The 288358-nt window shown below is 40.9% G+C and overlaps 8 protein-coding genes and 1 long non-coding RNA gene across 15 annotated transcripts in view; 3 read left to right on the top strand and 6 right to left on the bottom strand.

The window, feature by feature from the left end:
- LOC117526152 (endoplasmic reticulum resident protein 27) overlaps nucleotides 1–20590 on the bottom strand; it is a 22070-nt gene extending 1480 nt beyond the window's left edge. The window contains exons 1-7 of one of the 2 annotated variants that reach the window (XM_034188183.1): nucleotides 20308–20590; nucleotides 19043–19045; nucleotides 11066–11151; nucleotides 10310–10447; nucleotides 7941–8057; nucleotides 7666–7791; nucleotides 6877–7074 (exon numbers count right to left, since the gene is read on the bottom strand). In XM_034188183.1, the coding sequence (XP_034044074.1) occupies nucleotides 6877–7074; nucleotides 7666–7791; nucleotides 7941–8057; nucleotides 10310–10447; nucleotides 11066–11151; nucleotides 19043–19045; nucleotides 20308–20365 (726 nt within the window). In that variant the 5' untranslated portion in view covers nucleotides 20366–20590. The remainder of the gene's footprint in view (nucleotides 1–6876; nucleotides 7075–7665; nucleotides 7792–7940; nucleotides 8058–10309; nucleotides 10448–11065; nucleotides 11152–19042; nucleotides 19046–20307) is intronic. The other variant, XM_034188184.1, reaches the window with a different exon arrangement.
- A 14410-nt stretch (nucleotides 20591–35000) lies between these two features.
- On the bottom strand, nucleotides 35001–37042 carry LOC117526378 (retinal cone rhodopsin-sensitive cGMP 3',5'-cyclic phosphodiesterase subunit gamma-like). Its single transcript, XM_034188437.1, has 3 exons — nucleotides 36906–37042; nucleotides 35287–35392; nucleotides 35001–35178 (listed from the first exon to the last, which is right to left on the bottom strand). Exons 2-3 carry the CDS (start codon nucleotides 35388–35390, stop codon nucleotides 35061–35063), a joined length of 222 nt encoding a protein of 73 aa, XP_034044328.1. The 5' UTR covers nucleotides 35391–35392; nucleotides 36906–37042; the 3' UTR covers nucleotides 35001–35060.
- A 10111-nt stretch (nucleotides 37043–47153) lies between these two features.
- Nucleotides 47154–155237, bottom strand: LOC117527157 (RNA binding protein fox-1 homolog 2-like). 3 transcript variants are annotated; one of them, XM_034189380.1, is made up of 13 exons: nucleotides 154287–155237; nucleotides 132236–132286; nucleotides 92961–93167; nucleotides 85153–85320; nucleotides 80942–80995; nucleotides 80745–80837; nucleotides 76279–76366; nucleotides 57741–57797; nucleotides 57503–57653; nucleotides 56356–56392; nucleotides 52371–52459; nucleotides 48516–48588; nucleotides 47154–48435 (listed from the first exon to the last, which is right to left on the bottom strand). In XM_034189380.1, exons 1-13 carry the CDS (start codon nucleotides 154527–154529, stop codon nucleotides 48391–48393), a joined length of 1356 nt encoding a protein of 451 aa, XP_034045271.1. In that variant the 5' UTR covers nucleotides 154530–155237; the 3' UTR covers nucleotides 47154–48390. The 3 variants fall into 3 exon arrangements, 2 of the variants coding, with proteins under 2 accessions (XP_034045271.1, XP_034045270.1); XM_034189379.1 differs by lacking the exon at nucleotides 56356–56392 and adding an exon at nucleotides 56755–56800 and having other exon boundaries at nucleotides 154287–155236; XR_004565454.1 differs by lacking the exon at nucleotides 47154–48435 and adding an exon at nucleotides 56755–56800 and having other exon boundaries at nucleotides 48556–48588.
- Nucleotides 155238–161698: 6461 nt separating this feature from the next.
- Nucleotides 161699–195111, bottom strand: LOC117526182. Its single transcript, XM_034188222.1, has 15 exons — nucleotides 195015–195111; nucleotides 187313–187425; nucleotides 186335–187229; nucleotides 185952–186073; nucleotides 184556–184775; nucleotides 182876–183000; nucleotides 182675–182771; nucleotides 181549–181671; nucleotides 181144–181316; nucleotides 175988–176085; nucleotides 170349–170476; nucleotides 169381–169561; nucleotides 169062–169206; nucleotides 162013–162089; nucleotides 161699–161818 (listed from the first exon to the last, which is right to left on the bottom strand). Exons 1-14 carry the CDS (start codon nucleotides 195070–195072, stop codon nucleotides 162015–162017), a joined length of 2553 nt encoding a protein of 850 aa, XP_034044113.1. The 5' UTR covers nucleotides 195073–195111; the 3' UTR covers nucleotides 161699–161818; nucleotides 162013–162014.
- Nucleotides 195112–206618: 11507 nt separating this feature from the next.
- Nucleotides 206619–222666, top strand: emp1 (epithelial membrane protein 1). Its single transcript, XM_034188253.1, has 5 exons — nucleotides 206619–206718; nucleotides 207508–207599; nucleotides 215695–215794; nucleotides 216138–216278; nucleotides 220942–222666. Exons 1-5 carry the CDS (start codon nucleotides 206631–206633, stop codon nucleotides 221100–221102), a joined length of 582 nt encoding a protein of 193 aa, XP_034044144.1. The 5' UTR covers nucleotides 206619–206630; the 3' UTR covers nucleotides 221103–222666.
- Nucleotides 222667–225040: 2374 nt separating this feature from the next.
- Nucleotides 225041–246403, bottom strand: zgc:101679 (uncharacterized protein LOC450058 homolog). Of its 3 annotated transcripts, none has more exons than XM_034188589.1 (12): nucleotides 246291–246403; nucleotides 245804–245850; nucleotides 244904–244976; nucleotides 241269–241428; nucleotides 240578–240646; nucleotides 240319–240439; nucleotides 228270–228362; nucleotides 227869–227933; nucleotides 225872–225977; nucleotides 225721–225767; nucleotides 225401–225456; nucleotides 225041–225306 (listed from the first exon to the last, which is right to left on the bottom strand). In XM_034188589.1, exons 1-12 carry the CDS (start codon nucleotides 246347–246349, stop codon nucleotides 225225–225227), a joined length of 978 nt encoding a protein of 325 aa, XP_034044480.1. In that variant the 5' UTR covers nucleotides 246350–246403; the 3' UTR covers nucleotides 225041–225224. The 3 variants fall into 3 exon arrangements, with proteins under 3 accessions (XP_034044480.1, XP_034044481.1, XP_034044482.1); XM_034188590.1 differs by having other exon boundaries at nucleotides 225896–225977; nucleotides 246291–246349; XM_034188591.1 differs by lacking the exon at nucleotides 225041–225306 and having other exon boundaries at nucleotides 225397–225456; nucleotides 246291–246349.
- Nucleotides 246404–251329: 4926 nt separating this feature from the next.
- On the bottom strand, nucleotides 251330–260251 carry si:ch211-243a20.4. The gene is made up of 6 exons (XM_034189078.1): nucleotides 259983–260251; nucleotides 259617–259895; nucleotides 254180–254301; nucleotides 252575–252703; nucleotides 252306–252425; nucleotides 251330–251634 (listed from the first exon to the last, which is right to left on the bottom strand). Exons 1-6 carry the CDS (start codon nucleotides 260065–260067, stop codon nucleotides 251572–251574), a joined length of 798 nt encoding a protein of 265 aa, XP_034044969.1. The 5' UTR covers nucleotides 260068–260251; the 3' UTR covers nucleotides 251330–251571.
- A 5375-nt stretch (nucleotides 260252–265626) lies between these two features.
- Nucleotides 265627–287111, top strand: LOC117526172. Its single transcript, XR_004565222.1, has 3 exons — nucleotides 265627–265782; nucleotides 285151–285156; nucleotides 287102–287111. It is a non-coding gene; the product is annotated as an uncharacterized LOC117526172 (long non-coding RNA).
- si:ch211-243a20.3 (uncharacterized protein LOC100151507 homolog) lies at nucleotides 269075–280080 on the top strand. Of its 2 annotated transcripts, none has more exons than XM_034188206.1 (4): nucleotides 269075–269307; nucleotides 271626–271746; nucleotides 271972–272101; nucleotides 279579–280080. In XM_034188206.1, exons 2-4 carry the CDS (start codon nucleotides 271647–271649, stop codon nucleotides 279898–279900), a joined length of 552 nt encoding a protein of 183 aa, XP_034044097.1. In that variant the 5' UTR covers nucleotides 269075–269307; nucleotides 271626–271646; the 3' UTR covers nucleotides 279901–280080. The 2 variants fall into 2 exon arrangements, with proteins under 2 accessions (XP_034044097.1, XP_034044096.1); XM_034188205.1 differs by having other exon boundaries at nucleotides 271557–271746.
- Nucleotides 287112–288358: the final 1247 nt, after the last annotated feature.

Genomic DNA, 288358 nt, shown 5'->3' with positions numbered 1-288358 from the left:
CTAAATTATTTACACATTATTCACTTTGTGTGTTTTTAGGAATCCGCTAGGTTGCGTAGCTACTAGCTCTTAGCCGATTTAGCATGGCGGCTTCTCCTGTCTCTCCCGTACTTTTCTGCTCTGGGTGTGAAATGTTTAGTTATTCCTCGGCCTCCTTTAGCAGTAATGGTACTTGTAATAAGTGCAGCTTATTCGTAGCTTTGGAGGCCAGGCTGGGCGAATTGGAGACTCGGCTCCGCACCGTGGAAAATTCTACAGCTAGCCAGGCCCCTGTAGTCGGTGCGGACCAAGGTAGCTTAGCCGCCGTTAGGTCCCCCCTGGCAGATCCCGGGCAGTCGGGAAAGCAGGCTGACTGGGTGACTGTGAGGAGGAAGCGTAGCCCTAAACAGAAGCCCCGTGTACACCGTCAACCCGTTCACATCTCTAACCGTTTTTCCCCACTCGACGATACACTCGCCGAGGATCAAACTCTGGTTATTGGCGACTCTGTTTTGAGAAATGTGAAGTTAGCGACACCAGCAACCATAGTCAATTGTCTTCCGGGGGCCAGAGCAGGCGACATTGAAGGAAATTTGAAATTGCTGGCTAAGGCTAAGCGTAAATTTGGTAAGATTGTAATTCACGTCGGCAGTAATGACACTCGGTTACGCCAATCGGAGGTCACTAAAATTAACATTAAATCGGTGTGTAACTTTGCAAAAACAATGTGTCGGACTCTGTTGTTTTCTCTGGGCCCCTCCCCAATCAGACCGGGAGTGACATGTTTAGCCGCATGTTCTCCTTGAATTGCTGTCTGTCTGAGTGGTGTCCAAAAAATGAGGGGCTTCATTGATAATTGGCAAAGCTTCCGGGGAAAACCTGGTCTTGTTAGGAGAGACGGCATCCATCCCACTTTAGATGGAGCAGCTCTCATTTCTAGAAATCTGGCCAATTTTCTTGGATCCTCCAAACTGTGACTGTCCAGCGTTGGGACCAGGAGGCAGAGCTGTGGTCTTATACACCTCTCTGCAGCTTCTCTCCCCCTGCCATCCCCTCATTACCCCATCCCCGTAGAGACGGTGCCTGCTCCCAGACCACCAATAACCAGCAAAAATCTATTTAAGCATAAAAATTCAAAAAGAAAAAATAATATAGCACCTTCAACTGCACCACAGACTAAAACAGTTAAATGTGGTCTATTAAACATTAGGTCTCTCTCTTCTAAGTCCCTGTTGGTAAATGATATAATAATTGATCAACGTATTGATTTATTCTGCCTAACAGAAACCTGGTTACAGCAGGATGAATATGTTAGTTTAAATGAGTCAACACCCCCGAGTCACACTAACTGTCAGAATGCTCGTAGCACGGGCCGGGGCGGAGGATTAGCAGCAATCTTCCATTCCAGCTTATTAATTAATCAAAACCTAGACAGAGCTTTAATTCATTTGAAAGCTTGTCTCTTAGTCTTGTCCATCCAAATTGGAAGTCCCAAAAACCAGTTTTATTTGTTATTATCTATCGTCCACCTGGTCGTTACTGTGAGTTTCTCTGTGAATTTTCAGACCTTTTGTCTGACTTAGTGCTTAGCTCAGATAAGATAATTATAGTGGGCGATTTTAACATCCACACAGATGCTGAGAATGACAGCCTCAACACTGCATTTAATCTATTATTAGACTCTATCGGCTTTGCTCAAAAAATAAATGAGTCCACCCACCACTTTAATCATATCTTAGATCTTGTTCTGACTTATGGTATGGAAATAGAAGACTTAACAGTATTCCCTGAAAACTCCCTTCTGTCTGATCATTTTTTAATAACATTTACATTTACCCTGATGGACTACCCTGCAGTGGGGAATAAGTTTCATTACACTAGAAGTCTTTCAGAAAGTGCTGTAACTAGGTTTAAGGATATGATTCCTTCTTTATGTTCTCTAATGTCATATACCAACACAGTAGTAGCTACCTAAACTCTGTAAGGGAGTTAGAGTATCTCGTCAATAGTTTTACATCCTCTTTGAAGACAACTTTGGATGCTGTAGCTCCTCTGAAAAAGAGAGCTTTAAATCAGAAGTGTCTGACTCCGTGGTATAACTCACAAACTCGTAGCTTAAAGCAGATAACCCGTAAGTTGGAGAGGAAATGGCGTCTCACTAATTTAGAAGATCTTCACTTAGCCTGGAAAAAGAGTTTGTTGCTCTATAAAAAAGCCCTCCGTAAAGCTAGGACATCTTTCTACTCATCACTAATTGAAGAAAATAAGAAAAACCTCAGGTTTCTTTTCAGCACTGTAGCCAGGCTAACAAAGAGTCAGAGCTCTATTGAGCTGAGTATTCCATTAACTTTAACTAGTAATGACTTCATGACTTTCTTTGCTAACAAAATTTTGACTATTAGAGAAAAAATGACTCATAACCATCCCAAAGATGTATCGTTATCTTTGGCTGCTTTCAGTGATGCCGGTATTTGGTTAGACTCTTTCTCTCCGATTGTTCTGTCTGAGTTATTTTCATTAGTTACTTCATCCAAACCATCAACATGTTTATTAGACCCCATTCCTGCCAGGCTGCTCAAGGAAGTCCTACCATTATTTAATGCTTCAATCTTAAATATGATCAATCTATCTTTGTTAGTTGGTTATGTACCACAGGCCTTTAAGGTGGCAGTAATTAAACCATTACTTAAAAAGCCATCACTTGACCCAGCTATCTTAGCTAATTATAGGCCAATCTCCAACCTTCCTTTTCTCTCAAAGATTCTTGAGAGGGTAGTTGTAAAACAGCTAACTGATCACCTGCAGAGGAATGGTCTATTTGAAGAGTTTCAGTCAGGTTTTAGAATTCATCATAGTACAGAAACAGCATTAGTGAAGGTTACAAATGATCTTCTTATGGCTTCGGACAGTGGACTTATCTCTGTGCTTGTTCTGTTGGACCTCAGTGCTGCTTTTGATACTGTTGACCATAAAAATTTATTACAGAGATTAGAGCATGTCATAGGTATTAAAGGCACTGCGCTGCGGTGGTTTGAATCATATTTGTCTAATAGATTACAGTTTGTTCATGTAAATGGGGAATCTTCTTCACAGACTAAAGTTAATTATGGAGTTCCACAAGGTTCTGTGCTAGGACCAATTTTATTCACTTTATACATGCTTCCCTTAGGCAGTATTATTAGATGGTATTGCTTAAATTTTCATTGTTACGCAGATGATACCCAGCTTTATCTATCCATGAAGCCAGAGGATACACACCAATTAGCTAAACTGCAGGATTGTCTTACAGACATAAAGACATGGATGACCTCTAATTTCCTGCTTTTAAACTCAGATAAAACTGAAGTTATTGTACTTGGCCCCACAAATCTTAGAAGCATGGTGTCTAACCAGATCGTTACTCTGGATGGCATTTCCCTGATCTCTAGTAATACTGTGAGAAATCTTGGAGTCATTTTTGATCAGGATATGTCATTCAAAGCGCATATTAAACAAATATGTAGGACTGCCTTTTTGCATTTATGCAATATCTCTAAAATCAGAAAGGTCTTGTCTCAGAGTGATGCTGAAAAACTAATTCATGCATTTATTTCCTCTAGGCTGGACTATTGTAATTCATTATTATCAGGTTGTCCTAAAAGTTCCCTAAAAAGCCTTCAGTTGGTTCAGAATGCTGCAGCTAGAGTACTGACGGGGACTAGCAGGAGAGAGCATATCTCACCCGTGTTGGCCTCTCTTCATTGGCTTCCTGTTAATTCTAGAATAGAATTTAAAATTCTTCTTCTTACTTATAAGGTTTTGAATAATCAGGTCCCATCTTATCTTAGGGACCTCGTAGTACCATATTACCCCATTAGAGCGCTTCGCTCTCAGACTGCGGGCTTACTTGTAGTTCCTAGGGTTTGTAAGAGTAGAATGGGAGGCAGAGCCTTCAGCTTTCAGGCTCCTCTCCTGTGGAACCAGCTCCCAATTCAGATCAGGGAGACAGATACCCTCTCTACTTTTAAGATTAGGCTTAAAACTTTCCTTTTCGCTAAGGCTTATAGTTAGGGCTGGATCGGGTGACCCTGGACCATCCCTTGGTTATGCTGCTTTAGACGTAGATTGTGGGGGGGTTCCCATGATGCACTGTTTCTTTCTCTTTTTGCTCCGTATGCATCACTCTGCATTTAATCATTAGTGATCGATCTCTGCCCCCCTTCACAGCAGGTCTTTTTCCTGGTTTTTTCCCTCAGCCCCAACCAGTCTCAGCAGAAGACTGCCCCTCCCTGAGCCTGGTTCTGCTGGAGGTTTCTTCCTGTTAAAAGGGAGTTTTTCCTTCCCACTGTGGCCAAGTGCTTGCTCATAGGGGGTCGTTTTGACCGTTGGGGTTTTTCATAATTATTGTATGGCCTTGCCTTACAATATGGAGCGCCTTGGGGCAACTGTTTGTTGTGATTTGGCGCTATATAAGAAAAAAGTTGATTGATTGATGATACGAAAACAATAAAATACAATATTAGGCTAAAAAGCTAACTTAAAGAAATGCGTCTTTAGTTGCCTTCTAAAAGTATCTATACAGTCCAGAGAACAAAGGGCACAGGGAAGCTCATTCCAAAAAAAAAAAAAAAATCCATGCAAATTCTTACAATTTTTCTCTTTGAGACAGCAGTTCCTTTTTTAAGAGTGCAGTAAAGGTAGCATTCTGTATTGTAAAGATTGCTTACATACATAAATTATATTTAAAACTAACAAAATTCCATATGCCTTAGAAAGGTTTTCTTGATTTCCAAATCCTGGGGGGAAAAGGGCTTTAAGGTGTCTTAAGAACAAGACCAAGCATCAAGCCAGTACAACACTGTCACAAATATCTGCTGTATGCTTAAAATAATTCAGAAAAATGCCAACAACCAATTTTGTCATCATGAGTTTGTTTCTGGTATAACAAATAAATAATTACAGCCATGTTGCTGTATTTTATCACATAAAATATTTTATATTGTCCTTGCACCACTCTTTGATGTTAACTTCAATCATTTTTGTTTCCTGCTGATGTCACAGTCTTTTTTTTGAAAAATGTTTTTATTAATTGCATAATTAACACAGAATAGAAAACAATAGAATAAAACCAAAATCGAGAAAGTACATATAACACATTCCCATTCATTGGTAGTCTCTCAACAGTCGAAGATGAGAACATATAACACAGGTACAACATAAAATACAGCATGTTACAGGTCTCTATTGTAAACTCGCCAATAGGTGATATTTGTTCATTATTAGCCAAACCAACCAGCTAAAGTATAGCTTAAAAAAAAAAACTTTATTGAACACTGACTCTGAATCTTCAGCAGAGGTTTACAGTACAAGTCCCAACAGAAATTGTAAAATATTGCCAGCGATACATGTATTTAATCTTCAAATACACCTTGTAGTGCAGTGGGACCCAGAGCAGTACTTCATTAGGAGTCATAACATGTTAATGACACTTCAATATCAAGATATGACCAAATGTAGTTTGAGTTATTTTAGAGCTGTAATGCAGGTGCATTTTGTCTTTCAATTTCAGCAATTATTGGAAAACTGACATTTTTTTGTATGATCCAATCTGTCAAAGGTAAGGAAAGATAGGGCTTTCAGAGACTGGGTTGCTCATGGTGTTTTAATATGACTGAGGTTGTTGTTGTTGTCCTTTTGGCTGGGTCCGTTTGTTCAGGGTCGCCACAGCGCATATAGCCAGATCTGCATTGGTATTTGGTACAAGTTTTATGCCGGATGCCCTTCCCAACGCAACTCCAGTTTTACTTGGAGAAACACACAGACCCTGGTGTTCTGAAGAGGTCTCCCATCCAAGTACTAACCAGGCCCCACACTGCTTAGCTTTAGAGATCTGAGGATTTTATACAGAGAAGACTGGTTGCAATATGTGGAAGCCCATTTCCGCCACCCCCCCCCCCCCCAAAAAAAAATCCAGATTACTAAATCATAATTAAGAGATAAAAAGTTGTAATTTTGAGATAAAAAGTCATAATTACAAGATTAAAAAAGTAATAATTAAGAGACAAAAAAGTCAGAATTATGAGATAAAAAAGTTGTAATTATGTGATAAAAAGTCATAATTACAGGATTTAAAAAATAATAATTATGAGACAAAAAGTAATAATTATGAGATAAAAAGTAATTATGAGATAAAAAAAAGTCATAATTGCAGGATAAAAAAGTAATAATTACGAGATAAAAAAGTTGTAATTATGAGATAAAAAGTCATAATTTCATGATTAAAAAAGTAATAATTACGAGACAAAAAGTAATAATTATGAGATAAAAAAGTCATAATTACAGGAATAAAAAAGTAATTACGAGACAAAAAGTAATAATAATGAGACAAAAAGTTGTAATTATGAGATAAAAAGTTGTAATTATGAGATAAAAAGTCATAATTGCAGGATAAAAAAGTAATAATTACGAGAAAAAAGTAATAATTATGAGATAAAAAGTCGTAATTATGAAATAAAAAATCATAATTACAAGATCAAAAGTAATAATTATGAGATCAAAAGTTGTAATTATGAGATCAAAAGTCACAATTACAGGATTAAAAAAGTAATAATTACGAGACAAAAAAGTCATAATTATGAGATAAAAACTCATAATTATGATTTAGTAATCTGGATTTTTTTTAATTTTTTGGGGGGGGGGTGGCAGAAATGGGCTTCCATAGCAATATGACTGAGGATGTAAAAAAAAAAAAAAAAAAAAAAGTTAAGTTGTTTGTTTGGGAGAAATCTGCTTGAAATGCCATCAGCTTGCTCATTTTATTCAAAAGTCAAAATAGGGCCCCAAAGCAACTCTCAAGTATGTGATCCTGGATTACACATTTACTGATTACTGATGCAATAAATCAGAGCATCTGCTCACCTTTAGCTCTCCTCGTAAGAAGGACTGGCAGAATTCCCGAACTCGCTCAGTAGAAATCTCTCCCTCAGGCAGGAGCCACTTCATGTCAGAGTTGCCGTCGTAGATGCCGACCCGCGGGAGGTCAGCAGACTTGAGGCCGAAGTATTCCAGTGATCGGGAGTTGTACTTTACCTCGCCATTAATCAGCACAACCAAAAACTGTAACAATTTGTTTACATGTCATGAATCCACTTAAGAGTTTGGAAATCAGTTTATTTTATTTCAATATCCAACATCACAATATGCGAAGGTGCTAAATGGTGGTCCTGAAGTGCAAATCAAAACACTGAGGGAAAGGCATAAATAAAATGGAAAAACACAACAGCTTTTTTGGGAGGCAGGGGATTAAATCTGAACATACAAAATTACTTCAGAAAGTCATCAAAGATCTTAGATAAAAAACAGAAAATGCAAAAAAAAAAATAATAAATTAAAAATAAAAGTTTTTACACCACATCTTCATTTATTTATTCATCCATCAATATGTTGTGAGATCAAGACACAGCAGATTTTTTCTTTGAGTTTAGGTTAATATAAATTTTATTGAGTTTTGTGACGTGTAGCTGAAATTAAATTTTTCTTCATCACCGTTGCAATTTTAAGTATGTTGACTGTTTTCTGAAAATATCATTTTGTGTTTTGTTAATGATTTTGGCCAGTGTTGGCGTATTTTGCATTCCAGGGCCACCAGACACAAAACTGTTGTTTAGTGGTTAGGTTATTAATCTAACCCCCCCCCCCCCCCCTTACCTTGCCTGTGAACTCTGGGGCCAGATCTCTGAGTCGGTCCCTGAGCTCAGTGTATTCTTTGCTCCCCTCGTTGGCAAAGAGCAGGAGGTGTGCCTTCACCTCCGAATTGAACAAACCTACTGCTGTCTGACAAGAAAGTAAACACAGTGGAAAAAAACAATAATATTGACATACTGATTATACGATTTTATAGACAGACAGACAGATAGATAGATAGATAGATAGATAGATAGATAGATAGATAGATAGATAGATAGATAGATAGATAAATCTACCACTTGGTTGTATTCTGTGATGTAACGGATTTCATTGATGACAAAAAAGTTTACAAGGCCGTCGGTTTTCAGTTTCTTAGTCTGACTGAGAATGAGGTCCTCTCTGGAGTTATCAGCCTAAATGGACACACACACACACACACACACACACACGGTCTGTTACAGTGTATCCAGAAAGTATTCACAGCGCTTCACCTTTTCCACATTTTTTATGTTACAACCTCATTCCAAAATGGATGAAATTAATTTTTTTCCTCAAAATCCTACACACAATACCCCATAATAACAATGTGAAACAAACAAATGAAATCACATGTATATAAGTGAAGAGTTCGGATGCAAAGCCCAGTATCTCCAAAACCATAAATTTTTAGTTGAGGCCAACATGTACTTGGCTGTCATGAGGACCATCAGTGTGCAAAATATCAAAGAATTTGAACAAACTGTTTTCATTTTATTGATGAAAGTCTGTGCATTTCTGAAAATGGTTTCCTTTAAATCTCCATTTTCAACTACATTTTTCTCCATTTAAAGAGAAGAATACTTACTGGGTTTTGTATCTGAACTCTTCAAGTATTCACAGTCTTTACCATGAAGCTCAAAACTGAGTTCATGTGCATCCTGTTTCCACTGATCATCCTTGAGATTTGTCTACACTTTAATTGGAGTCCACCTGGGGTAAATTTAGCCAATAGGACATGATTTGGAAAGACACACACTTGTCTACATATATAAGGTCCCACAGTTGACAGTGCATGTCAGAGCACAAACCAAGCAGGAAGTCAAAGGAATTGTCTGTAGACCTCCGAGACAGGATTGTCTCAAGGAACAAATCTGGGGAAGGGTACAGAAACATTTCTGCTGCTTTGAAGGTCCCAGTGAGCACAGTGGCCTCCACCATCCATAAATGGAAGAAGTTGGGATCCACCAGGATTCTTCCAAGAGCTGGCCGCCCGTCTAAACTGAGTGATCGGGGGAGAAGGGCCTTAGTCAGGGAGGTGACCAAGAACTTGATGGTCACTCTGTCAGAACTCCAGTATTCCTCTGTGGAGAGAGGAGAACCTTCCAGAAGCACAACCATCTCTGTAGCAATCCATCAATCAGGTCTGTATGGTTGAGTGGCCAGACAGAAGCCTCTCTGTAGTAAAAGGCACTGGCAGCCTATCTAGAGTTTGCCAAAAGGCACCTGAAGGACTCTCAGACAATAAGAAACAAAATTCTCTGGTCTGATGATGTGACTGCTACGCATCATGTTTGGAGGAAACCAGGCACCACCCCTACAGTAAAGAATGGTGGTGGCAGCATCATGCTGTGGGGATGTTTTTCAGCCGCAGGAACTGGAAGACTAGTCAGGATTGAGGGAAAGATGAATGCAGCAATGTACAGAGACATCCTGGATGAAAACCTGCTCCAGAGCGCTCTTGACCTCAGACTGGGGTGACGGTTCATCTTTCAGCAGGACAATGACTTTTAGCACACAGCCAAGATATCAAAGGAGTGGCTTCAGGACAACTGAATTTTCTTGAGTGGCCCAGCCACAGCCCAGACCTGAATCAGACTGAACATCTCTGTAGAGATCTGAAAATGGCTGTGCACCGATGCTCCCCATTCAATCTGATGGAGCTTAAGAAGTGCTGCAAAGAGGAATGGGCAAAACTGCCCAAAGACACGTGCACCAAGCTTGTGGCATCATATTCAAGAAGACATGAGGCTGTAATTGCTGCCAAAGGTGCATCAACAAAGTTTTGAGCAAAGGGCGTGAATACTTATGTACAGGTGATTTCTTAGTTTTTTTATTCTTAATAAATATTGCAAAAAAATTTTAAAAAATCACGTTATCATTATGGGGTGTTGTGAGTAGGATTTTGAGGGTGGGGGGGTAATTGACTCCATTTTAGAATAAGGCTGCAACATATGGCTGTGCACCGATGCTCCCCGTCCAACCTGATGGAGATTGAGAGGTGCTGCAAAGAGGAATGGACAAACCTGCCCAAAGATAGGTGCGCCATGATTGGGGCATCATATTCAAAAACACTTGAAGGTGTAGTTGCTGCCAAAGGTGCATCAACAAAGTACTGAGCAAAGGCTGTGAATACCTATGTACATGTGATTTCTTCAATTTTTTTTATTATTAACAAATTTGCAAAAAAAAAAGTCAAAATTTTTTCATTTTGTTATTATGGGGTGTTGTGAGTAGAATTTTGACGAGAAAACAAATGAATTTACTCCATTGTGGAATAAGGCTGTAACATCACAAAATGTGGAAAAAGTGAAGCGCTGCAAATAATTTATGGATGACTGTACTTTCATAATGCAAAGAAACCTTCCAGTTTTGCTTTGTGCGTGTGTTTTTTTTAATGCACAGGTACCTTTCTAAAAAGGCTGATGGATTCTGACGTGACATTGAAGTCGACCCACACCTCCTTCACAGTGCACATGGCCACAGGAACCGTCTTTACTTGTTGAGCAGCAGCCAGCAGTTTCTTATAACCGCGGCTCTGCTCTCCCTGAGACAAACAGATGGAGAAGAAAGAAATTATATATATTCTGAGAAAGAAGACGAAGGTGAGTCACAGGAAGGTGAATCACGGCTATTTTTAAGAAAGCGCTGCATGCACTCTGGAAATGTTTCATTAGTTTGCAGTCTTTTCATTGTGAGTCACAGCAGCAGCGTTTTGCTCTCTTCCAGCCTTCAGCGTCACGCCATTTTCTGTCCTTACGTGCTCTCCCTGTCTTCATCTTTCCTTGTGTTGTGTTTGCATTTGTTTACAAGAGCCATCAATGAGGCCAATCCCACAAGTTTTCACATACATAAGAATTTCCTGGGGAGCGGCTGCCATCTTCCCCCGCTCACCGAGTCTGGCCAAAGGGCTCGGCGGGTTAACCAACCACACTCCATCCTCACCAACTCTGCCAAAGGTGTGGCAGCAGGAAATGTTCTTCCAGTCAGGGTTCAAACATCTCCTGTCTGTTTGGCGCCCTTACAGATTCACTCTCGGATAATGTTCCTGACCACGTCTGGTTTGCTGCACGCAAGCTAACGTAAGAGAGTCGCTGCTTTCAAGCTTGTTGGCGATCACTACGAGAACATCCTTCATTTCATTTGGACTGTTTTCTGGACTGACCTCCAGGAATCCAACGACCACCACTTCAGCAGAATCGATGAAGGCCTCGGCAGCTTTGGTGTCGTTCAGTTTGGGAAGAGCATCAACTGGGAAAGCACCAAAAACAACAACAACAAAAAAGGACACAATTCAGGACAGATTAACCATCTAGAAACTTTATACTGTGCTGCACAAACATTACAGGCATTTCAAATGTGGCTGTAATGTTTAAACATGCTAAATATACAATATCTATGAATTAATTAAAATTATGAATACACATGATACAGTTTCATGTTTGAAAATATGTACTTGTTTATGGTCTCTGGCAGTTTAGAAAGTTAAAAAGAAGTCAGCAGGCCACACAACTTTTTCTTACTGTGCACCTGTTATGTGGAACAACTGAATTGCAGTATAAATAAACTGAATTGATCAGAAAATCAGGTTTGATTTAATCATTTTACTACTTAATGCTCATCAGCCACAGTTTATACACTCTAAAAAATGAACCATTGTCTCAACAAGAAAAAAAAATCATGCAACAATTTGCATAGATTTTTTTTTTTTTTTTTTACTTATTTCAACTTAACTAAAGTTATTTTAACTTAACTACGGAAGCCTTGTGGCATTAACTCAGTTGAAAATTGAAATAACTAAGGTGAAATAACTTTTAAAATTGTTACATCACTTTTTCTGCTTGAGACAGCGGTTCATTTTTTAGCGTGTAGGTGTCAGAACACTCATAAAGAATTTGTTCTGTGATTGAGATTTGTGACTGTAACTGAACAGTTTCTTTAATGTAGTAGAAAACAAAACTCTGACATTTGATTTTTGCTGGAATACAATGCAAAATCAAAAATTTTTTTTTTTTCAACTCAAAAATATGAGTGAAAGAGCTGCCTTAAAATTCCAAGTTAAGTGAACAATTTGTTCTTTGAACACAATTTTCTTCAAGATACCATAAAATTGTGTTCAAAGAACAAATTATATTGTTCACTTAACTCAAAACTTTAAGGCAGCCCTCATATTTCTGAGTTAAAATAATATTTTGATTTTATTTTCGATTTTATAGTGTAGAAATGTTTTAACTGTTGGGGAAAGTGTAATGCCCGGACCCACAACAGGGGGCGTAAATGAACGGTCAACAGATAAGCCAATAAATACAACAATGTGCACAACAGGTCAAATACTGCTTTTAGTCAGTCAATCACAAGTACAGCATTTGAGTACAACAGGTGACGTGTGGGCAGGCCCGAGGGTAGGAGACGCCTATCCAGAGAAGAGCCAGGACCCACAAGGTTCCACCGCCAACGGAGGCCTGCAGTACGTCGAAGCCGCCAAGTCCTGAGTCCCCAGGTGGCCTCTGCTTCCAGCTGTCAGATCCGGTACTGCTGGCAGGAACAAAAACAGGTTAAGGGTGGGTGTGTGAACACCCAGCAAACAGTCAGCAAAAAAATCACAGTTCCTTCCTGAGGGAAAAATCCACCACTCCCAGAAAACAGGAACACTGAGAACGTGCAGTACCAACAGTATACTTAGCGATAAGGAAAGTGAGGAGTGGGAACGCCAACTCCCTCCAACTTCCACAAACCCAGCTCCAAGCTGCGAGTATACAAAGGTTACGACTGCAAAACTCAGTAGCAAGAATTGTGTGAACGGCACAAAACAGCTGAGAAAGTTTACCTGCGTGGTAAGCTGATAACTCGGCAGAGATGTGGTGTCTCCTCCAGGCTTTTATGGGGATGATGATGATGATGATTGCTGACAGCTGTCAGTTCCTGGCTCCTGGTGACACCTGGCGACTGCGCCCTCTGGTGCCTGAAACCCGACAACAGGCAGGGCGTCCTCTGGCCTTGGTCAGCAGTACCTCCTCTTCGGCGGCCCACACAACAGGACCCCCCCCCCTCAACGGGCGCCTCCTGGCGCCTGACCAGGCTTGTCGGGATGTCGCTGGTAGAACTCGGCCAGGAGGGCCAGATCTAGGATGAAGCTCCTCTTCACCCAGGAGCGTTCTTCAGGTCTGTAACCCTCCAAGTCCACCAGATACTGGAGACCCCGACCCCTCCGGCAAACATCCAGGAGCCTGCGGATTGTCCACGCAGGCTCGCCGTCGATGATGCGGGCAGGAGGTGGCGCTGGTCCGGGGGTGCAAAGGTCCGAGGTGTGGTATGGTTTGAGTTTGGAGACGTGGAAAACAGGATAGATCTGCAGTGAAGCTGGGAGTTTCAGCTTCACTGCGGCTGGACTGATGATTTTGGTGATCTTGAATGGTCCAATATACCTGTCCATAAGTTTTGGCGACTCCGTGTTGAGCGGGATGTTCTTTGTTGACAGCTAAACCTCCTGCCCAGGCTGATATGCTGGGGCCGGGGCGCGTCGGCGGTCTGCATGGCTCTTTGCCCTCGTCCGGGCTTTCAGCAGGGCAGAGCGGGCTGTTCGCCACACCTGACGGCACCTCCTGAGGTGGGCCTGGACCGAGGGAACCCCGACCTCTCCCTCTACAGCCGGAAACAATGGGGGCTGGTACCCCAAACACGCATCAAACGGGGAGAGGCCGGTTGCAGACGAGACTTGGCTGTTATGAGCGTACTCGATCCAGGCCAGATGTTGACTCCAGGCCGTCGGGTGCGCAGAGGTCACACATCGCAAGGCCTGTTCCAGCTCTTGATTGGCCCGCTCTGCTTGTTCGTTGGTTTGTGGGTGGTACCCGGACAAAAGGCTCACGGTGGCCCCCAGTTCCCTACAGAAACTCCTCCAGACTTGCGGGGAGAACTGGGGACCATGATCCGAGACGATGTTCGCAGGGATACCATGCAGATGTACGACGTGGTGGACCAGGAGGTCTGCAGTCTCCTGGGCCGTCGGGAGCTTTGGGAGGGCCACGAAGTGGGCCGCCTTGGAGAACCGGTCCACTATCGTCAGGATAGTTGTCATTCCCTGGGACGCAGGGAGACCTGTGACAAAGTCCAGGCCGATGTGGGACCAGGGGCGACGAGGCACTGGCAGCGGCTGGAGGAGTCCCTTCTCCGGTTGATGTACTGCCTTGCCCCTGGCACAGGCGGTACAGGCCCGGACGTACTCCCGGACGTCGGCTTCCATTGACGCCCACCAGAACTGCTGCCGGACCACTGCCACGGTCCTTCGCACTCCTGGATGGCAGGTGAGCTTAGAACCGTGACAGAAGTCCAAAACTGCAGTCCTAGCATCTGGTGGGACGTATAAACGGTTAGGTGGTCCACCGCCGGGCTCCGGGTGACGTGTCAGGGCCTCCCTGACGATGTTCTCCACGTCCCACGTCAGAGTGGTGATGATAGTGGACTCCGGAATGATGGTTTCAGGTGGATCCGACAGCTCCATTTTGACCTCCTCTTCATGCACCCGGGACAGTGCATCTGACCGCTGGTTCTTGGTCCCGGGGCGATAGGTGATCCTGAAGTCAAAACATCCAAAAAACAGAGACCAACGGGCTTGGCTGGGGTTCAGACGCTTAGCGGTCCGAATATACTCCAGGTTCCGATGGTCAGTGAAAACCGTGAATGGAACCACAGCTCCCTCCAACAAGTGTCTCCACTCCTGCAGGGCCTCTTTCACTGCCAGGAGCTCCCGATTGCCGACGTCATAGTTCCGCTCTGCCGGTGTCAACCTGCGGGAGAAATAGGCACAGGGGTGGAGAACCTTATCGGACTCCCCGCTCTGGGACAGCACTGCTCCTATCCCTGAGTCAGAGGCATCAACTTCCACAACAAACTGGCGGCTAGGATCGGGCTGCACCAGAACTGACGCAGTAGAGAACCGGCGTTTCAACTCCCTAAACACGGCTTCGCACCGATCCGACCAGGTGAAAGGAACTTTTGGAGAGGTCAGGGCTGTAAGGGGACCAACAACCTGACTATAGCCCTTGATAAACCTCCTATAGAAATTTGCGAAGCCGAGGAACTGTTGCAGCTTCCTACGGCTTACCGGTTGGGGCCAATCTCTCACCGCCGCTACCTTGGCTGGATCGGGTGCGACGGAGTTGGAGGAGATAATGAACCCCAGGAAGGACAAAGAAGTACGGTGGAACTCGCACTTCTCGCCCTTCACAAACAGCCGGTTCTCCAACAACCGCTGCAGGACCTGACGTACATGCTTCACATGAGTCTCAAGATCCGGGGAGAAGATGAGAATATCATCTAGGTATACAAAGACGAACCGATGCAGGAAGTCCCGCAAGACATCATTTACCAATGCTTGGAATGTCGCGGGGGTGTTAGTGAGGCCGAACGGCATGACCAGGTACTCAAAGTGACCTAACGGGGTGTTAAATGCCGTCTTCCATTCGTCTCCCTTCTGGATCCGAACCAGGTGATACGCATTCCTAAGATCCAATTTTGTAAATATTTTTGCTCCATGCAGGGGTGTGAACACTGAATCCAATAGGGGCAACGGGTATCGGTTGTGAACCGTGATCTCGTTCAGCCCTCTATAATCAATGCATGGATGGAGCCCGCTGTCCTTCTTGCCCACAAAAAAGAAACCAGCACCTAACGGGGAGGAAGAGTTCCGGATTAACCCGGCGGCTAAAGAGTCCTGGATGTAGGTCTCCATTGATTCGCGCTCGGGGCATGAGAGGTTGTACAGCTTGCTGGACGGATACTCAGCGCCCGGGATCAAATCAATGGTACAATCATACGGTCAATGCGGGGGAAGCGTGAGTGCCAGATCTTTGCTGAAAATGTCAGCAAGATCGTGGTACTCAGCCGGCACCGTGATATTGGGAGGGACTCGAACCTCCTCTTTAGCAGTCGCACCGGGTGGGACCGAGGATCTTAAACACTCCTGGTGGCAGGTTTCGCTCCATTGAGCCACAACCCCAGACGGCCAGTCGATCCGGGGATTGTGCTTACTCATCCATGGATAGCCCAAAATAATCCTGGAGGTAGAAGTTGTTACAAATAACAATCTCCTCCTGTGATTCCCAGACACAACCAGTGTTAAGGGCTGTGTCTGGTGTGTGATTAATGGAAGAAGGGTGCCATCTAGTGCCCATACCTTCACTGGAGAAGGAAGGGCCACTAGAGGGAGCCCTACCTCCTTAGCCCATCTGCTGTCCAGCAGATTCCCCTCTGACCCCGTGTCGATAAGTGCTGGGGCATGAAGGGTTAAATCCCCACTGAGGATCATGACTGGGACTCGTGCGGATTTACGTGCACTCCCCGCATGTGTGTTATGGCCCACCCTTAGCCCAGTCTCTAAGGGCGAGTGTTGACATTTTGACCGTTTGGGGCAGTTTTTCTGCATGTGCTCCTTCGAGCCGCAGTGAAAACACTCCCCACTGACCAGCCTCCTTTGTCTATTTTCTGATTTTATTTTGGCCCTGCTCGTTTCCATAGCAACATCAGCAGTGGGAGCTGTAGTCACGCAGAGCGCTCTGGCTTTGGAGGCACCTTTTCGGACCCAGAAGGAAGAGGGACGGCTCGTGCCCGGCCACGCCCCTCGTCTTGCTCCTGTCGACGTTCCTTTAATCGGTTGTCTAACCATATAACGAGGTTGATAAGCCCGTCTAATTCCCGCGGCTCGTCCTTAGCCACCAGGTGCTCCTTAAGGACCGGAGACAGTCTATTTACAAAGGCGGCACGGAGCACTACCGCATTCCAGCCGGCCCTCGCTGCCACGATGTGGAAGTCAACTGCATACTCAGTGGCACTCCGACGCCCCTGTCGTATTGACAGCAGCACGTTTGAAGCAGTTTCGCCTCGATTCGGGTGATCAAACACCTGTCTGAACTCCCTCACAAACCCAGTGTATGTCATTAGAAGCCGTGAACTCTGTTCCCAAAGCACCGTAGCCCAGGCGCGTGCCTCACCTCGAAGCAAATTAATGACATAAGTCACCCAGCTGGAGTCTGACGCGTACATGATGGGACGTTGTGCGAAGACGAGCAAACACTGCATTAAGAAGTCCGCGCACGTCTCAGCACAACCTCTGTACAGCTCCGGAGGGCTAATGTATGCTTCAGGGGACGGGGGGGGGGGGTTGTTGAACGACCACTGGAGGGTCTGTGTTCAGCAACAGGTCCACAGGAGGAGGAGCTGCAGCCGCACCCTGTGCACGCGCTTCCACCTGAGCAGTGAGAGCCTCCATCCTACGATCGAACAGTATGTTCTGCTCGGTCACCAAATCCAGCCAAGCAGTGAGGGTGGTTAATATTCGCTGCAACTCACCCAATCTGCCTCCTGCTGGAGCCTGTGCACCTTGCGTCTCCATTGATCGTTCAACAGATGGTATGTGCCCCACGGAGTCCATGACGCTGGCCGAGTTATCCTGTTGGGGAAAGTGTAATGCACAGACCCACAACAGGGAGCGTAAATGAACGGTCAATAGATAAGTCAATAAATACAATTTATTGCAGCAAATGTGCACAACAGGTCAAATACTGCTTTTAGTCAGTCAATCACAAGTACAGCATTTGACGTGTGGGCAGGCCTGAGGGTAGGAGACGCCTATCCAGAGAAGAGCCAGGACCCACAAGGTTCCACCGCCAACGGAGACCTGCAGTACGTCGAAGCCGCCAAGTCCTGAGTCCCCAGGTGGCCTCTGCTTCCAGCTGTCAGATCCGTTACTGCTGGCAGGAACAAAAACAGGTTAATAAAACAGGTAGTTCCTTCCTGAGGGAAAAATCCACCACTCCCAGAAAACAGGAATGCTGAGAACGGAAAGTGAGGAGTGGGAACGCCAACTCCCTCCAACTTCCACAAACCCAGCTCCAAGCTGCGAGTATACAAAGGTTACGACTGCAAAACTCAGTAGCAAGAATTGTGCGAATGGCACAAAACGGCTGAGAAAGTTTACTTGCGTGGTAAGCTGATAACTCGGCAGAGATGTGGTGTCTCCTCCAGGCTTTTATGGGGATGATGATGATGATGATTGCTGACAGCTGTCAGTTCCTGGCTCCTGGTGACACCTGGCGACTGCGCCCTCTGGTGCCTGAAACCCGACAACAGGTAGGGCACCCTCTGGCGTTGGCCAGCAGTACCTCCTCTTCTGGCTGCCCACACAACATTAACATATAATTTGACTTTCTGTTGATCTACCGATTAATGCTAACAACAACAATAATAATAATAATAATAATAAAATAATAATGATTATGCTAATAATAATAATAATAATAATAACAATAATAATAATAATAATAATAGTAATAATGATGGTGATTATGATAATGATATTAATAATAATAATCATTATGATAATAATAATAATAATAAAAATAACATACCTACCAACATTTGAATGTACCAATGCAGGACACCCATGGGTCGCGAACAGCGCGTGGGCGTAATTTGGGGGGTCTGGGGGCATGCCCGGACCCACACAACTGCGGGACTAATGGGCACCCCATACACACTGCACGCGGGACACAGGGGTAAATACCGCCCAGAGCAGGACGGTTGGTAGCGCTGATAACTCCGATAAACCAGTTCCAATGACAAATTTTTACCTTGGAAAAAAATTTAAGGTGAAAGTCCTGTTAGAAGTGGCTTTTCATCCCTGCACTGAAACATTGTATCTGCACGCCTTTGCACAGCCCCATTCCACTATCTTATATTTATTTGACAGTGAACATAGTTTTGTCTATTTGTCTCCTTTACTTCTTACAGAAGTAGTTTTTCATTTTCTTTATTGTTGTTTATTGCACCAATGACACCAGATCAAATTCCTTGTGAGAACTTACTTGGCAACAAATTCAATTCTGATTCTGATAAGCTAAATTAGATTTGATCAAATGGCAGGATTATGTATTTAGTTCATGCACTTGAATCAAAGTTTTTTGTGGTGTTGTCACTTTTTAAAACTTCTTTTTCTTTAAAAATCTTTTTCAGATAATTTTCTCAGAACATTGGTCACATCCAGAAGTTTGCAGATTACACAGCCATTGCTGGATGCATCAGGGATGACAGAGAGAAGGAGTACAGGAGCCTAGTGAAGGACTTTGCTGCCTGGTGCCACACAAACCATCTACAGCTCAACATCTCAAAGACAAAGGAGCTGGTCATTAACTTTGTGAAGTCCAGACCAAGTCCGCGACCAGTTCTGATCGAGGGAGCTGAGGTGGAGGCTGTGGATTCCTACAAGTACCTTGGGCTGTGGCTGGACAGCAAACTGGACAACCCACACCAACCACCTGTACAGGAAGGGACAGTGCAGGCTATACTTACTGAGAAGGCTGCGGCCATTTAAGATCTGCAGCAAACTCCTGTGGATGTTCTACCAGTCTGTGGTACCCAGCGTCCTCTTTGACACTGTGGTGTGCTGGAGGAGAAACACATCCAAGAAGGATCAAACTGATCAAGCGGGCTGGCTCTGTGGTTAGCATGAAGCTGAACTCTCTGGTGACGGTGGCACAGAAGAGAACACTGGACAAACTGCTGGACATTATGGACAATGCCAGTCCCCCTCTGCACACCGTCATCAGCAACCAGAGGAGCCTCTTCAGCCCCAGACTGCTCCTTCACAAGTGCAGGACCAACAGACTGAAAAACTCCTTTGTCCCTCAGGCCATCAGACTGTACAACTCCTCAATCAGGGGGAGGAGGAGTAACAGGAAGACAGGGGACGGGAAGGAGAGGAACAGTAGTAGCTAGTAAACCAGTAGCAGGCAGTATTTCTGGTATTTATGTTTGTGCATTTATATTTATATTTGCAAATATTTTTTGTACATTCACTTTTGATAATCTGTGTGCTTCTTATTCTGTGTACTGCTATACAATGCTGCTGGAACCTCAATTTTCCTGAGGGTGTCTTTCCAAGGGATTAATAAGGGTCTATCTAATTTAATTTAATCTAATCTTATCTTTGCTACGCACAATTTGTCACTGGTTTTTGGTTCTTGGTTTCTGATTAATAACCGGGAGACAGACAAACAGGCATAAAATTGGAACCTCCATCGAATTTTGGTGGTGTAAGTAAATCCATAACAGAAAAATGAGAGTGATTGAGGCACTTTAAATTGAGACATAATGTCAAATGTAGACCAAATGGTGTTTTCAGTGTTAAATTCAAATGTCCAAAAAATCCACAATCCAGATCAGTTCCGGATCAAACTTAGCCAGTCAATAAAGGATATCATCCTACATAAGGCTGTCAAATATGAAAGAAATTCAATCTTTTTTGATAGAGTTATGAATTTTTGAAAATGTCTTCAATGTTAAAGGATAGGGATTTTTCCAATTTTCCAAGTAAATAAAATGTGAGATGTCAAGGTGCATCGAGTACATTACCTTTCTCTGGAAAAACATCAGAAGACAGCAGGACGAAGAAAAGCAGAGGCAGCAGCATGTTTGCAGGCTAGTGGACTGCGTTGTCGTGCTTTGACTCGGTGCAGACTCACGTCCCCTCTGCTGTCCCACGCTGGGTGGGAAGCAGACAGGTGTTGGAGATACGTTGGGGTGCTGTGATGTTGGACTACGTGTCACTGCATAACAGGAGGCAGCTACATGTGATGTTTGTCACTTTGAGTTAAATCATCTGACAGCTGGCAGAGGTATCAGTCTTTACAGAGGTGAAGAGTACTTACAAAATTGTTTTTGTTTTTTTGTTTTTTAAAAAGTAAGCAGGCTGTTGGAATCAGTGCATCAACACTATGATGTCAGGCTGTAAATAAACACTCATTCTGCTCTTGTTCAGTCTTATAGAAGTGCTTTATGGTTGTGATAAAATTCCCAAACTTGTGCTGTTTTCTAAGTGTTAATATATTTATTGTACATTTTTATTATTTATTTCATTTCATCATTTCATCTTTTGTATTGTACAATTAATAGTTGTATGTAAACGTTTGGGCACCCCTGATGATTTCCATGATTTTCCTTTATAAATCATTGGTTGTTTGGATCAGCAATTTCAGTTAAATATATCATATAGCAGACAAACACAGTGATATTTGTGAACTTAAATGAAGTTTATAGGATTTACAGAAAGTGTGCAATAATTATTTAACAAAATTAGGCAGGTGCATAAATTTGGGCACCCCAACAGGAAAAAAATACATCAATATTTAGTAGATCCTCCTTTTGCAGAAATAACAGCCTCAAAATGCTTCCTATAGCTTCCAATGAGTCTGGATTCTGGTTGTGTTCTTTTTCAGCTGTGCATACCGCCCCTTATATCCAAATAACTCAATTTTAGTTTCATCAGTCCACAGCACCTTATTCCAAAATGAAGCTGGCTTGTCCTCAAGCATACCTTAAGCGACTCTGTTTGTGGCATATACGCAGAAAAGGCTTCCTCTGCATGACAGCATCTCCTTGTGCAAAGTGCGCTGTATAGTTGAACGATGCACAGAGGCACTATGTGCAGCAAGATCATGTTGTAGGTCTTTGGAGCAGGTCTGTGGGTTGACTATGACTGTTCTCACCATCCTTTGCTTCAGCTTATCTGAGATTTTTCTTGGCCTGCCACTTTGGGCCTTAACTAGTACTGTGCCTGTGGTCTTCCATTTCCTCACTATGTTCCTCACAGTGGAAACTGACAGCTGAAATCTCTGAGATAGCCTTTTGTATCCTTCCCCTAAGCCATGATGTTGAACAATCTTTGTTTTCAGGTAATTTCAGAGTTGTTTAGAGGATCCCATGTTGCCACTCATTAGAAGAGGGGAAACATTTGCAAATGGCCACCTTAAATACCCTTTCTCATGTTTGGATTCACCTGTGTAAAGAGGTCAAGGGTCAATGAGCTTACCAAACCAATTTTGTGTTCCAATAATTAGAGCTAAATGTGTTCAAATCAATAAAATGACAAGTGTGCCCAAATTTATGCACCTGCCTAATTTTGTTTATATAATTATTGCACACTTTCTGTAAATACTATAAACTTCATTTCACTTCTGAAATATCAGTGTGTTCGTCTGCTATATGATATATTTAACTGAAATTTCTGATCCACACAACCAATAATTTACAAAGGAAGATCATGAAAATTATCAGGGGTGCCCAAACATTTGCATACAACTGTATTAATGCTTTTATTCTACACATCCTGATACAGTCAGTAGGTGGCAGTATGTACCTATAACACATAGAAGAAGATGTGGTTTGACAGTCATTTATTTAATTTCTGCAGAGTTGTCAAATCCAGCTTCAGAAAGTAAAAGACCAGCCACATATTTGTTCCATCTTCCCAATAAACCACCTGATTGTAATTAGTTCATCTATTCTGGCAGGTGGATGAGCTCATTATTGAGATCACCTGTTTTAGGTGCACAGGTAGAAGCAACACATGGGAGGGTTTTTACTTTCTGAAGCTGGATTTGACACCTCTGAATTTCTATATGTTGGGAAAGTGTAAAACACGGACCCACAACAGGGGGCGTAAATGAACGGACAATAGAGATGCCAATGAATACAATTTAATATTGCAAATGTGCACTACAGGTCAAATCCCGCTTTAGTCTGTCAATTAAAGTTCTACAAGTAGATGACGTGTGGGCAGGCCCGAGGATAGGAGACGCCTTATCCAGAGAAGAGCCGGGACCCACAAGGTTCCACCGCCAAGGGAGACCTGCAACACACCGGAGCCGCCAAATCCCGAGTCCCCAGGTGGCCACTGCTCCCAGCTGTCAGATCTGGTACTGCTGGCAGGAAAAACAAATAGGTTACGGTGGGTGTGTGTACACCCAGCAAAACAGTCAGCAAAAATACAGTTCCTTCCCGAGGGAAAAACCTCCACCTCCAAACACAGGAACACAGGGTACGTGCAGTGCCTTATGTAACACTTAACAAGTCTGGAGTGAGGAGTGGGTACGCCAACTCCTTCCAACTTCCACAAACTCGGCTACAAGCTGCAAGTGTACAAAAAGGTTCCGATTGCAAAAAACTCTGCTGCAAAGACGTGTGCGTACGGCATAAAACGGCTGAGTCGGTTTACCTGTCTGGTAAGCTGATAACTCGGCAGAGTTGTGGTGTTTCTTCCAGGCTTTTATGGGATGATGACTGATTTCTGACAGCTGTCAGCTCCGGGCTCCTGTGAGGCAACTACGCCCTCTGGTGCCTGAAACCCGACGACAGGCAGGGCACCCTCTGGTGGTGAGCCAGCAGTACCTCCTCTTCGGGTGGCCCACACAACGCTATACCCAGTTACTCCAATCAAGGGGGTTGGAGCCTATCCCAGCAGTCACAGGACACAAGGCGGGGTACACGCCTTGCATCAGGATGTCATCCTACTGCAAGGGCCACATGCAGACAGACAAACATTCGCACTCACACCTACGATCAGCTAGTCACTAGTTTACCTAACCTGCATATCTTTGGAAGTGGGAGGAAGCTGGTGCACCCGAAGACTTCAGACAACTTTAATGATCCCTAAAAGGGCAATTACGTTTACACTTCAATTACCTCAGACAAGATACAGCAATTAATCCACAATTATTACTTGTTTACCATAATAATGGCACACATAAAAATTAAAGACAACACATATACATTTGACATTGTTTATGTACTCTAAACTTGAAGCATTCCATCATCCGAATTGAGGTAAAGTCGCTGAAGGCCACAGCAGGAGGGGCCCGCACCGCCCAGCTTGGGGAGTTGAAGGCTGCAGCAGTAAAAAAAAAAAAATGCACTGCCTTCAAGGTGGCAGGGAGGAAGCCAGGGTGAGGGGAGTGGAGAGACACGGGGGGTGTAATAGGGATGGAGGGAGGGAGACATGCGTTGTGTGCAGATGAGTTAAATTTCTGTCAATTTCTGTCCATGTGTGTGTAAAGTCTGACAGTTTCTGTCTGTGTGTGTGTAAAGTCTGACGTTGCTAGGCAACAGCAGGCTGGGGGGGATAGATGAGAAGGGGGAGCCGAATTCCTTCACCAAGGCCTTAGATCCTTTGGGAGAAGAGCAGGGAATTTGGCCTTCAGAAGCCAATAAGGCTGCCATGTTGATGTTAGGCGGAGAGATACAGAATTCCATTTACTGTACCTCTGACCATCGAGAGTCCAAATTTATGAAGAATATTCTCTGGTCCTCAGCAACACATTCCTTTGCAATGCAGCGACTTGCTCCGAGATTGTATCCATTTTGAGTTTGAGTTGAAGAATTCACGCAGTCTGAGATTACACAGCATTGCCCAACTCATTAATCATGACGGACAGATGATGGGACGAAATTCTAGAAGCAGCCGTCTTGTTAATATTCCTGTGGGTCAGGGCAGTGCACAAACTAATCAGCGCCAAACCTCCCACCATAAAAGCAAATAGGAATGAATCTTCAACGTCTTCCACAGAGAGTGGACCCAAGCATGCCACACCCCATCTCTCTCAGGCATCGAGAGCATAGCCCACTGGGTAGATTTCATCAGGGCACGCAGGGTCCCCCAATCCTGATTCCTTGTCAAAAAATATGGTGTCAATAGCATTGAGAGACCAGCTGATCAATTCCATGGTTAATCCAAATTTTAATTTGAAGAATTCACAGTCTGGTGAAGCTGGGACTTTGAAGGTCAGAGCAGAGCTGGAGAACAGAAAGGAGGAGAGGAGAGGGGAGGAATGTGACCGTCCTTGCCGGAGTCCTAGGATGAGAACTAGGATTATTGTTAGGATTAGTATTAAGATAAGCATAAGATAAAAATGTTTGGTTGATACAGTGTTTAAAGTTTACTTTGTACATTATGAGAAAAATGCTGGCTGAGAATTTAGTAAAGGTGCAAGAATTATTATTATTATAAATATTATTATTTCTTGCCTCTATATGTCACACTTGCACCACACTTCAGAACATAAACAAAGCTTCCCTGTTCCACCACTCTTTCTCAGACCACATTCTTGGTCAGAGGCATTTTTAGCCTCATGTGGATGTCTTTGGTTCTAGGTCTGTTGTGCTGGAATGACTTGGTGTGAAACAAGTGGTTACTTAGGAAGACTCAGATCAGAAGTATTACTTGGATTTTGAGAAAACATTGGCCACAACATTTTGGACATGTATGTTTCTTCATAAGTGTGAGGAGGAGCAACAGTTTCACAGCACAGGACTCATGTCCTAAGTGTACACATGTGGAAATCTCATGCACTATACATACACACGCAGCAGCCGGACAGAGAATGTAAATGGGAGAGAAAAGCTCAGAGTACAGAAGGAGTGCAGCTTTAAGGGCACAATTTAGAACTAGAAATTGGAGGGGACAAAGTGTGAGGCCTGCAGGGCTGAAATCCATAGGCGGGGGGTCTGGGGGCCGCTGTAGGCCCCCAGAAGCCAATGGTTTCTAGATAAGCTCAGATGCATTCTGAGCATCCAGAACAGCAATTTTAATGTTTTGAGAAGACCATAAAGTGGACACCATTTGATTTATGCAATTTGAAACTGTGGATATAAGTACATTATCCTGGTGTAAATAAGGTATCAACACGTGTAGAACTCAAAAAGAATGATAGGTTGAGTTTTCATTAAAAAACAACTGCAATGTGGTAAAATGTATTCATAAATATGAAAGAACAGGCTCTTAATAATTATTAACTATCGCATACTGTATTTTTTTTCTCAAGATTTGTTTTTGCATAAGTTTGAAAAAACAACAGATCATAAGTTTAGGATAAATTACTTATCATGAATTTAATTTTTAAAGTGGCACTAATGACAACACTCAGACTGAACACAGTTTTGCTTGAATAGATTGATTTTGGAGATCAAGCAATAATTGCAGATGGGCTTTCTGAGGTCCCAAATAGCTTTTCTGATTTCCTTTTCTAACTTTCAGAATTGAGTAAATTAGCATATGGTCCATTGATACTTATGTGTAGACACTAGTCCCTAGAGGCAACTATTTTTGGTTTCAAATCTGGGCAAATACAGTTCCAGAAAGTTACAAATGTGACAAACAAGAAACAGGTGTTGTAAACAAGTCAATGCTGCTAAAAATACAAACTTGCAGAAACAAAGATACTATTCTGACATGGTTTGCACATAAGACTGACATAGCATGTTTCAAGTACACACATATATGTCAGAAGGTGGGGGGGACATACCATATTCTGTCTCCCCTGGTTGAAAAGGTGGGGGGGGGGGGTGGATAGGGGGGACATAATTGTGCCCATGTGCAGCTTCATTCTGTGCACAGAACACCATGAAGTCACAAAATCCTGATCCTAACTGCAACGTTTTTGTCGATGTCTGTCTTCATCCTGTATTCAGGAAAAAAGCAATCGGGGACAAGATGTAACTCCTGACCTCTGATCCTTATTTAATTTTCAAATTTCAATTAATTAATTATTATATAGCATGAAATCACAAGAAAGCTGCCTCAAGGTGTTTCATACAAGTCAGGTCTAACCTTACCAACCCCTAGAACAAGCACAACATATCACTGAAATTAGATTCAGATTGTTATGATCTGTATCCAAGATCAACAGAAAAAAGGGTCAAAGTCCACAGATCAAAGGCTGGACCTGAATGAAAGAAATCAGGATCAATGATCAAATCTCAAATATCAAAGATTAAAATCAGCTGAAGGATAATACTTAGGACACACACACACACACACACACACACACACACACACACACACACACACACACACACACACACACACACACACACACACACACACACACACACACACACACACCCGTCAGCAGGTTCCATCATTGATCAGGATTAGAGGAGGAGATGAAGATCAAAGCAATCAAGGTCAAAGATCAATAATTGAAGGCAGCATTCTGCCCCTGTCCCATTAAGCCACTAACAGTCATTTAGAAAGAATAAAGATTAAAGGTGAGCATTATTTGACATGCTCAAGTGTATCACACATTCACACAGTAATCCAATTTTATTAACATAGATTCAGTCAGCTGTTTGTCAGGGGAATATTTATTTATTTGTTCAGTTTCTGTTACTGTTGTGTGACCATTCATAGACAAAATGACCTTATTATTACTAGTTTTTACATTCAAACAAATGTTTCCTTTCAGAAGCTGATTAAAAGGTTTTAAACTGCTGACATGGATGAATATTCCTTATTGATTCTGACACAAATACCTTTCTAGGTATAACTTAAAAAAATTAATAAAAAGGACGGAGAGACGACAGAAAAGAAAAAGAAGTGAGAAATGCTGCCTCTAGTAAATTCTGACTCCTTGTGGACAATTGTTGCAAGTGCAGCAGAAGGAAATTTGCGCCTTTTTAGATGAGAATTACAGCCTCAGTGGATTTAAGAAAATGTTCAATATTAACCATGTTGTTCCAAAATCTGTCTGGATTATCTAAAGCACATCTTGATAAGCATAATATTTGTGATTTATTGGTAAGAATAACTTCAACATGAAGTGACACCGAAGTCATGTGATGAAGTCATACATAGTCAAAAATACCATTCTGGTCATATGTATATTTACTTGTACATTTATATTGTGGTGTGTAGAATGTGCAGCCCTCTGATGACTTTCATCAAAAATGGGATTTGTAACTTTCTGTTTGATTAGTTTCTTGAATAAAATTTAAAAACAAGTTTCATATTCATTTTTTGTTGAAATGGAAAATTTATTTATTAAAAATTGTAACATGCCTAAAACATTTGTTCAGCAATGAACTGGCAGTTTTCCCATTTTTACTTTACTTTCATGATTTCTGTCTGTGATTTTTCTTCCATAATTGCATACAACACAGTCATTTAAAAAAAAGAATAATAATAATAAAAAAGGTCAAAGTCCTGTTGGAAGTGACTTTTCATGTCAGGAGTATGTATTTAGTTCATGCACTCAAAACAAGGTTTTTTTTTATGGTGTTCAACTTTTTTGGTTTCTGAATTTTTTTTCATATAATTTTCACAGAACATTGGTTATCTCTGCTGTGCATAGTTGGTTGTTGCTTTTTGGCACTTGGTTTACGACTGATAGCTGGAAGATAAACAAACAGGCGTAAAATTGGAACCTCCATCTAATTTTGGTGGTCTAGGTAAAAACATAGAAAAATGAAAGTGATTGAGGCACTTTTGATTGAGATATAATGCAAAATGTACACCAAATGGGCTTTTCAATATTAAATTCAAATGTCCACAAAATCCACAATCCGGATCAGATCTGGATAAAACTTTGTCAGTTGATAAAGGATACCATCGTACGCAACCCTCTCAAGTATAACAGAAATTTGATCTTGTTTGACAGAGTTATGAATTTTTGAAAATTTGCTCAATGTTAAAGATAGGGATTTTTCCAGTTTTCCAAGATTTTTCCTGACTTTGCCGTTTGACCTATGACCTTGAAAATTGAATTAGTTCTTGCCTATTGGGATATGAACCTTCAGTAAAAAAAAAAAAAAAAAAATTCATAATGATATATGTAAAATTGTGGGTTCCAGCTGTTCACAATTAAACAAATCAACAGACAAGGGTGAAAGCATAACCTCTGCCCAACTTTATTGGCAGAGGTAATAAAATAATTAAAAATACAATCAATAAGGACATTATTGGCTTCGGCCTATTTAGTGATGACATTTCTAAAATGAAAAAGTAAAGCTCTGACGTCAGACAGTTTAATGGCCAGTGTGATGGCACGAACGACGAAAGAAAAAAAATTCTACTTGATGTTTCTGTAGATATTAAAGCAGAGCGTGTTGTTTCCTACTGTGAAATCAAAGCAGTCTGCAGAATCTGTGTGGTTCTGACAGATGAGCAGGCGGCTTTCGGTCAGTCACCACTGATATGGTGCAGCTAAAGCAGTTAAAGCAGTCAGGTTTTCTTGATCACTACAGTCTTTTAAGGTGGTCAGACTTCTTTGGTATGTTTAGGTCTGACATCCGACAGTATGGTGGAGATCCTCACAATCTGCCGTTGAGAGGAAACACAGAGACAAATAATGAATTGGACAAATTTGTCAGTTTAAAATATTTCTGAGTGGGATGTGGGGTCTGCTGATGATGAATAATGATGAGGGTCACAGTCCGATATGTGGGGGTGTTTGCAGTATGGATGGGTTAATGGCTTATAGGTTTTTGGACGAGGAAGCCTCTGACACTTTGATGAGCAGCATGACATGCTTTAAGCCTTCCTCCCTGCAGGAGCTGCTGGGTGCACGTGTCAGGGGGATTCAAATTAAACCCCTTTACTATTTTGTGAGAAATAAGTCAGATTGCACTGGAGGCCATGTTGTAAGAAGATAACTTCACTACATAACAATCGTCCTTTCATTTGGCATAAAAACCAAAATGGCATTTTAAACATTAACATACGTAGCAGGCAACAACTATTTTCTATGTAAAAATTTAGTATTGTAACGCGTCCTGTGAAGAAAATAAACAAATCCTCCCTCTGGCAATGAATGTATCTTGAGTGCATAAGATTCCCACATTTGCATGTTTAGTGCACGTTAGTCCTGTGCTGTTGAAAAGTTGTCCTGTATTTATAAAGCAACAAGAGTACTTACTGCACTGCAGAGCTATTGAATTTTCAAGATAGCAGACAGTAGTGACTGTCTAGAAATTTCTCAAAAAAAAAAAAAATCTTTCAGAAACTAAAAATGCCTCTGAACAAGAATGTGCTTGGACAGAAATCCACATTATATATATGTGACATTTCTGACACAGAGACCTGTTAAATAGCTCCATCTTCCATTCCTTCGGCTTCATGTGGCAGATGAATGGCCCAGGAAGGAAGCTTTGTTTTATTCCTGAAAAACTGGTGCTACTGTAACATCGAGTGGAAGAACAATCTGTTACTGCACCTTTAAAGAAATGGAAAAGCAGTCAGAGAGTCTATATGGACAAAGAGTCCTCTATTTACATCTGTTGATATTTACCTTTTATGCGACAGGTTTAATCCTTCAGCAATCTTACATCCAGACTGCAGAACTTGGATCCTCATCTCTGATCCTTTTTGTTGACCTATCATCCTGATCTTTGCTCTTGATCACTCATCAAGGATCACGATGGGGTACATTACATTTGATTCTGGTCACAGGGCTGTGATCCTTCACTCAACACTCATCTTTGATAGCTGAGCGTTCAGCCTGATCACTCACCTTTGATCCTGACCATATTTTTGTCAGTGTCTGTCAGTCTGAATTGCATTCATTCTATATTCAGGAACAAATGAATCAGGATCAAGATGTAAATCCTGACGTTGATCCTTTTCACTGTCTAAGATCCTGATAGCTTTGATCGTGTATCCAGCACCAACAGTATAAGTATCAAAGTTCACAGATGAAAGGATAGATCTGAATGAAATAAATCAGGATCAGTGATCAAATCTCAAAGATCAGGAATCAAAGGCAAAATCTACCTCTTGATCATGATGAGAGGAGGTAAACCCACAGATTAATATCAAGATCCAGATCAAAGGACTCAGACACAAGAATCAGAGTTAGGCACCACCCTTTATCAAATTTGAGGAGTAGAGGTCAGATAGCCAAACCTGGCTTGAGATGAAAGGATCAAATGCAGGTTCCATAACTGAACAGGATCAAACCAGGATCTTCCTTAATTGGGCTCAAGGAGTTGGGATCAAATTTCGAAGTTAGGCTCATGATCAAAGGAACCTCTTTCCATGTTGTGAGTACATCCATCGTGTTCTGCAGCTTTGCAAAGCATCAGAATTTTTTTGTGCATTATGTAAGTTTGTAGCAAACACGTTATGAAATTAGATTGTTGCCTGTGTCTTAATTTAGAAGTGTTGTGACCTCTCTTGACCAACATATAATCTGGCTAAAAAAGCAATAATAACATTTTTAAATATTTAAGAGTGTTTAGCAAATCCCCTGCTGTTTAGCTCACAGGTAAGCCTCCTTTGGGATCAGGATCTTTGTCACCTAGTGGAGACGTTTCTGATAGAAAACACATTTTCTGCCACGTACGTGTGTTTAACGTCAGCTCCAGTTTCTGAAGGTAGAACTTTCCAGCCACTTGCAGCGATACTTTAAGAGCTATTAGTAGAACATAAAGTCAGACTGAAATGATATAGAAAGTTATATATGATAAGAAAGCATCTGGCCCCTTGAGTGGTCGGTGAGTCAAAGTTGTGCTCTTTGAATTACAAATACGATTTCACTAAGCTCATTTTAGTGGTCCGAATATATGCCTGTGCAGCAGAATGCAGCAAATAAATAGTCATCTACATGTACACCAGAGCTGCCGAGGCCTTATCTGCACACCGCAGGACACTTATCGGCTAAATAAAGTGCCAGCAAGGCCTCAAATTGGTTATGGCATCAAATGAATCATTTCAGCAGGAATCACCGTGTAGAATTGAGGAAAGTAAATGTGCAGTTTGTCAGAGAGGCCACAAAATAGTTATTTAGTCCCAGTGTTTACATGAGCTGCCAGTGACGCTGCAAGGTTTAATAATGCAGCGGATAACTGAAAAAAATCATTCAAATGGTGATGCAGGCAGAGTGTCCGCTTGAATTTTCAACAGGCAGCCAGATGGGGGTCAATTGAACAATTGCACAGGGGTCAAAATTAAAAGATGTTCCAATCATATTGAAAACTATACCACATTATTTGTCTGATCACAGAGCTTCCAAAAAGGTATAGTTTGGACTATCTGTGACTGAATGTTCTGGAGTTATGGGGTAAAAACAGCAAGAATTGTGACAAAGGTCAGTTTTAGTTTGTACAGGGGTCAAAAGTTAAAGTTGCTCGAATTTTGGTAAAAAGTGATGCAAATTATTGGTCGATTTAATAGGGTTTTAAAAAGGAATAGTTTTCATGATGCATCATGCTTAGTTATCTTGTTATGGGGTAACATATGTTACATGTCATAGAATCCAATGGATATCAACTTTTTTTGACCTTTACCTTGCAGACCAAGCATTCAACACAATCAAAACTATTCCAGTTATTAATCTTATTAGCTCAAACAATAATTTGCACCACTTTATACCAAAATTGGAGCAACGTTAACCTTTGACCCCTGCATAAACTGAAATGGAGCGTTGTCACCATTCTTGCTATTTTTTTAACCCCATAACTCCATAGAATTCAGTTACAGATAGTCCAAACTATACCTTTTTGAAATCTTTATGATCAGACAAATAATATGGAATACCTTTCAATATGATTGTAGCATTTTAAAATTTTGACCCCTATGTAATTCTTCAATTGACCCCTACCCGGCTGCCTATTGAACATTCAAGTGGACACTCTGCTTTATCAAGAAAGTAATATCTACAGACTATTGGTGCCAAATTTGGTGCTTGTGTCACTGTTGGAAGGATTCCTCTGTAAAAGGTCTCTTATCTGCTGCACAATTATCCTAAAGCCAGCAGGAGGGGAAAAACTAGACAGGGAAAGTTATTTTTTACTCTGAGGAAGAAATATGATACGGAGTCACGGATTGTTAAATGCTGAATGTTCTTGCAGCAGAAGTAAAGGTTTGTAATCATGTCAACTACCTTTTTAAAACATACATGGACATACAGACACAAAAAAATAGATGAAAATTGATCTGATGCTGTAGCGCCCCCACTGTTCACAATGATGTCTCTCTATCTCACACGCACACACGTGAAGCTGGGAACTGAGGACCTTGTCCAAAAGAATTTAGTAATTTTCCTGTATCGTGGAGAATCAAACTGAGCCTCCTCTGGTCACCACTCTGCCGCTCTTAACCGCAAGACCTGTGATTCCCAAACTGTGGGACACTGTCCTCTGGTGGGTCGTAAAAGTACAGAAGGTGGGCTGTCAGAGGTCATTAAAATAAATAAGTGAATAAATAAAGTGTCAGATTTTTTAAAATGTTGTAATCATGTTTAAAGTGACTCAAAAATATGTTGTCAAATTTAAAATGTAATCAGAAAAAAAAATTATGGAATTAAAAATTGTATGTTATTCTACATTTACCAGATGTAGTTTAACATAATGCAAACATACTTAATTTTAGTGTCATGTGTCAAAAAGTGTGATTAAAGGATTTGGTGCCACACTTAAGGTTTTCAGATTTCATATTGGGCTTTGGATTTCTTAAATTTGGGAATAGCTGCTCTTGACTATCACCAACACCTCTGTGCACCACTTTTTGCTCTTTGTCCTATTTTTACAACTCACATAACGCAAGCTGTATTTATTCTGCGGCTTTGATAAAGGCCTTAACATGAACACTGTAAAATGAACAAATAGAGAAATCAAAGCAATCATCTGCTCTAGTTGTGTAGACAATTACTCAAAAAGTATAAATGTTATCACCTTGGCCACCTTTTTTACAGTATTATCATGCTGTATATTACATCTTTTTTTTTTTATTGACTGACGTTTTCTCTTTACGAATATTTACATTTGGTACAGTTGTGTACTTTTGGTGAAGTGTATACATACATACATACATACACACACACACATATACGTATATATATATATATATATATATATATATATATATATATATATATATATATATATATATATATATATGTGTGTGTGTGTGTGTGTGTGTGTATTCAACATTCGCACTTGTGAAAATCTGAAGCATTTGTTTGGCAGTGGTGGGGATTAATCCAGAAACCTGAAACCAAGTGCACAAACCACTTTGCTCTGCAACCTCACTGCTACAGCACACAAATCTGACACACTTTATCTTTAAATCTGATTTAAAAAAAAAAAAAAAAACTCTGATTTGTGCAGCCTTGCTAGAATTTTGGGCATTAATTAAAAATAAAATACTGCTGTCATGCATGCTACACAACGAATAAGAAATTCTCAATTTGTGAATCCTCTGTATTACATAATTGGATTAGGATTATGCGATTTGATGGCGATCAGATCACAAAATAGTTAAGATATTTATAAACCTAGCGGAGACAGTCAGGCTTGGGGATTCATAGAGTAAAATTAATAGTGTTGCATGGAAGCTTTTATTGGATGCAAACAAATCTCACCAATGTTGTCAAGTGAGTGAAAAAATGACCTGCCTCTAGGGGGCAATAACACCACATCAGGGCTGGTTTCATAACCGCAAGGGTTGATGGTTTTATCTGAAGTGTCGTCTGTTTAAATCCACAAATACATTCTATTGATTCCGCTGTTAGAAAAAAGCATCAAGCCATTATTAGAATCCGCCTGGAACTCCATGATGTAAATACAGATTAAAGATTTTTCTGTTATGTTTTTCACTAAAATGAACAGGAAAACACGTTTACACAATCAGTAATAGAAAATCAATAGATTCAATAGAAAATGACAAACAGAAATACAGACATGTTCACATCACGTTGGCTGATATAGAAGCAGTGGGGGGAAAATGCTTTCATAATATAGTATTATGTTCAACCATTATTATATGTTCAATACAGAAAAGGGAAACAACATTACAGTGATTTTTCCCCCTAATTGTAGCCTGAATTATCTCCAGAATACACATAACCACATGTTATTTTACTAACATTTACATTCTCTTATTTGTAATTAGATTACATGCCTTGATTCAAGCAGTAAGCCCGTACAGCATACATTTTAAAAGCAGCACTGTCAAACTAGTAAAATCAATGTTTTCTATAAATAATTGGGTGTCGTTGCCATAACAACAAAAGCTTCACTCATCCTGCTTTTCTTCACTCTTTTATATATATATATATATATATATATATATATATATATATATATATATATATATATATATATATATATATATATATATAACAAAAATAGAATAAAAGAGCTTTTTTAAACTATTAACATTTGTGTGTAATCACTGAACTGAACCATAGGCAATATATGTGCACATATGCACACACTCTCTCTCTCTCTCTCTCTCACACACACACACACACACACACACACACACACACACACACACACACACACACACACACACACACACACACACACACACACACACACACACACACACACACACTCAGCAAATACATAAAAATAAAGCTCTGTGCCTGCATTTATGTCACAACATCAAAAACTAATCCTCCAAATTTATGAATTTATGACACATGATCCATTTGAGGAGATATTTCAAAGATACAAAAAACAGAGGAGAAGAGACAGCTGGTCGATTTAAGGGCAGAAAAGGAGATACGGGGGGGGGGGGGGTCATAGTAGGGGGCAGGATGCAGGGTTCAATGTTAAATGATTCCATATTTGGCCAGGTCGCTGAGCTCCATGTCCCCAAACGCTTCCCAGGGGCAGATCACCGTGATGTCTGTGCCGAGACCCTCCATGCCGGGAATGTCGTCTCCAAATCTGAACACAGATTAAAGCAGAGTCAGAATTATCTCTGAACTCAAACGTTCTCAGCAGAGATTAACATCAGGCTGAAAAAATACACGTGGGAGTTTAAATCCACTTTACCCCTTCTGGCCCGGCTTGGGCGCCTTGCTCTTGAAAGTGCGTACGGCCCTCTGCTTGAACTTGGGAGGCGCCTTCTTCTCGGCAGGAGTAGCAACATCTGCCATTTCTGAGGAGGAGTGAGGTCAAAAGGTCAACGTTTATGCTGCAGATTGTTTTTCTGCTCTTAAAATAAATCATCTCCATCTGTATTAATGCCTTAAAAACGCTCTTCTAAAAACAAACTGCTATACACTCCAGCTGTCTTCAAGATTCCACTGTGCTACATACTGCAGTGCAACTAATATATCTGTTATAAAATTCCTTTTTTGTTACATTTACTTCCTGGATGTCAGAAACAGTGTTATCATGTTCATTATATTTTCTCAAAGTGATATCTTTAAAATGACTTACTTTGTACAACTACAACTGAAAACACCAAAATCTTCCATTTTTGGAGGTATTGTGCAAAAACTCTTAGGTATGATTTATTTTATTCCACAAAGGGGAAAAAAAACAACTCAATAAATAAATATAAATGTAATAAGCAGTAAAGCTGAACCAAAATAAACATTACAAACTATTTTGGGTGAATTTTACGAGAACATTATCTCCTGATTTTACAAGAACATTATGTTGATAGATTCACTATTAAGGGCACACTGTGGCCTCACAGCAAGAAGGTCATGGGTTCAATTCCCACCTATGGCCTTTCTGTGTGGCGTTTGCATGTTCTCCCCGTGTTTGCGTGCGTTCCGTCCGGGTGCTCCGGCTTCCTCCCACATCCAAAAACATGCAGGTTAGGTGAATTGGAATGTGTTTCTTTGTCTATATCTGGCCCTGTGACAGACTGGCGTCCTGTCCAGGGTACACCCCTGCCTCACGCCCTATGACTGCTGGGATGCTCCAGCCACCAGCCGCCACCCCCCCCCCCCGTGACCCTTCATTGGAGTAAATGTGTATAGAAAATTGGATGGAATTCATTATTATGAAGGGTTTGTCTTTGTGGAATCATAGAATGAGCTGACACCCCCCCCCCCCCCCCCAAAAAAAAAAAAGAAATTCAAAAAGGTCTGTTAAATTATTTATTACACTACTTTGATAAAATGTTCAATTTTCACAGAGGCATATGTTTTGTTATTGTGAAATTTGACATTTGGAAATGCCAAACATGGTCTTTTACAAGCATACTAATAAAGAAAAATGTAAAACACAAAACAAATTGTTTATATGAATGCTTAAGACTGTTGCAGAACACTACTAATATATATATATATATATATATATATATATATATATATATATATATATATATATATATATATATATCAATCAGCTACAGTTATGAATTATCTGTTGAGATGTGATCTCAACAATCAACTGATTAAAATAGTTTTCTGTTGATTGACATCTCAAATAGACTGAATTACAAATATAATATTTGTCTAACTTAAAGCACGCAACAATATCAAACTCCAAAGTTAAATTATAATGCAATTCTGCAAAACCAGAAGTGTCTGAGACTTTTATTTAACAGCACATTTTGTGTATTTAAATAGCTTTAAAAAAAACTGTCAAGACACAAACATTTGTGCATCAGTTATTTTAGATCTATGAATAAAAGTGGTCAGTTTAGTATTTACCTCTTGTTGAAGTTTCAAAGTGGTTTTCCTGATGGTGTCTGAGAAGCTGATGAGTTTCTGACTTTGGATATCAGCCGTGTCCAAGAGTTCCCTTTTTAAGTGCGAGCTAATCTTCTTAGATGGTCATTCTGGCAGAGGACATTGCCCCAGCTTTGCTCCGATTTTACTGCGGGATCAGCCACAAATAGACAAGGATAAACAAATGCAAGCACGTGAGGTGACATTTCTGTTAAAGACTGAACAAGCAGCATGTGAGACCCTGCACTGACTATCGCCATTCATTGAATTGATTTTTTTCATTATATTTCAACACCAGACGGGTCAAATCCATTGCAATGTTTCAAAACATTTCCTTAGAAACATGCAACATAATGAGGCCCTGTTTTTTTTTTACAGCACATGATGTCTTCTTTTTGATATGGACTCTTGGCACAATGTTCTGAAACATGCTACAAAACCGTTTGAAGATGTTCGGATCAGCGTTTCAAGCTAGCTGTCACTAATCTGCAGTACAGATGAAAAGATTTGGTATCATCCCCAGCCACACATTTTATCCATTCTTTTATTCCTGTTTTACTATCCCATTCTGTTATTTTTATCCTGTACCTGCCCTTAGCGAGAATCATATCCCTCCCCATGGTTGCTAGTGATCACAGTCATGAACATAGACGCTGGTAGGCGCAGCGCACAGATGAATGCGCGACATGCGGCATGCCCAGTGTTCAGCAGGTGGAAGGAAAGCTTCAAGTAAGGTCATCCACAGCTGGTCAAAATGGTCCATCATCCATCCAGCATCCACTAGCCATCCAGAAGGTGACAGAAACATCTGCGGGATATTATGGGTAAAACAAAATTGTTTTTCAAGCGATCAGTTAACCACTATTTTATATAATTTTCATGTGCTTAAACCTACAGCTGTTCTCCCCTTAAATGATGCCTGTCCACCAGCATATACGTTTAGTGACATCCCTCGTGATCCGAAGCAAGGCGCGGGTGTTGTGCTTATTTATAAATCTAGGTTTAGTTTATTAGCTGTTGGGGGTCACACATATAACTTGTCTGAGCCTCTGATTCTCCACTTTGCTCAGGATATTACGCATTGCCAAGGTCAGAAGAATAAAAATCAGCCGTATTACTTTGTCACTGTATATAGGCCTCCTGGCCCATATTCTGAATTCTTAGATTAATTTGGTGTGTTCATCTCTAACTTGTCACTTGGCGCAGATAACATTCTGATCATTGGTGACTTTAACGTTCATAAAAATAAGCCTTCTGATCCCTTCTGCAAATTATTTATGGGAATTGTGGATGCATTAGGATTTCGGCAATGCATTCGGGACTCGACGTACATTAGTGGAAATACCCTGGATTTGGTTCTCGCACGTGGTATTGCTGTCACGAATATTGACATCATGCCTCTGATGACATCATGGTCTCTGATCACTCACTTGTTAAGTTTAGAATTTCGCTGCCATGTTTTGTGGAACAACAACCTTATTTATCACTACGGCAATGCATCAACTCCTCAACTAAGACTGAACTCGAATGAACTCGAAGCTAGACTGCCTGATATCTTAGCTTCACATTTAGCAAATACCCAGTCAGTAGACCGTCTTGTGGATAGTTTAAACTCAGTGCTCAAAACTACACTCGACATGACCGCACCACCTGTGTTAAAATTCCCCCCCCAAAAAAAACAGTCACCTTGGTGCAATGATTACCTGCGTGACCTCAAGCATAAGGCTAGAGGTCTACAACGGAAATGGCGTAGTTCAAAATTAGAAGTATTCCAGCTTGCGTGGCGTGAAGCTATTTTAGACTATAAGCATGCATTACTGGCTACAAAGCCGACCTATTACTCTGATTTGATCAACAAAAACAAGCATAACTCAAAGTTCTTGTTCAACACGGTGGCAACACTTATTCATGGACAACCACCTGTAAGTGGCTATCCTTTTACAGCACAACATTTCCTGGATTACTTTGAGAAGAAAATATAAGACATTAGATTAAACATATCCCAGCATGCTTTAACCCAGCCACTACACCCTGCTATTGAGGTGGGTGCCATTACTGAGGTATTACCTAGATTTAGAGAATTTGATAGTATCTCACTAGGCGTGCTGATGAAACTCGTAACGTCTACAAAAAGCACAACCTGCTTATTTGATCCTACACCAACAAAACTGTTTAAGGACCTGTGGCCCACTCTTGGGCCGACTGTGCTGGAAATTAGTAATCTTTCTTTAACTTCTGGATCTGTTTCTAAATGTTTCATATCTGCAGTGATTAAACCATTACTTAAGAAACCTAATCTTGACCCTAGTGTACTGAAAAACTATTGGCCGATATCAAATCTATCATTGTGCTCTAAAATTCTGGAAAAAGTGGTTTCACGGCAGGTTGTGGACTATCTTAGTGAGAATAATCTCTTTGAGCCACTGCAGCCTGATTTTAGAAAATATCATTCCACAGAGACAGCTCTCACTAAAGTGGTGAATGATCTTCTGCTTTCAATGGATTCGGACACCACTATGGTTCTTGTGCTGTTCGATCTCAGTGCTGCATTTGATACTGTGGATCATTTTCTACTTGATAGGCTGGAAAATCATTTTGGGATTACTAGCAGTGCCCTTGCATGGTTGATGTCATACTTGACCAGTCGTTCTTACTGTGTTCTGTACAGTAACACTATCTCTAATCTTAGTGACATGAAATTTGGGGTTCCACAGGGGTCCGTCTTAGGCCCCCTGCTTTTCTCCCTTTATATAGCACCCAGTGGGCACATACAGTATTGCGGCACTTCGGGATTAACTTTCACTGCTATGCTGATGACACTCAGTTATACATACCGATAACTGCTGGTAATCTCATTCACATAAAATCCTTAGAAGCTTGCCTTGCAGCAGTGAGAAGTTGGATGTCTACAAACTTCCTACTTTTAAACTCTGATAAGACTGAAATGATGGTTCTTGGTCCAGTGAGACATCGGCATCAATTTGACCAGTTAATGCTCAGCCTCGGCTTGTGTCATACATCACACTGACAAAGTGAAAAACCTTGGGGTAATTTTTGATCCTTCGTTGTCCTTTGGCCTCCACATTAGAAATATTACTAGGACTGCTTTCTTCCACCTGCGAAATATAGCGAAGATTTGTCCCATCCTGTCTATGGTTGATGCTGAGACCCTGATCCATGCATTTATCTCTTCTAGATTGGACTACTGCAATGTTTTATTTTCTGGTTTACCACAGTCTAGCATTAGGGGTCTCCAATTGGTTCAAAATGCTGCTGCCAGACTTCTGACACGAAGCGGAAAGTTCGACCACATTACACCCATTTTGGCATCCCTTCACTGGCTTCCTATCCCAGTGAGATCAGATTTTAAGGTTCTGCTACTAGTCTATAAAATTGTTCACGAACTGGCACCTCCCTACCTAGCTGACCTAATTAAACCTTACGTACCAGCCCAGGCTTTGCATTCTCAGGGTGCAGGACTACTTTGTGTCCCTAGGGTGAATAAAAAGTCTGTGGGTCACACAGCTTTCTCTTATCGTGCCCCTGTTCTGTAGAATGATCTCCCTGCATCAATAAAAGTCAGATTCTGTGGAGGCTTTCAAGCCCAGACTTAAGACGCACATATTTTCCCTTTCATATGGCTAGCATACCGGCATAGTATAGTTCTACACTTTTCACTCTTAATTCATTTTATTAGGAAACGGAGCGGGCCGCGGCCTCAACTTCACCTAAATTCTGGGTCTTTTAGTGAAGCTTAGGGCTAGTGGCCACCTTAGTATTTCCTGTTTTTCTTGTTTAATGCTGGCAAATTATACTGTATTTCTTGTCTTTCTGATGCTTGTTTTTTCTATCTAACATTTTTTTTGTAATGACCAAAATATACATATTCTATGCTCTATTGCATGGGCTTATAGGGAACATTATTTCTTTTGGTTCAAATTAGTTCCAGAATGAAAATTTTAATAGTAATTGTGATTTAATTAAATTCTGGTTCCAGTCTTTAACTCAACTGAAATTGTTCTTTAGAGGCACATTGCAAAAAATAGACAAAGATTAGGCTAATGACAGTTTATGTAACTGTCTTAGGGAGCAGGACTTGATTTAGTCCATAACATCTCCTTACCAGATCCTGTTACATCATCCAGGCAGAGGTAGAGAGGAGATGGATGAGGTCGGTTGTTACTCGGAATGGGACGACAAGTCGTAAATCAGCTACGAACATCCGACTAGTTGACTATTTTTATTAGTCGACTAGTCGATAGCCATTTATCAAGATCCTTTAACCCTTAATACAATAGACATGTTGGAGGTTCCACCACTCACTTCTGAAGAAAGTGTGTGACTCTTGGCAGGTGAATTAGTCACCTCAAACGGGTCGTCTATGCCTAGTAAATGAATGTAGGTATTATCTTTATGCTAATGCAGTTTTTTGTATTTGTTATTTTGTGCTTATATTTGTTAAAATAAATGTCACATTTGAGTTTCACCATGAAGTTTCGAAATTGGCTTAATTCATTCAATGTCAAATTTAGTTGCCAACTAGTCGACCATCAATGGTACCCGACTAGTCAACTAATGATTTTCCAACCCTAGTTGTTACATGGGCTAAGTCATCTCACTGAACTGTACAAAATAAAAAGGCAAACATAAACGGGACAGCACCAGTTGTCAAAATGTCACATCAAAATATTCAGGATATTGGCAAATTCAGAAAGGGAACCAAAACAGGCTAAGTGTGCCCCCTGCTGGTCAGATGGATTCAATCGTGGAAGCTTCTTCATTTCACTACAGTACTTACCCACTGCATCACTCCACCCTCACCTCAGATGTTACCTTCTCAGTGGGTGCAAAAGTGTCTCCTAAAAGTATTAAACAGCACACACTGATTTCGTCCTATCGATGGTAGACAATATGTCCTATTCTACGCTGGTAGAAAATCATTCAAAAATTTGTTGCCACTGACAAGTTACAAAATAATTAAACTCAATCGGTATTTGGATGAAACCTGTGATGCTTGAACACCAATTCAAATTAGGTTTTGAAGAATAAGAACTGTGAAACCTTCTTGAATAATGTGAGAAATAACTTGCAAAGCCAGTGTAGTACTAGCTATGACTACTACCCCAAAAATAAACAGTTTGTTGGCATCTGTGCTGTGACAACTTAAAACTGCATCCATGTTGAACAATTTTTAGTACAGCAGTAAAAGTAAATCCCTTCAGCTGCTCCCTTGTTTTCCACTCTGGTTCGACTTGGCACAAGTTTTACACCGGATGGGCTTGCTGATGCAACTTCACATTACATGGAGAACTGTGGCAGGGGTGGGGCTTGAAGCAGGATCCTTCTGGACTGAAACCAAGTGCACCAACCACTTGGCCACCACCCCTGCTATCAGAACTTCATAAAATTATATGATATGGCTCGCTAATACGACAGCGACTTTAAGTCAACGTAAGAATCCACTGTTGAATGGGCAACCATCATAAGCTAACATGCTATACAAATAATGAATGTTTGAGTTCAATGGCTTCTCCTCGTTGAATGGAACATTTCATCAGTCACCTCATGATATCCAATATCCTTTCCATTGAATGACTGAAAAACATTATTTGTTTTATATAATGGCTAAAAATTTGGTATTTTCAGTCTTGTATAAAGTATCTCAGAGTGATACTTCAGTGAAAGTACAAGTATCTTAGCATAAAATTACTTGGGTAAAAGTTAAAGTCTCCTTTAAAAATATTACTTGACTAAAAGTCTTAAAATATCTAACATTTACTGTACTTAAGTATCAAAAGTAAATTTCTCATAAAATGTACTTTAAGCAAAAGTATTGAGTAAGAGTAAAATCTAAAATGAGTGGAGAGTGAAACGGCAACACGAAAATAAAGTCAGTGTGGTGTCTGGAAAAATCAGGAAGGGGCCTCAGCCCACATAAAATTCTGGATCCACCTCTGGCGGAGCAGTTGGTGTTTGTGAGGGGATGAGTGACTAATAGGTGGATGTATATAGCTGTACAGAAAGCTACACCGCTGTTCCAAATTTAAGGAAAAGTAAAAAAACAAAAAAAACAAAAACACTTTTTAAGTGTCACCATCACCAACCACTGCAAAGCAACCAAATGCAGCTCTCTAATCCAAAATGCAGCTTTTACGTACAGCTTCTCCACAGTGCTTCTCCGCGAAAATCTCAATTGAAATATAAAATGAAACAGACACACCAACCAGTTTTGTTGGGAGTGAAGTTTTCCCCTTAACTCTGATCATGTGCTGGACTCCAGCAGGAGCCAATCTGTGTGTGTGCGCGATTGGAGTTCAAAGCGCAGATGGTTTTCACCCTACAGTCTCCCCTTCCTCAGTGGGGGTGCAGATTCAACCAGTCATCTTTTATTTTTTTGTCTTTTAAATGTGTTTATGTCAAACATGGCACTTGATGCTGCAGGGCTGAAAGGCGCTTACTTTCACCTCTGCAAACTGGCATTGCCCAATGAAATTTCTTCTTTTACGTATATTGTAGTAACGAGTGCTAGCTAAATTTAGGCAATCGCAAGCAAATGTTTGTGGCATGGATAGCTACGATAACCACCATCATTTTAGACTTTTTTTTTTATTTCCACCATCGCAGCACCAAGTCTGTTAACCTGCAACAACAATACTGAAAGAATGCAAAAACTCTAGCATACACCATAATAATAGGGAGGGGTGTTATTTCAATAAATTTGGAAATCTATGAATGTTTGCATGGAATATGGAAATACACACAGAATAAATCATAGCAGGATAAATTTGGGGTCATTTGGTTCCAAAAACCCATATGGACAGTGCCAGTGAAGATATCGGGTTCAAAAATCACCAAAAATAGACAAAAATGTCCTATCTTGAGAACCGCTGCACCTAGAGACTTGAAATTTGGCTCCAAATGTTGCTTGACCCCAAGATTATATTCAACTTCTATAGTAACAATAAGTCTATCTGGTGTTTTTTTTAAAGAGTAATTGACAAAAAACTAATTTCAGTACATATGTTACAATCAATTGTAACAAACAAAATCTATGTAGTTTTTATTTCAGGAACATCAGTTGAGTATAATCATCACATGTAAGGAATGACGTCCACAATGAACTAATTATAAGCAACAGAGTGGTTTTCAACGTCAACAACACATATACGACACACGCGTTACTTGAAATTTTCAAACGCTCCGTCCATATGGGTTTTTGGAACCAAATGACCCAAAATTTATCCTGCTATGGTTTATTCCGTGTATATTTCCATATTCCATGCAAACATTTATAGATTTCAAAATTTTTTGAAATAACACCCCTCCCTAATAGTAATGCATCACTGCTGACTTATAAAACTGATGAACCACACTTAACGGCATTAGTTGTTGTAGGAAAGGAAAGTGAGATTTTACTAAATAATGCATAAACATTTTACTAGATAAATATATAACCAGAACAAAAACAAACAAAAAGCTTAATCACAACAAAACATTTTTATATAAAACATTTTATATGGACATTCAATAACAAAAAACATATTGGCGGTCAGGGGGATTATAGACATGACCAAGGGAGAGAGAACTGTTCATTGGAAACCATAGTAACGATGAAGAATGGCCACATAGTGTACTATAATACAGTGGCAAGAAAACCATATCAGAAAATGAAGCTGCCACAGCAGCAGGCGCATTTTTGCCAAACAGCACTGTGCTCTTTAGGTTAAATAGCTTCAAGCTTGTCACCACAAAGTTTAGTGTCAAAGAAGATTCCACCCGGGGTCTCGAGTCAAATATGAAAGACACAAGATCATGCAAAACAATTAGTTATTATTATTTTAAAATTGACAAATATCACTCATGCTGGTTGTCCATGCCTTTAGTGGCTCTGTTAAGTCCGTCTTTTTGTGTAGCACTTTGTAAATTGGGAACCAGAAAGTGCTGGGGGACTGTTAGCATCTTTGGCTACTCTATTTCTTTTTTTTTTCTTTTTTCCCCCCATTTTGTTCAAAGCACATTCTATATCAACATAAAAATAAAAGTCAAACATTACAACTCAAACTAAATCCAACAGCAGCACATTTAATTGAAGACATTTTTTTGACCTGTATGTTTTTGCACACACCCACAATTAACCCCCAAACAAACAAACAAGCCAAACAACCAACAAACAAACAAAAAAATTGGTTAATGAATAATATAAAGCCACTGAAAATATAACCGTTCCCATTTTACACGCAACTTAATTCACATCCCACAATGACACAGTTTCTCCATCATGTTGGAATATTTATTTAATGATTGATAACACTTTGATCTGTTTGTGGTATCTGCAAGCAAACGTGACGTGACCACGCCGGGTAAACTGTCAGACTTCACCAATGAAATGTTAAGGAATCGCTGACAAAAAATGAAGTGCTACAAGCCTCAGTTCATCCATTCTAAAAGTCTCAGTTACCTGCACATAACAGAAAGAGGACATTTTCTTTGAAATGCGCTTAATTATCAAGTATGGGAAAACCACTTCTACTGTTCACCATCATTACTAGCTAGTTCCTCATAATTATCACACATTAAATCAGAATAAGATCACATCATAAGTAAGATACTAAGTAATTTGTGGGATAGGAACAACTATGACAAATAGTCAAAAACAAGAGCTGTTGCGTTAAATGTTGACCCCCCCCCCCAGAGGATCCACAGCCATGCAGTGTAAGCCTAGGGGCAATACAGAGATAGTAATGCGTATATTTACCTTAGTAAATATAAATCTAACGCAACGCTGAAATGCCCTCGGCCGTATGAGCATTGTGTTCTTTATAATTTGCAGTTGTTTCATTAATTATTAAGATCTTACTGTCTGATGTGCAACCTGTACATGTTCAAATCAAATCATCATTTGTTCAAGTGCAAATCAAGGAATATTTGTAGATCACCCTCTGGGCAATTGCAGTTATTAGTGAAACAAATTTAACTCCATAGAAACTTAGCTTTGAGTTTGCGAAAGTTAGCGTGCAAGCTAACGTCCACAAAATGTCTTGTTAATGACTCCAGGGGTGTTATGTTACAATAACAGTGTTTTCAGTTTTAGAAGTGTATTTCTCGCTAGCTTTTACATAATGTACCAGAAACGAAGCGTTTAGCAAGTAGGTACACCAAGAAGTGACGTCACCATGCTAAGCTCAGCAAAATGTCTTGTAATTAAGAGGTGTTATTAGGTTCCAAAAACAGTGTTTTAGTTTTAGAAGTGTTTATTTCTCGCTAGCTCTTACATAATATACCAGAAATGAAGCTGTTAGCAAGTAGCTACACCAGGAAGTGATGTCACCATGCTAACCTCGGCGAAATGTCTTGTAAATAAGTTCAGAGGTGTTATTAGGTTCCAAAAACAGCGTCATCAGTTTTTGAAGTGTTTGTTTCAAAAAAACAAAACAAAAAAAAAAAACGAAGTGGTTTTGAAGAGACCAGTGACTGACGTCACGGTGCAGCTCTACTTGCATTGACTGCCACCAGTGTCACTCAAAAACAAAATGGATCAGATTGAAACAGAATGTGACTTTTTAATCTTTTATTTTTGCCAAAAGTTAACTTGCCAAATTAATAAACATTCGAGATATTTGAGTAGCTTTTGTTGCCATCTAGTGGATGATGTGAGCATTTTAGGGCTTCTGTTACAGGTCGTATTTGATACCCGAAATTCCAGTAAAAAAAAACAAAACAAAAACAAAAGGCAATTATAAGTGTCAGAAATGCATAATTTTATGGCAGGGAGAACTTTAAACTCCCACTATTAATGAATAAAAATTTCTATTTTGAGAGTTATATGATTCTTGAGTTTTAGGATGAGGGGTCAAAATTTGTAGTTTTGTTGGAACACAGGTTTAGCATTCGCCCCTTGTTGAAACCACCCGGGTACGCTCTTGGCTCAAGATCTTTACTCTAAAGCCTCATGAGTGAAATTAAAACAATGCACCTTACTGTGGTAAGAGCAACATTTACAGATATAAAAACACATGATAAACGAAAGCAAATAAAACAGCAATAGGATTATTTAGATTGTGAAAACAAAGATAATATATTCATACATATAGCAGAAACATGTGCTTTCTACAAATCTTTGGAACCAAACAAAAGCCAAAAAAAAGAAAAAGAAAAAAAAAAGCCACATTTGGAAATATAGACTACAACTGTATAGAAATATTCACAATAGTAAGGTGTTGCATTTATATATTTTCTATTTACTCACTGACAGAATTGCTCCTGCTCAGTAATTACTGACTGCATTTCCAACACAGTTCCCAAACAAAAATATTTTTGCAGGAAGACTCTTTCAATGTTGGACGTGCTCAGTAAAAGATGGAGCATGAGGGGAGGGGGGAAATCCACATAATAAATCTCTGCATCAAAAGGATCAACAAATGTGAACCTCAGGGTCACGATTGAATGATTTTGTCTGAATCTAAAGCTTGAACAAAATAAATGGACTGAAGGAAGCGTTTGCAGTATTCCATGTAGTGTTGTGCTGTTTGTAGTGTGTCACAGGCAGAACAATTATATAGATTATTTTCTCATTCCCCCTCCCCCCAAGATTCACTGGGAAATCTACATGTGCCATAACAGCAGGGGGCGCTGTCTGAGGTGAACAAAATAATGGTACTAATAAGAATAATTATGAGAATGATTACAATAATTTGGTAACTTTACCCCCCCCCCCACTAAGCTAATTTCTTTGCATATCATAATTTAAGTTTAAAGGTTCACCATTTCCACATACTAAGAAAACTTGAGGTAAGGTACAGCTCTAATAATCACCATCCTTGCTTCAGCTTTCTCACGTCTTTTGAACGTTGCATCACAAGCTGTCGCCATCTTTCCACGGCAAGCGTTTTGCTCCGCCCCCACACAGGAAGGAATTATTTACTTCGTCCATGGGTGTTTTATCGTGACAGCGACTCAGCTTTCAGGTTCAAGAGTTCTCTGAGCAAAAATTCCTTGATTGTTCGCGTGCGTCCTTTTTCCTTAAACACGGAGTGTGTGCCGGTTGCACGACACCTGGATCATTCTCTCACATGGTCGGCAGCTGTTTAAATGTCTCGTCTCTGTACAGCCTTTGGAAGCACATCTGGGTTCCATTCTGCTTCTTGTGCTGAGGAAATAAGGAAGTGGGGTGGGGATATAATACAACCGTGCAATGGGGAAGGTGTCCGTCTCAAGTTGTTATTAATTCTTCTTCTTTTTTTTTTTATTTAAACGTCATCCATCATCGATCCTTAATACAGCATTCCTCTATTTGTGTAGTAGTGTAGATAAGAAAAAGTGGGACTGCACAAGGGTGGGGTTTGAAATATCGTTGCCGTGGTTGATGCCACGCTTCATAAACTGGATGTAGTCCACCTCCTTGACAACAGAGGGAGCTCTTGTGGAGTAATTCAATGGAAGAAAGGAGCTCCTGGGAAATGTAGTGTCTCTAGTAGGGAGCAAATCTACTGTAGCCTCCCCTGTACAGCGTGGCCTGTGACGACAAAATGCAAATGTTCAGGAAATATAAATCTTTCAAAGCAGCAGTCAGGACAGGTGTCGTAGTTGACTCACCATGGCTCCGACACCGTAGGCAGCCGGGGCCAGCGCAGCGTGGTAAGGGTCTGCTGTATAAACTCGTCCATAGCTGTCAAAAAACAGACTGTCGACTGTCAGATAACATTTTAATAATGTACTTCTTTTTATGCAAGGCGCTCAACTGAACACCAAAAGTAACTTGGGGATTAAGAACCTTGGCCAAGGGCCCGTAGTGATTTTCTAGCCTGAAGTGGATTCTAGCCTGAAGTGGTTTTCTGAAGAGCAGATTTGAAGCTCAAGTGCAGTGGCTCCAAATTTTGCCATGTCCGTCTAACTTCGAGCTAACCCATAATTGGGTAAAATGGAGAAGTGTGGGTGAGACCAGCATGACCTCGGTGCGGTAAATGAAACACGAATACTCTCCCCAATCTCAAAATTCTCAAACAAGCTAAGACTAACAGGCTGACTTTGATTCAGGTGTTTAACACAAATTTTGAATGCACTGGGTGGTGCTTTTCAAAGCCCAGGCTATTGATAGTGAACCTAGTATCACCACGCTTCCAATACATGCTAATTAGTGCTAATAACGCTAACAGTGTTAGCACAAAAATTAAATGATACTAAAATTTCACTGTTCTCCCCGTGTTTGCGTGGGTTCCCGACGGGTGATCTGGCTTCCTGTCACATCCAAAGACATGTAGGTTCGGTGAATCTTTAAATTGTCCATAGGTGTGCATATATATATATATATATATATATATATATATATATATATATATATATATATATATATATATAGAGGCTTTGATGTCACGTGACCTGGCCACTTCCAGGCCACTCCCCTTTCTACTACTTACTGTTTTTTTCTTTCGTAGAACAGTCTTGTCGGGACACCAAGTGCGTTCCTTTCTTTGTTGTCTGTACCTGGAGGACACTGTTATCACCGCATACGTTTTTTTTTTTGTTTTGTTTTTTTACTCTAACTCTACTCTTACTGACCTGTTCGCTTTCTTTACCACCATGAAGAACTTGCTTAAAAGATGGACAAGTTAGCTGGTAAGCTTTCAATCTGTGTGTTTTTTATGATGCTGTTTAGCTATTTATGGAGTATGTTCATGTCTGACTTGGTTTTTCTAATATTTTTTTTAATCTTTTCTAGTTTGTAATGAATGGGATACGTGATTCAGACCAATTGTCATGGTAACGGTCTAATATGGGAAAATATCAGACCTGAAATCAGCCAATCAGAGAGCATGTAGCGTCGTAGCAATATGATAATACAGAATATCTCACTAAGTTAAAGACTTCCTGCAAATTCTGTTCGTACAAATGAAAAAAAAGAACTCATTGGTGAATGTGGAAAGTCCTCTTGAAGCAGTTGTACAATCTACTGACAAACTAATCTGTTTCTATGAGTTGTTCTTGCATGACGCCCATTGATCGCTGAAGGGCTTTTAAGTTGGAAAGGCCGTGCACCTCCTCATGAGTTTTCCTTCAAGCACATCTTTGCCGTTTTTTAAAAACGCTGGCATTTCCACTGTTTTGTTGTTGGTTGTTAAACAAAACAATCAGCCATTGTTCTGTCTTGCAAAACTCCACCAAGTAGCTTCAGTTTGTGGGAGAGCACTTAGCCTGAAGTGGGAGCTAAAAATAGTCCAGACGATAGCGCCAGTGGAGCCGAAATCTCTGAGTTGTTTGATGTTAAAGGAAGAAAAGCACCTGAAGAATCTTTCGTGTCTTATACATGGGTTTAATTTTCAGCGTCGATAAAGTTCATGATGCTTTAGCATTCTACGGAGCTGAAAGCAAATAATGACTGGGAGCTTTTTTTTTTTGAGGATCTAAAAGTGACCGGTGTAAGAATTATGGGGCCAAAATTTTTTGGACAATTGGCTCTTGAGCAGTTTCACTGCTAGATGTTTGTTATTCCTTTGTTAATCTTTTGGCAAGTCATCAGATAAAAGGTGAAGCACTGATCTCTCTTGCTTAAAGGGATCATATTACACACGTCAGAAAGCTTATAGCAGTCAAAAGGTGTCTTATAAACACATAATAAGGTTCATAGCCAGAAATACACTGTGGCATGTTTTAAGGAAGCCCAAAATGAGCCATTACATGAAGAATATCTCAGTATGAGAGCCTTGAACACAGGTTTCATGTTTTTAACAGTCTTTGATTGAAATTCTACTATAACAGTGTGACGAATAAAGCAAAAGGCACATGTTGTAGGCAATTATACCAGATGAAGACTGTAAGTTCTTCAGAGGTGCCATGTGTATCTTGGCAGCTTCCCTCACTCATCTCTGTCGATCCAAGTCACTTATTATTTGAGGACGGCCTGCTCTAGCCAAATTTATCACACTGTTATTTGGGCATACTCGCACTACGCCTGCTTGCCTTATATCATGCCCAAGCACAATTGTATGAGTCCAGCTGAACAGTGCCTGGACTGTACGGTGTACTCACACAAGTCAAATGGACTGGACATTGGGGGTCAAACCTGTTTGGGCACAGTGTAGACTGCCTACTGCAAATAAAAGCTGCAACAATTAATCGATTACTTCACTATTAAATTAATAACCAACTATTTTGGCAATTGTTTCAATCATTTTGAGTCTTTTTTTAATGTCCAAATTCTCCAGTTTCATCTTCTTAAATATGAATATTTTCTGGTTTCTTTACTCCTCTCTGACAGGAAACTGTAAAGATATCATCTTGGGGTTTGAGAAACACTTCACCATCTTCTGACATTTTATGGAACAAACAACAGATAGATTAATCCAGAAAATAATCAACAAAATAATTGAAAGTGAAAATAATTGTTATTTGCAACAAGTTGACAAATTTATTTTCTGTGTCTCAGGAAGAGGCAAAGTTGTGTGCAAGACTTTCTGCTGTACTTTTCTCCATGACTTCCTTTTTAATTTTTGGCACTTTACATTATTTATATGTTGGCAATTTTTTTTATACTAAACGAAAGTATTAGTAGAATGTATAGTTATAATCTACTGGTACATTAACCAAAAGATAATCAAGTAATCATAAAATATTCGGTAAACTAAAAAAGAAAAAACAAACAAAAGCATAATGATTAGATTAATGGATTAATAAAAAGTACAAATACAAATTACAAACATATTTGGTAATTGCAGCCATGGACTCTCATTATGACTAATTTGAATGAATGAATTCATGAATTTAGCCGGCACACAGATGATCAATAACAAAAACTCATAAAAGGAACAACTTAACAGGAACAACTTTGTGTGGTTGAAAGGGTGAAGGCAGAAGCGAAGCTTATAAATACCCACCCCTTATACCATAAAAATAAAGAATGTATACAATACATATATAAATATATATACTCATAACAATACCAAAGAAATGTGCATGAACAATATGACTTAATCAATGCACTAAAATTTCAAAATAACCAAACAAACAATAGTGCACAATCCCAAACACAACAACAAAAATCAGTAAACCTAATTATTCAAACTATCACGAGTAATTTTACTATTTTTGTAAAGTCCTTCAAAGCCAACTAAGGTACCAAGTAATTTAATATTATCAGGACAATTATTTCAAATGTTAACGGAAACACTGACTATTTACAGTAGTTTGGATCTTTAATTTCTCAAATAATAGGCTTCCTCTCAAATTATAACTGTAGTCCCTCATTTTAAACAGATCCTGGACATGCTAAGGCAAAAGTTTATTTTTAACTTTATACATAATTTGTATTGTGATTTAATCAACCAAAATTTCACCCAATGAAGTTGTGAATAAAGTGAGGAAAACAAAAGTGGTACCTTTACAGTTTTGTTGAGTGTATAAGGATTTAACTAATGCACAGGGTGGAAGGATTTGAAGATGTGCTGAACTACTCACCTGTCACTGTAAGCTGCCGCTGCAGCCGCCGCTGCTGCGGGAGTTGCTACCGCAGCAGGCTGGGCGTAACGATAAGCCGCATAGCCGCCCTGTGAGGAGGCGAAGGAGGAGTACAAGAGGGAGAGGACAGCATGAGGAACAGGGAAGGAAATGCAAGGGAGGAAATATGATGGAGGAGCAGGTGGGGCGAGAGAGAGGAGTAAATCTTCATTATAAATCATATTTTCTCTGCACACTGTCAAAATAGAAGGGACTCTAACGGGTTACATAGTGAGAAAAAAAAACTGCTGAGAGGAGAGTGAAAGATTAACAAGCAGACAATCAGCAAAACTGGCTAATCTGGTGCAATACAGCATTCACAAAGATGTAGCTCAGGCTCTGTGTGCGTCTCTCCCTCCATGACCAACCAAGAGACAGAGACAGAGAGAAAAAAATCGAGTTCTTCTTAATGCATTTTAAGGATCGTGGTGTTCCCCAATGCATTATTTTGGCGTGCTGGCTTTCCCACTGTGAGTTTGACATGGAGGAAGAGAGAGTTCAAACCCATAATCGTGCCCAACCCGGTTCCCCAAACTAGGTATTCGCAGATAAAGAAAGGGGAAGGGGTGGCAAGATGACTGTGTCATTATTTATGTTGGACGGACAGCTGATGGACAGAAAAAAAAAAGAAGACAGTCAGCCAATCAGATTAAAGGGGCGCACGCACGCACACACTCGCATGGCCAGCGAACAATCAGACACAGCATGCTTTCCCAAACTCTGAACAAACAGTGTATTAGGCCAAACACCCCTATTACAAAAAAAAAGAAGAATCATTAAAATGAGAAAACAAAACACACCACTGCATTCTACCCTACAGGATCAGTCACAATCAAGTCCCCGCATTCAGGACCACACAGTGGCTGCTATGGGAGGAAGGCTGGACATCAAAGACGGAAAAAAACAACAAGAACAGGAAAGAACTGGCAGGGATGTGACAGGAAAGATGAAGAGAGAGGAAGTGACAATATGCAATTGGGGTGGGGTGGGGGAATGGAACTTAAAAATGTTTGGATTTTCTTAAGTAATTTTAGGTACGCTTGCAGCCTGTCTGTGCCGCGGTGCAGCCTGAGCCAGACGTGGGTGGGTGGGAACTGCACCTGCACATTAACATGTTACATCAAAGACTGGCAGAGGGGTTTTAAATAGGGATGTACTGATCCAATCACAAAGACAGTATTGAGCCCAGTAAAGGCTTCTTCTTCTTTTTTTGATTGATCGATATCAGACGAGTCTCTCAGACATCCGTCTGCGTTCTGTTTCACTCCACTCTAAAATTATCCATTGCTAGTTCATCAGAAGTGCCGCAGTACACATTTTAAAGGCATATTTATGCTCTGCTTTACTTTAAATACGCCTCAGTCCTATTTTTGGAGGATGGTGCATGTGATATGCTTCTTACCGGCCAATCAGGTAGCACTTTCCACATGAAAAATATAGCTTCACCTATCACAACCACAGAAGCCTGGAAGTCCTTTTGAGTGGTCATGGCTGTCTTGATTCCTTCCCTCGATAATATCTTTCTTGCACAGTCACTGTTTTTTGAGAGCTGAATAATCCAGAAAGATAGATTTACCACACAGTACCATATTGTTTGTTTTGACTGAGGTAAGTGAAGTTCAAGACATATTCAGTGACTTGGAAATGTTCATGTATCCCCTGACTTGGCTGTAAAATTCTGTAAAAGTGATGACTTGTATTCACAATAATGAAGCCAACCATTTATCTACAAATGGTGAGACTGTGTCTGAAAGTAACTGTAATGTCTAAATAAGTAATGAGATATTTTTGTTAAAACCTGTAGATTTAAGCTAAATGTCTACACTACACCCACATCTTGGTTGTTTAATTTTAAGTCTGCTGTGGTTTTGCACACAGAAACAGCATTACACAACATTGTGCCATTGCCAAAATATTTATGGACCTCACTGCAGCATTACAAGTCTATACAGTTAAATATTGCAATTGCAAAATTTCACACAATAATCAAAATATGGCTTTTTTCTTCAAATTGTGCAGCCCTACATGTGACCACAAAGCATTTTAAACTTCTGTTGACACAATTCCGTCTTACTCAGTGGCTCTAGACTAGACCCAGGTACTATTTTGACATCATATATGGAGCTCTGTGCTGTCACAAAGCCAGTTATCGGAATGGGTCTCTAAGTCATTGTTTCATCATATTTACAGAGCACTGTAATGACACAGTTACAGCTCTTATTATACTGGGGAAAAATGAAAATACGTCCAGACTGTTTTGACATAATTCTTGGAGCTTTGTAATGCCTGAAAGCCAATTATTGGGATACTGGGAAAAACATAAGAAAGGAATTTTCAAACTTTGGTTGAAACGTCAACGTGTTATCATAACTACAGAAGGTTGTGATACATAGTGTCAGTTCTTGAAATATTACAGAAAAATATAAAAGGAAAAAGAAAGAAAAAAAGCACAAGATAGAGTCTTAAATGTGACTACACTGATCAATGTGATCTCATATGTATGAAGATTTGTGATGTCATAGAGCCAGTTTATGGAAATACTGTAAAAATAAAATAAAAGAGAAGGGTTTAAATGGAAAATGAACTTAAAGTTTTTAAATGTGGGTGAACCCAAGTTGGGCATCGTACATTTAGATCTTTGTGATATAAAATCTTTGGAAATTACATATAAAAGAAGAATTTTTAGAAAAATCCGATTTGAATCAACAACTAAACTCAGCACACGGATCCTGAAGATGCTGGACGTTTTGGAGCATTATTTGAGAGGGTTTTCCAGGTGTTGCAGAACGAGTCACACTAGACTGATTTAGAAGAATCGCTGATCTCTATAATAATGAGTGACTAACTATGAGGATTGGCCAAAGCTTTTGCATTGTGCACAAGCACATTTAATGAGGTTAGACATAAAGAAGATGAAGCCAAATGAAAAAAAAAATGCTTCAGGTGTCTGAAGGAGAAAAGGTAGAATTGGTGAAAAAGAGATGAAAAAGTGAGAAAAACAGTAGGAGGAGGGTGGGAGGGCCAGCCTTATAAGTATGTCTGCATGCTGACACTGATTCAGTTAGCATGCCACAGGTGAAACAGATAGGGAGATTCCTGGAAGGGGTCTGAATTACTGCAACTCCTGTTTGGATATTCTAGCACGACTTGGACTTTTCTGCTTCGAGATTTAGTACCTTATTTATGTCTCTTCTTTATTTTATGCATGTAATGGATCACAATGCAGTCATATTATCACACTGACTACAGTGCAGGGTATGTGCATTTATGACGCAATATAACAAACCATAAAAACACATGCCCTCATCTGCAAAATCTGATTTGACCCCAATTACTGGTCCAGGGATGTTTTCACGTGTTTTCTGACCGTGGAGGGGATACAGTTTTTAAATATAAAGGTTTGTTTAACTGTTTAACCATTTATACACCACAGTATTTTACACATTTCTGAACAATATTGGTTTGGGGTGTCAAAATTCTATACAGGATATGGAAAAATAAAAAAAACTACTAGCACAATCTAGTGTACACATAAGCACACTGATAACATGGAATCAATCTCTTAAAATTGTATCTCTAGACTGTGGCCCACTGGTCAATGATTCACTCACTATTCTCTAAAGATGTACATTCACCTCCCCCGCACATAATTTAAGCATGTTTAACACTTAAAGTAAGAAATTAACTCTTTAAATGATCTAACACTTATTAATCATCTGGGTGAGAAGCAAATAATTTGCAGTGCATTCTCTTTTGAATTCAACATTCAATTTAAATGCTCTTTCTCCCCCTTCCGCAACTCCACCCATGTCAGAATCCAGTGAGTTAGTAGAAGACAACAGAGAAGGCATTTCAATCTCAGATGGTCAATAATGTCTAGCAGCACGCAGTCATTGGAGACGAGGAGGATGCACACTGGCTCTCACACAGAGTGTGTAAACCCTACCTGGGGCAATCTGCCACTAATGTCCTGAAACACTAGTCTACAGAGAGAACAAAAACAGCTATTGTCAACCTGGTCTCTCACACACACACACACACACACACACACACACACACACACACACACACACACACACACACACAAATGCACAGACAAACCCGAGATGAGTCCACACGTTGACAAAGTGAGCGCAGCTTTGCACATTTTTATACATTAAGCAAATTAAATAGTCTGTGGACTATAAATCGTGTAATTGGAAGGGACAGTACATTAGTCCAAACATTCAGCGGTACACATCTCTTGAGTTTGGTCTGTGCTGGCTCACACACTTCAAACTCCACAGGCGGAGGGGGGAAAATTTAGGGAGGAGTGATGACGTAGCAGAGAGAGAGTCATACTTACATAAAGATCAGCTGCACCGTAAAAACCATCCTGATAGGCCATCACACTGAGAGAGAGAGAGAGAGAGAGAGAGAGAGAGAGAGAGAGAGAGAGAGAGAGAGAGAGAGAGAGAGAGAGAGAGACGAGAAAGGGAGGAAAGGAATGGAGGCCAAGGAGCAGCGGTGGAATGTCGAAACAAAATAATAATGGTGTGATGCGCCACCATGTGGCCATTGCGTGAAACAAAAGTGACAATTTGAGAAGGAGCCGGAGAGAGAAACAGAGTGAGAAAGAGAGAGAGAGAGAGAGAGAGAGAGAGGTGAGAAAACAGTGCCAAACAGATTGTGAAAGAGAGAAGAGAAAGATGGGTGAGATTATTACACACCGTGCCACATGCAAAATGAAATACCACCTCTTTGTACGCATCTGCAGTCATATCAGAGTGATACTACTGTTAGATCAGCTGGAGAGCCAAATATCCATTCAAAAAAAAAAAAAAACAACAAAACAAAACAAAAAACCACACAGCTTAATTTGACCCCTAATGCAAATCTGACTTTGGAGGCACAAGGAAATGGTATTTCATTGAAGCACACTATTAATATCGTCATCATCAAAAACAAAACAAAACAGATGTACACACAAACAGATCATGCACAATTACAAAATAGTATTTTTAAGTGAAGACATGCATTAAATTAAACAGCGTTATACAGAATGTATTTACTACTGATTTTGTGCAGTTCCTGTTGTATTTCTGTGTATTTACCCAGGGTAGGTTGGGATGGCAGGTTGGGGCACAGCTGCCCTAACGGCGCTGTAGACTGGCCGAGCACGACCCCGGAGATGAGCGCCTCGAAAGGTCGCGGCAGTTGATGCAGCTGCCGCAGCTGCTGCTGCTGGGTAAGGAAACCCCGGTACTGACAGAGAGAAAACTTTGTATTGTTATCTTGTACACTGTATCCTCAGCAGTGCCAGTAAGCGTGAAGATAACACTGTTGTCATACCTGTATAGAGCTCAGGGCTGTACATGGCTCCAACCATGGGGCTTAACTTCCATCCAGCTATGATTTAAAAATAAGGAAATGTTTGAAATAATAGAACAGAAATTATTTTACATATGCACATTTGCCTACAAACTGTGTTTTACTTTTTTGAGTAAATAGCAACACAACAGCTCTGCCCTCAGTGCTCAACACATCAGCAAGTTCTGTTGGACCTTTAGAACAAAGGTTTAGTAATTTCTGGGTGTTAATTTAGGCCTCCATCAATTCAATGAATAAATAAATAAATATACAGTGAAACCTCAGTTTTTGAACAGCTCTCTTTATGAAAATGCAGTACTTTTCGAACAAAAGCTCGGTTCACCAACAACATCCGGCTTCTGGCAGCCACTGCTGTGTGAACGCTTTGCGAACATGCGCGCTCAACAGGATTGTAGATTAGGCACATTGGATTTTCTTTTGTTGCTGTTGTTCATAAAGAAGCCACTATGGGGCCAAAGAAAGGAGGCAAAGGTGAAAAACCGGAGAGGAAAGTCGTGAGAATCACAATAAAGGTGATCAAAGAGATCATTTCGAAGCATGGAAATGGCGTCCATGTCTTGGATCTTATTTTGCAGTATGGTATGGCAAAATCTTCAGCTGTACCATACTGATAAGCAAAATGGTGATAAAGGGAGCTAATGTTGCCAAAAGAACAACAGTGTTAAGTGGTGATTACCAAACAAAGGTCACAGACAGTGGAAGAGGTGGAAATGTTGTTGCTGACCTGGACAAATGAAAAGCAGTTGATGATATGATATGGCTGGTGATATGTACGACATTAAGTGCCTTCTGTCTATTTTATTATAATTACTGTACAGCATTTTGTATAAGATGTTATGCATATTCTTTTTTGTCTGCCTTTTATGGATGAAGTTCTGTTAAAAAGGTAAAAACACAGTGTTCTTTTTGGGACCATTTTACTTTGTTTCTTATGGGAAAATTGGTTTTTGTTTGTAGTGCATCTGGAAAGTATTCACGGCGCTTCACTTTTTCCTCATTTTGTTATGTTGCAGCCTTATTCTAAAATGGAGTAAATTATCCCCCCCCCCCCCAAAATCCTGCTCACAACACCCCATAATGATAACGTGATTTTTTTTTAAAATTTTTTGCAATATTTATTAAGAATAAAAAAACTAAGAAGTCACATGTACATAAGTATTCACGCCCTTTGCTAAAAACTTTGTTGATGCACCTTTGGCAGCAATTACAGCCTCAAGTCTTGTGAATATGATGCCACAAGCTTGGTGCGCATGTCTTTGGGCAGTTTTGCCCATTCCTCTTTGCAGCACTTCTTAAGCTCCATCAGATTGAATGGGAAGCATCGGTGCACAGCCATTTTCAGATCTCTCCAGATATGTTCAATCAGATTCAGGTCTGGGCTCTGGCTGGGCCACTCAAGGACATTCACAGAGTTGTCCTGAAGCCACTACTTTGATATCTAGCCTTGAAACAATTCTGTCTCGGAGGTCTACAGACAATTCCTTTGACTTCATGCTTGGTTTGTGCTCTGACATGCACTGTCAATTGTGGGACCTTATATGTAGACAGGTGTGTGCCTTTCCAAGTCATATCCAATCAACTGAATTTACCCCAGGTGGACTCCAATTAAGATGCAGAAACATCTCAAGGATGATCAGTGGAAACAGGATGCACCCAAACTCAATTTTGAGCTACATGACAAAGGATGTGAACAGTTATGTAGGTGTGATTTCTCAGTACTTTTTTTTTATTTGTAATAAATTTGCAAAATATAATCACAAATAAAACAAACAATATTAGCATGAAGACAATACTGGCATTCATGTACTAGATGCACAGACTACGCATTTGAGCAACTAATTCACCTGCCAAGGTTTACACACTTTCTTTAAGCCGTGGTCACAACCCGCCGTACTTGCACGGGCGTGCAGTCTACTTGTAAAAACGTGGGCTAAATTTGGAGATCCGTACATCGTAAGTACTGCCTCAGTACAAATTTAGGAACACGCAGACACACGCAGACACGCCGTAGAGGTTTTAGTGCATGCAGAACTTCCGCTGCGGTCAGGCTGCGGATTCACCAGCAGTACAGATGACGCACGTTGTGAGTACTGCCTCAGTACGGATTCAAAGCAGCACATTTTCATTTAATTACTATTGAATTAACCAAATCTGTACGTAGGCAGTACGGATTACGGCACTCACCACATACTATGGAGGCCAACAGACTTGCATGCACAACACAGCTTCTCACTTGAACTTGGACTTTATTTCCAAACATCAGCAACACAGACACTCCACAGCTTCAGTCTGTTAACTAGCTGTAACTTTTCGAGGCAAGTAAACACTTGTACAACTGACCGCTGCAGGCTGGACATGCTCATGCATCGCCGACGCTGAAAAACACCTGCCGCTCTGGTCCCGCTCATAAAAAAGAAAAGCGACCCCCCCCCCCCCACACACACACCCCCCCACACACACACACTGCTTTATTGTCAACTCTCTTTATCGTTACACTCCTAGAGACGTGTGTTGAACGTACTCCCTCCCTCCTCTTGCTACTGCCTCCGTACGTTTTCACAAAAACGTAGTGGCCGTGGCATCCGCAGAAAACGTACGGCGAAAAAAAAAACCAAACAAAAAAAATGCACGGTGGGTTGTGACCGGGGCTTATCTGAGTGAAGGCAGTGGTGGCAGCTCCAGCAGGGCTGTTCTTTTAAGGGTTAAATGAACTTAATCAATGGTTTTCGACTAGTCGACTAATAAAAATAGTCAACTAGTCGGATATTAGCTAGTCGTAGTTGACTATTATGACTAGTCGGCCCATCCCTAGAAAAAGGTTGCTCTAGACTCCAGAAACCTTGCATTTGTAGTCAACAGTCATTAGCAACTTAAATGACTTCCAGCACTGCGACATCTGTTACATATAAAGAAGAATCTGTCTTTAATCAAAGTATTTTTACTGATAACTGTAGAGGTGATCAGTGAATTTATTAACAAGGGCAATCCGAGATTTCTGACATTCGCCAATCCGGATCCAGATCACCTCCAACATTCAGTGGAGTCTTCCATGCCTTACTACATAACGGCTGAGTGGATCCTTGTCATTTGATTGGTGCTTTGAATGACACGTGACATGGATTATTCCTTCCATTTAGCGTGCAATTTGGTTCCATACATTTTATACCACTGCACGCTGCGAACCTCGTCCACGCACACACTAGTGGGGGTGGCGTTTAGCTAAACACAACAGGGTTTGTTTTGCTGATGGACGACAATGTGAAGGAGATAATGGACGGTGGTAATTCTTCTAACACGCACACAAAACAAATCCACTACACCGTAAGCCGTCTGGAGGCATGAAAAGCTGTTAAGAGGATGAAGTCAGAATGAAAAGCTGGACAAATTTCTGATGTGGCTTTTTGCTGGAGAGAGAAAGTACACAAAGTCTTTTTTTTTGGGGGGGGGGGGGGGGGGGGGGTACACTAAGTCAGTGCACAGCATCACAGACCTCATCGTCAGAATTATTTTTTGGACTCCTATTTAAAGTTTGTGCTGAATTGTTGATGTTAAAGCTGCAGTGGAACACCAAAATGTAAGTCCCTTTTCTGTCGTTTATAAATTAATATAATATCAAATGACAAGGATCTATTTTAGCCGTTATATAAAACAATGAATGTTTTTACATTCTTTCAATGGAATGAATATCTAATTCGGTGAAAAATGGAACATTCCATCTTTCATCTCATGAAATACGAGGGCTGTCAATAAAGTAACGGTCCTTTTTATTTTTTTCAAAAACTATATGGATTTCATTCATATGTTTTTACGTCAGACATGCTTGAACCCTCGTGCGCATGCGTGAGTTTTTCCACGCCTGTCGGTGACGTCATTCGCCTGTGAGCACTCCTTGTGGGAGGAGTCGTCCAGCCCCTCGTCGGAATTCCTTTGTCTGAGAAGTTGCTGAGAGACTGGCGCGTTGTTTGATCAAAATTTTTTCTAAACCTGTGAGACACATCGAAGTGGACACGGTTCGAAAAATTAAGCTGGTTTTCAGTGAAAATTTTAACGGCTGATGAGAGATTTTGTGTTGGGAAAGTGTCAGTACACGGACCCACAACAGGGGGCGCAAATGAACGGACAATGAAGAAAGTCAAATAACAAGGCTTTACTGTTGTGAACACGCACAACAAATACAACAAATCACAATTTCGGTCTCAAGTTAAATTCCAACGGTGTCATGTGGGCAGGCTCGACGATAGGAGACGTCTGTCCAAGACGAACCGGAACCACCCGATTTCCTCTGCCACCGAACCCCGGGAATACTGGAACCGCCAAGTCCCGAACTCCCAGGTGGTCTCTGCCTCCGCTCGTCGGATCCGGTACTGCTGGCGAGGAACAGACACAGTCAGACGTGGGTGCGGCTGCACCCAACAACACGTGGGGTGGAAAACACCACCTCCACCTCTAATCAGAACACAACACTGTCTAGTAACTAGGATACTTATCCAATACGTTCCTTTCACAAATGATGAAGGGCTGGCTGAGTTCGTTACCTCCTTGGTAGAGCGATATCTCGGCAAATGAGGTGGAGATGCCGTCCTGCTGATATACCTCCTCAGTGATTGGGATCAGCTGTCTCCAGTGATAGATGACAGCTGTCTTCCTGGCTGCTCCCGTAAGGCGGCAGCGCCCTCCGGTGCCTGGAGCCCGCACTCCAGGCAGGGCGCCCTCTAGTGGTGGTGGGCCAGCAGTACCTCCTCTTCAGCGGCCCACACAACATTTTGAGGTGATACTGTCGCTTTAAGGACTTCCCACGGTGCGAGACGTCGCTCAGCGCTCTCAGCCGCCGTCGTCAGCCTGTTCAAGCTGAAAACCTCCACATTTCAGGCTCTATTGATCCAGGACGTCGTGAGAGAACAGAGAAGTTTCAGAAGAAGTCGGTTTCAGCATTTTATCCGGATATTCCACTGTTAAAGGAGATTTTTTTAATGAAAGACGTGCGGACTGGTCCGCGCGTCGGGACGCAGCCGCCGCAACGCTCCGCCACAGGAAAAACACCTCTGTTGAAAGCCTTAAGGACAAGTTGGAACATGTCCTACCTGTTAAACAATTTCTCATATACTCACTCCACTGAAAGCCATCAAAAGCCGCCTGGATTTTACAAATGGTTATCAACACGGAGGTGTTTTTCCTGTGCCGCCGCACCGCGCCGGCTGCGTCCCGACGCGCGGATCCGTTCGCACGTCTTTCATTAAAAAAATCTCCTTTAACAGTGGAATATCCGGATAAAATGCTGAAACCGACTTCTTCTGAAACTTCTCTGTTCTCTCACGAGGTCCTGGATCAATAGAGCCTGAAATGTGGAGGTTTTCAGCTTGAACAGGCTGACGACGGCGGCTGAGAGCGCTGAGCGACGTCTCGCACCGTGGGAAGTCCTTAAAGCGACAGAATCACCTCAAAATCTCTCATCAGCCGTTAAAATTTTCACTGAAAACCAGCTTAATTTTTCAAACCGTGTCCACTTCGATGTGTCTCACAGGTTTAGAAAAAAATTTTGATCAAACAACGCGCCAGTCTCTCAGCAACTTCTCAGACAAAGGAATTCCGACGAGGGGCTGGACGACTCCTCCCACAAGGAGTGCTCACAGGCGAATGACGTCACCGACAGGCGTGGAAAAACTCACGCATGCGCACGAGGGTTCAAGCATGTCTGACGTAAAAACATATGAATGAAATCCATATAGTTTTTGAAAAAAATAAAAAGGACCCTTACTTTATTGACAGCCCTCGTATTCGTACCACTGAACTCATAACGTTCATTATTTGTATAATATCTATCTGTGGTGCAAATGTGGTGAGAATCCGTGAAGTAGTTTTGACGTAATCCTTCAAAGGCTATATAAAGTGAAATCTTGATCCAGAATTTGGCTCTGGATCACCTCCAAAAGTCAGTGGAGTCTTCCATGCCCTAAAACGTATCTACGAGTATCTGTGGTGAAAATTTTGTCAAAATCCGTGCAGGAGTTTTGACGTAATCCTGCTAACAGACAGACAAATAAATAAATGCCAATATTTTATTATGTCCAGTAAGCGTGCCAGGCTAAATTCTTCGGCCTTGGCCTTAGTTTGATCAGAATTGTATGCAAGTCCCTTCGGCTGCTCCCTTGTTTTTCACTCTGGGTCTTCACAGCAGATCCAAGGTGGATCTACGTCTTGATTTGGCACAAGTTTTACAGCGGATCTCCTTCCTGATGCAACACCACATTACATGGAGAAATGTGGCAGGGAAACCGGGAACTTCCACACTGAAACCAAGCGCACTACTTGGCCACCACCCCTGATCAGAATTGTCTGCTACAAAAAAAAAAAAAATGTAAGCAAGTTGACTGGTAAAACGTTGTTTGATGGCTGTACTCGCATTTTTAAAAACTTGAAAAACTCCGAGTATCTCTTTTATGACGCAGATTTGCACTACAGCATTTAAAATCAAAATTAGCACTCCCATGGCAAGTCTGCATATGTCATGCTGTTTCTGTCACCATGGTACACCTCCAAATTATGTATATAAAATTTCCATCACAAAGAATTCTTGAATAACAGCTGTTAGAGCAGGTGCTGGGGGGATCAATTTATCTTGTTTATATGTGAATATATGCACCAGATGGCACTAAAATCCAATCAACTCATCTATTCCCCAGGGATTACCTACTGTGTAAGTGTCATGTGTCCACTATGTATTGCTACAGTGTTACCATGTTTGCGCACACAGACAGAGAGACAAACTAACATGCAATGTCCTACAATTTAGATACAATCAGATAGGTGCACAATTTCTGTAATTGTACACTGCCACTATGGAGAGGAAATAATACATCTAGAAGTGACTGAAGTGCCAATTTTCAGCTTTAACTCAAAGGATTGATCAAAAATAACGCAATGCTAAAAGACCCTCGGCCGTATGAGCATTGTGTTCTTTACAATTTGCAGTTGTTTAATTATTATTGAGATTGTATTGTCTGACGTACAATTTGTACATGTTCAATAAAGCCCCTCAATCAATCAATCAATCAATCAACTTTTTTCTTATATAGCGCCAAATCACAACAAACAGTTGCCCCAAGGCGCTCCATATTGTAAGGCAAGGCCATACAATAATTATGAAAAACCCCAACGGTCAAAACGACCCCCTATGAGCAAGCACTTGGCTACAGTGGGAAGGAAAAACTCCCTTTTAACAGGAAGAAACCTCCAGCAGAACCAGGCTCAGGGAGGGGCAGTCTTCTGCTGAGACTGGTTGGGGCTGAGGGAAAAAACCAGGAAAAAGACATGCCGTGAAGGGGGGCAGAGATCGATCACTAATGATTAAATGCAGAGTGATGCATACGGAGCAAAAAGAGAACGAAACAGTGCATCATGGGAACCCCCCCACAATCTACGTCTAAAGCAGCATAACCAAGGGATGGTCCAGGGTCACCCGATCCAGCCCTAACTATAAGCCTTAGCGAAAAGGAAAGTTTTAAGCCCTATCTTAAAAGTAGAGAGGGTATCTGTCTCCCTGATCTGAATTGGGAGCTGGTTCCACAGGAGAGGAGCCTGAAAGCTGAAGGCTCTGCCTCCCATTCTACTCTTACAAACCCTAGGAACTACAAGTAAGCCCGCAGTCTGAGAGCGAAGCGCTCTAATGGGGTAATATGGTACTACGAGGTCCCTAAGATAAGATGGGACCTGATTATTCAAAACCTTATAAGTAAGAAGAAGAATTTTAAATTCTATTCTAGAATTAACAGGAAGCCAATGAAGAGAGGCCAACACGGGTGAGATATGCTCTCTCCTGCTAGTCCCCGTCAGTACTCTAGCTGCAGCATTCTGAACCAACTGAAGGCTTTTTAGGGAACTTTTAGGACAACCTGATAATAATGAATTACAATAGTCCAGCCTAGAGGAAATAAATGCATGAATTAGTTTTTCAGCATCACTCTGAGACAAGACCTTTCTGATTTTAGAGATATTGCGTAAATGCAAAAAGGCAGTCCTACATATTTGTTTAATATGCGCTTTGAATGACATATCCTGATCAAAAATGACTCCAAGATTTCTCACAGTATTACTAGAGATCAGGGAAATGCCATCCAGAGTAACGATCTGGTTAGACACCATGCTTCTAAGATTTGTGGGGCCAAGTACAATTACTTCAGTTTTATCTGAGTTTAAAAGCAGGAAATTAGAGGTCATCCATGTCTTTATGTCTGTAAGACAATCCTGCAGTTTAGCTAATTGGTGTGTATCCTCTGGCTTCATGGATAGATAAAGCTGGGTATCATCTGCGTAACAATGAAAATTGAAGCAATACCGTCTAATAATACTGCCTAAGGGAAGCATGTATAAAGTGAATAAAATTGGTCCTAGCACAGAACCTTGTGGAACTCCATAATTAACTTTAGTCTGTGAAGAAGATTCCCCATTTACATGAACAAACTGTAATCTATTAGACAAATATGATTCAAACCACCGCAGCACAGTGCCTTTAATACCTATGACATGCTCTAATCTCTGTAATAAAATTTTATGGTCAACAGTATCAAAAGCAGCACTGAGGTCCAACAGAACAAGCACAGAGATAAGTCCACTGTCCGAAGCCATAAGAACATCATTTGTAACCTTCACTAATGCTGTTTCTGTACTATGATGAATTCTAAAACCTGACTGAAACTCTTCAAATAGACCATTCCTCTGCAGGTGATCAGTTAGCTGTTTTACAACTACCCTCTCAAGAATCTTTGAGAGAAAAGGAAGGTTGGAGATTGGCCTATAATTAGCTAAGATAGCTGGGTCAAGTGATGGCTTTTTAAGCAATGGTTTAATTACTGCCACCTTAAAGGCCTGTGGTACATAACCAACTAACAAAGATAGATTGATCATATTTAAGATTGAAGCATTAAATAATGGTAGGACTTCCTTGAGCAGCCTGGCAGGAATGGGGTCTAATAAACATGTTGATGGTTTGGATGAAGTAACTAATGAAAATAACTCAGACAGAACAATCGGAGAGAAAGAGTCTAACCAAATACCGGCATCACTGAAAGCAGCCAAAGATAATACATCTTTGGGATAGTTATGAGTAATTTTTTCTCTAATAGTCAAAATTTTGTTAGCAAAGAAAGTCATGAAGTCATTACTAGTTAAAGTTAATGGAATACTCAGCTCAATAGAGCTCTGACTCTTTGTCAGCCTGGCTACAGTGCTGAAAAGAAACCTGGGGTTATTCTTATTTTCTTCAATTAGTGATGAGTAGAAAGATGTCCTAGCTTTACGGAGGGCTTTTTTATAGAGCAACAAACTCTTTTTCCAGGCTAAGTGAAGATCTTCTAAATTAGTGAGACGCCATTTCCTCTCCAACTTACGGGTTATCTGCTTTAAGCTACGAGTTTGTGAGTTATACCACGGAGTCAGACACTTCTGATTTAAAGCTGTCTTTTTCAGAGGAGCTACAGCATCCAAAGTTGTCTTCAAAGAGGATGTAAAACTATTGACGAGATACTCTAACTCCCTTACAGAGTTTAGGTAGCTACTCTGCTCTGTGTTGGTATATGACATTAGAGAACATAAAGAAGGAATCATATCCTTAAACCTAGTTACAGCGCTTTCTGAAAGACTTCTAGTGTAATAAAACTTATTCCCCACTGCAGGGTAGTCCATCAGGGTAAATGTAAATGTTATTAAAAAATGATCAGACAGAAGGGAGTTTTCAGGGAATACTGTTAAGTCTTCTATTTCCATACCATAAGTCAGAACAAGATCTAAGATATGATTAAAGTGGTGGGTGGACTCATTTACTTTTTGAGCAAAGCCGATAGAGTCTAATAATAGATTAAATGCAGTGTTGAGGCTGTCATTCTCAGCATCTGTGTGGATGTTAAAATCGCCCACTATAATTATCTTATCTGAGCTAAGCATTAAGTCAGACAAAAGGTCTGAAAATTCACAGAGAAACTCACAGTAACGACCAGGTGGACGATAGATAATAAATAAAACTGGTTTTTGGGACTTCCAATTTGGATGGACAAGACTAAGAGACAAGCTTTCAAATGAATTAAAGCTCTGTCTAGGTTTTTGATTAATTAATAAGCTGGAATGGAAGATTGCTGCTAATCCTCCGCCACGGCCCGTGCTACGAGCATTCTGACAGTTAGTGTGACTCGGGGGTGTTGACTCATTTAAACTAACATATTCATCCTGCTGTAACCAGGTTTCTGTTAGGCAGAATAAATCAATACGTTGATCAATTATTATATCATTTACCAACAGGGACTTAGAAGAGAGAGACCTAATGTTTAATAGACCACATTTAACTGTTTTAGTCTGTGGTGCAATTGAAGGTGCTATATTATTTTTTCTTTTTGAATTTTTATGCTTAAATAGATTTTTGCTGGTTATTGGTGGTCTGGGAGCAGGCACCGTCTCTACGGGGATGGGGTAATGAGGGGATGGCAGGGGGAGAGAAGCTGCAGAGAGGTGTATAAGACCACAGCTCTGCCTCCTGGTCCCAACGCTGGACAGTCACAGTTTGGAGGATCCAAGAAAATTGGCCAGATTTCTAGAAATGAGAGCTGCTCCATCTAAAGTGGGATGGATGCCGTCTCCTAACAAGACCAGGTTTTCCCCAGAAGCTTTGCCAATTATCAATGAAGCCCACCTCATTTTTTGGACACCACTCAGACAGCCAGCAATTCAAGGAGAACATGCGGCTAAACATGTCACTCCCGGTCTGATCAAAAATAATATTTACGTTTTAAGAGCAGAACCTGTGCAAATCAAGGAATATTTGTAGATCACCCTCTGTGCATTTGCAGGTATTAATGAGAAAATTTTAACTCCACAGGAAGTTAACTTTGAGTTAGCGGAAGTTAGCATGCACGCTAATGCCTGCAAAATGTCTTGTAAATGACTCCAGAGGTGTCACCCGGTTACAAAAACAGCATTTTCAGTTTTAGAAGTGTTTATATCTAGCAAGCTTTAACATAATATATGACAAAGAGGATATATTTACACACAAATGAAAGAGTTTTGCAGTAGCTACCAGTCTGTGATGTGCTAACAAAATGTCTTGTAAATAAGTTCAGTTATTAGGTTCCAAAAACAGTGTTTTCAGTTTTAGAAATGGTTATTTCTCGCTAGCTTTTACATTATAAATGGGAAACATGTATATAAACACACAAAATGAAGAGATTTTGGAGAGACCAGCCACTGATGTCATGGTGCAGCTCTACTCTGACTGGCTGTCACGCCCTCCACAAAAAAACTGAACAGACTGAAACAGAATGTGACTTTTTAACCTCTTAAAATAGGTCAAAGTTAGCCACCTTTGAAATTGTCCAAGGTCTGTGTCCCAAGAATGCTCCCTATAAATTTGAAGACTCTGGCAGTAATAGAACTGGACTTATGCTGAGCAAAGACAGACGGATGGGACGCAAAGCCTTTGCAATACCCAATGGCCATAGTTGATGGCCTTGGGTAAAAATATAACATCATCCATAAACATACTGTATTTATACACAGCCCCATGGGTACACTGACTAGGGATGTGACTCTTTCAGTATCACAATTCAATTTGATTCTGATTCACGGGGTCATGATTCAATTCAAAACTGATTTTCTATTCAAAACTATTTTTGATCTGAAATTGAGTACCTAGAGTTGCTAATTTCAGGATCTACTAAAGTGTGATGCAGTATGCACAGAAAGGTGGTGTGGCAAATCATGCCATGAAAACAAAATGTGCCTAAGATTATGTAGTTTAATCATAAATAACATTCAAAATGTAAAAAAAAAATACATTAATATTGGACAGATATAGTGTTTGCTGCTGTGTTCACAAACATATACAGTTAGACAGCAAGCCATTGGAGTGTAATGGCTTCGTTTAAAAAGTAGAGTTGTTCACTGATTGGTTTTACACACTAATATGGTTGATGCTTAAGAAAAATAGCATTGTTCTTCAAAATTCTCTGTCCCATTAATGACATAATCCGCTAATTAGCAAAATACCATTTCAACAAGAATTCCTTTAAAAGGGAAAGAGCAGTGTGTACTACAAATAAGTTCTAACTGATATTAAATTGTTTTTACTTATTTGTTTTGGGCAAATAATGGACTTGGGGTATCTCTTGAGAAATTAAAGCATGTTGTCCAGTGGTTCTTTGAATTTTATAATGTGTACTTGATGTATATTACTTCAAAATACCCGGTATTTCATGTAGGTAATCAATTGTAAAAATACTTGTTTATTGTTGTTCAGAAACAAGCAATCGTGTCATTTGGATTGAGTGTATATTACTGGATATTTTGATTTGTTTGTATATTACTGGTGAACATACCTACTATTTCTTACATGCACCAATGTATGATTGCCTAAAGACTAAGTTAATTTCACACAACTACAGATGCTCAAAAACCTGTATACAAACACATTTACAATGGGCTAAGGAAATATGAAATATGCTTGGTGAAAATGTTTATAATAGTTTTAGTAATCTCTGGAGTTTTTTGTTTTTCAGTTCCAGCATGATGTCACCATGATTTGTCAAGCCCCAAGCCCTGCAAGAAGCCAAGTAAGATACCAGTTCCATAAGATCAGTTCAAACTCAAGCCTAACCCCCAATCTCAATTCTCTTTTGTACCCCTTCCCCTTGGCCCTACCACTACGCCTACCCTTTTAAAACAAGGGGTTAGGTGAAAGGGTATGCCTCTAGCCCTATGAATTGAGACACCCTTCCGCCTTAGGAGAGAGAGAGAAAAAAAATCTGCCCGTGTAAAACTGCTGTCTTCACTGTTTGTTAACATGGCAACTGAAATGCAACTTGTTGCAGTAGCCTGTTTGCTCTTTTTATTTTCTCGCCTTTCTGCATAAATGCAAAGAAATAGAAGTTGCAGATTTCTTCGATGCATCGCAATCATGTCATGTTAATTAATTTAATTAATTTGTAATTTATAATAATAATAAATAATAGTATTAATTAATGAATTAGAAATACTAATAATAATCAATAATAGTAATTAATATTATTTGATTGATTAGTAATTAATTATTAGTAATTCAAATAATTTATAATTTATTAATTTATATAGCGCCAAATCACGACTAGTCACCTCATGGCGCTTCACAAACATTTAAAAGCAGTATAAAATGAAATAAGATTAAAACACAATAAAAAAATTTAAAACATAAGTAAAAGTAGTAAAATAATAAAAAGAATAAAAAAGACAATCGTATAAAATACTAATGATAAAACAGGAAAACAGTTTATTTATTTAAAATAAATAAACAAAATATATCAGTCTGTGTGCATTGAATGTATACATTATACAAGTTTCACTTTTTGAATGGAATTACTTAAATAAATCAACTTTTTCATGATATTCTAATTATATGACCAGCACCTGTATGTATGTTATGGGCTGCATCTTGTTCTGTTAACCTTATATTTCTTTTTCAAATTCTCCCATTTTTTGCATCCAGCCCTATTGCCTTTAGAAATTTCCTTGACAAATGATAGCAGTCTATTAGGACGTCAGGTTATGTGTTTCACATATACGTGTGTGTATATATTTTCCAACTTATTCCCATTAATGAAACTTCTCATTTTCTACCTGAAAGCTAATTAGGAGACGAGTGTGCTCAGGGCTCCGTTTGTTTACAAAATACACACGTTACAGACCTTGAAATCCAACAGTAGGGATCACAATTATCCAAAGATTTAAGAACATACAAATTAACGTGCTTATCCTTTATCATGATTTTCTCCGTTGTGAGATATAAAAGTGTCTTATCATAGCATTTGTGTGTATTTGCATGTATTTGCAACGCCTCAGCACACAAGCGAAGTTACGATATTCTTCAGAACGACAACAGACGCAACATGCATCCAGCAGCATCCACGTTGCTGTCATAGACAACTGCATGTAATGTTTTTCTAACTAACTAACTAACTTTCTAAACAGTAATTTGTAATGAAAGCCGCTTCATTTGTTCGGCTCTTTCGGCGCCATGTTTGTTTTTTTGAAGACAGCAGTAAGCTCCTCCTACCCCTCCAAACGGAGTGTGCATCCAGATTCCCTCCAAACGGAGGGGTTTGTAGCCCTCCGCCTAGCTCCAAAAAGAGAACTGAGACACCCCTCTGTCTCTCGTGCCCGCGCAAAATGGAGGGGAAGGGATGAGGGGAAGGGCCGAGGGGCAGAATTGAGATTCAGCCTAAGTTTGCAAATGCTAGGGACGGATGGGGTTTCAATTAATGTTCTAAATTGGACTTTTCATTAATGAGCCTTCAGTCATTAATACCAGACAGTTGACATGGAATAATTCTCATGTTCGCAAGCTTTTAATCCTGAAAGTATGTAGAACTGTGATAGCATTTCATAAAAAATCTTGTCTTTAAAAAATATTCCATGTGCAACAATCTGCTGTCAACTCAACAATAATTATTAAAGTTGAGGGCTCACACAAAAATCATATGATGTTCAATATATCCAAAATGGAAAATGTGGACATGGTTCATGCTGTGACACCTTTCATTTGAACATCATACAATCTTGTGGTCTGTAGGGCAAAGTCAACAGAAAACCACAGAATAAAACAAATAAGTTTTTTTCTTTTCATTCATAAAATTTGGTCACTTCAATTGATTAAACATACTACCGCCACTTCCTCAGTGACGTACTCTACAATTACCTACTACAATTGTAATATATGATAATTTCAAGTATAGACCGTCTGGAATAGAAGCCGTTACTCTGTGTTTCATGCCAAAAGGCAATTGTTAGACGACACAGGAATTGTCATCTGACGGTTGCCTTTTGGCATGAAAATCAGACTAACATCTCCTTCTATTCCAGAAGGTCTATACTTAACATTTTTGTAGTAAATGTTGTTATAATATTACAATATATTAAATAAACTCACCTGATGTGTTAATATAAATTTTGATCTGAATACAAAATATTTATTTTCTGGAACTTTCAGATTTCTATGCCAGATGGTATAAGAGCCCTTTCTGCTCTTGCAATAATACTAAGTTATAGAGGTCAAGATGACTGATCACCAGTATGAAATAACAACTGAATTTAATAAGCTTAGTTTATCAACTGACCATGCATGACATTACATCCATTATTTTCATTTCCTTTGTATGTGGAGCTATGCATGCATGCACTACAGTTACAGATAAAAATATACAGTTCCATTAACATACACGTTTTGCAACACAACTGATATCTGGAAGAACACAAATTCATAACAGACTATAATAAAATGTACATGTAGCTCTTCTTAGATTGACCAACAGAATATGCTAACATTAAGCAAGGCGCAGTTAAGCCCAACCCATTATTTACTGCTCCTCATCATCAAAATCTTCCTCCCCTGCCTCCTCATTAGCATCATCAACTGGATTATTTGGATCTTCATCTCCATCTATTAGTGTAGGTCCCACGGTGTCACAGTTTTTGCATTGGCATAGGTCTGTACACTGAAGACCAAGATTAGCACAGGATTCATCATCAATATCCTCTGGCGTGCACTTTGATCGCTTGCACTTGCACAATGCCACTTCAAGCACACTTTCTTGTGCTGGTGCCAGATCCATCCAGTCAATGGTGAGCTCATTCTCCTCCATTTTCCATTCATGGTGACTGGTGATAGCAAATCTTGGTGTGGAATCAAGCTCTTCTTGAATATGCTTGCCTGAATATTTGCCCTCTGGAAGTGTTTCCGTAGTGAATCCTGGTTTGGTGGCATTACCATTTCACTTCTGGTTGGTGTCTTGAGCATCTGATTTCACTGACAGTCATTAACATCATTAACAACCCTGAAGTGAATAAAACATTTGATTTCTTCACTTGTCAATGGGCCGGCTACCGAGGAGTCGGTCACTATCTTGGTTGTCAGCATTTATTTGTTCACGAACGAGCCTGAAAATGCTGCCTCCTGATTGGTCAAAATGGCCAAACCAGAAAGCATTGGGCTTTTATAAAAGCTGTTAGCAACTGAAACAGCCATCAGAATTAATTAATTTTTAGAAAATCTGGACAATAGCATGAGGAGAACAAGGTGTTTATGCATTTTAATTAATATTTTGCAAATTATCATTCATTTTATTTTCAAAACCAATTATGGTATCATGTACAAACACGGTAAGATTACATGGCCTGCCGACTACGTAGCTTTAATCTGTGAGCAGCATAGATCTGAGTAAGGTACTTTAACACCGTGAGACAGACTGCAAATGGAAACTTTCTTTTTTCATTAAACATTTTTTAATTGGATTACAGCTCTTGTCATTTGGGTTGGATGCATTTGCTCTGCAACTCTTTTTTTTTTTTTTTTTTTTTTTGGACTAATCGCATCAGACTGCCTTCAAATTTTTGTCAAGTTGAAAATTTGTTTGATTTTTATGTAAATTACGGCATGTCATAAAGCATCACTCTGTACAGATTAAAATTCATCGTAGGCAGCTTTGCTATTTGACGGACATTCCATATGTAAATTCTTAATACCAATTTATATAAAACATCAAATCTGTAATAAGTTGGTGGCGTTATTTTCCTAAACTCAGATGCGGCATGGTCCTTATTTCATACGGGGACAGTAATTCAACAGAAATGTGGATTGATAGATACGTTTTGGCATTTAGGATCCTAGTTTGGAAGAAAACAGTAAGTCAACAAATTCGATTTATTTTTTGGAACTTTCCGGATGGAGTGATACAGGCTGGTTCACTGTTGTATACTGCGCCCCTTACACCTTCTGCTCACACACAGAGCAGGCTGACTCTGCCTCCAACAAAAAGCAGGAGATGGAGGAAAAGAAGCAGTAACTTGCTGAAATGCTAATGACTGACTTTATGGCAGTGAGGAGAAACAAACAAAACAGAAACGTCATTTTAAAAATTAAATATTGAACATTGTGAACTGAGGACAAGAATCATGATTCTGACATAGATTTTTTTTTAACACCCCTATCTAGTTCTGGGTGTTTTATGCATTTTGCTTTACTGTCTTTGATTAGAAATGTTCTAATATAAGATGGAAATCCTGATGGATGCCAGGTGAAAGCAATACAAGAGTTAAAACTGAAAGTTCTCAAAACGTTTCTTAAACCATTTGAGTTTTAGAGGATGATACTTTTCCTTCCCACAGGTCAACTGTTTACTCTTGTCACTGTTGACTTTTCTCATTGCCCATTCGTTCAAACGCATCACGTGATAAAAAAGTTTGGCTATCGTCTCCTTCTGTTTCAGCTCTGTAACATGTTGAACCACAGCAGCAGCGTTTATCACTTACACGTTTGGATTACATCTTCATTTCACCTTCTAAAATATCATCTGCGTCACCCGGCCACACAGCATTGGAACATAATAAGCCTTTTGAGGAAAATGATGCATTCAAGCTGCATCTGCACACCCAGGAATATTGTGGTCAGAATGACACGCTGAGCAGATGCTAATGGAGCAGATGACTCAAGTAATTAAGCATTTAGCGGCTTCAACGCTTAAACAAAACCGATCTAACACCGCTCTGTGACTTTGATCTTTGGCTAGCATTTATTTTTATTTGCCAACAATAACGTAACATCACGGACAGCTCCCTCAACTCCACTGTTAATGAAGCAATACGAAACAATGCTTCATAAGAGTCACATCAGCTGATGCAGTCTTCACATGGATACCGAGCTACAAATCTGTATCCTCAGTACAGATGGCACTAGGCAGCAGAACAACTAGTACCATCACATTTTCAGAGTTTACTTTGGACTTTGTACAGAAGCTTCAGTTCTCGTCTTTAGGTTTCCCTGTGCTTCCCGTCTTTCTGCATGGTTGTGAGACTTTAATGTTTAATTGGCCACCTAAGGGTAATCAATCTCTTTGGAGGATCGTTGGGGACTGCTGTAATGACTTGTTTCAAAAGAACAGTTGCTTTGGGAGATTCTGAGGAGAAGTAGTAGTTGCATTATGACGGAATGCCAGGTATGACCTTTTGGCCACACAGCACATTTCCATGGGCATGATCCAGCATGGAAGCATCTTAGTGTTGAGGACCCCCAGCTGTGGGAGAAGCTGCAGCAGATAGATGATCACTTTGGAGATGTGGGAATGGACCCGTTGTTTGCCTGGGTGGTTGCCACTCAGGACCCAAGGCAGCTTTGTGGTGTGGTGGTAGCACTGACATGCCACATCAACACACACTCCTAAACCTGACCTCTGAAAATGAATAAACTACAGTGCAAAAACACCCATAATCCCTCAATGGTTAATGTAGCTTTTTTTTTACCCTTTGAATTACATCTGAAAATCTACACTTCATTACATCTTGATTGTTTCATTTAAACTCCATTGTGATGGTGCTAAGAAACTAAATTAGAAAAAAACTTGTCACTGTGCAAATACTTACGTACCTGACTGCACATATTCCATACAAAGTGGCAAGACTGGAAAACATGAGAGCAAAAACAAGATTTTCTCTTTACCGTATGGTAGAGCTGCAAGGCCCTCTCCGTTGGAGTACGGGGTGGTTATCTTCTTGTTTGTCATCACTCTGGCTGTGGCATTGTTCACCTGGACATCAGAAAATATGGTTAGTTGGCAATCCATCCTAGTTTAACCGAAGACACAACAGCATAATGATGCAGATTTTCATCACTTTTATGCAGACTTCAACTGATTGTTTCTCCAAGATCCTTTATGTTTTCCTATTAAAAATATGTACTTTATGTATGAGTGTCATTAAAGTGTTTAGACTCCTGATAAAAGTTAATTCTGTTGATGAGCAGCCATGGTTTGTGATGCATGTACTTCTTGTCAAGGAGAAAGGCACTGAAAACAAGGATTCCGGTAAGTAGATCAGGCAGTTTTGCACACAAACTATGCAACCATTGGCACACAGAACAAAGAAAAACAACTGAATATCGCAGAACAAGGAATTCGAAAAGAAATCCAAGGCCATTATATTGCTGCCTTTATAAATAATAAAAAAAGGGAGTGGGGGGGAAAAGAAGGTAAATTAAGCAGCAGATTTATCAGTTGAACACAATGCAAAAACATCAATCGAAGAATTCATACAGAAATTACTCGCAGCCAATCGGGAAAGCATCACATCATCGAAAGTGAGCAAAACTAGCCAATCAGCAAGCATCAGATGCAGCAAGAAGAAAGCAATCAAAGAAGGTTGGCAGCCCTCCCGATCAAAGATGGATCATACAGGAAGAGGAGGGGAGGGAAGGAGAACGACAGAAATACAGGAGGATGCAACAATAGCCAGTCCACACTGAAAGACACACAAAACACATACATGATGTGGAGAAGAGAGAGAGAGAACAATCCATCCAAATGCGCAATTCCTCTAAAGAACAAACAAACAATGAGATGCAGTACGCACAGTACATCTGACCATTTGCCTACATTGGATCTAACTGCACATGAGCAACAATGGAGAAATAATAAATGAAGAGAGATTTAAGAACAAAAAGTTGATAGAGACAAAGGATGGGGGATGCAAATATCATTCCTCAAAAATAAACACAAATAAAAGGAGAAAAAAAAAGAAGATAAAAATCAATCCATGGTTGTGGGACACCACCAGGCATTCCAGATCAGTGTCGCACACCAAAAAGAACCTCGAAGCACACAACCACCAACACACCAAACCGATCAAACAGTTAAAAAACCCCTGAAACTGGCATTCTCTAGAATTTGGTACTTTGCTGTGTTCTACAATCATGAATTCCAATGTGCTTGCATTCTTTTTGCGAGCGTGCACTATTATCCCACTTATCTAAATGTCACGTCTACACAGCCGTACATCTACGACGTTTATGACAGTGGCACAGAGAGAGAGCGATCTTAAAGTATTTCAGCACACAGGCTGCTTCTATCTTCTCTCCGGAAAAGCTAAAATAGCACTCATGCTTCAACATGCTGTCCCACTAAGGTGCAGAAAATGCAGCTACTGGCTGACACATGACACAGAGAGATGACAAAGTACTATATGATGGCGCAAAAGAGAGTAAACCATGCAGGATACAGCTCTGGAATTAAATGCTTAATGCAGTTAGAGAGGTGACTGGAATGAATGCATAATAAGTGGTCGTCACAGTTCTTGCACTTGCAGATAGATGCAGTACATTCAGTTATACAAGTGGCCTTTATACTGCCATGCGGTCACTGGCTAATTGGGTTTCATTCACCACCTCCCCAATCAATCACAGGATTAGCCAATCAGATCAGCAAGTCAATCAATCCAACTCCATTCAAAGTACAGGAGTCCTGAATTTGGGTGTTGGGTGCATTTTATTTCAATCTGGACGGATGGGGTGGGGGGAGGGGAGGGGTCATTCAAAGATGATGCCATGTGTACAAAACTTACCGTTGCCAGGGAAACGGCGTGAGGACACGCGAGCAGTTACCGTGGAGACTGACAACAACAACAACATACAAAAATCATCAGGGAAATTGAGAAAATATGTAAGAAAGAAATGATGATCCAAAATAAATAAATAAATAAACCAAAAACGAGGTAATGAAAAGCAACCCCCACCCTGCGGTGATGTAATAGGTCACGTGTCAACAAGTATCAGCCATTTGACCACAGTCCAACATCCGCTGATAAAAACCCACTTACAAGTACGGGCTATAAAAGCTGACAAAGGAGTACACAAGCAGAAAATGTTCAAAATTAATGTCTAATTTAACAGGGGGAAAACCCATTATTGCCCAGAATATATTTCAATCCCAAATCCCAAATCTAACTTTTATGCTACCTGGCTAAATTACAGGAAAGATATGGGGAGGAAATGTAAGTATACACAGGAACACAAACTGTAGTGTAGCAGATAGAATATTTCAGGGGAATCTTTCAAATGGTGGTACAAGCACCAATTATGGCAATAAAATAAAATAAAATAAATTAAAATTAAATAAAAAATACTCCAAAGACATTGCTCTTTTGAAAACAGCCATGGGCCACTCAAAATTTCTAAAAGGCAGCCATTTTTCAATATAGCCGCCATGCTCAGTACAAATATTCTTTTGTTGATAAATATGCACAAACTTGTCCAATACCGATGAGCCTAGCATTAAATGATACACATTTGACAATGCAGAATCCAAAATTGGAACTCCAGAATTCATTCCCTAACTCAGGCAGCATTACTTCAGCATGCTACTGACCACACAGCGTGCATACGGAGCTGGTAGACCGGAGAGAAGATGGGTCTGTGGCATAGGAGTTGAACTACCAATACAAGTGTGCAGGTTCAATTCTTGGTCATGCTACTTGCCTATGCTTAAGGACAAGACAGTGCATCATCTTGGCTGAGTTAGTAACCTGTGATGGTCTGGCAATCTAGTCAGGAGGGTTCATGTACTTTCACGTGATTCATGCCATGATGTCTGGAGATAGAATCAGCCTGATGGGCCACATGGCCTATATGGGACTTATTTATTTTTAGTTAAAAAACAAACAAACAAAAACTATTTTCGGACACCAAAGTCATCCAAACTGGTCCATGTGCTGGGATTCTGTGAAATTCTACAAGCCAGAATGTTGGGCAATTTTAGGGATTGCCACCATCTTGAAAATCAAGTGCCACGTGGACTTTTAAGTTGTTTTTTTTTTTAAAAGCTGAATTTGGTGCTTGTACCACCCTTTTAAAGATTATTTAATTCACCTGCTGCACTCCTGGGAGAGACAGGTATAGCAGAGTGGAAAGAAATGGAGGAGGAAAAAAAAGAGGAATGACAGCTATCTATTTATTCTCTTCATTTCATTTGTTTATTCTCTCTCCGCCCTCTGTATTTTTAATTCAGCACACCCACACACAGAGACAGAGGAGAGTGCAGAACACTGGAGATCATGCAAAGGAGCTTTAGTAGCAAGTAAAACAAAAACAAACAAACAAAAACAGGTGATTCAAGAGCCAGTGCAAATGGCGAAAGCATGATTTATTTGATCTCCAAAGCCATTTGTAACTGAAATCTGAGCTCATGCTGACAAATTAATAAACATGTCACAACAAAATGCACTTCCATGAGATCTGGTGTTGTTTTCAGCAGTGGATGCAAATGTGTGCATCAACAAATTATTTTTCACCAACCAGCTCACACGTCTGAAATTAAAACAGTCATCTTATTTACTGAAAATTTGTTTTTCTTTTTGTTTTGTTTTTTTTGACACTGCACCTCTCGCGACAGTTTCATTCCCAAAAACACTGCCTCTGAAAATGCCCAATCATGCATCAGTCTCGAACACATCAAACCGGATTCCCACATTACATGAAAGAGTGAATTCCAAGACAACATCTGATCTGGAGTTCCATGCAACATACAGTAGGTAGCCTTTTACAGATACCAGCAAGTAGGTATTGTTTTCTTTTATTATTATTATCCCAGAGTAAAATAACAGACTGATATCTGATTACTCAACCACAAACCAAAAAAAAAAAAAAGGCTACTCGTTTATGATCATGGAAGAAGAAGAAGTGATGATGGTGATGGAAAAGGTGCAGGAAAAACAAAATGGCCCTACATGCTGTGACGTAAGCAGGTATCGTCAGCAACCGTGTCACAGTAACTTCTAACTGGCCATGCCTGCCGTGTCGCCACTCCACCCAGCATGCTTTGCAAACAGGACCCACCGAGCTTTAAGATCAAGATGCAATGAGCAGCCCACAACAAGTACTACGCCAACCACAGCATAAACACAGACAGGAAATGCCATCAAAGAGACATCAGTGTGAGCGCCACCACTGCACCATGCTATAGTGAAGCAAAAAAGGGGGTTAGAGTTGGACACACACAGCCATCCAGCACCTTATCAGGGGCAGAAAGAACCAGAACATTGTCATTGTCAGACATGGAAGGAAAACAGGAGAAAACGACCATTATTAAAAAAAAAAAAAAAACAGAACTAAACAAAAGGCCGGTAGAGGTGTATTACCTCGATTTTCCGTCCTTCCACCAGCGTGCCGTGGAGTTTCTCTCTAGCTCGCTCTGCATCGGCGCTCGAATCGAATGTCACAAAGCCAAAGCCCTGCAAACAAAAGAGGGAGGAAAATCAGACAGGATTGAAAAAAGAAATCAAATTTTTGTTGATCTTATTTACGTATGTTGGCAGGCGGTGCTCTAGTGTCATACCTTGGATCCCCTCTCATTGAAAATAATTTCGACATCCAGGATTTTCCCAAATTGCTGCGAAAAAAAAAAGAAAAGAAAATTTGCAACTGTGTATTGCATCTTGCCACAGGGTGTCAGCAATGTTCAGCCATAAAGATCGGGCACAGAGCCAACTCCAGTTGGTATTTTCCTTGCTGCTTTCATTTTCTTGTCCTCTGCATACATATGCATACATTTAACAGACTTTCCTCTGCAATGCTGCCAGGAACAAGACGAGATCTTTACGCTGGAATTTCCACCAGATGAACTGCCAAGTAATAACTTTGTTTTTTCTATTTAAATGGGGCCATGACAAATGCCTTCAGAAGCTGATTTTCATTTAGATTGTGACTGATGGATAATGTGGAATTGATAATAAGTAGGAGTGGACCAATGTTTTTAATCCCATACAATTACTACTAATCAAGAAGACTGAGTACCAGTAGTTCTAGCAGATGTTCATTCACACTAAAAACTAAAGTTTGAGTGCCAGAATTTACAGCAACACAAAACATTATTTAAACATATCAGGGTTCATTATGTCTGACTGTACAACACCACTGTCATTCTCATTTACATCTCATGACAACACAACTTTGTGTTTGACTTTCTTCTGAAATCTTTGGGAATCTCGCCCAGTAGACAAAGCTGAAAAACACACAGACACGTACCTACGAAACCGCTGATGGAGTGTGTATCTCAGAAAGAGTTTGGTCTGAATATTTTAAAATAATGAACATTACCCAACAACGAATACAGAGTTGTCTGATTTTCTATTTTCTGTTTCTTCAGCTTTGTAAAACTTTGCAAAACCTTTTGTTAGCATGGCCCAAGCAGTGGGTCACCTCTTTGAGTCTGGTCTGCTAGAGGTTTCTTCCTTAATATCAGAGGGAGTTTTTCCTTACCACTGTCGGTAGGGGTTGGTAAGGTTAGACCTTACTTGTGTGACGCTCCTTGAGGCAGCTTTGTTGCGAGTTGGCACTATATAAATAAACTAAAACTGAATTGAGTCATGATGTTGAGATGAAGCTGCTACCATACTGTTTCAACAAAACCTTCACTGCTTAATGTTTCATATTAAAGCTCATTAGACTACTCTTTTGGTCAAGTTATTTATAACACACTCACCATGACATTATAAGATGGAAGCTTCATAGCACAATTTCAGTGGGCATGCAACAGCAAGCAATATTATAATTACTACTGACTGTCCGTACTGTGCGCGCGCGCACACACACACACACACACACACACACACACACACACACACACACACACACACACACACACACACACACACACACACACACACAAATATCAACTGTTAATTATATTAACTGTGAATTTGTCTATTTTAACTCATGACAGCAAACCATGTGACTCATGACAGGACTAATGGTAAAATGGTAAATGGACTGCATTTATATAGCGCTTTTCCATCTGCATCAGATGCTCAAAGCGCTTTACAATTATGCCTCACATTCAGGGTGCTGCCATACAAGGCGCTCACTACAAACCGGGAGCAACAGGGGATTAAAGACCTTGCCCAAGGGCCCTTAGTGATTTTCCAGTCAGGTGGGGATTTAAACTCATGATCTTCTGGACTCAAGCCCAACACCTTAACCACTAGACCATCACCTCCCCTAGGAAATATAAAAAAATATAATTTTTATAATTTTTTTGGTTCAAATGTGCATTATATTTGTTTAATGTGAATTTCACATTATTTAAAAACTAATCAGCAATGCTTTGAACGAACTAAAATGTTCATACAATTAATATTTATAAATAGTTAAATCTAACACTGTAAAAATCCAGTTGGTCGTAAATACGTTTTAGCAGAAATGCCTTATCGTATATTAATTATATATTCTTGGGTAAAAGGCAAAAGTGTGCATCTTTGTTTTATAGTTAAATAGAAAAAAATTCTAGTCTGATTATTGACTGAGCATTATCAGCAAATGTCAATTATTACATGAGAGTTAATATACGCTTTAGAGAAAACATTGTACTCATTAATAACACAACTTAGTGAGTGACACACTCAGTATAATTAATAAATATAATGCCTAAAACCAATGATATGATTGTGTCTTTAAATAATATAATTGTCCAATTAGTTTTTAACTGAACATTATTTAACTGACGTGTGCGGCTGCATCATTCGGTGCAGCCAAGAGGCAGATGGATTGTTACATCTACAGCTAACGTGTTTTAGAAAAACAAATTAAAAATCACACCCACAACATTACCTGTACACCTATATAATAGTTATTTGTTATTATCATCATCACCATTATTATTTACTAAAGTATTATGTAGTGTATATAATGTGATTTTTTTTTTTTTTTGGTGTAGTCATTTATAAGCTCTGCTTCAGACGGTTCCTTTCAGTATCACTATCCATTTATAATCATATAACATTTTTTAGTGTCAATTTGTGTCAATCTGAATAAAATGATTGAATATGAAAAATTGAATTGAATCGTCTACTGAAAGGACACCGCATGATATAACATTTTATAGTTTCAATTTTTCTGTGATATTACTTTGTAAATGTTATTTTGTCATTTTGGGGACAAACAGCTGACTCCTGATTTTTTTCAGAGTGATCTCTGATTTAAATAGGTATTCACTAGAACTTCACAACTGGGCATTTGATAAATTTCTGATAAGATATATTAAATTATAATATGTAAATATTTCTCCTGCTTTATCGTCCGTTATGATTCTAAGCATTCCACACATCACGAATAGGCATATGCGCCTAATGTGCGTATGTATACATGTGTGTTTCTCTTCCTCAGGTGTGGATTTAGCATGGCAGAATAAATAGTAAAATCAACAAACAAGTGCATGAGTTAGTGACAAATGGACTGCATTTATATATAGCAGTTGTCCATCTAAATCAGATGCCCAAAGCGCTTTACAATGATGCCTCACATTCATCCATTCACACAGACACACCGATGTCAGGGTGCTGATAAAGGACCTTGCCCAAGGGCCTTTAGTGACTGTCTGATCAGGCTGGGGTTTGAAATGAGGATCCTCTAGTCTAAAGCTCAACACTTAACCACTAGACCATCACCTCCTCATATAGTTAGTTAATATATTAGTTGAATACATTTTGGAAAATGTACACATTTTCTATGTTGTTCTTATGGTTTGCTCCATTAATGATTAATGATTTATAGTGACATATCAGTAGTCGTGAAGAAATTCACATTTTGCGAGATGTGCATTCACATTTCGTGAGCTATTTTTCAGTATTCATGTTTTACAATTCACAGCTTGTAGGTAATTCATGATTTGTAGCAGATTCATGTTTTGAGGGTTAACATTTTTTTCTCCTTGTTCTTTTGTTACACAAACACACATATTCAAAGTGCAGGCTCTCATGAATGCACTCTTTAAACAGAAACATTATGGGGCATGTAATAGTGAATTGTTATGAAAAAAAACAAGTTGCATTTATTTATTTTTCTTTAGCATGCTGCTACGGCTTCATGCAACAAGAAGCAAAATTAATTTAAATGGCACATTACTTATTTATGATGCAAACATCGTATTAGTGAGCAGAAGTTAACAGGATAATTAATGTTACTATACGAAGCACAAAGAATTCAAGAGTAAACTGCAAAAAAAACTACACTCCTGCTTTATAACTTTTGTTAAATTTATCTTGTTATAATTTGAAGTCAATGGAAAAACTGTTGATTGTGACACCGATCACAAGGACTACTTGTCCTACCCTGGCAACATAGCATGGGCAGTTCCGAACATTAGTGAGATGATATCGTGGGGTCCATGAAGAACAACTTGTGGGTGTACAAGCAAAAACGTTCTGAGAAGTTGGCCAAAATGCTTTATGTCAAAGCCTGCATATGTTCAAACACTAGAATCAGAACATGTCAGCATTATATTTAAAAAAGATACTCATAAATTTGTTAACTTTTCAAATTATTTCTCCACAAGAGCCTTATCTATCTATGAGTGTAGCTGCTATGGAAATTTGCTTCGAAAACATTACCTTTAAATCTCACATGATGGAGAAATATATGATGTAGCTTATTTTTTCTGGAACAAAATACTGTGGTGTATAACCTGCTGTAAATAAGTATAATAGTTATGCTATTACAGTTATTTGAGATTACATTTTACAAATGGGGCTGTATTCCAGTTTTATTACTTACTCCAAACATCTGTCGTAGGTCAGGGTCTCGGAAACGGAACGGGATGTTAGAGACGTGGAGGCGTTTCGGGGTCCCCTTGGCATCTGAATCATCTCCAGAGCTGCCTCCTCCTCCTCCCCCTGAACCAATCCCTGGCTGGCCATCAATCTGGGAGGATCCATCTGACTGCTGGGACAGAATGACAGAAGGAAAAACATGCCAAATGAGGCACAACAAGACAGCGGTTATGGTGATGTGTGTGTGTGTGTGTCCCCGCAAAAAACCCACAGAGGTCTAGGCGTCGCATGATTCACACTATTAATGCCACCATGTTAGCAGGAAAACCAGGTCACAAAGACAATAAGCATAAACTGTGTGTGAATTTATTTTCATGCTGTGCAAATAAACTTTGTACTTTATAATACATTCAAGAATATATGACAAAAACTAACAGATTAAATGGGCTCTCTATGGGCCCATTTTTCACTGCACCTGAAACCTGTGCGCCTCCATGGAAACAGCACAATCATGGCTATCAGCAGGCAGAACTCAACAATGCATTCTGTGCAGTCTAACAGTTAGGAAATCATAAAAGAAAGAGTAAAAAACAAACAAACGAACTGCAAGATGACTTCCTTGATATTCTTTGATAATATAGAAAGTGCCCACATCAGAAAGTGCCCACATAAAAATTTCTGGCATGAAATTTGAACATTTTATAGCAATAAGCTGGTAATTTGTCCATTTTCAAAATGTTTACATTATGACTCACATCATGGCACGGTCACATGGCACATTGTCTCATGGCACTGTCAGGTAGTAACTGTCTCCAACATGAAATGAATTCAAATCTAAATAACTGATTATGACTGGCCAAATATCACGATCCATCTTTTGTCCTTCTCTTGTGATCTGCCCAGTTTTGTAGGGATAGAATGATTATTGCCCGAGCCAGTTATCGGTCTATTCCTAATATTTTTTGGTTAATCTCTGTAATCACTCTGTAGTCACTTTATGCTTTCTTCTTGTTTGCCCTCTTATTTGTGTCTCATTGTTCTTAGGGCCCAGTCCCACTGGGGAGAGGATTAATTGCGCATGAATTGAGTATAAAGAATTCGGGCGTTCATTGTCATCCCGAACAAAATTGGCCAAAAATGACAAACTCCCCAGTATGAGTTATGGATATATTAATAATGTATAGTGAATATATAACGAACAATCACGGATGTATAAAGCATGCACTGAGGACACGGACTGGACGCATTGCGATTATCACGTAAGTATTACAGATGTATTGAGAATGCATTGCGCACGTGTTGCGGAAACAGTGGTTGTATTGCGCATTCGCGGCATCTGCATTGTGGTCATAAAAGAAGCGCACTCGGGCCTTTTGGGATCACTATTCACACCGACACCACAGCGACAACATGTCTACGTGAACAAAGCGCGGGAGGAAGAGGCAGAAGGCTGCTGCTGATGCAGAAGAGAGGGCTCCGTTTCCCACCTGACCTCCTCCAGCAACAGATGGGCCCATTCTCCCACCCCGCCCCCTGATTGGTATGCTGTTGGATGGCAGCAACTATCACACTACGTCTTTTGGGATCCATAACTACATCTGTATGTCTCCACACCTGGACTGGCAATGACTGGCAAGTATATCGATTTCTGCCCCGTTTATATAGTACTTTGGGTTTACGTGAAGTGTTTGTTATGCATTCGCAAATTGTTCTAGAGCTGAAATGATTAGTCGAGTAACTCGAATAATTTGATTACAAAAAATGTTCGAGGCAAATTCTGTGCCTCGAAGCTTCGTTTGACGTTGTAGTACATATGCCAGGCCTGTGTGTGCAACGTCCGCAGGAAAAAAAAAAGAATAGAAGAAGGCTGGAGCATAACAGCTAATCAAATTAGCAACGATAGCTACCGCTTTCACACAGAGTAAAATAAAGGCTTTTAAGAGAAGGATGGTCCACGCTGATCATCTGAAAAAGACTTACTGTGCATTTAAAGCCAAGCAGTGTGTTTGTCTATTTTTAAAAAACACACGGTCTGCTCTATGTGGGGAGGGACTACTGACCCGGTGGCCGGCTGCTGTCTCCCTCTGCCCAGTGTGAGGGGGCTCTCAGACCAGGAGAGTCACAGCTCTGTCCCCGGCTACACTGACAACAGCAGAAGTCCACTCTTTCTTCTGTGTTTCCCTCAGATTCACAATGTTTGACTTTTTAGTTTTTGCTTTTTTGAGCAACACACAACACTTCACAAACATGGTAACTTACATAAAATAATAAAAAAAAACTGACTGCGAGGCTGCATGTTCAACCTCCAGCTGAAATGCATCTGCTGAATTGCAGAGAAAGAGGGATAAAAAAAAAAAAAAAAAAATCATGCAGGGACCCAGTCCATCAACCTTTGTAAAACAAAACAAAACTTAAAAATTGTTACATTTTACAAGTTGGAGAAAACAAAACAGAAAGCCACATCCCATCGCCATTTCAGCAAAATGCCAACACTTGGGCGCAATGACATTGTGTCATTGCTTAGGGAGAGCCCTGGACTATTGATGTTGTTTAAAAACACAGAAGTACTTTTTATCCGATTACTCGATTAATCGCCAGAATACTTGATTACTAAAATAATTGATAGCTGCAGCCCTAAATTGTTCCCAAATCAGATGCAAAGCAGACGTAATATGAATGCTTTATTTGTGGCCACTCTGTGTGCATTCCCTACAAATTATTTTAGTTTGTGATTTAGATGTGATATGCACGCTATATATCCGTTTTACACACTGTCCCAGTCTGCCGCCAAGCCACACTTCCCATCAGTTGCGAATATCAGCGGATAACAGCACATAGATTGAGTATGTATTGAGTATGTATTGCGTATGTAAGGCCGATGTCTTCCGCAACCAAAATTTTGTGCTGCTCAAAAATCCTGGCAACGGAAAAACATGCTTCTGCGGATAATTGCGAACGTGTGCGGATGTCGGCCGACTCATACAAGCATGTTTCACGAATACTGCGGATGTTTAGCAAATATACACCAATACTGTGCACAATTCATACACAAATCTTCCTAAACGCCAGTGGGGCCGGGCCCTTAATCACCTGCTTTCATTGTTCTCCTTTTGCTGGCACATTTGTTGTATTATTATGTGTCCTAGAGTTTTATCATCTCTGTGTTTGAGACCCTGTTGCTGACCAATGCTGCCTCCTTGTGGTTCCTGAGCTTATCCTGGTGATTATTGGACTGTTCACGTAGTACAATTGATTTCTGTGTTTTGACCAACTGCTGTCTTCATTAGTTAACGTGACTGCTGTCTACCTTATCAATCAATCAAACTTTATTTATAGAGCACTTTTCATACAATTAAATGCAACACAGAGTGCTTCACAAAGTAAAAACAGTACCGTTTTGAACTACCATCGACCCACGTAAAAACCTCAACCCTCAAACCATCCACGTCGTACACACCACCGCTCACCACACACACGCACATTAAAAGAATAAGAGAATAAAAAGCAGTAACTATTTACACAAGATAATAATGATAAACATTAATTAAAAGCTAAACTAAAAAGATGAGTCTTGAGCCTATTTTTAAAAACCTGAACATTCTCTGCAGCCCTGAGCCCCTCCGGCAGACTATTCCAGAGACGAGGACTGTAAAACTGAAAAGACGCCTTGCCATGAGTGTGTGTTCTGACTTTGGGAATGACTAACAGTCTGCTGCCAGAGGAGCGCAAAGAGCGTGAGGGTTCATATGGTAAAAGCAATTCTGAAAGATAAGAAGGGCCAAGACCATTAAGACATTTAAAAACCATTAAAAGAACCATAAAATCGATCCTGAAACACACGGGGAGCCAATGCAGCGATTTTAAAACTGGTGTAATATGCTCCCGCTTTGTAGTCCTCGTCAGGACATGAGCTTCAGAATTTTGCAAGAGTTGGAGGCTGGATATATTCTTCTTAGGAAGACCAGAAAGCAGGGCATTACAGTAGTCAATACGACTAATGACAAAAGCATGCATCAGCGTCTCCGTGTTGGCTCGAGAGAGAATGGGGCGGACTCTGGCAATGTTCTTAAGATGGTAAAAACCTATTTTAGTAATATGTTTAATGTGTGGAATAAAAGTCAGCTCAGAGTCTAAAATTACACCCAAGTTTCTCACTTGTGGAGATGAATTAAAAGAAAGTGACTGAAGTTTTGGTAAAAGTTTCATTCTCAGGGCCTCAGGACCAATAACTAAAATTTCGGTTTTGTCCTGGTTGAGCTGGAGAAAGTTTTCTGCCATCCAGGATTTGATATCTGAGATACAGTTAAAAAGTGTGTCCACTGGTCTTGTGTCATCAGGAGACACAGAGACATACAGCTGCGTATCATCTGCGTAGCTGTTAAAGCTGTGAAACTCCATGTCTCCTGATGACACAACCAAACAGGAGCATATACAGGTTAAAAAGGACTGGTCCCAAAATTGAACCCTGGGGCACACCACATGTGACTTCATGAACATGAGAAGAGCAGGTATTGAGACTTACCCTAAAAGTCCTGCCTGTAAGATATGAAGTAAACCATTTGTACACAGTACCAGAGAGGCCGATGTTCTTTAAACGAGCTAAAAGGACAGTGTGGTCCACTGTATCAAAAGCTGCGCTCAGATCCAGTAAAACCAACACTGTCAACTTCTTAGAATCAAAATTTAATCTAAAATCATTTAATATCTTTAAAAGGGCTGTCTCGGTGCTGTGGTTCACCCTAAATACTGACTGAAATTGCTCTAGGACATTGTGGGAAGTAATAAAATCACTAAGCTGAATAAAAGCGAGTTTTTCTAAAATTTTACTTAAAAATGGTAAATTGGACACCGGTCTAAAATTGTTAAAATCACTGGAATCTAAATTGTTCTTCTTCAGCAGGGGCCTCACCACCACCCCTTTAAATGCAGCAGGAAAGATCCCCGTTTGAAGAGAGCAATTCATGATGCTTAAAAGCTCATCTCTAAAAGATCCATAAAATAATTTTAAAAACTTTGTCGGGATCGGATCTAAATCACATGTGGTGGGCTTCACTGAGTAGAAAACCTTATCAAGCGTCTCAGCATCGACCAGGACAAAACTGTCCAGACTTTCCTCTGGTGAAGGCAGACACTCAGATGCATTTAAAACCATATTACTCTGTGAGGATAAGATGGTACATCTGATAGTGGCCACCTTCCTCCTGAAGTGGTCTGCAAACTTCTCACACAAAGAGTCTGTGACATTAGAAAAGGACTTGTTAAAATCTGGATTAAGAAGAGTTTCAATAGTTGAAAATAAGATCTGAGGATTATTTTTATGACTGTTAAATGGGCTTGAGAAATATTGGTTGCGTGATTTCCTAATTTCAGTGTTATAAATTTTTAGTTCTGCAAATATTTGATAGTTTATTTTGTTTTTTCTCCATCTCCTTATCGCCACCCTGCAATTTCTCTTTAATTTTTTAAGTTCTTCGGACTGCCAAGGGGGTTTTGGTTTTTTGGAAGTATGTTTTATTTTGAGAGGGGCAACTGTATTCAGAGCAGACTTTAATTTGCTATTAAAATTTTCAAGAATAAAATCACAGGGGGCGAGTAAAACAATAGCAGGAGACTGGTCTAAAACCTCTTTAAAATGAGCAGTCACTTCCGGAGTAAAATGACATCTCCTAACAGTTCTCACGGGGGCCCTCCTCTGTAAATCACAGGTGATGTTAAAAAATACACAGTCCTGTTTGATCAGCTCAGACCTCGCACGTGCAATGTCATTTGTTCCCACGTGAACAATGATCCGATAAACAGAAGACGGCATGGACTTGAGCAGATCAGAGAGAACTTTAATTATGGGACACAGTAGCTCCAGAGAAACAGTGGGTGATAGTGTTGAAATAGCGAACCTTCCTGATAATAGAATCTCCAATTAAAATAGTTGTCAGGGGGAACAGAGATTGAGGTGGGTCCTGATGAGGACTTCTGCATTGTAGATCAACACGAGGGGAGGCAGAGGTGGGGGCATGGGGCTGACGTGGACGGCCAGGCGGCGACCCCTCAGCTGTGGATCGAGGCTGGGTGGAGGCACCCTCTCCCAAAGCAGACAGCGATGTTGCCCATTGTGGCCGTGCCACCACCTGCCGCCGCAGAGAGGCCATGCGCACAGCGGCTTCTTCGGGCCGCCGCGCACCCGAAAGGCGCAGGACCGCAGGCCGCGCGGCTGACGGGGGAGGAGGCACAGTCACCGGCAGCTGAGGAGGAGACAGGCCCGGATCCCCACTGGACCTTCGTCTGACAGCCTCTCTCAAAATTTTTCGCCTCGCGGAAGATTTTGTGGAGTGCCCGGTATCCGTTTGAGGTTTATCAGTGGACTTGGAAAACAGAGTCGGAACGGAACAAAGAGGAACAGTCTGTGAACTGGTTGTGACATGTTCGGAGCAGAGGTTCAGTGGTTCCAAAGGAACGGGTGGAGATGAACGTTGAACCAGGGCATCTGGAGCGGGTGAGTTCGATGACAAAACAGAAAAGCGGTTTGAAAGAGTCACTGTTTTTAATACCTGGTGAGGGGTTGAATAGGAGGCAGGACTTGAGGGACAGGTTTGTGAATCCCAAACAACTGTGTCCAGAAGAGTGTTGTTGAGAGCTGCTATTTGATGATTTTTTTTTGGAGGCGACATCAAACAGTTGGGAAAGTAATTCATCCTTACGTTTGAGTTCCTGTGTGAGTTTCCGAATCTGTTCTTCTAAATTTAAACATCTTGTTTTATCCCTTGTCGTGTCCTCTGGTGGCAGGATGGCACCCGTGGCGGCCAGCGGAAGCGAGCAAAACTTATGGACACCATTGCCTTGCAGACTGCCTTGTAGTGTATATTAACCTACAGCCCATGTTTCTGGTTAAGTCCTCTACTTGCTCCCTACAGTCCTGTTGCCACACTTATTGATCTCTTGGCCATAGACCTCTGGCCTGATCCCTCACAAACACTTATAAGTACCCGTTGGATATCATTTGTTCTCTGTGATGGGGTCACCACAGAGTTATTTCACCAAAGAACTTAAAAGTTCAATTTTTGTCAATCAAATTGACAAAGCACTACTTCTCCTTTTTTCAGCTGCTCCCATTAGGGGTCGCCACAACAGATCAATCGTTTCCTTCTCACCCTGTTCTCTGTCACACCAACCACCTGCATGTCTTCCTTCAGCATATCCACAAATCTCTTTGACAAAGCACAATGCATCACAATTTTAAAATCATGTACATCAGGTCATAGTTTGGTACCATCAGAGAAGTACAAAGAGCAGCTGCTAAGATACAGATAAATGATGCAAGCGGATTTAATATCCCCATTTGAGTCTCTCACAGTGTATAGGAGAATGATTACATTCTTTTGCATTGTGGAATATGGCAGGTTTAAGCTTTTGTCAATAACTCAAATGGAGGTATTATTAAAAATTCTACCATCTGAAATGCATCACTGGCTGTCCACAAAGTTAGATTTGGTTTGGGAAGGTCAACAGAAACCATATACTTGATGCTGTCAACTATAACAGTGTCTATCCATGTGGGTTAAAATAAAGGTAAGTAAAGGCAAGTTACATCTGAAGGTTAAGGTGTACCTTCAAAAGTGGATTATTTTACAGCTCACATGTGGACACTGCAGGCGTGTTTTAACTTAAATCCACTGCACGGGGCTTCAGATAACATTCCAGATCCTGCAGATTGCTGGTCCTTGATGAAACTATAGGCTCTTTTACATTATAGCTCTTGGCACTCCCCCAAGAAAAAGACATGACGTGGGCTGGACAGAGGGAAAGGACTGCACTCACTTGGGTACTGAGGGTGTTGGCAGCGCTGGGGGCGCTATTTGCTGCTCCGCCAGCTTCCACGGGGCCCTGAACCGCTCCTGTGGCATACAGACTTCCCCCATAGTCCAGGGCCAAGCTGTTCTGTGGAGGTGGTGGAGGAGGTGGAGGGAATGCAGAGAAGGGGGGGGGCACGAGTCCCTCCTGACCGCCAGCACTATCCTGAGAGCCCTGGTTTGAGAAAGAGAGTGAAAGCTAAGTAGCCGATAGGAAAAGATACTGTGGAATTTAGCCAAAGAGCATCACCCAACCACATAGAGACCACTTTCCCAAAGAGCTTGAGTCCAAAAGTCAGACCAGCACACGTTTACATTTACAAGCGCAAGCGCACGTACCTTCCCGTCCCTCCTCGTCCCTCCTCCCTCAATTAAACATTCACCGCAGCAGCATCTATTATTGAGGGTCATATATATCCATGCTGAGAGTGTTGCACAACGCTGAGTATGTAACGCCTGCACATACACACTCACAAACGCCTCTGCAAACAAACCACCTTTGACATGCAAACACCCACACACCTACACGCTCACAAAGACCAACTGTTGGTAAGGAAGCCTGTCCAAGTGCTTCGTGCACAACATTACCCCAGAAAATACTTGTGTAAGTTACAGAAATCTGAGCGTGTAGGAGAACAATACAAGCTCCCACACACGTGTGGAAGGACACACACACAGGCAACACCACCACACATACATTCCTGGCTGTTGGCAGTGGGGCACGGCTACCCTAAATGGTTATACTTTGAGAATGCAGAGGGGAATGGCGATGACGGAGGGAAGAGGGAGGAAAGACAGCAGAGAGTGTCGACGGAAAGACAGCAGAGAGTGTCGACTGAAAGAAAAGGCATGGCCTGCTTCAGATACATAGGTGCAAAAGATCGAACCAGTACCAGCTTTCAGATCTTTTTATGACTAGTTAACAATGAACAAGCAATAAGAGATTTACATAACAAATGTCTTAAATATCACTGTCAGTTGTTCTTTTCCGTGAAGGTTTTATTTTTGTCATTGTTAGCTTATTAGTCGTTTTATCTCAACAATTTGTCAAGACCAGAGGTTTAGATGGGAATTATGCAAATACATATCACAAAATGGGGTGTTTTGGTCTTAAGCCCCTGTCACAGTGGCGTATTTGTAGAGCTGCTCATTGTGGCGTTGTGTTTCATTTAAATACGCCTGAAATACGCGCGTACTCAGCCTTTAACAGTGTTCATTCATACTTGCAGCTGCGTGTGTTCGCGTTTTAATGTGTGCACACAGTCGCGTGTGCCATGCTGCACCAGTTTCAGTGCTATTTTCTGCCTCTGTGGAAGTGCGCTCTGTTCTCTACTGCATGGTGTGGTGCGGCTCAAAAACAGTAATTTAACATTATTATTATTATTTGTCTTGGTGGATCACTTTCACTGCAGATGCTGCTGAGCCTGGCTGTGGTAAAGGCTGCCCTGAACGAAACGCTGTGACTCGTTAAACGGAGAGACCACTTTTAGGAGTAGCGCACGGTCTCTCTCTCTGTGTGTGTCACAAACAGAGAGAGAGAGACCGCTTTTATTTTGAGTAGCGTGCAGTCTCTCTCTCTGTGTGTGTCACAAACAGAGAGAGAGAGAGAGAGAGAGAGAGAGAGAGAGAGAGAGAGAGAGACCGCTTTTATTTTGAGTAGCGTGCAGTCTCTCTCTCTCTCTCTCTCTGTGTGACACAGAGAAAGAGAGAGAGAGACTGCATGCCAGAGAGCGCTTTTATGTAACGATGCGACACAGTCCTCATATAATCAGTCCAGTATGATAAAGTGAACCAATGATCTTGCAGTATTTAAAGCTCCAGAAGAACAACAGGGAGATGTGAAATGGCGTACAGTACCGTGTTGAAGCGTGGGTGGGCTCACAATAGCGGACGGTAGCACGGCACTGCGTGTACTTGCGTGAAGGCTCCATGCTGTGCTGTACTCCGAAGAAAATTAAACATGTTTAATTTCTTCCGTCCTACGCGTGTAGCCCTCAACATACTGCTGCGTATTGAGAAAAAAACTCCTCATGAAGTGGGCGGAGAGCTGCTCATTACAGCGTAGATGATACGCTGTAATGAGCAGCTCTACAAATACGCCACTGTGACAGGGGCTTTAACAGAAGAATACTGTGCGATAGATTGTCTGAATGCAGGCCTTCAATGACTTCCTGAAGTCTGCAATGCATCTATGAGGCAAAAGTGTTGAACTTGTAGAGACATTCGCTTGTCTCTGCAATAACATGCAGGTCTCCGAGATTGGGTGATGCCTTGGAAGACCTTATGGAGTCACGAGGTAGCTGGACAGAGGTGTTTTGTGCTCTTTGGAGGATCCTTGGGTACCGGTGGAATGACTGTGCCAAACGAGCGGTTATTTAGGGAGATTCAGATGAGAAGTTTCACTTGCACAGTCAGTTATGACATTCTGGGCATGTGACATGGTTTCCTGGGCATGATCCAGCACACAGATGCCTCAGTGTTGAGGGTCCCAGTGTCTGAAGAAGTCCAAAGGGGATGCCTGTGGTTACCTTGGAGAGGTGTGGATGGATCAGTCGTCTTCCTAGGCGGTTGCCAATCCAGGATCAGGAACGCTTCTGTGATATGATGAATTCGGTGACATGCAGCACCAGTATGCAATTCGATGTGTGCCCTTATGTTTTTTTTTTTTAAATCACTGAGCACCAAGGGCAGTGTGGTACAGCACAGACTCTTTCTCTCCCTCTCCACCCACCTACCACCTTTCCATCAGTGCTACTGTTTTCTGCATTTAAAAACAACTTTTCCTTTTCAAACAGATTATACAGTAAAATATGTTACCATGCTGCAAGACCAGAACAAGTGTTTGGTTTGACCTGTCTTTTACTCTGACTAAACTAAACTTACAATGTGGCCATGAAAACTGTGGAAATATAGGCGTCATGAGGGATTGTCATTGCCTGAAACCCAGTTAATCAAGTCAAAATTTGTGACTACCATAATCTGTGACCAGACCAAACCAGCTGGCAAGCAACTAATAGCTAGCCGGCATCATGACTGTGCACAAACCTCTGAGAGGAGACGTGATGAATTGTCACTGTCAGTACAGAATGTTCCCAGGAACCATTATAAGGTGGACAAATAGGGCCAACACTGAGTTCCAACAATGTCACCAACATTTCGCAAAAACTTACAAATTTTCAATTTTATTGGCAATACACATACTTCCCTACAATTATTAATTTTTTTCACATTTTACGTCTGGTACAGTGTTTTGCACAAAATGTCACTTGATCTCATCACATCTTCTGTCATTTCCATGATTGCACCCTCGATTAACGTTCTGACCATCAGTTTTGTCCTCTGGTTGGTTTACAATGTGTGGGCGCCCAGATGAGACTCAGCAACAAGGCTTTCAAAGCCATAACCATTTTTGTCAACTTACGTTTTGCTCATAAGCAGAATTTCACACAGAAATTATGGACAAAAATATTTGCCATGTGCACCTTGAAAATCTAGCTGCACACCAATTACACAAAAGACAACCCCTTTATGCATCTGTGTAATTTCTGACCTTTTATTTTTGGGCCAAATCTTTGGTTGTACCCTGCAGAGTTTATCTGTTCATCATTCTATCTACTAATGTAGCTAACAGCTCCATTTTCTTCAGGAAATCATGTTACATGTACCAAACTCTTCCGGTTTAAGCATCTTCAGATAAATCATAACATTACTATAGCTAAAGGTCATACTTCTATTTTTAACTAAGCACAATACAAGACTGACATTCAGAAATATATAATTATGAATATTAAGGTCATACGATTACATTTTGCAGCAACAACTTCACTCTAACAATAAGTGTGTGGCAATGTACGGCTCCGGCTATGTGGTCACCCAATACAACAGGACAAGTTGATGTACAATGCATGGATGGATGGACTGATGGGTTATTGCCTGGGTTTTAACAAATTAATATGAACTTCTATAATGACAAAACCAAATAAAATTAAAAATGAAATTGTGTTGAATCCATTTTTTCTTGAATTCAATATAATGTAAAGTAAATATTAGACTATCCATGTGGTAAACAAGAAGTTCTATTCTCAGCTCATTTTTAAATTCACAGTAGATTAAAGTGTAGGTGACAAGACATGTAATTTTTGAGTATTTAAGACTAAAATTAAACAGTTTGAAATTTATCCTTTCCTGGTGCCCAGTTACTGAAGAGAAATATTCGGATTTTGAAATGTGCGCCACTAAAAACCAGGAAATTCCTGGCGAGTCCCAGCATCAGAGAAGAAAGAGGAAGTGATCACAGCACCGGAACAATTATCTTAATAGTCCCATTAATTTATGGATTCATTCGTGGATTTTTACAGGCTACTGACAGCCCCGTCCACCAAATGGTTCGAGTCGAGCTGCACTGTGTTTTCTGTGTCAGAACGGTTAATTCTCGCTGGCAGAATTCTTCCGATTGTCAGGTGGAACACGAGCATGCATGCACAGTATTGTGCTGATTCTCCACTTAAACATGGAGGAAAAACTGACCATTTTCACATAATTTTATTTTATTGTTTTGTGGATCATTGGAATTTCGTCGTGTGCAGACTAGGGTTGGGTATTGAGAACTGGTTCTTTTCGAGTATATTTAAGAAATGATTCAATCCACTGATATCAATAATCTTTTTGCTTAACGATTCCCTTATTGGTCATTCAGAGCAGCCGTTGTTTTTGAGGGTGTTTGTCGGGAAAATGATCATTCCTCTATGTTGATTACAGACAACCGTTTTCTGCAGCGCAACTCTTCTTTGTAGCGTTGTAGCTTGTTGGTTGTTTGATTCGCTACTCTTCAGAAGCGGCGAGCACGCTTCTTAATCCCTCTCAAAGCCATTAAAATATGTTAATCGTGAGTCACTTTTGTGTGGATTAAAGTCACTAACTCAGACTCTTGTCTTGTTGCAGTCAAGAAACGAGCATCGTCCTCTGTTCCGTTGGCACAGCTTGAAATGCAGCGTGGCTCTCTGCCGAGACAGAGTCCGGTCAGAATTAATAACTTCAAAACGAACTGCCGCTTTAAATAAAATGACACCTCTTTCCAAACGCTGTAATACAGATAATAAACTACAATCGACTAAAACCTTTTTTCCTCCCAAAATGAGACGTCCTGCATTCTTTATGAATTACATCCTGACATGCAGCACAGCCAGCTGTAAGAGCTCAGCTCAGATATATGGAAAGACATTCATGCCAATAATGTCTGAAAGGAAATGCTTTAGACAAAAACTACAGATTTTGCTTATTTGTATTATGTCCACAGATCAAGGATCCACCATGTAGAGATTATTATGTCCAGAGTTAAGAATCCAGTGACCAATTTTACATTTTTTTACTTTAAGACTCAATAAAATGTTGGTGACATAGAAAACCTGTAAAGCCTACTTTTAGTACACGGAAAATTCACAAGAGGTATCGATAAGGAATCGGATCGATAAGCGGAATCAGTGAAATGTATTGCATCATGAGGTCCTTGCCACTACTCAGCCTGAGTCAATTAGCAGTGTGATAATAGTAGCAGCGGAAGCAGCTCGTAACAGTTTATTGTAAGAGCAGTATTGCAGCTCTTTTTTCAACATTAAAACAATGCATCCTTTTAAAATGTTTGCTAGATAACTGCGTTGTTCCACTGAGTATGTGTGTGTCAGATTGAGTGACAGGTTGTACTGATGCCCATCTGAGCTACACAATAGATCTCTGTCCCTTTTGGAGTGTTAAAAATGAGTAGGAGGGCGTGCTTGTGTGCCATCTGTCACCCGGCTTTTGACCTTTCTCAGCGTCACACCTGTGATACTGCAGCCAGGACCTTCAACTTCTTACAAAGGGGATGCCACAACAGAATATGAAAACAAAACAGGAGAGGAATTCTGTCCCATTATTAAAACATGAATAACAAATTGGACTTCCTGCATCTTTTGTTAGTATTTATCCAAGTCACAGTAAAATCATATTTACACAATAAACATTTCCTCAGAAATGAGCTAATATCTTATCCACTCAGGCCTCGACATAGCCATTTGCCTGCTGGCCCGGCGCCGATTTGGCCCACTTTCGGGCCAGTACAATTTATCAAATGATGGCTCGCTCAGGCCACTACAAAAATATGCAAAATTCTATTTATTTTACCATATTTTACAGCGGCAAAGTCAAATTTCTTCACATCGCCGTGTCATCAAACCTCACCGAGTCCGCCATTTTGTTTTGGTCTTCTTCTTTGTTTGTTTTGGTCTCACACCACAGACCACATCTTGCATCTCAGGTTGGGTATCGTTAAGAAATGATTCGATCCACCGATATCAATAGTCTTTTTGCTTAACGATTCCCTTATCGGTCCTTCAGAGCGGCGTTGTTTTTGAGGGTCTTTGTCAAGAAAATGATAATTTCTCTACGTTGATTGCACACCCTGCCGCAGGTCTGTAATCAACCGCTTCTGCAGAGCGACTGCACTTTGAAGCGTGAACCAATGAAGCAATGGTTCGATCCGCTGGGTTTCGTTGGACTTTATCTTAATTTTTCCCCACTAAAACCCTAAAGAGCATATGCCTGTGAGCAATATATACCCTTTTATGTAAAACCGACCTGTTATGGTCTTCTGAAACAGTTGACAGATGTATTTTATAACTTAAGACCAGGACCGATGCTAAAGCGTTAGCATGTCTATGGCGTTTTCAATTTTCAAGTTAGCATTAGCTGTTGGCATTTCAGCACGTTTGTGTGCATTAGTTTTCTGTATAATAATTAATGGCTCAGCGCTTGTTGTCGTAAGAGTAAAATGTATTAAAAGTTGTAATATTTTGTAATTTATTTATATTTTTATATTAATAATAATAATAGCAAAAACAGCAATAATAGTAATAACTCTTCAGAAGCAGCAAGTCCGCTTCTTAAAGTAGACCTGCATTGAAATAAATATGGTCAGATTTCAGAAAGAAATAGCTGATATGTATTTATAAGACCCTTGTGAATGCAGTAAGGTAAATCTGTAAGCCCAAACAAATTTGCAGCTAAAATTTAGCCCTCTATGAAAACAGTTTGTACAGCCGTATCATTTCCATGACGTCAGGGACAAGACGACGCGCTGCCGCCTTCAATCCGATCCCGCATTGAAATTGATTTTATCTGTTAGTAATGTTACTTATACACGTCCTGGTTTCAACATCCAAAAGTAAGCTGCAATGAATGTGAGATACAGATCTGTGTGCTCAGATCAGCAAGGACAGCGGGCGCCATTCTTCCTCTCCCGCTCTCTGCCTCCGCTGCGCTTATTAAGTCTGCGGGCTCGTTAACGAGCTCTTTAACCGCCGACGCGGGCCACTCACACCGCCCGTGTTTGCTTTGCAGCTGGTGTTGTGCCAGATTCAGTGCACAACACCGGCATCACCTCTCTGTCTACTGAATGGAGCTGCAGCACACTTGGCACAAGTCCTGAGATTACGCTCGCTGTTTTAATGCGAAGCGGCAGGTACACCTGTTGCTGCAAGGACAGACTTCTTGCGGCAAAATCCACAGCAATGCACGTCTCGGCAATCGGAGCCCCAGAGCTCCATGGACGCTGAGAGAGGTTTATATATTTTTAATGACTGGGATTCTTTGCGGGTCTCACCTCCATATCCCGCGATGGTACCGGAGGCAAAAGACAGTAGATTTTCATTGCGACACCACTCAATCAAACGGGCGTATGAAAAAGTCCCCCAAAATAATTTTCAAGCACAAATAAAAAAAGAGTGTACTCACCAAACGTGCTGCAAGACAATATGAAGTTTTTAAAAAAGTAGTTCCTTCCGTATAAGACAAGAAAAAGGTGCAGATGCAAACTGATGTAAATCCACAAATTACAGTTGGCGCGCAATGCATGCTGGGAGAGGGTCTTCTCCGTGACGTCTCGGCAGCGTCCATGATGAGAGGGACAGTTTTGCGGAGGGCTAAATGTTAGCTGTAAATTTGTCATTTTTAAATGAAGATTTCTCCGTTGAATGACAGATCTGGGCTTCCAGATTTACTTTACTACATTCAGAAGAATCTTATGTGTAAATGTAAGTCATTTTTTGGTCCAAAGATCTGACTGCATTTATTTCAATGCAGGTCTACTTTAACTCCTCTCAAAGCCATTAAAATATGTCAATCGTGACTGTGAGTCACTTTTGTGCAGATTAAAGTCGCTAAGTGGTATCTTGTCTTGTTCCGTTGGCACAGCTCCAAACGCTGCGTGGCTCTCTGCTGAGACATCTTTAAATGCACGGGAAGCTGCAGGAAACGGAGACGAACAAGACGCAAATCTAACAGAATGCTTTGAAATTCGAACTGAAATATGTTTAAACTACAACCACCCAAACCAGGAACAACCAGGAAAGAGTTTTGCTAAAGGAACTGACCAGAAGAGGAAGCTTAGTGATGATGAGTTAAGGGAAAGAGAGAGGCTATATGAAAGAAACAAGAGGAAGAGAGGTTTTGTCCAGACCTGGCCACAGAAATGGCCGTGGCTTGGTCATGACCAAGAGAAGAATGAGGTTTTCTGCCAAATCTGCAGAGCCTATCCATCGTATGCTGACAAGTATATGCTTGGTCCTGGTAGACCCTGGCTGTTTTGAAGCTAGTTTAAAAGTCTAACCAGCTTGCCTTTGTGGAAAACCCATGGTGACATTAGCAAAAGAGCCAAGCATTTTATTTTTAGATCTATAACTCCAATCCAGACAAGGCATACTTTTTAGTTTTGATATGGATTTACATCTGTATTTTACATTTCTGACTGTGAGTTAGCCAACTCTGAGGGTTGCTTAAAAAATGCCCTCTAAATTTTTTGGGAGTCACTTTATTTTTTTACACTTGAGAATGCCCTCTGATAAATTCAATTCTTTTTAACTTCATGGTCCATCGACTATTTTATGTTTTTTTTCTGGACTGGTTTATATTATATAGGCAGTTTTATTTGCAGGATTTCAAGGTGGAATATCATGAACTCTCGCGCGCAAAACCACTGTGGGCCACTAACTTCTAAATTCTACTGGCCCTCTGGGCCAGTGGGGCAAATTGGTTTATGTCAAGCCCTACCACTTGTTGTCTGCAGTAATATATGATCAATATTTAAATTCCTTTTATCTAGTCCTGACCTTACATCAACTAAACCGAAATGAATACATTGACAAACACACTTTCTTCAATTATTTATTAGATGAGATAATTCATTAAGTTGCTTTCTGAGTGTGAATGGCGGTAATGAAGTGCAGTGGCTCAATAATTGTACTCAAGTATAAATTTATACTTGGCCATTTCTTTAAGGACACTTTTGCACAGTTAAAATAACAGCACTAGACCAGAAGTTTTTTCTTTTTTAATAGCGCCAAGGAAAATAAAAAAAAAACTCTCATATGCAAAGTGAAAACTGCACACCACACAACCTTAATTGAAGTGACAAAATTTTTGAAAATACACTTTGTAGTGCATCATTTTTGGTGACCCAAAAATGATGCCCCATTTTTACAAAGTTCATGACTTCAATTGTTCAACAGTCTGGGGTCTCTGTTGTCGTATTTTGCGCTTCATAATGCGCCACACATTTTCAATGGGCGACAGGTCTGGACTGCACGCAGGCCAGTCTAGTACCTTCACTCTTTTACTATGAAGCCACGCTGTTGTAACATGAGCAGAATGTGGCTTAGCATTGTCTTGCTGAAATAAGCAGGGATGCCCCTGAAAAAGACATTGCTTGGATGGCAACATGTGTTGCTCCAAAACCTGGATGTACCTTTCAGCATTGATGGTGCCATCACAGATGTGTAAGTTGCCCATGCCATGGGCACTAACACACCACCATACCATCACTGCTGGCTTTTGAACTTTGCGCTGGTAACAATCTGGATGGTCTTTTTCCTGTTCTGTCCGGAGGACACAATGTCCATGATTTCCAAAAACAATTTAAAATGTGGACTCAGACCACAGCACACTTTTCCACTTTGCGCCTGTCCATTTCAAATGCGCTCGGGCCCAGAAAAGGCGGCGGTGTTTCTGGATGTTGTTGATGTATGGCTTTCGCTTTGCATGGTAGAGTTTTAACTTGCACTTGAAGATGTAGCGATGAACTGTGTTAACTGACAATGGTTTTCTGAAGTGTTCCTGAGCCCACGCGGTGAGACCCTTAAACAATGATGTTTTTTTTATGCAGTGCCGCCTGTGGAATCGAAGGTCACGGGCATTCAATGTTGGTTTTCGGCCTTGCTGCTTACATGTAGAAAGTTCTCCAGATTCTCTGAATCTTCTGATTATATTATGGACTGTAGATGATGGAATCCCTAAATTCCTTACAATTGAACGTTGAGAAACATTGTTCTTAAACTGTTGGACCATTTTTTCATGCAGTTCACAAAGTGGTGATCCTCGCCCCATCTTTGTTTGTGAACGGCTGGGCCTTTTGGGGATGCTCCTTTTATACCCAATCATGACACTCACCTGTTTCCAAACAGGTGTTCTTTGAGCATTTGTCCACATTCCCAGTCTTTTGTGGCCCCATCCCAACTTTTTTGAAATGTGTTGCAGGCATCCATTTCAAAATGAGCAAATATTTGCACAAAAACAATAAAGTTTATCAGTTTGAACATTAAATATCTTGTCTTTGTAGAGTATTCAATTGAAAATAGGTTGTAGAGGATTTGCAAATCATTGTATTCTGTTTTTATTTTTACATTTTACACAACGTCCCAACTTCATTGGAATTGGGGTTGTAATATGATTCTTGTAATGGAGTATTTTCGCAATGTGGTATTTCTACTTTTACTTAAGTGAAAGAGCCGAGTGCTGGATGCACCACTGTGTGCATATTTTGTCAATAATTGTGCAATAACAGGACTTATTCAGATGAAGCTACCAACTTTAAATAAGATGAGAATTTCACTCAACGTGATTATTGCAGCAGGGACGTCTTATCACACAACAAGGATTACCAACTAGCAGCCGCATCACACGGCCTCTGAGCAGTGATGCTGTGAGAGTTGGGCTCTGCTCAACCACTCTCACTCAATGTAACCACGCTCTTAATCATGCATAACCTTATGGCTTAAAATGTCTTAAACTAAGAAGTAACAAAAAAATTAACCCCCCATAGGTGTCACAGAGGAGTAAACTATCTATAGAGACCAAAACCGGTTTTTGCACAAAGGCTGTAAACATGTTTCTTTCTGCTCTAATGTTGGACATTTTAACATGGATTTGAATAGGAGCCAACTAGCTTTTGGAGCCAGCCCCAAGTGGCCAGTCAAGGAACTGCAAGGTTTACTCTTCCGGGTGGGCTCCATCTGAGACCATCGAACCTTACCCCTTGGATATTCCTCATGATGTGAATCAACATTTTGAAGCCAAGCGATATGATCCCATCATTAAGAAAAAAATACAAATCAATTATGACATGCACACTGTGGTGAGTGTTTCTGTAGAATGCTGATGTGATGTATTGGTGTCAGAGACCCTATTATGCTTCATGCTTCAGTTCTGTATACAGGTTTACACCAGTGTGACAGGTTTTGAGGCATGTATATTTTAACTCTTATTTTAACTCTGTAAGGTGTTTTTGGCTACAAACTATTTTTTTGTTTAAATGGTACCTGGTGTTAAGTAGCTGAAGCAACGTATATTATTACCCTTGTGTCGGACAATTTTGGCATAGGCCCTAATAATTCAGTACATTTTAATGTGTTTATGCCAAGAGAAGCTAACAATTCTGCACCAATGTAAATGTCCCTTCCTCTTCACCCTTAGACGTCCAGTCATATGGTAGATATGTCATCAACATGCTCACAGTGAACCCTCCAGAAAATGACCTTCAGCAGTCACATGTGAGCACAATCAAATATTACACTTTGTGCTTGAGATCCTGGTATGTTAACGTCCATTTCATGCCCAGTGCAACTCATTTGAGGGTGATTCTTAGACTACGGGCACTTATTATGTCCTTTGATCATATTGTATGAAAAACAGAAAAAAGGGGAAATTTCACACTTTTATAGTTATCTTTACAATGAAAGTTTGTTAAGAAATTTGTTCTAGTAGTCTATGATGACTTTTTCACCTTTTTTCAGCATCATTATATGCAAATATTGCCATTTTGTGCTTGTCCCACACCCAGACTTTTGATCTTCAATGATAAAAATGAATGATAAAGAAACGTTTTTTCTAATGTTTTAAAATATCTCTGAATAAAATATCAGTAAAATAATCAAAACATAATTGGGGTATTCAATGTCATACAACTGTTGTGATTTTTGTTTTAAACAAAATGTAGTTGTCCCACACTATCGCCGTAATTTCCACCACAACACTGTAATGTCCCTAAACAGTTTGTATGAAAGATTGTTTGGGTAGTTTCTATGGAGATAAACAGTGACATCAGAGCACATGTATATAGCGCCAAATCACAACAAACAGTTGCCCCAAGGCGCTTTATATTGTAAGGTAATGGTGTGGTGGAAATTACATTTACAAGGCCAATAGTGCCCGTAGTTAAAGAATCACCCTTGAACATTTGCAGTCTCACATTCACAAGAAATGCCAAGATAAGTTCAGGGCTTCAGTGCATGTGTGAAAGACGTTGAAGTTTAACACTTCAGCTTGGTGTCAAACTGTGCCAAGAACCTTTTTATTGTCATTTTCTTGTCCTCAATGTGTGCCAACTGCTCTTTTATCAGGTTAAGATTCTCATGCTCAGGTAGAACAGCACCCAGTTTATCCCAGCCTTTGAGCAAAACAGTACATCGGACTACTAACCAGTAGAGTTTAAATAATTATTCCACTAAGAGATAATTATCAAGGAACTCCACAACAGCAAGTTGCCAGGAGTGGATGGGATTCAAGATAGTGAAGTGTTTGGATGTTGTTGGGGTGTTATAGCCGACACCACTATACTGTACAATTTTACATGGAAGTCTGGGACAGTACATTTGCCAACGGTGGATCAGCTCTTTACTCTCACACAGATAATGGACGGGGCTTGGGAGTATGCCCAACTAGTCTACATGCATTTTGTGGAGTTGAAAAACCCTATCACCAGGTAGTCCAAGGTGTCTTGTAGAAGGTGTTGCGGGAGTATGAGGCACCAGGCCCACTGCAACGCATGGTCAGGTCACGACAGAAGCGAAGGAGGGTTGTACCCACATTCTTGGTCTTTTATCAGACCTGTTTCCAATGGGTGTTGGACTCTGTCAGGGCTCCACCTTGTCACTAATTCTGTTTGTGACTTTCACAGGCAGGATTTCAAGGCACAGTCAGGGGATTGGAGGGTGTCAATGTTGGTGACCTCAGAATTACATATCTGCTTTTTGCAGATAATGTGGTTGTGTTGGCCCCAACAGACACTGGGCAGGTTTGAGGCAGAAGGTGAAGTGACTGGGATGAAGATCAGTACCTCCAAATCCAAGACCACAGTCCTAGTGCAGCAGATAACAGAATATTTGCAGAGGAATCCTTCAAATCAGGTTACAAGCACAAACGTTTGACTGTGTATACCTTTTGGTACATATTTTAGAAAAATAACGTTAGCCATTTGAATTTTCAATAGGGGCCAAGTAGGGGTCAAATGAAGAACTGCATAGGGGTAAAAAAAAAATGTTCCAATCATATTGAAAGCTATACCACATTATGTGTCTGATCACAAAGATTCCAAAAGGGTATAGTTTGGACTATCTGTGACTGAATGTTCTGGAATTATGGGGTAAAAACAGCAAGCATGGTGACAAAGGTCACTTTCAGTTTTTACAGGGGTCAAAAGTTAAAGCTGCTCCAATTATGGTAAAGTGTGATGCAAATTGCTGTTTTTACCCCATAACTCCAGAGCATTCAGTTATAGATAGTCCAAACTATGCCTTTTTGGAACTATCCTTTGTACTATCCTTTGTTGACAAAGGAGGAATTCTCCTCTCTAGGTCAAGGAAGAGTTATTGCCCCAAGTGTTCACAAGTGGGGTATAGGCATGTGAATCTCATCAATGGCGATTTGATATGCACCTCGATACACTACCAGCGATACGATACACATAGCGATACGATACGATTCATCCCTGTTCCCGATTCAATGCGATTTGATATGTATTTGATGCGATTCAATTCCTCACAATGCGATACGATTAGGGATGGGTATTGATAAGATTTCTTCAATATCGATGCCATTTTCGATTCCGCTTATCGATCAGATTCTTTATCGATTCCCTTATCAATACCTCTTGTGAATTTTCTGTGTACTAAAAGTAGGCTTTACAGGTTTTCTATGTCAACAACATTTTATTAAGTCTTAAAGTACATACATATGAAATTGTCACTGGATCTTTGATTTCTGGACATAAATAAAAATCAATAAAATCTGTACATGGTGACTGGATCATTGATGCACATGATGGACCCTTGATCTCTGGACAGAAATAGAAATAAACAAAATCTGTAGTTTTTGTCAAAAGCTTTTCCTTTCAGATATTAATGGCACAAATGGAACTCCACAGGCTGCTGCACATCAGGATGTAATTCATAAAAAAAAAAAGGGAGGACGTCTCATTTTGGGGGGGGGGGGGGGGGGGGGGGTTGGTAGGTTGTAGTTTAATGTTTATTATAACATTTGGAAAGAGGTGTCATTTGATTTAAAACAGTGATGCAGGTCTCCAGAGTAACATTTTTTTTTCAACAGGATCACTGTAGGTCCTGATTGAAAATTTTAGGAGCACAAGTAGTGTAGTCCACTTGACTACAAGGTTAGTATAGTCAACAGTCAGCTGGACTATGTTGTGTAGCTGTAATTTGAAAAACAAAAAAATGACTGAATATTTATTAAATGTTTTTACAATCGAAATTTTATTAGGATTCATGAAAGTTAGTTATTTGCCTCTCTTAAAGGTTTCCATGGTAATCTTTGACAACCTTTGTGAACTACTGAACAAATCTCATTGTTTGGTAACTATAAATAAATTTAGCAATGTGTATCGGGGCACGTAACAATTATTTTGAACAAGCAGATCTCTGACACACGTAACTGACTGTGCAAGGTGGCGGGGGGGGGAGCAATCTTCATGCTTACCCCTGCTAAATGATCACTGTAACATACGCTGTGGAGATTACCTCTACCATGGGCCACAAAGTGTGTGTTACAGCGAGTGGTGTTGCTGCCAAAACATCACACTTGAAGTCATTATAGATCTGAATTGCATCTCAACTTGTCAGTACTTTTGCACAACACTGAGTCATCTGTATTCATGTAGAAGTTGACTCATTGTTGCTGGGACTCAAGTACAACACTGGAGCTGTGATGAACATGCAGCAATTTAATCCAAGGTGGGCAGTTTGTCCAACAAATTTTTCACAAAAAGTAATTTCATTGTACTTTCTCCATCTGTTGTCACTTCTATTCACCAAACTGTTATGGGATCTTGCCATGAGTAAGGGCATTGTTTGGAATGTATTTTAATGCAGCCGCATTTTTATAAATAAGTTTTGGTTCTTGTACACACCTGGGATCAGATCTGAACATTCAGACAAAACGAATTTGCAATTAATGTGATCCGAATTATATTTCAAGCCACCTATGAATGAGGCTTAGAACAGATGTACAGAAAAAAAAGCAAAAAAAGGAGTGCATGCAATTTTTGACTGTTCACACTTGCAACATGGGATCAGATTCATATCAGATATGCACATAAAGACTGTTCCCTTACAGATTTGTGCAAAATGTAGGCAATATTTTCATTTTTCAATGTCAACAAAACAATTCTAAAATGACAGCGTTATGTGATGCCTGGGGTTTGTCCTCTTGTGATAACAGTCATCATGGCTAATGTGTAAGTCCTGCTAAATATTGGAATTTAATTTTTAAAACAAATTTTGAATTCCCCCAAATTCAACATTGCTGTAATGTCACTGCTTGTAAAGTTGAAGATCTCCTCCCTCCATCTCCACTTACCACTCCGTGTATTTTAGAATGTCATTTGACTCTTTCTGTAAGTCAAGTGACCTATAATTATATAAAAAGTGCTTAACAAAATGTGATTTTTTTTTTTAAATCACCTGACAATCGGCTCATGTGATATTTGAGTTTTTTCCAAAATGTCATTTAAAAGTTAATGGAAACTTGCGTAAAGTTGCACACTGTACGCTCACGTGCTCTGCTGGAAAGAGAAAGTATAGCACACCCTCTGTTTTTAAGACACCAGGAGACTGATATCAGCTTATTGACAATAATATGATTCCTTTAAGAGATGAATCTCTTTTCCAGACACTGGTTTCAGAATGGTGCCATCGGAGTAGTGCTACACTGTGTTCACATTCACACACTGATGTAATATTGCAGTTTTCTTTTTATTAAAACAATGCAATGAAACTGAAAATAGGAAACTTCATTCACTTCTTAATGCAATATCCTGGCCTATTTTTGAACTTGCTGTCCAAGCAGAAACAAGCGGAGGGTAAAATTCTACTGAATGAAATGGAAACTTTAAAGTGGAAAATATCTTGAAAATAAGCCAAGTCAAATAATATAATATAGACTGGGATATTGTTCTACACTGTATGGCATAAAGGTTGAGCTTACGTGAAGCTGACATCAGACATTTATTACAACTTCAACATAGTTTTATATGCAGTTATATGTTGTACTAGCGTGTAGCCTGTGGGGATCCACCGGCTCCAGACTGAGTAGTGTTTATGAAATAAGTAGCTGACATTTTTGTGATAAGGGTGGTAATAAATTAAGCAAAGCTTGCATAATGAGTTGGAATGGCCAGGGCTGTGAAATGAAAATTGTGAAATCCGAGGAAAATTCGCAGGGAGTCTGCCCCCCCCCCCAAGGAGCCGGGGTCTATGGCCTTGTGGGGCCTCAGAAACCAAATTAAATTTTCATCTACTGATACATTTTCAACATCTCCTAGAAGAACAAATCTCAAAATTAGTGCATATTTAAATGATCCTAGATTCAACCTTTCATTTGAACCGTCAATGATCACGTTGAAATAACAGAATACGACGTGGAAGTAGGACCTGGTATGATTTTCCTTTTAATTATAAACCAAATTATGCATTAACTCAGAACAATTAAACTACATGAAATTCATGAAGACAGAAAAGACTGTTAAAGTATTTCAAAAACCACAGCTAAAGCTTGTATAATATTTTAAAAATCAGGGTAAAATATCAATAGCATACCTTATAGTAAAAAGCCACACATTCTTGTGTAAATTCCTGTAAATCCACTTAACGCCACAATGTCTTTTTTTCCCATGAAAAAAGTCTACATTAATAAAAACTAATTTACATTGTTGTGTAAATTCATGTAGCCTAAATTCATTCAAAGCCACAATGTCTTTTTTTTTTTTCAATGAAAGAAAGTCTAGATTAATGAGAGAAAAAAAGGCACATAATCTTTTCTGAAATTCTGTTTGAACAGCACAATGTTTATTTTCCAGAGAGAAAAAATTCTTACCAGTTCGCTTTTCCCGTTCATCTTTCAGGTGCGTTCATGAAGCCAGCAACAATTCCACGGATTCTTGTCCTTATCACACTTTTTCAAATGTCTTTCTCGCCATCTTCGCTCTGTCTGATGTCGCTCCATGACACAGACATGCTGCAAAATTCTTCTTTTAAAAAGTTGAAAGTTCTAAAAGTTTGCAATATCCACATGCTACGTTTAGCTAAGCTTTGCACAGGAGCCACAATGTGTCACCGCAGCAACCAACCAGTCCCGCTTCACAACAACTGTCGCAACAGCTCTCCTCAAATCTCCGGGGATCCGAGGAAACTGATTTGTATCTGTAACACAGAGCAGTGTCTGTGGACTTATAAAACTTGCACGGTGTCATAAAAAAACAAAACAAAACAAAACAAAACAAAAAAACACTTTGCGATAAGCATTTTAAAAACTCAGTAACGATCATGATTAAAGAGTACAACACTAACACCCCCACCCCCCTCCCCATGATGAAATCCTCGGAATCCTGCGGATCCGCGGCATTTTCACAGCCCTGAATGGCGTGTGAATGTTTTGAGAACCTTGGAGCGCAACAATATTTAGAAGAACTCATCCCTTTTATTTCCTGTTAATTATGTAATTTTTTTAAATGTTAATTTACTGTCTTCATGTATTTATAAATTGTTTAGGTTCTTCTTATCATATACACCATTATTATTTTATTTCTACTTCTAGCTTGTCATTTGATTTTTAAATGAACAATGGAAATAAATGTTTTCACTTTCTTGTGTCACCCATGTACCCAAATTTTTAACATATTTCCAATTATATTCTGTACTTACATTGAACTTAAAATCACTCACCCACACTCGCGCTTTTAACATAAAGATGACTTACCACCCCCTGCTGGTATGGCGTGAGTCCAGAAAGTAGTTAGCAACATGCACGCACGCACAGATGCTGTAAGCAGGTAATTTTAATTTGACAGAGACAGTGGCAGAAGACATTAAAACCACTAAATATTTCACTAATGGTACCAACATGAAACTTAAGTCACTCATAGTAATAGTAACATGAGCCTTACCTAAACTGACTACACCAATTGAGCCACAAAACAAACCGATAACACTAACAACACTGTTAAACTAACATAAACCATAATTATGACATTTAAAACCTCAAAACCCCAAAACTCCCATGATGCATTGCAGCACAACACCCATTGTTTATTGGTTAGCTAAAATAACTAATTTCTCGAAAAATATTTGTCCTATCAATTTTTTGTTTTGACAGCGTTCATCCCAGTTTTTGCGCGATCAAGGACCATACACATGCACACACACAGATGCCACTTGGCTATTATAATATAGAATGTCTTCTTTTAAACTGTGACTTAACTGAGCTGATCACTGCCATGGCAAACATAAGTTGAGATAATTATGCTCATGGGTGATGTCGAGTTTTTTTTTTTTTTTTTACATGCTGTGTGAAGGTATTTTTGTCTGTGGCGCAAACCTTCAACTTAATGCTTCTAGATAAATCTTATGTGGCTATAAGTTCTCATGCTACTCTGAAATCCTTCCAGTGCCAGTGAAGGAAATATGGAAAAGATTGCGACTGTAATCACTCTTTCTGTTCAGATATTGAGCAATCATCTTCTTAGAGCCAAGGTGTAAGACTGATTCATGATACCATGATGAGGGAGCGCTGTCTGTGTGGGTCCTTATGGATAATAATGAGACACGTCCACAGCTACAGGGAATGCTTTCTGAGACACAGAAGTGGCAAAATACAAAATCTAATTTTATATGTTCTAATAAATTATATATGAGTCCTTGTGTTAACTGATCAGTATCTTTGTTATTACTTAGAATGCATGGCTTTAATTTTATTTATTTATTTGACAGTTTTATAATTTTCCGCTAGAAGGTGTGGCTATAACAAAATATGCCTTCATGTTCTGACTTTATTTTTAGAGATGCATGAATCAAATGGTTTGAAATACATTTGGATCATTTTTTTCCTGAAGTGTTTGAATGTCAATCATTTTATTTGGACCCATGATAAAACAGACAAATTCATTCGGTGACAACTTTAACTAAATGAGAAACGACACAGCAAGTAACTCGCAGGAAGGAAGCAAATATTAGCAAACTTTATTTCTTCAACCTTGACTTGACTGAGCAGTGTTCCCTAACCGCGGCGGCCAGTAGCCGCCATAAATGCCACATAAAGCTCACGCAATTATATGTAAAGTATAAGAGAACAACAACAACAAAAAAATCCAATGTGATTTTGTCCTTTTCATGTGCACGTACGCAGCAGCCTCTCTGTCTCTGTGTTCTCATGGACATTGTTTCCCCTCTCTGGCCATAATGCCCTGAAAAAGATTAGCACTTGTGTTTCAACTACTTTTGTCTTATTTTATCTCTGTGTACTTTTGCGAATGTCACATAATTCGAAGCAAAGTGTGCTTCGAAGCTTTGAATTAACACTTTACAAACTAAGCTGCGACACCAAGTTATTAATTGATAGTGTTAGATATCAAGGTAACATGAGGTAAATTACTGCATTAACAGACATACGTGCTTTAACCTGTGCTGGTAAGTGATGGTTTTTCTCATGCAAAGCACTCTTCATAGGTTTGATTTAAAGCAGCTCTTGCAGGTTGAACTCAAATCAAGAAGCTGTCCAAACTAAACTACGATACCTGGTTACTGATTGATAACATTAGCTATCAAGGTTACGTTAGATAATCCACTGTGTTAGTAGACATCTGTGCTTTAAACTGTGCAGAAAACTTTGCCAAATGGTATCAAATCAAATCAATTTTATTTATATAGCGCCAAATCACAACAAACAGTTGCCCCAAGGCGCCTTATATTGTAAGGCAAGGCCATACAATAATTACGGAAAAACCCCAACGGTCAATACGACCCCCTGTGAGCAAGCACTTGGCAACAGTGGGAAGGAAAAACTCCCTTTTAACAGGAAGAAACCTCCAGCAGAACCAGGCTCAGGGAGGGGCAGTCTTCTGCTGGGACTGGTTGGGGCTGAGGGAGAGAACCAGGAAAAAGACATGCTGTGGAGGGGAGCCGAGATCAATCACTAATGATTAAATGCAGAGTGGTGCATACAGAGCAAAAAGAGAAACACTCAGTGCAAATGGTAAGATATAAAGCATTTCGATGGTTTAACTACATTAGCCTAACAGAGTAATAACATGCTGAAGGGCTGCCTGAACAGCTTATAGTGGTTATATACATGTGATTCTTAAATACATTGGTTATTAGTCTCATTTGACAGATGAGGTTCATAGCGCACGTGTGTGAGTGAGAGAGAGAAAGCGGAAAGAGAGAAAGAGAGGAAGGAGAGAGAGTGTTAAGTTGAAATCCAGTTACATGCTTATCATCACTGATTATAGTACAAGTGCTTCTAAAATAATCTGCATATAAAGACAATAAAAATGAAACTCAAAATGCAACAGAAGCCACCAAATAGCAACCTCCACAAAAAATTTGTGGAGGGGTGTGCTCCAGAATCTGCCTAAATTTATCATGGCTACGCCGTGCTTGCTGCCATCCACTCATTTCAAATTTCCACCAATTATGTAATTTGTGGAACACCCAGGACTAAGTAAACCTGAAACTTATCCAGTTGTTTGAATTTGAAAACGTCATTGGAAAAGTGTGGAAAACTTTTCTGTAGCTGTCTGAAATGTTTAAAATCACATTGATGACTGAAAAGAGTCTGGCTCTGGAAATGTTCAATGAAGTGCATCAAGAATGGTATTTCTCACTCTAATAACTCTGAATGTTGATCGACTAGAGGATTTGGGTAATTTCTTATCAATGACAGCTAGACCAGATGGTATTCAAGATGTAGTTTGGTCTAAATATTCTAATGTCTGCTAGTTTTGTCTTTAGCTGTGAACGTTTACGTAAGGTGTAGATACAACTCTGCCTAACATAGGCTCGTGCCTTTGAAAAATAAGTACGGTTTATCCACCTTGCACTCAAACATGCAACAAACTATACAAAAACATAATTGCCATTTTTCAGGTCTTCCCAGCATGTAACTGTACACTAGATTATACATACACTGGACAAAGACTGCATGACATCACCTGTGGGTTTTCCAGAGAGTCCCGGAACAGCCGATATGAAGCTCATGTCTGGGCGACACCATGCTGGCAACCATGTGACGAACAACTGAACCTAACAGGTTAACTTCTGTTTGGGTGTTTGAGATTTTTGTGGACATCAGCTGTACTCTTAACAATTTACTTGGATGTGGACATTAAAAGTTATGAGCTGTGTCTTTTCACAGTAATCAGACATTAATGGGGCTTAACGGATTAGGCTAACGATGCTAAAAGTGCTAGCACTGTTAACATACAACATTAAATCAAACTACAGTTTTACTCAGCAGGAATACTGCACCAGGGAAATCTTAGATCTATTAATACATTTCACCACACAACAAACCACAAAACAGACTGAGTCTCTCCACAAGAGTGAGCAGTCGTTGCAGCGGCCTCTGAGGTTACCAACATTACAATGGGCGGAGATGCTTGGCTCTGCTGCTGTCACTCCAAGCAAACATACCCACAATTATACAGAACATTATGGCTTAAAACATCTTTAACTTAGAAGTCAGAAAGAAAATAACCCCCAGTACATCTGTCAAGGAGGGGAACTATCTATAGAGACCAAACCTGTTCCTTTTGTACCAGGTTGTAAACATGTTTATTTCTGATCTAATCTTGGACATTTTAACATGGACTCCTATGAGAATGTGCTCTGTTTTGAAGCCAGCCTCAAGCGGCCAGTCAAGGAACTGTAACTTTTTCTTCTTCCGGTGGGGCTTCATCTGAGACAATCATACAACTTGAACTGTACATGTGCACATCTCAGCAAAGATGAGAAGGCAACAAGTTGTCTTACTTTCATCAACCAGGCAACCAGGTAAGCCTCACTGTCAGTCCCTGCTTAGAATGTCCTGATAGCTGTTGTCTTGCTTTGGAACAGACTAGAGAGCAGCAGGAGGAGGAAAAACCCTGGCTGTTGCTGTTCCTTCTGAGACACCAAAATAGAATCCAGAATAAAAGCCAGAAACAACTTATTGGCATTCAGCAATTGGCCTCTTCAGAGATGATCCATTTTATGTTCATCTCAACAGCGTTCCCTCCACCAGATACACAGTCAGCAACAGCTATACCAATAAAAATAACCTGTGCCTGCATGCCGCTGTTTTCTGCTCTCAAACCATGGAGTTTTGGGCTCTTTGCTGACTGTGAGTGACCTTTATGATTCAGTCAGGATAAAAGCATCTACTGGATATATACACATATATAGATAGTTGTATAAAAGGACTGACACAGAACACACAGAAAGAGGGTAGTTCTTGTCATTCTGGAGAAAACATCTGACCTCTAACCGCAGGCAACACATTCATACCAAGAAAGTGTCACAGTTTCATTATAATGTTGGTGGTTCACTGTTAAGTTCTCTTCAGTGTTTGCCCGCATTCCCTACAGCAAAATTTTCATTATCACATCTTCAACTCTTAACAGTCCATAACACTGAAGAATCAATGAGGGATAGATAGCTTTGTGGAGGCCATTCTATCATAAAGTTTGAAGATCCATCACTTGTAAATGGTGTGTATAAATTACTTAACATTTCCCACGATCACCAGTTTTCTCATTACGAGGTCTGTTAGAAAAGTATCAGACCTTTTTATTTTTTTCAAAAACCTGATGGATTTGAATCATATGTGCTTGCATAACCTTCGTGCGCATGCGTGATTTTTTTCACACCTGTCGGTTGCGTCATTTGCTTGTAAGCAGCCTTTGTGTGAGGATGGGTGGAGTCTCTCGTCGGATTTTCTTTGCAAGGAAATGGCAGAACGACTGGAGCAGCCCGACTGCATCAAATTTTTAAAGAAACTGGGCAACAGCCAGGTGGAAACCATTCGGATTATTCAGACGGCTTTCGGTGACGATCCTATGGGCATCACACAGATTAAGGAGTGGTACAACCGGTTTAAAGACGTCCGCACGGTGGAGAGCGAGCCGTGCTCCGGGCGGCATCAACGCGGTGAAACGACCGGATCATTTCCAAAGTGAACGCTGTGATGATGTCGGACTGTCGTGTGACTATCAGAGAAACTGCGTTAGAGGTGGACATCAGCACTTTTGGGACATGTCCAGCTTCCACTATTCGGAAGATTCAGACGGCTTTCGGTGGCTTTTCAGTCGTGTGACTATCCGAGAAATTGTGGACAAGCTGGACATGTCAGGGCATGTCCTGTGAGGTTTCATCACGGAGGCGCTTCTGCTGCGAGTTCAGCTTTTTGCCTGATGAATTTCCCCGCCGCTCTTTTCATGGCAAAATCTTCTTTCACAGTGGAATGTGCCAAAAAAGTGCTGATGTCCACCTCTAACGCAATTTCTCTGATAGTCACACAACGGTCCGACATCATCACAGCGTTCACTTTGGAAATGATCCGGTCGTTTCAGCATGTTGATGCCGATCGGAGCGCGGCGCGCTCTCCACCGTTGTGCGGTCATCTTTAAACCGGTTGTACCGCTCCTTAATCTGTGTGATGCCCAGAGGATCGTCACTGAAAGCTGTCTGAATAATCCAAATGGTTTCCACCTGGCTGTCACCCAGTTTCTGCAAAGATTTGATGCAGTCGCGCTGCTCCAGTCGTTCGCCATTTCCTTGCAAAGAAAAAACGACGAGAGACTACACCCATCCTCACACAAAGGCTGCTTACAAGCAAATGACGCAAGCGACAGGCGTGAAAAAAATCACGCATGCGCACGAAGGTTCAAGGTTGGCTCATGCAAGCACACGTGATTCAAATCCATCAGGATTTTGAAAAAAATAAAAAGGTCCGATACTTTTCTAACAGACCTCGTATTTGAGGGGTTTTTTTTGGGGGGGAGGGACAACAAAATCCATGAGTCATCCAGACGTGTACGTAGTAGCAAGATGTAGTTCACCTGCAGTCTTCCATATTTTCAGTAAATGACTGAATAGTTCATTACTTTAAAGTCATTTTACTTTGAAAATCCTACACAAATTACACGAAAATTCAGTAAGGTACGAGGTCTGTCCGTAAAGTATAGGTCCTTTTTATTTTTTTCAAAAACTATATGGATTTCATTCATATGTTTTTACGTCAGACATGCTTGAACCCTCGTGCGCATGCGTGAGTTTTTCCACGCCTGTCGGTGACGTCATTCGCCTGTGAGCACTCCTTGTGGGAGGAGTCGTCCAGCCCCTCGTCGGAATTCCTTTGTCTGAGAAGTTGCTGAGAGACTGGCGCTTTGTTTGATCAAAATTTTTTCTAAACCTGTGAGACACATTGAAGTGGACATGGTTCGAAAAATTAAGCTGGTCTTCAGTGAAACTTTTAACAGCTGATGAGAGATTTTGAGGTGATTTTGTCGCTTTAAGGACTTTTCACGGTGCGAGACGTCGCGCAGCGCTCTCAGGCAGCGTCATCAGCCTGTTTCAAGCTTAAAACCTCCACATTTCAGGCTCTGTTGATCCAGGACGTCGTGAGAGAACAGAGACGTTTCAGAAGAAGTCGGTTTCAGCATTTTATCCGGATATTCCACTGTTAAAGGAGATTTTTTTAATGAAAGACGTGCGGGCGGATTGCAGCGTTGGCTCGCAGCCGCCGCGACGCTCCGTCACAGGAAAAACACCTCTGTTGGAAGCCTTGAGGACAAGTTGGAACATCTCCAGCTGATAAACAATTTCTCATATACTCACTCCACTGAAAGCCATCAAAAGCCAACTGGATTTTAACAAATGGTTATCAACACGGAGGTGTTTTTCCTGTGCCGCTGCGCCGCGTCGGCTGCGTCCCGACGCGCGGACCCATCCGCACGGACCCATCCGCACGTCTTTCATTAAAAAAATCTCTAACAGTGGAATATCCGGATAAAATGCTGAAACCGACTTCTTCTGAAACGTCTCTGTTCTCTCACGATGTCCTGGATCAATAGAGCCTGAAATGTGGAGGTTTTAAGCTTGAAACAGGCTGATGACGCTGCGCGACGTCTCGCACCGTGAAAAGTCCTTAAAGCGACAGAATCACCTCAAAATCTCTCATCAGCTGTTAAAATTTTCACTGAAAACCAGCTTAATTTTTCGAACCATGTCCACTTCGATGTGTCTCACAGGTTTAGAAAAAATTTTGATCAAACAAAGCGCCAGTCTCTCAGCAACTTCTCAGACAAAGGAATTCCGACGAGGGGCTGGACGACTCCTCCCACAAGGAGTGCTCACAGGCGAATGACGTCACCGACAGGCATGAAAAAACTCACGCATGCGCACGAGGGTTCAAGCATGTCTGACGTAAAAACATATGAATGAAATCCATATAGTTTTTGAAAAAAATAAAAAGGACCTATACTTTACGGACAGCCCTAGTATATCTTATATATTATATTTCAATTCTAAGGTGGAACTACGCCAGTATACAAAGGTATATCTAAATATCTAAAAAGGAAGAGTAAAATAGAGTAGAAAAGAGTAGAGTAGAGCCACTTAGGTGCCTGGTCTTGAGAACCAGGGATGTCACAGTTAGGGATGACATTATCCTGTTTAACACAACAATTTGAAATGATGTATAATTTTGAATGTATTCATATCAGCGATGCTACGATACCAGAAATTCAAATGTTCAGAACAGTCCTAGTTTCATCTGCAATACCTTTCTGTGACTTTTTTCTCTGATCAACTTTCATTTTTATGTTTTGGATGATAATGTTGAATGCAACATTCAAACATTGTTTGGTGTTTCAGATCGAAGCCGGACTGCCAGATTTGGTTATGTCTGACATGCAACTGCACACTGGATATTTTTAATAAAGCGGAAAAAAATCTATATTTTGATTATAGGACAAAGAACGGTCAGGATGGTACTATAAACTATGGTTACGTTAGCTGTGTAGGTTATATTACCAATGTAAGCTATATTAGATGTGTAGGCCTATAAACAGATCGGGATCACTGTGATGCTTCGGAAATTTTAGGTGTCCATTGGTATGAAATGAACGATGGCACGTCTGCAAATGGCTTTTGCAAATCCATTATTCCTTGGTTATCTCCTTCAACAGCAAAGTACTTTCATGTCCGACGCTTTTCTTGTTCATGACTTGAAGCAGCACTTTTCGCTGTTGGTCAGTTGTTTTTCCATTCTTGGTATTTAATGGCAGTCATTAAGGAATTGCATCCTTAGTAGAGAAGAACGAGTTCTGTCACATTTTCAGACAGGATACTGAAGTACTGGCTGTCGTGGTATCCTTAATTCATAAAGCCCAATGATATCATTAATTTAAGGCAAGACTTGACAAGTTATTCCTTTATTATTCAAGCAATGGGGAAGTGTACAGTGCTCACTCTGGGTGCTCTGCGTGGGAAAGCCGGTCTGCACAATCTAAGCCCTTTGTGGAGGATACAGCAAAAGTAAAGTGGACCTACAGTATTTTCTAAAATCTGAATTGTAACTTCTCTGTCGTCTGGACAGGTAAATCGTATGCAGTGCTTTTTTTGCTTGAAGTCAACACTAAAAAAAAACAAAAAAAAAAAAACAACTTGCTCAATGAACATAAATTCTATAAGGTATTTCCACCCAAATAAAATGCGTTAACGTAACCAGAAACAATTCTGCTGAGTGACCTAAGTGTAAATTTGTTGGGTCAACATGATGAATTTGCGTTACTGTTACCAAATTACCATGGTTCAGGCCAACTAGATTTGAAAGGGTAAAGGTAGACCTAAATGTAAATTGTTGGGCCAACATGATAAATTTGCATTACTGTTACCTAATTACCATGGTTCAGGCCAGCTAGATTTGAAAGAGTAAATGTTGACCTAAATGTAAATTGTTGGGTCAGCATGATGAATCTGTGTAACTGTTACCTAATTACCATGGTTCAAGCCAACACAGAACACTAAAAAAAAAAGGCATGCAAAATTGGACTAAATACACCGCGAGACTCCGAGGCCACGACAGGTGAACGGCGTTATAGCGAGGGACCACTGTATTTTCTTTTCACATGTCAATCATTCTTGACGTGGATATTTGCTCGCTCAATTAATAAGACACGCCTAATCTGTCAGATTTATTTTTTAAATGTATTTCTGTATTTATTTTATTGTGACAACCGAATGGAGACAAAACCTGATTGCAGCACGGGCGAATTAAGGGAATGATGAAACTACAGTTGTTATTATCAATTTCATAGTCTAAAACAATCACACCACATGAAGTTAAGCTCAGCGCTGCTCTGGCTCCAGGCTCGAAGTCTGGAGCCAGAGCAGCGCTGTCTTTGCAGTCAGCGCTGTAGCCACGGATCGTGCTCCATAACAATCCCGCAAAAGCGGGATTTGTATTGATTATTATGTAGTATAATCAGGAAAGTGTTATTTATGTAACATATGCATTGATTTGTATAATGGCACTATTTATCATGTTGATCATCTTCATTTTTATGTGGATTCCAGCGCTGGTTCATTTTGGTGTATAATTTACGCCACCTCTCGACCTGGTGTATATTTTCAGCGCAGCGTACGCCAACGACCACACTGATAAATGCCAAGTAGCGCAGCCGTTTTGGCGTACACCCCATATACGCTCAAATATCGCCGTACGCAACGTTGATACATGAGGCCCAATGTATGTATGTATATATATGTAAGATAAGAAAAGCCTTTATTCATCCCTCAATGGGGAAATTTCCTGTTTCGTAATGGTTTTAGGAGCTGTGCTATGCTGAAAACAGAAGCAGCAGCAGCTCGGTTCAGCTCAGCAGCGCAGCTTGACAGCACAGATCCATGTAACTTTCAATACTAATATTTGGGAATGTGTGGGTGTCAGAGTAAGTTCAATACTTTCCTGACATGATTTAATGCTAGTTAATTTTACTGTCTCGATATCCAGGTCAGAATGGCATTTTAACATGTATTTTGCAAGTGTTTTTCTGAGTGTGTTCAGTTGCGAATCCCCAATGAAAATGCATCAACATCTGGGAACTTCGTCAATATTTTGCCCCGTTAGGAGGCATCATGTCACTGTCCATGAAGGTACGTACGCGTTTAGTGGGCAGCATTGGGAGTGCGGACTCTAGTAGTCATATATAACTTCTTTGTTGGTGCTTCTGGCAGGGAATCTCAGAACGAGGCTCATCTCCCCCCAACCAGTGACGTCACCTGCCTGACCTGCATAAATGGCGGCAGCTGGTCGATGTCAAAGCCTCTCAGACCACAACTACAACAAGGTTTTCTGTAGATGTTTTATGGTCTTTAGTCTTGAACTATCAAAAGAACACATTTTTGTGTTTATTTATGCTATAAATAATCCGTGGGAATTTCTGTTCCCCTTTAAGTTGTTGCATGTTATGTTAAAACTACATGCTTTGAATGTGTTCACCCATAAAATTTGATTTTATATCACCGAAGCTACATATTAGACTTACGTTCATGCAACATAAAAACCAACAACACCCATGTTGGTTTTTCTGAGTGAAGGTGCACACCTCGTGTCTAGGTTGACGTGTTTGCTTGTGCGTATGCTGCCCTGGCGTTAGGTGCTAAGGGTTGTGTAAGTGTACGTTGGTGAGGTGAAGCCAGTGACTCAGAGCAGTAGCTTGCTTACTTTCGGGTCAGTTAGCAGCAGCAAGTGCGTCTGAGCAGGCATGTTATAAAATGTGCTCATCAGCAGCAGTCTCACTACACTACAAGATTAGAGCAGGAGGCGGTGGAGGAGAAGGAGGATGAGGAGGAGAAGAGGAACATGGCTAAGAGCTAACTAGGGCAGCACTGGGTCATTTCACATGAATAATGACATTTCAGGATCTTACTTTCTCGGGCCCAGGGCCATTAGTCTGTAGTCTAATTCAACCGACGACGATGGAAAATGTGATTCACGCTGTTAGTGGTGGCTCACATTTTGGCTTGCTAATCGTTTTAACTGGGCAAGTTGCGTTCAGTTCAGGTCCTGGCTTTTGACTCTGTGTTGTTGTTGGTTTGGAGCTCAAGCTGCACACAGCCAGAGAAACATTTACGATGCGTCTGTGGCATACCCATGTGCCAGAAGTCACCCTCGTTAAATTATTCCATCCCACGACAACCCCCTCCTCCATCAGTCTTCTTCCTCCCCCTCTTGCTCTTCTCTGCTCCTCTTGCCGCTGCTCATCCTTTCCTCCCACTCTCTGCAGTGTGCTTTTTACGCTTCACAAAATCCAGACGGGACCCTAGCACACGTCCTACCCCCCGCGCGTGTCACTCAAACCAACTGCAACATAGCAACGGGATATCGTGTGCGCCCAGGCTCCTCCTCCCACACGCTTGTCCATCTCCTTATAGGGCAATGGATCTGCTTGTCAAACAGACTGTCCACCCCCGCCCCCCATCTTCCTCCTTGTAGGCTCTCTCCTATAATCTTCCTTCCTCTCACGTCATCTGGAGTAACGCCCCTCCTCGCATGTGCACAGGAATATACTTGCGCATGCAGATACGGGGATGTTCCCTGTACAAATGGTCCACTAGGCTCTCCTGCAGCATTTTATGAAAGGTAAACACTGCAAACAAGATGATGACTTTTTTTTGTCTGCATGTATGTCATAACAAAGCCATATGCCACCACCGACAAACATGCACAGGTGAACACACAAACTCACAGACAGACGTGTTTACCCAACCCGCCCTCTTCAATACATTACATCTGACCACGAAACAAGCCCGTCTTGTTTTGGCCCGTGGCAGAGCTCTGCAGCAACACAACACACAGGTGGTTGTCTAGAGTGTGGCACAACTGTACACAATCCAGCCATACAACAGCGTTGTTATTGTCAAAGCCACCATTCAGATCTCATCTCATATTCACTGACAGTCACACGGGCGCCTCACAGCGAGTGCTCCATTACAGCTGCTCAAAGTTGGAGCTCTTATTTTTCTCTCTCTCTCTCTCTCCTCTATGAGTACAGTGCAAAGGTGTTTACCTCACGCTGCTCCTCAAACGATTTCGCCTCACGCCTCAAACCCTCTAACAATATGCACAAAATGAATGGCTCATGCAAGTTGCCACGGCAACACGGCTGGATCATTTAACGAGCAACATTGTTAAACCCTGTACAGAATCGATGATAAGACGGGGCGGCGCGGGGAAATGAGGGGGTTTGAATCCACGCGACCTATTTACGGGTTTTATGGCTGCGTGGTTGCACAAGTGTCGTTTGCAGCAGGTAGGAGTCTCTCCCTTGCCTTAGGGTGCACGGTTAGGTGGGGCTTGTGAAAATATTTCAGGTCTTTTGCATCTTCTATCCCGCTCGAACGCTCGCTCGCTCACTCTCTTACCACAGGCCAGAAATATTAGCATAAAGAAAGAGTATGAGAGAGCTCATTTGGGGATATAATTTATTTAGTGCTGCACTTGCCTGGGGAAAAAATAAAATAAAATCCTGCATTCGCCCTCCCTCTATATTCTGATCCTAAGACAACTTCAAACACTTACACAAACTAACGCAAGTGCAAAGTCAGCTCTTCTGTCTGAAATTGCATCACTGCACAAACAAGCTTTTTACAGTCGATCTATGAGGTTGTCTCCGCTTATCCATCTGCATAAGCGTACTATTCTTTCCACATTCGAGGGCTTCCCTGGTAACAGAGGGTGTCCCGTCACCTTTGAAATCAGTTTCTATTCTACTGTTCTTATCCTCTCTCAATCCTAACCCCATCCCCCTCTTCCAGGGGCTCTTAAAGGAAAACACTGAGATAACAGCTGCCAGGGCCCCAGGGAAAAAGAGAGACAGAGAGAGAGAGAGAGAGAGAGAGAAAACGGGGGAGAAAAGAGGTCAAACAGCAAAGGGAGCAGGAATCTAAAGGTACGGCTGCAGGAGGAGGTGCGCGAGCTTCGAAGGAAGACGCACACACATACACACGTCCACGCTGCCTGACTCACCCCAAATAAAATCCAAGGATATGAACGTGATGCTTCATGCATCAACTTTGCAGCCCACTGTGTGCTTCTGTGTGTTTGGGAATGTGTGACACAGAAATTACAGTGAGGAGGTGTTATCTGAATAGAAGAGACGCAGAAGGGAGAGAGGGAGAGAGAGAGAGAGAGACAGAGAGAGAGAGAGAGAGAGAGAGACACACAACTGTTCTGTAGACACCTGTCCCTTTCGCTCACAGGCCTGAGCGATGCACGGAGACAGCTGCAGGAGAAAAAAAAATTGACACAAATATAAACTTACCGCTTCCCACTCAGTTTGGAACGTGCACTGGATGCACACAGTGCGTCTAACTGCCTGCACTCAAATTCTTTAAAGCATACATAATACATTGCAGAGCACAGTTTGGAGCAGCGGCGGCTCTGATGTTCAGATTATGTGCACTACTAGCTCTGGGCATGAGAACAGATGCCACATCAACAGCGTGCATTACGCTGCCGCTCTCGCCTTACACCATAACAAATCACAACGATACCATCTCAAGCCTGTATCTTACCGCCGTCGACACCTCCTACACTTGTGTCAGTGTTTGCACAACCGATGCTCAGAGCAACCGGCTGCCGAGACCGAATGCGAGTCCAAAAAGCTCCGACTTCAACCTCTGTAGCGAGGGGAGTAGAGCAGAGTCCTCGCCTGTTAGTACTTGATTAAGGTTGCACGCTTACTGACAGCCGCGGCTGCTCGGATGCTGCTTGGTGCACAGCGGAGACCAGAGCCGCGGCGAGGAAGTGCAGCAGCCGTGAACGCAGAGGAGAAGAGAGAAAACACTCACCGACAACAGGGAAGGATAGTACAGTCCCATCATCGTATTCTGTGCAACAACTCCCAACTGTCGTCTCCTCTCCCGCTCCTTTCCTCTTCTCACACTCCCTCTCTCTTCTCTCTCTCTCTCTCTCGCTCGCTCTTGCAGCTTGTGTCGCCTCACCAGCTCAGTCTCTCTTTGGAGTCTGTCTCTCACATTTAAAATCTCCCTCTCTCTGCCTCTGCTCACTCCGTCTGCCTGGCCAATCCCCCTCTCCCCACCTCCTCTACTGGCCTCTGTCCCTGTCACTCTCCCTTTTCGTTCTCCCCCACCTTTTTTCTCCCACTCATGTCTTTCTCTCTCACTCGCTCCTTGCGCTCCCTCTACCCCCAGCCCCCTGTTTTGCTACTGTGCCTTTGCCTGCTCATCTCTTCCTCTCTTCGCCTCCTCTCTCACCTCGATAGCCCAATACTCCCTCACCACCCCCCCTCGCTCTGCCCCTGTCACACCTGCAAGTTTCTCCTCCCTTGCTTTCCTCTTATGTCTCTCTCTCTCTCACTGCACTCCTGTTCTCTTTGTCCATGTAGGTGAGTTAACTGGGGCTGCTGGCACCACTGGGAGAGGAAGCCAAGACTTCTCTCTCTCTCACTCACACACACACACACACACACACACACACACACACACACACACACACACACACACACACACACACACACACACACACACAGGGCTTCTGCCGCTCTCGAGGCTCGTCCTTTCAGGAGCCTTTGATCACATCATTCTCACACTGATGTTGACAGTTTAGCACATCGGCGTTGCGGGAGCTTCTGCTGCCCGTCATCGCTGTTGTCTCCCGCTCTGCCTTCTTCCTGGTCGGAGGCCAGCTGACAGCGACACTTTCAAGTCTTACAAGTATTCCTTCATTCCTGTGCCAAACACGCAAATGGTTTTGGTGCGTTTCCACAAATTATTGTCCATAATGAAATAAAAAAACAAACAAACAAACAACAAAGGATTCAGCATTAGCAAGTAGTGACATATGAGACAACGATGCAGTAAACATACACACGGCACAAATGGAAAATACTGCACCAAGAAGCAAAGATGCAGGAGACACACACTCCACCAATCGGGACCAACAGTCATGTTTTTCAGTCCCTAGCACCAGTACCAAGAGGGGGTGCCATTTCACCAGAATACAATTAACTTGGAACGCAATCAAATTTTATTTTATGTTGCAGCTTTAATACAGCTGGCCATACAACACGGAAACTGCAATAAGAACAAGATAAGAGTTGAGCTGGCCATAAACAACACCATCGTATGAAGCAATAGTGCCACATCTATATATTGTAAGTATATTACAGAAGCACCACAGAATACAGCGTGCACGTTACAGTGTGCACCACTATCCATGCACAAGATGAGCGGTAACTGTGCAGTACTGCACAGGGCTGTGGTCAAAGCATCTGTGGTTGAAGCAAAGCTCCAGAGTGCAGAGAAATAAATATTTAACGAGACCATGGTTTTTGAGCACTCAACATGCTAATGTGTGCGCACAAGATAATTCAACTTATTTAAACAGTGCCAAATCACCTCACATCACAAGGATAAGGTCTAACCAAGCAAGATAAAATTATTTCCAACCTTTAAGAATGGCATGCGCACATGGTGTGTTTGTAATGTGCCAGTTGAACACATACAGAGACCTGAGATGGTAAATAACACCCTGGATGAGAGATGCTATTGTCTGTTCATGTGGATAACAACAATCATAGAAATACCTTCACTTGAATACGTGCACATTGTTTGGTCAGAGAGAAATGCGCATCAGGGCTGTATGATGGCGCAAGCGGCTACTGCACTTACTTCCAAAACACAAGGTTCCTGGTTTAAGGCCAACTGTGCCCATTCTCTATGTAATGTGGAGCTGCATCAGGAAGGGAATTTGGTGTAAAACTTGTGCCAAATCAACATGCGGTTCAATACCATATCTACAATGGCAACCCCAAGCAAATAAGATGAAAGAACACACACAGAAACAGGCGTGTGAGCCAGTACCTCACCCTTTTTAATGACTTGGTCACATGCATTGCCAAAATTATTTACAAGCATGGGAACAATTTGTGTGTTGTGTACAGGCAACAGCAGTTCTTATATTTTCTTTTGGTCTCTAAATGCTGGGGCCCTGTGGGTGTGTCCTGGACACCACGTGAACTAGCAGAAGATATACGCAATACCGGCCTATTCTAAATGTAAGTCTAAGTGGCTGCTCCCTTTCCATTCAACAGCAAAAACATCTTCACCTCACATATATTCATTATGGAAGATTGTTGGCTCAATAACACTGGTGGAGGGATGAGTTTGTCCTTACATCTATGTTGTCAAGTGCTAGTGTGCATCTGTCTCTGTATGTTTGTGTTACATGCCTGTGTGTGCATGCAATTGTGCACCCCTGTATGACTCACTCTGCTTGTAAAAACATGTAGAGTAAAACTCGCCTAAATCATCATCGTATAAACCGGATACTCACACTCACCGGACAAAAGCAAAAGTCCACAGGTTTTCCATGTAATAAACACCATATATACCGGATTTTGTATAACGTATTTTCGTTTACATCAGACAAAACGTCCTGCCTCATCACAATGCATTTCCATTAAAAACCCCTTCCATTAAAAACCCCTCGCATGTACCGGACAGAGCAGTCTGGGCGTGCCGAGCCGCAACAGAGGTACAATATGAAATTCAGCATTGACACACACCGATTCGAAGAAAGTGGGTACCATATTTCCTTGATTAAAAAGCCCTGGCATTTATTACTTTCAAACTGTGAAATGGAATATAGCATTTATAACCATCTGTTCATTTAGGGAATAGCCCTGTTGTGTCTGATGATTTGCAGACGTTCATGCTAGTTATACGGTCGCAAATTGAGATTTACTGGTGACGCATTGGTTTATTTTTCTGTAGGCAAGTCGGTCGGCGAGGCTTAGCGTGAGGCAGCGTCGCTCCAACAGCGGTCAGGGCACGGAGTAGTCCATCAAATGTGAAACGGTAATTCTGTGTCAGAGTCCACATCAATACTTTCATATGGTAGCTTAAATTCACCCATTCTGGCGGCGGTATGTGACTTTCTCTCGCTCTCAACACCATTATGACATCTGCGTATCAGCGCATGCAGCCGGTGTTCCGAATTTGGGTCTCGTCGCATAAATCGACAATTCCGCATCCCGACAATATTGCACATGAGGGGTGGCCTGTCAACAGGAATGACGTCATCAGAACACCGGTCAGGGTTTTGCTACCATTATCCTGATATTAAACGGTGAGAAATAGGGATGGGTATCGAGAACCGGTTCCTTTCGGGTATCGTTAAGAAATGATTTGATCCACCGAAATCAATAACCTTTTTACTTAACGATTCCCTTATCGGTCCTTCAGAGTGGCCATTGTTTTGGGGGGTGTTTGTCAGGAAAATTAGAATTTCTCTACATTGATTACAGACCCTGCAGCGGGTCTGTAATCAACTTTTCTGCAGCGCAGCTTTGCTTTGAACCTTGAACCAATCGAAGCAGTGATTCGCAGATCGAAGCAGTGCTTCAATCATTGCTTCGTTGATTAATTTATTTCTTTCGCTTTCCACCGCTAAAACCCTAAAGAGCATAATGCTGTGAGTATTATTTACCTTTTTATGTTAAACCGACCTGTTATGGTCTTCTGATAGATGTATTTTATAACAAAAACGGGACCGATGCTAACACATTAGCATGTCTATAGCACTTTCGATGTTAAAATTAGCATTAGCAGTTGTCAAGCGTTTGTTGTCGTAAAAGAGTCAAATGTATTACAAATTGTAGTATTTTTTAAATTTATTTTTGTTTATATATTAATAATAATAGCAAGCACAACAATAATAGTAATAACTAATCTGATGATTATAGACAATTTTAGAGAAAGACAAAAAGAACCTGAATAAAAACACAACAGAAAAAGTATAAAACCAACTAACAATGAACATACATAATTAAATAAATATATACATACATACAGAAATAAATAAGTGTTTCCTGTGAACACCTAGTGACTCTTACACCTCCATTTAATCCCTGTCTTATTTAAGTTTAATGACTGTTTGTTTTGGTCAAACCATATTTTCAATGTGTTAATTTCTTCAGTGATTTCCTCCAGAACTATCTGCCAAGCTAGTGGTGTTGGAGGGTAATTTTGGGTTTCAGCTTTTTTTGTTTTTCACCACTTTCTTCCCTGAATATGTGAAATCGTGAGTCACTTTTGTGCGGATTAAAGTTACTAACTGGGACTCCCGTCTTGTTGCGAGAAAGAAACGAGAATCGTCCTCCGTTCTGTTCACACATCTCCAAACGCTGCGCGGCTCTCTGCCGAGTCAAGTTAGAACGATAGAATCCAGTTGGAATTAATAACTTCAAAGCAAAACACTGTTTTCTTTATTTTTATTTATGTCCAGAGATCAAGGATACAGTGACCAATTTCATATTTATTTACTTTAAGACTGAGTGAAATACACAGAAAACCTGTAAAACCTACTTTTAGTACAAAATTCACAAGAGGTATCGATAAGGAATCAGATCGATAAACAGAATCGATAAAGGCATCGATATCGATAAAATCTTAATACCCATCCCTAGTCTGAAATCTCACACGATTAACCAATCAGATTTGCGGAAAAAATATAATTGGATTAGAATAGCATATAATTACCTGCAACAATGACTAGATGTGTTTTCAAAAGCTTAGGAATGAGCCCTACATATCTACAGGTACCTCATAGAGATCTCTATGTTGCAGCGCCATGTTGATACAAAAGGGACTCCGTCTTTCGTGTTGTCCAGTGCGGCTACAAGACTGCAGAAAAAAGAAGAGGAATCTGTGGCTGCTCCCCTTTACTGTGTCTAATCGTTGCTAGTTGAGGCTAACAAGTTTGAGAACCCTCATTTATGTGAAATGGAGGATCATACATATTGTTTATCACAAGAGAAGATGAGAGCACGAATCCCCACTGTTAACGAAGCTACAATGTGAAGGGGAACAAAAGTGTAATCGGCAACAGCATAATGCACTGCGCAACTTCACCACTAGATGACACTAAATCCTACACATCATAGCTTTAAATCCAGTCATGTTCTTCTGAGATATCCATCAGACATTAGCTTCTTGATGGAGGCATTATTTATGAATTAACAGGCATATTTTCAGAAAAAAAAAGCTGACAACAATCACATTATTTTTCTGCTTCTGAATAGAGCAGGAATGTGGACAGGCTCTTAGAACAGCTGAATTACTCTGCACCAGCACCACTCTGCAAACAAACGAGTCTGCAGCATAAAAACAGTGTAATTGTGTCGGCTCAGCCTTCACGATTGTGTGAACATGAACATCATTATCATTAGGAAGGAAACTGTTCAATGGTGTAACATTTTACAAATCCACTGTGAAACAAAACTGCTTAAGTGGATTCTCGGCTACCGCACTATCCTCCAAACGGTACCAAAGCAAGCCAACGTGATCAAGACAAACCGGGGGAAAGAAATCTCTCTCATACTCAAGCAAATAAGATTGTACAAGTGAAGGCTTAAGACAGATAAAGTGCAGATAAGCAGACAGAGGTTGTCTGGCATTGCAGAAAGCGAGGGATGAGGAGATTACGGGCAGAGGATAAGTGGATGAATAGGGGTGAAATAAGGATTAACCACATAAACCCAACGGTCTAATCACACAATCAGCAGGCTAATATAAACTTGCGTAAACAGATTGTAGTCTTAAGCATGCGCACACAAACACAAACTGCAGCACAATTTCATAGGGCTGTCTGTTTACTTGAATACTTGTAAAATATTTAGTAATGCTAAAACACTTGTGCCCCCCCCCCAAAAAAAATATTGACAGTACAGTGCAACTGATTTATGTACAATTAATGTACTTTTTTTAATGGAAGGTTGTTAAATACAGATGAGCCTCATTAACTCGCACACATGTAAGTCGCGATTCGCCTTTACTCACGGTCAATTTGTGGACCTGAAAATTTAGACTACCGTATAAAAGTCTATTTTGATTTGACTGTTTTTGAGAGGGGCAGGCACAAGTATAAATATGCACCTGTCACATGTGCGAGGGTCAGACACATTTCTCGGGTGTGAGGGGCGAGCGTGTGTATAAATTCTGGCCCAATCTGAACCAGCGAGAAGGATCTAAAGAGTCACATCCAAAAACTTCTAATCATCCGCACTGACGAAGCCCTCATTGCTGATGTGCTGCAGCCCGAGGAGGAAAAAAAAGATCCCGAACCCACTCCAGATGAAGAAATTACCATCATCCCAGAAGGACTCACGCTTTAAATGGTCGAAACTATTGTAATATGTTTATTTGTTCAACCATATTAACTCACAGTTTCAGATTACTCGTGGTCCGATTTTGTGGACCCAAACTTGTGCGAGTTAATATGGCTCATCCGTATCAATGTTACATAAAAAAACTTCTTTGAGACAGTCTCCTTATTAGAACATCAGGTTATGAAGTCCTGGTCAGAAATATTGGCAGCCCTGATATTTAAGTGCAAAATGTAAAATATGCTCAGGAATTCATGCAAAAGAAACCAATTTGAACAACAATAAAAGCTTTTATATAGTGAAATATAAAAAATATAGACATAAAATGCATACTGGCACAGTTACTGGTGTCTTTTATTCAATTTACAGTAAAGCATCACTTCCACATAGGTAGTAATTGCATAAGGTACGAGACAAGTGAGGGAAGCCACCAAGACATCCATAACACTGGGCTCTCATATTATATATTAGTCTCATGTTCATTAAACTTGTGATTAAAGATTTGGGGAGGGCAGAGGATTTTCAGAGATCAAATATGAAGACCGTTTACAGAACAGAATGAGCTACCTCACAGTGGACGGTTAAAAATCTACAAAAACATAGATTTTACATGCATTTAATAAACATTTTTGTACTCTTACCTGACCATGAGAAGGGTAGCCATGGTATCCAAGAGTCAATGAGTCATTGCTCTGAAAGTAAAAAGAAGATTTATGGTTTTAACATTTGGTCATTAAGTAGATAAATAAAAACACAAGATGCTCAATAAGAGTGCCATCTTTTTTGAGGATCATTCCAATCCCTCATTTATTTAACATTCACAGTTCTCTCTACCAAATACATCTTAAGGTGTCGTTACAGTCCCATAGTATTAATGATTCCTAATGAAATTAACTCCAGTGGTCACACACTCCCGCTATCAATCCGTGTCAGGCTCCCACAGAGCTGTCATCCCAGCGGATTCATCGCCTGCTTGTAAAGAGATCATAATGGGGGCGAGTGAGATCATGCAAGTGGGAGATGAAAGACGAAGACAGAACGAGTGTCAGCACGGCTCTTAAATCACAAATAGGTCAGGAGTGTCAGCGAGCATCAAGCCCGTTGGTGTGAAATGGCATCACAAGGCCTGATGCAACTTCCAGTGCACTCCTCTCAGGATCCTCCCGTCTGTGCGCGTGAAGCATCAACCACTGACTGGTCCAACACATAGACAGCACAAATTACAGGCAGGAAGTCTTCAAACAATTTAAAAAAAAATAAAAAAATCATCATACGCATACACTCTGAAATTGTTTGTATCTCATTTTATTCGTACCAGTAGCGGTGTTCCGGCTTTTATGCTAATGTGTTCCATTAAAGTGTGGCTTTTCACAGCAATTACATTGCTCTTTGAAGGGGGGAAAAGCAGACTCGCCTCTCTTTGGCTTTGTATCACTAGATTAGAAAACAACTCTGCTCCTCCTCCTTTGCCGTCCTTCCCCAGATCCTCCTTTCATCTGGAACCAATGTCCCTCTTATGCCGTGTCCCCGGGGGGAACACTTTGCTGCGCGCGCCTCGCAGCCTGACACCACCCCCTGATTAATACAGTAGCCATCTATCTTCAAACACCAAAGGGTTATTTCACTAAAACTAAGCACAATGTTCCAAATGTAAGAGGCAGACAGGCAAAGGAATGGAGTTTGTGCAAGTCCCTGTCAGAGCCAAAAATGTACTTAGTGAACTGGCGTTGTGAGGTAGAAACTCTAAATAATGAATCACCACTTAGATGCCCGAAAAACATAAATAAGGTATAAACCTTATTTTACAGCAAGGCCAGATCAACTGTACAAAAGGTTGAGATACAATCCATGAAGGCATACAACAAAAACAAAACACACAACACAAGGAAATAAGGTTGCAAAATCAACACAATACAATTCTAATCAATACACAGGGGGAGGAGATGGGTGTTCAACTTGAAACACATCTGGAAACATCTGTATCAAAAGACCCAGAAGAACCAAGCTGAAAACAGTCCCCCCAAAAAAATAAAAAGGGGGGTGGGGAGCAAAAACAATGACTCATACATGAGTGGAGTCATGCGCCTACTTTCCTTAAGAAACTGGAAGGAAGAGAGGTATGAGGAGCGAGAGAGGGGGGCTCGCTTTTTGGCATTCAGTGCCTTCTTGCACAGTAACATGATAAAAAGATTTTTAAAGGGGTCGTATAGTGCAAAAAACTGGGAGCAGTCGGACAATTCAATTAATAGAGATGCAGTCATCTGGCGAAAGCCTGGGTTGCTTTACATGTAAGAGTAACCATACGAACCCTGTTTTTAATGTAAAAATATTTTGCTTTGGAAGAAACTAATTATTTCATGCTGTGCTACCTTATTTTGTAACATACGAGGTCTGTGATAAAAGTAACGGACCTTATTATTTTTTTCAAAAACCATATGGATTTGAATCACGTGTGATTACATCAGACATGCTTGAACCCTCGTGGGCATGCAAGAGTTTTTTCGCGCCTGTCGGTTACGTCATTCGTCTGTGGGCAGTCTTTGAGTGAGGAGTCGCCCACCCTCTCGTCGTTTTTTTCATTGTTTAGGAATGGCTCAGAGACTGCTGCTTTGTTTGATAAAAATTTGTTCAAAAACTGTAAGGCACAACTGAGTGAACACCATTCGATAAATTCAGCTGGTTTTCGGTAAAAATTTTAACGGCTGATGAGAGATTTTGATCTGTAGTGTCGCCGTAAGGACGGCCCACGGCGCCTGACGGCGATCTGCACTTCAAGGCGGCAGCGTCTCACCGTTTCAAGTTGAAAACTTCCACATTTCAGGCTCTGTTGACCCAGTAAGTTGTCAGAGAACAGAGAACTTTCAGAAGAAGTCGGCATGAGGAGTTTATTCGGACATTCCATTGTTAACGGACATTTTGTAATGAAAGAACGTGCGGGCAGAGTCGCATGTCGGGCCGGACCCAACCGCGGGGAGTCGCGACAGGAAAAACACCTCTTCTGAATCTTCTCTGTTCTCTCACAACGTCCTGGGTGAATTAAGCCTTAAATTAGGATGTTTTCAGGTCGAAACAGGCCGACGACGGCGCCTGGAAGCGCTGCGCGACGTCCAGCTCCGTGGGAAGTCCTTACACCGACAGAAACACCCCATAATCTCTCATCAGCCGTTAAACTTTTCACCGAAAACCAGCTTAATTTCTCGAATAGTGTCCACTCAGATATTCCTCACAGGTCCAGAAAAAAGGTTGATAAAGCAACGCGCGCCGTCCGCAGCGGCTATTCAGACAAAGAGATTCCAACAGCCTGGGTGGAGCACTCCTCACTCAAGGCCTGCCCACAGGCGAATGACATCACCGACACGCGTGAAAAAAACTCACGCATGCGCACGAGGGTTCAAGCATGTCTGACATAAAAACATATGAATCAAATCCATTTATTTTTTGAAAAAAATAAAAAGGGCCGCTTTTTTCATCACAGACCTCGTATATCATAACAGAAAATGTATTATCTGAAAGATGGCACGGGGGGTGGGGACAAAAAACAATTTTACAATATGAAAACCAATTTTTAAAGGCTGGAATCAAAGTAATTATTACTGGTGAAAACAAGGTTAACATGTAGCTAGTATTGCTTTTATTCAGTAGAGGGCCAACGACAGCACTGCATACAATTTTTACTTTGAGTACAGAAAAATGAATCAAAGTTGCAAGAAGAGTTCATCTGCATGATGTACCGTGGCAAACATCGTGATGTACCAGTTAAGTATCCACTGCCCAACCCTAATGCAAACTATTTTCTCACCACTTTTTAATGCAGCAGTTTGCTTCAAAAAGTGTTTTAAACATTTCATTACCTAATATACAGAATGGCTCTCCAGAGGGAATAAAACCGCTCACAAATGTTTTTTTTTTTTATATGAATTATGGTACAGTCTAAAAGTGTATTATTTAACTTTTCCTTGTGGTTTAGTGCTACTAAAAGCAACCATAAATTGCACTATACTGTAATATCAAATTGTAATACTTATAAAATTGTATTTCTTAGTTATCACAATACATATCAAATCAGCCCCCAAATATCGTGATAACGTATCACATCAGCAGATGAATGCATCAACCCAATCCTATTATCTGCAACATTTATCTCTATGCTAATTTTGTTTATTCTCTGACAAATTACTGATTTTTCTTATACAGAACAGCATGTAACTGCACACAAACTATGAGATGCTCAATGTCTATTTCATCAGCATATCAATCACCATACAGAAGAAGATGGCAACTTCTGCCACTGACCATCACTGGAAAAACTTCAGTATGTTTAGCTGCTGCTGCCAGCCATTCCTATGTCTTTTCCAGCTTTCCAGTGTTCGCTGACTTCCCATACAAAAACTCAGCGTTTCATCAAATATGTCATGGAACTCCCTACTTGAACCACGGCTTGCAGATGTGTCAAGTACCGTAAAAATGAGTCCAAGTTAAAATGCCTGAGTCAAAAATGTGGCACAGCCAGTCTTGGGCGGCCCAGTGGCATTGACACCCTAAATCCCCCATACCTGAAATTTTGTTTTTATTTTTGAAACAGATTTTTGTAACCTTTATATGCAACCTGAAGGCAATTTTGGTGATTGGGAGGGTTTAGCTGATAAAACTTGTAGTACGTATGCTGCAAACTAGTTGCTTTCCCAACTATGTTTTGTTTACATTTTATTATTTTTGTACATTCACCACAGAAACCAATTGGCTGTCCCTCAGCTGAAGCCGTGAGAATTTCCTTTCCCATTTCTGGCGTGCATGAACACCAAACTTTCTTCGTAACTGCTTCCTGTCTCCCTAACAGTACATTAAATTATTTATTGTCCTGCGCTCTGCCATGTCAGTAGAGTATCATAAGTGCTCGTGTGTGTGTGTATGTAATGAACAGCTGGGTGGATTTTCACCAAATTTGGTGGGACTATTACATGGGTTAGTGTCTCCAGATGATTTGCTTCAGGAACCAAATGGTCAAAAGGTCAAGTGTGCAGTCTGCAGAGTGCATCAGCCATCTGATGCACTTTTAAAAAATGAAATTAAGGTAGCCTCCCCCTTGAGCTGCCACCTTATTGTGGTGGGGGAGTTTGCGTACCCGGATGATCCCAGGAGCTATGTTGTCAGGGGCTTCATGCCCCTCGTAGGGTCTCCCATGGCAAACAGGTCCTAGGTGACGGGTCAGACTAAGGGCAGTTCAGAAGCTCCTATGACCAGTGCGATACCAAGGACTGAGACGTCGCCCGGTATGGCGGAGCTGGGGCCCCACCTTGGAGCCAGGCCTGGGGTTGCGGCTCGCGCGAGCACCTGGTGGTCGGACCTTAGCCCATGGGGCCTGGCCGGGCTCAACCCGAAAGAGCGACATGGGCCCACCCTCCGCAGAGGGGCCCTTGGGGGTCGGGTGCAGACAGAACTGGGTGGCAGTCGAGGGCAGGCGGCCGGGCGGCCAGGTCCGCGCTCACAGCCTCTGGCTGTTGGGACGTGGAACGTCACCTCGCTGGGGGGGAAGGAGCCTGAGCTTGTGCGGGAGGTTGAGAGGTACCGACTAGAGATAGTCGGGCTCACCTCCACGCACAGCTTGGGCTCTGGTAGCCAACTCCTGGAGAGGGGCTGGGCGATCCACTTCTCTGGCATTGCCCACGGGGAGAGGCAGTGAGCTGGGGTTGCATTGCTCATTGCTCCCCAGCTCAGTGGCCATGTGTTGGAGTTCACCCCGGTGAAGGAGAGGGTCATGTCCCTACAGCTTCGGGTCGGGGACAGGCCTCTCACTGTTGTCTTGGCCTACGGGCCGAGCGGCAGTGCAAAGTACCCGACCTCCTTGGAGTCCCTGGGAGGGGTACTAGATAGAGCTCTGACTGGGGACTCCATTGTTCTCCTGCGGGACTTCAATGCCCACGTGGGCGGCAACAGTGAGACCTGGAGGGGGGTGATTGGGAAGCACGGCCTCTCCCATCTGAACCCGAGTGGTGTTCAGTTGTTGGACTTCTGTGCTAGCCAGTTTGTCCATCACGAACACCATGTTCGAGCACAAGGGTGTCCATAAGTGCACGTGGCACAAGGACACCCTGAGCCGGAGGTCAATGATCGACTTTGTAGTCATATCATCTGACCTTTGCCCACATGTCTTGGACACTCGAGTGAAGAGAGGGGCTGAGCTGTGGACCGATCACCACCTGGTAGTGAGTTGGATCCGCTGGGAGGGGAGGAAGCCGGTCAGACCTGGCAGGCCCAAACATATTGTGAGGGTCTGCTGGGAACGACTGGCGGAACCCTCTGTCGGCGAGGTCTTCAACTCCCACCTCCGGGAGAGCTTCTCCCAGATCCCGGGGGAGGTTGGAGACATGGAGTCCGAGTGGACTATGTTCTCCACCTCCACTGTCGATGCAACCGCTCGTAGCTGTGGTCGCAAGGTCTCTGGTGCCTGTAGCGGCAGAAGTAAGAGATGCCGTCAAGCTGAAGGAGTCCTACTTGTCTTTGCTGGTACGTGGGACCCCGAAGGTAGCTGACAGGTCCTGGCAGGCCGAGCATGCTACAGCCTGTGCGGTCGCAGAGGCAAAAACTCGGGTCTGGGAGGAGGACTATCAGTCGGCCTCGAAGAAATTCTGGCAAACCATCCGACGCCGCAGGAGGCGGAAGCAGCTCTCCGCCAACACTGTCTATAGTGTGGGTGGGGAGCTGTTGACCCTGACTGGGTATGTTGTCGGGCGGTGGAAGGAATACTTCGAGGATCTCCTCAATCCCATCTTCCCAAAGAGGAAGCAGAGATTGGGGACTCAGAGGTGGACTCATCCATCACCCAGGCCGAAGTCACTGAGGTGGTCAGAAAGATCCTTGGTGGCAAGGCTCCTGGGGTGGATGAAATCCGTCCTGAGTACCTTAAGTCTCTGCATGTTGTGGTACTGTCATGGTTGACACACCTCTGCAACATCGCGTGGCGGACGGGGACAGTGCCTCTGGATTGGCAGACCGGGGTGGTGTCCCTCTGTTTAAGAAGGGGGGGTGTGTTCTAACTACAGGGGGATCACACTCCTCAGCCTCCCTGGTAAGGTCTATTCCAGAGTACTGGAGAGGAGAATTCAACCGATAGTCGAACCTCGGGTTCAGGAGGAGCAGTGTGGTTTTCATCCTGGTCGTGGCACAATGGACCAGCTCTACACCCTCCATCAGGTGCTTGAGGGTTCATGGGAGTTCACTCAACCAGTCCACATGTGCTTTGTGGATCTGAAGAAGGCGTTCGACCGTGTCCCTCGAGGCACCCTGTGGGGGGTGCTTCGGGAGTACGGGGTCCTTTGCTAAGGGCTATCCGGTCCCTGTACGGCCGCAGCAGGAGCTTGGTTTTCATTGCTGGTAGTAAGTCCAACCTGTTTCCAGTGCACGTCGGCCTCCGCCAGGGCTGCCCTTTGTCACCAGTTCTGTTCATTACCTTTATGGACAGAATTTCTAGGCGCAGCCAGGGTATAGAGGGGGTCCGGTTTGGGAACCTCAGAATCTCATCTCTACTGTTTGCGGACGATGTGATTCTGTTGGCTTCATCAAATCAGGACCTTTGGCGTGCACTGGGGCGGTTTGCAACCAAGTGTGAAGCATCCGGGATGAAAATCAGCACCTCCAAATCAGAGGCCATGGTTCTCGACCGGGAAAAGATGCCTTGCCCTCTTATCTCGGGGTGTTGTTCATGAGTGAGGGACGGATGGAGCGTGAGATGAAGAAAGAGCTGAGCAGGGGGCAAAGCTCTTGACTTACCGATCGATCTATGTTCTGACTCTCACCTATGGTCATGAGATTTGGCTCAGGACTGAAAGAACAAGATCGCGAGTACAAGTGGCCAAGATGAGTTTCCTCCGCAAGGGTGGCTGGGCGCTCCCTTAGAGACAGGATGAGGAGCTCGGTCACTCGGGAGGAGCTCAGAGTCGAGCCGCTGCTCCTCCACATCAAAAGAAGTCAGCTGAGATGGCTCAGGCATCTTTTCCGGATGCCCCCTGGACGACTCGCTGGGGAGGTGTTCCAGGCACATCCCATCGGGAGGAGGCCCCAGGGAAGACCCAGGACATGCTGGAGGGACTACGTCTCTCAGCTGGCTTGGAAATGCCTCAGGGTTTCCCCTGGAGGAGCTGGGGGAGATGTGTGTGGATTGGGAGGCCTGGGCGGCTTTGTTTGAGCTGTTGCCCCGCGACCCAACCCCCGGATGAAGCGGACGAAAATGGATGGATGGATGGAAATTAAGGTAGCACATTTTGAAATGCAGAAGAATACAAATTAACACAACCAGTTTTACTAAATGTACCTCTTATTTGTGATATAGTTTTAGTTTTGCATCTTCATTGACATTTGCAGGTTTTCTCATCAAATGGTTTGTTCAAAAACATTCATTTTAGTGTTACTGATGACAAATACGGTACACTATAAAGCATCACGAAAATGTAATTTCAATTTTAAAAGTTCAGTCCACACTTCTAACCTTACTTGTTTTCCCTTTTTTAAAGCATCCTCTGGCTTCTTCTGAAAAGGTCACTCTGCACTGCTCACATGTACAGTACCAAAACAAGGTGGGGGGGGGCACTGAAATAACACTTTATATTGTTGTGTATACAGTGGTCCCTCGTTTATCGCGGGAGTTACGTTGCGAGTTAAAAATAGCCCGCGATATGCGAAATCCGCGAAGTGGCCAGCGTTATTTTTTACAATTATAGACGTTTTAAAGCTGTAAAACCCCTCACTACACACTTTATACACTTTTCTCAAACAGGCATCAACATTTTCTCACTTTTCTCTCGTGTGTAAACACTCTCAAAGTTCAAACCTGAGTAGAAAAATAAGACCAACCTGTTTTCAGGCCCAAACATTTGTTTGAGAAATAAAAATAGAACGTTTTCCTATAAATAATTATTATGGCTTTTAGAACTAACGAATTTAATTTTAACAATCAACGTACGAGGTTGGACACATAAGAAATTATTAATAGTGACTGACCAGTATTTCACAGTTCCTCTGATTGCGTCTTCATCCTGGCGCCGGTAGTAAGTCAAACCTGTTTCCACTGCACGTTGGCCTCCATCAGGGCTGCCCTTTGTCACCGGTTCTGTTCATTACTTTTATGGACAGAATTTCTAGGTGGAGCCAGGGTGTAGAGGGGGTCCGTTTTGGGAACCACAGAATCTTATCTCTGCTGTTTGCGGACGATGTGGTTCTGTTGCCTTGTTCTGTGGGGAAACTAGCAGTAGTGTAGCGGTCCACCTACTGTCACCCTGACCGATTAGTGCCGTTGATATTCAGCATTTTTACACTTATCTGTATCTGTTATTTATAAAGCTGATATGACAGTTTTGTTTTCAAATGCACAACTGTGGCTCTGATACAGCTGCAATCACTATTTCCCAGAGATTCATATTTTATTCAACATGATAACTTACCTTTTCTTCAAAAATATTAACCAAAAATGTACTGAGCCACTGGCAGAGGAGGCGATGATTACACAATGAAGCGAAATACAAAAGTTGATGTTTTATATGAATTAGTAAGAATTCACAAATGGGATATTTGCAGAATTGTGACAATGCCTAGGTTGATTTTAAAACTGTACTGAATGATATTTTATGAGATGCTGTCATTCACACAAAAGTCAAACAAACTTGATAATTTTTTTAATGCAGTCTGTTGTGGGAGAGTGATGCTGAAATTATGGAAAAATAAAGTTTACATTTACACCGTCAGATGTGAGAAACTTTAGCTGACACAGCTCAGCTCTCTGTTCTCCAGATTAAAGCTACTTTAAGCTTTCAAGAAAGGAACAAATGCTTTGTCCATCTGATATTCATGAGTTTTTAACCTTTTAAACATTCTTTATGACCTATGCATACTCTCAAATGACATGAAATATAACAGAAAATAACTAAATATAAACATTCCATCATATTTAACTTTAACTTAAAATGGCTCCAGTTGTGGCTCTTACAATAGATTAAAAACATTACAAACCTACAGTTATTTACTGTATTTTATTCCCTTTTGCATAGGCCCACTGATGTCTGAGAAGGGCTCACCATGTGGAGAAAATGGTCCACTACCCTTATCACGCTTTTGAACTATCAATCACTGCTTTCTGGTCTTTAGCAATACCCCACCCACAGGACTACCTGATTTGTTAGATGTCAGGAGTTTAGGCTATCAGCTGAAGACCACAGACTGGAACTGTGACAGCTGAATTTATTTATTTATGTGTTAAACTTCATATCAATGCTGTTCATAGCTCCCTGCACTGTTTGAACTGTGTGTTAAGATGTGTTTTTTTTTACCACATTGAGACCTTTTTTTTTTTACTGTAGTTATCTACATTTGTAATAATTAGTAGCTGCCCTCAAAAAGCCATATCAGTCAACCCCTACAATAGAGAGCAAAACTGTTTTTTTTTTTTTTTTGCCAGGCTGTAAACATGTATATTTCTATTGTAAAGTTGGAGATTTTAACATGGGGCTCTATGGGGACTAACTCACTTCTTGAGTCAGTGTCAAGAAACTTTGGCAATTCCACGTTTTTCTGCACCGAAGGTTGGGGCTTGCTTAAAACATTAAGAATCTATCACGTCAGCATCTGTTCAATGTTTTCACTGCAATCTTGAAAATCTCTTTTCCGTGACATCTGGTGACCTCAATTAGCTGCCGGAAAAATATATAGTATGACCTTTCAGGCAATGGTGGTTAATGGTGGTTCCGCCTTTTTTATATTAGTTTGGAGACACAGACAACAGCTCAATCGCTTACTCTTCGCAGTTGTGAAGATGGTGTGACCAATCAGGAGAAAGTAACAAAACGATATAAAGTCAACAGATGGCAAAAATGAGAGGAGGAGGATGAGGAGGACAGGCAGAAGAGCTTAGGGAGCAAGACAGGGGTGGAACACAAGCCTTTAAAACGAAGAGAGAGGATCGAGCGTCTCCTTCACTACATCTTTAATCGACACGAACACCACAAGTACTCCTACAAAAACTATAAGTGGTGGTAGGTGTCTGTGCACGTACGACTGTTTTGTTAAGCGCTGTGTCTAATTTTGTCACGAGTCGTGTCTATTCCCATCGAGCCTTTTGGGACCACAGCTCTTCTGAAGCGGCGAAGCAGAACTACATTTCACTGCTCCGACAGTCATCCTACCCAACTGCAAAACAGGGCGCGCTACACACGCAAGTCCATGTGAATCCACTTCATCTGCAGAGCACCTACGTGCTAAACCGCCCAACAGGCAGCCAGACAATCTCAAGTTTATTTTACACTTCACATCCCTCTGACTTTCTGCAGTAAACCTTCACATCCTCCTTCGAGAGCCTGCTGTCTGCAGCCGAAGTGGGTTTCGGTCATCAGCTTGACAGCTTTGACATGTGATTATATTTGTAATGTCGACACAGCGCTAACAAGTCCCACGCATTTGAAAAAAACATTACATTTTTCATGAAATACTGAATTTTCTTCTGGCCTGTTTGGGGAATGAGTAACTAGTTGTGTAATGAATGACAATTAATAAATACTCACTGACATTTGTTACACAACAGAACTGACACCCATCTCAAGCAGAAACTAATCATTATCAGCTGGCTACTTTTAGGATGTACTGATTGCTGGACAAAATGTCAATAAATACCAACAGCAACAAAAATGCTCATTACAATTTCCTCATGACCAAATGATGTTGTCAAGGTGTTGTTTTGTTCAGTCAGCAGAACAAAACCTAAATAACTTTCAACATTTTATTTAAATATGCAATTAAAAAGCCAAAAAAGGAGGGAAAAAAATCCTAATATATAAATGACACAGTGCCAAAAATAAAAAAGGGCATCTATAGAGTTGGGAATTGTCAAATCTTACACATACAAGATTTGTGTCTCTTCCTGAGACAAATAAAATAAAAAAGGTGACATATCTTACATATTTTATGTTTTACATATAATGATCATTTTCATTATAAATTATTCTGTTGGTTACCTGCTGGAATAACTGCTTAATTGCTTGGCTCATACAGTGTCAGAAAATGGTGCAAAAATGGTGCAAATGTTATTCCCCAAAGCCCAAGATGAATGTCTTCACACGTCAAGTTTTGTCCACAAAGATAATACGAGGGCTGTCCATAAAGTATAGGTCCTTTTTATTTTTTTCAAAAACTATATGGATTTCATTCATATGTTTTTACGTCAGACATGCTTGAACCCTGGTGCGCATGCGTGAGTTTTTCCACGCCTGTCGGTGACGTCATTCGCCTGTGAGCACTCCTTGTGGGAGGAGTCGTCCAGCCCCTCGTCGGAATTCCTTTGTCTGAGAAGTTGCTGAGAGACTGGCGCTTTGTTTGATCAAAATTTTTTCTAAACCTGTGAGACACATCGAAGTGGACATGGTTCGAAAAATTAAGCTGGTTTTCAGTGAAAATTTTAACGGCTGATGAGAGATTTTGAGGCGATACTGTCGCTTTAAGGACTTCCCACGGTGCGAGACGTCGTGCAGCACTCCCAGGCGCCATCATCAGCCTGTTTCAAGCTGAAAACCTCCACATTTCAGGCTCTATTGATCCAGGACGTCATGAGAGAACAGAGACGTTTCAGAATAAGTCGGTTTCAGCATTTTATCCGGATATTCCACTGTTAAAGGAGATTTTTTTAATGAAAGACGTGCGGACGGGTCCGCGCGTCGGGACGCAGCCGGCGCGGTGCGGCGGCACAGGAAAAACACCTCCGTGTTGATAACCATTTGTAAAATCCAGGCGGCTTTTGATGGCTTTCAGTGGAGTGAGTATATGAGAAATTGTTTAACAGCTGGACATGTTCCAACTTGTCCTTAAGGCTTCCAACGGAGGTGTTTTTCCTGTGGCGGAGCGTCGCGGCGGCTGCGAGCCGACGCTGCAATCCGCCCGCACGTCTTTCATTAAAAAAAAAATCTCCTTTAACAGTGGAATATCCGGATAAAATGCTGAAACCGACTTCTTCTGAAACTTCTCTGTTCTCTCACGACGTCCTGGATCAATAGAGCCTGAAATGTGGAGGTTTTCAGCTTGAAACAGGCTGATGATGGCGCCTGAGAGCGCTGCGCGACGTCTCGCACCGTGGGAAGTCCTTAAAGCGACAGTATCACCTCAAAATCTCTCATCAGCCGTTAAAATTTTCACTGAAAACCAGCTTAATTTTTCGAACCGTGTCCACTTCGATGTGTCTCACAGGTTTAGAAAAAATTTTGATCAAACAAAGCGCCAGTCTCTCAGCAACTTCTCAGACAAAGGAATTCCGACGAGGGGCTGGACGACTCCTCCCACAAGGAGTGCTCACAGGCGAATGACGTCACCGACAGGCGTGGAAAAACTCACGCATGCGCACGAGGGTTCAAGCATGTCTGACGTTAAAACATATGAATGAAATCCATATAGTTTTTGAAAAAAATTAAAAGTACCTATACTTTATGGACAGACCTCATATGTTTATTGTCAGAGAAGAGTAGAGAAACTCAACATATTCACATTTAAGATGCTCAAATTGCGGAACCTGGACATAAAAAAAAAAGACTTGAAACAATTTATTAGATTAAGCGCGGCAGCCCAACTTCTTTATGACATCATAAAGGTTGGAATGGAGTGGAGGTGGGAGAGTCAGGATTGTGACTTCCTTGAAGTAGTGAAATGACTACTAGGTGAACATCTTTCTTGCTGATATTTTTGACATTTTTAAAACTGGATGCCAAAGCGGAGAAAGACGGTGCCTTAGAGGGTATAGCATTGTTGCATCACAGCGAGAAGGTCCCAGGTTTGCGTCCCACCTGAGCCTTTCTGTGTGGAGTCTGCATGTTCTCGCCTGTTTGTGTGAGTTCCCTCCAGGTGCTCAGACTTCCTCCCACTTTCAAAGACATGCAGGTTGAATTGTTGACTTTAAATTGAGCGTAGGTATGCGTGTCTATATGTGGGACAGACTGGTAGCCTCTCCAAGGTGTACCCCGCCTTTCGCCTAATGACAGATGGCTAGCATAGCCTCCAGCTTGTTAGCAAATTTCCAAATTACCTTTAAATGCTTTTGGATAAAGAACATCCTGTTACGTTTTAAAATTCTAATTATTTTATAGCATTCAGTGCTGACGTATTGATGTCAAGCAACAATATGTATCCTTTACGTATTGGTCCAGGTCTAAATGTAAAAGACAAAACACAAAAACAACAAAAATTCCATTTAAAATGAGCTGTGAGGCCAAAGCTCTCAGTAACTTTTCAATTATTAACATATGTCAAGGGAAAAACCACAAATACTCTGTGAGTACCTAATAAAGAGCGCAAACGACTTACACAAAAAGCACACCACATCTACCCCAAAGTCCCCAAATATACAATCTTCTCTCACCAGCCTCTCTCAATCATAATTTAGTCAATAGTCTGGTTCCAGCGATTCATCACAATGAAGCTGAATAAATATTCTCAACTCACTGCAACAGTACATTTTTCTTGCTGACGTTTTCATTCTCCCGCGATCCGATCCCAGATAAGCGGTTGAAGATGAGACGACATTTTCATTGTATTTCAGTGTTTGGGGCTGAGATGGAAGCACAGAGGGGTGATCCACCTACATTAATGTCCTAGTCAAGTCATCCGTCCTCAGCGCTGTCACCTCAGGCAAGACCATATTAGGTTAGAAAGAGCCCCGGTTCTTACGCAGAGACTCTGCAAAACGCAGGATGGATATTGAAGCAGACAACCTCCTCTCAACATTTCTTAAAATCTGACTTAAGCTGGACATGTGGGGTGTTGTTTTGAAACCCCCCCCCCCCCCACCGTCAACCTGAAAAATGCAGGACTTTCCCGGCGCAGCACCGGAATGCAAATATGACCCATAACGTGTTGTTCTTTTCGGTGGAAGCAGCCCATCAGATGGGGGTACTCAGAAAAATGAGCAGATAAAACCCAATGTTCATCCAAAATCTCAATAGATCAGCACTGTGTCAGTGCCAGGAGGAGAGAGCAACGTTAAGCAACTGATTTCTGTGAGCAGCAGTTAACATTTGAACCCGCACTGCAGAATGCACTCAGCATTTTTCTTCCACTTGCGTTATTTGCCAAAACTGTGCATTCAGTCATGCAACCATTTGTTCAGGCACCGATGCACTGCTAAAACTTCGCTTTGCTCAACATTTGACTTGACGGAGCATTTCCACCCCTGCAATGCAGTGACATCATGCCCAGCCAGATAATGAGAAAACAGCACTGCCAACGGCCATATGAGAAAGATCCCATTATTGGGCTGCGGTAGTGCAAACAGATTGCTTTTTACAACCGCACCCTGTTGTGCCAGCCGAAGCTACATGTCAAAGTTCAACTCTTGCTGCGGTGTAGGCAATAAATAGTTTAGAGGAGAAAAAAAATAATCATGCACAGAAAGGAAGGAGGTAAAGAGACCAAAGAGCCTGACAAATCCAAAGTGCTTTTACAAGAGCAGGTCTGTGGCGTGCTGTAATATTTTCCATTCTTCATACGCCTCTAAAGATTAGCTTTACAGAAGTACCAGTGTGAGGTTTTATAGCCGGTTCTTGGAAAGTTAAGTGCTCTGATTTAACAGTAGGAAAGTTGAACATCACTCAGCCCAATTTACTTCTAAATTATTAATGGTGTCACAGGGTTTAGAGAATTAAAAAAAAAAAAAAAAAACACCATATTTTTATGTAGAGATTTGGATTGGAGATTGGTTGTTGATGGATGTGACACACAAAGCAGGAAAATTGTCTTTAATTGTGGAATTTTAAAGGATCATGTGGTGCAAAATCTGGTTTTGTTTATAATATATGTTGAATGTTTAGAATTCTTTGACAAATGTCCCAGAAATCTCAGAATTCTATGAGTGCACATGTACTAGAAGCATCATGAAATGGCTCATGTTAGAATTCTGTGACATACGTCACAGTAATCCATACATGGACAACTAACTGGTTGTTCTCTGAAACAGGGCTACCAATGCCTGGATTTTATTTCTGTGGTGCTGCATGTCTCAATCATTTCTGGATGACGCAGAGAGAAAAACAAATTATGGGTATTCAAACAATGCAGATACACCAACTTTCAACAGTCTCTGCTGCCCCGAAAGGCTGAATGGCTGAATTCACCACTTTGGTCAGGTGATGGATCTGAACCACAACAAAAAATAAGGATGCAGAGGGAAGACCTTGAGGTTTTTCTGAAATGTTCAGAAACACAGTTGAATTTTAGCATACAGCCATAAAGCATAAAGCGAGGGAATTGTTTTTTTGTTAAGATATTTTGTCCTCAAATGAGTCAACATGCTAGCATTCACCACTGCCTCTAGTGGTGATGACACAGAATTGAAAAGGTGAACAGCATGTGATCTTCCAATGTTGGTCGAGATGATGCCAATACACAGCAGTACGGAATTAAAAACTATCCTTAATGTTTGAACACCCCAATGGACTGTCGGAAAAAGATTCCTCCTTTCTAAAGAAAAGGGGGTGTAGCAAGCAGCAGCTCTTTTCAATTTAAAGCAACACGTGCAGAACTGGGTTGATTTTTTTTAAGACAGATCCCCGCCCACCAAATTCAGGCTATATGACCTCCGCGATACCTATGAGGTATTTTGACTACAAACATCAACTCAACAAAAATATAAACGCAACACTTTTGGTTTTGCTAACATTTTGTATGCGATGAACTCAAAGATCTAAAACTTTTTCCACATACACAATATCACCATTTCCCTCAAATATTGTTCACAAACCAGTCTAAATCTGAGATAGTGAGCACTTCTCCTTTGCTGAGATAATCCATCCCACCTCACAGGTGTGCCATACCAAGATGCTGACTAGACACCATGATTAGTGCACAGGTGTGCCTTAGACTGCCCACAATAAAAGGCCACTCTGAAAGGTGCAGTTTTGTTTCATTGGGGGGGGGATACCAGTCAGTATCTGGTGTGACCACCATTTGCCTCATGTAGTGCAACACATCTCCTTGCATCATCCGTGAAGAGAACACCTCTCCAACGTGCCAAACGCCAGCAAATGTGAGCATTTGCCCACTCAAGTCGGTTACAACGACGAACTGGAGTCAGGTCGAGACCCCGATGAGGACGACGAGCATGCAGATGAGCTTCCCTGAGACGGTTTCTGACAGTTTGTGCAGAAATTCTTTGGTTATGCAAACCGATTGTTTCAGCAGCTGTCCGAGTGGCTGGTCTCAGACGATCTTGGAGGTGAACATGCTGGATGTGGAGGTCCTGGGCTGGTGTGGTTACACGTGGTCTGCTGTTGTGAGGCTGGTTGGATGTACTGCCAAATTCTCTGAAACGCCTTTGGAGACGGCTTATGGTAGAGAAATGAACATTCAATACACGAGCAATAGCTCTGGTTGACATTCCTGCTGTCAGCATGCCAACTGCACGCTCCCTCAAATCTTGCAACATCTGTGGCATTGTGCTGTGGGATAAAACTGCACCTTTCAGAGTGGCCTTTTATTGTGGGCAGTCTAAGGCACACCTGTGCACTAATCATGGTGTCTAATCAGCATCTTGGTATGGCACACCTGTGAGGTGGGATGGATTATCTCAGCAAAGGAGAAGTGCTCACTATCACATATTTAGACTAGTTTGTGAACAATATTTGAGGGAAATGGTGATATTGTGTATGTGGAAAAAGTTTTAGATCCGAGTTCATCTCGTACAAAATGGGAGCAAAACCAAAAGTGTTGCGTTTATATTTTTGTTGAGTATATATTAACTAAACGACATTGTGCAGAACAGTGGTTCTCAAACCTGGTTCTGAAGTACCACCGACATCACTCCCTGCTCCACCACAAGCTGATGAGCTCATTCAGATGTCTGTTAATACCTGATTGGCTGAGCACACCTGAATGAACTAATCAGCAGTAAGAAATGGAAAATGTCTCCGTTAGATGGTACTTGAGGATCGAATTGAGAACAACTGGTGTATAAAAATCCCATCTAAGGTCAAGCTCCAGGTTTGGCTCGCAAGTTACAGTGATTACTTTTTTTTGCAGTACAGCTTTGATGTACATAATGGCAGTGTGCACGAGAACACGTATATTGTTTTAATCCTCTCACTGTTCAGATAAGGATCAGTGTGGTTATAATGCCCCCTCCAGTATGAGATGTGATCCCATTAGCTCCAAACAAAACCTCTTTACTGCCAGTGATAGGGAAAATCCGCTCTAGCACAAACAGCGAGAGGGAGTTTGGAACGGGGGGGGGGGGGGGGGGGGGGGAATATCGCTCCCACTCTCATTTCCGGACTGTCCATGCAGCTCACGTTCAATACATTTTAGAGGCTGAATCTATTGATCTGTGCTTCTCTCCAACACACACACACACACACACACACACGTATTTTTTTGAGTGCATTAAGTTATGAAGCCTTTCAATCTGTCAGCACTTGCGGAAAGCAGCAATGTAAAGTCAGCCATTTAGTTTCCAAACGGACCACTTTGCCTGCATTATGGCTGTTTTCTACAGCAAAGAAACTACTTTCATGCTTTAGCTCAAGGAATAAAACAACATCCAGAGCAACCTCTTGCTCCCATCATGCTTTACTAAAAAAAAAAAAAAATAAATAAACATACATTTTCTATCAAAGAACACAATACATTGAAACTGGACACTGAGTTCACTGTTACTGCTGAAAAATATGGTAATTTAGTTTTGGCAGCTTTGCTAGTTCAAGTGAAGAAAAACAATGTACAGTTGTGCTCTAAAGTTTACATACGCTGGCAGAATTTATGATTATTTTTTTGGTCATTTTTCAGAGAATATGAATAACAAAAACTTTTTTTTTACTCATGGTTTGTGGTTGGGCGAAGCCATTTGTTGTCAAACAACTGTTTACTCTTAATCATAATCACAACAGAAACTAATCAAATGACCCTGATCAAAAGTTTACATATGCTAGTGATTTTGGCCTGATAACATGTATAAAGTTGACACAAATGAGTTTGAATGATTACAAATGGTAACCATCCTCAGTTGTGATCTGTTTGCTTGTAATCAGTGAGTGTGTATAAAAAGGTCAGTGAGTTTCTGGGCTCCAGAGAGACCCTTGCATCTTTCATCCAGTGCTGCACTGACGTTTCTGCTATCTGGGTCATAGGGAAAGTAAAAGAATTCTCAAAGAATCTGTAGGAAAAGGTAATTGAACTGTACAAAACACGAAAGTTATATAAAAATATCTCAAGGGACTGAGAATGCCAATCAGCAGTGTTCAAACTCTCAACAAGAAGTGGAAAATGAGGGAAACCAAACCACCATCAGGTAGACCAAGAATAGTTCAGCAACTGCCGTCAGGAAAATTGTTTGAGATGCAAGCAAAAACACACAAATAACTTTAGCTGAAATGCAGGACTCTTAAAAAGCTGTTTCAAGATGCACAATATGGAGGCACGTGAAGAAAAATAGGCTGCATGGTCAAGTTGCCAGAGGAAAGCCATTACAATGCAAATGCCACAAAGTATCCCATTTATAATAGGCCAAACAGCACAGAGAAAGTCATTTGGAGTGATGAGACCAAAATGCAACTTTTTTGCCACTACAATAAATGTTACATTTGGAGAGGCATCGACAAGGTACACCATATCTGCTGTGAAGCACGGAGGTGGATCACTGATGTTTTGGGGATGTGTGAGCTACAAAGGCACAGGAAACTTGATCAAAATTGATGTCAGGATAAACGCAGCATCTTATTAGAAAATACTGGAGGAAAATTTGCACTCATCGGCCCGGAACTTGTGCATGGGACCTACTTGGACGTTCCAACATAATCCAAAACATAATGCCAAGTCTACAACGGGAATAAAGTGAAGGTTCTGGAGTGGCCATCTCAGTCTCCTGTCCTCAATATCAATGAGCCACTCTGGGAGATCTCAAATGTGCAGTTCATGCAAACAACCCAGGAATTTACAGGAACTGGTGGCTTTTTGCCAAGAACAATGGGCAGCTTTACCACCAGAGGAAATAAAGAGCCTCATCCAAACTGTCATTGATGTTAAAGGGGACAGTACAAGATATTAAGAACAAGGTTAAGTAACCTTTTGATTAAGGTGATTTGGGTAGTTTCTGTTGTCATTATTGTTTAAAAAGAGTAAACACAGTTGTTTGATAATTAATGGCTTCACACAACTTCTAACCATAAGCGAAAAAAGTTTGTGTTCATATTCTCTGATAAATGGCCAAAAAAATAAAAAAATTCTGCAACGGTATGTAAACGTATGAGCACAACTGTATGCCAAAGCCCAAGTCGTTGGATCAAGTCAATGAAACGGACTGGGTTGGGCCTCATATGACTCCTGAAAACCGGTGGGTTTTGTAGATATTCACTTCTCCCTGAAAAATCATGCAAGCAAATATTCACCCCAATTCCCATTCTGTCCCAAATGTTATCCACAGCGTTATGACACATGGTAGAGGGGATATCTGCATAATAAAGGTCAAGTTTGTTTACATTCTCTGCCAGGGAGTTTTTCTGGGATTACTGATATTCAGGAGGGTGGTGATGGCACCCTCTGCACTGCAGAATATTGAAGCATGAATATGTTGCATTATTATCACTTACTGAAGTGTTGCTGGGCCGGTAGCATAGATTTACATTTATGCTACCTGGCTATACCTGCCCGCAGTAGCGAGCGGGTATCCCAATACCCGCCTGCTGTGCATAAACTGATGACGTCATAATGCGCGCAGCCCAAGAACTGTCCGCAGAGGAAAAGATGAAAAGGCGAGAAGTGTGTGTTGGTCCCAATATGGATATTACAGATGATTTTCTCATGATAGTACAACAATGAACAGCAGCCAAAGCAGCCAGCATGATGAAGATACACTGGCAAATTTGGAGAGCAGCGCGCACCAGCCGACACGACAAAAGTTAAAGTGAGCCAACTTTTTGTGTACGCGTTTGCTGGGTGTCGTGTGTTTTGAAATGACATTAAATATTGTTAATGGGATTCCACATGTGTATCTCAGTAAGCGATAATAATGCAAATAATATGCAGTTGTAGTGCGGTATGCATACTGCACAACTGCATATTATTGTATTAATGTAACCTAGGAAATCTGATTATTTTTGCACATACATATTTAGCATATAAAATTTGGGAAAATCGAAGTTGTCTAAGTTAAGAAATGCACAATCCTTTAATCTGACCATTGAATCGAGACAACGGTATTCAGTTTTAATATTTAAAACTGTTAACACACATCAAAATGTCATGTTAGAGAAGCTGGGTCCAGTTAATGTTTAGTTTTGCTTGATAAAACAATATTTGATGATCTCCACCAACCAACAAAAGGGTAGATGATGTGATCATTCTGTTTATATGTTTAAATAACTCAAAAAGTAGGTTAACTGAAATTTTAGCAAAGAGATGGTCTTTGGGTTTTGGAAGATTTTGCTGGATTGACACAGATCAGGGTCTGATTCCAGATCCGTTTTCTCTTTTCCTCTAAATCTGACATCAACTGGGAACTCAAATTTAACATTGCCCACTATGTACAATCAAATTCCCGACATCTTCAAAAAAGATTCTACATTTTATGACATTCCCAAAATAATGTTGGTTAAGCCAAGATTAAAACAAATAAAAAAATGATATGCACACTTAAGATTATTTCAAGAAAGTACACCATTTGTGTAAAATTATACTGTTATTCAGCCCACTGCAGTCAAAACAAACTCTTTCAGAATTCTTGCTCTAACAGAACATTAGATACTACGTTTTGTTCTTCTGTTTCTCCAGTTATGTGATCTCTGCTGAGCATTTTTTTTGTGGAAATAAGAACAAAGTAAACCTAGAAGCAACTCTGCCCCCGCCAAACTTCATCCATCAAACATGCATGGCCATTTAAAAATTCTGTCTTCCCACTTCTAGGAAAAATCGAATGTGCGCCTACTGACCCAATTTGTTTTCATGACGTTTTTTTTAAACACTAAATGTCACAACTTAAATACCACTCAGGCTTAACTTTAATGGACTATAATTCAATTTTGAGGCAGATGATCCAAAGTATTTCCCCTTTTCCAGTATTTTAAGAAACTGCTATATGACATCCCAAAAATCATCATACATACTGTGCCACCTAAAGTACTATAATAATCATTTTAGCTCTAAATTTCATAACTTTGTGACCAGTGAGGTAACAAATTGTTGTAACCAGTTTAATCTGTGATTTTTGAGGCAGACACAAATTAAGAGTTAATATTTTATCTTTTGCACTGACAGTTTCCTGACGTGTAAAAACCTATTGAGATTTCAGCTATTACAAATAAATTAACTAAAAGTTGATGTTCCATTTTGAATGTATGGCAGCACCATACAACCAAATTCTATTCTACATTTGCGCATTTTCAGATGTGTTTATTCGTGCCTGGTAATTTTCATATATGTTCCATATACTGTTTGTATATTATATACTTATTCCTAGATATTCTTACTTTCTCCCTTTTAGATATACCTTATATACTAGCATAGTTGCACCTTACAACTGGAATATAATATATAAGATATACCTTACTGAATTTTCATGTGGTGTCATTTGCATCAATGCTAAAGAAAATGATTTTAACTCTTTTGAACAACTACCTCTGAACAATGCAAGAGGTCGACAGAATTAATTATCGATTACTGCTAGGAGGGCCCGCTCAGATTAGTTTTTCTTACCTGCCCAACCTCGCCGATCCCTCCTGAACTGTCGATCCGGGGCCGCTTGCACTCCGCCCCGGCCGCCTCCACCAGAGCGGCCGCTGTCTGTGCGTCAGGCTCCGGGTCTCCGCGCTTCATTCCGCGAACGGCCGCCGGAGCGCCGCCCGGGTTCGGATGCATGACGTCCAGCTCTCGATCCCGGTCCATCAGACCCCGGGACACAGGCAGCATGAGAGATGCAACGTCGGTCGACATTAACATTTAAAAATCTTATTTATGACCCCCTGTTTTGATCGAAACTGGGGGAAGAGGAGGAAAAAAACAAAGAACAAAAAACCTCGACCTACTCGAGAACTGGCCGTTAAAATATGAAAAACAAGCAGCCTATATTTTCACCTGAGCCTTTGTGTGAAATAGTTTCTTACCACGGGTTTAAAAAAAAGAAGCAATGTTTGTTTTATAGGTCGTTAAATTTAGAAACGCTGCTATTACAAAATTAGGGAGCTGTATTTATTGCGGGGCTAGCTAAAGGCCTGCTTCATTTAAAGCTGGTAACAAGCCAATTAAAAATAAAAGCGCGACGAAAAGGCCGGTTCGTGAACACACCGTCCGCTTCAGCCCTCCGAGCCCCGTGTTTCTTTCCTCTGAACGCAGCCGTTTGCTTTCAGTGCAACCTCGAGAAAACGAAATTTAAAAAAAGAGCCTTCAACATGTCTTCCTCTCCGTCTATTAGCCACACTTGGAGCAGAGGTTCACTGAAAGTCAATCCTCGTCAGGAGCGCACTCTTCTTTCCATGATAGTCCGCGAACGTACCGCGAAATTAAAAAATATATATATAAATTCCCATAAAAAAAAATAATAACGCACACAGGAAAAACAGGGCTGCGGTCTTTCCTTCTCCTATTTTCTTTCCCGGTATGTTGTAGCGTGTTACAGAAAGGAAACCGTCCTCCCTCCTCCTCCTCCTCCTCCTCTCGCTGTAGTCATTCCCCTCCTCCTCCGCCTCCTCCCGTCTTTCTCCTCTCCCCGTACATTCTGCCATCAAACACAGCAGTGCCGCAGTGCCGCCGCACAACCCGCCGAGAGGGGGCGCCAGCGCGCAACATTCCCAGTAGCTCGCTGTATGCATTCCATCTCCGTTACAATATTTTCTGCATTTTACTTTCACCCCTCTACGTCGTGTTAACTGTAGTCACACGAGGGTGAAAAAAAAAACAGCATAAGGGTGGATTGAACATCAAGTGTGACTCTTAAAAAAAGAAAAAAAAGAAAAAGCTTCGTTCCCATCCGATAACACAACCAAGGCCAAGGTCTGCACACACACAGAGCCCAGCTGTGAGTCATGCAGCCAAGTATTTTATGTTCACTGGTATTTTTATTGCTTGGATGACACCCAGTGGTCAAAGGCTACGATGAGGAAAGTTTCGAATTCAAGATGGATTCACTATTGTTGGGGATATTCTGAAGCCATTTTGCTCCAAACACTACAAATCAGGGGTCTCAAAGACACAGCAGGGCCTCTTGGTTGCAGGACAGCCACTTGAACAAAAAACAAGATCATCTTTCCGCCTGCTGTATTGAAGTTAAGAACTTGAAAGGCACCCAGAGTGCATACCTCCACCAACATTACCCCCAAAGAGAACATCCCGTTAATCCTAGGATCCACAAGTACAAAGGTCATCTAATCCTGGTTAGGGGTTAAGGTGAACTTTATATTATTTGGTGTATATTACAACCCCAAACTGATTTTAAAGAGGTTAGGAGCAGTGGCCCCGCCCCACCCCAAGTGACTGACATAGGTAGCACATGTTGGTACATGGACCACTTTAGAAGTTTTAGGTTTTGATCTGCAGTATATCCTCATTTTGTGAAATTAAACATCCATCTGCTGCAGCCAGATGTGTAGCTCATGGGCCAAGCAGGTTTTTGGTACCACAGAAGGAGGCTGAACACAATCCTGCCTCAGTATACCAGGAAGGGACAAATTAAGTTTTACATATGGGGGTCAACATTTAAAAACACTCTAATCATCTTGCAAAGTACACTCAACAAAAATATAAACGCAACACGTTTGGTTTTGCTCCCATTTTGTATGAGATGAACTCAAAGATCTAAAACTTTTTCCACATACACAATATCACCATTTCCCTCTGTTGTTCACAAACCAGTCTAAATCTGTGATAGTGAGCACTTCTTTGCTGAGATAATCCATTCCACCTCACAGGTGTGCCATATCAAGATGCTGATTAGACACCATGATTAGTGCACAGGTGTGCCTTAGAGTGTCCACAATAAAAGGCCACTCTGAAAGGTGCAGTTTTATCACATAGCACAATGCCACAGATGTCGAAAGGTTTGAGGGAGCGTGCAATTGGCATGCTGACAGCAGGAATGTCAACCCGAGCTGTTGCTCGTGTACTGAATGTTCATTTCTCTACTATAAGCCGTCTCCAAAGGCGTTTCAGAGAATTTGGCAGTACATCCAACCAGCCTCACAACCGCAGACCACGTGTAACCACACCAGCCCAGGACCTCCACATCCAGCATGTTCACCTCCAAGATCGTCTGAGACCAGCCACTCGGACAGCTGCTGAAACAATCGGTTTGCATAACCAAAGAAGTTATGCACAAACTGTCAGAAACTGTCTCAGGGAAGCTCATCTGCATGCTCGTCGTCCTCATCGGGGTCTCGACCTGACTCCAGTTCGTCGTCGTAACCGACTTGAGTGGGCAAATGCTCACATTCGCTGGCGTTTGGCACGTTGGAGAGGTGTTCTCTTCACAGATGAATCCCGGTTCACACTGTCCAGGGCAGATGGCAGACAGCGTGTGTGGCGTCGTGTGGGTGAGCGGTTTTCTTTTGTCAATGTTGTGGATCGAGTGGCCCATGGTGGCGGTGGGGTTATGGTATGGGCAGGCGTCTGTTATGGACGAAGAACACAGGTGTATTTTATTGATGGCATTTTCAATGCACAGAGATACCGTGACGAGATCCTGAGGCCCATTGTTGTGCCATACATCCAAGACCATCACCTCATGTTGCAGCAGGATAATGCACGGCCCCATGTTGCAAGGATCTGTACACAATTCTTGGAAGCTGAAAATGTCCCAGTTCTTGCATGGCCGGCATACTCACCGGACATGTCACCCATTGAGCATGTTTGGGATGCTCTGGACCGGCGTATACGACAGCGTGTACCAGTTCCTGCCAATATCCAGCAACTTCGCACAGCCATTGAAGAGGAGTGGACCAACATTCCACAGGCCACAATTGACAACCTGACCAACTCTATGCGAAGGAGATGTGTTGTACTGCATGAGGCAAATGGTGGTCACACCAGATACTGACTGGTGTGACCAGTCAGTATCAAAACAAAACCTTTGCACCTTTCAGAGTGGCCTTTTATTGTGGACAGTCTAAGGCACACCTGTGCACTAATCATGGTGTCTAATCAGCATCTTGATATAGCACACCTGTGAGGTGGGATGGATTATCTCAGCAAAGGAGAAATGCTCACTATCAGATTTAGACTGGTTTGTGAACAATATTTGAGGGAAATGGTGATATTGTGTATGTGGAAAAAGTTTTAGATCTTTGAGTTCATCTCATACAAAATGGGAGACAAAAGTGTTGCATTTATATTTTTGTTGAGTATATATTGTCTTATTTGTCTGATCATAAAGTCTCCAAAATTATATAGTTTAGACCATCTATGATGGAAAGTTCTGGAGTTATGGGGGAAAATAGGGACAGTGGCAAATGTCAATTTCAGTTTGTATATGGATCAAAAGCTAAAGTTGCTCCAATTTTTGTTAAAATGTGATGCAAATAAGAGCTGTTTTTAAGGGAAGCTTGCACCATCCATTATGTTTCAGGGTAGCGAATGTCAATTTTTATAATTTAACCTTTATGTAATTAGCTTAGTCCCACTGAGCTCAAGATCAATTTTACAAGAAAGCTGGAAGATTATAAAGTTTCCAATTCACTTAACTTGCATGTTTTTGGATGTGGAAGTCAGAACACCCGGAGGAAACCCACGCAAACACGGGGAGAACATGCAAACGCCACAGGTGAGAATTGATCCCATGAAGTTGCTGTGAGTCAGTGCAAACCACTAGTCACCATGCTGCCATAATTGGATATACGGATGGATGAATGGATAGCTTTATTATCATTGTCATAACAACAACGAGATTGCCACACTCTCATTCCACAGACAAACAGCAATTAATCCACAATTATTACTTGTTTACCATAATAATGGCACACATCAGAATTAAGACAACACATACATTTGACATTGTTTACGTGCACTAAACTTGAAACAGTCCGTTTTCCAAATTGAGGCGATGCGAGCGTGGTAGCCGCTGCAACCGGAGTCGCGCCCCCTGCCAGCTTGGGAAGAACGGGGGGCCTGCCGCAGGGGGGCAGGAAGGGAGGTGCAAGGGAAAAGCTGGAGCATGCTTCAGTCCATGTGTATGTCTGTCAGTTTTTTGTCTTTGTGGGTGGAGATAAGAATGGAGCCAAATAATCTCACCAAGGCCTGAATAAATTACTCTGGAGGTAAACAGTGGGCAATTTGTCCTTGAGGCTAGATAAGCCTGGAGTGTTGTAGCTGAGCAGTGAAAAACACTTAACAGTTCCACTTGAACAGCCAAATCCCAATTATGAATTAAGAATATTCACCAGCCTCTGAAACCTTCAGCTTCAACTCCAAGGTGTCATCAAGAATCAGCGCAGTCTCAGAATGCACTGCCTTGCCAACTTCGTTAATCATGACGGACAAGCAAGGGCCCGTGGTTCTTGATGCTGCCTTCTTGCCAGTTTTCCAGTAGATCAGGGCAGCACATAAGCCAAAAAGTACCAGCCCTGCTGCCATGAGACCAAAAATGAATAAATCCTCGACATCCTCAACTTCGAAAGGCGCCAAGCAGGCAACACGCCAAGACCCCCAGGAGTCGAGGACATAGTCCGCAGGATACGTTCCATCTGGGCAGGTAGGATCCCCCGGTCCTGACCTTCTTGTAGAAAAAATGGCGTCAATAGCGTTCAGAGACCAGCTGATCAATTGCATGGTTAATCCAACAGTAGTCCAATAAATCCAGAATCCAATATAGTTTTGAGGAATTCACAGTCTGGTGAAGTAGGGACTTGAAGGTTAAAGGCAGAGAGATAAGGGAGAGTTGAGGAGATGCGACCGCCCTCGTCGGAGTCCCAAGCTGTAATTCAATGGCTGTCAGCCTTGTTGACCATTAGTTTGTAGACCAAGCATTCAGCAGTCAAAATTATTCCATTTAGTAATCCAATTGGCACAACCAATTAGCCTTTTCCCCCCCCATACAAAGAGCAACTTTTGACCCCTGTACAAACTGTAATGGACCTTGTCACCAATTTTTTTTTTTTTTGCCCATTTTTACCTAACAACTAACATTCAGTCAGTCTGAACTGTACCTTCTTTGAATCTTTATGATCAGACAAATGTGGTTTACTTTTTTGAAGAGACTAGAGCATATTTAAATATTGACCCCTATCTGGCTATAGCTGATACCATGGGACAGCCACCATATAGATATATGTAGGTCTGTCACTCAGTCTCCTTAAATGGTACAGGATAGGTGAAAACGGTCTTATAGCTCATGGACAAGTGATGGCGTGACAACACACAATGGTCAGAATTCACTCCGACTCCGCTGTCCTGCCTGCATTTACAGAGACTTCAAGGGTACCATATTGCAGTTTTTTTTTTGTAGTCTGCATTTTAGCTACATATACCCAGGGTTTTTGTTTTTTTTTTTTAAAACATATTACAGTCCCACAATTCCTAGCCTAACAGAATTTGTGATGTGAATAGGTGTTTACTAGGCTACACAATTCTACTTGTATATGTGCATGCACAAATTCTGCTCTAGACTTGTGACGCATGTCACAATTCTTAAAACAAGCATAGCTTTTGTGGTGTGTTTGGGGGGGGGGGTGCATTGGCTTGTCTGGAGCATATTGTGGTCAGTAGTTACTGCAGATCTGCAACTTTTTGCAGGGATGGTACAAAATGTACCACAAAGAATTCAGAACAGTGAAAGTCTTGGAGCACCCGTGCATGTGGCGTCTCCAACTATAGATCTTTCCTAATCACATGCAACAGCAACCAAAAGAGGGTGTGGCAATCTATGAAATATAACCATTAAATTAAAACCAATAGAACAGGACAGAGTGCACACCTACACCAAAATCAAGTAGCCCATAAATGTACAGACTTTTAATCCATTTTACTGTTCGGACACGTGTGTTGTTTGAGTGTAACTGGCCTTAGCTGAGGAAGAAACCTGTGATGGACTGATGTCCCACTCAGGGGAGACCAACTGAAACACTTAATGTGGAATCAGAGCAAGAACATTGGCACCAATGGGCCTCAAGATACGTATTGCAGTTCTATTTTCATTATAATGGGGTTATTCCTCATCTTGATACTAATCCTGTTTAAGATCAAATGACACATCCTGACCTTTGATATGATCACTGATCTTTCACAAACAGTACTCATTTTTCATTGAACCTGAATGGTGACTGTTTTGATCCTGCAATCGAGCTCAAAGGAATAAGGTTCAAACATTAAAGGGAGAACCGGTCCTTTGATCCTGCACCACACAAAAATTTTGCGATGCATTCCTTGACCAAAGACCCCCCCTCACGTCACACAAATTAAATAGAACTCCATTCATGTCCTTTTCAGATATCCTGCAGACAATCTGCAATGAACGGGGTCAGTAATTCTGGTCCTGGAGGGCACCTGTACTGCATGTTTTTAACTCCCACTGCCACACCCACTGCTAATTACCCATTGGATGCGCTCAGCCAAACAGCAGCTCGGCAAAATAATTAGCTGTGGTTACAGCAAGGAAACAAGGACCGGTGCCCCTGGTCTAGAAAAACACCACATTACCCAACTGATGGCGACAAAAAGGAATGAATTTAAGTCTGATCAAGAGATGACTAAAATGTAGTTAACTCCTCAAACCACAAATTAAGCCTTTTTGGATTGTTCCTAAATATGGTGCACAGTCAGGCGGTGGGGGGCAGTTCAAGCTTGATGCAACTGATCTTTTCATATTTATCAGCTGCAAAATAAACTGCAGTTTGTCACTTCACTGAAATTAAAACAAATATTAAATTTTAAACTGCAGAGGGTACATTTTGGAGCTTTTACAACCTTGTGAAATTGTGCAGCCAGATGTGACCCCTGGGCCAGTACCTCAAGACTTGCAGAGTTACATACAGATAAGCCAGCGGGTCAGAGTCCTGCTCCGTGTCAGTCCACAAACACGGGGGCTTCATATAAATAATGGAGTGCCACTTCCTGCACATCAAAGAACAGAAACACAGCCCCTCTTGTCCTTTCAGAGTTTTTATTGGTGGATTAATGAGTGGGGTCTGAAAACAAGCGCTGGGTGTAACGTGGTGCACTTTCTAAAGGCAACTACTGCTGTAGTGAGAAGTTCACCAGATCAGCCTCCTCCTCACGGCCAACTTCAAACATCTTCCACATTGGCGCTGAAAAACAGGAAATTGATCAGTCTTGATCAATAATTCAGAGCGTTCCTCATTACTAAATCATTGTCCTGTCACAGGGAGCTGCAGCCAATGCTCGGGCTGATCTCACAACACTTACAATGCTCATTCCTGAGCATTTTAGTGTGAGCCAGAGTTCACTGCACGTTTTGAGCACTGAGTGATGCTTCACTTACAGTCATCGGCCAAAGCATCCCTCCACACATGGACCGTCGTGTGGCGAGCAGATTTCAGTCGAGCACATGAAGTAGATCTGAGAAGGAAACGAGTCACGGATGATTAGATGCACTGTGACTAAACAGCTGCTGGCAATTCAGATTTGGCCACAATTAACAACAAAAATGACTTCAGCAGCCCATACACTCATAGCGAACACTCATTTACAGATGAGCAGTCCCTGACAATGTGCCTCGTTCGCGTGACTGTGCATTTTTATTAGCCACATGCACTGTGCCTAAAACAAATACAAGTAAAATATGTCCATTTCCAGTGGGCAATTTAAAAGCCATAGTGTGTACAGCAAGACCTAGCAGTGGATTATGACGACATCTACTGAAACTCAATACAATCTGTTTCTTTACCACAGCAGTACACCTCAACTGGCACCCATGCACCCCCCCCAACCACACACACACTGTGTCAACACCTGGCATATCTCCATGTATGGGAACTTTTGATAATCGAGTCTTTCCTGTGTGTGGTTTTCAGTTTGGATCCCTTGTTGCACGCCACTGCAGCCACTCCAAGTCAGACAACACAATATCTCCAATTAGAACAATGTGGAAAATTTACTGCATTTATATAGTGCTTTTCCATCTGCATTAGAAGCTTAAAGCATTTTAGAATTATGCCTCACATTCACAAAGAGATGTCAAGTGCTGCCATGCAAGATTCTCACTACACATCGGGAGCAACTAGGGGATTAAGGACTTTGCCCAAGGGGCCCTAGTAATTTTCTGGTCTGGCTGGGTTTTGAACAGAGGATCCTCTGGTCTGAAGCCCAACGCTTAACCATTAGATCATCACCTCCCCAAATACGGCAATATACAATATGCCAGGGCAATCTGCTGGCCTCCTTTCAGCCTACAGGTAGCTCACAATGGCCCAACGATTCTCCAGGCAAGGGAGCTTTCCTTGATATCTTTCATTAGTTTTTCTGTTTGCAGCATTAAAAGTGGACACCGTGTTGCATGCAACAGCAGCCAACACCATTCTAAGCCAACCAGTAGGACACTGTTGGAGTGCGCTCATGTGGAGGCCTCTTTTCAGCTGTGCACAGCACATCTCAGTTGTTTCACATACAAGTAAAAACTCACTGCCATCTATGTGCATACTCTACCTGACACGCCTTGAAGTACATATCTATCGGTGTTCAAATAAATTTGCAATGCAAACAAGATTTACATTATATCAGAGAATGGAATTTGTGTGAGGCCTGCCACACACAAGTGTATTTTAAGTGTAATAAGAAGGATGAATTAAATTGAACTGAAAATTGGCAGCATGCGTCGTTCGCACGTCGGTGCGCGTTACTCACGGTGGTGACGGTGCGTGAAGGTGAGCGGCAGCTGTCCTCGGCGCGCTTCCATCGCTGCTGCTGCTGGCTGGTTCAAACTTTTGGCATAAAGTTCTGTTTGGCCTCATGGATGAAACATTTGGGAATTCACTCAGACCCAGACACAGGTTTTGACGATGTTCTTGCTGAGGTGGTGTTTTTTCTATGTGGATTTAAATCAGATCCACGCGGCAGCTTTTGTGGATTTCCACACGTGAGCTGTGGACAGCGCATATCAGCGGCGTTTTGATTGGACACGTGCGCACGCGCACTCGCAGTTCTGTTCAGCGCCTTTTTATTATTAAAAGGTTTAATCCTTGTGACTGTGGCGCCTGATAGGTTAAAGAGAACCACTTTTACAGTAAATCATGTATGTAGTCCCTTTTGAGTTTTGTTTGAACATTTGGTTTTCAAACAAAGAATTCAGAATCTTATATTGCCAAATTGTGTTGAAACAATTTAGGATTTTCACCCATATGAGTTGAAATACAAGAACAAAATACCACGACACATTTATATTGATCTGTTTGATTTTATTTTGTTTATTTTTTATTTTGTGGTGATGAAATGTAATGTAATGCTCACTTTCAGAGATACCAAGCCTGCTTATAATACATGACTGTGTGTTACTTTGGCAAAGGTAATTTACACTTCTCTGATGGCATCATTCACACCAGAAAGTACAGATTTTCAGCATCAGATGCTGCCTTCAAAATGACCTTTTCCATGGATGTCCATGCATTTTTCAACAAGACAATGCAAAACCACATTCTGCACACTACAAAGGCTGCAGAGGAAGCGAGGACAAGATGGGCCTGTCTCCAGCAGAGACTGGGTAGAAAATTTTGAAATGAGAAAAAAAAATTAAAAAAATAATGCAGTGATGACCACACACGAGGTCTATTAGAAAAGTATCCGACATTTTTTTCAAAAACCATATGGATTTGAATCACATGTGATTGCGTCAGACAAGCTTGAACCCTCGTGCGTATGCGTGAGTTTTTCCACACCTGTCGGTTGCGTCATTCGCCTGTGAGCACGCCTTGTAGGAGGAGTGGTCCAGCCCCCTCGGCGGATTTTCATTGTCAGGAAATGGCGGAATGATTTGGGCTTTTTTTCCCCCATCAGAATTTTTTCAGAAACTGTTAGAGACTGGCAGCTGGAAACCATTCGAAAAATTTATCTGGCTTTCGGTGAAAATTTTACAGGCTTCACAGAGTAACAAGTGTTATTACAGCTTTAAGGATGCTCGGCGCGCCGCGCTCCATGCCGCCATCGAGAGCCACAAACCACCGGATCATTTCTAAACGGATGGCTCTGTGGATCCGAGACCGTTGTGTGCACTTTCTCTGGTTATCACAAGAGCTGGACAGCCATTTTCCGGCAGATTTCACTTAAGAGATTTTGTCATGGAAAGCCGAGCGGAGGCTTCGCGCGTCACAAACAATTTGCTGATGGAGCGAGACAAAGGAACACCTCCGTTTTGGTCTCACAGGACGGCTTTGAGATGGCGTTCAGACAGCTGTCGGTGGTTTTTCCATCGAGTGATTATCCGAGAAATTGTGGATGTGCCAGAACATGTCCCGTGAGGCTTCATCACGGCGTTGCTTTGCGCCATGCGGCACCGCCACGATGCGCGGAATTCCTCCGCACGTCTGTCTCAATGTGCCGAAAAAGTGCTGATGTTCACGTCTTTTCACAATTCCTGTGCTAGTCAGATGACGTCCCGGATAAAACACAGCGTCCAGTTTGGAAATGAATGGCACATTCCACTGTTACAGGAGTTTTTGTCATGGAAAGAGGAGCGGAGGCTTCGGCATCAATAAAACAGTCAGATTCTGTAGAGACTTTCAAGTCTAGACAGAAGATGCACTTATTTTCCCTTTCGTATGGCTAGCACACTGGCGTTACTATGCTTTTTACTCTTAATTAATTGTACAACCCCTGGCAAAAATTATGGAATCACCGGCCTCGGAGGATGTTCATTCAGTTGTTTAATTTTGTAGAAAAAAAGCAGATCACATACATGACACAAAACTAAAGTTATTTCAAATGGCAACTTTCTGGCTTTAAGAAACACTACAAGAAATCAAGAAAAAAAGATTGTGGCAGTCAGTAACGGTTACTTTTTTAGACCAGCAGAGGAAAAAAAAATATGGAATCACTCAATTCTGAGGAAAAAATTATGGAATCACCCTGTAAATTTTCATCCCCAAAACTAACACCTGCATCATATCAGATCTGCTCATTAGTCTGCATCTAAAAAGGAGTGAACACACCTTGGAGAGCTGTTGCACCAAGTGGACTGACATGAATCATGGCTCCAACACGAGAGATGTCAATTGAAACAAAGGAGAGGATTATCAAACTCTTAAAAGAGGGTAAATCATCACGCAATGTTGCAAAAGATGTTGGTTGTTCACAGTCAGCTGTGTCTAAACTCTGGACCAAATACAAACAACATGGGAAGGTTGTTAAAGGCAAACATACTGGTAGACCAAGGAAGACATCAAAGCGTCAAGACAGAAAACTTAAAGCAATATGTCTCAAAAATCGAAAAATGTACAACAAAACAAATGAGGAACGAATGGGAGGAAACTGGAGTCAACGTCTGTGACCGAACTGTAAGAAACCGCCTAAAGGAAATGGGATTTACATACAGAAAAGCTAAACGAAAGGCATCATTAACACCTAAACAGAAAAAAACAAGGTTACAATGGGCTAAGGAAAAGCAATTGTGGACTGTGGATGACTGGATGAAAGTCATATTCAGTGATGAATCTCGAATCTGCATTGGGCAAGGTGATGATGCTGGAACTTTTGTTTGGTGCCTTTCCAATGAGATTTATAAAGATGAGTGCCTGAAGAGAACATGTAAATTTCCACAGTCATTGATGATATGGGGCTGCATGTCAGGTAAAGGCACTGGGGAGATGGCTGTCATTACATCATCAATAAATGCACAAGTTTATGTTGATATTTTGGACAATTGAAAGGATGTTTGGGGATGATGAAATCATTTTTCAAGATGATAATGCATCTTGCCATAGAGCAAAAACTGCAAAAACATTCCTTGCAAAAAGACAGTGTCAATGTCATGGCATAGGGTCAATGTCAATGAGCAGATCTGATTTGATGTTAATTTGGGGGATGAATATTTACAGGGTGATTCCATAATTTTTTCCTCAGAATTGAGTGATTCCATAATTTTTCCTCTGCTTGGTCTAAAAAAGTAACCATTACTGACTGCCACAATCTTTTTTTCTTGATTTCTTATAGTGTTTCTTAAAGCCAGAAAGTTGCCATTTGAAATGACTTTAGTTTTGTGTCATGTCTGTGATCTGCTTTTTTTCTACAAAATTAAACAACTGAATGAACATCCTCTGAGGCCGGTGATTCCATAATTTTTGCCAGGGGTTGTATTAGGAAACGGAGCGGGCTGCAGCCTCAACTTTATCTAAATTCTGGGTCTGTTAGTGAAGCTTAGGGCTAGTGGCCGGCGATCACCTTAGTATTTCTTCTGTTTTTCTTGTTGCTTAATGCTGACAAATTATACTGTATTTGTTTTCTGTTTGATGCTTGATTCTGTTTTTTTTCTCTGTCTGAAGTGCAGTTCCATCCAGAGATGGGTGTGGTATCTGTTCTGGAAACCCTCCTGTCCTGTGCACCGGCAACATTTCTTGTATATTCGTTTTGTGAATTGTTTTGTAATTTGTGTCAGTACCATGACCCAAGCAGAGGGTCGCTCCTTTGAGTCTGGTCTGCTTGAGGTTTCTTCCTCAGAGGGAGTTTTTCCTTACCACTGTCGCCTGTGTACTTGCTCTGGGGGTTGGTAAGGTTAGACCTTACTTGTGTGAAGCACCTTGAGGCAACTTTGTTGTGATTTGGCACTGTAAATGAAAATAGATTGAATTTAAATTGAGAGGCGTGGCATCACGGTGGCCCCATGTAGGTCTGTCTGCTCTCACACTGTCAGAGGCTGCGGCATCTGTTAATGGAAGATACTCACTGAAAAACGCCAGTAAATACTCCAGCTATAAAAGAACAGTCACGTTGACCTGAACACTTCAGTCGTACAGACTAAGAAACTAGTTGTGGAAAAACATGGAGGGTTTATTGTTCACCTCCCGCTGGCAAAATTTCTGCTCTGTTACAAGTGACTGCTACATTCTGATAACATTTCAAGGACTTTTATAAAGTTTCACAAGACTCATTCAAAAAAAATGAGACTGACTATATTTGTTACTGAAGAGCCATAACTATGGTAAAATGGGCCCCAACTCAAACGACATAACATGCATATCAACCTATAATAAGGACTTGTATCAAGTTTCATGTAATTCCTCCTAAAAATGTGAGAGGAGTTGATTTCAGAATGCTTATACCCTTATCAGCAGCGCCGCCGTTCGGCATAAGCAGACTACACAGCCTGCGTGGGGCACCAACCATGTTGCACTAGTTTGCAGGGCCTCCAATTGACTGAAAAATGTGTTGAAATTATTACATTATTACCAGTGATGCAGAACACATGTACGTTGTGCCCAGTGATGCCGGTAACATGTTACTCTAGTATGACTGCCTTTTCAGAGACGAGTAATCTAACGCGTTAATCTCACCAAATCAGTAATCAGGTTAACGTTACTTCTCCAAGTCACTGTGCATTATTATTGGGTCGATCGCAGCATTAAAATCAGCTTGTGGGCAGGAGGATGTCAGCGTTTGGTTGAAATGCCCACTTTCAGTGAGCTGTGAGCTTTTCCTCCTCTGTGCAACAGCTCCGAGTTAAAAACAGTTGTCTCTCAAAGCGCTCAGAGCTATGGCTTTACAAAGACATGGTTAGGTTTTTTTCTTTTATTTAAAGCTCTGTGTGTCCTCGCTATAGACATGTGATCTGCGATGCGTTACCAACAAATATCAACTTTCCACCCAAATGTGCCTAATGTCTGAGGGCAACATGAAGTAAAAACCGCTGAAAAAGTTTCTTACCTGTCAATCTGGTTGCGTTTTCTGCATAAATAAGCGTTATCCATTCTTCTGCTCAAACAGCAAGTCAGGGGCGATCCCACACGGGAAGGGGCATGGGTGGGGGGATGCGGCTCCCCACAACACCCCTAGATTAAAAGGTCCATTTTTGAAGACATTTTTCATGCCATTACTAAAACTACTTATAGTAATAATAATTTCAACAACTAAAATGTTTCAAAAATTTAAGTGTTAGAAAAATGTAATAGTTACATTTATGAACAATGTTTGTTAGAAATTGTAAGTTTTACGGTTAGTGTTGATAGTGAAATATGAGGTCAGGAAAGATATCCATTTTCTTTTTTTATAAAACAAATATTTATGTTCATTGAAGTCAAGAAAAGGTGACTACAGTGAGTACTGGCAAAACGGGTTATTTTCATGTTGAGGTAGGGGTGTTGTCGGCAGCTGCTGAAAGTAACTACTAATCTAACTTAGTTACTTTTAAAATTGAGTAATCAGTAAAGTAACTAAATTGCTTTTTCAAGGAATAATCAGTAATTGGATTACTTTTTCAGAGTAACTGTGGCAACACTGGCTGTGCCTGTGCAAATACCAAACAGTGGATTCTAGATGTTTGCATCCTACACCCCCCCCCCCCACACACACACACACACACACGCGCGTGCGAATATAATATTACTTTACCTCTTCGCTAGGGTCTGTGACCTCCCCATCAGGAAGGAACATGAAGGTTTTGATGGTGAAGCGGCGGACCTGTGCCTGTGGAACAGGCAGAGGAGGATCAGGCAGCACACTCTGGTCTGTGGCAGGATCCAAGAGGTTGGGACATCTGGGAAGCACCAATAGATTAGAAAGTCAACAACCTAAAAAATGAATTAATTTACATCAGTCATGTTCAGTTCACCTCACTCATCTTCTAAAGATTGGGTTTTTAGAAATTAAAAGGTTCTGCAAAGTTCTTAACAGTACTAAAGCAGAAGTTTAGGAGATATTTCAAACATACCCGTTGTAAAGAATGACCCACACAGCATTCCCAGAGCGGGGGTAGGCCACACAGAAGTGCACCAGCAGCACCCAACTAGGATCTGGGGAGTTGAGAAGCCGCACTTCCAAGTAGAGCGGTTTCCCCAGCAGCATCTCCAGGGGCTGGTGGTACTGTGGGTAGTAACTGCTGTACTGGGCATCTAATAATGTAGTCATTAGAAGAGACTGGTTAGTTTGTGTAGTAAAAAAAGGTATTAGTTCCCTTACAGGTGATAAACGATTATTATTGGACCGTTTAAAAAAAAAAAAATCAGTCATTAATTCAGACTATTTCCATTTTTCTCAACTGTCTTAACTGTGTCCTGGAGTGCACAACCAATTTCCCTGATATGCAAAACGGGTGTTGTGTCGAGATGAGCTCCCCGTCGAATTGAGCTACCTATGGGGTTTCACTTTCATTCACTGAATATATGACTCTTGACAAAGTCAGATTATTTTGACAGGCAAATAAATTTATAAATTGTTCATCCGATCGTAGTAATGTGTAAAATGTACTCTAAAAACGTAAGTATTCTTAACATGGATACTTTTTTTAATGACTGCGAAAATCATTCATTACAATAATCCTTATTTATATGCACCTCAATGGTCTTTGGACTTTATTGTGAACAGATAATTTATTATAAGTTCAGTTGGCATTGGCCCATAGGAAAAGCTATACAATAAAAATTAAAGACATTGTGTACATGCAAACCTTTGCTTTTTTAAAATTAAAAATACACTTATTACTGTATTTTTATGTAAAGACAAAACACGTGGGTTTTCTTCAGTGGGGTAGCTCAACTCAATGGGTGAGATGCGTGGTAAAGAGAGGTAGCTCAACTCGACAGGTAAGGTGTTCAAGTCCGAGGTAGAGAGCGATGTGCACTTGTGTGGAGGAGCTCATCTCAACAGGTAGTTCATCTGAATGGGACACTGGCCATCTACCTTTGGCAATCCTGAGCTGGACTCCAAACACCCCCTGGGTATGAATGGCAGCACCCAGTGTTGGAGTTTTAACCAAATAGCTCACAGTCTGAACATCACTGGGCAGATAGCGGCACTCCACCAAGAGCCTGGGGAACAGACAGAAGGAAACATACCATAAAAACTGTCTATTTACTCAGATATGTTACTTCAAAGAGATGACAAGGTCAAACGGGTCATTAATCCAAAACTTGCAGTAAAACATGGGTTGGGATGACTAGTGAAGAGCAGTTGCCTAGTTGGATACAATTACAAACACAGTCTGCATTATATATAACGGCTGAGTGAATCCTTGTAATTTGATTAGTGCTTTGTATGTCACGTGACATGGATTATTCGTCCCATTTGTGTTGCATCGCCTTTAGAGTGCAATTTGGTTCCATACGTTTGGTACTATTGCAAATGCGCACACAAGACAAATCCACTGCGCTGTAAGCTGTCTGGAGGCTCTTCGCAGGACAGAATGAAAAGCTGGTCTTTTTTCACTGCACTGAGGAAGTACAGTCTTTTTTTTGGTAGTACACGCACGTACAAGCGCTTTCCCAGTTGTGTGAGCGTGTGTGCGCACATGGGACAAACACACAAGCGGGACGACAATTTGATCGAGCTAACTGACAGTGGTAGGTCTTGTAACATGCAAAAATCCACTCTGCTGTAAGCCGTGTGGATGCATGAAGAGCTGTTCAGATGAAAAAGCTGACATGATTTTTGGCTGGACTGAGGAACTACAAGTCTTTTTTTTTTAATGGAAGTACAAAGTCAGTGCATGGCATCACCCGACTACACTCCACAATTTGGGCTCCTATTTAAAGTTCGTGTTGGACTTTAGCAGCAAAATGTAAGTCCCTTTTCTGTTTATAAATTAATATCAATTGACAAGGATCTATTTTAGCCGGTATATGAAACAATGAATGTTTTTACATTCTTTCAATGGAACAAATATTTTATTCGCCGAGTTGAATGGTATGTTCCAGCTTTCACCTCATGAAATATTCGTACCGTTGAACTCAAACATTCATTTGTATACTAACCTATGGTGCCTTGGCCAAACGTTGAAAGTTTACCAGTGACAAGTGACGGCTTTCTGCAGTACAGTTCAGTGATTTTGACCTTTGACTCCAAGGTCTATAGGCTTCTTGGTGTAAATATACCTAATACACATACCAAGTGAAGATTAGAGTTTAAAAAAAAAAAGCTGCTACTGTGTACAACATTTTCACAAAGTATGCTCCAGTGAATGAACACTTGGCTTCAAAATCAATAGGCTTTCTTGGGGTCAGTATGTCGTAAGCCCACACAGACATTTAGCTCACTGGCTGCACTGCATAGTGGTGGGGGTAACTGTAGAACTACATGTTGAAAACATGACAAACAGTGAATTACACGAAAACAATATTTGTGGTATGAGTAGATACAACATATTTATTCAAAACGTTAGTTAAGGTTTTTAATGACATTTTTCTTGCATGTGACACTGGGAAGTCTTATCTTGGTTTTGCTCGATTTAATGGCTGCTTTCAATATGGCTGACCACGGTATTTTATTATCTCAACTACATCACTTGGGGGCATTGGTGGTACTGTGCTTGAGTGGTTCCGGTGCTATCTGACAGAACATTTTCTGTCAATATCTGACTTTGAATCTTCTGAAATCCCTTTGTCATGTGGTGTTCCACAGGGCTCTAGCTTGGAGCCTTTGTTATTCTTTCTATACTCAACAAAAATATAAACGCAACACTTTTGGTTTTGCTCCCATTTTGTATGAGATGAACTCAAAGATCTAAAACTTTTTCCACATACACAATATCACCATTTCCCTCAAATATTGTTCATAAACCATTCTAAATCTGTGATAGTGAGCACTTCTCCTTTGCTGAGATAATCCATCCCACCTCACAGGTGTGTCATACCAAGATGCTGATTAGACACCATGATTAGTGCACAGGTGTGCCTTAGACTGTCCACAATAAAAGGCCACTCTGAAAGGTGCAGTTTTGTTTTATTGGGGGGGGATACCAGTCAGTATCTGGCGTGACCACCATTTGCCTCATGCAGTGCAACACATCTCCTTCGCATCATCCGTGAAGAGAACACCTCTCCAACGTGCCAAACACCAGCGAATGTGAGCATTTGCCCACTCAAGTCGGTTACAACGACGAACTGGAGTCAGGTCGAAACCCCAATGAGGACGACGAGCATGCAGATGAGCTTCCCTGAGATGGTTTCTGACAGTTTGTGCAGAAATTCTTTGGTTATGCAAACCGATTGTTTCAGCAGCTGTCCGAGTGGCTGGTCTCAGACGATCTTGGAGGTGAACATGCTGGATGTGGAGGTCCTGGGCTGGTGTGGTTACATGTGGTCTGCGGTTGTGAGGCTGGTTGGATGTACTGCCAAATTCTCTGAAACGCCTTTGGAGACGGCTTATGGTAGAGAAATGAACATTCAATACACGAGCAACAGCTCTGGTTGACATTCCTGCTGTCAGCATGCCAATTGCACGCTCCCTCAAATCTTGCGACATCTGTGGCATTGTGCTGTGTGATAAAACTGCACCTTTCAGAGTGGCCTTTTATTGTGGGCAGTCTAAGGCACACCTGTGCACTAATCATGGCGTCTAATCAGCATCTTGATATGGCACACCTGTGAGGTGGGATGGATTATCTCAGCAAAGGAGAAGTGCTCACTATCACAGATTTAGACTGGTTTGTGAACAATATTCGAGAGAAATGGTGATATTGTATATGTGGAAAAAGTTTTAGATCTTTGAGTTCATCTCATACAAAATGGGAGCAAAACCAAAAGTGTTGCGTTTATATTTTTGTTGAGTATATATTGCCTCTGGGGACTATTTTTTTGAAGACATGGGATTTTATTCAACTGCTATGCAATTATTGCCAGATGTATTTGCCTGTGACTCAGAGGGATGGTCAGTCATTGTAACTGCTCCTGGCATGTTTAGAGGATATTAAAGCCTGGCTTGTCTTGAATTTTTCAAGTTTTAATGAAAAGAAAACAGAGGCGGTGGCTTTTGGACCTAGCACTGAGTCCTCTATCAATTGGATTGTGATCTTAAATTGGACAGTCAAACTACAGCAGCGATGAAATCTGGTTTTTATCATTTGAGGCGTTTGGCAACAGTGAAACCTTTTCTTTCCAGGCAACATTTTCAGCTGGCTATTCATGCTTTTGTGTCATCTCATCTCGATTGCTACAATTCGCTCTATGTGGGAGTAAATCAGGCACTTCTCTCCCGTCTGCAGTTGGTCAAGAATGCTGGAGTGCAGCTTTCGACAGGAGCTCGGAGGAGGGAGCATATGACTGCTGTCCCAGTTGCCGGTTCATTTTAAAAATTCTTATGTTGTTTTTAAGTCCCTTCCAAGGTCTAGCTCCATTGCACCTCTCTGGGCTTCTTCAGCCTTATGTACCTAATCGGTTTCTCAAGTCGGCTGACCAGCTGCTCCTGCTAGGGCTTTTTTGTGGTTGCTCCCAAACTATGGAACTGCTTGCCTCGGGGTTGTAGGGAGGCATCCTCATTGGTCATTTTTAAAATTTGTTTAAAAAAAAAAAACCTCTTGCTTTTGACACCAATGAGGCTTAGTTTAATAATTTTTTTAAATAGCATTTTAGCGGTTCTTTTATTTTACTGTGTTTTAACTTGTATTATGTTTGTAGTGTACAGCACCTTGTGTGAGAGCTGGCTGTTTTAAGGTGCTTTATAAATAAAGACGGTATGGTAAAACCCTTAAGTGAAGAGTGCTGGTTGCTGATGGATATTGTAGGGGAGCAGATCATTGGGGTACAAGCATCAAAATTTGGCATGGGGGATTTTCATTACTCAGCACATCTGGTCAATTAGGCACTTCAAAATTCAAGATGGCTGCCATTTTCCAAAATGGCGAGAGTTGACATTTGCTGTTTAGTATGGTTATGTATTTTGGTTCAAGGATGAACGATGCAAAAACAGAAAGTTAATAGGACAAACATTTTTGGAGAAATTAGCAATTTTAGCGAAACAACGGATGCTGTGCTGCAATACACCATGGGAGTTCGGGGTTTTGAGGCTTTAAATGTTATTGTGGTTGATGTTAGTCAAACAGTGTTCATGTTATTGATTTGTGTTTTTGTAGTTCAACTGGTTTTATCAGTTTAGATATGTCTCATGTTGGTATTACCATGAGTGACTTAAGTTTCATGTTTGTACCATGAGTGAAAGGTGTAGTGGTTTTAATGTCTTCAGTCATCGTTTGTCAAATTAAAACCACCTGCTTACAGCAGCTGTGCGTGCAACTTTGACAGCACAGCTCACATTTGCTGTTTGGCATATGTATTTTGGGTCAAGGATGAATGGCGCCAAACTGGAACACTGATAGGACTAATGGTTTTGGAGAAGCTACAAATATTAACCAACATTGCTAGTTACATTTTGGACTCACACACCTTTTCAGCAGGAGGCAGTAAATAATCTTTATATTAAAAGCGTGAGTGTAAGTGCATATAATTGTAAATATGTTAAAAATACATGGATGACACAAGAAAGTGAGAACATTTATTTCCATTGTGGTCCATTTAAAAATCAAATGACAAAGTAGAAGTAATAATAAAATAAAAGTGTGTATATGATAACCTAAACAATTTATAAATACATTAAGATGGTAAATTAAAATCAAAAATTACATATCCTCTTCTAAAAATTGTTGAGGTCTAAGGTTCTAAAAACATTCTGGATTCTCACATCATTCCAACTCATCGCATAATTTATTACCACCCTTGAAAAATGTCTCTAGAGCCTATGGATCCCCACAGGCAACACATTAGTTTGTGAAATAATTTGAAAATTAACTCTGGCATGTCTGAAAATCTACAATTTGAGAGCAAGATCACAACTCTAACATTTTTGTGGTGGGGGGGGGGTGGGGGGGGTAATTTTAGGGTTGATTTGGCAGCCATGAAATTCCACTGATGCTGTAAAAATGATCCATTGTGATAGGAGCATTTCGATGCAAAAAGCTATTTTTCAGTAGGTCATTTTGGTGGCCATCTTTGGTTTTCAAGAGGCTAACTGACCAAATTTATTAAGTACCATCTTGGGAATCATGCCTAATTTGTACAATTTTGCTGTAAAATTTATATCATTTGTCCCACTATTGGCCTGTGTTGGCTCTTGCTTGATTTCTCCTCAATCGAACAATTTCTGAAAGGTTACCCTGTCAGTTTTTCCATAGCTATGCAGAGAGAGAAAAAAAAGGAGGTACTTGACTAGCCAGGTACTAGTTAATCATTTTAGACAACTGCGACAAGTCGCCCCAACCCCTATTAAAATAGAGCTTTAAAATCCATAAATTACCAACAGCCACTCCACTTCAATGCATCTCAGAGGATCTGCATGTAAAACTGAGGGCAAAATGTAGAGACAAATCTTAATATCTTTCTATCTTAACTTCTCTCCAAGCGCAGACACCTCATTTGCTCAAACACTCTGCACTTGCTGACAATAGTTAACAAAGTGGAAAAGTAGCATAACTTGTGCAGTTGTCATTAAGTAGTAATGGCTGTATGATTCACATTTTATGGGTACATAAGTATTTGAGAGAATGCTCCAACCTGACAGGATAATCTCTCGTGATGGTGCCATAGTTCAGCGAGATTGCCTGGAGCATGTTGATAATTTCCAGCATGTAGATGACAGTTTTTCCAACCTCCTGTAAGGACATGCAGTTTAGCATACTGACGTTAATAAATAAAGTGTCGACCAAATGTGGCTGACAGTTGTACAAATACTGCCTTTAAAGGATATGCCAGCTGTGCTTTAAATAGATCAACACTTCAAATTACAACCACTAAAAACACCAAGCAGCTGAAACAGTTTGTAGCCAAAAAGGGTTAGCCAAAAACCCTAACCCTAGTTACTGAGGTAATATGCTGGTCATTCTCTTCAGTAACCGTACCCAAGCCACCCATTTTTCTTCTTTTAATACATATGCATAAATCATCCAAACCCAGGTTACCTGGCTTGTTAGCCTTAGCTTAGTAAAAGACAAAGGTGTGGGGTTAGGCTTTATCTGTCACACTCAGGACACGCATGACCTGAGTGTGACACTCCACCCAGTTACTCAGTCACGGGTTTGACAGGATTTGAGACCAGCACAAGTAAGATAGAGACATGCAAAACTGCCCCGCCTGAGCTTTAAACTCTTCAGAAAACCTGTGTGATGTAAATGAGGATTGTTCATTATGATTGCATGTACCCATTCACTGAATTAATTTGTTACCAGGATTGACAGATTTCATTTTTACAGGATACCAAATTTGAATGAGTGGTGCATCGGGTCAGAATTAGAGGCTGACATTTTTTCAGGAATCCCACAGGTCATGGGAGTCAACTTTACTATTCATCACATGACTGGGACGGTACAGGATTAAAAAGTTACCGGGAGCAGACGGGACTGGGAACCAACTAATTGGAGAGAGAAAAGAAAAGAAGAAAAGAAAAAAAAAAAAACACAAAGGACCGGTGCCACTTCTTTCAGTAAGCCTACACTATAATGCAAGTCAAAAGAACTACATGGACCAGAAGCTAACAGGGTTTCTGGCCGCTGCTTTCCCCTGGAATTCAAAGAAGAGCAATGGTCAGAGCAAACACCAGCGAAGAAACCAGTGTGTTAAAAAGTGATTTGCAACACAAAGTCAGAAATAGCGACATATCCAGTGGTGGGCACAGATAACCAAAAAATTAACTTCGATAACAGATAATCAGATAACTGAAAAGTTATCTTCAATAAAGATAAAACAATAAACCACCCAAAAATGTATCGGAAGTTACAGATAACCGATAACAGATAAATTCCAATATTACCTCTGACACAACTACAACAAGTTTAATAGCTTATAATAATATTAAAAACAGACCCCAAGAATAAGACCACACTTTTCTTTCAACATTTGGCCCCTGCTGGAAGCTCTTGTTTACTACAGCGCTCCCAGCACAGAGGCACCCCGAGAGCAACCATAAAGCCAACTTTTTATCAATTCCGACACTCCGGTCAGGCGCAGGTCTTGAAAAATAAAGTCATGCTGACTTATGGTTTTGATTATAAATAACATTTATACCGATAGAATAACTCCATTAATGTCAATTATGTCATTTGTACAAAGTTAAAATATAACATATCTTTTAATGTTGAATAATGCACTAAATTCTGAGGTTTTGTAACAAACAGATCGCAAAGGATTCTGGGTAAAAGTGCCTCTGCTAAACACTGACTGAGTCTCTTTTTGGAGCGAGGCGGAGGGGAAGGTGAAGGGCTACAAATCCCTCCGTTTGGAGGGGTAGGAGAAGCTTACTGCTGTCTCTGAAAAAACAAACATGGCGCCTAAAGAGCCGCACAAATTTCATTACAAATTACGCTGTTTAGAAAGTTATAACTTGCCAAAAAACTTTACAGGCAGTTGTCTATGACAGCAAGGTGTATGCTGCTGGATGCATGTTCCGTATGTTGTCGTTCTGAAGAATATCGTAACGTCGCTCGTGTGCTGTGCACATACACACGAACGATACGATAACACACTTTTATATCTCACAATGGAGAAAATCATGATAAAGGATAAGCACGTTAATTTGTATGTTCATAAATCTTTGGATAATATCAATCCCTGCTGTTGGATTTCAAGGTCTGTAACGTGTGTGTATTTTGTAAACAAACGGAGCCCTGAACACACAGCTAATAAGCTTTCAGGCAGAAAATGAAAAGTTTCATCAATGGGAATAAGTTGGAAAATATATACACACACACATGTATATGTGTAACATAACCTGACGTCCTAATAGACTGATATTATTTGTCAAGGAAATTTCTAAAGGAAATAAGGCTGGATGCAAAAAATTGGAGAATTTGAAAAAGAAATAAGGTTGCAATTCCATTAAAAAAGTGAAACTTGTATAATGTATACATTCATTGCACACAAAAAAAGCCATTTGCAAAGCCAAAAAGTTGATTTGACAGTCATCTGACATAACTGGGGTCAAAATAAATAGAACACTGCTATCTACTGGTTCCCACACGCTTAGTGAACACTACTGACCAGTAGATGGCAGTAGAGGCCTTGAAAACAAAATTCCAGATACAGTAATCCCTGACTGCTACATTTAAAATGCATGGAATTTAACAAACGCAAATAAAACCAACATCTATAATCGCAGAGAATATATTCAAGAGAGTTTTAGGCACTAGAGTTTAATGCTGTTGTCCGTGGAGCCTGAACAGAGTGTCTGAAATGCATTTGTCCTGTCGTGATGTACTGAGATTACATCATCCTACCCAAAATGCAATGCGGGTCACAGGATGTGCTCACAAAACCTTAAAAATTAGCACATTAAAACTAAAACATATCTGATATTTTCACTTAATAAAACTTCAGACATGACAGTAATTTTAAATAACTTGTCCAAAATTTGTTTGGTTAAAATTTGAACCATAAGTTAAAAATGTATGCCTCTGGATGACTTAGGTGATATCGTGAGCATATTTTTTTCTTTTGGGGCTGTTTCTCCTTTGTCTGCAGAGGATTGAGATGCTTTTTATACAAGCGGCTCTCTTCTGTTTGCAAAGGTTATAGCTGTGTGTCTGTTACAGAACTTTTAATAGGTGAGTGCTAAACTAATTTTAAAAATGCTTGTCGATGTTCAGCTTTGTTTATCGGTTTAAAAGTTATCAGACAAAGATTAATCGGAAGATAATTGGTCCGATAATGGTTTTGAAATGGTTTTAAAAAGATAATCTGATAAAACATTATCTTCAATAATTATCTGTTATCGGATTATCGGAAGTGTGCCCACCACTGGACATATCTATTAAGCTCACAGAATTTGGAGGGAAGTCACAAATATTACTGAACTCCAGGAGTGTCGAGTGTGACGGTGGTAACACACTGTATGCTGCTTGTAAAACGTGAGGAGAGGCGCGCCACCCTCAGTCCAGAAAATGTAGATGCACTTTTTCCATACATACCAATACTTAAGGAAAGAACGTGTTAGATGTTAGTTAAACGTGATGATTCTGATAGTTAGCCCTAATTAGTTTCTGGGCAGTGTTTTCTTGCAAACAGACAAATATTCAAGTGTGCTGAAGAGTGAGAAAGTAGACTGATATGGCCACTGTATTTTTAATATTTGCATCATCTGTACTTTTTTCTTTTTCCAAAACTTAGGTACAGTATGTGAATTATTAAGGTAATGATGCCTTTATGCACTTTTGTTCATTAAGGACAGTCCTCTTGCTTGGCACAGTTTGTTGTTGTTTTAGCAATTTAAAACAAAAGTAATGCCACTGTTTTAAGGGAAACAACTGCTCGGTAAATTAGTCAAATGTAACATTACGAGGTCTGTTAGAAAAGTATCCGACCTTTTTAGTTTTTGCAAAAACCTGATGGATTTGAATCAGGTGTGCTTGCATGAGCCAACCTTGAACCTTCGTGTGCACGTGTGAACATTTTCACGCCTGTTGATTACGTCATTTGCTGGTAAGCAGCCTTTGTGTGAGGACGTGTAGCGCTCTCGGCAGATTTTCATTGCAAGGAAAATGGCGGAACGACTGGAGCAGCGCTACTGAATCAAGTTTTGCCAGAAACTGGGCGACACAGTGGAATGTACTGAAAAAGTGCTGATGTCCACCTCTTCTGCAATTTCTCGGATAGTCACACGACGTCCCGCATCACCACAGCGTTCACTTTGGAAATGATCAGGTCATTTCAGCATGTTGATGGCCAACCGGAGTGTGGCTTGCTCTCCACCATTGTGTGGATGTCTTTAAACCGGTTGTACCGCTCCTTAATCTGTGTGATGCCCACAGGATCATCACTGAAAGCCGTCTGAATCTTCCGAATGGTTTCCACCTGGCTGTCGCCCAGTTTCTGGCAAAATCTGATGTGGCGCTGCTCCAGTCGTCCCGCCATTTTCCTTGCAATGAAAATCCGCAGAGAGCGCTACACACATCCTCACACAAACGCTGCTTACCAGCAAATGACGCAATTGACAGGCGTGAAAAAGTTCACGCATGCGCACGAAGGTTCACGGTTGGCTCATGCAAGCACACGATTCAAATCCATCAGGTTTTTGCAAAAAATAAAAAGGTCCGATACTTTTCTAACAGACCTAGTATATGTTATGTTTGGGTTTATTCAACTAAGGTAGGCATGGTATAACCTGTGTTTTCTTTATTATTATTTTTTTACTGTAGATGACCTCCAAAAGAGCTAGAAACAGGGACTTAGCAACTGGTCCTCCGTTGAAAAACTATAAGACCACAGGCCAAACATTATTTATGTTTTGTGCCTTTTAGTGAAGTGTTTTTTTTTTTTTGATTAAGGCAATAAGTGTCTCCATATATTACCAGATGAACTGTTCCTGTTGCCATATCTTTTGAAATAAAACTGCAGAACACACAGTAATTTAAAAAAAAAGAATGGGGAGAAGGTCAAATCAAATTCGGTGTATTGCCTAAAAACTAAAAGGAGGAAAAAAATGGCAGAAGAATGGAGTGGGACAGGATTTTTTTTTTTTTAATACTCTGGCCCAGGATTGGGATGGGACAGGAGTGAAAATCTACTCCCGTGTCTCCCTCTAGTCAGAATCCACCATCTTTATTATTTCCTCATCCGATCACAATACAACACCATGTACTTACTGCTTCTGTAAAATATAACCCCTTTATAGACCACCTCTCTATTATTGGACAGGCATGCCTTCACTAAAATGTACGCACCAGTCTCCGTACACCACAGTCATTCATGGGGATCTTGAACAGGGCATACTCAGCCGTCACTTTCTGAGGCTTGCAGGTGGAGTTGCCCGCAGCAACAAGCAAAGTGGGGGAGAGCGGGGGCTCCGTGAGGGAGGCAGGCACAGAGAAGACAAAGTGCCGGTCAATAGTGCACTCTGGAGGAAGAAACGCACATTGTTACATAAAGGTCAGACAAACAAAAGGTCAGAAATCTCAGGAGGCGATTAATAATGAGACTCTGGGTATCTACCTTTTTTTTTTTTTTGACTGAATTGCCTCCTCACACATTAGGCAGATGGGGAGCTCACATTTCCACATGCAGAAAAATCTCAATTGTATTGTACGAAGAGGTGTGAAAACACCAACAAGGATCAAAATTCAGCTCACCATCCATGGGATAGTAGCAGGCAGGAGTGTGTGTGCCGAAGCAGCAGCCCATGGAAAGACACTGTTCCTGGGTTATATAGCTGAGCCCGCAGGGGAGACGGTGGTCATCGGGAAGGTTGCACTCTGAGGGAACGCATGACAAATGTCAGCAGCAGAGTTACGGTGCATCCAGAAAGAATTCACAGCGCTTCGCTATATTACCTTATTCTAAAATGGCTGAAATTCCCATAGATAGATATAGAGATAGAGATGGATAGGTAGGGGCAGAGATGGAGCTATAGAAATATAGAGATAGATAAGAACAAAAGACAATGGCTTAACCTAAATCAAATCTGCAGACAGCCATATTTTATTGTGTTTTCTTGTACTGTTTTATTGCCATTATTATGTGCTGTTTTATGATTGCATAAGTGTCCTTTTTATGTTCTAGGGACCACGTATGTGAATTAGCTATATGACCTATGAACATGGCATCAGTTATTGTAACAATGCTTTTTGTTCTGTCCCTATCAAATAAACATACAATAACAGGTAGAGACAAATAGAGACGGGTAGAGACAGGTAGAGATAAAGACGATAGAGATAGGCAGAGCTAGATAGAGATAGGCAGAGCTAGATAGAGATAAATAGAGATGATAGAGATAAATATATAGATGATTGATAGGCAGAAATGATAAGAGATAGAGATGATAGAGATAACAGAGATAAATAGAGATGATAGATAGGTAGAAGTGATAAGAGACAGGTCGAGATGATAGAGATAGAAATCTCTATCTCTTCATCAACCCAATATGAGACAGCAGGTTTCTAAAGAACAGATAAAGTTGGAAGCCGGAATACCCCTGTAGCCACAAAGAACGTGGAAAAAGTATGTTTACCAAATTAAGTGTGCACTAGCTTATAGGTCACAGTGCTTTAGGTGGCATGTGCATGCACTAGCACAAGTCCTGGTGCACATCAAGTTGTGTCTAGGAGCATGCACAGTACATCCACCACAGTAACACACTGGGTCCTGGATGGCAACCACCAATATGCACAGTCACAAAATAGTGGGATCTTGATAATGTTTAACACAACAACCCAATCACATGTAACAGTAAGATGAGAGCTAAAATCTGAAGTCTACCTTGATCATATCTTGGAATGGTGATTGGACAGGATAAACTGGCCTCTTTTGTCCCACTTTCAGTCATGTAAACAACACTGATCTGGTACATTTGGTCCTTTTTAACAGGGGGAAAAATGCATACAGGAATTAACAGCTACAGCAAATGGGCAACTGCGCAGACATTTGTGTGTTCTGTGTGAAACCTGAGTCATTACATGCCTGGATGGTCATGTGACATTGTGACTGTAAAGGTAGATGCAGAAGGATTTTGCCATCTTCACCCTTGCTTGCCGAATAACAGTGCTTTGGAGCATCCTGGAGTCTAATCCAATTCCCTGCGATGTCTGAAAGTCAGAACAACAGTGAGGGGAACAAGCAGAAATGGCCAAATACAGCACATTTTGTGCAGTCCTTAATGGCACAATTAAATATATCAACATGATGAGGCATAGTTGAAGCTTAACAGAAATAGATACGAGGTCTATTAGAAAAGTATTCAACCTTATTTTTTTTCAAAAACTATATGAATTTGATTCATATGTTTTTACATCAGCCAAGCTTGAACCTTCGTGTGCATGCGTGAGTTTTTCCACGCCTGTCGGTTGCGTCATTCGCCTGTGAGCATGCCATGTGGGAGGAGTGGTCCACCCCTCTCGTCGTCATTTCATTGCGAGGAAATGGTGGAATGATTTGGGCTTTTTTTCCCCATCAGAATTTTTTCAGAAACTTAGAGACAAGCAGCTGGAAACCATTTGAAAAATTTATCTGGCTTTCGGTGAAAATTTTACGTGCTTCACAGAGAATAAGGAGTGTTACTACAGCTTTAAGGACGCCCCACAACGGCGCACGGCGCGCCTCGCTCCGAGCCGCCATCGACAGGCAGAAAACACCACATCATTTCTAAACGGATGGCTGTGTGGAGCTGGGACCGTCGTGAGCAATTTCTCTGGTTATCACAAGAGCTGGACATCAGCCATTTTCCGGCAGATTTCACTTTTAACAAGAGCTTGTCATGGAAAGCCGCGCGGAGGCTTCGCGCGTCAGGACCGATTCGCTGATCGAGCGAGACAAAGGAACACCTCCAAGACAAGTTGGGACATGCCCAGCTCTCCACAATTTCTCTTATACTCACTGGGCTGGTAAGCATTGAAAGCCGAGATAGGCATGTCCCAACTTGTCCCCTGGCACTCCGAAACGGAGGTGTTCCTTTGTCTTGTTCGATCAGCGAATCGGTCCTGACGCGCGAAGCCTCCGCGCGGCATTCCATGACAAAATCTCTTGTTAAAAGTGAAATCTGCCGGAAAACGGCTGATGTCCAGCTCTTGTGATAACAAGAGAAACTGCTCACGACGGTCCCAGCTCCACACAGCGATCCGTTTAGAAATGATGTGGTGTTTCTGCCTCTTGATGGCGGCTTGGAGCACGGCGCGCCGTGCGCCATTGTGGGGCATCCTTAAAGCTGTAGTAACAGTCCTTATTCTCTGTGAAGCCCGTAAAATTTTCACCGAAAGCCAGATAAATTTCTCGAATGGTTTCCAGCTGCTTGTCTCTAACAGTTTCTGAAAAAATTTTGATGGAAAAAAAGCCCAAATCATTCCGCCATTTCCTCGCAATGAAACGACAAGAGGGGTGGACCACTCCTCCCACAAGGCGTGCTCACAGGCAAATGACGCAACCGACAGGCGTGGAAAAACTCACGCATGCGCACGAAAGGTTCAAGCTTGGCTGACGTAAAAACATATGAATCAAATCCATATGGTTTTTGAAAAAAATAATAAGGTCGGATACTTTTCTAATAGACCTCGTATACACACACATCTCAGCTGTGTTACCATTTAGCTCATGCAGTGATTATGATGACCATATGCACCTGGAATGTATATCTGCATCAATACCCACCCTTCAAAACAATTCCAGACATGGAAGCCTGGGGGAGCTCCACAGTCATCTGATGGGAGGAACAGAAGACTCCAGGCTCTGAGCTCAGCTGGCCTTTGATGGGGGTGGAAACAACAGGAGCTTCTGGGACATTTTGATGATGGCATTCCAAGTCCAGAATCTTATACTGCCCTGAGTACAGGTCCCACACCCTCAGAGGGAAGGAAATTGTACTGGAAGTCTAAGAGGAAAGAAGAATCAGGTCCACTTCAGTATAAATTAGACAGCTGGAGCAGTCTCACAATTCGTAGAACTAATGACTTATTAGCAGTGTTGCACAGAATATTAAAACTTCATATGTGATATGATCATGCATTCAGCCCACGTGGGAATAAATGATTAACAGACTGATAACGGAAGTCATTGTTAGCTTCTTCCCCAGTTACTGCCACCAGAGGATGAGTCGTGGTAATCTCTGACTTTTCTGCAGTCAACCTCTGTGCTTTGTCTTATAACACAAACGTACGAGCTACTCTGAGCCTCTGCTTTAATTTTGAGCAATTTAGTGTGCCAATGTTGAGCATTCCGTTCCAAGAAAACCAAAGCAATGAACATTAGTCTTACACTGTAGCACATAGGTGTCAGACGGATTCCAGAAAGGGCCAAGAGGGTGCAGGTTTTGTTTGTGACCACCAACTCCACCAGGTGATTTCACTGCGCACTGAGAAACTTGAAACTGGCTTATTCACATTTAATTGGTAAAATGCTCTCACTTGTAAAACAAACGTAGGGTACCACAAGTTAAACTTCGTCAAAGCCATTTAAAGATGTCAATCATGAAATCATGGATGATCAATGGAAACAGGATGCACCTGAGCTCAATTTTGAGCTTCATGGCAAAGGCTGTGAATACTTATGTACATGTAATTTTAGTTTTTATTATTTTAATAAATTTGCAAAAAAAAGTTTCACATTGTCATTATGGGATATTGTATGTAGAATTTTGAGGGGAAATCCATTCTGAAATAAGGTAATAAAAAAAAGGAAACGTGAAACCCTGTGAATACTTTCTGGTTACACTATATTGCCAACAGGAGACATTTTACACACAGAAAGTTACAACTGTTGTATTTTGAGAAGTTTCACTACAAAACCACAAACACATTTAACCATAAACTACCTAAATATAAAACATTACTGCTATTCATTGCTCATAGACTTTAATGACAACAGCCAATTAAAACTTCAATTTCAGACTGGAAGGACTTGAAACAATGTTTCACATTCAGCCTAAGAATCGAACATGTTTTGAGTTTACTGTTTACACCTTGACTATTGTTCACTAATTCAATAACAAAGAATGAAGTAGTGTCAGAACATTTTCAGAGATGAGAGTGACATAGATCGAGGATCTCACCTTTAAATGGCTGTGACAGGCTGGCATGGGACTGTGAAGGATTAAGGGAAAGTTCTCGACCATCTCTAACACGTAGCCGCATAGTGGAGACACACTGGAGATGGGAATCCAAGCATTTTGATCTATGGTAAGAAACAAAGGATGTTAAACTTTTGCCATCTCTAGCAGTGCAAAGTAAGTAATTATACAGTCTAGGAGCACTTTTGCATTGTGCATGCACCAGATCATACAAAAAAAACAAAACAAGCTTGTTTTCAAAACTTGGAGCAGTGTCATTCATTTACCCTTATCTCATGTGGGGCAGTCCTAAACTGGACAACTTTAAAATGTCAACACTGTTCATGTACCATAAAATATACATCTGACACAAAACATACACTGACCTTTGACCTGGATAAATTCTGGGTGAGGGTAAGCAAAGGGCAGAAAGACCATTATCCTTCCCATCAGACACTGGGTGAAATGTGACAGCGGAGGAGTTCGTGGTGGAGCTGCCGACGATATGGGAGTGGAAGGCCGTTTTGTGGCAGTTGTGGGTTTTGTCTCTGGATGCATGGCCACTGGGTGGTAGAATGGATGTGACTGGTACAAAGTTGGGTAATACTGGTAAGGGTAGTAGCTACAGACTGTATGCGTGTGAGGGGAGCAGATAGCAAGCGGAGTTGGCAAATGAGATTTTCCAGGAGGTTGCCGAGGTTCCTTCTGGGGAGGTGGTGGAAAGAAAATGGGCCCATAGGGGTAGAAATTGCCTGGAGAATACAATTCAGGGCTGTCAGGGTGTGTGGGGAAATGCACATTACCTGGATACTGAGCAGGGCCAATGGGCAATTTCAAAACTTGATGGAGTGTATGAGTTTGCTCTCGGCTAGGTTTTGGGGTATATGGTGCTTGTACCACATAGGGGGGCTGGTAAGGAGGGGAAGGGTAATTTGGGTGCTCGCTGGGATAGTAGCGTAGCATGGCTGGACCTGTGAAGTATGGGAAATGTTGGGATGGAGGCCCAGAAGGAGTGTCTGGAGAGAGCTGAGGAAAAACAGGTCGCACACCAACAGGGTAGAGCTGGTGAGGTTGAGGGTATGCAAATACATGGTGGGCAAAGTAATCCTGAGTAAGGGGTTGAGGAAGTGGAGCGGGTGCATGGACATCATGGAGGAAGTAGGGAAAATGATTACTACTAGTAAAGACAGGTGGAGAGGGGATATAGGGAAACTGTACATCGTCTGGACAGGAAAGGGTGTATTCTTGATTATGTAATATAAGACGGAGATGTATTCCATCCTTAAAAACAGAAAAGACAGCATTATAATTTCACCAGAGAGAGCTATGCAATGCACAAAATGTATTCAAAGAAGGGAACTTACTCCAAAAGTAATACAAGGTGCACTGAATGTGGCAAAGAAGACAAGTTCCTGAGGTTGGCTGCCAATGCGGAATGCACATTCTACTGATACAAGCGGAGCCCAGTCTCCATTCACTATAACAAAACAAGACCGGACATGTTTTTAACATTCTGTGGAATGGGCCATTGTTAAGTCAAAAATACTCATCACTTGGAACAGTGGAGACCGGGAAAGGGGATTCAATTAAATTATGCTGGCCAATAAGCAGATGCTGGCAAGTTCTTCCCAAAAACTCAAGATGCTATAAATCACTCAAATGCATTAACCTTATCCCGATCAGAAACAGACCACCTACGGCGCATCCAGAAAGTATTCACAGCGCTTCACTTTTTCCACATTTTATGTTAGAGCCTTATTCCAAAATGGATGAATTCATCCCCCCCCCCCACCCCCCAAAAAAATAATTCTACACACAATACCCCATAATGACAATTTTTTTTTTTTTTTTAGATTTTTAGAAATTTATTACAAATAAAACCAAAACTAAGAAATCACATGTACACAAGTATTCACAACTTTTTGTATGAAGAAACAAAATTCTGTGGTTTGGTGAGACAACGATTGAACTCTTTGGTGTGAATGTCAGGCTTCATGTCTGGAGAAAACCAGGCACCATCTCTACAGTGTAGCATGGTGGTGGTGGCATCATCATGCTGTGATGTTTTTCAGCGACAGGAACTGGGAGATTAGTCAGGATTGAGGGAAAGATGAATGCAGCAATGTACAGAGACATCCTGAATGAAAACCTGCTCCAGAGTGCTCTTGACCTCAGACTGACAGTTCATCTTTCAGCAGGACAATGACCCTAAGCACACAAGCCAAGATATCAAAGGAGTGGCTTCAGGACAACTCTGTGAATGTCCTGAAGTGGCCTAGCCAGAGCCCAGACCTGAATCGGATTTAACATCTCTGGAGAGATCTGAAAATGGCTGTGCACCAACACTCCCCATCGACTCTGATGGCACTTGAGAAGTGCCACAAAGAGGAATGGGCAAAACTGTCCAAAGAATAGAATAGTCTTTTCTTTGTACAAGGGGGAGGGTGCTCCCACAGAGCTACTGTACACCACAAAAAAAAGAAAGAGATATCTTATACACCACACAATTGCTTAAACATGATTATATATATATATATATATATATATATATATATATATGTGTGTGTGTGTGTGTGTATAAAGTCTAGTCGGATATAAACATTTAGGACTGATTGTGAAACATTAGGGGCACATTTAGGTTAGTGATTGTCAACACTGGGGGCACATAAGATAGGTGCACCAAGCTTGTGGCATCACGTTCAAGAAGACTTGAGGCTGTAATTGCTGTCAAAGGTGCAATCAAATATTGAGCGAAGACTGAATACTTACGTACATGTCATTTCATAGTTTATCTTTAATAAATTTGCAAAACTTTCCAAAAAATGTTATCATTGTAGGGTGTTGTAAGTAGAATTGAGGGGAAAAATGAATTTACTCCATTTTGAAATAAGGCTGTAACATAAAATGTAGAAAAAGTGAAGCACTGTAAATACTTTTAAGACACACCGTAAATCTCACGTTCACGCGCTCATCTTCAACCGCTTACTCCAATCAAGGTTCACAAGGGGGGCCGGAGCCCATCCCAGCAGCCACAGCACATGAGGTGGGGTCCAGTCCACCCTGGACATGACGCCAGTCTGTTGCAGTGAAACAGAGACAAACACATTCACACCCACTTGAAAGGCTTCCAATCCACCTAACTTTCATGTCTTTGGATCTGGGAGGAAGCCGGGGCACCAGGAGGGAACCCACACAAACACAGGGGAACACCCAAACTCCACACAGAGAGGCCACAGGTGGGAATCGATCCCATGATCTTGTTATGAGGCAAAAGTGCTAACCACTAGGCCACTGTGCTGCTCGCACCGTAAATCTGTGCTCCAATATTTTCTATGACAGAAATTTTAGCAATTAACTTGTATGTTAGCACCATTAGTATAAATTAGCAGAGGCAGAGAGCTCGGTAACATTTGCTACAATGATAATCTAGTTATTGAGGCTACTTGGCAATCAAAGTTTTTAGGCCCTGGATATCATTACGGCAACAATAACGATGTGTTGGTAGGTTATTACAGTGGTAATGTGACATCGTAGTCCTCACCCTAACCTTAATAACCCAAATCTTACACATACATGAACCCAAAGAATAACAAACAAGAAATGTTGGTTGATATGAAGGAGTAAAAAAAAAAAAAAAAAGTCTTCCATCGGAAATTTTAACCCATTTCCTGCATGACGGGCGGGGATACTTAAAAATTATACTAATAAGGTGCTAGCAACACATACCAAGTCACAAAACATCAGTTACGGCGGCTGCCATAAGAATAGCCCCAAGATATGGAGTTACAGCTGCAGTAACTGTAACCACTTCGTAGTTTTCAATACCTGCACCCAAGCCACCAGTAATAAAAAGGCTACTGCCCTGTCTGCAGAAATACGAGGTCTGTTAGAAAAGTATCCGACCTTATTTTTTTCAAAAACCATATGGATTGAGTCACGTGATTACATCAGACATGCTTGAACCCTCGTGGGCATGCGAGAGTTTTTTCACGCCTGTCGGTTACATCATTCGCCTGTGGGCAGTCTTTGAGTGAGGAGTGGCCCACCCTCTCGTCGATTTTTTCATTGTTTAGGAATGGCTCAGAGACTGCTGCTTTGTTTGATCAAAATTTTTTCAAAACTGTAAGGCACAACTGAGTGGACACCATTCGATAAATTCAGCTGGTTTTCGGTAAAAATTTTAACGGCTGATGAGAGATTTTGGTCTGGTAGTGTCGCTTTAAGGACGGCCCACGGCGCCTGACGGCGATCTGCGCTTCAAGGCGGCAGCGTCTCGCCGTTTCAAGTTGAATACTTCCACATTTCAGGCTCTGTTGACCCAGTAAGTCGTCAGAGAACAGAGAACTTTCAGAAGAAGTCGGCATGAGGAGTTTATTCGGACATTCCATTGTTAATGGACATTTTGTAATGAAAGAAGGTGCGGGCAGAGTCGCATGTCAGGCCGGACCCGACCGCGGGGGGGGCGCGACAGGAAAAACACCTCCGGTGGAAAACTTAACGGGCAAGTTGGAACATGCCCAAGCTGTTAAACAATTTCTCAGTTACTCACTTGTTGAAAGCCATCAAAAGCCGCCTGAATTTTACAAATGGTTTTCAACACGGTGTTTTTCCTGTCACGGCGCACACAGATTCGCCAAGTCATCACGGAAACGACTCGGCAAATTTGCGCACACGTCTTTCATTAAAAAATGTCCTTAAACAGTGGAATGTCCGCATAAAGTCCTCATGCCGACCTCTTCTGAATCTTCTATGTTCTCTCACAACGTCCTGGGTGAATTAAGCCTTAAATTAGGATGTTTTCAGGTCGAAACAGACCGACGACGGTGTCTGGAAGCGATGTGCGATGTCCCGTTCCGTGGGAAGTCCTTACACCGACAGAAAAACCCCATAATCTCTCATCAGCCGTTAAACTTTTCAACGAAAACCAGCTAAATTTCTCAAAAAGTGTCCACTCAGATATTCCTCATAGGCCCAGAAAAAAATTGATAAAGCAACGCGCACCGTCTCGAGCAGCGTGTGAAACAAAGGAATTCAGCTGAGAGGGCGGGACCACATCTCACTCAAGGCCTGCCCACAGGGAAATGACGTCACTGACATGCGTGAAAAAACTCACGCTTGCGCACGAGGGTTCAAGCATGATTGGTGTAATCGCACGTCATTCAAATCCATATAGTTAAAAAAAAAAGTGTCGGTTTCTTATCTACACTCAAAAATATAAATGCAACACTTTTGGTTTTGCTCCCATTTTGTATGAGATGAACTCAAAGATCTAAAACTTTTTCCACATACACAATATCACCATTTCCCTCAAATATTGTTCACAAACCAGTCTAAATCTGTGATAGTGAGCACTTCTCCTTTGCTGAGATAATCCATCCCACCTCACAGGTGTGCCATATCAAGATGCTGATTAGACATCATGATTAGTGCACAGGTGTGCCTTAGACTGCCCACAATAAAAGGCCACTCTGAAAGGTGCAGTTTTATCACACAGCAAAATGCCACAGATTTCACAAGATTTGAGGGAGCGTGCAATTGGCATGCTGACAGCAGGAATGTCAACCAGAGCTGTTGCTCGTGTATTGAATGTTCATTTCTCTACCATAAGCCGTCTCCAAAGGCGTTTCAGAGAATTTGGCAGTACATCCAACCAGCCTCACAACCGCAGACCACGTGTAACCACACCAGCCCAGGACCTCCACATCCAGCATGTTCACCTCCAAGATCGTCTGAGACCAGTCACTCGGACAGCTGCTGAAACAATCGGTTTGCATAACCAAAGAATTTCTGCACAAACTGTCAGAAACCGTCTCAGGGAAGCTCATCTGCATGCTCGTCGTCCTCATCGGAGTCTCGACCTGACTCCAGTTCGTCGTCGTAACCGACTTGAGTGGGCAAATGCTCACATTCGCTGGCGTTTGGCACGTTGGAGAGGTGTTCTCTTCACAGATGAATCCCGGTTCACACTGTTCAGGGCAGATGGCAGACAGCGTGTGTGGCGTTGTGTGGGTGAGCGGTTTTCTGATGTCAATGTTGTGGATCGAGTGGCCCATGGTGGCGGTGGGGTTATGGTATGGGCAGGTGTCTGTTATGGACGAAGAACACAGGTGCATTTTATTGATGGCATTTTGGATGCACAGAGATACCGTGACGAGATCCTGAGGCCCATTGTTGTGCCATACATCCAAGAACATCACCTCATGTTGCAGCAGGATAATGCACGGCCCCATGTTGCAAGGATCTGTACACAATTCTTGGAAGCTGAAAATGTCCCAGTTCTTGCATGGCCAGCATACTCACCGGACATGTCACCCATTGAGCATGTTTGGGATGCTCTGGACCGGCGTATATGACAGCGTGTACCAGTTCCTGCCAATATCCAACAACTTCGCACAGCCATTGAAGAGGAGTAGACCAACATTCCACAGGCCACAATTGACAACCTGATCAACTCTATGCGAGGGAGATGTGTTGCACTGCATGAGGCAAATGGTGGTCACACCAGATACTGACTGGTATCCCCCCCAATAAAACAAAACTGCACCGTTCAGAGTGGCCTTTTATTGTGGGCAGTCTAAGGCACACCTGTGCACTAATCATGGTGTCTAATCAGCATCTTGATATGGCACACCTGTGAGGTGGGATGGATTATCTCAGCAAAGGAGAAGTGCTCACTATCACAGATTTAGACTGGTTTGTGAACAATATTTGAGGGAAATGGTGATATTGTGTATGTGGAAAAAGTTTTAGATCTTTGAGTTCATCTCATACAAAATGGGAGCAAAACCAAAAGTGTTGCGTTTATATTTTTGTTGAGTGTAATAGACCTCGTATGTTAAACAGTGAAAACAAAGCTTGTTCATCTCAGCCTGAATGGCATCTAAGAGGCATCAACCTTCACGCCAGTCTTGCCCACACCATTTTTTTTTACCTGAAAGTTCTATTTTTTTTTTTTTTTACTTCAAAGATATTTAAAAATTTAAGTTTTATTTCAAGTTTTTTTTTTAAGTTCAATAAATTGAGGGCATTTTGAAACTCAATGTTCAATCATTTTAATTCTCGCCAAAATAAGTCAAGCAGCACTAATCATGACTCATTTAGTCCTTATTTTTGATAGTTTCAGAGACTGCCCCCTGGTGGCCACAATCATAACTGAAACGTGCCCAATATAAACTTGTGAAAGGCCTTGAGGTGACCTGATGTACTGAATTTGATCTTCAACCACATAGTCTTTGTCAAATGAATGTGTACACATGGACTCAGTGGATGGACAGAGTGAGGTAATTCTTTGACCTGCTATGTCCTCGGGTACCAAAATGGCAGCGAGACAGAACTATTGCACGGCCAGTGAAACAATGGCAAACTGTATGAATAATCCATGCCGCGTGACATACAAGCCACCAATCTAATGACAAGGATCCACTGGGCCATACTAAAATACGAAATGAGCAAAATGGGGACTGCTAATCATGAAATGGGGGTAAAATGTAATGAAATGGAGCAGAGTGAACCAGACTGCCTCCAAATAATTACTTTTATTTAATTGTTCAGCTTATGTTTTTTTGAGTACATGTAGTAGGGGCAGGTGCGCCATCTGGCGTTCGAGAAATGAAATTTCAATTAATGGGTCAGTCTGCTCCCTTTCGTTAAGTTTTATCCCCATTTTGTTATCAGTCCCCATTTCATCCCATTTAGCTAAAAAAAAAACAACTTAAAACTACTTAACTGAATCATATTTGGAGTTGGCCTGCTCCATAATTAAATAAAAGTAATTGAGTCACATTTAATCATATTTGGAGTCAGTCTGGGTCAGTCTGCTCCATTTTGTTACTTTTTACCCCCATAGTAGAGAAGCTTGAATCTTCGACTGGACTGGGTTGCTTGACGCGAGGACATTTCGCTTCAAATCGCAGAAGCTTCCTCAGCTAAAATTCTTGCTCTGGAAGTCTGACTTCTGTCTGACTCTTGTAGAGAAGAATAAAACAGAAGCCAACAAAAGCTGGAGTTTTAAACCTAACCAGACCCCTCCTACTGAGAGGCAGACTGCTACAGGCTAGTGACTAAACAATAGCTCTAATTAGCAACTATTGTGCTGTAGTTAGCACACCTAATGGCAGGACAGCTGTCCCTCTAATGATGGGATGGATGCCTTTCTGATGGCTCCCTTGATGACGTGAATGACTCATTACCATGAACAAAAGACTGAAACTCCTTTAACCTGAGTACCCCATTGTAAACAGGGGATAAAGTGTGTCTCAGACCCCCTCCCCTGTTAAGGCTGGGTTTCAAACGTTTCACAAAGAATGCCTCCTTGACCCCTCTCTCAAACCATTTCTTCTCTCTGGCTAATATTTTAACTTCCTTAACTTTTTAACCCCATTTCGTGATTATTATAGGCTCCATTTCTCCCCACTTTGTATTTTAGTATAGCCGGTGTTCTGTCGAGATGAGGTGTGTCGCGTAACTGCATATGTGTGCACTGAAAAAGTTACTTGACGAAGTTCGCTTATTTTGATGGGCAAGTAAATGTATAAATTGTTCATCCGAACGTAGTAATGTATAAAATCTACTCACTATAAAATGATAAGTATTTTTAACCTGGAGTTAGGTTATTTCGACAGGCAAAATATACATACATTTATGCTCCTAACGTAAAATACAGAAAATGTTTTACTTAGTAGACTATAAATACACTGAACACAATTAATAAAAAAAACTGACGGAAAAAAACAAAAAAATGCGCATGCGCAGTTGCACGTCGAGCGAGTTACATCATCGCTACATGTGCAGTAGTGCCACGCACCTCATCTCGATGAGACACCGGGATCCACTCAGCCGTTTTATAATAGTTGTTAGCTTATACCCAATCAAAAGCACTCGCACAGTCATCTGTGGTGATTCTCAATCATCTATGTATGAATGAATGTATGGTATTGAAGTAGGGACAATCAGGTCAACTGGACTCTATAGGTCCTTGAAGGCATTTCACTTGACACAGTTGTACATCAATCTTAACTTACAAAACCTACATCACTTTGAATCAAGTGCCTAATAAAAGCCACTTACTGATGACTCCTAGTACTGGTATGTCCTCCTCCTGCTGTCCATGGATCTGTATTGCCATACCATGAGGAGAGCAGAACACAGATGGGTCCAAAATGTTCTCCTGGACACCTAAAAATTAAGAAGAAAAAAAAAATGGATTAACACTGATCTGCTACGTGTTTTTAAATAAACACCACAGAAAGAGTTCGACTTTGACCTGGCATGTCAGCTTGATAGCCATCAGCTTGTGAACTTCTGAACCTCTTCTGTGAGTTGACCTTACCAGGAATCCAAGAGGAGCCCCGAGTTAACACAGAACCAGTTTCATTCAGTTCTAAATATTTAACAGACTCAGTTCTTGGTTCCTGGATTGTCAGACGACCAGAGTAGGCCTCGGGAGCATCCTTGGTGAGCTTCCTGTCGGAACGTTCTTGTTCCACGCCGCTTTGCCCCGTGATCGTTTCCCACCCGGTAGACGTGGACCGACGGTCCACGTGCGCGGTAAAAACATTCTTTCCTAAACTTACCGAACGACAGGCTTGAAACGTATAAAAATAAACGGTTACGACACATAAAAACGAAGCTGCTTTTGTTTTTTCTTTGAAAGTCATCACCGGACTGTCGACTTCTGCTCAGGAGCGTAGGCACCACTCACCTGCACGCGACGGAGACCAATTAAGAGCCATCAAGCGTGGACCAATCACAGAGCTGCAAACACGCTTGCGCGGGGGGGGGATTAGTAATTCATTCATTCATTCATTTTCTGTAGCCTTACTCCAATCAAGGGTAATTATATTATTATTATTATTATTACTGTTGTTGTATTATTCAAATATATGCAATTATACCATTTGAACAGTTGTTATATATTCAAATTATTCTGTTTAACCACTTCTGGTCACCAAAATATGTCACCTGTCTCCAGATGTTATGTTATATACTCAAATTATCTGAAAATAAAAATGTGTGTGTGTGGTGCAGGTGTAGGGTTGACAACCGTTAATGATCCTTCCGCAGGTTCACCTACGGAAACCTTGTTACGACTTTTACTTCCTCTATATAGTCAAGTTTGATCGTCTTCTCGGCGCTCTGCCAGGGCCGTGTTCCGACCCCAGGGCCGTGTTGGCGTTGCAGAGCATATTTCCAAAGCAACTGTCTGTCAGACTGAGAAATGCAACTCTTGCACTGAAACACTTACATTAACACTTGCATTGTGTTCCCAAGTCACAGACCCACAAGACTCATCTAACAATTCCACAAAATTGTAGGCATCACTCAAAACAATAATTTTATTTACTATGAGACTAGAAGTACTAATCTGTATTTTAGCGTTTCCAGATGTGACTGACAGCGTAGGTGGAACTCATGATTCTGTCAAAGCTTCAGTAAATCAAGGTGATTGTATGAACAGGAAGCCTTTCTACCATATGTGCAGCAAGTGTGCTTAAATATACTCAACAAAAATATAAACGCAACACTTTTGGTTTTGCTCCCATTTTGTATGAGATGAACTCAAAGATCTAAAACTTTTTCCACATACACAATATCACCATTTCCCTCAAATATTGTTCACAAACCAGTCGAAATCTGTGATAGTGAGCACTTCTCCTTCGCTGAGATAATCCATCCCACCTCACAGGTGTGCCATATCAAGATGCTGATTAGACACCATGATTAGTGCACAGGTGTGCCTTAGACTGCCCACAATAAAAGGCCACTCTGAAAGGTGCAGTTTTGTTTTATTGGGGGGGGGGGATACCAGTCAGTATCTGGGTGTGACCACCATTTGCCTCATGCAGTGCAACACATCTCCTTCGCATCATCCGTGAAGAGAACACCTCTCCAACGTGCCAAACGCCAGCGAATGTGAGCATTTGCCCACTCAAGTCGGTTACGACGACGAACTGGAGTGAGGTCGAGACCCCAATGAGGATGACGAGCATGCAGATGAGCTTCCCTGAGACGGTTTCTGACAGTTTGTGCAGAAATCCTTTGGTTATGCAAACCGATTGTTTCAGCAGCTGTCCGAGTGGCTGGTCTCAGACGATCTTGGAGGTGAACATGCTGGATGTGGAGGTCCTGGGCTGGTGTGGTTACACGTGGTCTGCGGTTGTGAGGCTGGTTGGATGTACTGCCAAATTCTCTGAAACGCCTTTGGAGACGGCTTATGGTAGAGAAATGAACATTCAATACACGAGCAACAGCTCTGGTTGACATTCCTGCTGTCAGCATGCCAACTGCACGCTCCCTCAAATCTTGCGACATCTGTGGCATTGTGCTGTGTGATAAAACTGCACCTTTCAGAGTGGCCTTTTATTGTGGGCAGTCTAAGGCACACCTGTGCACTAATCATGGTGTCTAATCAGCATCTTGATATGGCACACCTGTGAGGTGGGATGGATTATCTCAGCAAAGGAGAAGTGCTCACTATCACAGATTTAGACTGGTTTGTGAACAATATTTGAGGGAAATGGTGATATTGTGTATGTGGAAAAAGTTTTAGATCTTTGAGTTCATCTCATACAAAATGGGAGCAAAACCAAAAGTGTTGCATTTATATTTTTGTTGAGTGTAGTAGCCTTTACCATTTCAAATGTGTGTCGCTCATTGTCAATGGAACTCAGATTTGATTAAACTCATTGTTATAACCTGTTTTGCAACCAAAAAGTCTGCATTTGCCACCTTATTAGTCAACCCAGAGTCCAGGGTTTCCAGTCAGGGCTTGTTGAACCTGCTTTCTGAAATACATCACAGGTCAAACTCTTCTACAATGGAAGTAACACTGATACACAGTGGTTTCCGTTTCACATGTTCACACAGACAGCTTTTGAAATCTGGAGTCCAATGTTAATTTTTTATTTATTTATTTAAATAACTCTCTATAGGGGGAATCACACTCCTCAGCCTCCACGGTAAGGTCTAAGGTCTATTCCAGAGTACTGGAGAGGAGAATTCGACCGATGGTCGAACCTTGGATTCAGGAGGAGCAGTGTGGTTTTCGTCCTGGTCGCAGCACACTGGACCAGCTCTACACGCTCCATCGGGTGCTCGAGGGCCATGGGAGTTCGCCCAACCAGTCCACATGTGTTTTGTGGATCTGGAGAAGGCATTCGACCATGTCCCTTGGGGCACGGTCCGGGGTCCTTTGCTAAGGGCTATCCGGTCCCTGTACGACCGCAGCAGGAGCTTGGTTCGCATTGCCGGTAGTAAGTCAAACCTGTTTCCAGTGCACGTTGGCCTCCGCCAGGGCTGCCCTTTGTCACCGGTTCTGTTCATTATTTTTATGGACAGAATTTCTAGGCGCAGCCAGGGTGTAGAGGGGGTCTGGTTTGGGAACCACAGAATCTCATCTCTGCTGTTTGTGGACGATGTGGTTCTGTTGGCTTCGTCAAATCAGGACCTTCAGCGTGCACTGGGGCGGTTTGCAGCCGAGTGTGAGGCGTCCGGGATGAAAATCAGCACCTGCAAATCCGAGGCCATGGTTCTCGACCGGAAAAAGGTGCTTTGCCCTCTTCAGGTTGGTGGAGTGTCCTTACCTCAAGTGGAGGAGTTTAAGTATCTCGGGGTCTTATTCAAGAGTGAGGGATGGATGGAGCGTGAGATCGATAGACGGATCGGTGCAGCGTCTGCAGTGATGCGGTCGCTGTATCGGACCGTCGTGGTGAAGAGAGAGCTGAGTAGGGGGGCAAAGCTCTCGATTTACCAATCGATCTACGTTCCGATCCTCACCTATGGTCATGAGATTTGGCTCATGACCGAAAGAACGAGATCGCGGGTACAAGCAGCCGAGATGAGTTTCCTCCGCAGGGTGGCTGGGCACTCCCTTAGAGATAGGGTGAGGAGCTCGGTCACTCGAGAGGAGCTCGGAGTCGAGCCGCTGCTCCTCCACGTCGAAAGGAGTCAGTTGAGGTGGCTCGGGCATCTTTCCGGATGCCCCCTGGATGCCTCGCTGGAAAGGTGTTCCGGGCACGTCCCATTGGGAGGAGGCCCCGGGGAAGACCCAGGACACGCTGGAAGGATTACATCTCTCGGCTGGCTTGGGAACGCCTTGGGGTTCCCCAGGAGGAGCTGGGGGAGATGTGTGTGGATCAGAAGGTCTGGGCGGCTTTGCTTGAGCTGCTGCCCCCGCAACCCGACTCCGGATAAAGCGGAAGAAAATGGATGGATGGATGGATAAATAACTCTGGACTCTCTGGTGATGGTAGCAGAGAAGAGAACACTGGACAAAATGCTGGACATTATGGATGACACCAGTCCCCCTCTGTACACCATCATCAGCAACCAGAGGAGCCTCTTCAGCCCCAGACTGCTCCTTCACAAGTGCAGGACCAACTGACTGAAAAACTCCTTTGACCCACAGGCCATCAGACTGTACAACTCCTCACTCAGGGGGAGGAGGAGTAACAGGAAGACAGGGGACAGGAAGGAGAGGAACAGTTGTAGTCAGTGAACCAGTAGCGAGCAGTCATTCTGGTAATTTATATTTGTGTATTTATATTTGCAAATTGTTTTTTTTTTTACTTTCTCTTTTGATACTCTGTGTGCTTCTTACCCTGTGTGCTGTTATACAATGTTGCTGGAACCTCAGTTTCCCTGAGGGAGTCTTCCCAAGGGATCAATAAAGTTCTGTCTAATCTAATCTAATAAAACAAATAAATATTGCTGTAAATCAAGTGATTACAATTTTGCACAATCAAACCTCATGTAGCCTATATGAAGAAGTGAATCCTAGATAGGCTATGATGGCCACTGGTCCCGGTGTCTATACCAGGATTCCAATAGCAGGACACCAGTCCAATGCAGGTTACTTCCCTAGCTGAGGCCAATACCTATTTTACAGCTGAGTGGACTGTGACAATGCAGATGAAGTGTCTTGTCTAGACAGCATGGCTGAGAACTGAACCCAGGACTACACATTAGAGCTGAAACAATTAATCGAGTTAATCGATTAAAATAGATTATTAAAATAGTTGTCAACTAACTTAGTCATCGATTAGTTGCTAAATAACTGTTTTACTGCAAATGTTTTGTTTCTTCCATATGATCAACCGAGCTTTGCTTTGAATCTTGAACGAATGAAGTAGTGCTTCGAGCTACTGCTTCGTTGGTTTCATTTGTTTTATTTCACTTTATCTTAATTTTTCTCCACTAAAACCCTAAAGAGCATATGTCTGTGAGGAATATTTACATTTTTATGTTAAACTGACCTGTTATGGTCTTCTGAAACAGTTGATAGATGTATTTTATGCTAACGCTGATGCTAGTGCGTTAGCATGTCTATGGCGTTTTCACTGTTAAAGTTAGCATTAAGCTGCTGGCATTTCAGCATGTTTGTGCATTTGTTTTCTGTATAATAATTAATGGCTCAGTGTTTGTTGTCGTAAAAGAGTCAAATGTATTACAAATTATAATATTTTTTAATTTATTTTTATTTATATATTAATAATAATAGCAACAATAATAATAGTAATAATAACTAATAATGCTACAATCCAATTTTAGAGAAAGAGACATGAGTCACATGTGTCATAGTGAAATGACCACATAGTTTACAAGTTATACAGAGAATGTTGCACATATAATGAGTCAGGCTACAGTTTTTGATTTAGGTTTTATGGTTAACTGGTTATGCTAATTGCTCATTTGCAACAACAAAAATACCTTTTTTCACCATATACTGTATTGTATAACATTTATATGTTTCAATGTTGTTTTATGGCAATTCAGCACTTTAATAAAGCAATGCCATTTGAAATAATTATTTTTATTCTTTATTATTTTGTATTTCAACAGCTAAGGGACATTTGACGATTTGTTGATTTTCAAGTATTTTAAGTTTTCAAATAATGTTCTGTTGTCAAATAAAGTGATGGAAGGAGAGAAAAATTGTTTCCTTGGCACATTTTTAAAAAATTCCCCGCTAATCCGATGAATCGATTAATCGTGTATAAACCCCATCAGATTCATCGATGATCCAAATAATCGTTTGTTGCAGCCCTATTACACATCAGTAGCCCGACTCCTTATCCCATTGACCATGCTCGATGTTCACTACTGCTGTTTTGATGGACATACGGGTTAAATTTATAGGAGAATTGGAAAAAAAAAAAAAAAGCAAGAATAAGCAAAGTCTGAAAATCAGTATGTGGGCTCCAAACTCTTATTTCATTTTTGACGAGAGCCTTGCATCAGATAATACTGATGCTTCAAGCACTAACATGAGTATGGTGCATATACAAGTGTAGGAAAGAAGGGATCCCTCATGATGTGGCAGACAGACAGGTGGAGAGTCAGGCAGACAGACTGCATGGAGCTTCTTGGTTATTGTGTTGCCGCAGATTTGGAACAAGCCTCTCCGGATTAGACTGTTGTAAATCCGAATGTGCAGAGGTAACAAAACCTGCTGGAATTAATCCACAAAAGCTCAACTTCTGCTGCTCAACAGAGCTGAAATTCTCTAATGACAGCTGCGGTAATCGATTGTATGTCACGGTAATGTGGAGCAGCAGTTCAAAAGAACCTGGATTCATAATGGGTAAAGCTGGGAGTTGGGGAGTGTACAAAAGGCAAAAGGATTTGGAAGATTTGTGCTGCCTAACTACTTCAACGTGTTGTTGTTGAATGTTCAGAAGTGTCTTTTCGTTTGAGCACGGGCAGTTTCAGTTGTAACTATACACTTATTGCAAAGACTTGGCTGCTTCCTTTGGTTTCTTCCCACACCCTCAAAACAATAGCACAGCTCTTAAATTAGTTTCATCTGGGCTACATTTCCTTAAGCATACTACGTGACTGTGAATGTCCTGGATCGACCAAAATCCAGTCTTCGGATGACTTCCTGGACTTTGCCATCAGAAGTGTATCGGTATATGGTGAAAGTGTTCGACTTGTGGAGGCATTCACTGATCTTGGCAGTGACATTCATGTCTCTGGGTTCTTGTCCTTTGAGATTGAGAGAGGACTGGGAAGATCTTATGGCGTCATGACGTTCCTGAACAGAGGTGTTTGTCAATGTTGGTATCTTTGGAGGGAAACAAAGGTCCAAGTCATTATGGTCCTGGTGTCTCTTACTGTATGGCTGTGAAACTTGAATGTTAAAACCTAAGGTGATGACAAGATGTCTTTGGCGCTACGTCTCCTGGAATGACTTTGTGTGAAATGAATGGTTATTTAGGGAGACTCAGATGAGCAGTACCACTTCTTGCACTGTGAGGACATGTCAGGTACGACAGTTTGGCCATGTGTCATGTTTCTCACAGGATCAGTTCCAGGCTTTAAATGACTTCCTGAACTCAGCCATCAGATGTTTATCTGTATGTGGTGATAGTGTTTTACTTGTAGAGACTTTCAGTTATCGCTGTAGTGATATTCATGTCTCTGGGTCCTCGGCCTTTGAGATCGGTAGATGCTTGGGAAGTGATTATGGGATCATGACATCGCTGGATAGAGTTGTTTGGTGATGCCGATATCATTACAGGAGAATGAAGATCCAGGTCTTTAGGGTGCTGCTTCCTGTCTTACTGTATGGTTGTGAGACTTGGATGCTAACAAATGACCTAGCAATGAGATGTCTTTGGTACTGGCTCTCTTTGGAGAATCCTTGGGTACCATTGGAATGACTGAGCCAAATAACTGGTTATTTTAGGAGACTCAGATGAGGACTATCTCTTGCATTGTGAGGGAGCATCAACTATGTCATTTTGGCCATGTGGAAAGATGCTCTGGGCATGATCCAGCATATAGGTGCCTCAGTGTTGAGGACCACAGAGGCTGGAGAAGACCAAGGAGATGCCCACATTTTACCTGGCTGTGGCAGAGTTGGAGATGGCCTGGTTGTCTGTCTGTGTGGTTGCCATCCAGAAGTCAGGGTGGTTATGTGTTGTGGTGGATATGGCAATGCAAAGCACCAGTGCATGCTCCCAGAACTGACATGAGTTACTACCCATACTAGGCCATGGACCATCAACAACAGCATGTTGATCTGCTTCAGTTTGTAACTGGTTTGCATTTTTCCTTTTCATGCTACACAAGATGTTTGTCAGTTAACCTCCTTCTGATTTTTGGTCACTTCACGCTGACCTTCTCCTTTAACCTGCACCCCAGTTTTCTATACTGTTAAGGTTATAGTCTATGTTCAGTTGGAGTCATGTTCAGTTTAGTTTGTATGAAGTTAGTCTGAGATTATTACTTTTAAATGTTAACCTTTTGGTTACCTTTATATTATTTTAGCTTTGTATTTATGTAACTTCTCATACATATTTGGACAGTGACAGCTTTTGTTATTTATCTCTGTACACCACCACAATGGAGCTGAAATGCAACAATCAAGGGTACTTGTAGTGTTGACTTTCATCTTTAATTCAAAGGTTTGCACAACAACAACAACAACATGGCACTATTTTGGAATTACAGCCATTTTATACATAGTCCCACAGCAAACTAAATATCATTATTGGTTTATTTTTGCTAGCACAAGGATTATTGCTAACAAGGATTAGGATTTTGTATTACTGCTAACACAAATCGTCACTTTTATAGCCACTTTTCTTTCCAAGTCACTGAACATGTCGGATTTCATTTACATCAATCATTAAGAAATACAAACACTATGATACCGTTTGGTAAACCTGTGGAGTGGGCAGTACCTGCAAGAATAAGACTAGTGAGGGAAGCCACCAAGACATCTGTGAAAACTGAATGAGTTACAGGCTTCTGAGGGTGTGACTGGAAAAACTGTGCACAGAGCAGCTTTTGTTTGGCATCATTAGTCTAGGACCTAGCTTTGACATGTATGCACATCTTTTAGGAGGTGACAACTCAACTGTTCTAATATGACCTCAATGAACAACTTGAGATATGTGCCAAAGCCTCTATCCTGGATGAACAGCCAAAAATGACCATGCCATTTTTTGTCCCAAGTGTTACTTCAAACACAGTTGTATTTTCTAAACTGCAGCAGCTACATATTTTTCAGTGTACTCAATATGTTCAGAATGACCAGTACATGTTTAGAAGGGTCATAGAAGAGTGTAAAATTTGTCATTTTGATATTTTAAGAGAAAACCACTAGAAAACATTAGCTCAAACAACCTACTATACAATCCAGAATCAGAGATTTCAACTTAAACTTTCTGGACTATTGGCTGTTTGGAAATTTCCCTGATAATATTTAAAACATTTAAGATGTCTAGATACTGCTGTCTGTTAAAGAAACACGTTTTGTTTTGTGTTGTATTTTTCACTTTAAATCAATATTCCACTGATAATAGTTTGACTGAAAATAAAATTTCATTACATTTGGCAAATGTTCTTTCAATGTACAGTAATAAGTTGACCCATGCACTTTCATTAGCCATTTTCTCTTAAAATATCAAAATGGAAATTTTACACTTTTCTATGACCCTCCCAAACGTGTATTGGTCATTGTAAACATTTTGAATACCCTGGAAAATCTAAAGCTGCTGCAGTTTAGAAAATACAGCTGTATTTGAAGTAACACTCTGGACAAAAAGGGTGTGGTCATTTTTTGGGCACATATCTCAAGTTGTTCATTGGGGTCATATTAGTCTAGAACAGTTGAGTTATCCTCTGTCTCAGGAGTTTGCATGTTCCATGAGCACAGGACTGTGGCTGCATTCTGCCCCTAGTGGTTGGATTATGTGTCCAACTAGAACTATAAATTGAGATGGGAAAATGCAGAGAACAAATTTATTGTGTAGATGTGCACACAAAATTTTTTGAGAACTGTTGGGTGATTCTTTAACTACGGGCACTATTGGCCTTGTAAATGTAATTTCCACCACACCATTGCCTTACAATATAAAGTGCCTTGGGGCAACTGTTTGTTGTGATTTGGCGCTATATACATGTGCTCTGATGTTACTGTTTATCTCCATAGAAACTACCCACATAATCTTTCATACAAACTTTTTAAAGGGACATTATTGTTGTGGTGGAAATTACGGCAATAGTGTGGGACAACTACATTTTGTTTAAAAAAAACACAACAGTTGTATGACATTGAATACCCCAATTATGTTTTGATTATTTTACTGAGATTTTATTCAGAGATATTTTAAAACATTAGAAAAAACGTTTGTTTACTATTCATTTTTATCATTGAAGATCATAAGTCTGGGTGTGGGACAAGCACAAAACGGCAATATTTGCATATAATGATGCTGAAAAAAGGTGAAAAAGTAATCATAGACTACTAGGACTAAATTTCTTCAAACACTTTCATTGTAAAGATAACTATAAAAGTGTGAAATTTCCCCCTTTTTCTTTTTTTCATAAAATATGATCAAGGGACATAAAAGTGCCCGTAGTCTAAGAATCACCCTGTTACCTTCATGCATATTTACCATAGAGTGCCATATTGTTTGTATTTCTTCGTAATTGATGTAAATAAAGTCCATCAGAGAGCCTCGACCAAAACTACCACAAAAGACTGCAAGCTGTCGATGTTAAAGGGGGCATTACACAGTATTGAGAACAGGGGAATGTAAACTTTTGATCAGCATCATTTGGGTAGTTTATGTTGTCATTATGGTTTAAACAGAGTAAACACAGTTGTTTGACAATAAATGGCTTCACCTGTTAAACTCAAAAAAATTCATTGGATTGGATTTCCATGTAATAAATTCATGTAGTCTCAACTAAATTAAATTGAATTATCTTGCATGGATGTGCTTTATTTGAGTTGGGGCTACATATACGATGTATTAGATGGAAACCCTGCACATAATTGAACTGAGTTCATCTAATGAGTCTGGAAAAACGTTTTTGTGTTCTCATTCATATTCTCTGAATGGCCAAAAAAAAAAAAAAAAAAAAAAAATTCTGCCAGGGTATGTAAACATTTGAGCACAACTACCAACACTTAAATCCAAACATCAAAAGAGCACATTGATGAAATCTGGTGTGCATAATGTCATAGAAATGGGGGATTTTATTTTGAGTTTGATTGGGAACATATTTTATGTCCAGAAAAAGTTTTAAGCATTAAAGAACATGTGGCCTTGGCGGAGGTATGCCCTCTTTGAGTGCCTTCTACTTACAATAAGGAGTGACATGGAAGAAGTTGCAGCTCCAAAGCTCATAGTGCAGGCTTGCTTGCAGTTTTGTGTTGACACTAAACATCTGCTTGTGAGTACGTCGGGATGAAACCTCACATGATTTCAATCAGTGCTGCAGTGTGACTCAGTCAGATGACTATCCTGCACCAGTTGAATCTGCACCCATGGGCCAACATTCATTTCTTACTTGGAGTGGTGTCCATCAGGATGAGGTTTACAGTATCTTGCATGCTACTTCTTAAAAGCTCATTTTTATTGTTATGTATTGGTTTAGTTTGAGGATTGGGGAACTTCTGAGGCCGTGGGGGTCACATAAATCAAAGGAAATCCTTGCACAGTTCTGCAGACCAACATGGTTTGGACATGTTTGAAGTCTATGATTAAATAAATAAATAAATGTCCTGGAGAATGAACTTTTACGCGCAGTGCGCAGGAGGAACTTGCAGCACTGTATTTTTTTTAAAGTCTGAACTTTTCATTGAAGGGAAAAACATTGAGAGGGCATGGGTGGGGTTTGGTGAGAGGAAAGGGAGGGAATGGGCTGGGGAGGGAAAACAGGGTGATGTGTGTGTTACGATTTCAAAGCTGGGTGGGTCTACTGCGCTCCACATTCCCAAATATCTCCGGGCCGTGCGTTAAAGCGCTTTCAGGTAATGTTTGTCCAGCCTGTTTGGAGTTTGTAACTCTGACTCGTAGCAGATCGTCTGTGAAAGTTTATTTACACCGTTTTCTTTTCCGTAGTGCCTAAATCCAACTGCAGATTTCCACTGGCGCTTTGTGGAGCCGTGCGGATGTGACTTCTTTAAAAGAGCGCAGCGCTTAGCTTTTTAATAACGGCGTGCCGCAGCCGAAACGCCAAATTACGCAGCGAAGAAAAACAAAAACAAGTAAAAATCCGTTTATGTTCGACTCTTGTGTTAACTGTTGTGTTCCGTCGTCGTGTTCTCGCGCTCTTTTCAAAGTTGTTTTTTGCGGGGCCTTGTGCGTGTAACGGAGCAGCAGCAGAAGCGCCAGTTTGGGAACGGCCAACACAAATGCGCCTTTCTTACTGAACCAGCGCAGAAATGCAGCAGCCGCGCAAAAACTGCCCGATGAGGAGGGAAAAATGCACAAGGCAGGAAACGAGATTTAACAGCGTCATGTCGTCTCTTTGCAGAAAAAATTACAACTTTTCAACGCCACTCTTTCCAGTCTGAGAAGGGGAAAGTTATTAAAAAAAAAAAACTGCAGAGGGAGTTATGGCACGCAACGCAACCCCTCTGATCCCTGTGCGTTTCCCCCCTTTCTTTTCTTTGAGACAGTAGGTTATTACGTATTTGGAGTAGCTGTGTGTGAATTTCCTCCTGCAAGATTATAGTCTATTACATGAATGTGTGTGTGTGTGTATGTGTGGTTGGAAAATAAATTATGTGCATCCTTCCGCACTCCCCCGTTATCAGCGTCCAGAAGAGAAACAATGTTGGTGCTGGCTGGAATCGTTGTTCTGCACATTACCACCATCATCCTGCTCCTGGTGGCCACCATCGACAATGTAAGGACTGTTTTGTTTTGTTTTTCCCCCTGCACAATCACAATTAATGTTTCCTACTATAGACAAAGTCAAAACACAAAATCAAGCTTTTAAAGAAATGTTAACTGGTCGAATGTAAATTTTGCTTATATGGGTCAAAATACACTCATTAACAGCAGGGGTGCAGCCAGGAATTCATAGGGTGGGGGTGGGAGGGACTGTGCTTCAACCACTGTTGTAATAACTGTCATTATTACCTCCGCCAAGGAGGTTATGTTTTCGGTCACATCTGTTTGTTTGTTGGTTGGATTGTTAGCAGGATTACTCAAAAAATCCTCAACGGATTTCAATGAAATTTTTACCAGGGGTGTATCTTGGCCTTACTTAGAATCATTAAATTTTGGTAATGATCCTGATCCAGCAATTTTTTTAAAGATTCTTTATCATTACAGGATAGGGCCAATTTCAACATTTTTGCATCTAACGTCATGAAGACGGGTCACAAAGGCTGAACAAAAATGAAGTTACCGCACAACAATAATTTAGCATTTGTTTCTCCTCATTGAATAAACTTATTGAAAAAAACCAAAAAACAAACTTGTGTACTTCATGCAGTTTCTCTTTATAAATACATTTACTGAAGATCTAAGGGTTTAACCCTCTGGGGCCGACGCCATCGTATACAACGGCTGAGACCAAGCTTTACTAAATTATAAATAACTTTTTAATGATATGAGATAGTAACTTACTTTTTTTTTTGCTGAAAAGTTAACTCCGCGGACTTTCGAGCCACAATTCACCATCTTTATACTCCTCATAGAAGCTGTGTGATGATGTGAGTAATGTGAGTGTCCAATTGGAATTGGTTCACCGTCACATTGTTTTCCAAAATCCAATTGTAGGGCAGATTCACACTTATAAAGCACAACTATAGCATATATATTTTGAAAGTACAGGTTGTCCTGAAAAAAGAGACGTAAAACGTGATTGTGGGATGCAGGGAGAGCTGTTAACAGCAATAAAAAAACATTTATGCCATGCGAGTGAACTGTCCAAAAAATGCCCTCGGGCCCCAGAGGGTTAACCACTGAATCTGAAACATGATGGTAGATGCGTGAAACGACGTGGAATAAGTCTCTTTCCCAAAGGGTATTTCATGTAATGTCAGTGATCCTATGGCCTTGGCGGAGGTTTGCGCTCTCCGAGTGTTTCTAGTTGTAATACTAAATTATTACAAAAGTGGGTGCAAATGCACAGCTAACTAGTATTAACCAGCCAGTATTGGAATAAATGTTCATAATGTCACTAGTGCATCACTCCTTGAATATACAAGTCTATAAATTTTTAGATAATCACTTTCCTGATAATTAATACCATAGAGATTAAATTGAATGGAAATACAACCTTTATTATACAAATTATTTCAATAATAATTATATTGCAAAAGGAAATTCTACTACTGCTGTAATGGTTATTACAATAGTAGGCAAAACTGCTTGGGAACCACAACCACTTTTATAAAGTTGCATTTGGAACTATCTGGAACTATTTGGAACTATCAACTTTCCATTTTTGCAGTGTTCATCCTTGACCCAGAATATATAAGCATGCCAAACATCAAATGTCAGCTCTCCCAGGTTTTTGCATGATCGAAGCCAACCAACCAATCAATATATTTAATGTTTCAAAGCTTTTAAAAACACAATCATTTTTTGAAGCTTTTTTTTTTTTGCATTTAACATTTGAAGCATGCTACATCTTAAAAGCTCATTTTAATTGTATTTTGTATTGTTTAATTAATACAGATATTAATTTCTGCCTTCCCTGTGTTTGGAACAAGACTTTACTTTCCCATAGATACGAGGGCTGTCCGTAAAGTATAGGTCCTTTTTAATTTTTTCAAAAACTATATGGATTTCATTCATATGTTTTTACGTCAGACATGCTTGAACTCTCGTGCGCATGCGTGAGTTTTTCCACGCCTGTCGGTGACGTCATTCGCCTGTGAGCACTCCTTGTGGGAGGAGTCGTCCAGCCCCTCGTCGGAATTCCTTTGTCTGAGAAGTTGCTGAGAGACTGGCGCTTTGTTTGATCAAAATTTTTTCTAAACCTGTGAGACACATCGAAGTGGACACGGTTCGAAAAGTTAAGCTGGTTTTCAGTGAAACTTTTAACGGCTGATGAGAGATTTTGAGGTGATACTGTCGCTTTAAGGACTTTTCACGGTGCGAGACGTCGTGCAGCGCTCTCAGGCAGCGTCATCAGCCTGTTTCAAGCTTAAAACCTCCACATTTCAGGCTCTATTGATCCAGGACGTCGTGAGAGAACAGAGAAGTTTCAGAAGAAGTCGGTTTCAGCATTTTATCCGGATATTCCACTGTTAAAGGAGATTTTTTTAATGAAAGACGTGCGGGCGGATTGCAGCGTCGGCTCGCAGCCGCCGCGACGCTCCGTCACAGGAAAAAACACCTCTGCTGGAAGCCTTAAGGACAAGTTGGAACATCTCCAGCTGATAAACAATTTCTCATATACTCACTCCACTGAAAGCCATCAAAAGCCAACTGGATTTTAACAAATGGTTATCAACACGGAGGTGTTTTTCCTGTGCCGCTGCGCCGCGTCGGCTGCGTCCCGACACGCGGACCCGTCCGCACGTCTTTCATTAAAAACTTCATATAAAACTCACGCATGTGCACGAGGGTTTAAGCATGTCTGACGTAAAAACATATGAATGAAATCCATATAGTTTTTGAAAAAAATAAAAAGGACCTATACTTTACGGACAGCCCTCGTATTGCCATTGTAGTGCTTCATGTGTTTCTAAAGTACCTGTTTGTTTAGTGCTTTGAGTTTCAAACCAGTGACTCGTTTTCTAAAACAACTGTTTTGTTTAGCATTTCAAATGTTTTGAAACAGGTATTTGATGCACACAATTAATTTTAGGTTTCAAATGTTGTAGCAAACTCTTTTCTGAAGATACTGTTTTATTTAATGTTTAAAGCATTTGTAATTAATCATTTTTTGAAGCATAATGTTCCTTGAGTTTTGAGCATTTTAAAGAATTTATCATGTTTGAAATGTGAATTTTGTGACATAAATGTTTCAGTTGGTTTCAAGTGTTTTGAAACAATGAATCACTGTCTGAAATGAAACACCAGTGACTTACTGATTCAGACAGTGATTCATTGTTTCAAGTGAACTACAAAAATTGGTTTCATTTATTTTTTAGCATTTCAACAAATTATTGTCTGAAACCATTTAACATTTCATGTAATATTTCAAGCATTTCCAGTAAAAAGGTTTTTGAAAGAAAGCAGTGTTTCAGAAGTTTTGAAACAGTTAATTCTTTTCTGATGTAACTGTTTGATTTACAGTTTTATGGACCAGTTACTTAATTTAGTTTCAAGTGTTTTCAGACAGTGTTATTCTTTGATGGAATTGTTTCATTTCATGTTTCAAAAAAATAAACTGTCTCAATAAGGCGGTCTCTATGATTTTTAAACAGCTAGTATTTTTGACAAGCAATTTGTTCATTTGATTTAAAGTAAATAAAGCAACTCCCTTTGTTTCTGTCATCTCTCTAAGGATTATATCAAGAAGCTTGAAATCCTAGCTGTGCTGATTACCTAGGCAGACTCATTTTTTAAATGTCATATTAAATCAATCAATCAATCAATCAATTTTATTTATATAGCGCCAAATCACAACAAACAGTTGCCCCAAGGCGCTTTATATTGTAAGGCAAGGCCATACAATAATTATGTAAAACCCCAACGGTCAAAACGACCCCCTGTGAGCAAGCACTTGGCTACAGTGGGAAGGAAAAACTCCCTTTTAACAGGAAGAAACCTCCAGCAGAACCAGGCTCAGGGAGGGGCAGTCTTCTGCTGGGACTGGTTGGGGCTGAGGGAGAGAACCAGGAAAAAGACATGCTGTGGAGGGGAGCAGAGATCGATCACTAATGATTAAATGCAGAGTGGTGCATACAGAGCAAAAAGAGAAAGAAACAGTGCATCATGGGAACCCCCCAGCAGTCTACGTCTATAGCAGCATAACTAAGGGATGGTTCAGGGTCACCTGATCCAGCCCTAACTATAAGCTTTAGCAAAAGGAAAGTTTTAAGCCTAATCTTAAAAGTAGAGAGGGTGTCTGTCTCCCTGATCTGAATTGGGAGCTGGTTCCACAGGAGAGGAGCCTGAAAGCTGAAGGCTCTGCCTCCCATTCTACTCTTACAAACCCTAGGAACTACAAGTAAGCCTGCAGTCTGAGAGCGAAGCGCTCTATTGGGGTGATATGGTACTACGAGGTCCCTAAGATAAGATGGGACCTGATTATTCAAAACCTTATAAGTAAGAAGAAGAATTTTAAATTCTATTCTAGAATTAACAGGAAGCCAATGAAGAGAGGCCAATATGGGTGAGATATGCTCTCTCCTTCTAGTCCCCGTCAGTACTCTAGCTGCAGCATTTTGAATTAACTGAAGGTTTTTTAGGGAACTTTTAGGACAACTGATAATAATGAATTACAATAGTCCAGCCTAGGGGAAATAAATGCATGAATTAGTTTTTCAGCATCACTCTGAGACAAGACCTTTCTGATTTTAGAGATATTGCGTAAATGCAAAAAAGCAGTCCTACATATTTGTTTAATATGCGCTTTGAATGACATATCCTGATCAAAAATGACTCCAAGATTTCTCACAGTATTACTAGAGGTCAGGGTAATGCCATCCAGAGTAAGGATCTGGTTAGACACCATGTTTTCTAAGATTTGTGGGGCCAAGTACAATAACTTCAGTTTTATCTGAGTTTAAAAGCAGGAAATTAGAGGTCATCCATGTCTTTATGTCTGTAAGACAATCCTGCAGTTTAGCTAATTGGTGTGTGTCCTCTGGCTTCATGGATAGATAAAGCTGGGTATCATCTGCGTAACAATGAAAATTTAAGCAATACCGTCTAATAATACTGCCTAAGGGAAGCATGTATAAAGTGAATAAAATTGGTCCTAGCACAGAACCTTGTGGAACTCCATAATTAACTTTAGTCTGTGAAGAAGATTCCCCATTTACATGAACAAATTGTAATCTATTAGACAAATATGATTCAAACCACCGCAGCGCAGTGCCTTTAATACCTATGGCATGCTCTAATCTCTGTAATAAAATTTATGGTCAACAGTATCAAAAGCAGCACTGAGGTCTAACAGAACAAGCACAGAGATGAGTCCACTGTCCGATGCCATAAGAAGATAATTTGTAACCTTCACTAATGCTGTTTCTGTACTATGATGAATTCTAAAACCTGACGGAAACTCTTCAAATAGACCATTCCTCTGCAGATGATCAGTTAGCTGTTTTACAACTACCCTTTCAAGAATTTTTGAGAGAAAAGGAAGGTTGGAGATTGGCCTATAATTAGCTAAGATAGCTGGGTCAAGTGATGGCTTTTTAAGTAATGGTTTAATTACTGCCACCTTAAAAGCCTGTGGTACACAGCCAACTAACAAAGATAGATTGATCATATTTAAGATTGACGCATTAAATAATGGTAGGGCTTCCTTGAGCAGCCTGGTAGGAATGGGGTCTAATAAACATGTTGATGGTTTGGATGAAGTAACTAATGAAAATAACTTAGACAGAACAATCGGAGAGAAAGAGTCTAACCAAATACCGGCATCACTGAAAGCAGCCAAAGATAACGATACGTCTTTGGGATGGTTATGAGTAATTTTTTCTCTAATAGTTAAAATTTTGTTAGCAAAGAAAGTCATGAAGTCATTACTAGTTAAAGTTAATGGAATACTCAGCTCAATAGAGCTCTGACTCTGTCAGCCTGGCTACAGTGCTGAAAAGAAACCTGGGGTGTTCTTATTTTCTTCAATTAGTGATGAGTAGAAAGATGTCCTAGCTTTACGGAGGGCTTTTTTTATAGAGCAACAGACTCTTTTTCCAGGCTAAGTGAAGATCTTCTAAATTAGTGAGACACCATTTCCTCTCCAACTTACGGGTTATCTGCTTTAAGCTACGAGTTTGTGAGTTATACCACGGAGTCAGGCACTTCTGATTTAAAGCTCTCTTTTTTAGAGGAGCTACAGCATCCAAAGTTGTCTTCAATGAGGATGTAAAACTACTGACGAGATACTCTATCTCACTTACAGAGTTTAGGTAGCTACTCTTGCACTGTGTTGGTATATGGCATTAGAGAACATAAAGAAGGAATCATATCCTTAAACCTAGTTACAGCGCTTTCTGAAAGACTTCTAGTGTAATGAAACTTATTCCCCACTGCTGGGTAGTCCATCAGAGTAAATGTAAATGTTATTAAGAAATGATCAGACAGAAGGGAGTTTTCAGGGAATACTGTTAAGTCTTCTATTTCCATACCATAAGTCAGAACAAGATCTAAGATATGATTAAAGTGGTGGGTGGACTCATTTACTTTTTGAGCAAAGCCAATAGAGTCTAATAATAGATTAAATGCAGTGTTGAGGCTGTCATTCTCAGCATCTGTGTGGATGTTAAAATCGCCCACTATAATTATCTTATCTGAGCTAAGCACTAAGTCAGACAAAAGGTCTGAAAATTCACAGAGAAACTCACAGTAACGACCAGGTGGACGATAGATAATAACAAATAAAACTGGTTTTTGGGACTTCCAATTTGGATGGACAAGACTAAGAGTCAAGCTTTCAAATGAATTAAAGCTCTGTCTGGGTTTTTGATTAATTAATAAGGTGGAATGGAAGATTGCTGCTAATCCTCCGCCCCGGCCCGTGCTACGAGCATTCTGACAGTTAGTGTGACTCGGGGGTGTTGACTCATTTAAACTAACATATTCATCCTGCTGTAACCAGGTTTCTGTAAGGCAGAATAAATCAATATGTTGATCAATTATTATATCATTTACCAACAGGGACTTAGAAGAGAGAGACCTAATGTTTAATAGACCACATTTAACTGTTTTAGTCTGTGGTGCAGTTGAAGGTGCTATATTATTTTTTCTTTTTGAATTTTATGCTTAAATAGATTTTTGCTGGTTATTGGTAGTCTGGGAGCAGGCACCGTCTCTACGGGGATGGGGTAATGAGGGGATGGCAGGGGGAGAGAAGCTGCAGAGAGGTGTGTAAGACTACAACTCTGTTTCCTGGTCCCAACCCTGGATAGTCACGGTTTGGAGGATTTAAGAAAATTGGCCAGATTTCTAGAAATGAGAGCTGCTCCATCCAAAGTGGGATGGATGCCGTCTCTCCTAACAAGACCAGGTTTTCCCCAGAAGCTTTGCCAATTATCTATGAAGCCCACCTCATTTTTTGGACACCACTCAGACAGCCAGCAATTCAAGGAGAACATGCGGCTAAACATGTCACTCCCGGTCCGATTGGGGAGGGGCCCAGAGAAAACTACAGAGTCCGACATTGTTTTTGCGAAGTTACACACCGATTTAATGTTAATTTTAGTGACCTCCGATTGGCGTAACCGGGTGTAACCGACGTGAATTACAATCTTACCAAATTTACGCTTAGCCTTAGCCAGCAGTTTCAAATTTCCTTCAATGTCGCCTGCTCTGGCCCCCAGAAGACAATTGACTATGGTTGCTGGTGTCGCTAACTTCACATTTCGCAAAACAGAGTCGCCAATAACCAGAGTTTGATCCTCGGCGGGTGTGTCGTCGAGTGGGGAAAAACGGTTAGAGATGTGAACGGGTTGGCGGTGTACACGGGGCTTCTGTTTAGGGCTACGCTTCCTCCTCACAGTCACCCAGTCAGCCTGCTTTCCCGGCTGCTCGGGATCTGCCAGGGGGTAACTAACGGCGGCTAAGCTACCTTGGTCTGCACCGACTACAGGGGCCTGGCTAGCTGTAGAATTTTCCACGGTGCGGAGCCGAGTCTCCAATTCGCCCAGCCTGGCCTCCAAAGCTATGAATAAGCTACACTTATTACAAGTACCGTATATATATATGTATTTGTTTTTACAAGAGTGAAACTACTGATAACTTGCCTAAAGAGTGCCACCTACAAGAGTCTACTTTGAGTATAATGTTTCTTCACGTACAGAATGCAACTGTTTTGTTTTGTTTTGTCAGAATGCTTAATTTCTCCAAATGTTCCTTATTTTCAGGCCTGGTGGGTGACTGACAAATTGACAACCGACTTGTGGGGCGGATGGGAAATGGTGGGCTCAGCCTGGCATTACAAACAACTGATAGGCTACCCAGAGGGTAAATTATGATTACTGTATAATTTAACAAAAGAATATAATGAGGATATTCCAAAAACTGAAATAGATGAACATAAATGGTGGTGATTAACTGGACAGATGTTTAAGTAGATTTCATGTGCTGATACATCAGTAGTTATTACACACTTAGAAGAATGCTTTGTGTTGATGAATGTTAATCTGAGACATATGAGTAATTCAGAATGTTTATGCTAATATTAGGCGATAATCTTTGTCAACTGTCAACCATGCTGTGAACACAGATCTTCTGTGCAACAAGGTGAATGGTTTTGTTTCTCAGAGTTTACTAGTTGCCGTTTTCTTTTGTTGCATTGCTGCTGCAGAATTACTCCAGACGGTGCAGGCCACCTCAGTGCTGGCCTGTATTTTTGCCATCCTGGCTTTGTTTGTATTCGTGGCTCAACTGTTCACCCTTGCCAAAGGACAGCGGTTCACCTTCACTGGAGTTCTACAGATGATCTCTTGTAAGTTACCCAGAGTCGGCCTCTAACTGACGCACATATCAAGATTTGTGTGTTTGTAGCTGAAGTCTGTCCCATTGCTTTGCTGATGTGCTGAACACTTGATTGTAAAATAACAATGCAAATGTTTAACTTAAATGATGGCAAATGAACTCACTAGAATGGGCAATATAAAAGTGCATTCTAAGTGACTATGACCTTCCAAGCTCATCCAAGGTCAAAGGTCATGTGGCCTAATAGAAAGGTGATATATGATTGTCTATTAGGTGTTTAATGACGGGTGTATTCAAAACAAAAAAAATCCTCTAAAGAAGCTATTCTGAATGAGTTTGACCTTTCAGGGTCACCCAAGGTCAAAGGTTATGTGACTGACAGAAAGGTGATATGACTTCCATACTTGTGTCTTTATCCTATTCCTCAAAATTCCTCAGTATTGATGTGAAAAACATTTGTGCATCACTTTGCGCAACACTTACAGTTGTATGTAAAAGTTTGGGCACCCCTGATAATTTCCATGTTTTTCCTTTATAAATCATTGGTTGTTTGGATCAGAAATTTCAGTTAAATATATCACATAGAAGATGAACACACTGATATTTGAGAAGTGAAATGAAGTTTCTAGTATTTACAGAAAGTTTGTAATAGTTATTTAAACAAAATTAGGCAGGTGCATAAATTTGGGCACCCTTGTCATTTTATTGATTTGAATACATTTAGCTCTAGAACACAAAATTGGTTTGGTAAGCTCACTCACCCTTGACCTCCTTACACAGGTGAATCCAATGGTATTTAAGGTGGCCATTTGCAAATGTTTCTCCTCTTTGCATCTTTTCTAATGAGTGGCAACGTGGGAGTCTCTAAACAACTCTCAAATGACCTGAAAACAAAGACTGTTCAACATTATACAATTACAGACTTTTGATTTCGGTGTACTCGTGATTATGCGGACCTGGTCAGGATACCCCATCCTGACCAGGTCCGCAAATCAATCTCAAGTTTCAACTCTTCATTATTACTGTCATACTGCACCAACTGACATCCCATCGATCGACTGGAGATGCCTGTTAAGTCCATGATGAAGAGTCATCAGGCTTGTTTTCTTATAAAGTTCGCCATTCGCCTGTCTAACTTCCACATAAAATCGACCGAGTACTCCGTCAAGCATCCGTCTGTCATAAGTTTCAAAGTTGGGCGCATGTCCCTTTTCAGTGACATACTTGCGAAACAGGTTGGCTGCTGACTGTGTATTTCTGCGGGTGTTCTTCACATCTTTTTCGTGTAAAATTCGTTTTAAGTCAGTGTCGCTAACAGACGCAAACCTGTCTTTTGCCATCTTGTCAACAAACTGACAGCCAAAGTAGGCGTTGTATCACGTTATCTGACTGGTCGTTATTGATAGAAGGCGTCACTCGATTAGCTAGCACTACGCTGCACGCGAGGTGTACTCGTTTCGCACGCGAGGTCTACTCGGCTCCAAAAGCGGTCAACTCGGCATGTGGTACAGCTCAGGAAGTGGTGAACGGGCCAATCAGAAGGTGGCAAAATCCCATACCATATAATAACATGGTTTAGGGGAAAGATACAAAAAGCTGTCTCAGAGATTTCAGCTGTCAGTTTCCACTGTGAGGAACATAGTGAGGAAATGGAAGACCGCAGGCACAGTACTAGTTAAGGCCCGAAGTGGCAGGCCAAGAAAAATCTCAGATAAACTGAAGCCATGGATGGTGAGAACAGTTATAGTCAACCCACAGACCTGCTCCAAAGACCTACAACATGATCTTGCTGCACATAGTGTCTCTGTGCATCGTTCAGCTATACAGCGCACTTTGCACAAAGAGATGACGTATGATGCTGTAATGCAGAGGAATCCTTTTCTGCATACACGCGACAAACGGAGTCACTTGAGGTATGCTAAAGCACATTTGGACAAGCCAGCTTCATTTTGGATTAATGTGCTGTGGACTGATGAAACAAAACTGAGCTATTTGGACATAACAAGGGGCGGTATGCATGGCTGAAAAAGAACACCATTCCAAGAAAAACGCTTGCTACCTACAGTACAATCTGGAGGTGGTTCCATCATGCTGTGTGGCCAGTGCAGGTACTGGGAATCTTATTAAAGTTGAGGGTCACATGGATTCCAGTCAATATCAGCAGATTCTTGAGAACAATGTTCAAGAATCAGTGACAAAGTTGAAGTTGCACTGGGGCTGGATCTTTCAACAAGACAATGACCCTAAACACTGCTCAAAATCTACTAAGGCATTCAGGCAGAGGAACAAGTACAATGTTCTGGAATGGCCATCTCAGTCCCCAGACCTGAATATTATTGAAAATCTGTGTTGTGATTTTAAGCGGGCTGTCCATGCTCGAAAACCAACAAACCTGAGATGTTTTGTAAAGAAGAATGGCCCAAAATACCTTCAACCAGAATCCAGACTCTCATTGGAAGCTATAGGAAGTGTTTAGAGGCTGTTATTTCTGCAAAAGGAGGATCTACTAAATATTGATGTATTTTTTTGTGTTGGGGTGCCCAAATTTATGCACCTGCCTAATTTTTTTTAAAGACTTATTGCACACTTTCTGTAAATCCTATAAACTTCATTTCACTTCTCAAATATCAGTTTGTCTGCTATATGATATATTTAACTGAAATTGCTGATCCAAACAACCAATGATTTGTAAAGGAAAATCATGGAAATCATCAGGGGTGCCCAAACTTTTACATACCACTAAGTTGTGAGTATCCCAAAAATGCTGACATAAGCACTATATGGAAAAATCCATGTTATTGTGTTTCCCATTTATAGAAGTGAATAAGAAACTAATTTAAACCCAAATCAGTGTTCCTGAGAACTAAAAGTTATATTAGTGACTTAATGAACAGTAGGTGTAGCTTTACTTGGATCAATTTTTTATTTTAGTTTATTTTAAGACAGTCAGTTGTTATAAAAGCACAAGTTGCTGAAGTTAAATGTTGAGATAAATGTAGAGAGAGAACAGTAACAGTCCAATGCAAATATGTGGTCTTATCAACTAGCAATAACACCATATTCTAATCCATGTGACAGACTGGGGATTATAGTTTTGTCATCTTGCCAGTATGGGAAAATAGAATCTTTTAAAACACCAGCAAGAGTTGAGCTCCGTTACCGCTGTCACCTGTGCCAGTATGCTGTTACTGCTTCATTTGCCTCTGCTGACCTCAGCTGACCAACATTGGAGCCTCGGCTAGACGTACCACCTCCTCTGGATCCCTTGGGCATGAAGAAATGTGATGGCACACCAGTAGCAACTGATGCCATTGCAGAGTTACATCAATCTTATTTAGGCTATATCACGTACGTCTCAAGCGTTGAGTCGATGGTCAGCTCTGAGAAGCTACACTACTGTTCTGCGGAGTGCGCGACCAATGCACCTGCCCTCCGATGGCGAAAGCTGAATTACATTCTATAGTAAGTCAGTGGACTGTCGCCAAATGTTGAGCTACACTAGTGCAACATCGCTCCCAGCTGAGCTACGTTAAATTGAACCACTGCAGCGAGCCTTCTCCAGCGTTTCACAAAGATTTTTGACAATCTGTTAGCCAGTATCAGTCACTTAAAGTCGTGTGAATGGGCCCTCAGCCTCCTGAATGCAACACCTGCTGCCTGCACGCATGTGCAGGAAACACTATAACTTCAACAGTTCAATTCTTGAAATTTGACCGTGCCTTGTGACTGTGATCTCTTTACCCAAACCCCAAGCAACTGCACATGAACAATCCATTAATTCTGATAGTATACAGCATGTAATTGTTTGACTTTCACCTTGACTTTTCAAGGTCATCCAAGGTCAAGATTTATATAACAGTAACCCAAAAATGCATCTTCAACCACTGCATCATGTTTAAGGATGCAGACAAATGACAAAGCATGAGTCAATCACTGATCTGCTGGAGGTTCAAGAACCTGGATTTTTTTTTTTTAGTAAACACTGCAGCAGATGATCTGATACCCTGGACTGACTTCAGTGGTACATCATTAACTAAAGCTGGAGTGTATGTCACAGCTAAGTTCCCAAACCCTGTGCTTTGTGGTTAACAACTTAATTACTGTACTTTCACAGTGCTGGAGTACTGATATGTTCCAGAAAACTTACCTTAAAAGGGTGACATCATCTGCAGGTGTAAACACAAGAGTACGTATCTATTAAGGATATCCCTTAACAAAAAACAAACACTCACCCTTGTTAATTTTATGAATATTAAATAAAAATTCTCTCCATAACTGGTACATTTTAAATCGATGGCATTTTACATTATGACTCACCTCAAAACCTGTTTAAACAGGAAAAAATAAATTACTAAATACATAAAAAAACAAAAAAAACAGGGAAGTGTTCCTAAAATCTAACGTGTACTCTGTCCCAAAATCACCCAAACATTTTTATGAAATCTAGCAATAGCTTTGAGTGTTCTTTTCATGAATAAGCATTATTGTCCAAGCACGGAGTGCTTTATTAATACCTTATCATTAAAAAAAGACATTTTGGCATTTGTGATACCCATTTACACTGTGGAAAATGTCCCGTAGGGGACTAATTTACACTAACACACCTTGTGCTTGATTTAAATTGAAACCTAACTTGGTTAATAGTAACAATATTGCCCTAATCTCACCTGCAGGCCTGTCAATAATGATCGCAGCGTCAATCTACACAGCCAAGTTTCACACTGAGGAAAACGACGGTGGCTACGGACACTGCTTTGTCCTGGCCTGGATTTCCTTCGTGCTTACCTTCATCTTAGCAGTCACCTACCTCATCCTGCGGAAGAAGAGCGATTAAGATGTTGAGAAGGTTTTAAGAAGGGCTGCAAGATTTTTTTTTTTTAATTCAAGAAGTTCTAAAATGAGCCGCCAAAGACCATCACCGAGAGCTAGCTAACTGATACAGTGTTAAATTGATGACAAATGCTGTTTAAATATTTAGTCCAGTAATTTGAAACAACAGTGACAAAAACTTTCCATACTGCTATTTGTTTGACAGGCTGCATTGAAGAAAACCATCAATCATGGCTATTGCCCACATGAGGCGGCCTTTACCTGCAGCTAGCGACTGAGTTGCTAAATTATAGAAGAGTGCTCTTTGAATGTCCTCTCCCAAAAATGGAATGCAATGAAATGTTTCTAGTTGTTACTGGGTTCCCAGATGTCAAGTGAGCATATTTGGTCATGCTAATGGTCAACATTAACTACAGTTAGCATGAGTAGCTATGCTAATGCGTTCACATGGCCCATCAGTAGTCATATACACCATGTCAACCTAGCAATACCCGGTATAACTAGCAGTATGCTCCATATCTGATGTATCGTGAACTTTACAGAAATGGCTAAACAAAAGTTTTTTTTAAAACAACCTTAGTATTAACTTTAATTTTAAATGTTGTTAGTAATTGTGCATTATGCCTTACACCACCAATACAACAAACAGTATTTCTTCAGAGTGTTTTTGTAGAAGTTGATTTTAAGGAGTTTGAGAGGAATACATCATTGAGCATACAGTTAAGTTTTAAAGTTTTGGGACAGCTGCTCCATGAAGTAATTGTCAAACACAGAATAAAGCTTGATTGCTAGCAGTGTTTTTTTTTTATGGCTCAGGTTGTTAAAAACTTAAAATAAAATTAACCTTGTGAATTCACAGCACATTTGTCCCCCCGGTAGATTAGCACTTATTATAAACTCTTTCAAGTGCTTATTTAATTCCAATATGACAGTAAATGTCAATAGAACAAAATAGTTCCTTTTTCCTCTTAGAGCACTGCAGTCTTGGCCAATACAAGTTAATTTGCAATCTGACAGCAATGAGCGTGCGGCCTTCTGAAGAAATTTTGATACGTCGTAGTTGAAAATATTTTGTGCTGTGCAAATGCTTGTCAAGCCATTTTCATCAACATATGTGGCCGATGGCTACTGCTGCAGGTTTCCAGAGTCAAAGGGGGAAAATACTGTATCTGTCAAGGTACCATGTTGTCAAAAACAAAACAAAAACAAATGAAAAATACATATAGGTCGTAGTACTTGAACACTGCAAATGACAAGAATTTATTTACAGCACAAGTAGTTTTATTCATGTATCTTTATTTTATAACTGAAGTATATTTTATCCATTTTATCTATGTACATTGTAACCATGTATTTTTGTAACATTTTATACTGACTCTTTCATGTTTGTAGTTGGCTGCTATCGTAGCAAAGTACACCAAGGTTGTACAAGTGAACATAAAGCAGGTATGGAGGATGTTGGTGTTTCATGTCACCATATTTCACAACTATGCTGTAGAAGGATTTGTTTGTAACTACAGTGGAATTTAAGCCATATCATTTATTAATAAAAACAATTACAACAAAAGGTATTCATACTTGATTTGCCAATTCAGCCACATTAACAAACTACAGTCAGTCAGTACACACAGCCTTATGTGATGAGATGGAGTCGAAACAAAAACCTTTCAACAAAATACTGTCTGTGATTTGGATTAATTAGGACAAAGTATTGCATGCAGGGCTGCAACAATCGATTATTGAATTAAGCAAAGTGAGCATCTTTGGGTTGTGGACCAAACAACACATTTGAGGACGTTATGTTGGGCTTTGGGGAAGACTGATGTTTTTCACCATTTTATGGCTCAAACAACTGATGGATTAATTCAGAAAATAATCAACAGATTGTAGCTTGTTAACTGTTACCTGCAGGCCTATAAAATATATTTTATTTTCTGTCTTTCTGTATCTCAGGAAAAGGCAAAGCTGTGTGCAAACCTTTCTTCCAAATCTTTTTCCCTTTTTATTTTATTTTTGGTGTTTTATATCCTTTACATATTGGGATATTTAAATGTTTGTGAATTTTTTTTCTGATAAAATATTTGAATGCAAGGTTGAAAATGGGCAGAATTTATGATTATATACTATACATTAACTGAAGGATAATTGGCTAATCAGAAAATAATCAGACTAATATCAGGGTTCCTACATCTAAAGGAAAGACAAGTTTTAGAATTTCGAAGATGTTTCTGAATACTAAACCAAATGTTGGAATGAAATTTAAGACCAACATTACAATAGCCAAAAATGAAAAAAAAGGGGGGGGGGGACACTATAAATAGCTGAAGTTTAGGGACAAATCTGCCCAAATATTTTTGTTGTAATATAGAACATGGTTACTGGTTTAAGCCACGCTACAAAATCTTCTCTGAAAAGCCAATTTTCATTAAACTTCTACTTTTCCAAATATCTCTGCTCTGAGCATTCTGTAATTAAACAAAAAAAAAAAGATGTGTTGGTTCTGCTATCTTACTTTGCACTCTGAATTAGATATCACCATTTATTTTGATATTTTAACTGCAGCATCAGAAGAAAGTGTATGAAATCCCATTTCATATTTTTAAGCTTTAAAAGACTGATTTAAACCATTTTAATACAAATTAAAGCCTTATTTTTAGATTAACAAATTAAATGACTTAAGGATCCAGCGGAATGCTGAACACACACACACATACATATATATATATATACATATATATACTCAACAAAAATATAAACGCAACACTTTTGGTTTTGCTCCCATTTTGTATGAGATGAACTCAAAGATCTAAAACTTTTTCCATATACACAATATCACCATTTCCCTCAAATATTGTTCACAAACCAGTCTAAATCTGTGATAGTGAGCACTTCTCCTTTGCTGAGATAATCCATCCCACCTCACAGGTGTGCCATATCAAGACGCTGATTAGACACCATGATTAGTGCACAGGTGTGCCGTAGACTGCCCACAATAAAAGGCCACTCTGAAAGGTGCAGTTTTGTTTTATTGGGGGGGGGGATACCAGTCAGTATCTGGTGTGACCACCATTTGCCTCATGCAGTGCAACACATCTCCTTCGCATCATCCGTGAAGAGAACACCTCTCCAACGTGCCAAACGCCAGCGAATGTGAGCATTTGCCCACTCAGGTCGGTTACGACGACCAACTGGAGTCAGGTCGAGACCCTGATGAGGACGACGAGCATGCAGATGAGCTTCCCTGAGATGGTTTCTGACAGTTTGTGCAGAAATTCTTTGGTTATGCAAACCGATTGTTCCAGCAGCTGTCTGAGTGGCTGGTCTCAGACGATCTTGGAGGTGAACATGCTGGATGTGGAGGTCCTGGGCTGGTGTGGTTACACGTGGTCTGCGGTTGTGAGGTTGGTTGGATGTACTGCCAAATTCTCTGAAACGCCTTTGGAGACGGCTTATGGTAGAGACATGAACATTCAATACACGAGCAACAGCTCTGGTTAACATTCCTGCTGTCAGCATCCCAATTGCACGCTCCCTCAAATCTTGCAACATCTGTGGCATTGTGCTGTGTGATAAAACTGCACCTTTCAGAGTGGCCTTTTATTGTGGGCAGTCTAAGGCAAACCTGTGCACTAATCATGGTGTCCAATCAGCATCTTGGTATGGCACACCTGTGAGGTGGGATGGATTATCTCAGCAAAGGAGAAGTGCTCACTATCACAGATTTAGACTGGTTTGTGAACAATATTTGAGGGAAATGGTGATATTGTGTATGTGGAAAAAGTTTTAGATCTTTGAGTTCATCTCATACAAAATGGGAGCAAAACCAAAAGTGTTGCATTTATATTTTTGTTGAGTGTATATATATATATACATATATATATACATATATATATATATATATATATGTGTGTGTGTGTGTATAAAACTCAATGGATTAATTGATTTCAAAGATAATCATTTGTTGCAGCTCTAATAACAAATACTGGTGCTTCTGTGTAAAAGTTACAAATACTGAGGCTTGGAAAACAACACTTCTTTAGGCCTTACAACAGACCCGGTCAGAACCTGGAATGTTCCGTTACGCAAAGAATCATTCCCAGAAGAAGGGAGGGAAAAGTGGACGGCGTTAAATGCCTTGACCAGACGGAGTGATGCGCTCTTGAACCACCAGGTGGAGGAGATGATTCTGCTCAGCAGTCAGAAAAGGCCTGATGGGGAACACATGGTCAGTACGGACAAAGAAGAAGAAAAATGCTCCCAAACATTGTCTCGCGAGGAAATTTTACATTTTTGTATGCTCACCAAAGCTCAGTCTGAAGAGACTTGAGGGACTCCATGTCTTTCTCCTGACACGCCATCTGTAAAACAGATTTTCTGCACATCTATATCATGTTACTTTAGATTATTTTCTTCATTCAGAGTATTGTAGAAACAGATGAAGAGCAATAAACTTTTTAAATGGCAATGTTCCAATAATACTGCCAAAAGCAAAAAATGTAGAACAACTCCAGCAAGTTCTTGGTTTAATGTGGCAGCCACAACAATGATTATTTTTCCTGTGTGAGGCAGGAAGAACCAGGAAATCCTGCAATATGTACAACTGTGTGGATGTTGTTACTCACCACTACTGACTGGAGGAGCAGGAAAACATTCTCAGGCAGGAAGGTGGCTGAAGGAGAGAATAAGAACTGTGTTTATAATATTCTAAAGTGTCACTAACTGATTTTTGGGACGTTTTCTGTATTCTGTTTGAACAGTGTATGCACGGCTCACGGGGGTTTGGTTTAGCGTAGTTACCCTGACTGTGAGGGTCAAAGGACTCCCATGCGTATCTCTCCAGGGTCTGGGCATGTTCTGGCAACAACTTCTGAGGCGGCGGCTGCATAAGGAAAACAAAGGTCAGCCTGTTAAAGTGGACACCAACTCCCCTCCTCCAACACTTATATGCGCTACGGCGATGTGTGAAAGCACTCATGGTATGTTTCTTCTTTTCCACACATCATATTCTGTAAAGCCATCTGACAGTTCAAAGTTTTAGCTGTTTATTAATGTTGCATTACTATGACTTTTGAAATGCTCAATTTGTGCATTTTGGCATGTTTCATCTCAATTGTCAGCAGTTCGCAAAAATTTGGGTGATCCTGGGAAAATGACATTTTATTTATTTATATTCATTTATTTATTTATATAAAAGCTAAAAAAAAAAAATTAATTTCTCAAACAAGAAGTAACAACAATGGTTTGCATCATTCATCACAACCTTTAAGAAAACAGAAGTTAACCATTACTAAAGTTAGACAGCTTTAACACTGTCATGTCATGTAACTGTTTTGATTTGTTTAATTTATTCAAAATAAATTAACATTTCATTGCTTCGCTGAAAAGGAGTATGAGGAAGCCACATGGTTATTTAGTAGTACCCCAATCCTGTACTAAATCATCAATAACCAAACATTTACATAATCCAATCGTGGTCATCCTCCTACTAACCCACTGTAGTCTACACTTCACACTGTCCCCTAAAGTTCACAAATGTATAAATTCAGTCAGTACTTGAGCCATTCAATCAAAATTAGTGCTCCAGATTAGTTTCCGTGTCTGAGTAATGTGTCATTGTTCTGATCATTAGATCTATCATTTAGTCCATGAACTACTTATTCCTCTAAATATTTTGACATGTTCATGTGGCATTAATGGGCTCCAAAGGTGAGTAAGTTTGGGATTCAGTGTCTACCCCAAGGACACTGTGCCTTTCAGGAGCAATCGGTCCATAAAAGAGAGAAAGACAAAAAGCAAGAGACCTTATCACAATTTCCTAGAGTAAAAGGTGACACTTATTTCTTTATGTCCAATAAATATTCCAAAACATGACGGGGTAAACATCAGATACAATTTAGTATTCTTTGACACCATAAAACATTTTGTGATTCCTTTCCCGTTTATCAACTAATGTCTATATTTCAGCTTCATTTACAGATAACATGAGCTACTGTCACATCATAATAACTATTTCTTGTGTGCTTAAAGCACTTCACTGCCTTAAACCTACAATGTGTAGGATTTAGTATCATCTAATGGTGAGGGTGCAGGTTGCATTCAGTCATGGCCTGACAATTTTATCTCATTTTTCTTCAAGTTTTTACTTCTTTGGTGACAGGGATTTATGCTCCCTTGAGTCTCTTGTGATAAATAATACTGATGATTCTCCATTTTACAAAAATGAGGTTTCTCAAACTCGTTAGCCTGCAGTAGTAAACAGTGTATAGGGAAGCAACCACCAGCTCCTCTTTTTGCGGCCTCCACACGAGGGGGCCTGCTCTCATGTAAATATGAAGGGCTCATTCTGAGCTTATGAAAACACATTGATTCCTTGTTACAGGAAATAGTATATATTAATGAACAGATGTTATGAATGCTATATTTCATTTCTGCAAATAAACACCCCAAATCCTGCACTTTAGCTTAAAAAAAAAAATCACAAGCATCACAGTCATTACAACACAGAAATTAAACCAAGTAAAAACAACTTAAAAACAGTCAGACATTTATACGTTATACTGCAGTGATGACTAGTTTTCTTGACATATCTCGGAATCATCTTTTGCTGGCATAAACAAAAAAAAAAAAAAAAAAAAAAAAAAAAAAAACACGACTGACAGAATGATACTGTGAGCTAACCTCTGGTTTCCAGTCATTTTAAAAAAATAAAAATCTTGTTATTTTAGTCAAAGAATGTCTAGTATGATTTGTCATATTACACATGAACATACCTCAAGCAACATCAGCAATAACACTCTGGAGATCTCGCATTTTGCCGCAATGTCCAGAAATGCACCTTGGAGAATTGAAAGACAAAAAGGGAACAGAGAAAAGAAAGAAAAACAGCTCTTAACGTAACAGTACTTATAATAATAAAAACCTTAAAAAAAAAAAATAAATACATAAAAGTAGAACAGAAAAAGAGCCACAAACTCAAGCCAAACATTTTCTTTTAGTTTCACTCTCATGGCAAATTCAGGTTAAAAGCTGAAGAGAACATTTTTAAGTGATATAAAGGTCAAGGTGTTATTGTTCCAGAATGTGCCTTTTGCTTCATCTTAAAAATGTGTTTTTCTGATTAACTGTATATCATGTGATGATGCATGAAGCAGGCAGTGTTCAGAAGCCTCACCAACAAGCGTGTTTGTGCCTGGTAACTGCAGTCCTCTCTCCTGACACACAAGCTGCATCTCTGTGAACACTGACAAAGCACCGTCGTAGTCTCCTGCAAAACAAGACAAACATCCAGATCCAGGAGACAAACTCAAACAATGCATATGGCCTTCACACAGACACGACCTCATCGGGAAATGCTCCCGTCCTCAACACAATGAGCAAGATTTATTATACAGGCAGATGGTTGGAAACACACACATACAAATCAAATACTATAAACCATGTTAATAAAAGCAGATAAGTAAGAATGTTTGGACACACGAGTGTTACATATCTCAGCGCTCACTACAGTTGGGACAAAAATTGAGCTGATCTCTGCAAGAGAATCTTTGTCTTCAAGAACAGACATCTAAACTGATGAGAGGTCCAACAGATCTGAAGTTGGGTCTGTATATAAATTAGGACATTAACAAAGTTGGCTGTTTTTATTAAAATATGAGTTGAAACTGACATCCTGGGAGAAAAATTTATATATATTATATATATATATATATATATATATGCCTCCGATACAGATTAGAGTCATTTAATAATTGAGTATTTACAGATACAGAGCCCCGATCTAACACTTTCCAAGCAAACACACTTAAGTACACTCAACAAAAATATAAACGCAACACTTTTGGTTTTGCTCCCATTTTGTATGAGATGAACTCAAAGATCTAAAACTTTTTCCACATACACAATATCACCATTTCCCTCAAATATTGTTCACAAACCAGTCTAAATCTGTGATAGTAAGCACTTCTCCTTTGCTGAGATAATCCATCCCACCTCACAGGTGTGCCATATCAAGATGCTGATTAGACACCATGATTAGTGCACAGGTGTGCCTTAGACTGCTCACAATAAAAGGCCACTCTGAAAGGTGCAGTTTTATTACACAGCAAAATGCCACAGATTTCGCAAGATTTGAGGGAGCGTGCATTTGGCATGCTGACAGCAGGAATGTCAACCAGAGCTGTTGCTCGTGTATTGAATGTTCATTTCTCTACCATAAGCCGTCTCCAAAGGCGTTTCATAGAATTTGGCAGTACATCCAACCAGCCTCACAACCGCAGACCACGTGTAACCACACCAGCCCAGGACCTCCACATCCAGCATGTTCACCGCCAAGATCGTCTGAGACCAGCCACTCGAACAGCTGCTGAAACAACCGGTTTGCATAACCAAAGAATTTCTGCACAAACTGTCAGAAACTGTCTCAGGAAAGCTCATCTGCATGCTCGTCGTCCTCATCGGGGTCTCGACCTGACTCCAGTTCATCGTCGTAACCGACTTGAGTGGGCAAATGCTCACATTCGCTGGCATTTGGCACGTTGGAGAGGTGTTCTCTTCACGGATGAATCCCAGTTCACACTGTTCAGGGCAGATGGCAGACAGAGTGTGTGGCGTCGTGTGGGTGAGCGGTTTTCTGATGTCAATGTTGTGGATTGAGTGGCCCATGGTGGCAGTGGGGTTATGGTATGGGCAGGCATCTGTTATGGACAAAGAACACAGGTGCATTTTATTGATGGCATTTTGAATGCACAGAGATACCGTGACAAGATCCTGAGGCCCATTGTTGTGCCAACATCCAAGAACATCACCTCATGTTGCAGCAGGATAATGCACGGCCCCATGTTGCAAGGATCTGTACACAATTCTTGGAAGCTGACAATGTCCCAGTTCTTGCATGGCCGGCATACTCACCGGACATGTCACCCATTGAGCATGTTTGGGATGCTCTGGACCGGCGTATACGACAGCGTGTACCAGTTCCTGCCAATATCCAGCAACTTCGCACAGCCATTGAAGAGGAGTGGACCAACATTCCACACGCCACAATTGACAACCTGATCAACTCTATGCGAAGGAGATTGCATGAGGCAAATGGTGGTCACACCAGATACTGACTGGTATCCCCCCCCAATAAAACAAAACTGCACCTTTCAGAGTGGCCTTTTATTGTGGACAGTCTAAGGCACACCTGTGCACTAATCATGGTGTCTAATCAGCATCTTGATATGGCACACCTGTGAGGTGGGATGGATTATCTCAGCAAAGGAGAAGTGCTTACTATCACAGATTTAGACTGGTTTGTGAACAATATTTGAGGGAAATGGTGATATTGTGTATGTGGAAAAAGTTTTAGATCTTTGAGTTCATCTCATACAAAATGGGAGCAAAACCAAAAGTGTTGCATTTATATTTTTGTTGAGTGTAGGACACAATGCAAGCACATTAAAGTCAGTCTAAAGGATAGGCTTGATGCAGTCGTGGTGGCCAAACAGTTAAGCGAGCATTTTTCCAGTGCGGAAGGTTCCCAGTTCAAAGCTACCTCTGCTCATTCTCCATGTACGTTGTATGAGGAAGGGCGTTCGGCGTTAACACATTTGCCAAATCAACATGCAGATCCACCTCAGATCTGCTGTGGTGATCCCAAGTGAAAACAAGGAAGAAGCCGAAGGGAGTGGACAATAGATACGAGGGTAGGCTGAAAAGTTCTAAGGCTCACCAAGAAGGAGAAATGCCATTTCAATAAAACTTGGCATGCATTAAGTTCAACTCTTCTGATGACTAACTGTGTTATTTTCTTCCAGGTTGTGAGGTAGTTTGTGGTTCATAGCCAAGTTTGAAAGTTCGTGGTAGAGGGAAACGGCAAAAATGGACAAAATCTGGCATCGCGGTGTGATTAAGTACCTGCATAAGAAGGGGTTAAAGCCCAAGGACATTCATGTGGATATGGTTGCTACATTAGGGGATGAAGCTCCCTCCATATCTACAGTGCAGAAGTGGGCAGCAGAATTTAAGAGGGGCAGAGAGAGCCTTGAAGACGACCCAAGGTCTGGGTGGCCTGCAACAGCCACAACCCAGAAAAACATTGACCTTGTTCATGAAATGGTGATGGACGACAGACAATCGATGATTAATCAGCTAGCAGATGCTGTGGGAATAACCCGTGAGAGAATTGAACACATTCTGCATGAAGAACTTGGAATGTCAAAGGTGTCAGCTCGGTGGGTGCCACGTCTTCTGACGCCTGATCAGAAATGCACCAGGCTAGTCATGTCGAAGGCAAACTTGGCGCAATTTGAAGAGGATCCAGCCAATTACATGGAACGTTTTCTTACCCAGGATGAGTGTTGGGTTCACCACTTTGAACCAGAGACAAAAAAAACAATCAATGCAGTGGAAACACCCAAGGTCACCACCTCCAAAGAAGGCCAAGGTTGTTTCGTCTGCAGGGAAGGTCATGGTTTCAGTTTTCTGGGATGCCAAGGGCACTGTGTTCGTGGACTATCTTGAAAAAGGGACAAACCATAAATGGACAGTACTGTTCTAACCTACTGAGACAGTTACGCAAGGCTATCAAAAAGAAGCAACCAGGAAAGCTGACGAAAGGGGTGCTGTTCCATCAAGACAATGCCCCAGCTCACAAGTCAACAGTGGCCATGGCCACTATCCACGAGTGTGGATTCGAACTGGAAGATCACCCACCATACTCCCCTGACTTGACACCCTCGGACTTTCATCTGTTCCCAAACCTCAAAAAAAACTTGGCTGGGAAGCACTATCGGAGCAATGATGAGGTGATGGCTGCCGTTGAGGACTATTTTGACTCTCAAGATGAAAGCTTCTATGCCAAGGGAATCGAAGCACTCAAGCACCGCTGGAAGAAGTGTGTGGAGTTACAGGGAGACTATGTAGAAAAATAACCCTGAATTTGTTCAATTCGACAACTGCATCATAGTCAGCCTTAGAACTTTTCAGACTACCCTTGTACGTATGCTTGACAATTCAACAGCTCTGCAATACATTATGGAAAAAAAAATTACCTTAAATTCAAACTATTCCTTAATGTGTTTATTTATTTATAATAAAAGACTGGTGGTGGTATTTTAGCTGTTAAAAATACATTCATGCCCCTAATTATTATTACTGTATGCAAAAATGTTGGTAAAATATTTTTTCGGGGGGAAATCTTCCGAGAAAAATGCATGTACTAATGGAGAATGTCTTCTCTAACTGGTTGGTAACAAACTCATTACATGTGCCATCCATCAGACACAAACTTTGCACACACTTACAGCAAACCAGAGTTGACACATTCCTTTAAAACATGAACCACAGCACTACTTAAAGCTGGTCGCTAGCAAGCACCGACACCGATGGCTGCAGCTCTGCCAGCGCCGTGCTCATGAAAGTGAAAGTCTCATTAAAAGTCTGCTAACGAGTCTTTCATTGGATTCAGGTGTGTTGGAGCAGGGAGACAATTAAGAGTGTCAGGAATGTGGCTCTCGAGGACCGAACTTGGCCACCCCTGCTCTAGAGTGCAAACCTCCACCAACACTAGTTTCAAATTCCACAAATTTTTACCTTGGAAAACATTTTCAAGGCCAAAGTCCTGTTAGAAGTGGCTTTTCAGAAGCTAAAATACAAAATATAGACCAAAAGGGCTTTTCAATGTTAAAATCAAATATTTGCCAATTCTGCCATATGGATCAGATGCAGCTCAAACTTTGTCTATTCATTCAAAGGGCCAGTCTGCATGTCACTGTCACAAATGAGAGTGATTGGGGCACTTTTGATTGAGATGTAATGCAAAATGTACATCAAATGAGCTTTTCAATATTAAATTCAAATGTCCACAAAATCCACAATCCAGCTCAGATCCGGATCAAACTCTGTCAGGCGATAGTGAGTGCCAGTCTGCACCTCACATTCAAATATGAGTGTGACTGGGGTACGTGTGATGAAGATATAATGTAAAATGTACATTAAACTGGGTTTTCAATGTGAAATTTAAATGGCCACAAAATCTGTAATCTGGATCAGATCCAGATCAAACTTTATCAGTTGATAAAGGATACCATCCTATATAACGCTCTCAAACATGAAATAAAGTTGACTTTTTTGACAGAGTTATGAATTTTTAAAATTTGCTCAATGTTAAAGATAAGGATTTTTCCACTTTTCCAAGATTTTTCCAGACTGTTCAATCAGTTCTTGCCTATTACGATATTAATTTTCAGTAAAAATTTCATAACAATATATGAAAAATTGTGGGCTCCAGGCTGTTCACAAATAAACAGACAAACAAATGGAGGCGAAAACATTTGTTGGTGGAGGTAATTATTGTGTTGACATGGTGTCAAATGGTATGATGGCATTATACTAGGGCTGATGCAGCATCATTTCAACTGGATAACAGCTCACCAAAATTATTATACAATGGACAAAAAAGGAGAAACAAATGTTCTCTAATGCTAATGAAGTTTTGATGCTCTGTTTCTAAATCAGACATCAAGCTGCAGTTTCACACTGATGTCACAAGGCGGCAACAGAGAGCTATTCATTTATTTCTTTGAATCAAAGGCAGCACACGCCACTGGACTGGAGACTCACTGGATCAACAAGGGATATTATCCAGTGAGGAAAAAATGACAAAAGATACAAAGCTGCAAACAGGTTTAAAATAAAAATACAAGAGTGCTCTGAGAGCACAATATCACCTGCTGGCATATACTGCTTTGGTACAAGTGCTTGCTACATTCTGATATTTCAAGTACCAAGTTTCACAAAATTCATCCTAAATATGTGAGGAGTTGATTTCAGAATGAAGACACCAACTCAGGAAACTGACAGAGTGTAGATTTGTTAATCAGGGATCATAACTCTGGTACCATGCATCTGGAAAAGCGTTTCACTTTTTCCCACATTTTGTTAAGTGACAGCCTAATTCCAAAATGAAGTAAATTAATTTTTTCCCCCTCAAAATTCAACTCGCAACACCCCATAATGACATGAAAAAAGTTTAATTTTTTTTTATTTTTGCAAATGTATTAAAAAATAAAACAATCACATGTACATAAGTATTCAAACCTTTTGCTCAATACTTTGTTGATGCACCTTTGGCAGCAATTACAGCCTCACGTCTTCCTGAATATGATGCCACAAGCCTGGCACACCCATTTCTGAACAGTTTTGCCCATTCCTCTTTGCAGCACCTCTCAAGCGCCATCAGGTTGGATGAGGAGTGTCGGTGCACAGCAATTTTCAGATCTCTCCAGAGACGTTCAATTGGATTCAGGTCTGGGCTCTGGCTGGGCCACTCAAGGACATTCACAGAGTTGTCCTGAAACCACTCTTTTGATATCTTGGCTGTGTGCTTTGGGTCACTGTCTGCTGAAACATGAACTGTCGCCCCAGTCTGAGGTCAAGAGCGCTCTGGCACAGGTTTTCATCCAGGATGTCTCTATCTATTACTGCATTCATCTTTCCCTCAATCCTGACTAGTCTCATAGTTCCAACCACAGAAAAACATCCCCACAGCATGATGCTGCCACCACCATGCTTCACTGTAGGAATGGTGCTCGATTTCTTCCAAACATGATGCCTGGCATTCACACCAAAGAGTTCAATTTTTGCCTCATCAGACCAGAGAATTTTGTTTCTCATGGTCTGAGAGTCCTGCTGCATGAAAATTATGTTTCACACAACTTGCAACTAGTTGCATTTCATGTGTGTCCTCATTTTAAAGGCATCAAAATGGTAAGTGCCTCCAGACCTGTTCCACAGCCAGTTGTGGGTTGACTGAAAGTTGAAAACATTGCTTGAGGTTCAATTAACTCAATCATTAATAAATTAAAGGCGTTAGGTCCATGATACGTCTGGAGATGCAGAATTATCACTTGCATTGTGAGGGAGCTTCAGCTACAAGATTTTGCACATGCGGCGTGATTCTCTGTGCCCGATCCAGCATGTAGGTGCCTCAGCATTGAGAAGGTAAATGGGATGTACTGTACATGTTTTTCCTGGCTGCAGCATAAGTGAGGATGGACCAGCTGTCTGCCCAGGTGGTAGAAGCTCTGCACTATGACCTCATATTCCATTTTCATTCCAATACACATTCTAATGTGTTGTGAGAGGACAGTTAAATTAAAACATCTGTTGGTGTTCAATTTATATGGACCTTTATGTTTTTTTTTTCCCGCATTTCTATTCACAAATTACTTGTGCAAAGCTCTGCATCTTCGTCAGGGACAGCGCTGTAGACTTAAAATCATATCAGATTTGGGACTAGGTCTGATGCACTGCAGAGAATTGGGGCACATCTCTTACTTTGGTGACAGAGGCTGGATCATGCCTTGCAGTGATTCCAGTTAGTGTGCCTTGACAGAGACAGTGGCAAAAATGAGCGAGAGAAAAGGCTGGATGATGTGGTGAGAGTAAATCAGGAAGTAAAAGAGATTAGCAAGGAAGAAGTGAGGGCTGCTATGAAGAGGATGAAGAGTGGAAAGGCAGTTGGTCCAGATGACATTCCAATGGAGGCATGGAAATGTCTAGGAGAGATGGCAGTAGAGTTTCTAACCAGATTGTTTAATAAAATCTTGGAAAGTGAGAGGATGCCTGAGGAGTGGAGACGAAGTGTGCTGGTTCCTATTTTCAAGAACAAGGGTGATGTGCAGAGCTGCAGTAACTACAGAGGAATAAAGCTGATCAGCCACAGTATGAAGTTATGGGAAAGAGTAGTAGAAGCTAGGCTTAGAAAACAGGTGAAGATCTGTGAGCAGCAATATGGTTTCATGCCGAGAAAGAGCACTACAGATGCAATGTTTGCTCTGAGAATACTGTTGGAAAAGTACAGAGGAGGACAGAAAGAGTTACATTGTGTGTTTGTGGACTTAGAAAAAGCTTATGATAGGGTGCCAAGAGAAGAGTTGTGGCATTGTATGAGGAAGTCTGGAGTGGCAGAGAAGTATGTTAGGGTAGTGCAGGACATGTACAAGAATAGTGTGACAGCGGTGAGATGCGCAGTCGGAATGACAGACTCCTTCAAGGTGGAGGTGGGATTACACCAAGGATCAGCTCTGAGTCCTTTCTTGTTTGCAGTGGTGATGGACAGGTTGACAGATGAGATCAGACAGGAGTCCTCATGGACTATGATGTTTGCAGATGACATTGTGATCTGTAGTGAGAGTAGAGAGCAAGTTCAGTCTAGTCTGGAGAAGTGGAGATATGCTTTGGAGAGAAGGGGAATAAAAGTCAGTAGAAGCAAGACTGAGTACATGTGTGTGAATGAGAGGGAGCCCAGTGGAATAGTGCAGTTACAAGGAGTAGAAGTGGTGAAAGTAGATGAGTTCAAATATTTGGGGTCAACTGTTCAAAGTAATGGAGAGTGTGGTAGAGAGGTGAAGAACAGAGTGCAGGCAGGGTGGAGTGGGTGGAGAAAGGTGGCAGGAGTGATTTGTGACCGAAGAATATCAGCAAGAGTGAAGGGGAAAGTTTACAAAACAGTAGTGAGACCAGCTATGTTGTATGGTTTAGAGACAATGGCACTAACAAAAAGACAGGAGGCAGAGCTGGAGGTGGCAGAGCTGAAGATGTTGAGATTCTCTTTGGGAGTGACAAGAATGGACAAGATTAGGAATGAACATATCAGAGGGACAGCTCAGGTGGGACGGTTTGGAGACAAAATCAGAGAGGCGAGATTGAGATGGTTTGGACATGTGCAGAGGAGGGACCCAGGGTATATAGGGAGAAGGATGCTGAGGATGGAGCCACCAGGCAGGTGGAGAAGAGGAGACCAAAGAGGAGGTTCATGGATGTGCTGAGAGAGGACATGCAGGTGGTTGGTGTGACAGAGGAAGATACAGAGGACAGGGTGAGATGGAAACGACTGATCTGCTGTGGCAACCCCTAACGGGATCAGCCGAAAAACAAAGAAGACAGAGACAGTGGCAACATGACGAGCCAAAAAAAAAAAAAACAGTCATGTGACTCATGGTGCCATCTTGGGTTCAAAATAGCGTTCTCTGTTAACCTATCTGTATGTAAATCCAGCTATTTTATTTATTTATTTATTTGCTGAAAAGGACAGGCTGTTGTGCATTTGGAGGCACAAATAGACACAGCAAGGGATTCAAGATGTACAGATTCCCTTCAGATCCAAACAGAAGAAAAATTTGTGAAAATAAAGCCAGCTGTGCGGGATGGAAGCCGACATCACTGTCAAAGCTTTGAGAGGTTAATTTTTTGTTCAGTCCCATGTACAGTACAACTCACCTAAACTGTCATTGTATAAACCAGATATTCGCAGTCACTGGACAAAAAAAAAAACTCCCAAAGTTTTTGTATTGTTTACCATCTAATAAACACCATATATAATGGATATGGTACAACGGTTTTTCGCTCACATCAGATAAAATGTCCCGTGCGATCGCAATGTACACTCAACAAAAATATAAACGCAACACTTTTGGTTTTGCTCCCATTTTGTATGAGATGAACTCAAAGATCTAAAACTTTTTCCACATACACAATATCACCATTTCCCTCAAATATTGTTCACAAACCAGTCTAAATCTGTGATAGTGAGCACTTCTCCTTTGCTGAGATTATCCATCCCACCTCACAGGTGTGCCATATCAAGATGCTGGTTAGATACCATGATTAGTGCACAGGTGTGCCTTAGACTGTCCATAATAAAAGGCCACTCTGAAAGGTGCAGTTTTATCACACAGCACAATGCCACAGATGTCGCAAGATTTGAGGGAGCGTGCAGCTGGCATGCTGACAGCAGGAATGTCAACCAGAGCTGTTGCTCGTGTATTGAATGTTCATTTCTCTTCCATAAGCCGTCTCCAAAGGCGTTTCAGAGAATTTGGCAGTACATCCAACCAGCCTCACAACCGCAGACCACGTGTAACCACACCAGCCCAGGACCTCCACATCCAGCATGTTCACCTCCAAGATAGTCTGAGACCAGCCACTCGGACAGCTGCTGAAACAATCGGCTTGCATAACCAAAGAATTTCTGCACAAACTGTCAGAAACTGTCTCAGGGAAGCTCATCTGCATGCTCGTCGTCCTCATCGGGGTCTCGACCTGACTCCAGTTCGTCGTCGTAACCGACTTGAGTGAGCAAATGCTCACATTCGCTGGCGTTTGGCACGTTGGAGAGGTGTTCTCTTCACAGATGAATCCCGGTTCACACTGTTCAGGGCAGATGGCAGACAGCATGTGTGGCGTTGTGTGGGTGAGCGGTTTTCTGATGTCAATGTTGTGGATCGAGTGGCCCATGGTGGCGGTGGGGTTATGGTATGGGCAGGCGTCTGTTATGGACGAAGAACACAGGTGCATTTTATTGATGGCATTTTGAATGCACAGAGATACCGTGACGAGATCCTGAGGCCCATTGTTGTGCCAACATCCAAGAACATCACCTCATGTTGCAGCAGGATAATGCACGGCCCCATGTTGCAAGGATCTGTACACAATTCTTGGAAGCTGAAAATGTCCCAGTTCTTGCATGGCCGGCATACTCACCGGACATGTCACCCATTGAGCATGTTTGGGATGCTCTGGACCGGCGTATACGACAGCGTGTACCAGTTCCTGCCAATATCCAGCAACTTCGCACAGCCATTGAAGAGGAGTGGACCAACATTCCACACGCCACAATTGACAACCTGATCAACTCTATGCGAAGGAGATTGCATGAGGCAAATGGTGGTCACACCAGATACTGACTGGTATCCCCCCCAATAAAACAAAACTGCACCTTTCAGAGTGGCCTTTTATTGTGGGCAGTCTAAGGCACACCTGTGCACTAATCATGGTGACTAATCAGCATCGTGATATGGCACACCTGTGAGGTGGGATGGATTATCTCAGCAAAGGAGAAGTGCTCACTATCACAGATTTAGACTGGTTTGTGAACAATATTTGAGGGAAATGGTGATATTGTGTATGTGGAAAAAGTTTTAGATCTTTGAGTTCATCTCATACAAAATGGGAGCAAAACCAAAAGTGTTGCATTTATATTTTTGTTGAGTGTATTTCCATCTAACCCCTCGCATGTGGGACCGGAATCATTTCCATGATTAAAAGTCCGACCATTTATTTTTTTTTCCACACCGTATTCAGACTCGGACCCGGCTGCAGGCTGCGCAGTAAAAGCAGCAAAGTTTGCTGTTTTCACTGCTTCTGCAGTGCGCACGCCGTTTACATTTTGATGATGGATCAAATACATTTGGCAGAAAAAAAAAAATTCCGAGGAAATTTTGACCCAGTCATTAAATGAGGCGCAGGTCCTGATTCAGGATTCACCGTAGATGTTCAGCGCCTCCTGACTGTAACTAATCCGTTACATACATATCGCTCACATTGGATAAAATGTCCCGCCCGATCGCAATGTATTTCCATTAAAACCCCCGAGCACTCTGGACGTGCACAGTAACAGAGGTACAAATTAAAGTTCAGCTCTGACACTTGCAGATTTGAGGAATGCGGGACCGGAGTCATTTCCCTGATTAAAAGTCAGACTGTTTATTTTTTTCACACCGTGTTCAGGTTGGGACCTGAAGCCTGACATGCACCTGTTAAATCAGACACAAACAGCTGTGATTTCACACTTTTCTGCTTTCAGTCCTTCATCTGCCATTATATTATAATAGTAGTTGCAGTGTGCACGCTGATTACAAATGGATCAGAAAAGTCTGCAACTTTACAGCACAAAGTTCATAAGAGGAAAATGTACAGCTTACCTTTGATTTGGAGGTGATAATTGTAGAAAGAAAAGCTTGTTGAGGGTTAAATTAGTCCAGAATAAAGCATAATCCAGAGACGGAGAACTTTAAAACTGTCATGCACATCATTATATGACACAGAGTTAAAGAGCTGCAGCTGCATAAATCAGGCTTTAAATTAATTAAATAAATCATCATACATTGTAAATTTATGTAAATTTGATAGCTTAACTATTTTATATTTATTTTGATAGCACCTGTACTTGGATGTGTCGCTGTATGTGGTTAAATAAGTTATAAAAAGACTGAAAACATTAAAGGTTCATTCAGTAGTTCAGCGCAGTTGGAAACAAAATGGCGCCATGTTCTGAGTTGAGGCCACTCTCTCTATTAACAAACACTAGTTCCAGTAGCCCACACCAACACAGCTTCCCCCACAGGGCAAAGCAAGTATGACCTAAACAATCACATCTACAGTCAGCGAGAACTCACGGGTGAGAATTTTACACGTGGCCATCTCTCCCATTGACAGCAGCGCTTCAATCGGCATCTGTGCCTGCAACTCTGCAGCTCTCTGGAAATGAACGATGGCTTCTCCTGGTCTGTTCATCTCCTGATGAAGTGACATTGGGTAATCAGTAACAAAATGACATGAAACAGATTTCAAATTATTGAGGGGAACCCCCCCCCCAGCACAAATAATGACCATTTATCATTAGAATGAACATGAAGCTACGATAGAACACTTTACCTTCAGTGCGTTGCCAAGTTCTAAACACAAACTCGCTGCCATCACCGGCTGGTTCATGTCAATGTATACCTACAAGTCAATTGCTCAAAAGCATTATTCTCTTCAATAAAAACCAAGATAAATCATCATTATGTGGTGAAACTTTATTAAGAAAATATGCATCCCATTACACAGCCTGAGCATATTAATTACTAATTTTATACAACTAATAAAACCTAAAAACATAACACTTTTCACATTTGAGAAGATGAATCAGCCAATTTTGCAGTGCCCGAATAACATATTCACACCCTTGTATTTTTACACATTTTAACTTCTTTGCCATTTGGGGAGAAAAAGTAATTCAGGCTTGTCCATATTAAAATTTCTTAAGTTATTATATTTTTTTCAGGCTATTTATGGCCTCCTTAACTTGCATGGGCACTTCACTGGAATTCATATTGAGAATTCCATTGAACAGCTACCAAATATGAATTAAATACTTGGAATCACCTCTAGATCGTTTATTTAATGTTACAACATCTGCTGATGAAGGTTTGTCAGTCAATTATCTACTTACTTGTGGCCTCTGAAAATGGAGGGGCTGTGTTTAAAAATGGCAGTAACTCCCAAATGCTCAATGCAAAATGTTTATGTGCTCGACTGTAGAAAAGTGAGACCCCCCAGCAGAAAAATGTGAGTCTTCATGTACCTTAATGGCAAAGCTATAGCAGTTCAGTGCAGCCTGAAGGTGTTCATCAAAGCCGGGGGCCTGCAGCGCCTTGTTCTCCTTCTCAGATAAGAGAAAGAGTCGGCCAGCATCAGTTAACGCCAGGGCCTCTCCGGGAGCATTGAAAAGTGTCTGCTCGCACCTTCAGTCAAAACATTCAGGTTATGTACAAACAACAGATTCACGATTTTTCAAATCAGTTGTAAACATGATGTGCCAGTGAACGATACGGGGCACCTCAGGGCCAGTTAACACTTTGTCACTTCGTACTAATTTAATGTGTGAAACAAGAATGACTGCAGGGGAGATATCAACATAGACTGGGCGTTCAACATTCTTTGATGGTTAAACAATTCAGTTGTCTTCTGTCTTACCTAAAATTAAATTACCATTATATATATATATATATATACACACGAGGGCTGTCAATAAAGTAACGGTCCTTTTTATTTTTTCAAAAACTATATGGATTTCATTCATATGTTTTTACGTCAGACATGCTTGAACCCTCGTGCGCATGCGTGAGTTTTTCCACGCCTGTCGGTGATGTCATTCGCCTGTGAGCACTCCTTGTGGGAGGAGTCATCCAGCCCCTCGTCGGAATTCCTTTGAGAAGTTGCTGAGAGACTGGCGCTTTGTTTGATCAAAATTTTTTCTAAACCTGTGAGACACATCGAAGTGGACACGGTTCGAAAAATTAAGCTGGTTTTCAGTGAAAATTTTAACGGCTGATGAGAGATTTTGAGGTGATTCTGTCGCTTTAAGGACTTCCCACGGTGCGAGACGTCGCGCAGCGCTCTCAGGCGGCGTTGTCAGCCTGTTCAAGCTGAAAACCTCCACATTTCAGGTTCTATTGATCCAGGACGTCGTGAGAGAACAGAGAAGTTTCAGAAGAAGTCGGTTTCAGCATTTTATCCGGATATTCCACTGTTAAAGGAGATTTTTTTAATGAAAGACGTGCAGACGGGTCCGCGCGTCGGGATGCAGCCGCCTCGACGCTCCGCCACAGGAAAAACACCTCTGTTTGAAGCCTTAAGGACAAGTTGGAACATGTCCTGCTGTTAAACAATTTCTCATATACTCACTCCACTGAAAGCCATCAAAAGCCGCCTGGATTTTACAAATGGTTATCAACACGGAGGTGTTTTTCCTGTGCCGCCGCACCGCGTCGGCTGCGTCCCGACGCGCGGACCCGTCCGCACGTCTTTCATTAAAAAAATCTCCTTTAACAGTGGAATATCCGGATAAAATGCTGAAACCGACTTCTTCTGAAACTTCTCTGTTCTCTCACGACGTCCTGGATCAATAGAGCCTGAAATGTGGAGGTTTTCAGCTTGAACAGGCTGACGACGGCGCCTGAGAGCGCTGAGCGACGTCTCGCACCGTGGGAAGTCCTTAAAGCGACAGAATCACCTCAAAATCTCTCATCAGCCGTTACAATTTTCACTGAAAACCAGCTTAATTTTTCGAACCGTGTCCACTTCGATGTGTCTCACAGGTTTAGAAAAAATTTTGATCAAACAACGCGCCAGTCTCTCAGCAACTTCTCAGACAAAGGAATTCCGACGAGGGGCTGGACGACTCCTCCCACAAGGAGTGCTCACAGGCGAATGACGTCACCGACAGGCGTGAAAAAACTCACGCATGCGCACGAGGGTTCAAGCATGTCTGACGTAAAAACATATGAATGAAATCCATATAGTTTTTGAAAAAAATAAAAAGGACCGTTACTTTATTGACAGCCCTCGTATATATATTCAATTCAAATTCAAAGAAATTTTATTGTCATATGCACAGAAGAACATGTTCCCTGCACAATGAAATGTGTCTACTGCATTTAACCCATCCTAATTGCCAGTAGGAGCAGAAGTCACCATTAGGCGCCCGGGGACCAGCTCCAGATGTACATCCCTGCCTTGGTCAACAGCAGGGCTGAGCAAACCAACACCGACCCATAACAAACAACACACACAACACATAGGCCGGCCCGGTACATAAAACATATATATGAAAGCAAAACACGAGGGAAAAGGAGAAAAAAAAACCCTCATAGCCGCTGCATTACACAGCGGCAATGAGGAAAAAAATCCCCATCAGCACAGAAAACAATAATCACACAGACAAAACCAAGGACACAGGACGACAACCGAGATTTGAAAAGGTCCAGTTTATCAGAACACTCCGGAGGCAGCCTGTTTGGCGCCGTCAACGGCCTTGTCCGACAATCCTGGAGGGGCAGCCCTGCGCAGTCTGAGCAGTCCTGAACAGTCCTAACACAGTCAACATCAGAGCTGGAGAAGCTGAGGGGAGGGGGCAAGACCAGGGAGCGAGGCTTAAGTGTTGATCTTCTGAGGAGGTTTTATCACAGCGACCTTGAAGTGCAGCTGTGTATTTGGGGAAGCCAAATGAATAGCCAGATTAGCAGACGCCTGAAAGATTCCACAGTTCTGAGAACAGAGTGGCTCTCAATGCATCTGAATATATATATATATATATATATATATATATACACACATATATATACACACATATATATACAGTCACAGTACACAAAAGCTTTTGTGTACCATTCAGTACATATTTGTGTTTAGATGTCACGGTTTGGTACGAGTTGGGCACAGGAGCTTAATTGTGAGCAGCACAGAGTTGCCATCAGACACTTTAGCACTGTGAGACAGTGTAAATGTAAACTTTTTCATTAAAGGTTTATGAACTGATTATATCTCTCGTCATTTGCGTTGGGATGAATTTACTGTACAACACGTTTTATTTTTTGTTTGTTTCTGTCACTTAATATATGGAGCCAGACTCCCTTCAATATTCTGTCCATTTTAAGTTTGTTTTATTTTTGCACAAATGACGCCAACTCATAAAACCTCACTGTGTACAGATTTGAAGTTATTGTACACAGTAGTGCCGCATTCGGTGGCTGTTTCATCCGTGAAATTTTACACTAATTCATGTAAAACGTCAGTTTATAAATCGGTGCTGTTTTCTGTCTAAACTCGAATGCGCACTGATCATATCCTGGGACAGCGATTCAACACAAATGCGTAACACTACACTTTCACTTTCAAGTTCATGTTTCAGAAGAAAAAGGTAAATTAACCAATTCCATTTATAGTCCCAAAGTTTCTGCTTGGTTCTGCCTAGTTCGCCGTTTCCACTTTTCACCTCAGAAACACACAACAGACTCAGGGGTGTGGCCACGCCTCCTGAACTAGAGTGACACAGTCTGGAAATGAGACAAAATGTCAAGTGACTTACAGAAACAAATAAGCACGTGTCTATCATACTGTGCAGCTGTACCATGTATTCTACGTGCAGTTCTGTGAACTGAACCATCACGTGTACAGTATGGCTCAATACAAATACGTGTATTGTGATACCCCTAGTACATATACATACACACAATTACAGTTTGCACTTTTTTTGAAGGCAGTTGTCTGGGACCCTGTTACACACTGTAACCGATTCCCATTTTGGCAGTCTTTCAGTGAGTACAAATTAACACAAATTGTTTGGTCATGACTCATAGCTGGTTGTCTGCAAAGCATTTAGATGATTTAGGCCAGTAATGCAGAGTGGAAGAGAAGCAGACAGTCTACATATCTTACCGAGCCATAGCCAGACTACAGAAGGCAGCATACTGCAGGCAGTCCTGCTGCTTCAGCTCCTTGGCTAACTGACCTGAAGCACAGAAAGAAGTCGATTTCATCACACCAATATACACTTATAACAACTCTGAAGGGGTTGTGGCTGTGAATGGAGAAATGCACACAGTGCAGCAGTGGGTACCAATCGGCAGAACTGGAATGATAATACACTGACGGAATGACTGAGAACAGCACCTTACTATGCCCCCTACAAACTCAGTGTATTGATAACCAATCTCAAGATAATGTAATAAAATGTTATCATACAAAGCACAAAGTCCCCTGTCATGTTCAAAGCACAAACTTCTCTTTTCTGTCCCAATTAGCACTAATTGCCGGAATAGCAGATCACCATATTGGAAAATATACCCTCACTATCACAAGATGGCACCACACAAGCTCCCTTTCTGTCATTCTGTTGCTGTCCTGTCAAGAATTTGGGGCTTCTAACGTGAAGATTTTAATGGTGAGACGACCCATTCCATCGAATGTCATACATTCTGCCATATACCAGTTGTTCCGCTTCCATTCCACCTGTATTTCTCGCGATTAGTAGCTTCCCTGTGCAGCGTTTCTCTGTTGCATCTCCAGTTACACAGTGAAGGGGAATAGATAAGGTTTTTCTTAAAAATAGCATGAAATTTCAGTTTCCAAGAAAGCACATGGCAGCCTCCAGCCTACATCTGATCAGTTTTCATGAAAAAAAAAAAAATTCTATGTACGCCCCATCTACCCTTCTACGTATGCAAAATCACTACTTTGTAATGAATATGAATGACATCAATGTAGAAATATTTAACGTTCAAAATGGTACAAATATTGCAGTAACTTTAGGTGAATCTGTGCAGAATACTGACTTACCAAACTGCTCACTCGCTTCTGCTACATTGGGCTTCCTAAGAAAACGCCTGCAGTGTGGAAAATACAAACTTGTTATTTTTATTTCCCATGCACGATTTAATAAGCGACAGTCAGCAAGTCAAAGCAAAACTAATTAGATTTTTAACGCCATGTACATCAAAATCGTTTGGTTTTCCTAGCTAGAGTTAGCTAATGCACCAGCAGCCAAATAACTCCACAAAACGGCAACTAGTCATGTTAACGAACCCGGAATATCTAATTAAATTATTGCAAATGAATATTAACCTGAGAAAACAGCAGGTGCTCAAATATATGCCGGTTAAATAACAGCGAATATTCAGCAGTACTGACAACAGGCTAGCTTTAGCTCATTAGCGCTAACGGAGTGAATTGCATGAGTCAACGGAAGATATAAAGTCAACATTGACAGCTAATAAAACTCTGCTAATCGTGGACATTAAACGCTGTTTCATTTTAAACCGCTTACTTTTTCAGTTTATTTGAAACAGCACGATATCGAGCTAGAAAATCACCCTCAGCAGCCATCGTCAAAAACCCAGAAAAACATAACAAACCCACGGTGTTGCCAGGTATGATAAGGACAAACAAGTATATCAGTGAAAACAAGCACTGAACAACCTACATATTCAAAATTAACAAGCACAAAAAAGCTTGAGTTATCGAATTCCTGGTTGCATTATTACTTTTGACAATTTCATCACAATCCATTATGATTATGATGCTGCTTATTATTATTATTATTATTATTATTATCATCATCAATGTGTTTTCATAAATCACTCGGAAAAACAAACTTTAATTTTACAAATCAGTGCCATAATCCCAAATAAAAACCAGATGCATATTTTAGGACATAATTGATGTCAGAGATGGTTTAAGTGTCTGTAACTGTAAGCATCTCGGTTTTAATGATGCTGTATATATGATCGATTGTATGTGCTTATGTTGATATTTTTTAATCATTTTTTTTTTTAATCTGTGTTTTATTATAGAAATCGGTTATGGAAGCCCATTTCCGCAAAAAAAAAAAAAAAAAAAAAAATCCAGATTACTAAATCATAATTATGAGATAAGAAGTCGTAATTATGAGATAAAAAGTCATAATTATGAGATAAAAAGTCGTAATTATGAGATCTCATAATTACGACTTTTTATCTCATAATTATGATTTAGTAATCTGGATTTTTTTTTTTTTTTTTGATGGCGGAAATGGGCTTCCATAGCTTCCATACTTGAGTTTATCCTTTTGGAGTACAGTTATTAAAAGTAACAAGAACTGGGATTTTTATAACATGTTCTTAATCTCATTCTCTAAAGAAAGTATCACATTTTATTTTTAAATAAAACAAGCAGCCATCAACAATGTATAACTTTTAACTGATCAACAATATCCATATTTGCAACTAAAGTGTGAGCCTGCTACCTATCTGCCTCACACTTTCTATTACTACTTCTACTTCTACTACTACTACTACTACTACTACTGAATACAATTTTGTTCGATTAATACATTAAAAGATCCACATATTAAATGGCAACAATAATTCATCGACAGGATCTCGCTTCCCGAACATTTTTGCTTTTTCTGTGGCATAAACAAGCACGTAGCTTTACACTAAAACAAACCAGGAAGCAACGTGACAACAACCTCAATTTTGCTTATACGTTTGCTTATGCGCCAAACGAGGAGGCCTGAGCAAAGAAAGCGTTCGGATTGGTAGGTATCTTTGATCATTGTGAAGAAGGCGGAGTCTACCAGAGAGGGAAATGCCCAAATAAGGGAAGAAGGGCGTTTTCTTCTGCATTGTCCTGCTCATACTTTTCAACTGATGAAGTTCCACAATAGGCCAATTTATGCAGTATGACTTTTTAACTTCCATGTCAACTTTGACAACAGTTACATTCACATTACTGATTGAAGTAACTCAACTCTGATTTATTCATCCCTCCCAATATGTGCTAGATGAGGTTTTAATAGGTAATGTGAACAAGCCCGACTTGTTTTTCTTTCCTATATTTAGCTGACTTGTATACGTGAACCTCACTAGATTTAAAAATATAAAATAGTTATTAATCATTAACACTGTAATGTTATTTTTAAGAAACAGAACTGAGCACAAATGCATGTAATGTGAAGTTACTCTAAAAAATAATATTTTTGACTTATCCACAAATTTTAGATTAGGAAATGAAAAAACCCTACTTAAAGGTCTGATAATTTTGTTGTAAAGTATTCAGCAATCCCGACTCCACGATGAAGTGGAGCAGAGAAAGGATTTTCTTCCACAAAAACATCCGTAAATAGGCTTTAATCTCAGACGTACAGTAGTGTTCAGAATAACAGTAGTGTTATGTGACTAAAAAGATTAATCCAGGTTTTGAGTATATTTATTATTGTTACAAGGGAAACAAGGTACCAGTAGATTCAGAAGATTCTCACAAATCCAACAAGACCAAGCATTCATGATATGCACACTCTTAAGGCTATGAAATTGGGCTATTAGTACAAAAAAGTAGAAAAGGGGGTGTTCACAATAATAGTAGCATCTGTTGTTGATGCTACAAACTCAAAACTGTTATGTTCAAACTGCTTTTTTAGCAATCCGATGAATCACTAAACTAGTATTTAGTTGTATAACCACAGTTTTTCATGATTTCTTCACATCTGCGAGGCATTAATTTTGTTGGTTTGGAACTAAGATTTTGCTCATTTACTACTGTGCTTGGGGTCATTGTCTTGTTGAAACACCCATTTCAAGGGCATGTCCTATACAGCATAAGGCAACATGACCTCTTCAAGTATTTTGACATATCCAAACTGATCCATGATACCTGGTATGTGATATATAGGCCCAACACCATAGTAGGAGAAACATGCCCATATCATGATACTTGTACCACCATGCTTCACTGTCTTCACTGTGAACTGTGGCTTGAATTCAGAGTTTGGGGGTCGTCTCACAAACTGTCTGCGGCCCTTGGACCCAAAAAGAACAATTTTACTCTCATCAGTCCACAAAATATTCCTCCATTTCTCTTTAGGCCAGTTGATGTGTTCTTTGGCAAATTGTAACCTCTTCTGCACGTCTTTTATTTAACAGAGGGACTTTGCGGGGGATTCTTGCAAATAAATTAGCTTCACACAGGCGTCTTTTAACTGTCACAGCACTTACAGGTAACTCCAGACTGTCTCATCCTGGAGCTGATCAATGGGTGAGCCTTTACCATTCTGGTTATTCTTCTATCCATTTTGATGGTTGTTTTCTGTTTTCTTCCATGCGTCTGTTTTTTGTTTTTTTTTGGTCCATTTTAAAGCATTGGAGATCATTGTAGACAAACAGCCTATAATTTTTTGCACCTGCGTATAAGTTTTCCCCTCTTCAATCAACTTTTTAATCAAACTACGCTGTTCTTCTGAACAATGTCTTGAACATCCCATTTTCCTCAGGCTTTCAAAGAGAAAAGCATGTTCAACAGGTGCTGGGGACACCTGATTCACACCTGTTTGTTCCACAAAATTGATGAACTCACTGACTGAATGCCACACTACTATTATTGTGAACACCCCCTTTTCTACTTTTTGTTTTTTTTTTACTAATAGCCCAATTTCATAGCCTTAAGAGTGTGCATATTATGAATGCTTGGTCTTGTTGGATTTGTGACAATCTACTGAATCTACTGGTACCTTGTTTCCCATGTAACAAGAAGAAATATACTCAAAACCTGGATTAATCTTTTTAGTCACATAGCACTACTATTATTCTAACACTGCTGTACCTTCTAGCAAATTGTAGCTGAACTTTCAGGTCTTTTTTTTGAAGAAAATCCTCCTCTATACCACTTCATCATAAAGATGTATAACTGGGAATACAAAATGCAAAACATGCACTGTGCACAATTTCTTCAATCACAGCCACGGAAGCTTCTAACTTCTTCTGGGATGTCTGGTATCTTTCCTCACTCTTCTCCTTCTTGCAGTCACTCCGTTCTTTTTGAGAACTGTCTACCCCACACAGATTTACCATAGAGTGCAATACTGTTTGTATTTCCTCATAATTGAAGTAAATAAAGCCCATGACATATTCAGTGACTTGGAAATGTTCATGTATCAATCCCCTGACTCGTCTAAAAAGAACTGGCAATAAAACTGATTATTTACAGGTATTATACCAAAGCGTTCCATTGCAACAGGTCCTGACAGACATTTTTAACATCTCCCTGGGTCAAGCAGTTGTGCTTTCATGCTCCAAAACATCAGCCATCATCTCAGTGCCCAAAAGACCCTCTCTTACCACCATTAATGATTACCGCCCTGTAGCCCTCACTTTCATAATCATGACGTGCTTTGAAAGACTAATAAAAGAGCACGTGACCTCCATTTTACCTCCCACATTCAACACCCTATAATATGCGTACCAACAAAGCCGCTCTGCTGAGGATGCCTTATCCACTGGTCTCCACCTGTCCATGAAACACCTGGAGAGGAAAAATGTATGGGTCCAGATGCTGCTGGTTGCTTTTAGTTCTGTGCTTATAATCCAACAGCATCTGATTGACAAACTGGGCCTACTGGGACTGAACATTCCACTGCTAAACTGGATACTGGACTTTTTGACCAACAGGCCTCAGTTTGAGCCCACACTATCACCTTAAGCACAGGAACTCCACAAGGGTGTGTGCTGAGTCCCCTCCTCTTCACTCTCATGGCCCACAACTGTTGTGCAAATTTCAGAAAAAAATATAAAATATGCTGATGACACAACCATAGTGGGGCTCATCCAGAACGAGGACGACACGCATTACAGGGAGGAGGTGACTCTTCACCGATTAAAGCAACAACAGTCTGATCTTGAATGTGGAGAAAACCAAGGAGCTGGTGATGAACTTCAGGAGAAGTTTCGGGGGGTTGTGAGGGCAGCAGAGAAGATTTTTAGGGCCGGCTGCCAACCATTGGTGAACTGGCAGAACAGCACTGCTTCTCTCCTGCCCTCAGGTAGAAGGTATCGTAGCCTGAGGTGCAAAACATGCAGGGACAGCTTTTACCCAACCGCCATAAGACAGTTAAATACAAATTTATAGAAAGAACTGTGCAATATAGAATGTAGAATATAGAATACACTGTAGCATCTGGTAGCAACTTTATACTTGTAGCATCTTCATATGTGCAATATCCCATGTCCTTCATTTATTTATTGTATGTTGTGTATATATGGATACAGAGACAGTTATCGATAGTTTTTCTTTTCAAGCCCAATTTATCACTATCACACACCTTGGACTTTTATTCTGTGCTTTTATTCTGTTTTTATTTATTCATGCAGTGCACTGATATTTCGTTCTGTGACAGCATCAGTGATGTTTTTTTTATTGAATAACAATAAAACAAGTCTAAGTCTAAATCTACTAATGCAACCCATCATCTTGGCTTTCATATGTTTAATTCATTTAGAATTAGTTGTTGAGATTTGCTTTCAATTTGAGTTCAAGGTTGATAATTTTAGAATTTTTTATTTATTTTTTTATTATTTGAAATAAACAAATTAAAATGTGTGAAATACCAAGTGTATTTTACCCTTGATAACATTTCATCTATTTATTTTTCAGTATAAATGGGCTCTTATACATCTTAGACTGAAGCAGATGACAGGTACACATTTATTTTCTCTTCTAAAGTTGGTGACAGGTCATCATGACACAGTAAAGTAGGACGCTCAACTGTCAGGATGTGAGGAATTCATTTTTAGAATTCACAAGTTCTCGTAAACAGAGTCCAGTATGCCTTTGTCTTGATGGTGCGTGCTTTGGTCCACCTGTCATGAGTAGAGAGGAATACAGGTCACTGAATGCATGTTTTGCCTGGCTGATGTTGCTATTGTATACATTTGTTTTCTAATAATCAGTAGTGGGCACAGCTAACCTTAAAGTTAGCTTTTATAGCAACAAATCCACTAACACAAAAATTAACTATGACTATGCCAAACAGATAAACTGCTACAGCATTTAGCTGAAGCTGAATTATGGGCATATAACATCAGTGTGGGCAAAAGCATAAGAAATATTAAGAAATGAAAATACACATGGAAAATGATTTTGATAACCAATGCATTGACCTCCTGCTCCTCCATCTCCTAGGGGTAATGCTTGCTATTTTCATGCAATGTGTTAATTTTGATACTAGATTAGTGCATAAAGGTCCAACAGGGACAAACGCATGATTAGCTTTTACAAACATCTTTGACCATTAAGTGTCATTCAAAAAAATTATTTGCAGACTTAAAGTTAGATGAACTAAACTTAATAGCTAACTGGTCCGCTAATAGTTTTCATAGTTTGCTGAAATGCTAATGCGCTAATGATAAAAAGTTAGTTTTGCTAATTAGCTGTGAGCTGATTTTAGGTAAACTGTGTCCACCACTGCTAATAATAATAATAATTATTATATTAATGCAAAATGTGGTGATGAATTGAAGTTTCCACTGACTGTTCCGTGGACACTCTTTGGTTTGGGCTTCGGTTTCCTTTGTCTGTCTGTTTCCGGCTTTCTGGTGGCAGCAGAGTGATCCAAAACTTGGTAGACGGACTGAGGCCGAGGCTCCAGACTCTGATGGAATTTCACACACACCACTTTGTCATTTCAATGTTTTTTTTTTTTTTTTAATATGAATTCAAAATTGATGTCGATAAGGACTGAATGTGTAGAATTTAATCAAGTGGAAGAAAGTGTGTCAGGACGAGTAGAACGATGCTCACAGCATAGAAAGATGTAGATGGAGATGTCACTTCGTCCAAGTTGCCTTCTGCTGTCTCGCTCTCCGTGCTTTCAACTCTGTTCACTGATGTGTTTTGACCATTTGTGGAACATTTTGCATCCTTCTTACTCTGACAAAGATAATCAAATCCATCAGAACAATTGCAGTAACATTAGCACAAAAAAGTTTTTGTTTGTTTAATAGCAGAGTTGTACAGCTCAGAGACCGTCTTGTTTTTTGTGGCTCGATTCAGTCACTACTTTGACGTGGAGGCTGTGATTCCATTTGGCATCTGTTTTTGCTTGCTTATCTGCTTATTATCTTGCTTAAAATTACTGGTACTCAGTTCTCCGTGTGGAGCGGTAGGCGCTGCAAGATACCGTGTGTGCAGTGGATGATGGGCACGTCAGAAAAAAAGCATTTACAGTACGTATTTAATTAAAAGTTTAAAAACTCTAACATTTTTCTGTGTAAATATCATGTTACAACATGGAGATCCGTGATTTATAGATAAGTGCAGCCTATTTATGTACAATTTCTTTTCTTTTTTTTAAAAAATTGGTGGGTGCACTTTATATTCAGGTGCGCTCTATAGTCCGGAAATTATGGTAGCATTGTGCAAGAATAATTTGTCTCCTAAAACTGATAAAGCTAATATACATTTTGTGTCAGTTTACCAAGGCAATGACATACCATGTCGCTGCTTTGAAATGAAACCACCATGGAATACGAAGATACTTAAAACTGTGCATGTTAGCAATTAACTTTATGCTAACAATATGTTCTATCAATTGATGTAGTCACAAACTAAATTTTATAAGTTCAGGTGCTAAAATGTCCTGTTAAGCACCAACGATATATGAAAAATTGTAAAATTTGAAGACAATGACAATGACCTTTATCAATGACCTTGACCTCTAATCACCAAAATAACCGCATAAATTGATTATGCGTACTGGAAAACACAGGAAAGCACATCTTATTTGCTGAAATAATCAGAAAATGTACTGATTTATCAGAAATTTCAAATTTCCCGCTCACCCAGATTTGGCCCTGAAAGTCCTCACCTATAGGATTCAAAAAGTGTCAATTACAGAAATGTAAGAAAGTATGCCACAGAATGAACAGAGGTTTTTGAAGGTCACTGGCACCCCGCATGAGGAATCACACACTTTTCAAAGTTGGCCATTTTTACTATATTTTTAATGTAACGCAATCTGAGGCCATTTTGACATCAAATTTTGAATTGACCAAAAATTCAAGTACAATATTGCCTGGTGGAAATACTAACTTTGTCATTCCTAATCAATCTACTTGAAGTGTATATGGTGAAAATTTCATATAAATCGGAGTCGGTCATCCAGCTAACTTCTCTTTTCTACGTGATTTTCTCTTAGACAGCTAATTAAAACAAGCATAACCTGATAAATCTCTCTTAATTTAGGACCAGACTCGAAGATAACATGTTGAACCTGAGTGTGATTTTGGTAGCTCAGACCCAGACTTTTGCATCAGAATGGAATGGAAGTACTTTTTCTATTACTGATACATCTGTCATATTACCACATTGTGTCACAAAAGAAAGTGCTGTTTCTCAGTATCTTACCACTTGTCCTCTGTAGACATAAACTGAGCCAACCACACTGAAAATGAGCAGCACACCACTGCAGATACCCAAAGTGATATATTCTGTGCAATCCCAGTGCATGTGCTCCTTGTAGCCCTCATCTGGAAAACACACACACGCACACAAATTCACCACAGTCGGTCTGTGTCAGTAACGTGACTTGACAGCAGATGTTGGGCTGATAAATTCCTCATCTGCAAAGCAAACATTTCAGAGATACTGGGGATAGATGGAATACGCATGCATATGTTGAGACTAACAGAAGAAAAAAAAAATCTGCTTGTGTAGATTGGCACAATACCACTGTTTCATGTCCACTGTGATACTGACACTGGAACAGATGCCAATCCAAAACCCTTTTCAACCCTGTCTTAAAACACCTAATCTGCAAACAAATAAATTTGTCTGGATTGCTTTTTTGTTTGTTTTTAATTTCTGATTTTTGATCCAGTAATTTTGGCCAATATTGGACTGAATTTCCAAAATATCAGATCAGTGAACCCATTTTAGTACCAGCATGACTAAATCCATACCGTCCATAATTGTATTGTACTGAAGCCCACATCTACATCTCACTTCTAATTTAGGGATGATTGAAAAGTAATCCCCATGTAAGTCTGCACACTTTCTCCAGTGTGCCGTAATACCTTTCTCATGGAAGATCTAATCCTGGAGCTCCAGGAAGTCATCCACTGCATATAGACATCAGTATTACAATGAGTCACAGCAAGATGGATTTTCATGTTTGGAAACAGACAGAAGTCCAAAAAAGCCAAATCAGGGGAATAAGGTGGGTGCAGAACAAGTTTGAAGCCATGTTCATGAATGGCAGCCATTACGATGACCCACATTTCGACCGGAGCATTATCCTGGTGAAAGAACATCTCAGCGGGGCATTCCACACCACTTCTGCTTTATTTTCTCCTATACTTGTCGCAACAGGAAAGCATCATAGGCCCATTGATGATCTGTACCTTTTGGAGATAGTCCACCATTATGATGCGCTCAATATCCTGGAAGACAGAGGCCATGGCCTTTCCAGCAGATGAGACAGCTTTGGTTTTCTTCAGTAGGGGACAACCCACATGCTTCCATTTTTTCGACTCTTGTTTGGACTCTGTTGGAATGTTGTTCAAAGTGATGGACCCAGGTCTCGCACATGGGCACGAACCATCGCATGAAATTATGGGGATCTTCCTCAAAAAGCTGAAGAATCTCCCTGGACATCTGTAACCTCGTGTGTTTCTGTTCGGCTGGGAGAAGCCTTGGGACTCATTGTGCTGAAAGTTTAGTCATTCACTGTTCTTCTGTCAGAACCGAATGAACTCTTTACTGGACAATGCTTATAGTACTGGCTATGTATCAGCAAGGACCATATCATGGATCCTCTGGATGATATCAGTTGAGGTGGCATTTCTGGGTGTTCCTGATCTTGCTCCATTTTTGATGGTTGTTCTACCCCTCTTGAATTCAGCTCACCAGCATTTAACTGTAGCATAAGACGGGGCATCCTCCCCTCATGTCATTACCGTGTCCTCATGGATCGCCTTCGGAGGCATTCCCATTTTCATTATATACTGAACCACAGCATGCCCACCAGTGTTGTTCATTTTGCCATTCTACTCCACTGAATATTGTGTCTGTAATTTTGCACACACCGAGTTAAAATTTGACACATTTTCAACAGAAATGTTGAAACCCACATCTTACTTTTTCTGTGTCAGGCTGAAAACGTTTCAATTACCCATCTTTTTGAAATACTGTATAGGACCATAACTTGAGGATCAACAGTCCATGGCCTCAGTGGTCTTTAAGTGGTGGACTCTGTAGGCTCCCTAACGAGAGGTTTTCTGATTAAAAAAATGTTTTGCTCAGAAGCAGATCAGTTTTGGGAGCAGCACCCATCCACCAAAGCTCCCTGAGGTGAAGCAGATGGAGGAGCAGGTGATGTGTATGTTTGCTTGTGTTTTGAAGAGTCACACAATGCTAAAAGTGATAAATATCACAAGATGGGGAAAACAAAATCTTGCCGCTCAATGAAAACAGCAAATGCCCACAGGACCACTCTCTCAAACAACGTGATGTTGGGACTGAAAACAACAACAACTGCATTAGTTTGAAACTAGTGATGACATTTGTGTTTCACAGTGCACTGATTGTGCCAGGTGTAAAATAGTGACCTATGTCTTGACTTAGAAAGCATACTGCGGTTTGAAGAACGCTTGTCCATTCTTCCTCCTATTCCTACCAGGTGCTGTGGCTGATTTCACCCAAACTTTATATGTAGATTATGATCAAACCTAGAACTGCCCTTATAGGGATAGTTTTAGCATAGGTCAAGGTCATTGGGTCAAAACTCAAAATTCTGAATATTTATTTTATTTTTATTCCCATGCCCAGCAAAGGTGTCATGCATATGCAGGTGCATTTGGAATTACCCAGGTGATATCAGAATTATCAAAGGTCAAATATTGGGTTCAAGGTAATTGGAGTCAGTGGTTGAAATTTTAGTTTGTTACTCCAGTTTACATCAAATTTCAAACACATATCGAGGAGAGCTCATGTACAGTTGTATGCAAAAGTTTGGGCACCCCTGATAATTTCCATGATTTTCCTTTATAAATCATTGGTTGTCTGGATCAGAAATTTCTGTTAAATATATCATACAGCAGAAGAACACACTGATATTTGAGAAGTGAAATGAAGTTTCTAGTATTTACAGAAAGTGTGCAATAATTATTTAAACAAAATTGGGCAGGTGCATAAATTTGGGCACCCTTGTCATTTTAATGATTTGAATACATGTAGCACTAACTATTGGAACACAAAATTGGTTTGGTACACTCACTGACCCTTGACCTCCTTACACAGGTGAATTCAATCATGAGAAAGGGCATTTAAGGTGGCCATTTGCAAATGTTTCACCTCTTTGCATCTCTTCTAATGAGTGACAACATGGGAGTCTCTAAACAACTCTCAAATTACCTGAAAACAAACAAAAACAAAGATTGTTCAACATCATGGTTTAGGGGAAGGATACAAAAAGCTATCTTAGAGATTTCAGCTGTCAGTTTCCACTGTGAGGAACATAGTGAGGAAATGGAAGACCACAGGCACAGTACTAGTTAAGGCCTGAAGTGGCAGGCCAACAAAAATCTCAGATAAGCTAAAGCAAAGGATGGTGAGAACAGTCATAGTCAACCCACAGACCTGCTCCAAAGACCTACAACATGATCTTGCTGCAGATAGTGTCTCTGTGCATCGTTCAACTATACAGCTCACTTTGCACAAGGAGATGCTGTATGATGCTGTAATGTAGAGGAAGCCTTTTCTGTGTACACACCACAAAAAGAGTCACTTGAGGTATGCTAAAGCACATCTGGACAAGCCAGCTTCATTTTGGAATAAGGTGCTGTGGACTGATGAAACTAAAATTGAGTTAATTGGACATAAGGGGCAGTATGCATGGCTGAAAAAGAACAGAACAAGCATTCCAAGAAAAATGCTTGCTACCTTCAGTAAAATTTGGAGGTGGTTCCATTATGCTGTGTGGCTGTGTGGCCAGTGCAGATACTGGGAATATTGTTAAAGTTGAGAGTCACATGGATTACAGTTAATATCAGCAGATTCTTGAGAACAATGTTCATGAATCAGTGACAAAGTTGAAGTTGCGCCGGGGCTGGATCTTTCAACAAGACCATGACCCTAAACACTGCTCAAAACCTACTAAGGCATTCATGCAGAGGAACTAGTACAACATTCTGGAATGGCCAACTCAGTCCCCAGACCTGAATATTGTTGAAAATCTGTGGTGTGATTTTAAGCGGGCTGTCCATGCTCGGAAACCAACAAACCTGAGATGTTTTGTAAATAAGAATGGCCTAAAATACCTTCAACCAGAATCCAGACTCTCTTTGGAAGCTATAGGAAGCTTTTAGAGGCTGTTATTTCTGCAAAAGGAGGATCTACTAAATATTGATGTATCTTTTCTGTTGGTGTGCCCAAATTTATGAACCTGCCTAATTTTGTTTAAAGAATTATAACATACTTTCTGTTGTGAAAGTGTAGTGACACGGACCCACAACAGGGGGCGCAAATGAATGGTCAATAGATGAGCCAAAAATGAACAATTTAATGTTGTGAAGGTGCACAACGAACATACAGACAATCTCAGAATATGATTACAGTCAATCCACAAAGGTGACGTGTGGGCAGGCTCGAGGATAGAAGACGTCTGTCCTGAGAAGAGCCGGAACCACACGATTTCCGCCGCCACCGAACCTGGTGAATACTGGAGCCGCCAAGTCCCGAATTCCCAGGTGATCACCGTCCCCGACTGTCGGATCTGGTACTGCTGGCGAAGAACAAAGACAGTCAAGTGTGGGTGTGTGTACACCCCGTAACAACAACGGTGGGAATGCCACCTCCACCTCTCACTCAATATGTAGCAGAGTACCGCAGTGATTCCTCAGGGAAAAAGAGTGCAGTCCAGCACTCAATCAGCTCCTGCAGACAGAGGATAACAGGTACTCCTGCAAAGACTCACAATATACAGATTGATGTGTAAAACACAAACGGCTGAGTATATTACCTCCAATGAAGTACAATATCTCGGCAACGAGGTGGAGATGACGTCTGGTCTTTATGGAGTGAGATGATGTTGAGTAGATGGGTGACAGCTGTCAAGAGATAATGAGTGACAGCTGTCACCCCCGGCTGTGTCCGTGGCGGCAGCGCCCTCTCGTGCCTGAAGCCCGCACTTCAGGCAGGGCGCCCAGTGGTGGTGGGCCAGCAGTACCTCCTCTTCTGGCGGCCCACACACAACACTTTCTGTAAATCCTATAGACTTCATTTCACTTCTCAAATATCACTGTGTTTGTGTGCTATAGGATATAATTAACTGAAATTGCTGATCCAAACAACCAATGATTTATAAAGGAAAATCATGGAAATCATCAGGGGTGCCCAGACGTTTACGTACAACTGTAATGACCACTCAAAATCAAATTTACTAAATGTTAGTCTTTTACTCACTGGGGCCAAGGTCATGCCCGGTGGTCTATTTAATGTCATACTCCTCCCAGGTGATTTTGCTGAGCTCTGCCAAACACCATAAGCCAGTGACGGTTGACCCGGAAATTGCCCTTAAATAATTCATTCTGGCAAATATCAAGGTGAAGCAATTTGATCTGATTTTTTTTTTCTTTTATGTAATTTGGACAAAATTTGGCTCAACACTTGGGTTGATTGCAGAATTGCCTTGGCAAGGTCAGCCAGATGTCAATCATTTGGATGAAGATCAAGGTAATTGGGGTCAAGTGTCAGATTTCCATACTTTTGATGTCTCTATGCCCACATCTACCATTACCTCATGTTTTAAAAATCCTTACAACTGTCATCTGTGTTTCTTACTCACCTCTTACTAGAAGAAACCAGTAAGCACGGGCTGTTTTATATGTGCACTGATACTCTCCTGAAGAAGAATTCTTCAGGTTTGTCAGAGACACACTGTGTTTCGTCTTTTTTCCAATTATTCCAGTCTGGGAGACTTCATAATCATGGATCACATTATTATCAGGAGCCAAACATATCAAGGTGCCTCCACTATGGTTTGCCGGTGTGAGCAGCTCATAGTTAACGGTGAGACTTTCGCCAGCAACGGCCACAAAGACCCTGTTTTCCAGCACTGATATGCCTGTGAGAAAATAAAAACACAGAGGTGAAAGTACATAATATCTCAACATATAACAAGAAGCCTGAACGTCACATATCAATTGCTTACGTGGTGCTTTCATTCCTGCACATAGAGCCAAATTGAAAAACACATATATCCAAGAAAACAAGAAGGAAAATCCATGAGATTCCATGCTAGTTTTTGTTTTTATATGACTAAATTCTGATGCCTTCTTCACTCGTCTTTCATTGTGCGCCTTCTCTTTCAGTTTGTTTCCACATAGTGTTGGATTTCCTGAAAAGACACTTCCTCAAAAATGTTCTATTTATCAACAGCCTCACTGTCAACTCTCGAGATGTCCGCCTGCTTCAACGAAAACAGCCAAAACCACTGTCATATAAAATATTGAAATGCCAAGCACTCATAATCAGCAAACTCAAAACAGCAACCAGTCAGATTAACAACTTTGTGTTATGAGGCCGCTGTGGTTGCATTATTTTTGGCATGTCAGCCTGGACTTGCGAAAGGACGTGCAGTATTGGTTTTTCTCCACTGTGAGACAGTGTTGGAGAAACAAAAGCAAGCGGAAGAGTCAGAAGCACATCTCGTGATTTTTTTTTTTTTTTTTTGAAGGCAGGCAGACAGAGAAGGAGACAGTAATTCTGTTCAAACTGACAAAGTGTCTGTTAATGGGAACCAGATGTATGACTGCTTGACTGCAGTAATGTTAGTCAGGTTCCTTATGTTCAAAATTTACTTTTTTGGGGGTTGGGGGGATTTTAAAACTATATATCTTTGGAAGCTGCATGCAAAAAGTAAGAAAAATAGCTCCATTAATTCCAGTTCCCCAGATGCTTAAATGGTTGTCATTCTGGGTTATAATCTCCCACTTTGCTGCTCTGAGCACACCTGATCCTGTCAGAAGCAGAGTCGGTCCTAGTTATTACTTTCCTGGGAGACTGTTTGGGAACATCAGGTGTTGTGAGCACATTTGTCCATGCAGATCTGGAGTTGTGGTATCTGGCATTGTCAAGGGTGGAGGATGGTTTAGACCCCAGCGCAGAGAACACACAGGAATATGCAAAAACACAATCTTTATCGACTCCTGCAGGAGCAGGTCAAAACACAGGAGATCAGTCCAATGATGGCGGCAGTTTCCGTGAAGGAAGTGACAGGAGACAGAAAAAGGTCCAAAAACACACAAAGCAGTCTACTGGCCAAGATGTCCAAATACGGCAGGTAAAACCAACACACACTCAAGGAAGCGAGGTTTGGCGACAAGAAGTCACACAAGGAAACACAGAAAGTTCTGGCAAGAATAAAGCAACAAAGCACTAACATTCAAACAAGGGAGTGAAGAGATTACAGGGTTTAAATAACAGAGGGGATTACACAAATAGGAGACAGGCGAGGGAAATCACTGATGAAAAACAGCTGAGGAGAGACACAGGAAGAAAGCTAGAAAAACACAGTAGCAACAGGAACAAAATAAAGCAGGATGTGCACAAGAACAGAACAGCGACAACACAGAGAACCAAAACCAGGAATGATCAAAAGAGGGAGACAGAGGACAAGGACAAACACAGACATGGATCATTGCAGGTGTAAAACTTCTGACAAATCCCAATGCAGATCTATAATAGGCCATGGTCCAGCATGGTCCCATGTGCAACTACATAACCCTATAAATTTGGTATCATTAGAAAGCTTAGGATGTCTAAATTACAAAAATAACTGGTAACAGTAAAAATACTGGGATGCACTATGACATATGAGCACTTTTATTAAGCTACTCTAGCCAAAAGAAAATGTCTGATTATGAAATCTGATATTTTATTCCGCATAACATAAAGAGTTACCATAAGACACCAAATGAAAGCGGTCTTTGTATAAAATCAACTACATTTTGAATTATGTCCACAGCTTTCTTGTTCAGATCAGAGAGTATGCCCTCATACAAACCCCCATGTTGAAAGTTGCATTGACATACTCTGGACCTACTTCACGTGTGGCCTCTTCTGCTACTTGCAGGCATTCTTTGACAGTTTTGTAATATGGTGGTTAATGACTGGGTAGTAATCCAGTGTTGTCATATGTCAACACTACGTTTCTTCAGCCATGACAAGGAACTAAAGTATTTTCAGACATTGTTTTCCAAAATCAGGACACTTTTGTTGGGGAAAGTGTAGTGACACGGACCCACAACAGGGGGCGAAAATGAACGGTCAATAGATGAGCCAAAAGGTAACAATTTAATGTTGTGAATGTGCACAACGAATATACAGACAATCTCAGAATCTGATAGCAGTCAATACACAAAGGTGACGTGTGGGCAGGCTCAAGGATAGAAGACGTCTGTCCTGAGAAGAGCCGGAACCACACGATTTCCGCCGCCACCGAACCTGGTGAATACTGGAGCCGCCAAGTCCCGAATTACCAGGTGATCACCGTCACCGACTGTCGGATCTGGTACTGCTGGCGAGGAGCACAAACAGTGAGATGTGGGTGTGTGCACACCCAGTAACAAAAACAGTCAGAAGGTGGAAAGTCACCTCCACCTCTAATCACACACTCATGCAGCTCCTGTTAACCACTTATCTGGTTGGGGTGTGAAGCGAAGCCGTCGCTGATCACACCAAAACGCCAATCCCACAGATAAGGCAACACCCACAGGAAAACGGCTGCAAAGAAGTTCAGACTATAAAGTCAGTGTTAAGTTCAGATACAGCAGAGAATATTACCTTCACAGGTAGATGATATCTCGGCAGTGAGGTGGAGATGACGTCTGGCTTTTATGGAGTGGATTGATGAAGTGGAGATGGGTGACAGCTGTCATGAGTTGATGAGTGACAGCTGTCAACCCCGGCTGTGTCCATGGCGGCAGTGCCCTCTCGTGCCTGAAGCCTGCACTTCAGGCAGGCGCCCTCTGGTGGCGGGCCAGCAGTACCTCCTCTTCTGGCGGCCCACACAACAGCTTTATGGGGATAGGTTTTCATCAGGCTGTGATGATGAATCCGACTGAAACAAACAGGTAAGATTGAGACTTTATATTTACTCAGTGTGTGAATGGTTTTAATATTTGAAACAGTCTGAACTGCAGGAGGACAGCAGCTTTCAGTTGTTTAGCCAATCAATACACAGCTTTAATCGATGTATTTTGAATTATGAGTATCTTACAAGAAATGTGTGTCAACAATCACATAACTTACCTACAATGTATTGCCTGTGTATGTGGGATGTATGAGCACTGGCATGCGTCAAAAATATTGTACATGCTCAAAATTTTTCGACGTACTCGCCATATATCAGCGTGCTTCAACATGCCCTTAACTTATACAAAACTTACCCATAACTTATTAGACATACGTCTGCGTATGTCAACGTTTTTAATATGGTCGGCATACGCTGGATAATCATAAAAAGGTGTGACAGGGGTGCTTGTATATAGATTTCCTCATACCCTATCCTTTCATTTGTTGAAAAAAAAATACAAAACAGCCAACTAATTTTCTAACTTTCTGTGCATAATGTCTGCAGTGTGGCTGCCACAGCATGTGTCAGGTTAGCAGTTGCAGAGCTGAACCCAAAAATGCAGGCAGCAAATACCACAGGATGGAGATGCAAAACAAAGGTAATTTATAAAAAAAAAAAAACCAAGGGAGTGAAATTCAACAAACAGAGGGAGTCCAGCACGGCACCACAGGAGTTAACACACACAATCCAAAGCACAGGTAACAAACAACTGGGTAAAACGAAGGGCAAGGAATGCAGGGAAGTCATGAAAGCAAAAACCAAAGGAGGTGTCAAGGAAACAATCAAAAACTCACACAAACACACAGCAACGTACAGGAGGTGACAAAGAATAATATGGTAAAGGGAAAAGGAAACAGTGTAGTCTTAAATAAATAAAACACAAATAAACAGACAAGCTGCAGGTGTGGAGTGCACAGGAATAGGAGAGCCTGGAAAACAAGACACGCTTACAAACGCTCAAAAACTGACAAGCACAAAGTGACATAAACCTCACGGAATCCTGGGGGTGATTAGAAACTAAAACATATCATAATGATAATCAAACTAACAGGAGAAGCACAAAATAACCAAGTAAGAAAAGACAGAGAACTAACTCAAAGATGGAACTCAAAGATGTAAATAAGTGTACACAGGGAAACCACATAATGGACACAGCACTGAAATACAATGACACTAACATAGAGACACAGACAGGGGACAGATCACAAACACCACTAACATGGACCACAGACACAGACAGGGGACAGACCACAAAGACTACTAACATGGACCACAGACACAGACAGGGGACAGACCACAAAGACAACTAACATGGACCACAGACACGGACAGGGGACAGACCACAAAAACTACGAACATAGACCACAGACACAGACAGGGATCAGACCACAAAGACTACTAACATGGACCACAGACACAGACAGGGATCAGACTACAAAGACTACTAACATGGACCACAGACACAGACAGGGATCAGACTACAAAGACTACTGACATGGACCACAGACACAGACAGGGATCAGACTACAAAGACTACTGACATGGACCACAGACATGGACAGGGATCAGACTAGAAAGACTACTAACATGGACCACAGCACAGACAGGGGACAGACCACAAAGACTACTAACATGGACCACAGACACAGACAGGGATCAGACTACAAAGACTACTAACATGGACAACAGACACAGACAGGGATCAGACTACAAAGACTACTGACATGGACCACAGACATGGACAGGGATCAGACTACAAAGACTACTAACATGGACCACAGACACAGAGATCAGACTACAAAGACTACTAACATGGACCACAGACACAGACAGAGATCAGACTACAAAGACTCCTGACATGGACCACCGACACAGACAGGGATCAGACTACGAAGACTACTAACATGGACCACAGACACAGACAGGGATCAGACTACAAAGACTACTGACATGGACCACAGACACAGACAGGGATCAGACTACAAAGACTACTAACATGGACAACAGACACAGACAGGGATCAGACTACAAAGACTACTGACATGGACCACAGACATGGACAGGGATCAGACTACAAAGACTACTAACATGGACCACAGACACAGACAGAGATCAGACTACAAAGACTCCTGACATGGACCACAGACACAGACAGGGATCAGACTATGAAGACTACTAACATGGACCACAGACACAGACAGGGATCAGACTACAAAGACTACTGACATGGACCACAGACACGGACAGGGGACAAACCACAACAGCACGCTTGACCAAATGACGTCAAGTCATAATGTCACTAGGATGTCATAATTTGACATCACTTTGTAACGTTTTTGTGGCGTTTAGATGACATGATCAAATCCTGACCAAAACCTGATGTCATTTGGCTGTCATGTGAAACTGTGGTACATTCATGCCAAATCTGGATCAACGCTATGCCAACTGATAAATGCTCCAGCTGTTTCCACAGACATTATTTCATAAGGTGGAAGCGTTGATGCCTAATGTGTGTATCTGTATGCATGTGAAGACTGCTGCTAGGTTTATATGCAGCTGTGATTACTGCAGATGTTGAATTTCAATTTTCAATGGAAGCTGCAGATGGTGAATTTGAATTTTGACTGCAATCAACAATCAGTGAGTACAAATTTTAATGCTAATCAACAGTTGCTGAATTTCAATTTTCAGTGGCAGCACGGTGGATTAGTGGTGAGAAGGTCATGGGTTCGATTCCCGTCTGTGGCCTTTCTGTGTGGAGTTTGCGTGTTCTCCCCATGTTTGTGTGGGTTCTCTCGGGCACTCCGGCTTCCTACCACATCCAAAAACACGCAGGTTAGATGGACTGGAAACTTTAAATTGTCCGTAGGTGTGCGTGCTGGTGTGGCTGTGTTTGTTTGTCTGTATGTGGCCCTGTGACAGACTGGCGTCCTGTCCTGGGTGTACCCCACTTCGCGCTCTATGACTGCTGGGATGGGCTCCAGCTCCCCGCGACACTTAACAGGACAAAGCGGTTGAAGATGAGTGTGAGTGTGGACACAAATGAAGTCTTGAAACAGGTGCAATAATTGCAGCATTCATCCTGCTTAGTTTCTTTACTGTGCTTAGAAAGGCCTTATATTGCTTGTCACTTTAAAAACATTCACCCATTTTGAAATGGTTATGTCCACTAAATCTCACCATCATTTCATTTCAGGCATTTTCCAACACTGAAACAATTTCAGAAGCAATTATGTCATTTAGTGTTTCAGGTGTTCAAGAAAAAAAGAATCACTTTCTTTAGGCAATCACCTCCTTGACTGTTTGAGGGTTTTGAAAATGTGAGATATTTTGTGAAACAAGTGGTTTATTTAATCTTTCCGGCATTTCAAAACAGTGAGTCATCATCTGAAGCAACTGTTTCATTTACTGTTTGTGAAAGAGTGAACCGTTTTGAAGCAATTGGCTCATATGGGTCAAAGTAAAAATAATAATAATAAAAAACTTGTATTTACAATCATCATGTGTGTGTGAGTTTGAGATTTTCGTCATTTTCCCTCTGACAATATCAGAGGTCAACTCCGACCTCACTTCCTCAGCTTCATAGAAACAGAGCGCGTGCACGAGAGTGAACGCTGTTATAACATCTGGAAGCCAGTCAATTAAAAATAAATCATCCCGTCTCTCTCGCGCCATTCTTCTTGGTGTGTGAAGTTTATTACAAAAACACGCTCACAGTGGTCGAACGAAGCAGAAAAACAGCAGTTTAGGGGAGTAATCTTCCTGAGGCGCTCACGTAGAGCACATTGTTGTGGAATGTTTGTTTAGCAACCAAACTGTTGTTATTCACAGTGAGAAGATCAGACGGTGGCACTGCAAACAGCTGTCATTGTCTGCACTCCAACAAGCAAACACAAGTCAGTTTCCATCAGTGATTTCCAAACTGAGGTGGTTGTCCATCTTTTGCATTCTGAGAAACCGTTTCTTCAGAATGTGTGAAATTTTGACTCACTGGGTCCAATGTTGAAGAATGTTGGTTTCTCAGAATGCAAAAGATGGAGAACCACAACCTACTTTTTCTGGGTCAGGCTCAAAACCTCTCAGTCACCCCTTTTATGGCTTCATCATATGACTTCTGTGTGACTTGACTATGAGGTCATTCATATCAATCAATCACAAATGTTTTAATGATCAATATGTGCTTGACATCATCCATCTTTCCATCCATCCATCCACCTTTAGATATACATCCAAGTTTGATATTCCCACTGCATTTGATCCATTTAGGCCTGTTGGTTGTTGAGATATACTGAAAAGATGTTTTTGGACCATGTTCTCATTGACCTTTGATAAAAAAAAAACTCTCAAATTTAATCACCTTTAGATATCTATCCAAGTTTGATATTCCCACCACGTTTGATCCATTTAGGCCCGTTGGTTGTTGAGATATACTGAAAAGATGTTTTTGGACCATGTTCTCATTGACCTTTGCCAAAACCACTCCCATATCTAATCACCTTTAGATATCTATCCAAGTATGATTTTCCCACCATGGTTTGATCCATTTAGGCTTCTTGGTTGTTGAGATGTTAAAAAAAGGTGTTTTTTGGTACCATGTATTCCTTGACCTATGACCAAACTACTCCAAAATCTAATCACCTCCGAAGATTTATTCAAGTAATTTTTCCACCACGTTTGAAAGGAATCCATCCAACCATTTTTATCTTGTCCACACAGAGACAAGATAAAAATGTTTTTGCGTGTTGGCAAAAACAATACTCTCCTTTTGTCAACACGCAGGGTGACAAATCTGATTGGTGGTGGAGTAAGACTGCTCTGATGCTGTGAGGCCGTCAAAACGTATTGAGGCACAAATACAGCGTGAATAGTAAAATGTCGACAGATTTTCTCACATTATTTGCAGGATAAAATTTGTGTAGGCCATTATCATGCCAACGGCAAAACAGTAACAACAAATCTCACCCAATACTCAAATTTCAAAGACTTGAAAGCTAATTTTTTCGTCTTTTCCTTAAAGCACTCACAGTCCCCAAGATTCCATTTGTTAAAAAAAAAACACTATGGTCTGAAAATCAGGCCTTTGGCAACAATGAAATTGCTCCTCGAGAGCAGATTGTAAACTTAAATTGCAAATTGTTCAGTACATTATATTCTTACCCCCCCCCAAAAAAATGCTCGAAATTCCAGTTTTAACTTTGACCCCATTGAAATCACCTGTCAGTGAGAGCAAATTTTGGACCTAAATTTATCAGACTCTAATGGTCTAATTTTTTTTCCTAAAAGCAGAAATTCCTGTTTTGACCTTTGACCACAATGAAATCACTCCTGACAACTAATTTAGAGTTTAATTACTCAGGCACCCCAAAACTCTATTTCAGTCATTTAAAAATTTTCTCTTAAAATGGCCAGAAATTCCTATTTTGACCTTTGACCCCAAATAAATCACCAAATTTTGGCCCTAAATGAAACAGGTACCGCAAAAGTCTATTATCTAATTTTTTTCCCGAAAACTAAATAAATACATTTTTTAAAAAGCAGAAATTCCTGTTTTGACGTTCGACTCCAGTGAAATCACTCCTCTCTGGCAACTGATTTTAGACTTCAGTTACTCAGGCGCTCCAAAATTCTATTTCATTCATTTCAAATTTTTCTGTTAAAATGGCCAGAAATTCCTATTTTGACCTTTGACCCCAATAAATTGAGCGCCTTGGGGCAACTGTTTGTTGTGATTTGGCGCTATATAAGAAAAAAGTTGATTGATTGATTGATTGATTAAAATCACTCCTCAATGAGAACAGATTTTGGACATAAATTATTCAGCAGTTAAAACTTCTATTTGATCTGCTGTAACACAGAACACAGGAGAACACAGTGTGTTTGTACTCGTGTCTCAGTTGGAGCCACTGAGCCAGACGGCTTTGAGCTGCAGGCGGCTTTGAGGCCGACGGCTTTGAGCTGCAGTGACTTTGGTGTTGCTGAAGGGAAAGAGACCACAGAAGAAGACTGGAGAAACCTGATCCTGCAACAGAGTGACGTCTAACCGCTGCAGCTCCCGTCCTTTCTGAAGGGATACGGAGGAGATGGAACAGGTGCCGCACATCTGGCTGCAGCTGGATGACATGTTTCTGAGAGAGAGAGAGAGAGAAAGAGAGAGAGAGTGAGGGGAGGGGGGCGTGTGTTGGACTGTGAAGACTTTACGTCGGTGTTACTCCACACAAAATTTTCAAAGAGGCTCAGCAACAGATCTGCTATAATTTCTATTCATAAAACACTTTTAATGTGTGGGTGGAGAGAGTTCTGGTGAAAGCAGAGAGGGGACGGAAGTAGAAGAACACCGGAAAATAACTTCCTGTTTGGACTGGGAGCATCATCACCATCATCATTGTCGTCCTTTCAAGTGGTGAGTATCAGCTCATTTCCAAAAACATCTCTCAGAATCCAGCCTGTGCAAACGCTTGTTTATCCTGTAAAGTCTGTGCTAATAACGCGGACTCGTGGTGGTAACTGTTTCCTGATTGGGCCCCTGAACTCTCAGCATACCGGATCAATGAATCACTTTAACTGATGCAATGCAATGCAGCACAACAAATCCCATTTTTTTGGTCTTTCTGCTGGTGTCTTTTCGGAGGTCACTGCACTTCTCCGACCTCCCTGTGTTTGTTTTGCCTCTCAGACTCGGGGTCATGGGGTTAGTGTAAAACAGATTTCTAATGTTCTGGTTTTTTTTTGACAGAGTGGATTGAGGTCGTTCTGTCTGATGAGACACAGATGCAGATGTCAAAGGATAAAAGGTCGTCAACTGCAACTGGGTTCACTTCTTGCCTGACTGCCTCTTATCGTCTTTGGATCAGTGTGTGTGTGGCCCGTAAATTTTCTGTCTGTATAACAAGATGCACTTGTAAGAAAAAGAGTCTGTGAACTAAAACTGTACTCAGCAGAGTGTATTCCTCAACGGGTCTGTCTAGCTCAACATGGGTGATTCTTAGACTACGGGCACTTATTATGTCCTTTGATCATATTGTATGAAAAACAGAAAAAAAGGGGAAATTTCACACTTTTATAGTTATCTTTACAATAAAAGTGTGTTAAGAAATTTGTTCTAGTAGTCTATGATGACTTTTTCACCTTTTTTCAGCATCATTATATGCAAATATTGCCGTTTTGTGCTTGTCCCACACCCAGACTTTTGATCTTCAATGATAAAAATGAATGGTAATGAAATGTTTTTTCTAATGTTTTAAAATATCTCTGAATAAAATATCAGTAAAATAATCAAAACATAATTAGGGTATTCAATGTCATACAACTGTTGTGATTTTTTTAAACAAAATGTAGTTGTCCCACACTATTGCCGTAATTTCCACCACAACACTGTAATGTCCCTTTAAACAGTTTTTATGAAAGATTGTTTGGGTAGTTTCTATGGAGATAAACTGACATCAGAGCACATGTATATAGTGCCAAATCACAACAAACAGTTGCCCCAAGGCGCTTTATATTGTAAGGTAATGGTGTGGTGGAAATTACATTTACAAGGCCAATAGTGCCCGTAGTTAAAGAATCACCCACATACATGATAAGAAAAGGCAGATATTTCATTAGATCACCGGAATGATAACCAGGAACCTACATAAATTATTTAAAGCACATACTGATCAGCAAAATATTTGTCATTGATTTATATGAATGACCTCATAATGAAGTCACACAATACCTATAGGTAGATAACTATTGTGTAAGCATCATGCTTTTGCAATGTTTTGTTAATGAGTTCTTGAATTTGTAAGAAATATCACTTGTCTGTCGCTAGTATGCAGAGTTACGCACCAAACAATCATAAAACATAAAATAATCCTAAAATCTAATTTCTACAAATCAGTGGATACCTGTAGTACTGCTCCTTCCCAAGTGCAGGACCAACAGACTAAAAAACTCCTTTGTCCCTCAGGCCATCACACTGTAGAACTCCTCATTCAGGGGGAGGAGGAGTAACAGGAAGACAGTGGACAGGAAGGAGAGGAACAGTAGTAGCTGGTAAACTAGTAGCAATATTTCTGGTATTTATATTTGTGCATTTATATTTTCAAATTGATTTTACTTTCACTTTTGATTCCAAAGGGATCAATAAAGTTCTATCTAATGTAAAGTATCAAGTGTCAATTAAGTTTTAATGCTTTTTTGTGTCCAGAAGAATGTCACAATCCCTTCTTACTCAATATGCAAACTTATTTTTGGTGTATAAGTTTGGATATAGAGTAAGAAGTGATTTGTATATAAACACAATAACTCATTAACAGTACATGTTGGGCACTTGACAAATTACACTGCACAATGTACTTTGTTTGAGTTGGGGCCACGTATATTTATTTGATGGAAATCACAAAAAAAATTGAATCAAGTTCATCCAATGTTTTTTTTTTTCCTCAGTGTATCAGTTTTCAAGGGGAACACTTGAAAACCAGGAAAATCTGTTTATTTGAAGTAATAGCCAATGATCTCTTTAATTAATCAGTTGATTGTTTCAGCTCTTGACTAAATGTACTTGCATGATACTTTTAAATTTTTCTTTTTTCTGCCGAGAGTCAAAGTCACCGCTGTTTTTGTTTTTCTTTCGTGTTCAGTTCACTCTCTTTATGTTTTATGTCTCAGGAAAAAAAAAGAGGCATTGAAGTTGATGAGATAATCTGAAACACCCGTCTCTTCTCTTCTTTTACGAAGGGGCGTGTTCATCTGTTCACCATGTTGATGGTGCTGATGGTGGTTGCCACGGCAACAGTGGCTTGTTCTCTCAGTCAGGAGAATGAACTGGATTATGGGTACTGGAACTACAGAGAAGGAGGTAAATACGGAGACGCTTTTTGATCTTTTATGCTTTATAAATCAAAATGTGATAAAAAGTATTTTTCAAAGTCTTTCAACTGTAAAATACAGAAAATGCAAAAATTTTAAATATGTGATGTCAGTAAGGAAATTCTACAGGGATGAGATGAGGAGTGCAGCGCATATGTTTTCCTTTGCGCTTGTTAATGTCAGGAATAAATGTGGGATGTTGATCTTGTTCCAGCTGACAGTGTCAATGTGGCGTCCGTGCGCAGTGTGACCAGAGTTTTGGACGCCTGGGGAAAACGCATCTTCAATGAAATCAAGACTTTGCTGCACTCTCAGCCCAGCACGCTGTTGCCTGACTACTCCAGGTTTTCTGTCTTTTTGTCTGGGGGGTGTTTGTTTTTTACTTATGTCAGAGGTGCCTCAGACTGGTTTAATTTAATTCAGCATCTAAATATATTTATGGGAGCCCAAATTAGTTATGTCAGCTGTTGGGTTTCTAATATAATGTGTTTTTACAATGTGACCTAATACAAACTGTTTTTTTTTTTCATCCCTGCTTTGACATTGAGAGGAACAGCTAGATCCTGTCTATAATATAACTAAGGCAAAGCCTTGGACCGAACATCGATGTAGGTTGATGTAAATATATTGTGTCAATTGTATGTGATACACCATATAGTTAGGTTCTATTTTCAGATACGTAATACCCAAATATCCAAGGCATTTTCTGTTAAAAGCAGACAAGAGGCTGATTGTTCTGTATTTTGACCTTTTGAGTTCAAAAATCGCTGTTGGCATGCTGTATCTTTACTCTTTCACCTTCTAATTTGCATAAAACAAAATGGCCACCCATTGTTTTCACATTTTCCCAAAGTTTGCTTGTTTTTGCTCAAGAAAGGCAATGAAAACTCTTATCTTTGTGTTATTTGAATTTGCAAGCTGTATCTTCTCTCCTTCATCCCTAATATGAAAACAACATGGCCGAGCTGGCACTCAAATTTGCAGAAAACAAGGCACAGCAGTTAGGCGAGTAATTCAGGCCACGGTTCCCATTCCTGCTGACTGGAATGGATTTCTGTCAGTGCCTGAGAACAAGGCAGACCTGTGTAAGTTATTGGCAACAACTTTGGTTGAAAAAGCCCCAGAAGATAAGGTTGGAGTTGCTGCAGGTGGATGCCAGGATGAAACACCCGTGTTGTCAAACAGTAGTGTGAACCTTGAACCACAGAGCTCGCCATGAAAAGGCCGACACAAGTCTGGTGCTCCATTGTGTGAACTCCAGCACCAAGTTCATTGTTGTGTCTGCCAGGGACACAGGTCCTACTCATGGGAAACAAGACTGTCTTCATGAAGGCTGGCACTTGCAAGAAGCCAAAATTCATACCAATCAAAGACGTCATCCAAGCCAATGATGCGGCTGTGAAGCTGTTGCTGCCCTTCTATGCATTCACTGGAAGTGACTCAACTTCCTACTTAGCTGGACACAGTAAGAAGACAGAAAGCATTCAGAGAGCACAAGATGCTCCTAGCAAACCTTGGACAGGAACCACTCAGCAGGAACTCCGAGGCAAATGCTGAGAAGTTCATATGTCTTGTGTATAGCACTTCTGATGACACCACTGACAGTGCTAGGGTCACTCTGTTCAAGAAGGGAGTGAAGCAAGAGGTTTTGCCACCAACAACTGATGCTGCACAACTTTACATCAAAAGGAGCCATCATCAGGCAGCAACTTGGCTGCAAGCACCCAAAGCATTTCTTCAAGTTCCCCCAGCAGTTGGCATGGGCTGGGAGTGGAGAAATGGATAGTTAGTGCCAACTCTGCTCACATTAACCCCCATTCCCCCATACCAGAGTCCTGCTTGCAACTGGTGAGCTGCGGTTGCACATCTGGCTGTTCCTCTTGTCGCTGCACATGCAGGAAATCTGGCATGCTTTGCTGCGGGTCATGCAAATGCATCTCTAACTGCTGCAATGTGGATGCATCACAGATTGAGTAGGGATAAAACATTTTGTTTATTAATATGCTTCTATCAGTGTAGAAATTGGTGTATATATATATATATATATAATACTGTAAACTCTTCGTATTTGTGTCAGGTTAGGGGTTACACTACAGTAGTGTTGTTTTCAATGTTCATGTTAGACTGTTTGTATTATGTATCAGGTAGTTTAATGCTCATGAAAATTCAGTAAGGTATATCTTCTATTATACATTCCAAATCTAAGGTAGAACTCTACAAGTGTATACTAAGGTATATCTAAATATCTAAAAAAAAAAAAAAAAAAGAGTAGAGCCACTTAGGTGCCTGGTCTTGAGAACCAGGGATGATAGTTTTAGACTTAAGGAACATTTGTATTATTTACATTACACTATTACTAGGTAGATAGTATTAGAACAGTTTTACCCAAATTTGACCTTTAGAGACATGCATATTTATCCAAGAAATGTGTTTCATTTCAAACTATCATTCTTTTTTACTTCCTTTTGCTCATTTGCTTGCCTTGTTCAAATCAAAGATGACTTACTTTTTTTTACTGGTAACAATACTAGGCGGTCACTAAATTATTTATTTATGTTTGCTAATTATGGGGTGAAGGATAGGGATACAGCTTTCCAACAACATTTAAATTACGCAGGTCAAATTACATACAAATATGAGTTGTATTTTCTCATCCAAAGCAAATAGCACCACACTTCCGACAAATAAGCAAAATGCACATCTCTAGGCTAAATTTTTCGACTACTAATCCACATGCTATGACGGCAAAAAGCAGTGAGGAGCGCTATGATTTGGATCATTTCAACCGCTGGAAAGTTGATGATTTAAAGCGTTTTTGTAAGCTCCGCGGATTGCCTGTTACAACCAGGACTACGTACGGCAGTGAAAGAAATGGAAAGAAGAGCTGGCTGCCCTTGCGTACGCTGCATCATTACAGAAAATACCGTTAGTGTCAACAAAGGAGGAAGAGAGAGCTGCTGTCGAAAATGACCAGTTCTTGTTGATAGTTGGAGACAAACAAATTTCTGACCCCTTGAAGGCAACTGACAGATGGTTAGACGAAGACCAGAGTCTGAAACTGTGGATATTGCAGAATATTTGCTAGGCAGGGATGAGAAATCACTATTCCGTCGGCTTCGTAATGACTACAAGGAAGGTGGGTCTCACGTATAACCTCTTTGGTGTCACGTTTGTATTGATAAGGTGACAGATGTACAATGATATGTGCATGCATGCAGTTCGTTTATAGAACATGTCAATATTACAATATTACGCGCCACGTTATTCATGGTGCAACATTACAGTCATAAGCTGATGCACGAAAACGGCATAATCAGCCACATTATAATTTGGCACAGTTTCAGGATATTGACAAAATAAATGTGTGCAAGAAACTTACAGTTTTAGTCCGTCTTTAACGTCCGTCTGGATCTTTCTTTTCTGTGGGGAAATTGTGTAGAATGAATGGAGGTTTACAACCACATTTCTTCTTCTTTGTCTTTGTGTGGACTCGGCGGAGCTTTGCAATCGCGTGTTTTCAGTCAACTTTCAAGCCTATAAATTCCGTTCGAGTATTTGAAAACAGCACAATGCGCCCCGTCATTATTGTATGCATCACTTAAGGCTTAAAGCCTTTGAAACAATCCCTGTAAGCCTTAACTTTTACAGTCCACTAATGCTACTGTATACGAAATTCAATGGGAGCGGTGTGAGTTTGGTAGTTGGGAGTTTTGCCCCTGTTTGACCCACGCATGCACAGATGTGTTGCACACTTCGCGTTGATGAAGCGGGCGGCCATTTTGTTTTATGCAAATTAGGGGTGAAGGAGTAAAGATACAGCTTGCCAACAACAATTACTGAACTCAGCGTGTCAAAATACATAGAAACAAGTTATTTTCTTTTCTAATGCAAACACAAGCAGACTTTTGAAAAGCTTCATGAAATGAGCAGCCATTTTGTTTTATGCAAATTGGGGTGAAAGGGTAAAGATACAGCTTGCCAACAATATTTGAATTCAGCAGGTCAAAATACAGAGAAAAGGATGTTTAGTTTGCTTTTATAGTACACTGTAAAACTCAGTGGAGTTAGCTGAACTCAAACCATTTGAGGAAACAGATTTGAGTTTGCCAACTTAAATAAAATAATTTTCAAAAATGTAATTGTTAAAGTTTTAGTAACTTAATTTCTAGTTAATTAAACTTATGTAAATCTAGTTTCTGTTTTTCAATAAAAAAGTAACAAATTTCTGCCTAAAAAAATTGCATTACATTTTGGATTAGATTTTTTTGATGCATTCTTTGGTTTACTTGTTGACTCTGATTTGTGTTGTTATGACTCTGCCCATTTGCTCCCCTTGGGATGCAAACTCACAATGTCCGGCATGGAAGTCAGACTCTCTAAACAGAAGGCTAAAAAACTCAGGGCTCTGGCCGTGTGACCAGAGAATTCTTTTGAGTTGTTGGGAGTGAGGTTTACTAACTACATACGCACAGCGACACCTACTGGCCTCCGTTACATAAACTCAATTAAAATGAGTGAATGGAATGCACTGGAAATACATCACAAACAATTAAATGCCCCGAAACTTTAAATGCACTTAAAGGAACTGAGTTGTTATGACAACAATTCATTTTTGAGTTAGTTTAATTAATGGAAATGAGTGACTATAACATTTTTCAAAGTTTGAGTTACATTAACTTAATTATTGTATTAAAATTGACTGTTCGGTTTAACAGTGTACATATACAACCAAAATTGTGGAAATTCTGATGTAATTGGTGGCCATTTTGCTTTATGCAAATTAGGGGGTGAAGGGGTAAAGATACAGCATGCCAACAGCAATTTTTGAACTTGGCAGGTCAAAATGCATAGGAATCAGTCTGTCTGTTTTTAACAGAAAATGCCTTGGACACTTTATACAAGCTTCTTTTCTGAAAAATTGAACCTTACTAATACTTCAAAATTGCTTTGGTATATGAAGGTATTTAAAATAGACTGACACCATTTGTTAATGATAAACTGTTGTAGGCTTTAATGGTACATACATGTGAGTTTATTAAAGGTATTCATGAAAATATCATTGCTAAGTAGAATATCAAGAACAGACTATCCAAAATCATTCAAAATGGCGGCACCCATGGTTCTAGGGGTCCTCCTGGAGGATGACCCAGTTGGATATATTTATTCTTTTTTGTCATCACTTGTTTGACCTTCGGCCTCACTCGATGTTCGGTATTATTGTCCTTCTGTCTACTATACGCAGTTGGTACATAGTGTTAACTTTGCCAAGGAGGATATGTTTTCGCCCGCACCTGTTTGTGTGTTTGTTTAGTGGTTAGCAGGATTATGCAAAAACAAACAAAGCAGTTTTAACTAAACTTATTGGAAGAGTATGACATGGACCAAGGAGGAACCCATTAAATTTTGGTGCAGATCCCCATTAGCGTGCCCTAAGAAAGCAAGTGGGTCAGAGATCAGAATCAAAGAGGAGTGATCAGGATCAGAGAGGATCAAAGGATCAGACTCATCTTCAAACAGTTAGCTGGGATCAGCTCGGGGGAGCAACAGCTCCATTAGGGAAGCAGGATCAAAGGTCAGGATTAGGATCAGACATCAGAGATGACAATTAAAAGCAATCAGTGTGATCAAAAGGAAGCTTTAAAGACCAAAGTTCAGTGAAAGATCAGGATAAAAGTTCTGTGTGTTACGGACTAACCAGAAAACAAGGTTACCACCAAAATACAGAGAGTCAGGATGAAGCCAAATAATTTATAACAATTTCTCTGTGTGAACAGAGAAATTGAATATTGCCCAAATTCATAGAAGGAGACACCACAGCAGGGAGAAACTGACTTGACCAAAACAACTGAAGGAGTGAGTTCCAGATGGTGGGTGAAACCAGTACCAGGACCAGGAGGCTGTGACAGAACTGACAGGTGGCTGGAAAGCTGAAGACACAAGAAGCAGAGTCATCAAAAACACAGAAAAAAAGCAGAGTCACAATGAAAAATCGAAAAACTGAGGACAGGTACTGCACAGGCAGAGCTGAGTTTCTGGTGACTGTGGAGATGCAGGACCATGGTTTATGACGGGTGGTGTTGATTGCAATCAGGTGAGGCAGTCAGCTCCGTGACACAGATGCCTGGAAACACAGGATGGGAGGAGGAGCAGAGCAAACACCAAGGCAGCACAACACTGTGATTTGGATCAAAGATCAGTACTTTGAATCAAAGGCTAACTATCACAATCAAAGGTCAAGATTCAGATCAAAGACAACAGAGCTGGATGAATCATATGTTAAACCTGGGTACTTTTTTGATTATGTGACCTGTCAAATCCAAAGTTACTCTTATTAATGACAAAACATTATTTTACAATAGGACACTCAATGAGCACATACCTCCGACATGGCACAACCATGTCATCCAATTTTCGATCTTGAATCAAGTTGGATTACAGATCGTGGTGCTGTTCCGCCAAAGTACACGTAACATTGAAATATACTCAACAAAAATATAAACGCAACACTTTTGGTTTTGCTCCCATTTTGTATGAGATGAACTCAAAGATCTAAAACTTTTTCCACATACACAATATCACCATTTCCCTCAAATATTGTTCACAAACCAGTCTAAATCTGTGATAGTGAGCACTTCTCCTTTGCTGAGATAATCCATCCCACCTCACAGGTGTGCCATATCAAGATGCTGATTAGACACCATGATTAGTGCACAGGTGTGCCTTAGACTGTCCACAATAAAAGGCCACTCTGAAAGGTGCAGTTTTGTTTTATTGTGGGGGGGATACCAGTCAGTATCTGGTATGACCACCATTTGCCTCATGCAGTGCAACACATCTTCTTCGCACAGAGTTGATCAGGTTGTCAATTGTGGCCTGTGGAATGTTGGTCCACTCCTCTTCAATGGCTGTGCAAAGTGGCGACGACGAACTGGAGTCAGGTCGAGACCCCGATGAGGACGACGAGCATGCAGATGAGCTTCCCTGAGACGGTTTCTGACAGTTTGTGCAGAAATTCTTTGGTTATGCAAACCGATTGTTTCAGCAGCTGTCCAAGTGGCTGGTCTCAGACGATCTTGGAGGTGAACATGCTGGATGTGGAGGTCCTGGGCTGGTGTGGTTACACGTGGTCTGCCGTTGTGAGGCTGGTTGGATGTACTGCCAAATTCTCTGAAACGCCTTTGGAGACGGCTTATGGTAGAGAAATGAACATTCAATACACGAGCAACAGCTCTGGTTGACATTCCTGCTGTCAGCATGCCAATTGCACGCTCCCTCAAATCTTGCGACATCTGTGGCATTGTGCTGTGTGATAAAACTGCACCTTTCAGAGTGGCCTTTTATTGTGGGCAGTCTAAGGCACACCTGTGCACTAATCATGGTGTCTAATCAGCATCTTGATATGGCACACCTGTGAGGTGGGATGGATTATCTCAGCAAAGGAGAAGTGCTCACTATCACAGATTTAGACTGGTTTGTGAACAATATTTGAGGGAAATGGTGATATTGTGTATGCGGAAAAAGTTTTAGATCTTTGAGTTCATCTCATACAAAATGGGAGCAAAACCAAAAGCGTTGCGTTTATATTTTTGTTGAGTGTAAATAGCAAACATGCAAAAAATATTAACTTGGAGGGAACAAAATCCTTATAACAAGCAGATCTGGCAACATCGACACTGTTTAGAAAGTGGATAAGATCGGTGCATTTTTAAAATGTACTGTATTTTTAAAACCCATTTTATAAACTATGTAAAGTTAATATAAAAAAAGTGGAAACAATGCTGAAACATAAAGTTGTGAGCATTTTCTCTGTGCATCCTGCAGGGTGCGCCCTCTGTCCGAGTCTGTCAACGACCTCTTCAGAGAAGTCTCCCTGCTGCATAGGCGCATCTCTGAGCTCAACCATCGCCTAGCAACCCTGGAACCTTTCCTCCGTTGCCACGGCTACCGGGAGGATGGGGAGGAGGCAGGAGGCGGGTGTGTTCTGGTACCTCAGGACACGAGAAGGGAGGGCGCTAACTTAGCCCCTTACACTCAGAGGAAAAGGGTGAGGGTGACCCCGCCGAGGCAGAGAAGGGTGATGAGGAGGAGACGGGTGAGGGTCCTGAACAGCAAAGGGGTGGAGATGCTTCAGACTGAGGAGTGAAGTCAAGGGTGGCAATGGAAAGTTTACGGCAAAGATAATAAACATTATGTGAAATCCAGTCTTTGAACCATATATATTCCTTTTGGCGAATATAAAAATGTGTCTCTCTGCTGAGATCACATAATAAATGATAAAGAAGTGATAAAAAAGTGGAATTACTAAAAAAAAAACACTGGTGATTATTTCATTGTTCAGCTATTAAACTGAATTGCAGAAGACGACAAAATCATTTCGGAACACAAACCTCACATTTATGATTTTACATTAAAGGTTTTTTTTTTTTTTTTTTTTTAAGCAAATGCTTGATTTACTTTTTAGAGTTACTTAAAAATACTAAACTTTCTTACAATTTTAAGGTTGTGCAGTAAAATGTAGCCCTGAAATGGCTCATTTTAGAATTCAATTATAAAGGACTGTTCCAAATGACCGCAACTGAATGTGGGAGTTCTTTTGCAAGATTGGTCTTCCCAGTTTTTTTTTAAATAAAATCTCTGAGTTCACTCAGACACATTGCATGGCTTGGTGGCTGTATAGGCGGCAGAGGTAGCAGGCTTTGATGGCACTGAGGGTAAACAAGGAAACAGTCATTTGAGGAATCTGTGATCCAGCGATCACCATCTGTGGCTTCACAGCCCTCGTCTGCTTTACAGAGGGGTCGAAGTATTACGTCCCTCCAAACCTCCATCAGTCGTGGAAAGTGACAGCAAGGTTTTGACAGATGATTCTGCTGTACTGTCCCTTTGGGCTGCCTACTTCTGACATCCTGGATGATCCCCGGCCAGGATGTCTCTGATGCCAAGGTTTTGATAGTCAGTCATGAAAATCAGAATCTCAGCGAGTTTTCAAAGGTGGCAAAACTCTTGAGGGTTGGTAAAACTGCAGGGTATCAGAGCTGAAAATCTTCAGGTGGGTGGAGATGTTATTCTGGCAATCTTAGCTTCGAGCACACTGGAACAAAGGACTTGTTGTCCCTCTCTGATTAGGAAAGTTGCAAAAAATACAAGGGTATTGCACGACTCTGTGCTGGGAAAGGTACTGACAAGGGTCAGAGCGGTTAGGTTTCATGCCGAAGAAGTCGACCACCCTGTGAGTACTCACTGAACCAAATGGTGAATATGGGCAGGGAATCTTGGTGGCCTGTGTTGACTTTCACAAATGATTTGGTTTAGATGATTGGGCTGCTCTGTGGAACATATTGAGAATTTCCGTGATCCTCAATAAATTTCTGGACATCATAGCCAGCCAATTTGCCCTATTGAGATATCCCATAATGACTTGCATGCCAAAGAGTTACTGCAGTCTAAATAACATAGAGAAACTACATGAGGACAATTGCAAATGAACATTATATGACCAAAATGTAATTTTTTTATGCTTTTCATCATATTAATAAGAGACTGCATGCATAAGACCCTGAAAATGTGCAAAAACAAATATTATAAATAATCTGTCTGCTACGTTTAACCTGCGTGGAATCTAATAAACGCAAACAGAATTTCAGACATCTTATATATATATATATATATATATATATATATATATATATATATATATATATTACTCTGGAACAAACAGGACAAACAGTGCTATAAAAGACAATAATCAGGACGTTAAAGAGCAAACTTCACTTTCCGCCAGAACGACATGAACAGGAAGCGATTGCAGCTCAGAGTGATTCCCACTGAAAATAATGGAGGAACAACCTGAGCTTCTTGCATGTTTGGGTATTGGGTAGGGTTCAGTCTCTGACTTACTAATGAAGTCTGTTTCACTGGGAACCTGTAATCTACACATCATTGTCGCCTAATCATGGATCCTGTCATTGTGACCACTGGACTATGTCAGCCCACTGAATCTGGTCTGCTTGAGATTTCTTCTTACAAAAAAAAAAAAAAAAGCCTGAGGAAGTTTTTCGTTCCCGCTCTTGCCAATGTCTTTCCTCATGTTGTGGGTAAGGTCTAGATCTTAGTGTATAGCACCCAGAGCTGGCTTATGCTATGTTTTAGCACTGTATGAAGAAACTGAATCGAAGGGATGTGGACTCCTGTAACTTATGTACCTTGGCAGGTGAAAAAAGATCCATTGATTTCACAAGGATTCTGTGATCCTTGTGAAATCAATACATTCCCAAATGGCACAACTGCTGATGCATTTAAACAGAGAACAAATACTGTATTGGAGCACCTGGTGCTAGTTGGGCGTGTGTAGTGACAAAGCTTCTGTTGTTGACAAGGACGTACAAGTGTGGATCCACAAGAGCAAAAGGCTGGAATCAGGCTGCTTGTATGCGGCAATGTATGTTTAGTCTTTGAGACCTGGAAGTATCCCCCCCAACTCTACCCCTTTATTATTTAAGACGGGGTCACCAGCCTTACTTCTGCATATCACCTGCCCTGCAAGTTATTATTGGCTTATTTTGTTGAGATTTGCAGTCAACTGTATTTCCTCAGACGGCTGCACTGCAACCTGATATTTCCAAGTTCTACGAGTTCAACATGGCAGTCAGTAAAGATCCAATAACCATGATCACATTTGTGTTTTGTGATTCTTTCATCTCTCCACCCACAGTCGATGGGCCAACACAGATATCATTAACACAAAGGAGCGGTAATAGTATGAAGTCCACTGTGCACACCACAGTGGTCCCGTTGAGATCACAAAGAGAACAGTCTGCTGGAGTCAACCGTCGCCAGAGCCTTTGTGGTCATACGCTTCCCAAAAATGGATCAAACTGCACAGCTTTCTTGTAGAGATGTAGAAATAAAGCGTAACTGCCAGGTGCTGCAGAATGTATTGATGATGCAATGCATTCTGGGCTGATTCTGGTTGATATACAAAAGAGAGAATTAAGCAACACGGAGAGGCTGCAGCCTGTACCAGAGGTCATTAGGTGAGAGGTGGTGGGGTGCACCTTGGACAGACCGCCAGTTTATTGTACAGCTGCATATTGACAAATGCATTCACAGGTATGGTCAATTTAGAATCACCAATTCACCTAACGTGTATGTCTTTGGAAGTGGGAGGAAGCCAGAACCTGCACAAACACGGGGAGAACATGCAACCTCCACACAGAAAGGACCGGAAACAAACCTGGGCTTATTGCTGTGAAGCAACAGTGCTAACCACAAAGCCATAACACTTTATCTATATACATGAAACAAAAATATAAATGCAGCACTTTACTTTTTTCTCCAATTTTTCACGAGTTGAACTCAAAGACCTAAAATGTTTTCTATATATACAAAAGACCTATTTCTCTGAAATATTGTTCATAAATCTGTGTTTTAGTGACGTTTTAGCACTTCTCCTTTCCTGAGATAATCCATCCCACCTCACAGGTGTGGCATATCAAGATGCTGATCAGACGGCATGATTATTGCACAGGTGTGCCTTAGGCTGGCCACAATAAAAGGCCACTCTGAAATGTGCAATGGAACACTAAAAGTGCTCACTAACAGATTTATGAACAGTATTTGAGATAAATAGGCATTTTGTATATATAGAAAATATTTTAGATCTTTGAGTTTGGCTCATGAAAAATGGGAGCAAAAACTAAAGCATTTACGAGTATATTTTTGTTCTGTGTATAAACTCATCAGAAATGCAAGCAAAATACCTAAAATGAATCTGGCAACACAGACTGACAGAACTCTAGCTGCCTAAAATTGAATTTTCTTGCACGATCCTGTCTGTGGGGAGTACTGAATAACTTGAAGTCTATTGTCTGCTAAAGTGACAGGAAAGTAAGATTAAATTTCAGATAAACAGAGAGGAAAAGCTCCATGCATGTTCTTGTGCACTGTGCTGCCCCACACCCCCTTAAAAAAAATATAAACAAAACCAAAACAAAAAACAGTGGAGGACGGCCTGTTTTTGCCACGGGGTGTCAGTGCGTACCTGCTGCCATAATCACATGTGACACTCCACTGATTCATGGAGACTTGATCTTTTTATTTTTGGGTGATTCTTTAACTACGGGCACTATTGGCCTTGTAAATGTAATTTCCACCACACCATTGCCTTACAATATAAAGCGCCTTGGGGCAACTGTTTGTTGTGATTTGGCGCTATATACATGTGCTCTGATGTCACTGTTTATCTCCATAGAAACTACCCAAACAATCTTTCATACAAACTGTTTAAAGGGACATTACAGTGTTGTGGTGGAAATTACAGCAATAGTGTGGGACAACTACATTTTGTTTAAAAAAATCACAACAGTTGTATGACATTGAATACCCCAATAATGTTTTGATTATTTTACTGATATTTTATTCAGAGATATTTTAAAACATTAGAAAAAATGTTTCTTTACCATTCATTTTTATCATTGAAGATCAAAAGTCTGGGTGTGGGACAAGCACAAAACGGCAATATTTGCTTATAATGATGCTGAAAAAAGGTGAAAAAGTCATCATAGACTACTAGAACAAATTTCTTAACACACTTTCATTGTAAAGATAACTATTAAAGTGTGAAATTTCCCCTTTTTTCTGTTTTTCATACAATATGATCAAAGGACATAAGTGCCCGTAGTCTAAGAATCACCCTTTTATTTTTCCTTGGCTCAGTTCAAATCAGGCACAGTTCTTGTGGGCCTGGCAGGAAGCGGGGGCCTATTATCTGCTAACATAATTATACTGTTTGTTTGCGTGCGGTGACGGCATGCATGCACATTGTGGGCACAGGGATCAAACTTTATGCCTTCATTAAAACTTTGCAGAGTGTTTCTACAGCAACTGGATTCTTCTCCGCTCCGCTTGTCATCCACTCTCCCTGGTGCAGAGTGCCGCACACATCCAGCTTCTCACTCTCGATCTGCATCTGCACAATCTGGCTTCTTTTGTCCCCCCGCATAGGTTTCATCCCCCTTTTCATTGTATAATCTGCACATCAACCAACCTCCCCTCCTCTCTTTGCTGCTTTTTTTTTTGCCTCCTCCCTGCACTGCTATGCGTGGGGGCGTTAAGCTCAGGCTGTACTTTCCATTTTGGTATTGTCGATGCATTGTTGCATCCAATCCAGTTAAGATGCCGTGGGAATACTGTACAAATCTCTCTCTCTCACTGCCTCTCTCTCATCCCCACCCCTCATCTCTGTAAAAGGAGCCAGTTGCTAGGTAACAGTTAACTGTCAAGAAGTAGTTGCGTGTGTTGCAATGCATCCCAAGGTTGTTGGGTTGGTTGTCAATGAGAATAGGCGGCTGGCAATCGGAAAGGAAAGGAGCGATCTGGATTTGGGAAGCACGAGATAAAAGTAATTAAAGGATGGAACCTTGCTCTGTTTAGGGGACACCAGGCATCGCTGAGGCTGCAGATGTTGAAGTCTCGTAGCCGCTCTATAACCGGGGCCTGCTGGTGTCTTTAAATAACTCCTGTTGCTGGACGAGGCTTTCAGAGTAAAAGCAAGTCTGAGGAACAAGGGGGGAGTTTTGGTGCTTTGATCGCCGCTTGCTCACTTCATTTTGCATCGATTCCGCCTCTCTCTCATTATTTCTTCCCCTCTCACTCCACCTTTCATTTTCACACGAGCTCTCTTCTGCTGTGCTTCATCCTCAGAATAGTATCACAGACCAAAAAGTGCAAAGATTAAAAACATTCCAGGAATTCCCACATTTCTACCGGTAGAAATGTGGGAATTGCTGCGCTGACATGGTGCATTTGACTAATGATGGGGGAATAATTAAATAAATCATATAAATATGTTTATATAACGGCTGAGTCATTTGATTGGTGCTTTGTATGTCGCATGACATGGATTATTCATCCCATTTGTGTTGCATTGCATTTAGAGTGCATTTTGGTTCCATTTAGAATGCAAATTTGGTTCCATACGTTTGGTACCATTGCACTCTGCATGCACATATGCACACACAAAACAAATCTGCTTTAGTGAAAGCTGGAACGTACCATTCAACTCGACTTCGCCTCGTTGAATGGTACGTTCCATCTTTCACCTCATGAAATATTCATATCATTGAACTCAAACATTCATTATTTGTATACTATGTGGTCACGTGCTTCGTATTAGTATTGACACTAATAGTTACGCTACATTAGTATGCTAATGGTAGAAAGACAAACATATCTGCCGTTATAGTGGAAACACTCGCCTGCAGTGGCAGACAGTAGATGATGACAGAGGTGCAGTGATTTTGCAATATTAAATAGATGGGCTGCAGTTGTGCTTAACTGAGAGATTCAGTGGCATTCAAGTGTTTTGCACAGCGTTATGTTAAACCAGAAAGTTTTGCCTCCAGGTGTTCACATAAATTGACTTTCTCATGTTACGGCTTATTTTCCTTTTTATCTGGTGTCAAACAGGGTGTCTGCATAAAAAACAAAACAAAATAAGAAGTGGATACCCGTTAAATCCCCCACCAAGCTCTGTGCAAAACTCTATGCTTTACAACATTAAATAGTAAGGTCTTTTTTAACCTATACCTTGGAATCAGGTGAAAGATGTGCCAAAATTCTGTGTCTAGCTCAAGCAATGTAGTCTTAATGAGCCAAAATATGATTTTGCACTCAATGATCCCTTGACTTTATTAATATGCAAATCAGATCACTGTTGCTATGGTGATTGTTCTCCACACTGGGACTACGCACATGCCAAATTTGGTTAGTTTGGACCCAAGAGCATTTAAGATATAGTAGCAAATGGATGGACAGACTGATATATATAGTGCTCATGACTGTATCCCTCACTGACACATTGTTCAAGCTGGCAGGAGATAATTATCTGTCATCGCCCATTTTTGAGCAACGTTGTGGGTGAAGTAACATTTGGTGTAACCTTGCAGTGTGGCAAGTGGAAAATGTTTGTTTGGTGATAGAATTTTCTGCTATCCTCTCATTGAAAATCCCATCTGCTGTCACCACCAACATCAGAATGCTGCTCTAGAGATGCAGTTAGCATTAACCGTGAGTAGCGTGGGTATCATATGAGACTGGATATGCTGATGCTAACTGCAGTTAGAATTTTCTTAAATATGGACCACGAGTAGTCAAAGGCACTATGTCAGCGTAACAATGTCTGGCATAAGTAGCAATAAGGTCCACATCTCCAAATCTGGCAATTCATGAAAAATTTTCATCGTACTCAGTGTTGAAAGCCTTTTTTCTCACAATATGCTGGAACTCTTTGCTCACAAATAAAATGCGATAATTGTCCTCCAGTTATGTCAACCAATCATACAGAGTTGGTTGTTTAAACAGAGGAACATAAATTGCAACAAATTGTTACAATTAATTGTGTATTAATGTTTCCCCATTTAAACAATCAAGTTTTGTAGGTCTGGTCAACATAACTAGATTAAATAAATATAGAAAAAAATTTTTTTAAAGAATGATAATTAATTTTAAAAAACCACACAAAAAAGTTTGTGATTTCTTATTTTTTATTAATACTCAACAGTTTTATTCCAAAGAGACAGAATAATAATATTTCTCAGCACTTATTTTCACATTAACTGTGTTTAATCTCATTTTCAATAGTACTAAATATTCAATCAAATTTGAATTACTCTCTTCACACAAGTAATTTCTCTCCATACAAAAAATGCGAAGGTGACTTAGATGTTTTTCTTCATATGTACATTTTCACAATCTGTACAGGTCAGGTGTAGAATGATTCACTTTCAATTTGGCAAAACACAAAAAAACAAGATCAGCCAAAGAAGAAAAAGTCTGGTGAGTAAAAATGCAGTAAAATTTGTTGTGCTTTACTGATTGATAGGATTTTTAATTTGAGAAAATAACCTCCTTCAGTGGTCTGCAGCCAAATCACCAAGATAAAAACACACATATTGCAGCCATCTAACTGCATGAGATCACATACGTTCTGGCCTGAAGTCGTAGCAAAACAATTTTGCAAGGGGGCCATGAAACAAGGTTTCATTTCAAATAGATCTCTGATATTTTGTACATTTTTTTTTCTTATCAAAAAGTCCATTAGTGTGAGGTATTTACATAGTTTTTAAAATAATACAAACAGGTATTTGTCACACGCACGCCGTCTCCCCGCATGAGTACACACAGAGGTAATCAAGCATTATGTATTCAGGCACATACAAGAACAAAATGAATGAAATGAATTTAACTGAAAAATTTGTCAAAATTAACTAGAAAGAAAAAAAAAAAAAGATCTGCTGCATCAACCGAGAGATCGGTTTCATTAAAAGCATTTACACAAACTACCAAAAAAATGTATTTGTATAACTAACAGTAAGTGTTCCATGTGAAGTTAATGTTTGTTTCATTTAGCCCCGACACACTGGTGCCATCTCTTCCACAAATACCTACAGTACTACATGAACCAGTGTCACAGAGACGGATAAATCTCCAAATATCACTCAACAATGCCCATTGTTTAAGGGGCTAAAAGTTAAGAAAAACAAACAAATAATGTTCATGCAAGTCGTTACAAACACTAGAGACCCACTGGCATCATACATACC

Source organism: Thalassophryne amazonica, chromosome 15, assembly GCF_902500255.1.
Source record: "Thalassophryne amazonica chromosome 15, fThaAma1.1, whole genome shotgun sequence".
Classification (NCBI taxonomy): Eukaryota; Metazoa; Chordata; class Actinopteri; order Batrachoidiformes; family Batrachoididae; genus Thalassophryne; species Thalassophryne amazonica.
Note: the sequence above shows the minus strand (reverse complement) of the source record. Positions and strands in the feature narration are given on the sequence as shown.

Coding starts and splice junctions, on each gene's coding strand:
- LOC117526378 (XM_034188437.1), bottom strand. CDS start 35,390: ATGGCAGATGTTGCTACTCCTGCCGAGAAGAAGGCGCCTCCCAAGTTC. Junction 35,179..35,286: donor CCCAAGCCGGGCCAGAAGGG/GTAAAGTGGATT, acceptor ATCTGTGTTCAG/ATTTGGAGACGACATTCCCG.
- LOC117527157 (XM_034189379.1), bottom strand. CDS start 154,529: ATGTTAATGTCGACCGACGTTGCATCTCTCATGCTGCCTGTGTCCCGG. Junction 93,168..132,235: donor GCTACCCTTCTCATGGTCAG/GTAAGAGTACAA, acceptor TTCTCAAACCAG/GGCTCTCAGGATAGTGCTGG. Junction 80,996..85,152: donor ACCTACGACAGATGTTTGGA/GTAAGTAATAAA, acceptor TTTTTTTCGCAG/CAATTTGGGAAAATCCTGGA.
- LOC117526182 (XM_034188222.1), bottom strand. CDS start 195,072: ATGGCAATACAGATCCATGGACAGCAGGAGGAGGACATACCAGTACTA. Junction 184,776..185,951: donor CCTGTCACAGCCATTTAAAG/GTGAGATCCTCG, acceptor CTTTCCTCTTAG/ACTTCCAGTACAATTTCCTT. Junction 176,086..181,143: donor ACTGTGGTGTACGGAGACTG/GTGCGTACATTT, acceptor ATGTCCTTACAG/GAGGTTGGAAAAACTGTCAT.
- emp1 (XM_034188253.1), top strand. CDS start 206,631: ATGTGTGTGTTACGATTTCAAAGCTGGGTGGGTCTACTGCGCTCCACA. Junction 215,795..216,137: donor ACTGATAGGCTACCCAGAGG/GTAAATTATGAT, acceptor TTGCTGCTGCAG/AATTACTCCAGACGGTGCAG. Junction 216,279..220,941: donor AGTTCTACAGATGATCTCTT/GTAAGTTACCCA, acceptor TCTCACCTGCAG/GCCTGTCAATAATGATCGCA.
- zgc:101679 (XM_034188589.1), bottom strand. CDS start 246,349: ATGGCTGCTGAGGGTGATTTTCTAGCTCGATATCGTGCTGTTTCAAAT. Junction 240,647..241,268: donor GCTATAGCTTTGCCATTAAG/GTACATGAAGAC, acceptor ATTGACTTGTAG/GTATACATTGACATGAACCA. Junction 227,934..228,269: donor AGGCACAAACACGCTTGTTG/GTGAGGCTTCTG, acceptor CAATTCTCCAAG/GTGCATTTCTGGACATTGCG.
- si:ch211-243a20.4 (XM_034189078.1), bottom strand. CDS start 260,067: ATGGAATCTCATGGATTTTCCTTCTTGTTTTCTTGGATATATGTGTTT. Junction 259,896..259,982: donor TGCAGGAATGAAAGCACCAC/GTAAGCAATTGA, acceptor ATTTTCTCACAG/GCATATCAGTGCTGGAAAAC. Junction 254,302..259,616: donor CTGGTTTCTTCTAGTAAGAG/GTGAGTAAGAAA, acceptor TGTGTTTTCCAG/ATGAGGGCTACAAGGAGCAC.
- si:ch211-243a20.3 (XM_034188206.1), top strand. CDS start 271,647: ATGTTGATGGTGCTGATGGTGGTTGCCACGGCAACAGTGGCTTGTTCT. Junction 271,747..271,971: donor CTGGAACTACAGAGAAGGAG/GTAAATACGGAG, acceptor ATCTTGTTCCAG/CTGACAGTGTCAATGTGGCG. Junction 272,102..279,578: donor CTGTTGCCTGACTACTCCAG/GTTTTCTGTCTT, acceptor TGCATCCTGCAG/GGTGCGCCCTCTGTCCGAGT.